General features: G+C 40.3%; 12 protein-coding genes and 1 long non-coding RNA gene across 19 annotated transcripts; 6 read left to right on the forward strand and 7 right to left on the reverse strand.

Moving 5' to 3' along the window:
- Window positions 1-14,627: 14,627 nt before the first annotated feature.
- Window positions 14,628-16,697, reverse strand: LOC147330635 (uncharacterized). Of its 2 annotated transcripts, none has more exons than XR_015129098.1 (3): window positions 16,386-16,697; window positions 15,822-15,962; window positions 14,628-15,362 (listed from the first exon to the last, which is right to left on the reverse strand). It is a non-coding gene; the product is annotated as an uncharacterized LOC147330635 (long non-coding RNA). The 2 variants fall into 2 exon arrangements; XR_015129099.1 differs by having other exon boundaries at window positions 15,822-16,000.
- Window positions 16,698-18,502: 1,805 nt separating this feature from the next.
- On the reverse strand, window positions 18,503-74,669 carry srgap3 (SLIT-ROBO Rho GTPase activating protein 3). 2 transcript variants are annotated; one of them, XM_086292351.1, is made up of 22 exons: window positions 74,082-74,669; window positions 58,145-58,340; window positions 49,998-50,160; window positions 46,343-46,405; window positions 38,863-39,048; window positions 36,914-37,042; window positions 34,425-34,646; window positions 34,246-34,347; window positions 33,433-33,630; window positions 33,209-33,293; window positions 31,379-31,406; window positions 29,589-29,619; window positions 29,218-29,278; window positions 28,550-28,627; window positions 28,313-28,447; window positions 27,807-27,912; window positions 26,813-27,040; window positions 26,560-26,633; window positions 23,979-24,159; window positions 23,706-23,855; window positions 23,303-23,612; window positions 18,503-22,128 (listed from the first exon to the last, which is right to left on the reverse strand). In XM_086292351.1, the coding sequence occupies exons 1-22, from the start codon at window positions 74,275-74,277 to the stop codon at window positions 21,682-21,684; spliced, it is 3,369 nt and encodes a 1,122-aa protein (XP_086148477.1). In that variant the 5' UTR covers window positions 74,278-74,669; the 3' UTR covers window positions 18,503-21,681. The 2 variants fall into 2 exon arrangements, with proteins under 2 accessions (XP_086148477.1, XP_086148476.1); XM_086292350.1 differs by lacking the exon at window positions 29,589-29,619 and adding an exon at window positions 30,096-30,198.
- Window positions 74,670-82,872: 8,203 nt separating this feature from the next.
- LOC147330637 (uncharacterized) lies at window positions 82,873-85,466 on the reverse strand. The gene has a single exon (XM_086292353.1). It carries the CDS (start codon window positions 85,423-85,425, stop codon window positions 83,872-83,874), a length of 1,554 nt encoding a protein of 517 aa, XP_086148479.1. The 5' UTR covers window positions 85,426-85,466; the 3' UTR covers window positions 82,873-83,871.
- A 5,197-nt stretch (window positions 85,467-90,663) lies between these two features.
- On the forward strand, window positions 90,664-103,317 carry thumpd3 (THUMP domain containing 3). 2 transcript variants are annotated; one of them, XM_086292354.1, is made up of 10 exons: window positions 90,664-90,752; window positions 91,096-91,421; window positions 91,519-91,596; window positions 91,679-92,104; window positions 92,666-92,796; window positions 97,912-97,981; window positions 98,438-98,553; window positions 98,643-98,747; window positions 98,985-99,108; window positions 102,836-103,317. In XM_086292354.1, the coding sequence occupies exons 2-10, from the start codon at window positions 91,176-91,178 to the stop codon at window positions 103,025-103,027; spliced, it is 1,488 nt and encodes a 495-aa protein (XP_086148480.1). In that variant the 5' UTR covers window positions 90,664-90,752; window positions 91,096-91,175; the 3' UTR covers window positions 103,028-103,317. The 2 variants fall into 2 exon arrangements, with proteins under 2 accessions (XP_086148480.1, XP_086148481.1); XM_086292355.1 differs by lacking the exon at window positions 90,664-90,752 and adding an exon at window positions 90,773-90,984.
- Window positions 103,318-104,172: 855 nt separating this feature from the next.
- LOC147330639 (prostacyclin synthase-like) lies at window positions 104,173-111,892 on the forward strand. Its single transcript, XM_086292356.1, has 10 exons — window positions 104,173-104,518; window positions 105,070-105,193; window positions 105,455-105,630; window positions 106,091-106,234; window positions 106,601-106,728; window positions 107,749-107,930; window positions 109,526-109,682; window positions 110,741-110,922; window positions 111,303-111,454; window positions 111,587-111,892. Exons 1-10 carry the CDS (start codon window positions 104,460-104,462, stop codon window positions 111,735-111,737), a joined length of 1,455 nt encoding a protein of 484 aa, XP_086148482.1. The 5' UTR covers window positions 104,173-104,459; the 3' UTR covers window positions 111,738-111,892.
- A 1,148-nt stretch (window positions 111,893-113,040) lies between these two features.
- Window positions 113,041-156,757, forward strand: LOC147330640 (potassium voltage-gated channel subfamily B member 1-like). Its single transcript, XM_086292358.1, has 3 exons — window positions 113,041-113,354; window positions 114,162-114,827; window positions 150,717-156,757. Exons 2-3 carry the CDS (start codon window positions 114,273-114,275, stop codon window positions 152,535-152,537), a joined length of 2,376 nt encoding a protein of 791 aa, XP_086148484.1. The 5' UTR covers window positions 113,041-113,354; window positions 114,162-114,272; the 3' UTR covers window positions 152,538-156,757.
- A 2,505-nt stretch (window positions 156,758-159,262) lies between these two features.
- On the forward strand, window positions 159,263-164,173 carry LOC147330641 (retinol dehydrogenase 10-B-like). Its single transcript, XM_086292359.1, has 5 exons — window positions 159,263-160,061; window positions 161,296-161,394; window positions 161,516-161,661; window positions 161,763-161,894; window positions 163,093-164,173. Exons 1-5 carry the CDS (start codon window positions 159,612-159,614, stop codon window positions 163,211-163,213), a joined length of 948 nt encoding a protein of 315 aa, XP_086148485.1. The 5' UTR covers window positions 159,263-159,611; the 3' UTR covers window positions 163,214-164,173.
- Window positions 163,421-174,050, reverse strand: cse1l (CSE1 chromosome segregation 1-like (yeast)). The gene is made up of 25 exons (XM_086292357.1): window positions 173,884-174,050; window positions 172,982-173,074; window positions 172,684-172,826; window positions 172,078-172,179; window positions 171,831-171,976; window positions 171,648-171,738; window positions 171,448-171,555; window positions 171,166-171,258; window positions 170,911-171,078; window positions 170,695-170,824; window positions 170,512-170,577; window positions 170,146-170,348; window positions 169,956-170,040; window positions 169,692-169,753; window positions 169,444-169,580; window positions 167,963-168,066; window positions 167,751-167,848; window positions 167,507-167,657; window positions 167,207-167,415; window positions 166,849-166,946; window positions 166,650-166,735; window positions 166,479-166,560; window positions 165,964-166,110; window positions 164,200-164,431; window positions 163,421-164,075 (listed from the first exon to the last, which is right to left on the reverse strand). The coding sequence occupies exons 2-25, from the start codon at window positions 173,064-173,066 to the stop codon at window positions 163,986-163,988; spliced, it is 2,916 nt and encodes a 971-aa protein (XP_086148483.1). The 5' UTR covers window positions 173,067-173,074; window positions 173,884-174,050; the 3' UTR covers window positions 163,421-163,985.
- Window positions 174,051-182,470: 8,420 nt separating this feature from the next.
- On the reverse strand, window positions 182,471-196,885 carry LOC147330643 (protein polybromo-1-like). Of its 4 annotated transcripts, none has more exons than XM_086292363.1 (30): window positions 196,760-196,885; window positions 193,588-193,638; window positions 193,261-193,358; window positions 192,996-193,143; window positions 192,743-192,892; window positions 191,667-191,783; window positions 191,513-191,581; window positions 191,327-191,425; window positions 191,161-191,246; window positions 190,984-191,069; window positions 190,662-190,878; window positions 190,197-190,338; window positions 189,910-190,004; window positions 189,528-189,807; window positions 189,027-189,132; window positions 188,294-188,933; window positions 187,990-188,201; window positions 187,679-187,864; window positions 187,413-187,570; window positions 187,061-187,312; window positions 186,832-186,977; window positions 186,409-186,566; window positions 186,122-186,305; window positions 185,600-185,801; window positions 185,309-185,510; window positions 185,005-185,157; window positions 184,377-184,538; window positions 183,951-184,000; window positions 183,050-183,263; window positions 182,471-182,881 (listed from the first exon to the last, which is right to left on the reverse strand). In XM_086292363.1, the coding sequence occupies exons 2-30, from the start codon at window positions 193,627-193,629 to the stop codon at window positions 182,718-182,720; spliced, it is 4,818 nt and encodes a 1,605-aa protein (XP_086148489.1). In that variant the 5' UTR covers window positions 193,630-193,638; window positions 196,760-196,885; the 3' UTR covers window positions 182,471-182,717. The 4 variants fall into 4 exon arrangements, with proteins under 4 accessions (XP_086148489.1, XP_086148488.1, XP_086148487.1 ...); XM_086292362.1 differs by having other exon boundaries at window positions 184,377-184,535; window positions 193,489-193,638; XM_086292361.1 differs by having other exon boundaries at window positions 193,489-193,638.
- Window positions 196,886-199,549: 2,664 nt separating this feature from the next.
- Window positions 199,550-203,428, forward strand: wdr77 (WD repeat domain 77). Its single transcript, XM_086294220.1, has 10 exons — window positions 199,550-199,964; window positions 200,190-200,375; window positions 200,456-200,597; window positions 200,745-200,794; window positions 201,130-201,200; window positions 201,318-201,375; window positions 202,150-202,221; window positions 202,317-202,425; window positions 202,507-202,575; window positions 202,653-203,428. Exons 1-10 carry the CDS (start codon window positions 199,856-199,858, stop codon window positions 202,798-202,800), a joined length of 1,014 nt encoding a protein of 337 aa, XP_086150346.1. The 5' UTR covers window positions 199,550-199,855; the 3' UTR covers window positions 202,801-203,428.
- Window positions 203,429-204,402: 974 nt separating this feature from the next.
- Window positions 204,403-213,176, reverse strand: LOC147330645 (uncharacterized). Its single transcript, XM_086292365.1, has 5 exons — window positions 212,923-213,176; window positions 210,983-211,071; window positions 208,878-208,968; window positions 205,895-208,313; window positions 204,403-205,795 (listed from the first exon to the last, which is right to left on the reverse strand). The coding sequence occupies exons 1-5, from the start codon at window positions 212,999-213,001 to the stop codon at window positions 205,711-205,713; spliced, it is 2,763 nt and encodes a 920-aa protein (XP_086148491.1). The 5' UTR covers window positions 213,002-213,176; the 3' UTR covers window positions 204,403-205,710.
- A 5,210-nt stretch (window positions 213,177-218,386) lies between these two features.
- On the reverse strand, window positions 218,387-221,459 carry LOC147330646 (uncharacterized). The gene is made up of 5 exons (XM_086294065.1): window positions 220,509-221,459; window positions 220,165-220,341; window positions 219,868-219,975; window positions 219,548-219,749; window positions 218,387-219,039 (listed from the first exon to the last, which is right to left on the reverse strand). The coding sequence occupies exons 2-5, from the start codon at window positions 220,338-220,340 to the stop codon at window positions 218,575-218,577; spliced, it is 951 nt and encodes a 316-aa protein (XP_086150191.1). The 5' UTR covers window position 220,341; window positions 220,509-221,459; the 3' UTR covers window positions 218,387-218,574.
- A 16,488-nt stretch (window positions 221,460-237,947) lies between these two features.
- Window positions 237,948-246,767, forward strand: LOC147330647 (interferon regulatory factor 6-like). Its single transcript, XM_086292366.1, has 8 exons — window positions 237,948-238,204; window positions 238,538-238,716; window positions 239,380-239,575; window positions 239,665-239,763; window positions 239,856-240,116; window positions 240,587-240,979; window positions 241,184-241,302; window positions 241,550-246,767. The coding sequence occupies exons 2-8, from the start codon at window positions 238,543-238,545 to the stop codon at window positions 241,778-241,780; spliced, it is 1,473 nt and encodes a 490-aa protein (XP_086148492.1). The 5' UTR covers window positions 237,948-238,204; window positions 238,538-238,542; the 3' UTR covers window positions 241,781-246,767.
- The last annotated feature ends 8,049 nt before the right edge of the window (window positions 246,768-254,816 follow it).

The following is a 254,816-nucleotide window of genomic DNA, read 5'->3' on the forward strand; positions in this document are numbered from 1 at the left end:
TTTCAGTTGTACTCATCGAAGCAGCAGAGCCAGGGCCAGATGCAAATCCAGCATATCCCCATTCTAGCAACCTCTTAGCAATTCCAGCCCCTGCAGACACCAACCCCCGAGCCCTCGTCTCGTTTCCACCTCCCAACCCCAGAGCCAGGATCTGGTCTTCACCAGCAGGAACAGCTTTATTCTGGGCAATCAATTGCTGTCTTCTTTCTCTCCTTGGCCATCTCTCTTCAACCGACAGAAGTGGTGGGGGAGGATGGTGTGTTCTGGGAGCAGGCCGTGCATAGGGGGGTCTTAGCTGATGGCACTGAGAGACACGTGCAGCAGGCCCCCCTTATAAAACAAAAATGATGCTCACCGGTATATTATGTAAAATACTGGATGTTTCACCTCACATTGAATGAGAGGTGAATCACCTCCTCAAACCTTAAAGAAGTCCAGTCACTTTCATTCTAAGCTCCTTAAACTACCATGACCTGGATCACAGAGAACCTACACACACATTGTGTAATGCTCACTCACTTTCACATTCAGTAGATTGTTAGACTCTCCGTATCAGGAAATGGTATGTGTGTTGCTGTTGTACTTAACAGTCCTGTGATAGCCACTTTGACTATAATGACTATATGTATATATCAATGAGGCTGTGCTGCACATCTGTTGCTATTATGCAATAACATAAAATACCTCTTAGTAATATACAGCACATTTGATGTGTAATTTGTGACATGAACAAAGTTACCACTGGAATAAATCAGTTTAATTTATATTATGGATTAAACATGAAATACATGAGAAATTTTATACAAAAAAAAAATCCGTGGACACTGAAAGATCCAAAAGTCATAAAGATTGTGTTTTTCTGGCTCCAGTGGAGGGAGCTAATAGGGAAGACAGCCACTGCTAACTCCAACCAGGGAATCTGAGAGTGGAAAATGACTATTACAAAATAAATGACCTTCTTGTGGTGGATGTAAAAGGACAGGCTCTTCTTTTGTGGTGTCCACACCATGACAGCCTCGTGTTTTTAGATGACACTAACACAAGTGATTCTGGATGACAAGTGTAGCATGAAAAAAATGGTACAACCAGTTCTTAGCTTGACTCATGCTTTATTATGATAGTTATTCATGCCTTTGGCAGTTGTTTTCAGGACATTGATGGGAAAGAAATAAGTTAATCAATCTTGTTCTTACAGTGGAGAATGCTCAGCAGATTTTTCAGAGGCCTTAAATGCAGACAATGAAAACCATCTCCCTTATTGAACTTTAGACTAGTAAGTGCTTACCAGAGATCCACAATAACCCATGTAATGTACAGTGTAAACCCAAAGAAGTTAGCAGAACTTCAATAAATTAAGGCAATCGATTGCCCTAAGGTTATTAAGTTTATGAACTTAAAAGTTGAAGCTTATAAGAACTCCAACATTTGAATTACGTTTGACTAAAAGTAAAATGTTTAATAATTATATTCACAAATATTTATTAAATACAACTTAAAGTCTTGATTTATGTCTCTAATGTCATGTTCCTGGGTCTGTTGACCCGCGTTTTAAGTTTTAGTTTATTTGGATGTTGTTTATGTTTAAGTTCATTAGATTAGTTCATTTGGTTATTAGACTCCTTGTGTTTTCTTCCCCTGTATTTAAGTTTCCCTCACCCTTTGTGTTTCATGCTGCGTGTCTTATGTTATCAAGCTTGTATTGTCATGTCTGCGTCTCATGTTTCCTGTTTTATTTTGAAGGAGTGATGTGTTCTTTGCTCATTGTATTTAGTTTGACTTCCCCTGTCCTGTCATTAGCCTCATGTCAGTCAGCTGTTCCCCCATGTGTTCCCACTTCCCCTAATCACCTCCTGTGTATTTAAGTCCTCTGTTTTCAGTGTGTTATTGTCAGATTGTCTTTGTTGTTTCTAGGCCAAGTGGTCATGTCAAGTTTTCTTATATCAGGTCCATGTTCCTGTTGTAGGTTTTTATTTAATTTAGCTCACCCAGTTTAGTTTATTGTTAGCCTTGCCTTTTGCCTGCAGTTAATTTGCCAGCCTTAATCAACGGCTCGTGTTTGGTTATTCAAGTCATGTTTTGTTTCGTCTGCATTTGGGTCCACCTTTCACTCTACACACAGTCGACCCCGCTGATTGTGACATCTAATGTGAATAATGTGGCATAACTTAAAAGAAATGAGTACAAGTCATTTTTTGAGTTATGAAAACTGCGTATTTATTGTTCACTTTCATTATCTTTTTTTAATTAAACAATAGTCAAACATCAACATTGAAAACTCAAAAACAAATCACACAAAACTATTTCTATAGTAAACTATATTTAAGAAATATTAAAATAAATCATTTTAAAAAGACTTTTAAGTGCTAAAGACATGGCGTGTACTTTTGAATATCTGAGTAACAGATTTGATTCATTACACTGTAAACTGTTGAAACTCTAAAATGTACATATACCACTGTCCTGGTTCTGTGATTTGTTAATACCTGCTTGGTTAACCTTCATATTCAAAACAGTGACTATTAGAATTCTATTGTAGTCCAGTGATTGCAACAAAACAATGAAAATAACTCCACCAAAAAACAAAACAAGACACTATGCTTGGATACAGTGATCTGCACACTTAAGTCTCTAAGTTGGGGAACAGTTTACCAGCTTCCAGACTACTGTACTCTGATTGAATACAGTGTTATTCAGTCCCTTGGTAATAATTGTAGTGGTAGATATAGTGTAAAGATCACTCCAATCATTATGAAGAAGTTCATCAGCAGTTCTTGGGAGACCTCCATAAAGTTGTAACAGACTAGGTCGTTGTCATGGATTACTATAACAAAAAAGAGGTGGCTCAACAGGCTCGTCCTGAATGAATGTAAGCTTGTGATCGAAAATTAATCAACTATTTCACAAGATGATTTTGTGACAAATCATCTCTCCAATTCATGATCACTAGCAGTGACCCAGATGATTCTGCAAATCGTCATAATATTTTTATGTCTTTAAGCGTCACCCAGAAACTTTTGGTGTGTAGGAGTTATGTTTGAAAGTTATGTAATATTTTAGCTACAACTCTATATTTTTGTGGTCGTTTTGAGAACAAATTACATGTGGATCGGTAAAAACAGATGATCTATGTTCTTCATAGTAATCAGTTCTGAGGCCACCAAACCCAAGTGACAAATAGAGAGGGAAAGCTGAGATGGTTTGGATATGTGCAGAGGTGGGATAGCAGATATAGTGGACAAGGGATGTTGAAGCTTGAGCTGTAAACAGTAGAAAAGGCAGGAGAAGAAAAAGAGGAAAACAAAAACTGAAAACAAAGTGGGCAAATGCTAGAATTCAAAATCTCAGTTTGAGGTTTGGGTTAAATCTCTTTCCATTGTGAAAGTTTTAAATTTCAGCCGAAACCTTTGCTGTATTAACTGTATTGGAAATCTTCTATTTGAAAATAGGTATTGGCTGAATAAGACGGCTGTGAAGCTTGGCGTAGAACGTGTTGGGCATGCTCGAAATGCTTGCCCAACACCAGGCTATGCTGTGGTGAGAACAGGAACCTGTGTTGTTTATTAAAGTGAGTGAAGTGGGTAGCACATTTGGTTTCTTGTAACATTAGCTGTTGTTGCAAAAGACTGAAACAAGAACTTTTAAAAGGCAGACGTGCAGCAACATATTCCTGATGAAAAAGGTTTTCATCAGAGGGTAAATCTTCATTAAGACACACATCCACACATGTGCAATAACACTAAGTGCAATTCTCTTTTTCTGACAATGTTGTATTTTATTCTGTTGTATATAGTATTTTATTCTATTGTGTACAGTATCTTATTCGTATTCTTATTATCTTATCCTATTTTGCTACTGTAACTTTGCACTGTCCACTTTCTGCTGTAACAAAACAAATTTCCTAACAAAGGTTATCTTATCTTATTAACTCCATCCCCTTAAATTTGAAAGAATTTTACATAATACTTGTATACAATAGAGAACATTTATCAAAAAAGGGGGGGAACTTAGCAGGCTGTCTCAGCTACTGTGATGAACTCAGCTAACTTATTAGCTGTTAGCCAGCTGAATGAGAATTGCTTTGCTGACATTTCACTAAAAGAGCTTAGGAAAAAATAGAAAGCTAAAGAAAATTTGAATGCTTATTGCAATACAAACGATGCTGGTAACGAGTGATAAATACAGAACCACCTAATGGACCTGTCACAACACCGGTGTTTGTAGGTTTTCAATGAATCCCACCCTCTCACTTTTCAAAATCAAACAACTGCAGACAAGTGGGCAGACCTCCATATTTAAGAGGAAATGACCTCACTAGTGAAGCCTTACAAAATTAATTAAAAAAAGATCACTTGACTGTTTCTAAAGCTTGCAGTTGATGTAGTTTTTTATGGGAAAAAAATAAAAATAAATAAAAGTCATTAATAAATGAATTGCAGTAAATTCATTATTTTTAAGTCAAACTCTTTTTTTTAAATATTTAAAAATTTTATGTAGTGTTTTAAAAAGAAAGAAAAGCAACCAAAAAATAAAGCAAGAAACAAAAACCAATTAGTTAAACTATTTGTACTTAATGTTAGTGCAAGAACCTGTGAGCACCTGATAAAAGACATTTTACTTTTACTCCATTGTCTTTTCTCAGAATCTCAAACAATCCAGCTCTTGTATCATTTAACAGCTGCTGTAAATCTTTGCATCTTTGCTGTGTTTTATACACTTGACTGAATGCACTTAGACTGAATCGTGAAGGTTTGGTTAACGTTTTTCTTTAAGTCATGATGTTTAAAGAATCCACAGAGCAAGAGACAAGGTATACCCTGGACAGGTCGCCTCTCTCTCGCAGGGCCACCACACAGAAACAGACAATAGTTCACACATAAAGTCAAATCAAAATCACCATTTAACCTGAACCCATGCAAGTCTTTGCACTGTGGGAGGAATCCCTGAGGAGTACCCATGCAGACACAGTGAGAATATATAAACTCCACACAGAAAGGTCCAAAATTCAAATACAGGACCTTCTCGCTGTGAGGTGACAGTGCCATTAACTCCACCATGGTTAACAAAAAGTTAAGCAGAAAACATCTTCCAACTCTGACATTTCACTCTGACTGTGTTTTACTTTGCCTCTTATGGGTGTACTGTACCAGCAGACAAAATGAAATTAGCCCTGTCAGGCAGCTTTAGCTTCAAAATAATACAAACTGGTATCTGCAGAACAGACAAACACAAAGTAAATGCTTTTCACTAATAAGTCATGAGATAAGATGCTGACCTTGGAAGTAAAGCCACTGCCTCGATAAAGAGATATTTCCAATTTGATCAATACAACACAGGGCTGGATTTGAAATGCCAGCTGGCAGTTTGTAGCTTGTGGCCATTCCAAGCCCCAATGTCATTGATCATGTATCCTTAACAAGGCACTAAGACCTTTGTAATGCTGCACTTTGGGCTTAATTGTTCCCAGAACATGCATACATGTTGCTCTTAAATCTGAAGCTCAAGTCTGAAAGGACAGTTTCAACTATCCTTGTGTAAAATAGCTGCCATTATAAACCGGTGTCTGTTTTGTAATCATTGCAGTTTGATTAAATTCTCTTGTAATGGTTCCCTGCTGTTATTTATCAGATGGCTCCAGCTTATATAGATAAAGTCAGTGGAAGTGGAAAGAATACTACAGAGTCTACATCAAAATTCTGATCATGGGGCAACTTTTTTGGATTTGAAGTGGATTATTTTGGGATTTCAGCCTTAAATGCAAGGATATCAAACAAATAGCAATGAACACAGTTTAACCTGAAATCCTTGTGATGATTGAAAAAACTCACTAATTATTCAGCACTCTTACAGCTTACTGGACTCTTACAGCCGCTGTATCGCAGATATTCAATGATTTAATGACCACCTTTATATACACAGATGTTGAGCATTAATCACAGTAAGTGTCATGGAAAAGGTCATGCCTCTGTAATAGGTTGCTATCTTATTTTTTCTTCATATATAAATAATATATATAAATAACGAACAATTTTTCACCATCCATTATTTCCTGTGTGACCGATGTTTCACCTATTAGACTGCAAGGCAGCCAAAAATGTCATCTGTGTCACTGACATTGTAAATGTCAAGGCAACACAAGCTTCTACATTTCAGTTTGTTATGTTAGGTCTGATTCACTGAATTAATTTGGTTATAGATAATATTATGCAGCTTTATTTTGCTTTTTCCCAGCCAAAAGTCTTCACACTAAAACAATGTTTTCAGTTCTCTCTCTCTCCCTGTGTGTTTGTGTGTGTGTGTGTGTTTGCCAAAATTCATTTATCTCTTTGAATATTACATCTCAAAAGGCTGAACCATGCTTTAAGTTTGCAAATCTATACCAAATGAAGAAATCACTGTCATGGCCCTGTACACCGACCAATTTCAAAATATGTCAATCTAAACTGCTGTGTGATAAATGCTCAAAAAAGAAGCAGAAAAGGACAAATAACACAAACAGATATGGAACCATGTAGAAGAGACTAAAAGTCTGATTAGTGCAGTTTAGCCATATGGCCATCCAGTCAATTTTCAGCACTCTATAGAGACATTCTTATGGGCTTGGAAACTGAGGATGTTTAATCACTGGATGCTCCGCCAAGTGGAAAATATATCCCTATATTAGTAAGATGACATGATGTACTGAGTGCCTGTAAGAGTCTCCAATTCAGATTTTCAGGAACTGTGTTACAGATTAAACCCATTACCAGCTATTTTACTCTGTTTCTAGTTCAGTCTGTAATTTTGAGATGTTCTTTTCAGAGAACTGAATTACTGCTTATGTGTGTTTAAGGATTATCTTTGGTGCAATGTTTTCTGATATTATGAAGCTGTAATCTGTAATATTATGTTTTATTTTTTTTATCTGCCCTGTGGTCAGAGCATTTTTCTAACGTTCTCCTCACATGGAGAAAACATTATTATGATATACTGTAGATGGAATCACAAATAGTTGGCAGCAGGTCAAAATGAGCTGTTCAACTTTTACTTTTTATACTTTTGGAATATTTGCTGTTATCCTGACAACAAAAAGAAAGAAAAAATGTCTCAGTATTTAGCACCATATAGATTATTCACAAAGCTATTTGTCTTTAACTGTTAAACTTTAACTGTTGTGATTCATGCTATCACTGCTTAATTATAAGTTACTGCACAGAGCGCCAGCTGGCAGGGAAAGCAGGTTCTCTCTTCTTAAATTGAGGTTGAATAAAGGCAGCAAGCCAAAACTATTTAGTTAAATCTTAAAAGTCAGCTACAGAGATTTTTACAGAACTTTAAGACCAACACTGTTTTGCACAAAGTCTCAATTTTAATCTATGTTTTACCCCCAAAAGACCCTGTCAAGGACCCTAAATATTTTAAAAATTCTCATGTTAAAAGTTAAATGCACTGTCTGTCTTCATATATGGACTATATTCAAATTTGCAAAAGAAGAAGCATCTAAACGTGCACAAACATCATTCTGTCCAATGCAAAACAGTGAAATATCAGAATGAAAAAAAACACACACAAACACATTTCTGGAGCCAGATTTTTAAAAGATTATCTTATTCACACGTTTATAAAATTAATCACAGTTTTAGCCTTTTCCGCATAATTTGTAGTCATTATTTGTAATTCAGAGTCTACAGTAGAAACTGAGCCTTGTGTTTATGATTTTTACATTGAGAAATGTCCGACAGGCTGCTGCTCCTTAGACATTATGCAGAACCTTTGAACTGGGGAGTCTGTGGGGAAATCATGATCAGCGTTTCTTCAGCGAAGTGTAGCATTTTAATGTGGATTCAAACAAGCGCCACTCATAAGAAATTTGTTAAGGATGCTAGCTGGGCTTCCACATTCACGATTATATGTAGCTTTGTGGTGGCCTGTCCGTATACTTTCACTGAAATCCATTTCACTAGATGAGATTGTGCCGCTCCAGAGACTGAAAATATATATTCTGTTTTTTAAACAGCTACCCATTAAGCAAGCTCCAACAAACACATCATGAATCACTGCTGCATGCTGTTTTATTTTCTTATGTGCAGAGAAAAGAATCTCATATAAAACTAAATCCAGTCATTGTGTTTTACCTGAAAAGTACCTGTTAAATTAAAATAGTTATGTTACAAACTCTAAGATAAACTACAGCTCTTTTTTGTGGTTATTTCTCAATTTCATATTTTTATTTTTTATTTTTTATTTTTTTTTTACCTCACATCATTTTAAAAATTGGTTATTAGATAATAGTAACAGTACCTCTTTCGGCTTTGGAGAGACGAGGCACTGAGTTTGCCAGGGGAGAGTGGGTTGGCAGGAGAGCACCAGGTAATAGATGAGCAGGGTTGCTAGCAGGCACACACAAGTGATCCAAGCACACAGAAGGAACTGTTTAGCATGAAGGAAAGTATAAGGCAACAAACTACCAGCACAGCAGACAGAATTATTGGGTGAAGAGTGACTGGAGAAGTTAGAGATGAGATGATGAGGTGCAGGCAGGTGAGAAAGCCAGACAAAGGAGGGGAAGGGAGGAAGCGACACCCAGAGATGCAGACAGACAACATTAAATGTGCGGGCAGACACACACACGGATACACACATGGACACACAGACACACGCAGCTTTTTGAGCTGGCAGACACCCTTGTCAGTCTACACTTGTGAAACATCCATGCCATTTAGTTCAGTTGAAATTTTATATTGCTGCAATGGAAAATTGCTTTAGCTCATTTGAAACTGTTTATTTCACTTTACCCAAAATTAAGAATCCCATGTGGAAAAATCAACAAATACTTTGTCCTTAAGTTAATATGTACTTCAAGTGTATTTCAGTGACCTGACGGCGAGCACTGGCAGGGTCATGTTTTTTTTTTTTACTTTTCCAGTGCATTCAAAACCATCAGGCCGACCCTTTTGGGTGATAAGCTAACAGCAATGCAGGTGGATGCTTCTCTTGTGTCCTGGATAGCTGACTAACTGACAGGAAGACCACAATATGTGCGTTGTCAACATCTGACAAGGTGATCAGCAACACAGGGGCACCACAAGCGACCGTCCTCTCCCCTTTCCTCTTCACCCTCCACACCACAGACTTCAGCCACAGCACAAAGACCTGCCATCCTCAGGTTTATCTGATTACTCTGCGGTGGTTGGATGCATCAGTGAGGGTGATGAGATGGAGTACGGGGCTGTGGTCGACTCCTTTGTCACGTGGTGTGCACAGAATCATCTGCAGCTCAACGTAACAAAGACCAAAGATTTGATTGTGGACTTTAGGAGGACCAGGAAACCAGTGATCCCCGTTTTAATCCAAGGAGTTGGTTTGGACATTGCGGAGGACATTGCAGGGAACTGTACACATAGATAATTAACTGGACTGTGCTAAAAACACCACTGCACTCTACAGGATGGGCAAGAGTCGTCTCTATTTCCTAAGGCAGCTGAGGTCTTTTAACATCTGTTGGAAAATGCTCAAGAATGTCTATGAGTCTGTTGTAGCAAGTGCCATCCTCTATGCTGTTGTATGCTGTCGCAGATGCTAACACACTCAATAAACTGATCCACAATCACAGTAATGTTGTGGGGATGGATGTGGAAACCCTTAAGGTGGTTTAGGAGTGGCGGATGTTGTCCAAGATAAGGACATTTCTGGACAATACCTTCTACCTACTCCATGATGTGCTGGCCACTCACAGGAGCACGTTCAGGCAGGGGCTGAGATTACCCAAATGCAACACCGAATGACACATGAAATCATTCCTGCCTGTGACTATCCCCTCCTGCATATAAAGCACAGTGCAATAGTGACATCCTTTTGCACACCCTCTACAGTGAAAATAACAAATAAAAAGTTTTATAGTTTACGGTTTAGAGTAAAATGTCAAACATACATATTTAATCTCTGTAATATTCTGGATATTTATAATTGAGCCATTTGTATATATTAGAGCTATTTCTTTTATTTTTTAACTTATACATAATATACTGTATTATTTAATTTAGTTCAGTCTGTTACTGCTCTTATTGTTTTGGAGCAACTGTAACCACATAATTTCCTCAGGGATTAATAAATGATTCTGAATCGTTTTGCTTAATTTTGTCTGATGTTCTTTTTTTTCTCTTTAGCAACTGTTGTGTAAATAGCACTGATAACTTCAGTACTTTATTTTTTAATTTCTATTGATTTTTTTGTACATAAAACGCAGCCTTTGTTTAAAAAACACTCTATAATAAATTTGGTCCTTGAAAGGAGAATGTATCTTTGTTTCTAGCAAGCTGATTGCGACAAAATTTTGGTTTTACCTTTAAAAAAATCTGCTTTTTTAAGCAGATTTTTTAAAGGTAAAATTTGAGCAATTTTTTAAAGTTGGTTTAGAGAAACATTTTTTTCAGTGTATATTGATAGCCCAGATACCTGAGTTTCTATAGTATTTTTTTGTAGTCTGACATGTGGTTTACAACCAGTGATTTAACACATCTTTTTCTAAATGTAACTGCAGTTTGAGTTGCATTAGTTCATGCAGTCAACATTCAAAGAATATACAATTTCATAGACATTCAACTATTGAATGAGAGGCTCAGAGTACATTTAATACCCTTATATTAATGGTCTATTTTCCGGGAAGGTTTGATTTAGCTCAATAAAGGAATTGATGATAAATATTAAGTACTAACAACAAATAAGATTTGAGCCCAAATATCTGCAGTGAAACATTTGGTTTGGTTTATTTTATATGAAATCTCACCATTCAAAGAGAGTCATCACAACTTTACAACAATGCAATAAAATAAATAAATACACAAATAAACAACTGTAAAATCCCAGAGCTTTCATGTCCACCTATTTGCTGTCAGGGTGTAATCAGTAATATTTATTGACCTGGTTTCATGCAAGGCATGTCATGTTTTTTTTGTTTTGCTTGACTTGTAGGAGGATGCACATAAACAATAACATTTGCAGGGCCAACATGTCTGTAGATCTTTGTCTTGAAGCTACGTTTATTATGCATGCTGTATATGCACTACCCTGCTCCACTCCTGCATTTCAAAGATACAGGCATAGCTAGAAATGTCACTGAATTTGGAGGTGTTGAAATCTACTATAGCCATGCAAGTCTGCTGACTGAGTTGTTGTTGGAAATAAAATGTTTCCATTTCTAATTGAGGTCAGAACTTGTTTTTTTTTAATAAAGAGGAATCACTAAAATAAATTTAACAATTGGCATACAGTGTAAAATATTATGTATTTGAGGCATCTCCTCTGCACTCTCATTTTTATCCAACAGACTGAAAAGCTATGAAAAATAATAAAGCCTGATGTTCTCATCTTTCCACAGAAGTGTCTTTCTTGCCAAATCTAATTTCAATCTGTTCTAGGCTCTCTCTCAACTAAAACATCTCTGATTCAGTCCCTTTCATATTCATGTACAGTGCCAAAGTACTATGGAGAAGAACTACTTACTCACTCACTCTGTGTGATTTTAGTTTACTGTAATGTGCTGTAGTGCATTGTAATTCTGTAATGACATTTGTGGGGGAAAAGAAAGACTTCATAGCACTCTGTGCAGTCATGTGAAAACAACACACATTGTGATTCGATACCTTCTATATCAAATTTCAGCAGCAATATTTGAAGTAATCATTTTCTGTATGACTCTGTGAGTCTCTCAGATCACTGAAGGAATTTTGACACACTCTTTTTTACAGCAGTGCTTCAGTTAATTGAGGACAGTAGGGATTTGTTTTGTGCACAGGTATCTTAAGATCCTGGCACAGTATTTCAATCAGGGCGAGGTCTGGACTTGGTCATTGTAAATTTGCTGCTCTGCTTGGGATCATTGTCCTGTCACATGACCCAAAGTGGGACAAGCTTTAGCAGTAACCTTTGTTGGACAGATGGCCACATACAGAGGTTTACAAGGTAGACTGAATGACTGCAAGTTGCCCAGGTCCTATGGCTGCAAAACAAGCCCTAACTATCATCCGTCCACCACCGTGTGCCACAGTTGATATGCTATGTTTGGTTTTTGCCAAGCATAGTGCTGTGAATTATGGCTAAAGATCTCCACTTTGGTCTGGTATGTCCAAAGGAAGTTGTTCCTGGAGTCTTGTGGTTTTTTTCTTCAGGTGCAACTTTCCAACGCTAAGTTTTGATACCATGTTCTTTTCTAGGGAGAAGAGGCTTCCTCCTGACAACCCTTCCAAACAAGCCATGCTTGTTCAGTCTTTTTTCTTATCGTATTGCTAAAGGAGGAGACCTGCAGTCTGAGACAGTTTCTCCAAGCATGGCCTGACCTTTGGCTGAATTTTCCGAGATTCCCACTCCTGAGAAGATGACATTGCATTAATACACACCTGAATGTGTCAAACCTGTAAACTGCCAAAACCTCTGGTTTTACTGAGGCGCTCACAAATTTGATCAGCATCACCTGACTGCTATTTACCATCTTAACTTCTCTGAAAACAGTAAAGATGTACTTAATATTTCACAGGACTGCTTAGAGTCCTGTGAAAGCTTCCTTCCTTCACATGACTGTAGGCTGAAATAAAAAATAAAAAAATCAAACCAGGTGGTGCGTTCCAGTTTTTCAGGTCTCTGCTTTGGTTAATGTAAATTAATTTTCTGACATCATCTCTTTGCGCATGACGAAAAGTACATATTGCTTATTTTACAGCTATAAAAGAATCCACATGGAAATGTTGAATGAAATTAAAACTGGCTTTATTATTAGCATGAATGTTCTATGGCTCTTTACTATGGAACTCCAAAGTGTTCAAAATTAAATAAATAAATAGGTCAAGATGAAATAAATAACTATGTGAATAAATAAGACACAGATATGTAATGTGAGAATGATATTGTGAAATCATGGAACACATTTTGAAAACAATGCTCATTATTGTGAAATATATTGCATTCTGCTATATAAATTTACTTATTATTGTGAAATATTATTTCATGGTCATTATTTTTCACAATAACAGAGATTATTCCTGAGGCATTTTATTTATTTCCAGCCGTTTTTAGTCCAAAATGACCTTTTTTCAAAGTCAGTCTTTATTTCAAAATCCCGTTTTTCCCGATGGCCTATTTATTTCATAATGCGACTTTTCAGCAGAATGACTTTGTCTGTCAATCAATGTAAGTGGGCTGGACCTTTGCACCTATTGGCTTATCGTTTACCATCGACTAGTTTTCCTGGATACCGGCTCCGCGGACGGCTGCTACAGCTAGCAACAGCGTGCTAGGTCAAAAGTCACGGAGGATGGCGGACTGGTGTGAACTTCAGCCAGTTCTGCTCATTTAAGCAAATCAGAGAGGGATCATTTACCTGTAGATACTGTTTTGAGTCGTTTAGATGATGTTTCTGAAATGTCTGGATGATAATTGCTCTTCAAAATCTTAGCATCGATGACAGCATTGTCGAAGGTTTAAGAGCAATTCAGCACCGTGTTCGTTTGGAATACGCCGAGGAAGAAGTCTTCAAATGTTGGCCGTCCACGTCTAGAAATCCCGGTGCAGCACTCAGGACTTTAGTGCTGTCCGGGATAACCATCGGGGTAATTGCCGATACGTTTTCTGTGTCTCCGAGCACAATTAGGAGGGAAATGACGGAGGAAGGTCTAAGGTAAGTTTATGCTGTAATTGAGCACCTGTGTGATTCTGTACACAGCATTGTTTAGATGTTGACCTTAATTATGACGTTTGACAATGAATTATTATCGCTTACTTTTTTTTGTTACTGTCTAAACTAAGTGGGGCAGCTACGGCTAAAGCTATCGGCGCCATCTCGGCGTTGAGACACGTTTAGCAGTGTTAGCTGTTAGTGTGTTAACTCGGAGACTGGGGTCAGTGGAGCCTGTAGGAACCTTTTACACAGAGAGTAGACCCACCAGCTTTCCACAGTCTACTTACTTATCACATCTTGTTAGACAACAGGGTCATTAGTGCTTTAAATAGTACATAGTTGAATGTTTCATTGCTGTTTGCAGTTGATTGTTCTCTGATAATGCATAACAAGGTTGATGTTAAATAGCGAGTTTATTGAAATGGTTTTGTCTATTTCAGCAGCATTATAGATATCATACTTTCTCTGGTGTCTTCGGCAAAGCTAAAACAAGAATACATTTACATCCTTGGTTCTTTCAGCATTAATTGGAAAACTTTGAGATTTGCTGTGTGTCTCCCAAGCCATTCTTTTTTTATCCCACCTGTCAGGTATAGATGGCAATACTTTAAACAAAGTTAAATTTGTTATACCTGAAGAGAACCAATCCTGACCTAGAATGGGTGAATGAATAATTAGTTGGTAGCCAATGCCTAAGCAACTCACATAGGCCCTGGCAGACTCAATAAGTCCATCTAGGAACAGCTGCAGGAAACACCTCTTCAGTTTAGATTTAAAACATGTGCATGCTCTTTCAGGTTGATGAGGATTATGGTGTGGACTGGACAGGACAACATAATCGCTGCCCATCAAATGAGATCACCATTCCTGAGATTCAGCTCCCAGATGCACTGAATGAACAAGACCCTGCTGTGCTACCAATACTTCAAAATCACTTGTAGAAAGACATTATTACATTTAATCAGTTTCTATGTCAGGAGGATTTTTTTTTTTTTTTTTTTTTTTTTAATTTTTACAGCTTTGTAGCTAATACTGACTCAAAACAGCATAACCAATTTCATTTTCAACAAAACAGTGAGTGGCTATAAAACAGGATTTGTTTTATACAGCTGTCACTTTAATGATATTCATTTCTTGGTTGGATATACAGTACATGTCAACTCTGAGCAGATTTAATACAATGAACACAGTACAGTAGTGTAACATCTTAATTCAAATAATTTTTTCTAGAAATTTTTTTTGTATCAGTAGCGAGTATAAACAAAACATATTGTGTAATTTATAATGTACAGTGAACAACTGATTTTGATATCTGAACTCTTCATCAGTTTATATGAAAAAAGCCATAAATGCACACCTGTACTCTGTATTTTTCACTGTCAAGTGTATTAAAAAGAACTAGAACTCACTAGATTGTCCGTTTCTTTGAACACTGAGTACAGTAATGTGATGCAAGAAATAAGAAATGGTCTAATTTTACCATGTGGTTATGGAATCAATCGTAAACCAGACCAAAACCTGAGTCAGTAGAGTTGAGACACACCTGAATGTCCATTAGAAATGACTCATAGGTACAGTAGTGTGCAGGAAGACGTAGTACTTCAAAACCGGTGGAAGACTTTGGAAGATTGCTGTTGACCACTTCCACAGTCATTTCTCGGCAAGACTTCCCATCCTGTCCAAAACTTGATGAGGGCTTTTTGTTGTGCACAAGATGCTGCAACAGAAGATTGTTTTAAACTATAATGACATCCTATATTCATTATTTTGAATCTTTTATAGAGAAATACCATAAAAGATGACCACTTACATACAGGGCACCAGACATTTTTGCCCCACTCAAATTGCTGTTGTAGCTTTTATAGATATTTTTATGTTAACAAAGCTAAAAGTAGTCTACATACAATTCTAGTGCAACTGATAATGCCACCACTCTTATGTATTGCATGGAGCAAATAACAAAACAAAATTATACTATAGTGTAGAACTGGGCGATAGAACGATAACGATATGTATTGCGAAATAACTTTTTCTCAATAGAAAAATTAAACTATTGTGATAGACCTCACCGCTCTTGTCCTTTTATAAAAAATATATATATATCGTGATATGAAAAAATCTCATATCGCCCAGCTCTACTACTATTCAGATGTTAAAAGATGTGACCTGACCTTACCTCACAACAGGGAGCAGTCTCTGATTCCCTTGGTAAGAAAAGAGGAATGATGTCTGATCTTTCTGTCAGAAGCGGCCATACCATGGTTTCCTTAAGCCCTTTCCTCAGCTGCTTGACTTGACGACTTGTTTGTGTTATGACCTACAACGGTGAGACCAAACCAAAACTGAAGTTGGAGTCTGTAAAGTGACACACACTTTAAATGTTAAATATTTAAAGAACATCCACTATACTAGTAAAAGCATTTTCAAATTATACCCACTTACAAAATCACTACGTTGAACTAAAATTGCTTTCTTTTCTTTCACATAGATTACTTGTCTTCCATATTAGCACAGAAGATAAGCCACTTTAAAACAGTCATGAATAACTATTACCTACAACAATGTAAATAGTAATACAGACATTAACCCAGAAGACAATTATTTTCTCTTACCTAATTTATAGAATTCTTTGCTATGATAAAAAACAGTATTAAAAAAAATCTGTGACTAAACTGTTTAAAAAGCTCATATTTGGCAGACAGACAGACTAACCAAGCAATAATAACATATCGTTACTTACCCTGAACAGCGTTTCGTGGAGTGGAGCTAGCTGTGATAGCGTTAGCATTTGCTAACGTTAACCCTGTGCGGTTGTGATGAGAACTTGGACCAGGGACCACTTCATCTCCAGTACACTGCTGCAATACTCAGACTGAGGTGAAGACGTTCAATCTAAGCGGTTAGCAAGTTCTTTGAGTAACTCAGAAACGGACTTGTTTCCTGCAGCCATGCCCTTCACAAGAATTGATACACCTGTAACGTTATTCGCGCCCAGTGTTTTGCATTTGTCGGTGCCTTAAGTTTATTTTGAGCTGCATACTGCCGCCAGCTGCATAGGAGACGCATTGCACCATTGCTGCTTGCTGACTGCTTACTTAACATGTAAAGCTTATGACACTTTCTGTGCGGCAGAGTCTCCATCGCGTGGCCATTGAATGAACTACGAAATCTGGTTAACGGGCGGCATCATTTTTTAATTTTACATAAACCCCCTGCATTGCTGTTGAACTGTGAAAACAAAGATCATCCATCTGCAGTATTTGTCATCTGTCCCTCATTCATGGAGAACAGATGTGATTAGAGTTCAGGGAGCTTTTATATATAAATGGGTGACAGGAGGGTTGTGTTCTAATGTTTCTGGCATGGCAGAGGTTCACTTGTCTCTAGAAAGAACGATCACCGTCTGGTGATTCAAATCAAAGTGATGATTTGAATCATCACTTTGATTATTTAATTACGCATTTCAATCCTGATGGGTGTGGTCTCATCCACAATCACAATGCCCCAAACCCTGGAGTATTACAGATCTTCTAACAGTCTGAGTAAATCACAAAAATTAGATAATTACATGCAATGACTTTCACAGTCACGAGAGATTTTGGACCGACATGTTTTTAAGAGTTCTCCAATGCACTCATCAAAACACCAAATGCTGGAATATGTTTTGGGAGAATGGTGTTCATACCTCCAGCAGAGTTTCAGAAACAAGCTGGCCTAACATGTTGCTAAAATACTTTTTTGTTTACTTTAATTTATCATGCTTTTGTGATGTGATGTTTGTGTAAAGTTGGTCAGAAGGTCAGAAGGTTGCTTTGTAAGTGCGCATGCGCCATTAGCGTGCTGCCTGCTGTAACCCTAATTTCCTTCGGGATTAATAAAGTATTCTGATTCTGATGATTTTGCAGAATTAATAATAATAACAATAAAACATTCTTCACTGTGCACACACGGCAATCAAAATTGTACTTGATAAAAATACCTAAGCAGTGTCTCTAAACATAATGATTTTACTTTAACATGCCGTAGTACAGTTCCATGCTGTCCATTATATACTCAGTGCCACATCATTAGTTATATCCTGTTATGACAGGGTAGGACCCCTGTTCTCCTTCAGATCTGCTTTTATTATTTGTGGTGCACATTTAACGAGGTCCTAGAAACTTTTCTCAAAGATTTTGGTTCATATTGACATGATAGCATTACAGAGTTGATGCCATCTGACATCAACAAGACATTTTTTTATCAGGTGAAGTGATGCTTACTGGATATTTTCTCCTTTTCGGCACATTCTCTGTAAACCCTATAGATGGTTGTGTGGGAAAATCCCAGCAGATCATCAGTTTCCTACTTACTCAGACCAGCTCATCTAGCACCAACAACCACACCGTGTTCAAATCTGCTTTCTCCCCTATTCTGATGCTCAGTTTGAACTTCAGCAGGTCATCTGGACTCTATATGTTTAAATGCACTGATTTGCTGCCATGTGATTGGCTGATTAGACATCTGTGCTGTAAACTTAAACAGGTGTGCCGAAAAAAACCCCATGGTTTATGCATACTGTAACATTGTGGCTCCGAATTGAATAGAAACTTCAAGCTGGAGGTCGTTTTTTTTTTTTTTTTAAATTGCTGAATAGTTTAATGTGTAACACTAGATCATATTTTCTGAGTTTTTTTGAGAAGTTGTATGTACCTCAATATTACACTTACAGTAATGTTTAGCCTTGACAAGGTTTCCCATTAAAGATGTATGGCTATTTCAAGACAGAAGACAAACATCTCTCTGATTACGTTCTTTGTTTTGTTTTGTTTTGTTTTTCTTTTCAAGCATCAAAACCAGTGACTCAGAAAGTCTGGATGACAGAGCAATAATGGTTTTTATTTGGATGCAGGAGTTTTCAACATCCAGTCAGTGGCATGATGTACGTTACATCACAGGTTTCAACCCACCAGACACTCACCAACAAACAGCATCACCAGACAAACAATTAAAGAGAAAGTAAACAGCGTGACAGCAACTCACACTCCGGTCCTCCGATGAGGCCATATTCTGTTCTCATACTGGGATTTTCTTCTTGATTAATAGCTTGCTGTCTTCTCTTGTCACCAGACTATCAGTGTAACCCATTTAAGCACACATTCCAGAAAAGAAAATGGCACTGTAACATCACATGTAGGGACTGATGAGAGTGCACCAAGTGCCTTTATAACCTCTCATGTAGAGGGTCCATATGAGTCCATCTGGCAGCGATGTTTTTTTGAAAGGGAAGGAGCAAAATGGCAAGAATTAAAGGCTCAACCACAGCACAGGCAGTTCACAGGGAAACCCCCAAAAAGTAAAGGAGATGATTCTACCGAGCTCTGCCAGTAAATTACGTATACAGTAGTTCTTATAGCTCCTGATCTTCAGGTCTCACCCAAGCACAGACGAGCAGTTCAATGATTTTATACACAATATAACACTTATGTTGGCCTGACTACTGAGTAGCAAGAGAAAATAAAGATTAAAAGAAGGCAACATCAGTTTATAATAAACATGACAACTAACCACATATCACAGTTAAAAAAGTAAAAAAGTAAAAGTTCAATAAAAATTGATGTTGTGCACAAAAGGCACTCAAATCTTCTGCTCCACTTATATTCTATAAATAAAAACAAAACAAAAAATAATAATCTACCTAAATGTAATTTATTTCCCCCCTTTTAAATTGAATTGTGTGCTTTCTTCATATTTTAATAACAGAAGCGTTTTGTAACATTAACTTCATATACTGTAGATCAACTGGTGCAAAACTAATAACCAGGTTAATAAGATGTTAAAACTAGAAGGATTCATTAAACCATTGCGATGATTCTGGATCATAATGCCCATCGAGAGCAATAGCCTCCGCTTGCTTATGCAATACCAGCAGGAACCAGCAGAGGGGGTGACAGCACTGTGTACGTTTAAATGCTATATCAACTTTATTCTGGCTGTACTAGCTCTCTGTTCTTACTAATCCTTCCACCCTGTACTTTTGTATATAGGTAAATAATTTGATAGTCGAAAAGCAAACAATACACCAACAACAAGCGAGTATTTTCATTTTACATCAGGTGTCTGCATTTGACAGGGAAACTGTGATTTCAATGCGAATAATTTTTGTTAGATTCGATGCATTTTTGTTATTTTGCTTTTGTTCAATCAGGCGTTGTTAGTTCTTGTTCACTTCTGATCTAGCAACAGTTATGAGTATCTTAATTCATCACTCTCAACCCACGTAAATACTAAGGGCAGTTACTTAGTCCAATTTTTAATTAAGTTGTGCGTTTCACCAAGCCAAGGCACCACATACCGTCGAGTCCCACATTACAGCGCAAGACATGCAGAACAGAGCAGGCTCTTTGGGATGCGGATTACAGGGTCTTTAGATTACAGCTGTCAGGATGACAAGAGGTACAGTAGATATAAATACTTAAATGTTCTTCTTTAGATTTCTTCCAACTAAGAGTACGAGTCTACAATCTGAGTGTATCGGTAACCATAGACAATCTATCATGTAAAAGGCAGAAAGAAGGAGGCCGTTCTGATGACTGCACGTTAACACATCTAGTTCTCCAGCTTTTCTGGGTGAGCACAGCATTTTCAGTGTGAAAGAGGAACCATCAGAAGTTTCACTGTTTCTTTCATAATACTAAAAATCACCCAAATATGACTTGAACCTGAAAACCTTTTGCGAACTGAGAAGAGACTGAAAGATATGTCAAAAACATACTTTGTGTTGTTTCCAGCAGCAATTAGTGGTCTATAGTTCACATGAGTACCATTTGAACAGTACTATGGTGAATGATGATCTGAACTCTTTGTTTTCTTTTCTTTTTTTTCAGTCAAAATGTTTGAACTTTACCGGAAATGATAAAAAGGTGGTTCAGAATCCTTACAAGTGCCATTCATATCAACCCTTTACGACATTTCATATTAACCTGTACACAAATAACACTTACAAATTACTAGCTATATATTATGTACAAGTTTACCACAGGATTCCTACATTAGTTGGTGCATTATTCTTCTGCATTCCATACACAGCAACTAGAAAAACAAAATAAAATATGGAAACAGCCGTGTTACATCTGTCCGCTGTTCAACCATGCGTGATGGTAGAGGCTGACTTATTTTACTCTAGTACTGATTAGTAATTTCTAAGACTTCACAGATCATCTTCATGCCAAGATGCTCCATCTTTTGCAGCGAAACCCACACGAAAAGTCAATGTATGGTGGCAAGGCATTATTTTTTTTTAATATGTGGGCATCTGAATCCTGATTTTAGTTTTTCATTCTTGTGGATCAGAGTTTAAAGTCATATGGATTTCTTAGAATTAGCAAGCTTGTTCACAGATCATTTCATTGCAAGTCTCCTTTCAGTGATGCAACTTTCCCTTATTTTCCCCAATCTGTGCATGCAGGAATAAATTTCACTGTTATGTTGCTGAAGATCCAATGTATTATAATACAAACAGAAAGGATGTTTATTTCAAGTAACTTTGTATTTACAGCCATAAGGCCTTTGCCCAAAATGGACAAACGGACATATTTTTACGCCTGAACAACTGCCGACGTGAGGCGTTTTCACATAAGAGGAGGGACTGAAAGATTGGCTGGACTGGATATGTGATGGGCAGAAAACCAAATTTCACACAAGTATTGCTTTACTTGCATTCATTGCATCTCTGAAACAAGAACATGGCCACAGACTTTTGTTAAAACTGAGGTATAACTGAAATACACGTATTCCTATACACATTTAGTCTAGTTAAATCAAGTTTCAAAGAGAGCTGAGCTTTATCACACCTCTACAGCTTCTGCCACTGCTTTATTACCATGGTAACATACTTTAGAAGCTTTAGTGGCATCCTTTATATACGAATTAAGTCAAGCAAAAAACAGACAGGAGTATATCCATATCTGGTTTGCACACATCAACATCTGTTTCCATAAGCTTTTCTCCCACTTGGAAAGCTTCACAGGCCTCTTGCCTACAAGCTTCCACCTTTGCTACATGGTACCAGACTTATCTCCGCCATCACCGGAAATATTCACATTGGAACCCGCAGATGCATTGTTACTCGGAAACATCTTCTCAGTGGGAGTCACAGCTGGACTGCCGACCCCTGAAGAGCTGGAGCTGCTTGAGCGGTGCTGCGTTGGAGGAGGTCGGACTGGTCTCATGGGCGGGGGGCGTAACTGTGCTCCAGCCAGCCGGGCAGAGAGAGCCGGTTTAAAGGTGGTCATCATCTCAGATGTTGAGCTGCTACTGCGCCGCATGGCAGCATCTGGATCACGGATCATAATGGTGTGCAGTGGACTCCCGGGCTCTGAGCTAACCGGATTCTTCATTGGCTCCAGTGTGTCCAAGACAACATCGGGAGCCTGTTTAACGGTGTTTTGGCGCTCCAGCTCCCGCAGCTCATGAAGTGCCGTATTCATAGTCTTCTCTATGTCCTGAAGAAACGAAAAAAGCAGAGAAATCAGAAATAAAAGCCAGGACTCCACTGCGTTACCTAAAAAAGTTTTGTTTAACACGGTTTACAAAAAGCTTAGTTATCATGTCGAATATATTTATATTTCCATAAAATGGCTTAAACATACCACTGTTATTGTCCTGTTTATATTCATACTGGGTAGAAAAAAAACTCAAGATGGTGGCGCGTGCATCATGCGAGGCCCAGCATCTCTTCGGATTTTGCAAATTAGCTGTGTTGTATATACGTAGCACATCTGTATATTTGTTCACAGTACATCTGTATATCTGCCCCTCTGTATAGCAATACAGATCATCTGTATATTGGTACATGTATATACATCAGCACATCTGTACATTTGCCCATAGACCCTAATACTAATCCTAACTTTATTAGTTATTCCAAACCCTTTGAAAAACTGACCCTTCCTGAATTCTAAAGCAAGCTTATTTATGCACTGGTTAGCAAATGAAGAGAACCTGGATCAAGGCCAGCAGTGTGCTCTAGCTTCGGTTTCAGAGATACAGGTCTACCTGAGTGCAACAATATCAAACATGGATGTTGGCTACAGTGATGTCATCCATTGTGAAGTATCAGTACCTATCAGGAAGTATCAAGCTTTTCCGCCGTCGCCATCTTGCTAGCAAAAACTAGATATGATGAGGATTAGTGGGTCTGACTGTGAAACCGCATGCTAGTTGGCTAACAACTTGTGATTAACAACTCCTTAGCCAATGAGCTTGTGGTTTCATACCACAAATAATCCTCCATTTGGAAAGATGGCATAATGAAGATTTTTTTCCCAACATGAGCCAAAGTGAGTGACTGAACTCGTAAATTCAGAAGAAAAGTGTTCACATAGGTTAGGACAGAAAGCCTTTTTCTTGTAGACTTCTATAATAGCAAACGTCTTTTTGCAATCTAAGCTATCGCCATCTGGTGGCTGTCAGACAGACACAGGTTTAATGCACTTTGGCATTGGCTTCATTTTTTCTAACCAGGTAGTTACGTCCATGTTTTATACTCTATACAGTCACATCTCCTGCTCTCAGACAAGCTTCCCTGTCAACTGTTCTCACTTGTACCCTATTAATGTTTGAGACAAGAGACATACTCTGTGAATTAAAATTTAAAACTGTTTATTTTAGTCTTACCTCTGCCAGAGCCTCAGTGTCTAGTGATTTGTGGTCCCCCAGGCTGCTGTGGCGAGTGGTCCCTGGCACTGGCCTTAGTGGGTGGCCCTCAGGATAGCCCTTCCTATCTGGATAGTTTATGCTTCCTGCACTGCCAAAGGTACCAAGGCGCCTTTTTTCTGGGCTCTCCATGCGGCCTTTGCTGATGGATACCTTGTGAGGGCTGCTAGGACAGGCTGCAGCCCGTGGTGGAGTGTCAGGCACTCTTGTTGGGCTCTGGGTGTCTGTTCGGCGACGTGGGATTGCTGCTCCATCAGATCGCAACCTGACCCTGCAGACATGGATCAGATCATATCAACTGTCAAGAAAATGTCTCAACATTACAAACACTTGAAAAATGAAAGGTGTTTATTTTTAAATGTACCTCCCCATGACTCCTCCAAAGTTGTAATCCGGTGATTGCTCGCATGGTGATGGGACATCGTTTTTGGATGAACCCTTATCTTCCAGCAACGGTCCACTGCTGGCTTCACTATCTGCTTTCTGGCTGAGGTTATCTGAGAACGCATCATCTCTGAAAGAGCAGATTCAGGTGCACTAAGAATAAGCTATGGATGCAGACTACAACAAATACAAAGGGCTTACAGTACTTAACACAAGATAAAGAACTACTAAAGCTCAGTCTGTTGGCACGTACAGGTCTTGTACTACGATGTACTGATGAGGGATGAGGCCATCCACGCCATTGTGACGGCCTTCCCACCAGTCTTCAGATGCTCTGTGATACAGAAGCAGGGAGGCTCCCTTCTTGAAGGACAGCTCCCTGGGACTGCGTCCCACATAGTCAAATTTGGCAATGGCCTCAATCTGTTCCACTTCTGAAAGAAACAAACAAGAAAGTAAGCATGAAAAAACGAATCAAAGTGGACACAGCATGATTAGTCATACCACGAGACAGACAGCACTGTGTAAGCTGTATCTCATAGCTCTTTTTTCTGTGGCAAATCCCTCAAACAGGCACGTTTCCTTTATATCAACTTTATTACTTGTGTATGTGGGCTGTAAAAATACAAACTGAAGCACATATTATGTTTTCTAACATTTCTTGGTTGCTTCAATAGTAATTGAACTGGAGAGTTTGATTTGATTTGAAAGGTGGATTTCAAAAGGCCAGTAGGGTCAGTCAGAGTTCACTGTGTGTTGAACAGGAATCATCTATGAGCCAGAAAACCTGCAAGTGTACTTTTATTTTGAAAACCCATTAGAGGTGTGTCTGAGTGTTACAGAAGAGAGCACAAGACAAAGTTGAAAAGCAGCTTTGTTCATGTTTTATTTCAACTATAAGGACACTGTCATTGCAGCGCGTGTAAGAACTATATTTTAATTTCTTAAATTAAACCTGACGCATTGCCACAGGAGACAAACTGCAAAAACACAGCACTTCACTCCCAATACTAAGGCCAGCAGGAGAATAACTTGCATCAGGAAACCAGCCTTTGGTCTTACCAAGTAAGAAAAGCACCAAAAGAGCCAACAACACAGATGAATGTCACAGATAGTTGTTGTCACCGAGAGGAGATATGATTCTCTGTTTTACCTGCGTTTTGGCTTACGTGCCTGCCCTGATTATGGATTCAAAGCTAAGAGTGGGAAATACTACACAAAGGAGAAAGTCTCAGGAGAGTTGCTGACTAATGCTGAACAAAGAACAAGCATGAGAGCAGGGGGTGGGGTGGCCAGACACACACATACGCACACACAAATAGATCAAAGAGGCAGTGCTGCATGCCAATACTCTTTACTCAACTTGCCTTCAGCTTCAAACATCACTTAAGCTGTTGTGATCAGAAGCCGCTGCAGCTCAAGCCTCGCTCACCTCTCAGTCAAAAGCACTAATAAAAAAGGTCAGGCTATATTTAAGACTTTCTGATCCACAAACAATTCTAAAATCCCACATTCTTATATGTCTTGTGTGAAATCCTTGTTATACACATGTTTAAAATGTGAATTGCTTAGCAAACGACCAGTATATCTGTTTTTAAAAATAGTTGTCTCTGGAGCAATAGAATAATAGTTAACCACAACAAGTCTAAAACTACCATCTACCACAATGTGAGAGAATGATAACGTTATGCTGAAGTTCTGAATTTAACTACAGACACAAGACCACAGTTCAGATGGCCACTAACATCAGAGCTAAATGAAAATAACAGCTCTGCCATTTATAGGTAGGTTTATACGCTGTATAGGCATAGAGGTAGCCTGACTGCTTACAGCGGTTTGCAAGTCTTCACTGGCCCTTATTTCTTTGCTTTGCTACAAAAATGGAAAAAAGGTGCAGCGATTTATTGAAAAATGCAAACATGCATGGAGATATAGTGTATAAAGCAAGAACAGAGCTTAAAGGTCAATATTTGATTTGACCACCTTTACTCTTCAGCACAGCCTGACCTCTCTTATTGTAAATTCTCTTTAGGTAATTTTCAGGAATAGTTCTCCGGGGTTCTTGATGGACATACAAAGCTCTTCTTTGGATTTTGGCTGTCTTTTGTTCTGTTCTCTGTCATGATGATCCCACAATGCTTCAATAATGTGAAGGTCCAGGCTCTGGGGAGGCCAATCTGTGACTGATGGCGTTCCACTGGTGTTTTTCTATCCAGATAGGTTTGTACTGCATTGGCAGTGTGTTTGGGATCATAACCATGCTGAAAAATTAAGCTGTTGCCAATCAGACTTTTTCCAGATGGTATTGCACGGTGGATCAAAATCTGATGGTACTTTCTAGTTTTCATAATCCCCCAACACCATCAGGTAGCCTCAAATCATGACAGAGCCTCCACCGTGTTTTACATACGGCTATAGACACTGTTGTACCTCTCTATACTGATGACAGTCTTTCTTTTTAAATGATTTTTTTGTGGATTTATCATTCCTTAAGACCCTTTGCCATTGATTTTTAGTCCAGTTCTTGTGTAATGTGGCATAGCTCAGCTTTTTCTCCGTCTTCCTTCCTTAAGAATGGCTTCTTGATAGCCTCTCTCTCACAACAATAATGCAGATGTTCAGCAGGAGGATAATTTTTTATGTTCAACACCTTAGTTTGGTATGTTGGCACACAGCAGTAAACAAAAGGCTGAAAAGGCTGATGGGTATTCTCTTAGTTATAAAGGTATTAGGTCCTAAAGCCTTTTATAGTAATTCAAGTGGTGGCCTGTTACTGTTGGTCAGTGGGAGAAAAATTATTACGAGGCCTTTAATAAAAAAAGGAAGCGACTAACCCTCATCACTGGTGTGTGGTTCTGTCCCATTATCAGCCTCATCAATGGTTCCTGGTTCACTGTGTGGACTGTCACTAGAGAAACAAAAACAGACCAGAAAGACATTAATATGTAGATAAAAAAATATGAAAAAATCATGTTTGTACAGTGAATTTGTTAATTTACTGTCACAATTCAGCCTTAAAATCAATGCAAAACAGAGCTGAACACACTATAGTATCACATACGTATTACACTGTACCACAATACCTACCAATACTCTTCGCCCCCTGTCATGCACTTCTCATAGACTGGGCCATCCAGCTCTCGTTGACTTGGAAAGATGACTTCATTGTGGCTAATTATAGTCTTGATGACTTCGTTAACATGAGCTTGACATGCTACAGGATCCTGGCCATCTGGGATGGGCATCAGAGTTGGACCAAAGCAGATAGCTAAATTGTATGGATCCATCATGTTCTCGTCACTGTACTGTGAAAGACTGACGGACGGCACAGGACAGAAGTCACAATTTTTTGTTATGTATGCAAACTGTACATCTATTTAGCTAAAACCTTATTGATAACCAAACAACATAAATATGTGCTAATCTGATTATTAAGATTCATCAGTTCATTTAGAAACGATTCAATTTCTCTTTCTATTTTGTCTATTTTGACAGAATTTGCAGTAGCAGATACGTCTCTTAGGGCGTCACTGGCTTCACCTGATTTCAGTCCTTATGTACAGTCATCACTGCAGCTTACTTGAAAAACATTTTGATCAGTCAACCTCTCCAAGGAATCAACTTACACCGCACAGCCCACTCTTAATAACGAAGTCATCGAGTCATCAAAAGGAAATCATCAAGAGGAAGCCATAATAAATGTCTACTTGAACATTGTACTTAAGCTGAGGTTGAGCAGCATCATTGCAGTTCATATGGCTCCAACAAATTTGACAATTAAATCAGCTAAATTCAGTAAAAGGAGCACAGAAAACATCTATTATCAGAAGAAAGGTTTCTTATTCCAATATGGAAACCTATAAATAACTTCTAAAACACTGATATAGTAATAAATACCATGTCTTATTTTAAATACACTTTTGTTTTGTCTATACTTTTTTCCATATTGTATGCCTATTCTGTAATTTTCATATTAGTAAAGGTGTAAGATTCAGTGTCATATCCTGGTGCTTAAGCAACCGCCGAACTCATCTTTTTACACTGTTTTGGGAGACCCAAAGCAGTGAAATGTGTGACTCACTGGTTAAGGAAAGCAAAAAGATATCTCATGACGATTATGATGGTCCGAGGAAGAGTGACAATAATCTGCTGGATGTGGTGTGCTCTCTCAGCTTCAGACTCCAGCTCTGAAAGACAGAAACAGAGACGTTTAAAGATGCTGCACTGAAAAAAAAGAGAGACACAAACTGCAGCTACAGTGCCAAGGCAAAAAGTGGTGGAGATTCTGAAAATGGTTTTTGACAATTTAATATGCCGCCTCATGCATTTCACCAGCCCAAAGCCACAGTGAGTGATCACATTATTTGAAACAGTGGAGAAATTATCCTGTGGTGAACTTGCACGTGGCACAGTTATGTGGCCTGCACCCCAAAGCAGAAAGCACTGGTGTTACTGTTAGACTGCTTCCACGTGCAGCACGGCATGACTTTCTCTAGTCCAATAAAGCTAAACATCTACCTATCACTGTGTTTTCTCTTTTCTGTGAAGGTGAGTGAAAAACGCTTGAAGCAAGGTCTGTTAACTCACTGATAGTAGAGATGAAATCCAGGAAACGCTCCTTTGGGAAGAGCGGGTTCTCGAGTCCTCTGAAGTACAGCTTCAGGACGCCTGCCACTGAGTTTATATCATGCTCATTCTGATCATCAATCAAGGGATCCTCACCTAATTAAGAAACACACGAGTGCTTTCAGCGGCAGCATTTGTTGAACTGAAAAACGTATCAAGGTAGTTCATCCCACAGATCATGTTGAAATATTGACTAACCTCTCTCAAATGAGTTTTTAATATCATTGACCTCCACCTGCGATCCTGGCACACGAAATATGCCTTGCTGCTGCAAACCTGAAAGAAATACAACCCAGAATTTACTGAATTAGAGTTACGCTAGCTGCCATTATCTCCAAAACCACTGCCAGCTTCTTTGAAAGCCCACTGGAAACACATAACACAGAGCAGGAAATGTAATCTAGTCATAAAGGGAGATGCATATTTTTCCAGCAGAGGGCCCCTCAGTGAGTCTGCACCATATGGTTCCAGTTAGAGGGTTCTAATCAGTTTTCTGTAGTTTCATTAGGTCCAGATCCAGGGGAAAGGCCTGCAGGCTAAACCAACGAGCTGAAGACAGATGTGAAAGGTAGACAGGGAGGAGTTATGGGCGGTGGGGGTGAGTTGGCTGAACTTACTAAACAAAGACCAATGGGACTTTCAAAACTCTCAGTGTGTGACCTATTGTTATGAGCCTGCGAAATCACTGGTAAGCAGCTGAGTGCTGCGGTGGCGAGCAGAGCAAGCTTCTACCAGCATCTATTTGTGAAAATAGACTGCTGATGTCTCTTCTTGTAAGTCTAAAGAAGTTTTCAAAGGACTTTACTTTACAGTTCACTCTCGTTATTTTTGCCCCATCACGCAGAAGGGCTTGATGAAAGACTTACCATATAGATTGATGTATCTGATACAGCTTTCAACAACAAGTGGAATTGGTTGACCTGAATCCTGAAAAGAAAAGAAATAAATACATTATGAATTTTTGCTTTTATACGGATCTAATAAGTGATATCTATCTATCTATCTATCTATCTATCTATCTATCTATCTATCTATCTATCTATCTATCTATCTATCTATCACATAGTATAATAACAAAAAAGCAAAACATGACAAGACAGAAGTAGTCTAATACCAAAAACTGCACAAACAGTTGTGAAGACTTATAGCATGCAGGTAGAGCAGAAGCAGCAGCAAATGAATGGCTACTATTAGTTCGGAAGTTTTAGTTTGTCATGTTCCCTCACTATGGCAGTACCTGAATGCGGGCGCGGGCATTCCTTCTTCCTCTGGGACAGAAAGCAGCAAAGCACAGAAGAAGAAGAGGAAGAAGGGTCAACAAAAAGGTTAGAAAAGCTCAACTGAGTCCTTTGCAAGTTAAAAGCAAATTACAGGGACTGGTCATAACACAGCCTTAGAAATGCAGTAAGGATTGGGTGCAGTGAGGGACAAAGCAGACATACTGCTGACTCCTGCCTCAGTCCAACAAAAAAAAGAAAGAAAGAAAAAAAGCCAGAGATGGTAAATTGTTCTGGAAGGAAATAAAGAGACAGCTGACTGACGCTCTGTCTGTCTGCACCACCAGAACCGTGGAAGGAAGGAAACGGATTAGAGGTTAAACAGAGGCGTTATATCATGATCAAGGGCAGCTGGAAGAGGGAGGAACAGAAGGCTAAAGAGGAAGAGAACGAGAGCGAAGGCTCTAGCTGCCTTTCCCTCCTGCTCCACAGGGACCGCTCGGTCATACACCACCACCAGAGGGTACCTTGATGAATGCCTCCATATTGCCGTTAAACAGCTTATGGTTATACACGGAGCGTGGCCTAGGCTTCCGCATTTTCTGTGGTTTAGGGGGAAGGGTGGGGGGCCTGGAAATGACGGACAAAAGGAGAAAAACAAACAAAACAAAAGACCACATTGTGTGAAACTATAGAAAAAATATGGTTCAAAAGCAGGTATTAAAAATCTGGCTCTAAAACAGAGCTTTATCATCTGTTTGTTTGTGGTAATACAAACCAAGCGGTAGAGTAAAAAAAGGGCTTGAATGCAATTTCCATTTCATTGCTAACAGTGGATTTGGAAGACCAAGACTGGAGTATAATTTTTTTTAAATGCTTAAGTGCAAGTAAGAGAGAAGTAATTAAGTTTCCACAGTTTATAGTTAATAAAAATACAGACCTAGAAAACCAAATGTGACATGTGATTATACAACCAACTGAATGCCTTTTGCATCATCTTTAATATTATGTGAACACTAATGAAAATGACACAAATTGTTTTTGATGTCATTTTATTTAAGAACATACTAGGACAAACTAAAGGAAAATCCTGAGGCCTCAATTCCCCGAAGTGGTGAGGGATCTTTTCCTCTTGTAGGGAAGGATCACTGCAAATCAGCACAAAGCTGTTTTTGTCCTGATGGTCTCTTCCGATATTAAAGTGCCCCATTCATGGGGCACGAGGGGTCACAGAAGTGTGATGAGTGTAAAAGTACAAAAGCGAGCTTCACAGTATGCAAAACCTTAACACCAATGCATCCTCTTCAAAGCACAAAATGAGGGAATATGTTTTAGCAGAGTGGTATTCTCTCTGTTGGAGTTACTGAGTGGCTGTTTAGATATTGGATTTTCCTTAAATTTCTCATCTGTCATTAAAAAAATCATCAAAATGCAAAATCTGTTATATCCATTCACATACATAACAAAATCATATATGGCCACAATATACCCACAGAAAGATGGAAACAACCTTTTGGGTAAGTTCAGCAAGATGCAAAGAAATATCCTTTTAATATTTATAACAATAAACAATATGTTTTAAAAAAAGCAACTTGTACCTTTTTTGCAAATGTTAAATACTTTCATGACTACATAATACACGCAAACATGTCATTTATTTTTCCGGTAGGAATTCTTTAAAAACATTTTCTTTTCCTTTCTTTTCTAAAGATGAATTAAATATCTTGAATTCTGAAAAGAGTGGAATAAGCAGGTGTTTTGTGGCAGAGAGTCAGAGATTAGAAGCAGCTCGCTTCAAGTGCAAGCTTACCTTGTTGTTCCGCACTCAGCTCTTTCCCCTGCGAAGGAAAAAGACACACACACACACACACACACACACGCACACACGAGGGAGATGTTATATACTGGTTTCTTTCTGGTACACATTATACAGACTCCAGTCAGTGTCCAGCCTCACTAAAGGGATTCATGACAAACAACATCGCCATTGAGGGCTGGGTGAATAAAATGGTGCTAACACCATTCACTGAAAAAGCTCCTGAGCAGTCGTAGCTAAAGCCTCAGGGGAGCCAGAGGGCCCTAAAGGGTTACAGAGCAGAGAAATGAGGGTGGCAGCTGCAGTGTTTGTATGGTGGGTAGGGAGGGGTCCTTCAGTATTGAGACTGAACAATGTCTTTGCTGGCTCACTGAGCCTTTTGTTATAGGTTTTTAACCACACATGCGTATGCTTATCCTTGCATTCTGATAAACCTAAGAACAGGAGATATCATGTAAAGAATTATTTAAAAAGAGAAGGATAACAATGGCATCAATGAGAGCATTATTTATTTATTCTATATTTACTCTGACTAACAAAGGAAGAAAGAGTGAAGGCTAACTCATTGCTAGCAGGTCTTTGGAGCATTCAAGTGAGGAACCAACAGTTAGCCTGGTATGAAATCATTCCACTGAGTGATAGACCTCGCTACCTTTGAGCAACCTTGGAATTACAGAGCAAGCATTCCTCATTCAAGCATGAGCGAGAAACTCTAAATTGATTTTTGATTCCTCTGTGACATATCTATTCTAAAAAATAAAAAAAAAGTGACAAGAACAAATCATATTTTACAGAATAAGGAAATTGGTGAGTCTTTATCTGGAAAAGAAGGGCTGGCAGATGCCCCAGCACAATCTTGTCTAGTGCCAACACTTGACATTATGTTTTTATTAATACATGCAGCAAGATGTAAACGCCATGTGGCACTCACCGGTCTCATCTCGTTCCCCTCTGTCATGCTCCCACGCAAGCGCGCGTACACAAACATACACAAACATACACAAACGCGCAAGTCTTGGGTGTGAAGCAACGAGCTAATGAGCACGACTCGGCCCTGATTGATCACCTGAATAATTAAACATGGGTGGTACCTGGAGGCGCCATATGCTCTGCTCATACATTCTCTCAGCTGCGACACCACGGACATTGAATGATAATGTGATTGTTTATGGGTATAAGAGTGTGCAGATGATTGCTTGCCACATGACTTGAATGTAATCACAGGAACAATCTCAGGTCCTGAAAATATAATAAATGCTTAAATAATGAATATAACCTGAATATAAGTGTGAAAATCTATGCATGGACGACTCAAGGCCTCAGCTGGCTGCACCTATTAGTTGAACCCCTGGTGCAGGAGCAGCTGCAGATATGGGCCTCAGTTTGGTCCTGCTGATTGATTGGGCATAAACTGTTCACAGCCGAGGTGACAAGGGGACCCTTGGGGAAGAGGGGGAGCCAAGAAAACCTCTCTCTTGCAGCCTGGAAATAGAAACCCCCCCTGCGGCTACACCATACAGAGACTAACTGGATAATATTTTAACCACTGGAGATAAATAGAAGGTGGAATGAATACCTCAAAGTGGATATGGTCTGCTCTTTCGGGTGGTACTTTTCTATCTGAATATCAGCTCTTACTCCCTCTGCTATCTTTAAAAAAAGTGTCTGGTGTCTTTGTGGACTCTGATACCTCGCTTCCTGATAGCTGCACCACTATAACCCCGAAATCAACAGTTTTCTGTGGGTCATTACTCAGCAAAACACTAGTTCATGCACATGCCATTACCAGACGCCAAAGAGAAATCAAGAGAAAGGGATTCTTACCTTCCCCCAGTGTCTGCTTCAGCAAGTCATGCTTGGCCTGCAGCTTAATGATGAGGTTACTACCATTCAGGTACTCTTTGAATTTCTAGATGGAGATGTGAAGAAACATTTCAGTACCATTGAAATCAGCTTAAATGCTTTTTCCTCTGCTCAGCTGATAACTGATGGCTTTATTTTGAAAAGGTGCTCAGAGGCCATGACTTTGGACCGAGAGATGAACTCACTGAAAAGTAGAACATTTCTGTCTCCTGCTGATTCGCTCTCCTCTTGGCTATATTGAGCTTGCTCATGTACGTCTCAGAGGCCACAGATTTGATGGATTCAGTGGAACGGCTGTGTTGAAAGGCATCTGACACGTCAAAGTCCTCCACTGTCAGCATGTCCTGCAGTGTTTGCATGGTGGCATCCAAAGTCTTCCTCACCTGGAGAGATAGCAGGGTCACCCATAAAGCATTACATCGTAACCTGTGCTGCCCATGTATTTTGTTTTGCATCAGAATATGAGTTGAGAGCAGGCTACAGGTCAAGCATACATCAGGCCTAGTCATGAAAATGAGGAGTGTCTGGCACAGATACAAACTGTTCATGAAATTATTGAGAGAGGCTTTTTGTTTAGAATTGAGATTGATAAAGCCCATTTCCCCTAATGGCATTCATTATCTTCCAGAACACAATTCACTGGGAGACAGGGAAGAAACAGAGCTGTTGGCGCTTGCAATTTAAACAGTCCCTGGTTATTATCGCTTCCATTTCCACCTTTCTGTCGGCGTTTCTTAATGAGAAAGGTCTCTTTTCATCTTTTCATCATATATAACTTCATAGAAAACACAACATTGGCAGTGTGACAATCTAAATATATTCCCAGCCCCTGCAGAGAGAGGGGTCATCGGAGAGTAATTGCAATGAGAACAGATGGTGATGTGGCCATCCTGCTCCGATGGTATGATGGCCTTGGGGAAAATGAGAGAGGGCTTTTTGTTTAAGAGGGGGAGGAGAGGGCTACTGGTGCTGGACAGACACAGCTCATAGGCCCTCACCTCCTCATTTTCAATTTTTAGTGTTGCTAAGCGAGACTGCAGTTGATGGTAGCGCATCAGAAGTTCGGTCTGAACCGGCTGCTGGGCGCTCACTTGGCACACCTGAGGGTGGAGAAAAAACAGGTTAGAAAGGAATAAAAAAAATAATAATTAAACTGCAATATTTTCTAGCATCTCACCTCATCTCCCATGTGTGGCAGGTATTCAAAGCGCATTGGAGGACAGAACACCTGGTTATGCATATCCATGATCTTGTGCTTGTCACTGCGGGAGTCCAAGTTGTCCACTGCATTCTCCAGGATGTCCAGTCCCTCGTGGCGTGATGTCTCCAAGTTGTACTCCGCAGACAAATAGGTCCTTAGGGTGCGTGCCAAGCTAGCATGGTAGCCCAAGTCACAGCACTGCAGAGACACAATACTAGATTAATAACTTAGAAATAAACTGTAGTTGTTAGCAAAATGGTAAAAACAAAAAATTAGTGGAAAAAAGGAACCACTGCATGTGGTCTGTAACTACAACTGAGTTTTCACAGTAATGCTAAGTGAAAAGTTCCCGTCTGAAATTGGATGTAGTTAAAAGTCTGCTAACAATCACAGGCAACAGCAATGCCATGATATACTGACCATGATATACTATTTAATTGTGCTATAAATTAATACGCCAATATATGTGAAAGAATAAGAATGTAAAAGTGAAACATTCAAGTCTAATTATATTCAGTATTTTTTCAGTTATTTATTTAATGGACTAAATTCCAAATTATAACCTGATACAATAAAAAAAAAAGTACAGTTCATAGAATTACAGCAGCTAGCACAGTAGGACATCAGGGATAATTAAAGAGCCTTATCACACAGAGCTGTAAGAAGTAACCTAATTAAGAAGAGAATAGTAGAGCAGAGGTTTAGAGGGAGCTTGAGGCAACTGACAGCTCTGTAAATCACTAAGTAGACGCTCTTTAGCACTCTTTAGTACTGAGGAAGTAGTCTCTTCAGTTTGTGTGCTTCATTGCACCACTCAGTCAAACTGGCTCAGTAGACCAAACACTCGAGGGAGTGAATTAGCTTCTTTTTAACTAAGCAAACAGAGTGAGAACACATTCACTCATATCCTTACATCCATATAAAATCTAAATAAAATGCTACAAGTACTATTAACTCCCAGTTGCACCGCACTATAATCATAGGAAGAGTACAAAGTTTCTTATGTGGTGGGCTGTGACTCTCATATGACAAACTAAGCCTTTTTTCCTCTCACTTGATTGCAGCAGACAAACCAGTGGAGCTCATGATCCCACTCCTTTTAGCCCAGCAGGATTAAGGATGACATGGACTTTTCATTTTCTAGACACTGAGTACGCAAGAGCTGCCCAGCAAAAAGGCAGCCACAGCCACAAATCGGGTTCCCAGCATGCCAAAGTACCACCATTGAGCTGCATATAGCCCAACAAAGGTTAAGCCACAAGTCATGTGTGTAATATTACAGAAATGCCACTGAAATCATGTCTTATCACAACCATCCAGGAAAATGTGCATCCATCACCGTGGCTAATGTAGCTCCGTATGGTGAGCTGGCCTCAGGCAAAAATGTAACAAACAGGCCAGGAGCTCAGAGACACGAGGAAAACACAATGTGACCTTCAGATTTAGAATTTATATATTATATATTTATTTTTCATATATTTCAAATGTTGTTGGTCAAAAATGGTGATTAAAAGCTTCTTCATCTGCTTTCTGAGCCATAATGGGTAGCAGGTCACCCGAGGTTGAGAGGCTTGTGCCAGCCACATTAATTGTATTCATGCCTGCATAAACAGAGCCTCTGCTTTCACCAGCTGACTTTCACTGACTTCCAACCAACAGTGGTTTGTTAAACAAAGTCATCCTTTTAAATAAAGATAGTGAGACTGTCCAGCAAGGGTTTTGATTAACAATGTGAATAACTTTTAGCTTGAATTGTCAAAAACAACCACAGAAATCACATTTCGCATACTGCAGATGAGGAGAGATGGGTTTTTTATCAGTGAAAATTGAGTTTTCATTTGTAATAAGTAAAGTGCAGCTGCTTAAGCTTCAGAAAGCCTGTGTTCTACATTATGATTCATGAAAGAAAAGCCCACAGATACCAGAAGAAAATGTGCCTCTGTGTGTATGTGTCTTTGTCCTGGGCCATGTTTTTTTTCCTGGGCGACAGTTAGAGGCAGACAGTTACAAGGACATGCTGTGCTTGTCCCAGCAAAGCTCCCAAAAGCAGCATCAACAAAAACAAATGAACCACAAAAAGACTGAGGAAGAGGAGAGCAAGCAGACTGAGCAGAAATAATTCTGTCAACACTGATGGAGCCCATTGAAATCATCAGTCAAAAATGTCCTTCAGCGCTGAAGTACAGAACATTGCTAAACTAGATTTAATGTCAACAGTTAGTCAGTAGCATATCAGTGTTAGGTTTGTTATTAATAATCCCCCCCCCCCCCTCCCCCCAAAAAAGGTGCTAAGTAGACTTTACTCGGGCCAACAGAGCAGCTTGAAAACAAGCAGCTTACAAGCTAAGAGCGAATGAGACACGCGAACAGATGGAGAGAAAAGTGACAGTGCTACGGTGTTAAATCGACATCAGAAATCCCAGCTGACAGAGGTAAACAAACACATGTGCTTAGTGCATACTTACATCAATCATATCAGAGACGTCATGGATGTAATATTTTGCAACCACAGCATTTGTTGCTGCCAGGTTCAACAAATAGTCATTCCGAGCTTTTGTGCATTTCAGCTTATTCTCTGAATACTTGGCCTGCCTCTGGGGAGATAAGAGGAGAGAGCAGACAAAGGGGAAAAAACACATCAGTGCTGTAGGGAGGATCATGAGACAGGTAGAGATGGAAGAGAAAGTTTGGAGAAACAGGCTCTAGAGAAGCTAATAATAATAATATGTATTAAGTGGCACAGCCAGGCTCACACCTAGTTATTATGGCTGTGTGCTGCAGCCAGTTTGCCTAGCTCTGCATCAAGACCAAAAAACAGCAAAAACCCGGGGCTGGAAATTTAGGCCAATGTGAAAGTAGCTTAAATGGACCTTTAGGGGTTGTTACAAAAGTGAGTCCCTCTGCACAGACTAATGTTAAAATAACAACATGTATGATACAAACAATCATATTTACATCCTGATACAAAATTATAGATTTCTTTTTTTGAAATTCACCTTTTGTAATGGTTTTAAGTCTATGGATACATATTGCTAACCAAGCATGCTAGCATTAACTAATAGCTTTACACTCCAAACATTTTCTGGCCACCACAAAAAAAAAGGTATGGCTATATAAGACTAAGGCAAAGGCTTCACAAAAAACTAAACAAAAAACTAAAGGGTGATGCTACAATGATTGCATAAATTTTATAAATCTTATAGAATCTCTAATATACAGTTTATTGTTATTATTGCGAAACAATACTAGCTTGTCTATGTAAAGGGAACAAAACTACTCATTTCTACCTCAACAAAGCACCAGTTATGATATTATTAAACCATTTCTCTATAAAAACAGACATTTTAAGATGTTAGGTATGAATATTTGTTTATATAATTGATAGCCACAAATACACGTGTTGCTTCTACCTGTTTACCATGTATACATCAAACAAACCAAACAGGTATTTTCAAATTTAGCTGACATGGTTTGCCTTTCTGTCGGCCTGTATTCCAGTGAAAATTTAAATAAATACCTGCAGTTGCACTCAGCACTTAAATAGGAGGAAAAGAAATGACACAGTGACATAATGTTCTGAAAACAGTGTTTTGTGTTTTTTCTGTTACATTATGCCGAAAATGCTGCAAAAACTTGTCTCACACCAGTAAACCAGTGATTCAGGCTCAACCCAGAAAACCACTGCTGCTGTTTGAAATGCAACAAAAGATTCACAATTATATTCTTTTTTTGTACTTTGCAGGGGCATTTTAGTTCTGATTTCACTAAGCCACTGTGATGCAAATTTTAGCAGGAAAAGACTTTAACTTTGCATTCCTTCGTCTTCCTCTTCCAAGTGTTTGCCGGTAGAATAATGAGACAAAAGTGTGGAAACCATTCACAGGAAAAAAACATAAATTCACCGCCACGTTGTGTTATAAATAGTCTGTGGCTTCCAAGCTAAGCAGCATCTCTGAGGATACCAGCCTGAGGATGGAGAAACACTGCCGTACTGACAGCCTTTTGATTTTCTGCACCTGAGAGATGATGGAAATTTCATTTGCATGAAGAAATCTGAGACGAAGATGCAGAATAAAAAATGCATAGGGGTATCTAAAGTTCAGCATGCTCTGGAGAGCCCAACATGGAGTGGAGAAGACTTTTCACAAGCTAGAAATCTGAATAAGATGGAAAGGGAGTGGGGTTATTGGCCGAAAGTACTCATCTGGCTGCAGACCTACAGTATGCTCCTGAGACTTTCTGTCTAGCTGCTGGTCTACTCATCTCTCGATATTTCCAAGTACACCTGACAAAGAAAGCTGGCTTACCATTAACTGCTTAAAGGTTTTTCCTAACCTAAATGTAAAACTGATGATTCAGGATTTAACAGCACAAACAGATCTGAATTTATGTAAACATATATATATATATACACCTTCTCCTTCATCTTCTCGATTTTCCTGACGGAGCTGCGTCTCGGCTGGCGGTCTTCATGCCGGAGGAGGTTGACGTTGAGATCTCCCGACTTGCTGAACTGTTTCTCTTCCTGCTTCTCAGCGTCTTTCAGCTTGCTCTCTGCACTGATGCTCTCAGTGTGGTACATGTGATATGTTTTCATCACCTGCAAGAAGAGTATAACAGATGATTTTATGTGGCTGAACATCACAGCCTTTTACAGTATTAGTTACGAGCTAAACGTACAGAGGTTTGTGGGTAACAAATACCTGACGATACTTTGGTTTTATGTTCCAGAGTACCCTGTATTTTCCTCTTGCAGCTGTTTTTTAAATTCACAGTGTAAACATTATTTATTACTGAGATCTGCACCACTCTCAATATTACTTTTTACTCTTCTTGAACCTCATTTTTGCTGTTTATTTTCTTCGTTTTTTGCATTCACAGTATAAGACCTTCACCATGTGCTTGTGGCACTTTTACATTAACAATGCTTTTTTTTTTTTTTAAATTGTATTCTGTACTATTTTTATTCTTTATCATGTTCCTGTAACACAGTAATTTCCCTTGTGAGATCAATAAATCTTATCAGTGAAGGGCGGGTACACTGTGGACGGCTAACTGATCTATCGCAGGGTTAACAGAAAGAGAATGACAAACATCCACACGCACATTTACACTTATGGCCAATTTCAAATTGCTAATTAAACCTAACCTGTCTTTGGACTGTGGGAGGGTGCTGGGGTACTCAGACAGAAGCACAGGGAGAACATGCTGAGCTGTCCAGTGGATTCAAACTCTGGACCTTGTTGCTGAGAGGCAACAGTGCTGGCTACTGGTGCCATGTTATTAAACAGAGCAAATAACTCTCAGTATGAGCTATTTACCATTTAACATTAATTAATGATACAGTATTAAAATGTTAATTAACACCCTAGATAAAATAATACAGCGTGAGTAGTAATAGTATGTATTCATCTGTATTTTTAATCACATGGTAAATGGACTGGTATTTATATAGTACTTTCTGCTCCATCTGTGCCTAAGTACTTTTACCGAATTTTCACACTCACACGGATGAATCAGGGCAAACTTGGGGTTCAGCACCTTACTTCAACGCACAGTTTGGGGGAGTCAGTAAAGAAAATCTTCACTGTCTCTTTACAAAATCTGGTCTGATTTGAGCCTTTTCGTGGTGGCCAGGAGGATCAGTTTGGGTCATCAGTACAGAAGTAACACAGATGTTACTACATGTGGAATATTTTAAGTGGATCCAGAGCCCCAAAGTTGTCTGTGGTTTAGACTTGGCTGTCAAATCTCCAACTTGCCCCCTCTTCCCCTCCTCCCCTCCTCGCTGTAGCTTTCCTGGCCTGTTTCCTACAGTAATTCCTCATTACCTCATCCTTCTACATTTTCAACTCTTTGGAGAAGCAGAATGACATTTTATTCTGTCTTCCCTGGAATTAGTGTATCTCTTCACTTTGATCTCTACTTAGACACTTAAACTTTTACACCCCTCTCCCCTTGTTCAGCATGATGGGGATACGACCGCAGTGGCAGAAAACCCTCATTAGACAACGCAGGAGCACCGCTTGTCCCTCTTAACTCAACACAGATGCTTGCTGAGAGTCTCTCGGAGGCCCATTCCTAATTCTCTTAATGAAACATCCATATGCCAATTGCAGCTTCAAACATTTCACCCATTAATGATTTCCTATGAACACCACAGGATGTGAAGCAGTCAGCATAAACAGTTATTTATTTGTTTCCTGCAATCAAGCAGCTCGATGCTGTGCTTAAACAGTGGGGTTCTTCTTTTCTGCGTGAGAACTGCACATCAAAAGCACATGTTTGCTGTTGGGTCACTTACAACTATAATCTTTCACTGACCTCAAATGATACTAATGTGACTAGAGAGCAGTCTGTCCATTGGAAAATTGAAAATGTAAACTTGTAAACTTAAATAGTGCATTTCTATGCTAATTGAGCAAAGTCCTTTCTTACTACAAGTCTTAACAAACACAATTGCTGTTTTTTCTATGCCTGAGTCTAGCACTGACACACTCACACGTCGACGGATGTATTGAGAAGACTGGTTTTTGAGTATTGTGTTTGCTATAGGTGTTTCAACATTTATGTTGTCGTTTAAGTAAGATTATTACTAATAGTTATTAAATATTATGAGCTCAAGCATGAAAAAGTAAGTCATTTTGCAGAAATCTGCAACATCCCTAGCACAAAGAGAGACCCACACAGGCACAGGAAGAAGACACAAACTCCACTTTGTTCTGTCAACTTCCTGCAGTGGCAGTACTATGCACTGCTCCACCACCACCACCACCACCATCATATTGCTTATATTAATGCATTAATGTGTAGGCACCATTTTACCACAGAAGTTGCTTATGGTAATATTATTTAATAATTTATTTAAATAGCACCGAGTGGTGAAGAGCTGTAAGGCAAACACCTAAGAAAAAATAATCCTACACTATTTTTGGAGTGTCACAGCTAGGTGTTAATTTAGATACTCACAGACAACAGAAATTAGGTTAACACTCCGTTCTTTCATATGCTGCCAAAACTATTTTCTGAACATGTGCTGCATTTCAAATTTACTTTGAAGCATCTGACTACAAGACCTGGTTTTTCCCCTATGTCTATATGTTAAAACATAGAATGGGCAAGCATACTTTCTTATAAATAGAGAAATGAAAACTAGATCCAAACCATCACCTGTGACAGAACCTCAGAACCACTGTTGTTATATTGTCAGCAACAGAATAACTGTGTGAAACTAAGGAGCAGACATCAGGCACAAGGATCAGAAAGATAAGATACACTATAGCTCTATTTATCCCCTTGGGGATATTAAGCTCGTATACCAGGAAATTAACACAGGTACAAGCAAACAAAAGTAAATTTTACAGGGCCGAGCTGCTGAAAGCAATATCAGGAAGTGCACGACTCTTTAGGACAATCAGGCCCTTTTCAACATTTTTTATTTTAGGGTTTGTTTTAATGATAAATTGCAGACAACAGGATCTTCGAGTGCTTTTTTTTACTCCCATTTCAGCATCGCACTATATTTGAAAAACAATATTTTGAACAACAGCTTCAGCCCACAGTCATACCTCTCCTCCCCTTACCTCTCACCAAGCTGCCAGAGATCCAAATGGGATTTCACAGTTTTGTTTTAGCAAAATTCGTTTTGTTGGCAACCAGCAAAAGTGTTGGAAAATACCACGAGGTAACCACCATGTGGCAACGCTATTGATTTAGCTATTTTGAACAATGAAGTAACAAAGGTCTAGTCTAAAATAGAACAAAATACTGCTGCCTGTGGATCATCAAGATGGGAAAGAGACTGCTCTGTCAGTCTTGTAACCTTTAAACTGCCTTGAAAGTGTTTGCTACAGGTTGTGGTCATAAGGAGAAACCATTTCTAACACACCACTTTTCAGCTCTGAAATAAAATTGTTCTTTTAAATAAATGGTGGCAATGCAGAATGAAAACATAGACTGTATACAATGATGGTCATGGGCTTCAAGTCCAAAAAGTGAAGCCAGTAAGAAAATGACTTTAATCTGAATCTTTTTTTAATGGCTAGCACGTCCATGATGAGAATCTCCTGTTCCACCACCTCTCAAGGGTGCTCTGTTAATTGAAATCATGTGACCGTCGAAGCCTTTTGAGTACAGTGAACTCTTTGCCATGTTCAAGAAACTAGTTTGAGATGATTTGAGCTTCGTGACATGGAAACATTTATCAGAAGATCAGTACACTGTAGCCATAAAGGGATGGACACCGCATTAATACTCAGGTTGCCTTTGCTATTTAAACGATGCTCAGTTGGGCCCAAAGTGTGTAAACTGTTACTGTTGTCTTCCTTTTATCTCAAAGCACTCTAACCATTCTCCTTTGGCATATATACCAATTCTCTTTAAAACTTGTAAACTTTAGAGTTGGCTGCATGGGAAAAACCATCTGGCACCAACAACCATGACACGTTCAAAGGAATTTAAATCACCTTTCTTCCCCATTCTGATGCTCAGTTTTAACTTCAGCAGGTTGTCTCAACCACATCTACATGTACACATGTCTACATGTCTAAATGCGCGGAGTTGCTGCCATGCGATTGGCTGATTAGATAATTGCGATAACGAGTAATTGACCTATCAAAGGTAATACCAAAATAAAAAAGATTCATACCACCAACAAACATTTTCCTGTTGAGTTTCTGTACTTAGTCACTAGCCTCATAAATTAATTTCAGCGATTTCTAAACTATGGTCCCATGTTGTTCCTAGAGTATTTAAAAGTAGAATGGGAGGGAGAGCCTTCAGTTTTCAGGCCCCACTTCTGTGGAACCAGCTTCCAGTTTGGATTCAGGAGACAGACACTATCTCTACTTTCAAGATTAGGCTTAAAACTTTCCTTTTTGCTAAAGCATATAGTTAGGGCTGGACCAGGTGACCCTGAATCCTCCCTTAGTTATGCTGCAATAGACATAGGCTGCCGGGGGATTCCCATGATGCATTGAGTTTTTCCTTTCCAGTCACCTTTCTCACTCACTATGTATTAACAGACCTCTCTGCATTGAATCATATCTGTTATTAACCTCTGTCTCTCTTCCACAGCATGTCTTTTATCCTGTCTTCCTTCTCTCACCCCAACCGGTCGCAGCAGATGGCCCCGCCCCTCCCTGAGCCTGGTTCTGCCGGAGGTTTCTTCCTGTTAAAAGGGAGTTTTTCCTTCCCACTGTCGCCAAAGTGCTTGCTCATAGGGGGTCATATGATTGTTGGGTTTTTCTCTGTATCTATGAAGCGCCTTGAGGCGACTTTTGTTGTGATTTGGCGCTATATAAATAAAATTGAATTGAATTTACAGTAAATTCAATGATAAATCAGTGTTTTTGACTTCTTAGTGGGATTCACAAAGCTAAAAATATTTAAATTAAAGGTTTTAAAATGGGGAGCTCATAGCTCGACTTATTACAAACAATAATAACAGGATAATGCCTAATAAGCAGAGAATGAGAAAAAAAAACAATGTAATTAAAAGAAAACTTGACCTATAGCAGAAAGAGAGAACAGCCTTTGAGAAAATTATTATTATTTTGCTCAAAAAAATGTGCCAAAGTATGACTTTTGAGACATATTTGTGTTGCTCCAGCATTTCATTTATTTACCACCTAAGCTGTGAAATTTCACACAACTCCCACAACCTCTCTCTCGTATGTAGAAAGAATGAGGCTATACGTCAGCATCTGAGTTCTTAGCTTTCAGCCAGACTGTAGCTGAGGCCAAGTGCAGCATGAGAAGACGGATCATCTGAGTCTTATTATGCAGCCAGAAAGAGTGAGTGGGTAAAACAAATACATAGTAAAACATCTGCCACAGTGAACCTGAAGTGCACTGACACTTCGAACCAAACTGTAAATGTCTGGGAGGCAATTGCTTTTGAAAAGGGAGAATCATTTTATTTATTCAGACACAGATGACCACTTGTGCAGAAAATAGTAGTTTTGGTCTGTTTTTTAAAACATTTGACCAACAACACGGTCCTTCTGAAATTTGCATGCATGTAATTTATACATATGAACTTGTCATTACCTCACATGCGAACCCGAACACTGTGTGCTGTGTCCAAATCTACAGATAGCTTAAATAATGATGGTCGCCAGCACTGCCTTTGGGGTTTTGACTTTCATCACACTGCACATATGAATAAGTCATTTAAGGCAGCTCTGCCATCTCTTCTGTTTCACCTCAGGGTGCAGAAGAAGCTGAAGTTGCTTGGTGCTTGTCCAGTTTGGTGGACTGAATCCCTCAATAAGCGCTCAAATTAGACTAACAGCGCAGCACCAGTACCATTTGTTGCTATCCCAGACATACGTTAATCTATCAACACGGTCTCTTGCAGAAAATCCTGCCATAAGCAAAGCAGTTCGTAAGCTATTGCTAATGACTGTACAGTGAAGACAGTACAACTGCAAATGGTTGGAGAAATATTGCAGAGGAAAGTTATGATAAATCTGCCAATACACTGCAGTTAATTAGAAACATTAATCATAATATATGTAAAATGATATAGCCCATGTCTTTTATTGTTACAGCAATGCAGCATGCGTGACACCCAGGCTTTGTAGACATGCTGTTTAATTAATATCGAGATCTTATTATACTGAACTGATTTCTGACAATCAAAGTTCTCTAGAGTTGACATTTCATAGCTGAAATGAAATATTAATAATATTGGACCTTTTGAGGACAAAACTTTCAAACTATAGTTACAATTCATATCACAAAGCATCCATCAATATGACATTTCACCATTAACCTGTTTTAAATTAAAACATATGGGAAGCAGATGCAGGATATGAGAAAGCTGCTTGGTATGAAGTTAAAATGTGGTTGAACAGAAGCGAAGGGTAAAAAAAAGGAAAAAAAAAACAGCTTTTTCGAGAAAAATGGGGTAAACAACGGGCTACGGTCAAAATGAAGCAAAATGAGTGTTTCTACAAAGACAAAAATAAATAAATAAATAAGAGGCGCACTGTACCAGCAGAGAAACTGCTCATTACAATTGCTGCATATATACAAAGTGTTGGTATCAAGCACAACAAAGCAACTGAGCTAGAATAGGTGACCCTAAACTTAATGAGCACCTCTACTCTCTGACAGATTTATGCAAACACATTTCATTAAAATGGCACACTTATGTGTCAGCAGGCAATTATTTCACAGCTCTTCACAGATGCAGTCAGTGATGTGAACCCTGAAATCAACCAGATATGTTAGGAATTTGAGCCCTGAAACGGTAAACCTTGGGGAAAAATGAAATTTTCTTTTTCTTCATTCATACCTACCACAAACGTTAATCTTGAATATTCAAACAAGTATATACAGTAAACAGAGTGCAATGAACACTCAGGGAAGACACTGACATTGACCATTTAACAATACAAGAAAAGATAAACAAAGCTTATAAGAACATAAACTGGTTTCTTTTGATTCAGTACAACTCTAAAAGTTTCATTGACCCTGTCCAAGGCTAAAGGCAGTCCCATAATAAGGAGTGCAAAAAACTGAATCCATAAATCTGAAGGGAGAAAGGCAATTTCTCTTTTTAATAAGGAAGACAGAATGAAAGATAAAGGCTGCAAGGTCACTATAACCCTTCCATGATCACTAAAAGGAACCAATATGTTTTCAGGAACACACAAAGAAAGTAAAGACCGAAAGATGAGATCCATGCACGTGTTAATAAGAGTTTCTACTATGGTGCAGCAAAGGGAATAGAGACGAGCCATGACTGAAAGCTATTTAACTCAAAGGAATACAGAAGAACATGAAAAAACATCAGGAAGACAGTGAGGAGAAAGAACTTTGGGAGAGCTCAGTGAAGAGATGAGGTGTGAGAGATCGATCTGCAGGAGACACAGTCTATTACTTACAGTGTAGAGTTCATTCGTCACCTTCACAAGCTCCTCGTGCATCTGGATACCAATGTCCTTGCTCTGAAAACGGCAAGAAGACAGAACAGGGGTAAGAAAACAAATACTGTCTGAGCAATCAGCAGTGACCCGATGTTTCAAACTCCAGTTGTTATGCTGGCGCTGTGACTTTGGTGAGTCACAGAGAAACAACTCAAGAAATATTAGATGGATGACCACAAAGACTGGTGCAGAGGGTGTCTTTTCTCATTGAACCCCGCATACAAGTGAGAATTGGCACAACTGCAAAAAAATATATTTCAAAATGTGCAAGCAGCGGAGTGTTTTGGAATGGGTAATTGTACTTATTACAAACAAATTTTGAGAATACAGTAACATATAAGCATTTCCACCTTTCTAGGACACCCACAACCTCTGTTGTCAGTCAACAGTGACCAAATGTAACTGCAGGAAATGCAATACTCTAATTTCCTGCAGTTAATGCACACTACACTACATATTCAGATCAATTCTATGTCCTCAACAATGCAACAGCTTGTAAAATATCTCAGTTAATTCTTCTTACAGCTTTTAATACTCTTACAACTTCAATTGACAGAACAGAACATGCCTTTTAATAGAAGGAGAAATAAATAACAGTCGATGCATTGACACCTGTTTGTGTGGTGGGGGAACAAAACTTAATATGAAGACTCTGAGGTGAGAATACAACAACAGGATATCTCAGTTTGATGGTCTCACACATTCAAAAACAGAGGCAACACCTTCCTAGCCTAACAAAGTGACGTGAAAGTGTTATGTCTGAAAAAGAATGACACAGATAAACATCAGTACAACCCGAAATATAAAACTGTTTAAACTTCCTGATAATTTTACTTCAATTGGCTTTTCATTATAATAACTCTTGTTGTCCTTTTATGTCACAAAACCCGGAGTTCTATTTTCAAAGATTGTGCTTTTTCGGGTTGCATAGGTATTTTTTTAGTTGACATTCAGGGTAGGTGTTGAATGAAAACGTAGATTTTCTTAGCCTAGAACCAGTTTTGTTCTCAATCCATTCATTTTGTTAACCCTTACCCAGTCAGGGTCACAGGGGTCTGGAGCGTATACCACTGGTAATAGCATGAGAAGCAGTGAGAAAGATCCTCATGCCCAGTTCCACGCCTACTGCCATTATATGCCGAACAATCGTGTCTTTGGACTATGGGATCAGAGCTACAAACCACAGGAAGAACAAGCAACAACATATTGAAAGGCTGAAGACAACTAGGTGTTTCAAACTAAGAACATTCTTGCTATGAGATAACTCACTGCACCACCGCCGGCAGAATTTGTGGGCATTTTGAGTAAGGAAGCTAAAACTCAGTAACCCATGATTCAAACAGGAACGATCACTACATGGATGTTTTAATGTCTCTAGAATAAACAGCCAAAATGAAATATGTTACCTGACCATCAAATCAAATTCAGCTACTTGTGAATTATAACAGAGGTTTTAGGGCTAAGCTCTGAGAAGTAAACTAAGCTTGAAGTTGCTGAAGGCTGAATCCTACTGTCAAAATGGAGTGGTGAAAAACAAGAGGTACATGAAGTCCCAAGGTTCCTCAGTAGAGCTGGTGTGCAAACGAGACCCAAAACAGTTCCCAGAACCTTTAAGCTGTGATACTGTGTTGTTTGACACTTGTTTTGTGTGTTGCCTGGAAGGTGTCACCTTAGCCATTAACACTGGGAACATTTCAGCTAAAAACTGCAACACAATAACATACTAATAAGCAAACATGATGTTATGATGATGATTGCTAATGAACAAAAACAAGTGGTTTGCCAAATACGGCAATGACTTTGAGCAGAAAAGATTATGCATCTCCTCATGTGCACAACTTTTCTTAGACACATTTTTTAACAGTGAAAACAGCTGACTCATTTTTCTCTGGTGTATGGAAGATAATGACTCAGCAACAGTCATTTCATATTTGAACAAAGCAGATCAATAACGGATGTATTTTGCTATAATGAAACCTTGCTGCACCAATGACAAAGCATAGCTGAACGCAAAAACACACAAACACACACAGTATTTTCATCACTTCAGACAGCAAGACACTGACTTACTTTCATTGTCTTATGGGGACCTGCTCCTGCCCTTCTCTTCTGGAGACTTACTGTTACCCTTGGCATAATTACTGCTTGCTTAACTCTAAGCCTGAATCTAGACATAACTTTAACACATTTTGTTTGCCGGAGTTTATTTTTAGCTTATTTTCATACTGGGACTCCACAATATGCAATGTCCCCACAACATAGGTAAAAGAAGTACAAACACTCAACTTGAACCACATCCACCCACAGATCAGAGGCGTTCATTGATATATGAAAGGTAACCTTTTTTTGTCCACACCCTGGTCTGCTATGGTAACTGTGCTTGAAAAAACTTGCAACCCATGAGTCACAAACTAACCTAATTATAATTATAAAAGAATCTCAAAAGAAAATGTTTCTGTAACAGAAACTTGATTATAAAGTACGCTCAGAAGAGGAAAATAAACACAGCCTTGGTAATAAAGAAGGGATTTGATGTTGCAGCTTTGTTTTTATCTGGATCACAAGCAATAAGTTCTTCTCAAACAATCATTGAACTGAATGTAATGAACTGGATACACCCTGAGAGGGCTCCAGCAGCTGGTGAACGGCATCTGTATGCATCAGTGGCTCTGAGGTGAGACAGACTGCAGCGTGTACTGCAGAGGCTTGGGGGATGAGGAAGGTTTCATTGAGTGAGTAAAAACTGTGATGCAATACACTGTAAGAGCTGTGGCGCTTACAGAGCCCTTTATAGTGAACGTACATTTTTAAAATCTTCCCTCAATAAAAGGCACGAAAAAAGAAGATTATTAATGTATTCTGTTTGAAATTAAAAGTGATGTAGAACAGAGAAGACAACAGGAAAATATCGCACTCTGTACATTCATACTTGCCACACCTTTTGTAATTATATTACCACTGACTATTAGCACATTCATCAGAACACACCCTTCTAACTCTGATCAGCCCATCAACAGTAGCATAACAAACTAATATTCATATAATATCAGAGATATTACCTGTAACAAAATTCCTATTTTATTTACTACTTGAAAAACTATTTGTAAAGTTTTTACAGATTACATTTTGTCTTTGTTTGCCCCGTCTCACATTTAACCAAAGCTCATTTATTTTAGTATAAACATTCATGATTTCCTGCAGAAAACACACACACACACACACACACACACACACACACACACACAGAGCATCAGAATCAAACCTCATAAGCAGAGTTAAGTTCACTACAGGAAAGCCTGCAAGGTGAAAACAACCTTCTGGTGTTTGGATAGGGCCTCAGTCATTTCTAAAATGTGCTGACAGAGAGCCAGGTGTTGCTCACACTAGTACGAGCTGTAGATTCTTAGACCAGGGAGTCTCTGCTTGTCCCCCAAGCTGCTTTTACTGCTCCGTAGGCCGTGCAAAACCTAGACATCTTACGAACTCCATGTGCACTTAATGCACTTAATCAGCAAAATGAAAGCTTAAAGGCAGAGCAGAGGTTTGGCTGCATATTGAAATCTTTTCATTGGTAACAAAGTAGGAAAAAAAGGAAGGAGATTGATGGTCTTACCTTTTTGAACAGGCGAATTACATCCTCGCTGATCTGGGCCAGGCGGACAATAACATTGTTGGTGTAGATGTCACTGAGGGTGGCATGGTCACGGCTCTCACGCCTCGTCTGGTTCAGCAACAGATACCAGCAGTTTACGGATGACAGCAAGTGCTGATCTTTCCTGGGACAATAAGAGACATAGAGGACTGTTAAAGAGCTTTTCAGAACAGAATCAGGTCTCACACAGGTGGTAACTATAAACTAAAAAAAAAAAGTTTTGCTTCAAATGTTCAGATTTATTTAGTAAAATTATAGTTTAGACACACTAAGAACAGACACTTGTACCTAAAGCTATCCACAACTCAGAGCTAGCTATGGCTTATAATAAACTATTAAGTTCAATATAGACAACATGTTTATGGTTAGCTGGGGCCTCTCTGTGTAGAGTTTGCATGTTGTTGTGCAACTAAAACTGATGGGAATTTCACCAGCCAGATACAACAAAGTTTGGCTAAAGATTAACACAAAATTATTGTTAGGATAAAAAAATAATAATAATAAAGATTTTACCTAACTGAATGTGTTAATCCCTCTCACTATCACGTCCTTTTTGCTTTCCAAGACACTCCAAGCAATGCTATAGCTAGCAAGGCACCAAGTGGTTAAATTCATAATGCTCGTGACCATAGCGATCGAGAGAGTCACAGGCCCTGATTGCTGCATAATCAGTTTAAACTGTCTTGGCCTCGGGTGCTTTTAAACCAAGTCACATAGACACTGAACAACTGCACACACACACGCACAATCCCTTCAAACCCATACCCTTGTCTGGATTCAATCTGAGCATTAATCAATCAAGCAACCCTGAGGAAGAGACAAAGGGGGCGGGGAGGGGGGTAAGAGCATAGAAGGGAGAGAACCAGAGCACAGCAGAGGATTGGGTTTCACTGTTGAGGGGAAGAAAAAGACGAGCAGCACCAACATCAAAGACATCCCCTTCAGAGAGCTTCCATAATGCTAATCGCATCTAATGAAGCTGATATCTTGCTACTCCAGAGTTCCTCCACCATTATTTCTTTACTTAACTCTGCCTCTAAACACACTTACAAGAGGCTGACAGGATACAAACAGCAGCACATCATCTTCATAACATCCTTGTGGAGCAGAAAATAGGATAGCATTTGAAGTAAACTTGATCTGTCCATTTACTGTGCACCCTGCCTCTTCATGTTAAACTGAACATAGTGTATCCATGCCCGTTATCCAAAAGGTAGGTCAGTTCATTTAAAACCACAAAAACTGAGTAGTAAAGATCCGATATAAGCCAAGTGTTAATCAAACGTCACATACGTCAATACAATTATTCAGCAATTAACTAACTCTATTATAGTGATATGAACTCATTTGTAAGACTGTGTAAAGGACAAGTGGGACATAGCAAAACCCAACATTAGTAGGTCTAATAAAGACCATATTCTCTGTCATTCCTCTGGGATGACCTACTTTGACTGTCTCACCATCCCTCATTTTGTACCAGTTCTTCTTGACTGACCTATCTTCCCATAAGAGAAGCAGGTCCTTGGTGTATAATTGCTGTTTGTGGTTGAGAGGTTTAGGGAACAGGCACCTCTACTCACTGTTAATCCCTGAAAGTGGCCAGAGATGCTTCATCTCATCCCTAAGCACAACCAAGCTCCAATTTTAGTTCTTTTTATCCACCTCAGCTTTCCACCCAAGCCCCGAACACTTCCTACAGGCATAAATCCCAGGCCCGCCTATGATGATTTAAAGCGGTAGTGGACCTGTGGTCTATAAGTATGGTTACTTTTTCCTTTAATATCTGTTTAACTTGACTGGAGCACCAGATTCGTGCCACACTGAAATAAATAGCAATTTGCAGTTTACTCAACAGACTTTAAGCACACAGCTTATAAAAAACAACAACCAAAAAGCTGTTTTCTCGCTGTATAAACTCTGCAGAATATCGATAGACCCATGTTTTCTCACAGTTTGAACCAAAACTTTCAAGTTGGATTAATCACTTCGTAAAATCATAAGACCTGTTAATTTTCAGTACAATTCTTGTGTAATCTGGCAGATTACTCCCAATTTGCCTTTCTTAAGAATGGCTTCTGCAGGGCCTCAACATTATTGAAGCACCTTGTCAGAAAACAGAACAAAAAGCAGCCAACATCCAAAGAAGAGCTTTGATTGCTTTTCAAGAACCCTGGAGAACTATTCCTGAAGACTACTTAAAGAAATTACAAGAAAACTGTCTAAGAGAGATCAAAATATCTAGCTGGTCGTACCAAATAGACTTTAAAGCTTGTCCCAATTCTTAAAACTCAGTTTTTTTGCTTTATGTAACATCACTGCACCCAGTTCCAATGTCCTTCATTCACTGAGTTTTTTAAAAAATGTAGAAGGATGTTTTTTGGTGTGTGAGTGCATGAAAATGGAAGGGCACAGATTTTTAATGTTGTGGCATAAAACCTTGGCAACAAGAAAAAGAAAGCGATAACGGACACAAGATCTCCTTGTTTTATCACTGGTGCCCTATTTTCACAGAAATTAGGAGCATAAGGTCAGTAATTAGGCCTGTGTGGGAGCAGAGCCTGTTAACTCTGTACTAAATGTAGCTCCTCCACTTTTTACAGTACTGAGACACAACCTTGTTCTGTACTGGTTCTACAGAGATATATCAGTCATAAAAGATATTCATTCCTCAATCTCTACGTTTTACCCACTTCTTGCCAATTTCCTGTAGAAGGATGAATATCAAGTGAGAACTTGCAGGTCAATTAATCTTGAAGGCTTCAAAAGGTTTGATTTTGAATGGCTTCATGCCCTCTGTATTTATACAAGGAATATCATTAACATGCAGAAGAAGGCAAATGATGAGCCCTGACAGTCTCTAGAGAAACAAAGAGGAAGAGGAGGAGGAGGACGAGTGCAGCTTTCTGGCATCCTGTTATATTCGTCTCATTCAGCAAAGCCCTGTCTGCCTGTCTGCATAGTTTTAGACTCTGCTCCCCGTGTAATGCAGGTACATACACTGAGCATGATCTGTGAACAATTCAAAGAGAATGAAGAAGAAGATGAGACACAGTGTCAGTGGAAGTGAATGGAGAAACAAAAAAAGAGAGCGTGTTTGGAGAGTATAGCAATAATCCTCTGATTCAAGGATAAAATGATGGCAGGCTGTCTCCTTAATATACATACTCTGAACAAGTGAGTATTGTATAGAAGAGTGGCCGTGCTTTAGTCACGGTTGCTCTGAATGCCACCATCTAATCACCAAGAGCCTCTGATGTGTCTGAGCCAGGATTTCCAGAAGGAAGTGTGTATTTATCAAACCAGGACTCAGCTTTATAAAGGCCTTTAATCCGCTCCACACTGCTTGCCTGCTGCTTATCAATGAAACAGCCAAGGAAAAGAAGAAAGTGCCAAACAGCTTCAAAAGACAAGGGACACGTGGGCACATGCAGCTTGCTTTGCCATTTAAATTTTCTTTTGCCCCCATTTTTCAGCACAGCTTAAATATGCTACATCGCTGATTTGCACACCATTTACTTTGGGTTTTTTTTTTCGAGGAGACACACTGCCAGCACTTGATAACGCACAGCTGTACAGACAGATGGGGCAGAGCAGGGCAGAGCATGGGGCAGTACCTGCGAAGAGGACACGGGGCTTTGACAAGATCTGAAACGCAAACTGCAAAACAGCTACTCTATTGATCCGCACACCGTGATTTGCAAAAGCGTCACACCAACTGCTGTGCACTGACTACAAGAGATACAACTCAACCTTTTACTCTTTGAACCTCAGACCACCAGAGTAGCCATACTTATAAAAACCAATGGAACTAAAGTCATTGCTCTAGGGCTGATGCTTGTCTGCCAAGCCTGCAAAGCACAATTAAAAAGGTCGTTGCATTCCTAAAATGAGACGAATCATAACCGAAGAGCATTATCATGTTTCGAGGCTTCTCAAAGAAAAGCTTGTTACGAGCACAGGCTGGATCAAAATGTGTAATGCTGAAACATGACAATATCCAGCTATACAGTTTCAAGTTGTGACATCTGAACCGTGACGTCCTTTGAATGAACAAAGGTCATTACTAAAAGGAAAGCCTGATATACACAAAGATCTCAATAAAGACATCAGACTTTTTTCCCCAGATTCCTCTCAAACCTAATGAGCATACACACAAACTTAGACGGCGCTATAACCCCAGCTTCATCTCCACAGCAAGGTTGTTATCCATATTAGTGCTGCATGATTTGCCATCCTATCTATATCACGGACATACAATATCAATCCATCCTAATTTGATGGGTTACTTTATAAAACCTGCTCATAATTTACTCGTAAACATCTGTCCCATAAATAAAATCAAGTCAGCTGTTGTCTCTAAGGATCCAATAAGCAGGGTTTTTCCTGGCTCGAAATAAAATAGGCGGTGACTCCGTACGGCACTAAGCATGATCACTTTGTACAGAAAAGGCATTAAAAGCGTTGCCCAATTTGACATCTATGCAGTTCTCTAGCATCTCGGAGTATTTCGTAAACAAAAATGCACATTGCACATGGTAAATAGAGTCCAAACACTTTAATAACAACACTGGAGGATGTGGGAGCACCCTGGTGTGAGAAAGAAAAGCACTTGCACCGTAACTGTAGCACAGAACACCTAAGTAACCTCTCAGTGTGTCTTTTCACTGAGGCAAATAGGGTAAAGCGCCAGAGCAAAATAATTCTCGGTTGGGTTGCTGCAGTGTAGCCTTAGCTGCAGTAGCTGTAAATCACAGTGGCATTCAGCTTGCTAATGAATCTGCACTGGAAGGGTTCAGCCAGCAGCTGTAGGCAGGGATCCAGGACATATGGAAGTCTGTCCTGGTCAGAATGACGCCATTTTACCGCTGTGTGGTGATGTCCACTAAGCTGCTTATGAAGCACCCCTTAGCAGTACAGCACAAGGTTTCCTGAGCATGGCTTCCTTTGCGATGAAAGATGGTCATCTAAGCGAGAGTGAAAACATTTTTTTTCCAAAAAAAAGTATAAGTGAAAGGCATAATGTACATTTCTGTGACTTTGATGTTGAATACTGCATGATTTGTGCCACCAAAGTGGGGTTTTTTTTGTCTTTTTTAAAGAAAAACACAAGTGCTCTTCTTGCCCATTTGGTGTTTTAGTGGTTCCTCATTAACTTAACTACACTAAAGTAGTAGGAAAGGCTGACTGAAGGGTGTGTCACGGCTGATTACCAGGATTTGTGGTTGCCCGCCTGCAGACTGGGAGTTCAAGGAAGAAGGTGCGGTAATGTTATAAACCTTTTTGTGTCATTATCAAAAGCTTATGAACTCACTTTGGTTGATGAATGGGACAGTTTGAATTTACTGTGGCCTGATGTGTTTCTGTCTAACACACACAAAAGTGTGTGTGGCCTGAGTGAACCTTACATCCTCCCCACCCACACTTCCTCCGTTAGTGGTTTGTGAGCGCATCAGTTCTTTCAGACAGAGTCCAGAGTATTCTCTAGCAGTTAGTCTAATAAGCTTTTAAAATGTCACGTCTGCTTAAATATCATTTTACTCTAGACCTGTTTATGTCTGTGCAGGAGATCTCTGCCCAGACACTGCACTGAAACACCTGTCGGCTCACCACAAGCAGAAAGCATAAGTAGACTGGATATCTCAGGATTATTCTTCTAACACTTGTCCATCACTGCATGGATCAGCTGTGGAGTCAAAAGGTTAAGCCACTGTCTCGAACTAGCAGTGCTGGTTTTTGTGAGGCTGTCTTCAGAGTAACATACACCCATTCATACACTCATACAGCTCAATTATGCAGCCAAATCCTCATCTGCTTTAGAAACACTGTTCAATACTGCTAAAAAAAGAACGCACACACTACACGGCCTTGTGTACACAGAGTTACACAAGTCTTCTGAAAATTAAAAACACTGGTTTTCTGGTTAAAAATTAAAAGTGGAAGTCAAGGCACGAACTTAATCATCTATCTGCAAATCTGAAGCGAGATTAATATATGTATTACTGTGTATTACATGTGACCCAATACATTGACTTTTTTTTCAAACTTTCACACTTTCAGAGGGTTAAAAAACAGGAAATCATGTACTTTTTGCACAACTACATTTTGGCTACCAAGACCAGTTATACTATCAAAACTGCTGCTTACATTTTAATGCATCAGCAACAAACAATAAATAATACATCACTAGCATAACCCTAACAGTTTTCACTTTATATAATCTGTTTAAACTTTAATTAGTGATTCTGCTATTAATTATAGACTTTTGCACTTAGTATGTCAAATACAGGATGTTTACACAATTCTCTCAAACAAGGTTTTCACATAAAAACAAAAAAATGTTTTTTTGTTAGGCATCATAATTAAAATCAGAGGTGGAGGGTTAGAATATATACTGCGTATGTTGGTGCAGATTTATGCGTCACATCTGCTGGGTTAGTGCTCCCACTACCAAACTGAACAAAGCAAGATTAATATAAATATATTATTAGTAACCCACTGAGCTGACTTGTCACCTTTTTGCACTCACACTTTCAGAGGATAAAAAAAGCAAAACAGGAAATAGTTTTAGTGCAACTACATTGCAGCTACCAAGACCAGTTATATTATTCAATTGCTGCTTACACAGTAATGCATCAATGACATGCAATAAATAATACATCAAAGCATAACCCTACCAGTATTAACTCTGTGAGATCAGTACTTTACCTACTGATTCTGTTATTACTAATAGCCTGCTGCACTTAATGTGTCAAATGCAGGATATTTACACACCTCTCTCGAAAAGGTTTTGACACCTGAACAAAATAATCAGTTTTATTTTTAAGAATCAGGCAAAACACTAATATTTCTTTATCAACTTTTGAGAATTAAACAGACCTTCTTATGGAAATATTGGAAATCCATTTGTGTTGTTCCCATTTGCAAGAATCAGAAGCTAGAATTTGACTACATACTGCGTATGTTGGTGCAGATTTATGTCTGAGATCTGCTGCCAGATCACAGCTGGGTTAGTGCTCCCATTACCAAACTGAACTAAGCTTGCCTGCTCGCCTGAGGTGCTTGATTTTGGGAGCGGCAGAACTCAATTTCATGCCCTGCGTGAGTCATGCACCAATGTGTTGTGGTAATCTCTGGCCAGACGATTCCTTATTTCCTCACTGGTATCCATTTCAGTATTTTCAGAACTTCAAATCTAAATAGGTCAAAGCTGCATGAGGTCTGATTTTGATCTGATGACATTTAGCAATATTTGCCTTTTTTGCTTTTGTACTTGGCTACAGGATTTATAATGTTCCCTCCTGTGACCCGTCTTTAAAAAACACTGGCAGTCACCAGTGCCTCCACTCCTAGTAGATGCATCTATGGTATTGATTTGAAAATCCTAGGTGACTTTTAAAAAAGTTAACCTCTGATCTTGAAGTCATGGTCACTGGGATTCAAACTCATAGATGGTATGGTGATATCAATTTAAAACTCCTACATCGCCTTGTTCTCATATTATCACATTCACAAACTCTGGTGTCCGCCTGCCCACCCAGCCAATGGGGTAACAACAATACACAATCAGGGTAAAAATGTAATGGCTTTTAATTTATTGCTACTCAGCACATTTATGCACATTTAATTTACATTTTCGATAAAAAGTTAGAAAGCTAAGTTCTCAATTATAGTGGCAAAAGTGAACTGCGTGTAGTATGTCCAACATTCAAGAGTTGAAACCTCTAATGAACTGAGCAGTCATTGTGAAGCTAGAATAATCTGACCTTTGAAGCTGTCATAAAGGCGAAGACTGTAATAAGAGACATTCCCTGACAGCACGTAAACAAATGGGAGCATTCTGTTATATAATGCTGCAATGTGATTAGCATCAAGGAAGGAAGTGTTTAGTGAGGAGAAAAAGTGACTTGACCTTCATATGATAAAGGAAATAAAGCAAGTAGGTCATGAAATGCCATTTAAATTCAAATCTAACAAGAAGCCAAAAACTTAGACAACATTAAGGAAAGAAAATATGATAGTGCACCTGCTTCCAATCAACAACACACAAAGACTCCAATGCACAGAAGAATATATATTAAACAGTACCAGCTATAAATGCTTCAACTCACTTAAACTGTTGGTGTTCTCTGGAGCTGCGGATCTTCGAGGAGAACCTCTCAGCCAGTTTCTCCAAGCTGCGGGAGTATTCCAGTTCAATCTCTGCTTTGCGACGGAAGAACTCCTGCAGATCCTGCAGGAGCTGGATACGTGATTCAGACTGTTGCTCCAGGCATTTAAACTGCTCCACCAGCTGGTTACGGATCTCTGTACAAGAAAACACCAAACAAAAAGGAGTTTGATTGACTTTTTACACACAAAATTAAGGCACAGTAATGTGAAAAATAAGATGTTCATATGACTCTAGGCAGTACTGTAAAAAACTAAGTGAACCATTACTGCTTCCATAGGAATTAATAGAGTAAGTAAACGATGCTGTTTAACTGATTATCAGCAGGAGTAACCACCTCTATAAATAATACGTTTTGGCAGTTTGTTGGTCTGGAGCATTGAGGTGTGAGTTAACACAATCTTCCCCAGAGTGGGTGTGCCAAGAAATTCACCCTAATGTCAGACAGTGCAGTGCTCAAAGAAACTGAGGAAACTAAGCGCTATATCTCATACTCTACAGACCTCAGTTAGCATGCTAAATGTTAGCATGCTAACATTTCCTGACAATACCTTTGGAGGAAGATTAAACAAGTATGTCTTGTTTATAAGGGTTTCCAGGAGAAAGCCTCTTCTCTCTAAAAAGGACATGGCAGTATAGCTTTGGTTTACAAAGTTGCATCTGAACAAACTACAGGATTTCTGGAACAATCTCCTTTGGGCAGACCAGACTAAAGTGGAGGAGTTTGGCCATAATGTGCAGCTGGACATCTGGTGAAAACCAATCACAGCACATTCGCACAAACACCTCAAACCACCCCTTGAGCACGGTGGTGGAAGGGGGATAAGTTGGGTTTGTTTTGCAGCCACAGGACCTGGGCACCATACAAACACGTCAACCACAAACTCCTCTGTACACCAAAATATTCTCCATCTAAACATGAGGCCTGTCTGATAGCTACAGCTAGGCTAAAACTAGGTTATTTTCCAGAACATCAACCTCAAGAAGAGAGAAAGATTGCAAACCTCAATGGACAGAAGCAACACTCTAAAGGAGACTGGGTGAAAATTCCTCCATAACGATGTGAGAGACTGATAAAGTACATTCATTTGTTGATGCTAAATCGGTTCTACACCTTTAGTGAATAATGAATTGTACTAAGTTTTGACAGGACTCTTTGCAGTCTTTTTCTCCTTATTGTATATGTTGAATGACTGTTTTTAAAATTATCCATCTCCACTTTTACTATAGGAATGTAACAAAGTTAAAAGCTTCTGTGACAAACATACAAATTCCCAAAAACATAACACAACCCAGTTACAACTACACAGATAACAATGCACAATAAAACCTTGACTAACCTTCAAATTAAATGAAATCAACAAAATTGAGAAATAATAATTGAAAGCAGGAGAGCAGCGATAAAGAGAGTCAGCTGCGAGAGAGAAGCCAGTAAGTTGACCTGTGTTTATGACCTCTCATGTACATCTAAATAAAACTGATTTAATGAGAAATGCTTCACTCCCCCACTTGGACTAAGTAGCAACATTTCGCCTCAAGAGGAACACGATGTTAGCGGCCAGACTACAGACCCTTCATGGGAGCCACAAGCAAAACTCAATTCCCCTTTGTAGTGCTGTCATCAGCAACAATGACGCCTCAGCTCAGGAACAGAAAAATGCCTATTCTGTAGAATAAAATTATACTGTTAAGGAAGGAGCGCAAGTAAACAGGATGAATCTCACTTGAAAAGAGGAAGAAAACACCACGAACCCATGTGAAACCTTTACTAGAAATCCCAGTTTTGTTGATGCGTCTATATTTTCAATTAACTTTATTTTTCCCTCAGTGTGATTCAAGAAGCGAGTATCAAAACATGATGAAATGACAGCTACCAGTACTGCTGCCACAGATTTTTAAGCTTTCAAGGTTTCTCTTGTGAATACTTCATCCTAACCTATAATGACTAAATAAAGCCAAGAGCCACATTGTGCTAACTTTTGGCAATTAAGATTTTCCACCAATCAAAAGGATCTTTTATTTTTTCTGCATGAAAATGTGCTAAAAGAAGAAGAAGAAGAAGAAGAAGAAGAAGAAGAAGAAGAACTTCCTAATGCAAGGCATGTCATGTTGCAACATCTCTTATTTACAATATGAGTCACTGCAAGTTATAACCTTTAAAATGAAGGCAGGATGAATCGCACACGTACAGTATCAAAGCCGTGTCAGTGACACTCTGCAGGCAGACGAACTGCCAGCTGAATGGTGAAACCACAGCAGTGACACAGACTGTGTTTTCATGCTGCTGAGGGTGTAATTTGGACAGCAAAGCCCTCATCATGGATATATGTTGGCTCTGACTGCTGGGGAAACCGTAACACTGTGCACAGGGAGCCTTTGCTCTCCCTGTGATGTCGTGCCGCCTGGCTTCAGCCTCAAGCGGCATGCTTCACTCTGTGGTTAACCATTGTCCCAGCCCTCCCCTTTATCCAGGGGGCCTCCCTCTCTCTCTCTCAGCAGGGCTTAAAGCTCTGTTTTTAGTGGGAACTGAATCAGAGCTCAGGGATATACAGTATTTTACTACTTCACTTCTGTCAGGAATGCTTTGCCAAACATTCAGTTATGTTTTTATATATATATATTACTTTCAGAAGACAGAAACAATGCAGAAGAATTCAAGGCAAGAAAAAAGAAGCCAGAGGAAAATGTGACAGCAATGTGCGTGAGTGACATGGAGGACTTTTAAAAACATTCTTTTACAGAAAGGGAACCACCAGCTGCAGCCTTGCTTTTGACAGATGAGATTGGAAAAATAGGTCACACCAGAAGTGTGCCTTTCCCTCTGAGAAACCATGAGCAATTGAAGAATTATTCCCTAAGTATTTCCAGCACACTGAGTATGGCTTGATTTGCTGTGGTTTCTTCAAAGAGAAGGACCCTTCTTTAGTTCGCTTCCGTCTGTGAGGTTGGCAAAATGCTGTGAATATGTGTGTGCAGTAAATTTAAAGATGCCTCCTTACAGTTTTAAAGACAACGCATTAATATTTTTGCTAGATAGATACATTTCTGTAATATCTGATATCCTTTGTCTTTCTACCATGTAATTGTTGAAAGACTATGGATTGCCCAGATGAAATACTCTGTGACTAGTATGGCACACAAACCCTAATGCTTTCAAGAACATTTATATACTCGAACTGTGATGGCCCTCCTGGCTTGGCTGAACCTGAGGGCTACACCATGAAGGAAGTTCAACACAACCAGACTGTGTCAGCGTTAGCTGGCTTGACAGAGTTCAAATGCTAGTTGGAGATAACAGGGATCAGATGGTGGTTCTCAGAAGTCTCTGTTAAGCCGGGCTTTCTGCTTCAGGCTCTGTGTGCTCACTCATCATGTGACTCTTCCAAACTAAATGACCCCTTCGAGTGTCACATCAGCTGAAATGTTATCAATGATGATAAAACAGTGAGAACATAAAAATATCTTTAAAGAACATTTAACCCATTCACTGCTTCACTGAGTGAATGGGTTAAATGCAGAGAGGAATTTCCCCACGAGGCTCAATAAAGTTTACATTATTATTATTCTCATCATTATTAAAACTGCAGCACTGTTGCAAATAAGACAAGAGATAAATGCTGCAGAAAATCACTAATCTGGCGATCTATCCCGCAGACCTATAGTTTATTTGTAATGTGGCAGCTGCTAATTAGAACTGTGAAAAACTAAACTGGATAAATTTAAATATTAAAGGTTACTAGCCAAAAGGCAGATCAATGTGAAATGAATTTTATTGATTGAACAGATGTTCCTGGTGTGTGTTCTACCACTTCCAGCAGTGTGGAACAGACGTAGCAGCAGGTTAGAATTAAGAATAAAAACATTTACACTTTTTTTTTGTTTTTTGGATTGCCAGCTGCATTTATGCAAATTTCAGTGATGATGGGATACACAGTTTGCACTGCTGTAACTTTAGAGCTGGGTTTCAGTTGTGATAAAACATGCTGTAAATAAAGGAATTTGAGAAACTGTGGCTCTTCTTGCAAAATAAACCTCTGAACATTAACCTGCTCCTTACCAGATTATTTGTATCATAAGTTACCATGGTGATTTAGCCAGGTAAGAGGAGAGAAACGTTTGTGACATGTTTAAGTCTGACTTTAAGTTCAACATAGATCACTAACCCATTAATCTCACTTCACAGTACACCCAGTTGCCCTGTGTTCTTCCCCATTTCTCCTTCTGTGTTGTCTTGCAAGTTCCCAGTAGGTGGAGTTAATCAGTTCAAATGGGAGTGCATGGCCGGTTTCTCTGGCACATTTAAGAGCTGGTTATTTCAGACTTTGCTCATCCCATCAGCCTCCACCATGCTATTTGTTTGGCTGGCTTCACCCTGGTTACTTTAGCTTTTGTCACGGTTCATGAGTTGGACCACAACGAAACTGTCAATAAATCAAATACTTCTACAGTTGTAAAACGATTCAACAGCCACTGACTGTTATTCAGTGGCTATGAATACTATACAGCTGGGGAGTAGCTGCAGTCTGGGACTTGTTTACCTGGATATATGAGCATGTACCAAGATCCATTCATACCATAGTTGGTGTGACAAAATACAAATCCATTTTAGGTGTCCAATTATACAGTTATTTGATAGCACAGTAACAATGTATAGGAGCTAGAGATGTAACATATTTGCTAGCGCAAAATGGCAAAATAGCACTAGCTAGCTTAGCTCCGTGCCATCCACAGATTCGGTCACACATCCATGAATAGTGATAATATGACTAAAATAGCACACAAATTTCCAACTCCTTGAAACATTTTTAGTACAGTTAACTACACATCAAGTCAGGTTATTACAGATAATTTCATAAAAATGCTCCAAAAGGCACCAACACTACAAACAGTTGAGAGAGCCACTTCAATGATTCAAATGAGCTGAAGTGAAGTTAACAGATAGCTGGCTGTGTCAGCATCCACCTGTCATTAAAAATTCCTGCATGCATAAATTCACGTCTTTGCACATTTTTAGATGTTTGACATACAAAAAAATTCACCCCCGTGAAAGTTGATTCTAAAAAAATGTTGAATTCTGCTTCGGAATTAGAGATTTAACACAGGACTAAGTTACCTTTTGTAGCAGCTTCTAGCAGTCATTTGAGCAATTGTTTTGTATTTCCTAAAGTTGCTACTTGCACATAGAAGCAACAGATACTTTATGTTCCTGACTTCATGATTTTAAGTTCAGGTCCTTCAGAATAGCACCTGCTCGACACTGAAACTTGTTATACACCATTTAGGGAAGGGAACTGAAGCACAGTGAACACTCAACTCTTCACAGAACAGGAAATCTTCAAAAAACAATAGTAGGATGTTGGAGATCCCTGAACTTTGGCCCGTTACAGACAAAATCCTGTGCCGGCAGCTATGCAACAACACAGTAAGGGCATCTTTCTAGTAATCACTCTTAGCCGCACAGAAAAAATGAATCCCAAACTGACCGTCTATGAACAGAATTGTGGCATGTCTGTAAAAAGTTTGGTTCAAATAAAATGTGTATGAAATGATCTGCACCTTTCAAGCTTTTATGTCCACCGGCTTGTGCTATGGCTATATTACACAAATTTGATTTGTGACTATTTTGGGTGGCGTTTAAAGGTTCTGGTGACATAGTTCTGAGCATGACATGTATTTAAAGCCCAGATTTACATATATTTTTAATAACATCTGCATTAGAGACATCCTCTAGTTGACCCACTTGACTTCCTGTTGACTCCCTGCACACAGATTACAAAAAATCTATTCAAAGACAGCAATATGACACTTTTAAAATCACCGGCTTAGCTCTATAAAGATTCCAGTTTCTGATTTGTAGTACTCAGAAGTAAAGTAATCAATAAGGAATAATGATTTTTTTTTTCAATGATTCAATAATGGGCAAATCTTGACACATAACCTGGTCACTGACTGCGGCCAGTTTATCCACATTGACTGCACATCAGTTCCAATGTGTTGTTCCAGCAGGCTTAGTTAGCCAAAACAACTGGCTGCTCTGTCAAAGATTTACATTTTTATCCACAAAGTCCCTCTGATCAGAAATCATGGTTTCTGATGCAACTTAAATATGTCTGTCACCAAAACACAACTCAGTGCAAAACAATGACAAAAATGTCCTAAACATATGCATGAGTGTAAAGCTGATCCACATTTAATGGACTTTGACATTTCTTTTAAGGCATCATTCCCTCTGTATGTTAAGCTGAGAACAAGACATCACCCTTTTCCACATAAAATGAATCAATCAATAAAACCTGCATCTCTTCCCAGAACCAGTACAGGACATCAGGGGTGATGCATTGGCAGAGCATTTTACTGCAAGTCTGCCGTTTGGGAGGGCCACGTGACGCCTTGACGCAATGAAGCGGAGATAAAATAGGAGTGCAGTGAATGAGAGGGATTTTCTGCAGAGCATCCTGAGGGCAGCAGGGAAGGCTGGGCTCCACAGGGCAGCCAAGTGACTGAGGAGAAGCAGGAAAGACTGGTCATTTCCCTAAAGAGTAACATAACAACTAAAACGTAATCCCACATATAAAAAGTTTGAAAGTGAACATGTTCTATTTGTCGTTAATTACAGGCGAGTACATGAGGCAGTGGTAAAATGTCTGAGGATGCAAGAACTATGAGTCTCCTAACGTAATTTGGATAAATTATAGATTTTAATGAGCCTCAGAAGCTATTAAACGCTTTGAAAATAATGTCCCTGGGTGTTCAGATCACCATGCAGTAAAACACACACAAAAATGAGACACACACACATAGACATCACACAAAGGCAACTCTGAGCCAAATTTCTCTAATCCCCAACTCAGCGCCGCAGTATCTGGGCTCTACACAGCAGAGACAAATTTGTGTGAAAAGAACAGACAAATGCAACCCTTATACAGACCTTATTTCACTCTATCTGTCCCACACACAGAGTCTCATAATACAAGTTCCAGTCGTTGAACTAATCCCCCTTTTTTCTGTTCTGTTTTAATCCTCTAATGATTAACACAATTTTGGATTCACAAGGGCATGCTCCCAGTGTCAGCACAGGTTCTTCTCTGTATGTCTCTATCTCGTCTGATTCGTCTCCGGCACAGACAAGCTGCAGCACATGACCACAAAGATAAGACAACAGGAGCTGAGTCCAATCAATGGCTGAGGAACTGATGGTGTATCCTACAGCAAGATGTCACTTGTCAGTCATCCTTCCTGATTATCTGCTGGTTTATAGTATTTTCCACCGGATGTTTTGTCTAGTAAACTAAAAATCAATCCAGCTCTAATGAAAAAGAATCGATCAAATTACCTCGTGTCGTGCTTTTTTTTCCCACTACATTGCATTATTACAGTCAAATGCTCCACTGTGGAAATCAACATTTTCTATGCAACAATTACTAGATATAATAACTTTGTATTTGAATGGGCAGAATGTCTTTTTTAACCCTTCTGAAACTGAAGAAAACACACGATAACAATAAAAAAAAAAGACTATAACTGTTGCTTTATAAAAAGAGCAAAGAAAACCATCCCTGGCTTCCTGATCGCTCTAAAGACTTCTGGAAATCATTAAAGACTTCAGGGAAACTGAAAGCTTGAGACACACGCCCTCTCAGAGTCGAGCTGTCTATCATCTGCTGTATCCATGATCCAGCTCTGCAGGACCAGGCTGAGAGGTGTCGCCATGGCAACATGGGCGTGTTCCATTCCCTGGGGAGACGCTTATTGGAGGAAAGGTGGGATTTGATGGGTGTGAATAGGTGGCAGCATTGAATGAAGAGACACGTGTGCACTGACAAGTGGAGAAAATCTGAAAATGAAGTTGATGAGGCAATTTCAAAGAGTATTTCTAAATACAGTTGAGACAATGGGCAACTTAACTGATTGGAATCTTCCAACATTACCGAGCTTTCGTTGGATGGTGTGGGCTTCTGAGGCAAACATATGAGTGTATTGCATTTCTTTACTGGCTGAAACTGAGAGTGGAAGACAAAAAAAAAAAGGCAGAACTTGAGAGGAGATGTGTCATCTAGTTTGGCCTTTAACTAGACTCTCTGGTGAGCCACAACCAAATAAGTCCCTTGTTTTTTTTGCAACTTTCAGGTCAAAGTTCTTGAGTTATTTTGGTGTTTCACTGTCAAGACATCAAACACGCTACAATCACAGAAAAACATCAAGCAATACCTGCATTTTTATTTTTTTGCTCTCTATTTGTCTAAAGTGACACAGCAAATAACAAAACCATCTTAAGACAGTTCCTGGAATAATCACACAATTTAATCACTTGATTTGAGTTCAGCACATGAATTTTCCTTGTGTTCATTATGTGTATGCATGTGAAGAAGAGCTGTCACACACTGATCAAAGCTGTAAAAGTTTCTGGTACTATCGGCGGTGAATCACCATAATTCAAATTGCAATCTGCAGCAATGTATGACTTTTTACCCTATAAATGATTATTTTCACTTTCTGTTGCGGTTTGGTTAGGTTTAGGCAACAAGAATAAGAATCAGAATCATCTGTATTTGGCCAAGTTTGCACACACATACAAGGAATTTGACTCTGGTTCACTTTGCGGTTCTAAATACCCATATATACACAAGGAGCACATAAATATGAGGAGAAGACAAGAAATAAGAAAAATATAAGTTACAGAGAGGCCTAAGGAACTGTACAAACTATAACAAACTACAACTGGGCATGGATGACAGATTAAAACACAGAAATAATATTATATTTGCTTTAAAAATAAATTTCCAAGGTGGTCTGGGGGACTAGTCCCCTCTCAGAGGTCTCGAAACATTCATTTCATGAGAACTGAAACACATGAGTTTCATTGTCTTGCTGGCTATCATGAAAAAAATATCAATATGTGCTCATGACCTACTAAGAAATAGGTTGAAATTAGTAAGGGTCTGCACATAAAACCAAGCTCTAAACTTAATGTCTGAGTTTGGGACTGGTGGTCAAACAAAACAAACTATTTAAAGATAGTTTAGTTTAATTATACTTTAGGTTACCAGGATAATTAGTACTGGAAAAATATAATACCAGTAGTTGCAGCCACAGTTTTGTGCTTCTATTAGCACGTGAAACTGTGCCACTTATGCTGCTACAATCTGTTAGCTGGAAATAGGTGCGCTGTTTAATTATCTCAAGTCTGCTGTGGGACATGTGCTTCACCAATATGGAATAAAGTTATCTAACAGGTCCCAAACCTGCAGTGGCAAGAACCGAACTAATTACTTCATTAGTGACTTTTTCAAACTTGTTATTTTTACACAAACTTGTTTCTGCCTGTTTCTAAGGTTACTGTCTCTTGGCAGGAAGTGCATGTTGAAATTTTTCTTGTAAAGACTACTGCTATCAGCAATAACTCACCTCTGGAACAGCAATGCGAGTTTACAAAGTGACCCAAACACACTCAGTCTCAGCATTCACACCTTTCTGACTGCCTGAGTTAGACATGTGGGAATTTTTAAAATAGAAAAATAAGAGCATTGAAATTCTGCACGCAATCGTCAAAGATCTCTAAGACATGTTTGTGCCTTTCTGAAAATAGAGGACAAACTGCAACTACAGTATGCTTTTATCTCCCAAAAGCAACAGTTGTGCATTGCTGGACTCGTAATACAGTGTTAACTGAGAAATACTTCTCAGAGCTGAATCAATTGAGAAATGAAATCATGCACTGACTGGCATCACATTAACAAGGAAATTAAACCTTTTTCATGTTTAAATGGACCTTTGTCTGGTTCATCAACACCATCGTGAACTGAAAAACTGTGGGACAGCAGTGAATGATAATCTTTGCTCAGGACGTTAGGCATTTTATGAAAGGATGATTATGTCTTCCGTGAAACGGACAGAGCAAACTCTCAGCTAAACGAGTGGCAGCTGCATTCATCATACTGAGCTTATAGAGACGAGAGAAGAGTCAACAAAGAGGAAGCTCTATAGCAAAACTCTGGTGACAGCGAGTACGATAAAACTTCATTATGACATGATTATACTGTTCACTGAACGCAACACAAGTGGACAGTTTGTGCTGAATATTGTACTTCTTACTTATGGACACAAATAGAGTGAACAACCAAAATTATGCACTGATTCAAATTCACAGGGTTATATACAATTACTGACTTCAACAATCTGTCATTACAAACAGTAGACTTTTGCATTATTCTTAGTGTTGTTTGAGGTGCATATACCATCCAACACACGTATGACTGCACAGCAACTGAAATACAATGCCCGGGGTTAGAGTTCAACTGCTACAATAGCGTGTTTTTTTTTCCATTATGTAAAACAGTTATTGTTTTACATTCTCACTTTCTATATTGTTTTGACACCCACAATGTGCAATAGAATCTCACAACACATAATAATCACATGCCTAACTTCATGCATTTTGCCATGATACAAATGATACTTAAATGTTACTAGCGTCATTGCCATAAGTAATGCAAAAAATAAAGAAAATCTCAGCTTTCTTTTCAGGTTTATTCAATAAAATGTTGAAAGGATAAAACACATTTCAGTCAGACGCACTATTTACAAATGATTTTGTTTCCATCTGCAGCAATTTATATATGTGGCAGCGTGGCTTTGTTCTTCCACGAGCACATGTGAAGTAGTAGGTGGATGTGGGTTGCAAAGCAGCTTGCAGGTGCACAGCAAAAGCAGCTTAAAGAGAGCGCCTTTAATGAGATAGCTCATTTAGCTAACATGGCCTGTCACTGAGATTAGCTGATTCTATAATTATGGCTAAGATTGGCTTGGTGGCCTGCCATAAAAGGATGTTGGAAGATTAGTTTAAGGAGTAGTGCAGTGTTTTGGAAATCTGTGCAGTAATTAGCACCACGCTAACTTCTCTTAGCTAAACTGTCCTCCCAAAGAATATCTGATGTGTTAATTAATGAGTAGTGACACAAGTGTGTATATTTTGTTAGTTTTGAACAGAACCAAGCTGTTTCCAGTTTATGTGCTAATCTAAACTAGCTTTATACATAGAAATAGAGAAGAGGGTACTTTCAGGTGCTCCCTCATTTCCCAAAGGGTCACCACATCACAGAGCATGGACCTGCATGTTTGATTTGGCAGACTTCCTCACATAACCTGCCCATTAAGCCAGGCTTGTGACCCACACTAGGAGCTTGTGACCTCCCTGAAGCTGGGTTTGTGATCTCCTGTTGGTCTGGGGATCTTAACACTACACCAGCATACACAGAGTTGTACAAACCATCTTATCTAACTCTAAACAAGAAAGCGAATGAGCTGTGTGTTTGACTATTCACTGCCACTCCATGAAAACAAACCAACCCTGAATGAAGTCCAAGATTTATTGGACCACACAACAAACAAGCTGTCCCACACAAATTTTATTCAGCCTTAATATCTAGTGGATGTTTTTTGCTCTGCAAATGCTCAGCAGGTTTGCCAAACAAGTGGGCAGCTGGAGGATCCTCAGCCAGTGACTCAGTGAGACCATTTCTTCATCTCCCTACATGTGTGTTTCCACCCTGCCACACTCATGCTACTCAGCAGGGTGCTGAGAGGTAACTAACCAAATCTAAGCATGATGACAATACACTCTGATCTTCAGACTGACAAAAACAATACACAAATGCAACAAATTCAGCTACAGCAACCAGAACAGTGATTTGTATCTCACTCAGCAGAGAGCTGTCTGTGGCCTGGGGCAATAACAAAAAGAGACACACCTAGTGTCTCACAGAATTCTCATCAGCGTTTAACCAAAGCAACACTTCGGGGTTCATTAGAAGGTGCTTCATAACACATGGCATACTGAAGTCTTATTTCCACACAAGCAGTGAAAACTGTTTTGTAACAGCACATGTGTTAATCTGGAAGCTAATTGTTGACCTTAAACTGCCAATAATATATCATAACACCTCACAATTACACACATATAGGTGTGTGATTACCTTGCCGTATACTGCAATGCAGTGCTTGATCTGTAAATGAGGCACACAGGTTTGTGCTCTGCAAAAAACACAGAAAAATATTTCATAACACATTGTGTAACAAACGATGTAGCGAATGTTGGTCAAATTCTTTTCAGGTATTCATTAGGTTCTGCTTGGGAGTCTAAACTTGACTGTGTTCAGTCAGGTAGAATGAAACTAGCAGAGGCTAGCAACAAACGGCAAAGAGAAACTTGAAGCGAGAGGTGGTAAACCATGCTTCCTTTTCAGAATCACCTGAAACGTACCGCATGAACATGAGCTGTCATACCTTGTGTACATCTGTAGACCACTAAAATTTTCCATGAGACCATGCTTGCATTAATTCCTCTGTTCATGACAAGGGAAACTAAACAACTAGAACCAAATGGTACCAGTTCCAATCTTTGGTAAGCTCCATCACATTCAAACTCTACTTCCTCTCAATAACACTTCACCATCTCAGCATTGGTGAGTGTGTCACTGTCTAAATGCCCGTTCGGTGTGTGGATGTATTGTCAGTAATGAATCGGATGCTTGTGTAAGAGCAAGGCATTAGTTACTTCTTGGAAGTGACTACCATCATACCATTAAAAGGTTAAATATGACGCTTTGGATATAAGCTACCAGACTAAGAAATCAAATGAAACTAGAATTAAAGCATCACGTTTCTTTGCCTCCGCAAACCAGTCAGGTTTCAGTTTACATTCATGCCCGTCCAGACTAACACAGCATATAAGAGAAGACACTGAAAGAACCTCATTAAAGGCAGTAAGTGAATTCATGTTTGCTCAGTGAGGCTGAAGATGGCAGAATACAAAGTTGTAGCCCCATATTACTCAACGTGCAAGTGAATCTTTTTGATAATTAATTCTTTCTCAGGTTATGACCAAAAAGGTCAAACCACCAAACTACAAATCAGTTAATCCTCGAGTGCATGAGAATATTAACCAAATTTGAAGAAAGTCCTTTAAACCATTTCAGAGACATTGTGTTCAAAACTATTTGATGGATGGACGGGCCGACCAAAAAAAAACGAACAAAAAACAATACTGTCACCATTGCAGACATTCAGAGACTGTCCATGCATGAGTTTAAGCTGTTAAATACAAGAAGACAGCATTATTTAAATGCACAGTTTGACAAATAAAGGCAACACGGTAAAATGCACTGCGAGACATCCAATTAGTGATTTATTACAGAGCTGGATTTTGGGAGACACAGGACCTGCTACAAGTCAAAGCACACACAAAAAGAAAGAGGGAGAGAGAGAGGGAGAGAGAGAGGGAGAGAGAGAGAGTGTGTGTGTAAACACCAGACTAGTTAAATAAAAATGAGTCACGGTGAAAACAGTGCTCAGCTGTTGACTTTCAATTTTTGGCTTCAAAGCTATTTCATCACCACCAGCTAATTAACTCATGATTGTCATGACTGCAAAGCTTTTAAAACATACATGTATATAAAATAACGGTGGCTCAAAAGTGTAGTTGTTCACATGTTTGCTTAACAAGCAAAAGATCCCAGTTTCATCTTGGAAGGAGACACAAACTCTTTGGGGGTTGCCTTGGGAAGGGCGTAAAAAAAAAAAAAAAAAAAAAAGCTGCCAAATCAAAGGTGCAGAGCTATCCGCTGCAGCGACCCATTGTGAATAACGGAGCAGCCAAAAGTAGCCTTTATGTGTACATAATAACAGACGAGCATGGGTTTATCCCTAAAGCTGCCATTGTAAATGTCAAGACAGCTGCTGGTGATTTAGCCCACTTCACAAACTGCCTATAAAACTGGCAAACAGGAGGAAGAATAGCTGCAGTCCAGTAACCACACGGCAGTTAGTTACAAAAGTCCAAACTCCTCAGTAAATGCAGTGTATGAACCGTCTCTATTGACATGCTAATGCAAGATCTACCAGCTGAACAGCTTGAACAAAGTGAACCCCGTCTCACAGAGGTCCTTCAGAGGCCTCAGCTTTGGCAGCCGGCCTCAAGGGTTGTCAAGAATTCATTAATAGCAGGAGTTAAGATTTTAGCAAAGTAGTTTGTTGCACTCTAACAGATTAACTTTTGATACGACATGCCAGCTCCCTGCACCGGTCACATTTAAGCAACCCCAGTACTGAGCCACAGTGAACCTACTGATGGGGTTTCTTCTTTGTTTCTGAAGCCAAATGATCTTTTTGTCACCCATCTATAAGCCCTCATACATAATAAAGCAACCCCGCCATCGTGTTATTAACCCATCACTGACACTCTGATGATCTGGCCCCTTCTGCCATGTACACATTAGCCATTAAGCAATAACTCAGAGTAAGACAGGAGCGATTTTCAATCTGAATTTCATTACCGTGCGCTCACTGCCAGGTTCAGCTCATAACATTACCATTGTTGTGAGGCGGTGTATGTCAAGAGCAGAGCCCTCTCTGTCTGCAGGCTATGATACACACCAGCTGTGAATGAGAAACAAGCAGCATTCATCATAAATTAACATCCTTCCTTCTCACGCAGCTGAAAGGCCCCGTCTAATTCAAAGAGGCAGCAGACAGGGCCTGGATCTAAGAAACGGCAGCAATTCTGTCACAGTACTAAACTGACGCCTGAATTATCAGAAAATGTCTTGGGTAAAGAGGAAAGCAAGAGAATCAGATAAGTGCTCAGTTGTGTACAAGCAGTTTTTTTTTCAATGATCAGCCAAGGCCACAAGACAAAAGAATAAAAAACATAATAACAGTAAAAAAAGAGTTAGAAAATGGTTGAAAGTAACAAAACAAATAAATGAATCCGCTGATCCACTTTCAACACCATGTGACAAGTGTAGATTCTCACACTTAGCATCCAGTGGTCCAGACAGGTACACGACTGAAAGGGTGATCATCAGACATTTAGCACCAGTGGAACCACAGAGAGTGAGAGTGCCAGCAGTGAGCCTACGGCCTTGAAACTGAACCCCAGAGTCAATCATGGTCAGCACCCTATGCTTGTGTGTTCAATTGATGTCTTCATTCCTCAGCTGTTTGCCCTGGTTATCCTCTGATTTTTTCTTTTAAATTATTAAATCAGGATTAAATGGTACAGAACCACTCCAAAACCAGCAGAGTCCATCTGAGCCTAGGTGTCACACAGTGAGAGAAACACTGCACTGCAAATGCTAATACGCTCGTGTTATAGTGCCGGATGAGTTTTAGATAAAGGCTGGCATGCAATCAAAGAGCGTGTGTTACCCATGTTGTCAGGTGAAAGCAGTGAGTCAAACCACAGGCACCATCAAGGAATCAAAGGCAAAGCATGGGGAGGGTGAGCAGGTACTTATGTGCATTCAGTCTAAGCCACCATGTCATCATATGAGATTAGCCTATAACAGACCGAATATGGATTTATAATATATAACCTACTATTCCTAAATATTAGTCTATCATCCAACCACAAACCACAACAAGCCAAACACAGGCTTCCCCCTCAAGAATCAGAAAGAATGAGGTGCAATAATAAAAGCAGTCCAACCTCCATCCTTTGCACAGGGATCATTTTACCCAGCAACAACAAAGCGTGCAGAATCTGGACCCTAACCACATGATGACAAATTAACATTCAGCTTACAGACATCCCACTGGCTGATGGTGAATTAATGACAGAAGCCTTTGCACACGGGAGAGAAGACTATAGTCTGCTGCTCTTGTCATTTACTTGACTGTCACGGTTTGCTTGTTATCTTGAGGGAGAAGTCAATCTGTGCTATAAGGTTTGCAATATAAAGGATATTGCTTTGAATTTTTTCTATTTTAAAAATACAAATAAAGGAGGAAAGGGGTGCAGGGCTCGAGCCAATTAAAACGGGCTCGAGGAGAGAACAGACAATCCGCACTGAGCGGACACAGGCATCAGATTCACACCGCACCTTTCACTTGGGTCTCATATTCCGCTATGATCTCCTTGTCCTTTCTGAATCTCGTGGATGACATGGTTCCTCGGGTTATGGGGTTGAGCCCCTGTCCGTCGACGACTTTTGGGGGGGTCTCTGCAGTTGATCTCCGACTTGCAACGTTGCAACGCGATCCTCCGTTTTTTTTTCTCCTTTGTTTTCTAGTGACCATGCATCGGTAAGGGGGAAAAACAGTAATAATGAGGCTCAGTGCTATTGTATCCCGCAGTTGTATTCCTCCAGCTTTTTAATCACCCTATCGCAGAAATGACAGTTGAGCAGCAGTCCGGTGTTGCATTCTTCTCTCTGACTGCTTTCTCTGCTGCCAGGAGTCCTCCTCCTCCTCCTGCTCAAAAACTCAAAGCCTTCAGCAGGGTGAGGGAATTAAAACACACACACAAACGGACTGAAAACTATAATAACAACATGATGAAGGGGACAAGGAGACGCCTGAAGGTTTCCAGCAGGAAAGTCCTAGTACCTCCTGTGTCCAAAATAAGCAGGCATGCGTACCAAGAGCGAAGCAGCCACACACAATTCAGACTGACAAATTGCGCTGCAGGGAAACAGGAATTTAAAAGCTTGTCACGTGAGCCCCCTTCACATTATCATCCATCCCTCCTTCCTCTTCCACCCGCCCCCTCTCTCTCGCTCTCTCTCTCTCACACACACACACGTTTATCCACGACTTCAGGGGACACACATTGGCACACATTAATGTTCGGAAAACAAAAACTATAGTTTTAACCATTACTTATTTGCTTTAAACCATGTCTTCTCCTTAAGAAGAATGGAGCTACCCCCATAATGTGACTGTGTAGTACTGACCATAATATCAGTAATACGTGGAGCTGTGCGCACACACACACACACACACACACACACACACACACACACACACACACACACACACACACACAAAGCAACGTTTCCATAAATTCAAATCTTTATTTCCTGGAGACCTCACTATAACTACTTCTGCCTACTTCCAACCCTGCAACCACACAATGGTTTATATCCTCAGAGCATGAGCAGCCTCATTCAACCACATTTGTAATCCACGCACCTTCATTTTTTTTTTACCGACAGTTATTGTTGTTCTGTTCTTATTGCTCAAACATTTGCATGCACACAGAGCATCATTATCAACACGAAAGGTGTTCCACCTTCAGGCTCCTGTTTCAGTTGTTCTCACAGCTTCAGTGCTAACCTAACCAAGCAATCGCCATTGGCATGGAAACCTCTTTTTTTTTTTTTTTATCTCTGCACTACTTTCACCATGGCTACTGTTTAAGAGATTGTGAGAGTTAATCCTTGAAATGTGAGAAGCCTGGTCCTTAAAGAGCTCAATAACACATCAGGACGGCACTGATGTGGTACCTATAAATGAACACAAGCCATTAGCTGGTGAAAGCAAAACTGTGTTGCCAGCATGCATCCTCTTGTCCATGTTAGTCACGTTTAACCTTTTCTTTCTGATAATTAAAGATAACTTTGACAATAATGTCACAACAATGTATTTAGTCTCCTACAGTAAGCCTTTGAAACATCAGTAGAAGCAAGGATAAATAAAATAGGGGAGAAGAACTGTTAATTCTCTGTAAAGGAACAAACAAATATGGTCCAAATTTATTCAGTTTCTGTTTTTAAGTAAGTAGTGCTTGTACAGATCCCTGTGCCATGTCAGTGTTGCAGCCTGTTCCTTGCATTTGTGTCATGAAGATAAGCATTGTGACAGAGACTGAGTGTGTTTCTGACAGACACTGTCATTTGGATCTGTCACTGTCTTTAACAGTTCTGGGAACTCAGATTGTTGTCACCTTAGCTATTCTCAGTTCAGAAGAACCAGGCTGCGTGACTCACATTGAAATGGCATAAAATCGGCATACTGACACACTATACACCTCTGCATTTTATTTCCATCTGCAGTTCACAGGCATCAGTATCATGAGCTGACACTTGACAGACTCCAGGTCTACGTTCTGCCACATTTCAAAACACAATCATTTGATTTTTAAGAAGAAAGAAAGAAAGACTTTTTTTCCCACTGAATGTGAGATTTTTAACTTCGTTATTGCAAAATGATTCAACAGCAGATGTTATTAACCGCGTGAGGTCCAATCCAAATCTTATGCTATCAGAATATATAATGTTGTTCTGTTTAAAAACAGTTCTTCAAAGTCTTAGCAATCAGGGGAAAATAATTCTCACTGATACAGATCAAAAATATTTATTTTTCATCAAAAAACAGCTTTTTTGCCTTTTGCTTGACTCCAAACATTGGGTTTTGGTTAGAGCTCAGTGCTAGGGTTGGCGTCATCAGTGATGACTTACATCCAAGGGGTTTTACACCCACCAAGACCTGTTTGGGGCTTAGGTTAGGTTTATTTCCACTCCTGCTCATTTACGATTTGCTGACATGAAGTTAAAGTCAAATTAAGAAATTCTTTCTAGAAATCATATAAGTGTATATATGATGCAGATACAGATATATACAAATACATATACAGGTTTGTGGAAGCAGTCTTTTACTAGCCATACAGATTACTTTTGTATGGCTGGTAAAAGACTGGAGCACTTTTTCCTCAGTCACCCAATCACACACATTCATACAAGTACTTTTCTTTCTATATCTAAGCACATTAAGAATATTTCAATTTCACACATTAACCCTCTGAGGTCTAAGTCATCATAGATGATATCCCTACCTTAAGCATGTATTTTGGAGAAAGTTGAAGCAGACTTTTATGGAAACAATATGAACAGCTTTCGATGTGTGAAGGTTGGTGATTATAATAATAATAATAATGATGGATTGCATTTATATAGCGCTTTTCAGGGTCCTGATTACAGATTACCAAGACTCTAGAGAACCAAAGATTATAAAAAATACCACTGTGAGATTTTCATAGGCTAAGGTTAGATAGTTAGTTAGGATAGTTTTAGACCTCAAAGGGTTAATGACTTATAAGTATGGTTTATTCAATCTTTTATGAACTGTGTATTAAACATTATTGAGTCCATTAGAAAGTCTGTATGCATGGCACTGTTTTTGTAAATCAATTGTTACAAATGAGCATTAAATTATCAAGACATGTAGGTTTTTCAGAATATAGCTACAAATTACTTTCATTTGACTAAAGAAATAGCATATCATTGTAAGCTAAGGACCTGCATTAGTATTCAGCCAGCAACACCAATTTAAGTACAATTTACATATTACATGGTACAAATGAGATGGAACAATTAGCTAGTCACCCAATAAGCATCTAATTGATCAATTACCGCACAGAAGATCTCTAAAGCGTTTCTCTCCCTCAAACAGTGTGCACGCAGGCTTGCTCTGCCCCGCTGCTTTCTTACCAGTTATGATTTAAGGAGTTAGGTTTGAATTCTTCGCTGGCCTTGTGATGTCAACTGATGTTTTCAGGCTGTTGAACACAGCATGCACAAGCCTCTTCACAGGAGTAAAAGGCCCAGAGGAATTTTAAATGGCCTTTGAAAGGCTGTGTGTGTATATCTATGTCTGGGTTCAGTGAGCTTGGATATGAAAAAGAAACCGTGCGTCTTCCTGTGTTGTGTGTCTTTACTGTGTAGATAACTCTGTATCTTTGTGCGGTATTTGTCAGACCCTATGCATCACCTACATGTCTGAAGAGTGAAGCCATAAGGGAGCACCTCAGTTGTGACATGTCAGGTGTGACAGAGATCAGCATTACAGGGTGGATGTTGCTTGAATTATCTGGAAATCTCTTAGACATTGCCGGTGCTTTCATAACAAGTACAATAAATTTAGATAATTAATGAAACTGTTCAGGGATTTTTTAAATTAGAGTTCATTTTTTAATCTGTCCAAAATATACGGGGGGTTTATTGTTGTTGTTTTGGGGGACTGATGGAGCCTATCCCAGCTGTCATAAAGGCAAGAGGCAGGTTACACCCTGAACGCCTCACCAGTCATTCATATGGCTAACAAAGAATGAGACAGAAAACCATTCACACCTATGGCCAATTTATAATTACAAATTAACGTGATCCCATGTATGTCTTTGGACTGTGGGAGGCACTTGGCCAGAAACCACACAAGCACAGAAATAAGGTGCAATCACAATACAATCTGCAAAGTTTTAGTTAAACAACTGGAGGTGTATACTGAGGAGCATGATTGGCTAACTGGACACTGTTGTGCCACAGAAAAGTGTGTAAAACAGAACAGTGGGCTGGAAGCATAACTAACTGTGTTGTAAGACTAAACAAATGTCAAAATGAAACAGGAAGTGATTAATACATGGATGGTGCACACAACAGAGAAAGAAACAGGAAATTATGCAACAGAAACCCATCATGACACACATGACAGCATATTGTATATTTACCAAGAATGATTATCATATGATTTGCTAGGATTCCTCTTAAGGTTGAGGTCACTTTGTAATGTATTGTCCCCACTGTGTATTTAATGTGTTATTTAAATATGTAAAATATGTATCTATACAGCGTAAAGCTAATTTAAGTAGTTCAGGTGTCATAGGAAGGACTTTTTTGATGGACACAGGTACGATAGGTTTCCTGTGGTTTCCTGTGGGGCATCTGTGGTGACTGTCCAATATTGTCCGTAACTTGGACAGCATTCTCCTTTCTGACACCGCCATCTGAGAGTCAAGCTCCACACCCACAGCGCTACTGGCCTGGAGGATCAGTTTATGTTGGTTCTGCTACCCTCAGTCTGCTGCTTGAGTGTGCCACGACATCAAGGATGAGAAATGGCCATCAGACTCGGAACACATCCAGATTTCAAAGGGCCTAAGCTTCCCCAGAAAAGAGAGATGGCTTTGGTCTTTCTTGTCTTGAACTCATCTACACTTCTGACAATAGTAATTCTGAGCAAGGAATAAAAATAGTTACTGATCTTTGAGCTGGACTCAAGGCATGAAGTATCACTAAGGAATAGGTGGTAGTTGTGTTTATAGCAGCACTGAGTTGCCAGTAAGTTCTCTGCAGTCTCTGTTCGTATGCAGCACTTGCCATCTGTTGAGCAGGACTTTTCATTCCCCGAAGAGATAAAACGCCCACTTGTCTCTCAGACTTGATGCTTACTAATCAGTTGACCTGCAACAAAAAGTTGGAAAACAACTAAACATTTTCAACAAACACAGAGGATGCAGTGTGGGGAGGTGCGGGGGCATTTCTCTGTTTTAGAAGGTGATGCAAATAAGCATCTTAAATACCAGTGATTCATAAAGCGCTTATTTACACGTCACAATAATAGTACAGAAAACACTGTGAATAAATAGACATGATATTTATTGTTCTCTGCAAGTGTTTGCTTTAAAAAAACAAACATTATCTTGTACTGCTTAGAGGCTTCAGTTTTGATCACTTACCCGTGACACAGAGAAGAAGGCCATTATTCACATCTTCACCCACAGCCTCATCTCCATTAATGACAAATGATGAATGAGGACCAGAGATTGTGTTTGAGTGCACTGGCCAGTGGAAAGACTAACACTTTTCAAGAGGAGAAAAAAATCAATAGCAGTGTATTTGGGTTTACCTGTGACATGTAGCTGTACACTGTGAGAAATATGAAATCCATAAATATCAACAGACACTCCTATATGTGAAGCACGATCACAAATAAACATAGATAGCAATTCATAAAAACAGACATGTAAATCTATAAAAGAGATGATGGTTTTAAACCCTCCATCATATCTCACCTACTAGATTTTCTCTGAGCTTTTTCCATGTGTATAATTGTCCATTTTCTTCTTCATATGATAGGATACTTGAATATTTGGCTGTGTGATGATACATATGATGTCTCTTTTTTCCCATGTCTGTTTTTCTTATTTTGGCTTCTTCTTTTTCCATGTTCTATGAATGGGTTTGTGCTCATTCCCAGCTCAAAGCATTGTTCTGTAGCGCCCTCTGCCGGTCAATTTTTTAATCGGTTTGTCGTGTTCGGGTAAATGAAAGAGGATATATCCCGGTGGCAAAAAAAATTCGTTTCTTTTAGTGGATTTGTAACAGCCATAAATTCTGTTATTTAGTTGTTTTGTAGTTATTGTGACGCAAAAGGCTTATCCGAATAAGGACACAAAACGTTTTACGACAGCTCCAAAAGCGCCTCTATTTGAAAACAGTCATGCGTATTTGGATAGAAAAACAGTCCCTCCAAATTACTTAAATATTTGTGTTGCCTTCACACACTGATAAAGTGTCATGAGGACTGTGATTCAGGAGTGCATATCTAATAACCCAGTCACATGTTTTTATTTTTAATCCTTTTTTTAAGAACCTATTGGCTTTATGGGTAACAGCAATTTCGGGTCTGTGAATCAGCTCTTTTCTGTGTTTCTGTGACTTAATATCACAGCGCAAGAGATTTAAATGATCTGTACATAATTTATCTATGTGTCCATTCATGACTATTAATATCAGCTATATAAAGGATCAGGCTTTGTTTCAGTCAGCTTTACCTTATGAGAGCAAAATGATCTCTGCTGGCTTCCTGACATTAGTATTATAACCTTAGTATGCAGATGCTCAGCTAACAACAACGCTCCATAACCACTGTAGCAATTTATCTGCAATAAATCATCAGTAGACAAAGCATTTGACAAAGCTTATATTTCTTTGTAATGCGGCTTATATAAAGCCTCTATGGATTGACTTTAGGTTTACATTTTGTAATACAGTAAGCTTAAACAACCCCATGTCAACATAACTTGTCAGAACACAGTAGATTGAGTTCTCTGACTAGCAATCAAAATAATGACCTGTGACTCATTTTCATTAATTAGTCTTAATAGTTATTTTTATTCAACAAGTCATGCAGCAGAACATTAAAATAGTCTATAGTTGTCGTTTGAAAGCAATTTCACACTAAAGCCTTCCAGTCACATCAAGTTACTATGTAAATAAGATGTGGTAATATGAAGGAATTACACAGGTTCATAGACATAACCTGAATATTCACAGTTTCTGTGGAAAGGGTTTTGGTCTCTGTTGCTATGATAACAATGGTAAAGGCGCCTGTGCCGTAAATCTGCTGAAATATGAAAGAGAAGCTGGAGATGAGCTGGTATTCTCATTCAGTCTGTCAGTCATTGCGTTAGTGGGAGCAAGTTTGCTCCATGCTCCAGCTGTCAATAGTTCACGGCCTCCAGCGCGGTGACGTCATATATAGGTCGGGGCAGATATAGGGCTTCGGAGTTGACGTCACGCCGCAATGCATTGTGGGAGCGCGGCGGCATTTTCGGGGTCTACGAATCAAATCAAACACACTGTGTTGGAACGACGATTACAAGATGCTTAAAAGCAGCTTAAAAGAGAATGGACTGTATAGAGACCGATTGCGTCCAGAGGCGAAGCGGCGGTACTTGCAGAAAATAGCGTGCATTGGAAATGTGGACCCGTATGAAATACGGCCGTGGAGTAGAAACCCTGAAGACCAACCGCTATTGACGTTATTTATTGTTCTTAAAGCAGACTGGTTAATAATAATTTCACCACATGATATTTTCAAATTATTTTGTATTTGCTTAAATAAATGCATAATTCAAAGACTGTAATTTTTCATTGTATATCAAATTACAATTGGACATTTTAGGTGTTCCCTAAATTTTAATGTAGGCATCAGGACATAGATATTTTTTATTTTGCTTCTTTTTATTCAGATTCAAGCTGAGTACGATTAAAAGTTGTTGGGGTTTGTTTTTACTTAGACTGAAGTTTGTATTCATATCTACTGATATTAATTCATTGTTATCTTAATATAGCTTAAGGTGGGGTGCATGCATACCCATATGGAAACGATATATACATAAATCTTATAAAGTCTGTATCTGTCTTGTGTGAAACTTGTATGAAAAGCATACAAGAGTGAAAACAGATATAAGATCCCTTGAAAAATTATATACATGAAACTTGTATATTTTGGATACTTACTAAAACAATATATGAAAGTAATGAGAAAGTGGCCACCTTCATGAGTGAATCGCATAAGCCTTATATGATTCACTATATGAAGTAGGCCACATCTTATGCAAGTCTTTTATAAGTTTTTTCTATTTCTTTTCCATATGGGTATACTTGAGCTTGTATGTATACTTTTTACCCTGTGTGAATAAATTCAAACTTCTGCACCCAATTCTTCCTTTTTAAAGTCATTAAAATGTATACTGTAAAGTTAGAGAAATCATTAAAAGCCCCAAACTACAATATAATATTCATAATCATTATAAGAGCCTCTAAACTTCTCACCACATCTGTATGAAACTCCTGGCACTATTTTTGGTGATCCCAGCATCTGTTGACAAATTTGGGGCGGACATCATAGTAATTTAACCTTAGTTATGGTTCATACTAGGTTTTGCAATATTATTTTATAATTTTACACATTTGACTTTCTTATATATTTCATTATTTTACTATCACTTACCACACTTTATATTTTATCAAAACATTTCTTTCTTATAGCATTTTGTGAGCTGATTTTGGTCCAACTGTAATTATTACAAAAGGACATCTTAACTGTATAATCAGTGTGTTGTTTATACAGTTAAGATGTCCACAACCAACAATGAAAAGAATAAAAATAAACCTTTGAACCTCTCAAGGCGCACCCTTGTAGTTTGATCAGGGGCTTGTCGGTTTACAGAACTTCTCTGAATGGCTGACACCCTTACCAAACGCCGGGTAACTTTACAGTTCTTAATCATACTTGCCCCTTAAAAACCCTCAATAAAATCTGAAATTCAAGTTGGTCTCAGCTGCTCTCCACTCTGGATTCTTTAATAATTGAGATTTCAGCGGTGACTCTGTCTGATCTCAGTTGCCACGCACTCGCCTTCTCCATACTTTGCTCAGACATAAGCGCTCTTTCAGACTCATTGAGTCTACCTGCAGGTTTCCTGGAATCAAAATGAAAGTAGAGAACAAAAATCACTCAAGAAATCTCATCCTCGTCACCAAGATTGTTGTGGAAAAATACACTGAGCATCGACCCAAACTGACTCAGATTTATCGAAAGAAACTTCAAACCTCTGCAAAAGGATCAACACAGCACCAACGGGGTTCGTACCAGCACTGACAAACAGGCAAAATAATAACAGCTCCTCTATAGCCATACAGATACAGTGAAAATGAAAGTGTTTTTGAATTTTATTTTCTGTAAATCATTTGATTTATTTAATAAATTAAATATTATATTTTAGAGGCCGTTCTAATCTGATATTCCATTCTAGGCAAATTGACAGCAAATAAAACTAAGTACACTTTTAAAACTTTTTTTTAAATTCATTTTTATTTGAATTCAATTCAATTTTATTTATATAGCGCCTAATCACAACAACAGTTGCCTCAAGGCGCTTTCTATTGTAAGGTAGACCCTACAATAGTACAGAACCCAACAATCATATGACCCCCTGTGAGCAAGCACTTTGGCGACAGTGGGAAGGAAAAACTCCCTTTTAACAGGAAGAAACCTCCAGCAGAACCAGGCTCAGGGAGGGGCGGCCATCTGCTGCGACCGGTTGGGGTGAGAGAAGGAAGACGGAATAAAGGACAGAAAAATGCTATAATGTAATGTGGTGAAATTATTATCAACCAGGTGGTTCATGAGACAATTATTTTAAAGTAGTCTGGTTTTAACATTAACAATGAAGAATTATAATAAAAATGTAATGCATCTAGGCTACGTCCACATGTACCCAGGTATTTTTGAAAACGCAGCTTTTTAGATGCAGGTGTCAGGTAAACTTTAACGTGCTCGTGAGAAAACCCTAGAGAAGAAATTAGGTCTCTTCAATGGGGCATTTCTTTTGAAACTTTTGACAATCAAGTTTTCAATATTGTCTTGGCCATTAAACATTAACTCCAGGACAGTGTTTGGATTTTTCCACTTTTGCCGGAGTTCATTGTACACTTTCACACTGACTTCTTCAGTGTTCTCTAAGGACATTTTAAGCTTTTGGGACAAAATTTTAGCCCAAATCCTGTGGGTAAACCTGTTCATGATGGCTTTATCTGCCCCTGGAGGCAATTTCCTTGCCTCATTTGCGTTGCTTATAGCGTGCAGAACCAAATCTTTAGTGAAGCTTTCAACAACTTTTACGTACTCTTCTCGGTTTTTATATATAGTGAGTACTCTTTTTGGTAAGGCCAACAGGTGTTTTGTAAATGTTGGGACAGTAATATCGTCAAGCTGTTCCCTCAGACATAAAATCAAATACTTCTCCTTGCAGTTATGTGCTTTGCAAAGATTGGTGAAAATGTCCTTGTTGATATTAGTCAGCCTTTTTGGAGATAGATCCAAATCCCTCTCGTCAATCTGAGGCCAGATTTTTTCAAGCAGGCGATCGCTGATAGAGTCGGAGTTGTGGCACCGTGTGAAGTCCTTGTATTTAGACGAGGCTTTGCCTGCGGCCTCTGAAACTACCAACTGAATAACTTTATAAACACAAATCTTTTCTTCAGACAGATAATCAGATGCCAGAGTGACATCATAAGAACCAAAATCTGAATCAGACTTATGGACTGACCTATGTAGTGTTTTCTTCACAGGCTTTTCCAGGGGGGAAGCTTCTATGTTGTCCAAGTCTTTTGAGTAGTTTTTCTTCAAAAAGCTCTTCTTCGGTTCCACTGTGTCTGCGGTGAGGGTTTGAGGAAGAAACATCTGGGACGACACAGACGCTTCTTCCTCAGATGAATCACTAAAACCAATAAAAACATTTAGATATATGTTAGGTGGCGTTGGTGCACGATGCAGTGATATTTCGCTTTTTTCACTGTCAGCTGTGGATGTTTTATCAAGACTGCTCTCCTCTGCAGTCAAATGCAGCTTGAGGTTTTTTGAGTCTGAAGAGTCCTCCAGTCCTGGAGTTTCTGTTTCTTCATTATCACCGTGGTCATCTACAGAAATTTCTTTCAGGATGCTGTCCTTTGCTCCTGTTTCTTCTGTTTTCTCAGGGGACTCTGTGTCCACTGAGTGAAGACAGGCCTCATCAGTCTGCGTGGACACTGGATCTCCCTTCTCCACGGTTGTGTCCATTGCGTCCTCTAACATGGAACAAAGTTTCAACATGTCTTTCAGCAAAGTGGAAGGCAGCTCAGTGTTGCAGTACTCTGGGTTGAACTGCAGAGATTGCCACTGTGGTACAATTGTACCAAAAAAGTGGTCACTTAAGGACTTCCATGTTTCCACTGAGGTGTTACTGTGTGGAGTTGTCATGTTTAAGTTTGTATTACTATTTCTCTGACTCTGAAATGTAGAAGAGGAAATAAATTGTTGGCTGGTTGGAGTTGGACTAGGCATGTGTGCTCTTTGTAAACCAAATGCTTGGGAGTCTGGACGGCTCCTTTATATAGGTTTAAGCCCCGCCCACGTTCGGCTGCAGCCACTGTGACGTCATCCACTTTTCTTTGACGTTGAACCTTCAAAGGTTTGGGGGCGGGGTTTAAGCTAATAGGGCTTCGGAGCGTGATGTCACGGGGGTGGGCGTGGAAAGGATTTTGGCCCGATTCACCATTTTGGGGGTCTAAGCTAGGAGCGATAGCATAGCCATGGTTCGTACTTGCTGTGTGCTTGGCTGCAATGTTCGATCTTACGACCGGCACGGGAATAAGGTTGGATTGTCTTTTTATGCTTTCCCAACCTGGAAGCGACATGAGGCAGCTCGTGTATCGATGTTACCAAACGAAGGCGTCTAGCCTGGATAGCTGTGAGATGAGCTGACGTGCAGCTCTCTTCCATCTCCAAATATCTGTTGGTGCTCCAGACATTTTCAATCCGGTAAGTTCTAAATATGTTCATATCTCTCTTTATAGCCTATTAGTTTCATTTTCGATGCGCTCTGAGCTCATAGCAAATTAGAACAAACATCCTACTGAGTGATTTTGCAGAACTACCGTCTATTTATAGAGTTGCTAATTATTTGGCATTATTGCAGCAAACCAGCCGATGAAATGGATGAAACATCATGACTGGTTTCCAGCGCTACACGAGGGACCTGCTTCAAACAAACCACCATGCCAATCAGATTACTTCTTCCATGTGAGGGTGAAGAGGTGACCCTTCTGGATAAGATGGTGACGGTTTGCTGCGTTTGGTGAACAGTGTGATAATAAAACCAGAGAAGAATGAAACCTGCTCCTGTTAAATGTTCTTAAGTCTTGTGCTGTTATTTTTTCAAAAGATACAGTAAATAAAGTAATGTTAGTAGTGGGTGATATCATGTAAACACTCATGATTTGGTGTAAACATCTTGTCATTTGTAAACTGTAAATGACATGGATTCTACACTGTTACTGATGTGATGTTCTATAAAGTGGTTTTAATAAAAAAAAAAAAAAAAAAGGCAAAATAATTTAGTTTCTTTATTCAACTTTTGAACAGTGGGACTCAGTCAGTACATATTCAGTAAATGCAAATTATTTACACAGCAGTGCACTACAGGCATACATCTAGACCCCTAGATAAAACATGATGTAAACGTGAGTACAGGGACAGGGTGGAGCAACAGTTTGACAACCCTCGGAGTATGTGGCAGGGACTAAACACGATCACAGACTTTAGAGGGAAACCCAGCACACCGCAGACCACGGCCTCTCTGTGTGAGGATCTAAACGTATTCTACGCTAGATTCGACGCAGCGAACACCATGAGACCGGACAGTGTGCGCACCGCGGATGACGTCAGTGTGCACACTGTGTCTGAGGAGGATGTGCGGAAGTGCTTCAGGAAGGTGAACGCGCGCAAAGCTACTGGTCCGGACGGGATTCCCGGCCGCGTCCTCAAGTCATGCGCGGCTCAGCTGGCTGGAGTGTTCACACACATCTTCAACCTTTCCCTCTCTCTGTCTGTAGTCCCAGCCTGCTTCAAAATGGCCACCATCGTCCCTGTACCCAAATCCTCCACCATCTCCTCATTGAACGACTGGCGACCTGTAGCCCTGACCCCCATCGTAAGCAAATGCTTCGAGAAGCTGGTCAGGGACTTCATCTGCTCTGCACTACCCGACTCACTGGACCCTCTACAGTTTGCATACCGCCACAACAGGTCCACTGATGATGCCATAGCCCTGACACTACACACTGCCCTGTCACACCTGGAGAAGAGAGACACGTATGTGAGAATGCTGTTTGTAGATTACAGCTCAGCATTCAATACCATCGTTCCCTCGAAGCTGGACAGGAAACTGCAGGATCTAGGACTGAGCAGCTCCCTCTGCAGCTGGATCCTTAGCTTCCTGTCTGACAGACGCCAGGTGGTCAGACTGGGCAGCATCACCTCATCCCCCATCACACTGAACACTGGTGCTCCACAGGGGTGTGTACTGAGCCCTCTCCTGTACTCACTCTACACCTACGACTGCACAGCCACTAACAGCTCCAACATCATTGTGAAGTTTGCGGACGACACTACAGTGGTGGGTCTTATCACCAACGGTGATGAGACGGCTTACAGGGAGGAGGTCAGCGCCCTGACCCACTGGTGTCAAGACAACCATCTCACCCTCAACGTCGCAAAGACAAAGGAGTTGATAGTGGACTTCCGGAGGTGCAGAGAAGTACACACCCCCATCACCATCAACGGCGCTGCTGTGGAGAGAGTGAGCAGCTTCCGGTTCCTTGGAGTACATCTGGCTGAGGATCTTACGTGGTCAGTACACACAAACAAAACAGTGAAGAAGGCGCAGCAGCGCCTCTTCTTTCTCAGGAGACTGAAAAGATTCGGCATGAGCCCCCGCATCCTCAGAACCGTCTATCACTGTACCATTGAGAGCATCCTCACTGGATGCATCACCACCTGGTATGGCAACAGCACCGCCTACAACTGCAAAGCTCTCCAGCGAGTAGTGCGGTGCTCTGAACGGATAATTGGAGGTGAGCTTCCCTCCCTCCAAGACATCTACAGGAAGCGCTGCCTGAGGAAAGCGGGGAGGATCATCAAGGACTCCAGTCACCCCAGCCATAAACTGTTCAGACTGCTTCCATCAGGAAGGAGGTTCTGCAGCATCCGGTCCCGTACCAGCAGACTGAGAGACAGCTTTTTCCATCAGGCCATCAGACTGCTGAACACGTCATAGACACCTCAGCTTCACTACTGGAACTTCAACATTATGCACTCCACACTGTATATAAATGCCACTTGTTTTGCACATTTTCAACTCTGTATATTTTATATATTTTATTATTATTATTATTATTATTATTGTTATTATTATTATTATTATTATTATTTTTATTACTATTTAATTTGTAAAAATGTGTATACACACACACACACACACACACACACACACACACACACACACACACACACACACACACACGTAGGAAAATATTTAGTATACACATCCAGAAATGCATACACTATTATATATTGTACATATATTTATTAGTTTCAGGTTGGCCATTCTTGTATTTTGCTCGTTTGTGTTGTTGTGTTTGCACATCTCTGTTGCTTGTGGGGCTCGCACACAAGAATTTCACTCGCATGTGCTGTGCCAGTGTGCCTGCACATGTGATGTGACAATAAAAGTGATTTGATTTGATTTGATTTGATGGCATTATAGCAGTGACAACTCCTCCACAGTAGCAGGTGGGGTTTTTCTTTTTTGAGGACGGCTCCTTTTACCTGTCACTACAGATGGTCTGTGTATGTTTTGATCAAGAGCCTTTTTTTGGGCAGCTGAAGAGAAGTCGTCTATCTTATGGCCAACCTCTGGGTGTATCTTGGTATTATTACCAGGCAAAACCCAGTATGCAGGTTCATCTGTAACAGTCCTTGTGCCACGGATCAACACTGTTCCGTCTACTTTAGACAGAAGAGCAGCGACGTGGGTGCAGGTCTCTGCGACTCCGGCCATACAGGTGCAGCGGGCGGCTTCAACCTTCCCTGTGATGCTCACAGTGACCCATGGCTGCAATGCTGGTTCATTCAGTCTTAGAGTGCAGCACCTGAAACACACACAGACAAAGTTCATTTAAAGACAAGAACTATGAGCCAAGGCCGACACAAATGTGTTTAATCTACTTTATCATAAATGTAACAAAGTGTCAAGAAAGTTAGCACATACATGTAATTTTTCATTTCTTTATGTGTCCATCTATAGAACGCTGCATGTTATAGTCTAAATCTGTCTGTTCTGTCAGAAACCTGCCTGCAGAAAATGAACCTAAAGTATGTAATGCAAGGATGTCATCACTTTAGAGATGGAGAAAGCATAAAGTGACAATTATGAATCACTTAATATGTTAAGGAGATTCTGCAGGTCATTAATCAAAGTATAAAACTAAAATAAAATGTATTTTTAGTGACACAAGATACAAATATGGAAGCAAGATGTATAATTAGAATTATTTATAATAAACATTAATAAATCATTGCAATTTCTTTAACCATAGAGAATAACTAAATCCTTCAGGACAGTGTCTCATCAATGCACTGAACTCACTATGTTATCCACCTAACAGTCTCCACATGTTCTCACTGTAATTTCCCCTCATGAATGAATTTATGCTGCAGTAATCTGAATGTTTGCAGGGAAATCAAACGCATTTCACTCGCTGTACTCGAGCTGACTTACCTTTGATTGAATGACGACTTGTACGCGCTGACTCCACAGATAAGGTATGAAATATATCAGGCTACGTCAATAGCGGTTGGTCTTCAGGGTTTCTACTCCACGGCCGTATTTCATACGGGTCCACATTTCCAATGCACGCTATTTTCTGCAAGTACCGCCGCTTCGCCTCTGGACGCAATCGGTCTCTATACAGTCCATTCTCTTTTAAGCTGCTTTTAAGCATCTTGTAATCGTCGTTCCAACACAGTGTGTTTGATTTGATTCGTAGACCCCGAAAATGCCGCCGCGCTCCCACAATGCATTGCGGCGTGACGTCAACTCCGAAGCCCTATACAAGATGATGATTATACCGCCCAGGATGTCATAATTTGTCCAAGTATTAACAAGACCTTTAACAATCAACAATCTAAGAGGCTCTCCGTGGGTCAACTCTTTTTTTTCTTTTTCTTTTTTTCTGTTCACATATATGGACACCCAAATTACAATTCTCTTGGCACCCCGTAGGCGACTAGTTATATGAAAGGAACAGAAATATGTGAAATGTGTTAAATATTTAATCGATTTGCTCATTTATGTGGTTCACCAAACGCATTACAATTTTACTTTGAATGCGTACAGTCTCTGTTTCCGGTTTGCATCGCGTTTGTGTTTAAACTTTGACGTACAGGGGACAAGCGGGTGCTTCTATGCCCTGAATTATATTGTACGTTTTTGTCAAAATCCTATACGATTTCTATTATAATATTTCCAAAGCATTGTTCCTGATGATTTTTTTTCAAGTTGCACATCATTTTTTTGTTAACGTTTTGTATGTATCTAAATGTTAATTTCGAAAAAAATAAATGTGTTGCTGACTTGAAGTGACTTCATTCTTTTTTCTTTCTTTTTTTTGTTTTTTACTTCATTCTTAACCCAGTGTGGGGTTTCTGAGATTCAACCCAGGTCTAATAGCTCAAGATATGCTTTTATTTTGAAGAATGTAGACCGGAAAAAAGTGAAGCTGTTGCTGTTGTCGAGCGGAAGCAGCATGTTGTTACCTCGTGTGTGACAGGTTGGTCTTAATACATTTAGCAAACATAATACAACTTAGTCTTAAAAGGTTTTTGTGTTCAGACGGTGGGCTTGATGCATAAATACATATTTATATGGGTTAGCAGTTAAATATAAAAGCGTGTCAGCGGCTAACGCTTCGTGGCTTTGCACGCGAAACCAACTTTTAGTCATTTAAAGCTAGCGTTAGCCAGCTAACTGAAAGCTTTATTTCCCGAGAAGTAACAATAAAGGTCTTTGCTTACAGTGGTTAGGCACACAGACATTCATGCTAATTTAATGCCACTCACTATTTAAAAGACGTTTAAATAGTATAATGCTTCGTCACATATGTCTCCATCCAGGTGAGCTGCAGTGCTTGATATTGATTGTCACAGACACAAGTATATCCGTGTCTATTGAAGATTGGGCCTCATATTAAAATATGTCCTGCGAAGAAGATGGACCTTCAGAGCAGGGCCCCAATTCTGTGGGACCATGCACCTCTTCTTCCTCAGAGACGGATGCCAAAAGTGGAGACGTGATTACTGTGACCATCGGGGCGACTGTGCCCACAGGTTTTGAACACACTGCTGCAGAGGAGGTCAAGGAGAAAATTGGGGTGGAGGCACGAATTAGCAAAGATCGCGGTCGCATATACTTTCCTATAACTACTGACAAGCTTTTCCAGGTAAAAATGTTGCCATGTTGGGTTTTTATGTCTGCTTTTTTCAAGCTTACCAATATAAAATCATTGTGTCTGATTAACTTGGCGTTCCCTGCTGTAGGTTCATCTTCTGAGGTCTGTAGACAACCTGTTTGTTGTCGTTGAGGAATATGATCATTACCAGTTTAAACAATCCAAGGTAAACCAGGCCCGTCTTTATTCTCGATGCTGATGTTAGGTGCATGTCATTGTCAGGATAACAAACACACTGGCTTCTACAGGAGGAGACATTGATGGAGCTGCAGCAGCTCGCCTCCAAACTCCCCTGGACTAATGCCCTTGAGGTTTGGAAACTAAATGGAACACTTAAAAAGAAGAAAGGCCACCGAAAAGGAGGCAGCACCACCAAAGTGAAACCTAGCAGGAACACAGCTGATGTAGCTGCTGCTGACACTGAGCAGCAGCTACATCAGGTGGTGTCTGCTGCTGAAAGCCATTTGGAGGCGGATAGCGCAGCTGACGCTGAGCCCTGCGAACAGGACTCGCAAGAGGCAGCGCCTGAGGCCAGAGTCATCAAGTTTCGCGTGACATGTAACAGGGCCGGTGACAAACACAGCTTTTCCTCTAATGAGGCAGCTCGAGACTTTGGGGGAGCTGTGCAAGAATTCTTCCAGTGGAAAGCAGACATGACAAAGTTTGACATAGAGGTAGGCACGCTTCAGCATTGATAGATGCAAAGTAAACACCATCACATTATATCACACAAAAAAGAGTGAATATTGCGAGGCATATTAGGGAGTAACAAAGTAATTAACACTTTCCATTAAGGTAAAGTGTTTATATCATGTGACAAGATGAGAAAAATGCTTTAGCACCTTAAAGATTAAAATATTGGAGATGGTGTGTACATTTTGCAAATCAGTGTTCAGTCCCCCCCCACACACCACCACCAAGAAAAACACCTGTCACACTGTGGTGAAAATCACATCTATTAATCTACTACTTTATTACACTCTCCACCACCTCTTGCCAGCTTTTTAGTTTGCTTTTATTTATATCAAACCTTCTACTAACTGTTATTTTCAATTTTTAACGACCTGCAGATCTGTTTCTCTTAATTTAGTCCATATGACAAAGTAAAACATGTCAGTTACAGAACTTTGCAATTAATTAATTTTAATCCGTTAAATAATTTCAGCACACTCACAATGATATAATATAACATATAAAAGTGCTCCAGGACACATTAGTAATCTTTCTCCTTATAGGTCTTACTCAACATACACAATGAGGAGATGGTGATTGGTATTGCACTAACTGAAGAGAGCCTTCATAGGAGAAACATCAGTCACTTTGGACCCACCACCCTGCGGTCCACTTTGTGCTACGGCATGCTGAGGTAAGTCTTCTAACAACAATTGCACTGTTTGAGTCCAAGAGTTGATGGGATGTGATTTCCAATAATTTATGTCACATAATGTTTTCTTGACATACTTGCTTTGAAGTGGACATGAAACACTACATGTACAAAGGCTAATTTACACCATGATGGCCTACTCTTAAAAAAAAAAACAAAAAAAAAACCTCATAGTTTTAACTCTGTCTGTGAAGCTGGACTTAATACATAAATGTTTAAAAGTTTTTGGAGCATGTTAAGCACCGTCTTGTGCCAGGACAGAACATGATGTCACTGGGTTTTTTGGTTGGTTGTTTGCTGCTAATAAGCTTTCATTAGTTTATGTTCGCTAACTTTTGACAGAACTGACAACTCAGTGGAAACTCGTAAGGACACTAAAACTAAAAAGCAGTTTAAGAGGGTCAGTTGTGTCCTGCCCCTGGCTGCAACAGTGAGTTTTACGTTAGGATATTCTGTCCACTTTTACTCTGTCTTAGCAGTAAAAGGCTCTACTAGCTCAAATGAAAATCCACCTGTCAGCCATAATGTTCGGGTTTGTAGAGAAAAGCCCATTTCAGTGAGTTGCACTGGTGGTTCACCGGACCAACAAGTTGGAGTCCAACAGTGTTCGCTGTCCACAAGATGTTATCAGCACCATTTTATGCAATAAAATAGTCTTTCTTTTCCCAGGCACTCCCAAACAGCTTAGAACATAAGCAGCTACTACATCTGCATCACACCACAGACATAACTAAGCTTCTTATTGAAGCATGATTAGGAATCCTGATATCTATTAGCCTGTTTATAGAAGTCTCCTTCACATAGAGTTGGACTTCACTTTTTCTTACTTCTAGTATGATGACAGTGACAATAGTGTGAGATAAGAATTTCTAAAAAAAAAATGAAACCACATTAACCTGTTTTTCCTGCCAAGATGCTGATAACAAACCTAGTTATGTTTGCCAATGGACTGAGAACTCGAAAGTGCTTTTGTGCAACGTGCCTCATTCACCTGATCAAGTACTTGATTTACTTTTTCTTTCATAAGTGCTTTTTGTGTAACATTCACACTGTGATGATCGCTCTGATGGAGCAAATTGGGGTTGAGTATCTTGCCCAAAGATATTTGGCATGTACACTGTAGCAGCCAGGAATCGAACCACAAACCTTCGGATTAGTAGATGACCTGGGGCCCGTTCTTCGTACCTCGCTAAGTAGGTTAGCCGGATTAGATTGTTGACGATTTCGCGTGATCCTGGATCAGTCGGTTCCCCGAAGCTCATCCGGGACTTGCTGTCATAGCAACAGAGCCGTAAGCGTAAACCTGCTCGGGAGCAGGTTTACTTTATGTAAACAGGATTAGATCGCGGCCACGCAGGTATGTCCGCTTCATTTATACGAAAGCAACAGCGATATTTTTCCACTGTTTCACCATAAATAAATATTATCAATGTAACTAAAGATAATGCAGCACTTGATCCTTTTATTGATGTCACACAGATACATACAGGTCATTTCCTAAAAAAGGGAAATGAACTATTAACATTCTATTACATGTATGTGATTATTACAGATGTAATTCATATTTCAGAGTAGTAATTGTAAATTACTTCGTGTAATCAAGATGAGAGACCACGGCTATAAAAGCGAAGGTGGATTTGGGAAGCCTGTCGCAGCCATGTCCTGTCCGTATACGCGACCAACCCATTGCGGAAGGTGCAAGATTGATAAGGAGAGTCCTCAGAATTCAGCGTATATTGCGGGACAGACAGGATCCTTTAGCTCAGCGCGACAGTGTGCTCATAGAGAGATATCGATATTCCCGTGAGGGTATTATTTACTTAACCAACTTGTTGACGAGGGGGTGCAGGACCACCACCTGTCTTTTTTTCCTCTGCCCTTTTCTTGGTTGCTGTTATGAACAAACTAACAGAGTATTACAGGCCAGTATTACCTTGCCAAGAGACGCAAAGCAATCTAAGAGATAAATATTACCATTCTGTAGAATACTCCTGTATTCCACTTTTACTTGTTCCCATGTACTTGTGGGTCCTGTTGTGGCTCTAATGTGAAAGGGGATATAATATAACATATTATAATATAATATAATGCCATATGATATTGGACAATATAGTGTCATATGATAGATCTACCCTACCGCCTACTGGTGTTGGCCAGAGGGGCCGATGGCGCGATATGGCAGCCTGGCTACAACCGTAGCTGCCTCCACCAGTGTGTGAATGTGGGAGTGAATGAATAGTGGTATCGTAAAGCGCTTTGGGTGCCTTGGAAAGCGCTATATAAATCCAATCCATTATTATTATTATTATTAAATTACCTACGAGTTTGATTTGTCAGCAACTTTCTGCCAGCCCTCTCTCCTTGCTTTTGCAGCCTTTGCAGTGTTCTCTTGCGTTTTAATTAAACTCTGAAACTCCTGAAATCCCTCACTCATGAGTTCTTGCTCTGCTGCCGGAAAATACCGAGCACGCCCCTTCGACATTTTCGCCGACCAATCAGCGGGTTGCCGATCAATGTTTCTACTATCGATGCGTAGCCCCTTTTACGACACCCAGTGATGTCACATTCCTGCGTCCAGCTGTAGTAATCGTCAACAGCAGGTGTGTTCGGGGAACCGGATTAGCGAGCTCACGGTTAGCGCGATGATTTGATCTTGGATGTGTCATTTGATCTTGGATGTAGTAAGCGACGTACGAAGAACGGGCCCCTGCTCTACCTCTACCTGAGCTGAGGTGGTGCGATGTTCATGTAGTAAACTGTTTGGGTGTGACTGATTTATTGCATATAATCAGTCTGATCACATCTTACAGACAGCAGCAGATTCTCTGGTAGAACCATTTATTGCTACAGAGACAGAGTGAACGTTGACAGAATATCCTTTTTTTGTCTCATTGTTTTCCAGTTAATTATCAGTTCTGTCACTAGTTAGCTAAAATAAACTAATGTAGGTCTGTTGGCAGCAACTGACCAACCAACCAATGACCCTAGTGATGTCAAGTTCTGTACTGGCACAAGATGGCGCTGCACATTGTCTAAAAGCTTTAACTTTTAAACTCTTGTTTTTTAAATCCAGCTTCACGGATAGACTTTGTTCGTTTTGTTGTTGTTAACCTGTCAGGCAACCAGAATTATGATCTGAATGCTCTGTTGTGCCAAGCACACCTGCTCTTCCAAGACGAGCTGTATACATTCTGTCTGTCTGTTGTTCATGTTTTTATTTTGCTTGCTTGTTTATTCACTTTCCTTATTATTATTTCTTCTTCCTGCTCCTTTTCACACATGGTTGTTGTGTTTTGTTGACAGAAGATGTGGTTGTTTTGTTTGATTTGTAGTACCAAGTGTGAAATAAATAAAAATGAAATGAAAATGAAATGAAATGAAATTATTTCTATTATCATATTTTTTCTATTTATTTCAACTACGTCAAAACTGAGAGATGGGAAAAATGTTTAGTCTGTTTGCCTGCAGCCTTTTAATTTCTTTATTTTGCAGATGTGTAGTAAACAGTGGTGCACGTTCACTGTTTGGCATAGTGTCCGATTCCAGTTTCATAGATATGACTGAGGCTCCAAAATCTTTCTGTTAAAAAGTGATGATTGTTGTGTTGATACTAATGAGGTTAGTGAAGGACTCCGACAGGTGGGTGGTGAGGCAGTCATTCTTGGCACCCTGTTGAAATGCAGGCATGTCCAACCATACTCTATTATACTAAGAGGAATTCCTCTGTGTTGCGATGTGTCTCCTAGTCATACGTCAGCCTTTATTTGAACGTGTAACAAAACACAATGAACTGTCCTTCTAACTCACATTTTCCTTAAAGATAAGAATGAGAGACAATAGATTCTAAATTCTTAAGCCTTTGAAACAGAGACGGTGATATTCACTTGAATATTTGGACTTCTCTTTGCATACATTTACAATTGTGTGGTTTGGACGTCATCAGCATGTTGGTGACTCTTCTATTGCCAGTTAAATAAAGCATGCACACATAACATAATAATATTTGGATAAATGAATTTCAAACTGTGAACATTTACACTTCAAGTTGGGAAAAACTTGTGGTCTGGTGGCTGCTTTCACACATAAAATTATGCACATTTTAATTTCTGTTGTAAGGTTAGGTTATTGATGGTGGTTGCCATCATCGCCTCACAGCAAGATAGTCCTGGTTTTGAAACCACCGGCTACCATCCTCCACGTGGAGTCTTTCTCTCCAGCCCTGTGGTAGATTGGTGACCTGTACAGGGTGTACATCCCCTCCATGACAGCTTTGATCCAGCCCAACCGTGACCCTGAAATGGATGGGGGGGGGAGGAAAGAATTAATAACCACTGATCACTGTATACATAAAATAGGAAGTCTGGCAAAGCAAAATAATCTGCAAATGGCACAGTGGTATGTTATAACAAGAGCTTGTTTGTTTTAATCCCACATTACCACCATAAAAGCACATTAGCACGTGAAATTCACAGGAATTCCTTCCTAATTTGGGAAAAGGTGAAAATCTGAGAAGCACAGGAATGTAGGGTTAGATTAGTTGTTTTGAAGGTGGGATTACATGAACACTGAACGATTTCTTTAAATATTTATCCATCATTGCTCTCGGTCCCTTTGGAAAGTATCTTGACAGTGTGTATAAAACCTTTATAACACATCACATTTCAACTGTACAAAATAATTTCTGTCAGGTTGTCCCACAGAATCAGAAAACATTGTTTATTGCAAAGCAGTGGAAATTTGTCTTGAACTTTACTTTCAGTGTATAAAAATAAAACAAATAAGACAGCACACAGCAAGATTAAAACATCGGTTTGAAAAGGAAAATTTATAAAATTCCATTATGAGCTGTTAATAATATTATTAGCAGTTAAGATGAATGATTTCTTGGCCGTTTGGGTCCTGGATGCAGGGACCCTGTAGCAGCAGGCTGATGGAAGGAGTTAAATGAGTAGTTGTATGTGCTGACTTTATGTCTGACTGCTGAGTTGGAGCATCTGAAGCGTGTAATATTGTTACAAAAGAAGCATATGAGAGGTAAATGTGATATAAGATGAAATGCTTATGAAATACGTTGTTCGTTTCCTTGTCTGTTGACAGGCTGTGTAAACCTCAGGCATCCGATGTAATACTTGACCCTATGTGTGGGACTGGAGCTATACCACTGGAGGTGAGACACAGCTTATCGTGACCCTGATAATGACCTTCAACTACATCAGTTTTTATAAGAAAGAGTAGATAATTTTGCACTACATAGTGAAAAGTGTACAAGTCAGTGCTTCCACACAGTTAGATCAATTCTCGTGGGTACCCATAAAAGAACTGACTTGATTAAGAAACTATAGATTGCACACTTCAAATATTGTTTTTGTTTTCTGAGTCAAGTGATTTGAGCCTGCAGCAGTCTGTAACTTATCTCTTGTATATTGCCATCCAAGCACCACATTCTGCAACCTTGCTATTACTGCGATATTGATCACACAACCTGGATACTGCTAAAGGTGGAGATTAACAAATATGTCTTCCGGAGACTCTGCAGAAGGCAGAATTATTCAGCGATAGCCTCAAGATCCAAATAACAATAAACCACAGGCCACTAATTGTGTATTGCTTTTCTTCTCTTCAGGGTGCAATTGAATTCAGCAGTTCATTCTACATTGCTGGCGACAACAATGACATGGCAGTTAACCGCACAGTCAACAATATATGTCACATCCAGAAACGCAGGGCCGACAAGGGCAGGTGAGAGTGAACACAGAGAGAATGAGACTGAACGCAGTACATGTGGTTGATGATCCCCATAACGATGTAATCTCTCTGGCTTCAAACAGAATATCTGGATTGCCTATTGACACAGTGCAGTGGGATCTGTGCAGCTTACCAATAAGGACCAGCTCTGTTGATATTATCATCACTGATATGCCATTTGGCAAGAGGTACCATAACCATCAACACTAGAAGATTTGTTTCCTGTATCTAGATTTTGAATGCTATAAGTGTATGTGTGGGTTTTTTTAATGCCTTTGCTGTTCAACACTTAGAATTAGATTGAAATCAGAAATTTAGATCACAGTATAACAAAAATGCACATGGAAGATGAGGCATTAAACCCACTTTAAAGCAACGCACTAAAGTAGCTGTGTGATGGTGGTTTTTTCCTGTTTTCTTAAAAGGATGGGCTCCAAGAAGAAGAACTGGGACCTGTACCCCTTATGTCTCAGGGAAATGGCTCGTGTGTGCAGACCAGGTTCGGGAAAGGCTGTCCTCTTAACCCAGGACAAGAAGTGCTTTGCCAAGGTAGCCATGTTAATGTTGCAGATAATGCATATTTGGGTATATATTCTCATGAAAGTTTCCAAGGAAGTTGAAATCAGTACAGGAGAAAGACAAAAAAAAATCCACAGTGCCACAAGTTTTATCTTGCTTTGAACTTTCCAGTAATTCATGTCAGATGATGTTTCCACATCATATTTCCTTAAATCTTGATACAGACCTTGGTTGCTTGCTTTAATCTGCTGAATTTACTTGGAAAAAAGTCATTCAGAATGTCTTTAATTTGCATTTTGTGATGTTCCTGCTAACTAGGCTTTTATTTTTTCATTTTTCAATGGTACGGCTATTACAGTCATTTGTGTAAATCACCCCGACACAGAAGTGGCAGACACACCAGCTTAACAAATCACTGTTGTACCTATTTGCTGAATGTAGCTCAGGATCAGTTGCACCCTGAGCAACCTCTGATGCTTTGTCTCTGACGTCGGGCAGGCATGCGTTCGTAGTACTGTAGAACAATACACATAAGTCACATGCTCCACCTGAGGAAGGTTGTCCTGCGTTGCATCTACACCCATTTATTATTTATTGTTTTGCAGTGAGTTTGAGATGGAGGTGTGTCGAGGTTTAGCCAATACGTGGGGTGTTTGTAAATATGTAAGTTGTCGCCATGGTGCAGTTTTAAAATTGATGCTGTCAGATTTTACGCCTTTTCTGTTTTGAAGTTCCCAGCTAGTTGCGCAAGCCTCACAAACTAACCAGAGCCTCTTTTAATCCCATTTTCTTATTGTATTACTTGCTGTCAGATTTCTGAAAGTAAGACAGTACTTGATATTTCTGGTAAAGAGAAGGCCACATTATATTCTGAGTTTGTAAAAATAAGAGGATAAATATTGTACCAAAAACATCATCAACAGGAAATAATCCCCTAAACCTTAACACATTAAACAGTGTATGAGAAAGTATGTTCAAACCTGAGGCCACAGCCCACACTGAAACCACAAAGTTACATGTGTGTTTTAGTATGTCCGGTGATGAAATGTGTTATTTTTATTTCATAGTAAAACTCTGTGCGGAAGAGATTTTGAGCCCAGTCTGGTTGGAGAAATATGTTCAGTTTCTCCAGGACTGCTTCAGTTACATTGACTTTTACTTCTTTAATAATATCTCTGATCTGCATAAACTTTACATTTGTCCCAATTATAAATCATGAGTCTCCAAAGCTGTCAGAAATTATCCCAAATATCTTCTTTATGTATGTTGATGTAGATCAATAGGAGGAATTACAGGAACAAGTTAAAAATGAGTAAAAACTTGCTAAACGTAGCTACAAGGACAGTCAGGGAATATGCTCAGTACCAGGTATTTGCTCTGTGTGGAAGGGCGTAAAGTCCCTGATGGGGATGCAGTGCAGTGATCGTGGCCTAATTTGTTGGCTGATGGATTTTTTTTTTTAACTGAACTATCACAGTGGGTGAAGGTTAATGGCATTTTAACACGTTCTTGCTTCACTATGTTGCCCTAGGGGTGCATCCTCACCATTTTTTCTTATACACTCAACACATCAAAGCCAAAATGTGATGATTCATTATTGTCATTAGGTTTCCTTTTGACTCCGCCTCCTCAGTAGTCATGAGCCTGATCATGAGCCCACAGTGTGCAAGTCGTACTGCTTGGAATGTGTAAAAGAAAAAAAAGATTAAAATGTGATGACAGATTTTAGGAAGAATTCAGCTGTTATCTCCCTTTTGCTGAGACTTTGTTTAGCAACACTGCTATCTTTGTGTGTGTGTGTGTGTGTGTGTGTGTGTGTGTGTGTGTGTGTGTGTGTGTGTGTGTGTGTGTGTGTGTGTGACCCCAACAGAGCATGCACTTGTGTTTTCAGCAGCTAAAATATTTTAGTCTAAAGCTAAAGTGGTGGACTGACTGATCATTATTATAGACCCACACTCAGGGATGGGAATTGATAAGAGTTTAGCGCTTCTGCTTCCCTTGTCGATATCACTCTATATGGATTCTCTCTCTGATTCCTATTCATTTCTCATTGGCTCCACTTGAGAGTCACCACCATCACTAAGCAGCTTATCAAAGACATTACATTTGTGCAAATTAATTGCATGCTGTGGGTCAGATGTTTGTTCATGTTGGAGGTATTTCCCCTCTTTTCTGTGATCAGCGTTGGGGTCATTAAATGGTAAATGGCCTGTATTTGTATAGCGCTTTACTCAGTCCCTAAGGACCCCAAAGCGCTTTACACTACATTCAGTCATTCACCCATTCACACATTCACACACTGGTGATGGCAAGCTACATTGTAGCCACAGCTGCCCTGGGGCAGAGGCGACAGAGGCGAGGCTGCCGGACACTGGCGCCACCGGGCCCTCTGACCACCACCAGTAGGTGGTGTTGCCCAAGGACACAACAACTGAGACTGTTGGAGCCGGGGCTCGAACCAGCAACCTTCTGATTACAAGACGAACTGCCGACTCTTGAGCCACAATCGCCCTGTCAAATAAGTAATTATTTCAAATATTATACACAACGCTTTCTTAAAAGTAATGCAGTACGGTACTTAATTATTCCCAAAGGGAGAGGAATTAGTAATACTACTCATTATATTATTTTCACTTTTCTTTATAAAATGACCTGAAACGCATCGTCTCATAATTACCATTTAACAGTATAAACCTGAGTCCCACACACCAACACAAATCTTCAAAGCGATCGCCACGGAGATTCTACTTTAGAAACGTGAACAAGTAGAAATGAAGGCTTCAGCCTGACTGCTCATCGCTACTTTTCTTGAACTTTAGGGTCTGGCTGCTGGGCTGGGGTCAGCATTCACTCATCTTTAACATCACTCTGGGTTCTAGGCTAGCTTAGCGTTTGCGTGCTCACAAAGAGCCAAAGTTTGCAGCACAATGCAGATGGCCTTTTTTTGTCTAAAATGCTGTCGACCTTTTAAGATAAAGTATTATCCACACTGTATCCATATCCACCACTATTTTCCTCCTCCGGCACATGACCGGGATGAATAGGCAGTCAGAATTCCAAGGAACTAAATTACTGGGAACCGGTTCTTGCTTCCTGCACTGCTGACATGCCCTGAAAAAGTTGAATGCAGCGGGGAGAAGGTGTCGGATTTACATTGTAGGGTTGAGTTAAAACAGATGATTTTGCAATGTTTATGTATTGTGTTAACAAATCAACATTGTATGTAACAATAGATTGTTGTTAGTTGTACAGTGTAGTTTAAAAAAATCCTCCTCTCCTAAAATATCACATTTTCAAACCAAGCAGTACTGCAGTGAACTTTTTTTTAACCTAAAAAGGTTTGAAGGGTAACAGGAATTAACCTTTCTAACGCAGTGAATAAAATAGTGTGTGGTAAGTTCCCAGCTTTACTCAATCATAAATGATTAATGCCACCAAACTGGAAAAAGCCAGTTCTGCTTGTTTGTTTCACCACTGCTATCCTTTAGCTGTTTAAAAAAAGGCTCATGTTTTATATGTTTACGCTGCTCTTCAAGTTTAAAGTATTTATGGTCGTTCTACTTAATGAATGATTTTTCCGGTTGAATTTGTCTTGAATTGATGTCTAAATAATCCCTCAGATGTTTAAGTAATGTGGGTTTAACTTTGCTCCGTCACGATAAAAAAACCCCACTTTCATTCACTGTTTGTCTATAATTTACATAAAACAAATGTCTAATTTGTTAGTTTGCCTTCATGGGATTTATGTCGTCTCCAGGCTATATCGAGGATGGGAGGGCTGTGGAGGAAGCTGCACACTGTTTGGGTCAATGTCGGGGGTTTACATGCTGGCGTTTACCTCCTCAAGCGGACCGGGGCGGTGTTTGGCCAAACTCCTGAAGATGTCCATGAGTCACGAGGAATGTGTAACACGCAGGGGGATGAAAAGGAAGACAAGGAGCTCTCCTAAGTGACACCCAGCATTTCAGTTGTGAATTTAAATTGAGCCCAGGTTAAAATGATTTTATTTATATTTAGCAATTGAATACATTTTTTTTTTTAAACAAGTTCTCCACTCAAGCATGCCAAGCAATTTTACTTTGTAATTCACCAAGAAGCTGTCATGATCTGCAAGTTTGATGGTTTTTACACTGTTTTCCTAAAGGTTGTTCACCTGTCATATTACTGTTCAGAATCCTGCTGAAGGTTGAGGCTGTACCCCTCAAATTAAATGTGTCCACTAATAAAGGCTCACTCATATTATCACTTGATTTAGTCATTCTTCACACCATTTGCACCAGTTGTCTCAGTCCACTCTTATCCCAAACACAGGACAGGAAAATGTTTTTTACCCCTCAGCTGTAAAAGGCTGATTGCTGTCACTTCACCGATGAGGTGGGTGTTGTGGAAACCTACGTTTGTGAATTTGGGAACAAGGCAACAGGATTTGTAAATTGATACCATAAGTATATCTTATGCGTTTGAATCTCAGTGACCTTGACCTCAAGGTCAAAGTCAGGTCACGTTTCCTGGAAATGTTTTGAATGCATTAATTATAAAAGGAAGTCACCTAGGGTTTTCAAGTTGTTATGGTAAGTGCACCTAGTAAGCGCTCTCGATTGGGGTGTTCACCTTCCTTTCTTTATCTTTCACAGTCAACGTGCTGACCTGAGCACAACACAAGAAGAGACATGATGAAACATTACTTAAAGAAAACAACTGCATGCGTGAGTGACTCAAGGAGAGTTACAGCATTCAGCTACAGTCTGGTTCTTGCTGGCAGATTTCTGTTAACCTCCAAAGAAGTGTGTCAGACTCCAAGAAGCAGGAACTACACACACTCAAGGGATATTCCCGAGGAGGAAAAACAAACCAAGAAAAATGTTTTCAGTTCTTATGTGAACCTTAATTTAAAAAAAGAAGAAGTGAGCCTTAATGGAAACGTCACTTTCAGTGTTAAATTTCATGTGGGCCAAACAGGTTTTGGCACCTGATATGAAGCACTGCTTGCCACTTTTTCCACCTTCCCACACCTCTTACATTTTTCTTTCCATAAGTGAATAAGAAACAAAGCTTGTTCAGGCTTTTAGGGTCACCTTACTTTTTTTTGGTCTTTCTTATTATTTCTTTGGGAGTGTCTGAGAGACGTGCAAAACTTGGTCCTAACGCAAACGAGACGAATGACGTTCGAGTCCCTCGTGTCACTGGGTCACAGTTTAGACAAGAGACTTTTTTTTTCTTTTTGTTGTGATGACGCCATCAAATATACAGTGGATAATGGCATGGGAGTTAACAATGACACTGTTATGACTGGGGTTGAGCAACGGGTTGGTATAAATGCAGTGTGAGGTCTCAGGGTGCTCCAGTGACACTCCGAGCGAGCGCAGACGTAACAACGCGAGATGATCTGGACCATCCTCCTGCTCGTCCTACTCATTTTTATTCTAACAAACAGATGGAGGTAAGTAACTCATTCATCCACATGTTTTGTTTATAAATGAATGACGTGCTGTTGTGAAGTCGTGTTTTCTTTAATATCTGAATTTTAACGCGCAATCCCCGTGAAGTGTTAATAAAACCCGGCTTGAATTATTGGGGATTGATTAGGAGCGAATCTGTTTCTTAGTGGGGCTTTTCCCTGCTCCGGTTTGAGGAATGCTGTTAAGCTGTGTGCTTAAACAACTCTGAGCGTCACACCTCACGGGCTTTTGTTTTGCTTTGGTGAATTACGAGCGACAAAATCTATGATGTAGTTGTGACTTTTCAGCTAATTCCAGTTAATGCTATTTGTGCTTTTCCCCTCCATAGTAGGCTACATTCATGAGCTAAAGATCAGTTTTCGCTACAAATTCAAACGGATGTGGAAGACTAAATAAAAAAGAAAATGATGATAATAAAAAAGATTCCAGTTCACTTTGCTGTGAGGAGGAAATGAGTCAGATATAACTGTTGCAACATGCTTTTGTAAACATTAGATTGAATGCACAATTTCGTTTATTTTATTTCCTTTAGATGCAAGGGGGAACCACCTTTAGACAAAGGAGCTATCCCGTGGTTAGGTCATGCACTTGAATTTGGAAAAGATGCATCCAAGTTCATAAATCGCATGAAGATGAAGCATGGTGACGTTTTCACTGTGAGTTATATTATATGCATTTACATATTCAAGTTTAGATGCATAAGGAGCTGTGATTTTATCCTGATATAAAACGAAAATTTCATAGTTTTGTTTGTTTGTTTTAAATATACTTTTAAGTAATTTTCCATGTAGCGGGATCTTTTTACGTTGGAGTCATTCAGAGCACTTAAGGAGCACTGCCATCTGTTCAGTGCATTTTCTAAAGCATATACAGATGTTTTAAGATCCTTTACTCAGTGTCCGCTTTTGGCGCTCCAGGTGCGAGTTGCTGGCCGCTATGTGACGATGCTCCTGGATCCACACTCCTACGACACAGTCCTGGGTGACTCCGATTCCCTGGACTTCACACGTTACGCGCAGGTGCTGATGGACAGGATCTTCAGACTGCGCCTCCCGTATAGCCAGCAGGCTAAATCAAACGAAATCATGAAAAGGTACTGAAGCAATAACAAAAACCACTTTCTTTAAATTTTCAATTTCATTTTTATGTTATTTGGGAAGTGAGAATCTTCTTGGAAATTCACTGGTTAAGGTTTTATAAGTACTAACACTGAGGATATTCCTGTAGAGCAACAGCACATACTTGGAAATCTATTTTAGGTCTTAGTTTGTTATTGTGCAGAACTAACCGGCATGCACATTTTTTCATTGAAGGGTGGAGAAAATCTTTCAGCGTCATAGGTGGATTTTTGGGCACTGTGCTTCTTCAGTTTGCGTCATCCATTTTTCTAATTACCCTGCCTTTATAAATTAGCTCAATCAATTTTTGTTTTCGTTTTAAAATAATGTTTGCTACAACGATGTTTTTAACAATCAATTATTGTCAGCTGATTTGCAAGACTAACCCTCAGCAGAATGCCGTTTAACCTTTTCTTTAATGGTTTATGTCTACAGGCACTTTGTGGGAATGAACTTAGCCACTCTTAACAGCGCCATGAGCAGAAACCTGCGAGCCTTGATGAAAGCAAAGACGACCCAGAACCAGAAAGACTGGAAAGAGGAGGGACTATTTAATTTCTCTTACAGCTTGTTATTTAGGTATGAAAAAGCCTCATCCACCCACACACGCGCACTAATGCTGTTAACTATGTCAAAAGAAGAATGTCAAAAGCTTCCGACCAAACAGTTTACACACCGATCCATCCTGTGGTCATCTGTTTGTAAACCCAGCAACAAAAATGTAGGATGACCACGCTGTGTCATAAAAATGCGTGTGGGTCACTTTTCCGGTTGAACATTTTTGGCTGATGTGAGTCAAAGGTTGTTTTAAAAATGAAAGCTATGGGGATCTTTACTGTGTCATGGGGACTAAATGGAAAAGTACCATTTATAACTGTGTCATGTGCTGGTTATCTTCTCATCGCCCACACACTCACACGTTTTGTGTTTCTTCTTTCCGTGCAGGGCGGGGTACCTGACGCTGTTTGGAGGAAAGCAGAACAACAACCCCATAGACCCTTTGAGTGTCTACGAGGAGTACAAGAAGTTTGATGGTCTTCTAGTCAAAATGGCAAGGGGCACTCTCAGGCAAGGTAAAGAGATGAACTTCAAAATCAAAGGAGCACTTTTAGTTGATTGGCTGTAGAGGTGCCAGCCTTCCCGTAAGCATAATTAGATGACACTGCAGTAATCTTGCCACTCAAAAATAATTACAAACATTGTTGTAAGCTGTTTCATCTAGGAACTATTTACTGTTTACTGAGCTGCACCCACGAGCAAAATAATGGTCCTTTAGTCAAGAGGGAAGCTGTAAATATGTCACAGGTAGACGTACGCTTCCTTCCACAGGCTGTAGTTCTGTAAACATAGCTCCCGCATGTGACTGCTTGCACCAAGGTTTGTGGATTTTGCTTTGGAGTAATTGAGTCATGATTGTGAGATTTTTAAATAAACCTTTATGGCATATTGGGCACCACAAGATGAGTGCTATTTAGTTCCATTATATTCAAGAGAAGGTGCACATCTCAAAATGAAACCTGGATGAAAATCTTCCAGATGGATAAAGAACATTACTGGAGAAAAAAAACATGTAAATTTAGTTTTGGGTAGAGTTTTGTGGTTAACTTTTACTAAATGAACACCAAAAGAAGCATGAAGTCGTGAGTCAGATGAGAGTGTTACTTGACGTCACAGTTTACATCATGTCTCGGTTAATGTGGTTTGACATCACCACTGACTGCTCCCATAGATTTGTTTTGTGGTTACCATGGTGGGGATTGCTTACTCACATGCTTACATAGTGTCTAGGAGTTTGTGTTTCTAAAGACTTCGTCATCACATATGCTGCGATGTCACTCCGCTGATAACTTACTTCATTATCACAACACAGAGCCTGTCGCCTCAGGACTTGGCCCTCGTTATTGTGTACAATTCCATCCGTTCCACCCATTACAAAAATAGCAGAAGCAGCCAGTTAAAATATTAGTGCGTACTTTTGTGCACGTATGCAATAGCATATTTTTGTCTGGCATCTTGCCCAGTGACATTTACTGTGACCTCGTCTGTGACCTGGTTCATTCACTCACTTAATGATGTTTATATGTGTGTAACAGAGGAGAAGAAGACAGCTCAGAGTGTTCAAAACAAACTCTGGGAGCTTCTGGCTCCAGCAGGTCTGACTGACGATTCGGGGTCCAGCCCTTGGTTGCATGCCTACAGGCAGTTTCTGCAGGAAGATGGAACCGATGCAGAGATGCAGAACAGGGCTATACTGATGCAACTCTGGGCCACACAGGTGAGTGAGACAACCTAGAAATGTTGACCTGTTTGTACAAACGAGGGCTTTTTTGGTGATTACACTAGAGCTCACTCAAAATTAATTAATTGTGCCCTTTGTGTCCAAAAAACTTTATTTGGGCGGGACTGAAATACTCTTCTTTGGCACATGAGGGTGCTGTTCACTACAGATTACAAGGATTAAGCACTATGAGACAGATAATGGTACAGAAGCTGAGTGCACTTTTCAGTGCTGTCGCAGTATTAGATATGACTGATTAACTGCTGAGGTTAGTTTTATTCAAGAGTCAGTATGAAAATAATTAGTGCATGTGTTTGTTATCAAGTAGCATGTACATATAAAAAAATAAATTTTCATATTTTTTAAAACAAAAAGTAAAGCTGGGCTAGTGAGCTGATCTTAACTCCTTGAAGCTGGACTTTGACTCAGAGTCTTTCTCACAGCCCCGCTGGAGAGTTTATTTCATGACAGATTTATCATATATGTGTTTTGGCCTATACAATAAGCCATTTGCTGTTTTATGTCAACCTGTTTTGTTTCTGTTTGATTCATAACACCCATGAACACATTTTCAAATGATTCAAAAAAGAAAAATCAAACACATTTGAAAAATGTGGTCAGGATTTGCTCAACAGTTAATGCAGCAACAACAAATGGTATGTTAAGAAGCCAAAACATCTTAACTTTAAACAGTGGTGTAATTTCCAGGGTGGTGTCATTAATCAGACCCAACTAATATACCCCCTCTAAAATTGAATTATATTGCATAAATAAGCTGTTGATTTTCTTTACTCATTTCAGGAATTACCTATACCTATAATACCTATACCATATTCATCTAGGAATTTGCCCAGATTTCTTTCTTTTTCTAGACAGAGATCTTGACACACACACACCCCCACCCCCCACCCCTTTTGTTCAGCACAAAGTCACGCCAATGACTTTAAATATAAAGAAAATATTTGTGTCTGGGAAAGCTCTTCCACACTTAGGACTGTGATACATGGGCCAGATGTGTCCTGGCGACAAATCTTTTTAAAGGATACACAAGTGCTGTCATCAGAGATGCTTATGTTTGGTAAAGTGATCATTAATAGTCTTATTAGTGTATTTCCAATAAACTAACAGCCAATTTTGTGATAATTTATTCACTATGTTATGTTTTCCCCCTAAGATAATAGCACCATAGTTTGCTATAAAACTGAATAGCTTCAGTGTCCTGTCCTTGGAAGCAAGCAGATGGCAGGGGACCTCAGGTTTCCAATGGCTTTCCTTTTTAAGTAAACCATTACTGCACTGTGCCTCTGCCAATAGTGAGACAATCCAGAGAGTGGCTCTTCTCATCCCAGACATTCTTATTTTATTATTTTCCAGCAGTGCAAATTCATTACGTTTTTTGTTTTAATGAAACTTATATTTCAATAAAAATAATGGCTTGTTATCACTTCAACAGAAGGTTGTGTAAGTACTCAGGTTGCCGTGTGATGTTTTTATTTGCCGTTACCAAATAACCACCTGCGCTGTCACTATGCAACGCCAGAGTGAGCGACCTTATCATCATCCTCCTCATCTGAGTCTTTGTTTGTTTCCAGGGTAATGTTGGTCCTGCTGCATTCTGGCTGTTGGGCTTCTTGTTGACAAATCCTGAAGCCCTGATGGCAGTAAAGAGGGAGTTTAGCCAGAACACACAGATGGAAACCACCACAGGGACTCCCCTCATGGACAGTCAAGTGAACACCCCAGTGTTTGGTAAGGGCTTTTCTCCAGCCTGTGTAAACAGTAGGTTTATCATAGTGTCAGGAACATAAACAAGATGTTTGAGTTCCTGTCCCCCTCCCTTTACGTAAACTAGCTGCCCCCACAAAAACAAAAGGTTTGAGCAGCAGGTGGATGGGACTGCTGTGTGATGACCATAATGGGGGCATTAGCTCTTGGCGGCATCATATATGTCCAAAAATAGAGAAAAAAAAACAGTCTTAAAGTGTTTAGAGCAGTCTGACCACTTTTGGCTCACATAGACAGATTTGATTATTTAAATGGTAAATGGTCTGTATTTGTATAGTACTTTACTGAATCAATAGCCATGTTTAATATGAGCATGTACCACTGTGCAGCACACAGAAAAAGAAAATAAATAAAAGCCTCATGTGCCTGCCCACTATTAACAAGCGGCCACCACAGTGGACAGAGCCACATATTTGATATACACAGGATTCTCTTCCTGACATGACCCTCTCAGGGATTTGTCTCCTCCCAGTCTTGAGCCTGAGAGCTTTAAGCATTAGGCCCATGTGTTAACCACTAAACCAATGAATGGCACAATAATAGACCCCCTTTAACAGGTGCATCCATCTATTTTCTCTAACTTATTCAATTCAAGGGCAACTAGAGCTTATTTCAGCAGTGAGACGCAGGGTACACCCTGGACAGACCACCAGTTTGTCGCAGGACTAACACAGAGATAAAGACAAAATTTCACACTTGCGCCCATTTTAGAATCACTAGTTAACCTGACATTCATGTCTGTGGACTGTGGGAGGAAGCTGGTATGCCCACAGAGATCCCACAGAGGAAAACAGCAGAGAAAGTAGAACCCAGCAACTTAATGCTGTGAGGCGATGCTGCTAACCATCACACCACAATGGTGTGCTTTTAAGAGCATGACTGCAGTTTGTTAATAGCAAGATGGTAGTAGCAAAAGAAATCATATAAAGTTTAGAAATACTGCAGATACTGACCATTTCTTTAATAATAATAATAATGATAATACATTTTATTTGAAAGCGCCTTTTTCAACCCCCTCTCAGATAGTGCCTTGGAAGAAGCACTGAGACTCACCGCCGGCCCGTTCATTACAAGAGAGGTAGTGCGGGAAAAGACCCTCTGCATGGCCGATGGCCGACGGTACCTGCTGAGAAAAGGAGACAGAGTGTGTTTGTTTCCCTACGTCAGCCCTCAAATGGACCCTGAGATCTACCACGAGCCACAGGTTTGTCTTCCTGTCTTGTTTCCAGTCTCTAATCCATGAAAATCTCCCTGTGCTGCCAACAGGAATAGCAGTAATTATCTTATGGACTCATTGAAGGCAGAGTTAAGTGTAATTAGCACCTGCGGTTGTTTATGTAACATGGAAACAACGCCTACACAAAGCTTACCTTGTGCTACCCAGCGAGAGGTCAAGTCCGGAGCTGTGGGCTACCGAGGGATTAGCAGAGCATGGGAACAGAAAATGAGCTGATGGGTGTGGGAAGGGCATAGCAGGGCATACTTAAGAAATAAATGTCAGACAAATGCCAATGCATTTGAGTGATTATTCTGATATTACTTGCATCTAATAGCTGCTTTGCAAAAACTGTGTTTCCTTTCCAGAAATACAAGTACGATCGCTTTCTGAGAGAAGACGGATCTGTGAAGAAGGATTTTTATAAAGGAGGGAAGCGGCTGAAATATTACACTATGCCATGGGGTGCAGGGACCAATGGCTGTGTAGGAAAGCAGTTTGCCATCAATACCATCAGACAGTGAGTGCCCTAGATTTATTTTTACTCTACAACTTTAGGGTCGTTGAGAGCCTCAAAACGTTCCACGCTAGAGTTTTACATTTCTGCTCCAATACCCTAATTCTGTGTTTTATTTGTGTTTTTCCTCGACAGGTTTGTTTACATGGTGTTGACTGACTATGATTTGGAGCTTTGTGGCCCAAATGCTCAGATGCCAGAAATAAATACCAGCCGTTATGGATTTGGGATGCTACAACCTGAAGGAGACTTGCCTGTCCGATATAAACCTCGAAATACTCACTAGGAAAATGAGCAAGAACAACAATTATATGCACATTTCAACACAAAAACTTTGTTTATATTGTCTCTATGTCCTTTGTAATTTTATATTTTCTTATTTATGTAATAAAGTTTGCATTTTTCTTTGCTATTTATCAATAAATATAAATAATATTGTAATCCTCTGCTGTCAGTCTTCTTTAGAGAGGGTGTTTTGGATGCCCATTCTACACCTACCATTTTATTTTTCAGTAAAACCTCATAAGACACTGAAAAATGCCTTCATTTAGGGGGAGGAAACAGTAAAAACGTGCGCACTCTTTTTTGTCAGCTGCAGAGACTGAGTGTAATGAAGGGACTGCCTGTACTGTAAACAGAGCCAGTCACACATCTGTCACACTAACACACGCCTGCTGTTTGCGAAGTGAAGTTTGGATTTATACGCTGTTTGGAAAGCAATGATCAGTCACTGGCAGGAGATGATAGGTCACAGATTGTAAAGCACTGTGCAGGTCTTCAAAGGACAACAATCTTGTGTGTTATATCACTTATTGCAAATGGAGGCGTGGCCATCTGCCACATCAGTTTGTGGTGAGGGGAGGAAGAGAGCCAGAGAAAAGTAATAACTAATGATGCAGAGTGGTCTATAAACACATAGCGAGTGAGAAAAGGTGAAGCCCCCAACAGCACATGCCTATTACAGCATAACTAAGGGTGATTCCAGGTCACCTGATCCAACCTAACTATATACTCTGTCAAAAATGAAAGTTTAAAGCCTAATCTGGAAAGCAGAGAGGATGTCTGTGTCTTAAATCCAGACTGGAAAATGTTCCCGCAGACCTCACTGTAATTGTCTTTTAAATGTTAGCCCATTGTGTGAAGATTAATGAGAAACTTTTACAATACATCAGGCCAAGCCGCAAAACCCAGACTGTCAGATTGTCCTCTCCAAGAGTGAGTTAAGTAGCTGGCCAATCTTCCCTGATGTCAAATATTGTATTTTAATATTTAAGAAGCACTTAAGGATCGAAGAGGTACTTACAGCATGTCTCTTATTTATTGTGATGTGAGTGCAGACTGCAAGTGTCGGCTTTGAATGACAAGTTGCTTGATTAATGCTAACTCCACAGATTGTCTAACCTGCATGAACTTTGTGAAAGGTTATACTTTGTCCAGTTCTGGCCAGACATGTGAGTTTTGTAGCTCTATAACACTCCAGCACGAAGCACTGATGCACTGAGCTATTACTCGCTGCCTGGGCCCGCGAGGGTTAAACTCACACAGCCTGCGCCGCTGGAGGAGCCCGAGTGAAATCAGCCCCTGCAGGATCCCGTTCACAAAGGCGCCGGCCAGCACGCACGCACACTGTCAGCAGGTGGAGGAGACACACCAGGAGCATTCCCGACTAACTCTCAGGAGCTCTACTTGTTGATTCGCTTCCGGGCAGAGGGCAGACTGGACGTGTTGATTCCTGCAAAAAGCACTTATAGTTTTCAACATGTCGGTACGCGGCTCATGATGCCTCCATCAGCTCCCAAAAGAGAGCCGAAGAGCCGGAGAGCAGTAACAAGTTTGAACGCGTTTAGTCTCGAAATGTTGCTGATGCCGCTCCTTGAGGTGAATCGGGATATAAAGAAGACAGGTATGCGTTACGTTTATTTCTTTGTCGTGTGCGATCCTGTTTTAGTTTGTGGTTTAAGTCTTATAAGCTTTGTGATTTTGTAGCGGAGTTCGAGATGCTGTGTCCTGTTCGTTTGGCGTAGCTGGCCATCGTTACAACATGCGCGAGTTCCACTTTCAGCTCATGTGGGTTACTTTAAAATATATATATGTAAATGCAGTTTTGCTGAATGAGTCAGTAGGCATGTTTGACTAAAGGGATAAAAAAACAACAACTTTATATCTCAATTATTCCTCTTTTGATAATAACTTGTCGTTATGTAAACCCCGGAAAACCCTGCACTACTGTGAGGACAGTCCACAGAATGGTCTTAGAGGATGATACAGTGTGTTATGAGCCCTTAATCAAAGTTGATAATCGGCATTAGCCCAGCTTAATATCACTCCAGAGAACAGTTCAACAACGTATGCTCATAACAACACCTAACACAAGTGCCTTTGGGCCGAGATTGATAGCTGAGACGTTTCAGCACCGGATTTCGTGGACAGCGAAAAGACGGCGGTCCTGGGAGTGATGGACGTTTCAGCACCGGACAGCGCTCGCAAGTGGAATCCAGTTTATCATTGACTCCGCTCCCCCACCCCGCCATCCTTGTCAGCAAGAAAAGCGGCTGTACCTCTTAAAGCTGATTAAAATATCTATTTGGTTCTCTGATGAGTGGATAAACCACCTGACATTGCTATTGTAGGACACCAGCAGTGCCCGTTCAGCAGCACCCACATTAATTCCCCCCCCCCCCCCCCCCCCTTTTCTTCTTCTTTTTGTCAGGCAAAAGAAACGAAAGGGGACCCTGATGCGGTCATCTCCAGGACCATGTTCTTTTAATCCACCATCCTGCATCTTCCAGTGTTTTCAAGTGACCCAGTGACTTGAGTGAAGATGATCAAAACAGGACCTCGGTTGGGCACCACGCTGCCGCCGGATACAATTGACATCATCCGCAGCAAGACCCACTCCCGCCGGGTGAGACTCAACGTTGGGGGTCTTCTCCACGAAGTTCTGTGGAGGACTCTGGATAGGCTGCCCCGCACACGTCTGGGCAAACTACGAGACTGCAACACCAACGACTCTATCTTGGAGATATGCGATGATTATAGCCTGGATACCAACGAGTACTTTTTCGACAGACACCCCGGCGCCTTCACCTCCATCCTCAACTTCTATCGCACTGGGAAGTTGCACATGATGGAGGAAATGTGCGCGCTCTCATTCAGCCAAGAGCTGGACTTCTGGGGCATCGACGAGATCTACCTTGAGTCCTGCTGCCAGGCCAGGTATCACCAGAAAAAGGAGCAGATGAACGAAGAGCTCAAAAGAGAGGCCGAGAACATGAGGGAGAGGGAAGGAGAGGAGTTTACTACCACGTGTTGTTCCGAAAAGAGGAAGAAACTCTGGGACCTCTTGGAAAAGCCAAGCTCATCATTTGCTGCTAAGGTAGTGTGCCACTCAGCATTTTTTTTTTCTTACAGGTGTTCACTTTGGCACAGGAGATCAAGTGAAAGTAGTGGATACTGAGAGATTGTGGCATTAGCAAACAGCCAGCAAGGCTTCTGTCGCTTAAGTTTTAGATAATCGTTTCTCCATATTTGGATCCTGACGACGGGTTTAATTTTAGAAATCTTCTAAAGACAAAAACAACAACAAACCAAAAAAAGAGAGAACGTGAATACCAGTTTAACATCCAGAAGCTGGCGTAAATCTCTCTTTGGGACTGGTTTGATCTAATGTCTGACTTTCTTTTGACCTGAACCAGGGCTTTTAAGCTGTCACTCCCCGCAGCTGTAGCACAGAGGGCAGAAAGAATGAGCGATGGATAGAAAAAGGTGTTGTTGTGCTCAAGAGGTGAACTTCAAAGCTGTCTGCAAAGTTGCTTATTCATCACTCTCTATTCAAATAGTATAGCTGTGGAAACTAATTTTGTTAGCTGTTCTCTGATCAATAATCTAATGCCAACCAGGTGCGCTTTCCTTGGAGAAAGCGCCGGATGCTGTGTTCTCCGGTGAGTCAATTAAACCTCCTTTTGTCTTTTAGCATGAAAACATGACAACTTTCATTATTCCCCTTCACAGGTTCCACTCTAGTGTCTCCCGCGGTAATTACTGAATGTTTGTTTTAAATGGCAACAAAGAGGATGAAGAGTTTCATCGATGTCATAACTGCGAGAAGCCTCCATGTGCACATTATGTATTTTTAGACATCATCACACAACACCTCCTCCTTCCCACTGTCACCCCTCTTGGCTTTATTAGCCACCTCTGTCTCATTTCCAGTTTAGTATTCAATCTTCCAGCTCATTAACAGGCTCACAACACAGTGCAGGAACAAGAGAAGTGCGCTCCTCTGGATCGATGGATGTTGTCGTGTTAACAACTTTTTTAAGTGAACCAACTCGCCAAAGATGTGACTGAATCAGTATTCAGAGTAAATGTTAAAAACAAAACCGGTTCCATGTTAAAGTGTGGCTTTTTGTGAATTCTGCAAATTCCTGTTTAGTGTTTATTTCATTACTAAACAGGGTGAAAAGGAGGTTTTTCCAGACTGAATTTACTTCCTTTTTTGTGTCATCTCAAAATGCCTGAAATATATCTGGAAGACAGGAGAATGCCTCCCCTATGGAACAGCTCACTAAGTATTTTAGAAACAAAAGATCTCATGGCAATATCATTACTCAAAGAAATCTCAAACACCTCCTTGAAACAGGGGTTCCTGCATAATTTATGTAACTCGTCTATTCAAAGAACCTACTCTATCTCTGACCTTGAATTTCTGAAGCTCCTAATTATTTGTCTTTAATATTCAGCCACATTGCTCAAAGAAATTATGTCCCATTATGACACCACCCTCCATTTCTATGCCAGACCTTCTGTCAACACTGGAACAAGCAAGCATTCTTTGTTCATCATGTCAAATCCCATTAACAATGCAGTTTAAACAGATCATGTTTGAAAACACAACAAAATCTTCCTATCTCCAATGAAATGTTTGTCACTGAGGGTGTTATAATTTTAGTGTCTGGCCACATATTTGTGACGATGGCAAAAATCTGTAAAGATCTACCAAGTTCATTTTGATGAGTAGCAATTTCTTTCTTTCTTTATTTACAGGTGATAAATAACAGCCTTCCCCGACTCACCAGTTTAGCAGGCACTCTTTGTTAAATGTTCACATAGAAACATTTCAATATTTATTAGCACCACCCTTTACACTTATTGTTGAGACTGCAGTATTTAATTATAACTGAAAGCCATGTTAAAATATCACAACCTCAGCAACTGCAAAATCATTTTTACATTTACATTTTTACCTGTGATTACTTATTAAAATAGTTTGTTCCCATTTCTTCAGATGACTCTATGTAAAATGCCAAATATCACAGTTTGACAGGCATAAAATAGTGTATTTGCACCAACAAGGTGATTGCCAAAGAGTTATTAGCCAAAAATTTGGCATATCTCAGCACGGTGTGCAGTGTTGAGAAACCTAGACAAATGGAGGACAAAAAAAGAAGTGGCAGGGCTAAAAAAAATCGAACAAAAAAAGACCAAGAGGAGATGAAGAGTATATGAAAGTCATGTCCTTAAGAAAATATCCAGCAAAGACCTGACATAGAACCTGAAAGATGCACCTGGCCCTTCAGTTGATCATCTACTGTTCAGTGAAGCCTCATCAGAAATGTTCTCAGTGGAAGGGCAGCTGCCAAGAAGCCATTCTTAAGGAAGAGAAACAGGTAGAAAAGGCTGAGGTATGCCGCATTACACAGGACCGCACTACGGAGTAAGAAACCCAAATTTCAAATTTCATTGTACAGAGGAGGTCAGGAGAGAGAGATGTTTAACAGCAAGTGTCTACAGCCATCTGTTAAACATGGCGGGTGAAAATATAACAACTAAACTAAAAGAGCAACTCAAAGAACTAAATAAAAATTAGCTACCAGCCTTATATGTTATATTCCACACCTTGTGAATGTAAACAAATTTAACAGGTTTTATTATTATATTAATACATGGAATAATAAACTTGAGCACAGTGAGACTAAATGTGAAAATAAATGATTGAGTCTGAATAAACTGAATCAGCTTCTATTCACTGCTAGTTATAAAACAGAGATCAGAAGCATGACCAAATACTAATTGTTTACATTGCAAATTCACGCATTACAAATTCATGATAAGCTTGTGACATTGTCCACAGCACAATTATTTATGAATAATCAGTTCAATCTGGCATTCGTGTGGAATATTTGAAAACTATTATACACAGGTTTCAAAAAACATTTTGAAGCATCATTTCCAGCTCATGTATTGCCTCTAGGTTCTTTACATGCATTACTGTACTTTTCAACACTGGTACATGACCGTTTTCCACTAAGGCTGTGCCATCGTGCTTGAATTTATTACACAGCCCAATAGTTTGAAATAGGTGGATAATTTATGTCCGTCCGTGCTTATACTAGTATATAGCACTGAGGTAAACACATAAGAACTGTACATGATGAAGACTGTATATACAATTATGGGGCCCCGAAACATTTGAAGGAAAGCAGCTAGAGGGTAGTGGGTGTTGCTGAGACAAATAGAGGCTTTACCTTATGGGGTGTACAGAAAAAAAGTCCAACTGAGGCTAAATAGCAGCCATTAAATGCAATCTTGTTCCTAAAGCTTAATTGAAAAGTTGCATCAGTGAAGTGGCTAGTTCCCAAACACATACTCTGCCTCATTTATTTTTCAGTGCTGATAAATTTTTTATTGCACATTAACAATGCTTGACTTAATGCCAGAGAGACAAGGTGTGATTCAAAATGTCTATAGCCCCAGATGTCTTCATTCTGGGCCTTTTGGAGTTATAACCACCCCCGAGGTTATAACTCTTTTCCCCATTTTTCATATCAAAGCAGTGAAGGACACATGCAGCACTTCATAGTTTGCACTCATGTTTGGGAGAGTTATGAATAGTTTTGCAAACACTCAAGTCTGGATTTGTAATTGGTCCATCCTAAACATAAACTCTCCAGTAATCATTCCATCAGTAACAGATAAGCTCTTGTTGATACAGGCAAGAGTATACCGAATGTTGTAATATTTATAGTAGTGTGGCCTAGTGGCATGAAAGAGTAAGCAGCTGTGAATGAAATCAGGCTATGTAATACGGCAGATCCCAGGAGAGCTTCTGTTGCTCAGCTCTCCCCGAGGTACAGTTCAGTCTCAGAGGAATCATGGCCAATCAATAAATCACTAAGTCAGGATTTGGCATCAAGCAGGCCTTACTCTAAACCGTGAAACAGTTTTCTGAACATTTTGAGCCAAAAGTAGCTATTACCAATATAACAAGTATTTAGCTCAAGCAAATTTAATTGTTTGTTAATTAATTGAATTCTTACTAAGTAGTTAGAAATAATTAAAAAAAAACATTTTAAATGCCTTATTTTTATTTGAATCTGCAAGCAACAGGCAGTATCAGAAGGCAAACATATATACTGTAAGCATAGACAGAGCTACGTTAGCTACCTAGCTTGGTTAGCTTGTGCTAATGATAGTGCTGATCTAATTATTGCTATCAAAAACACAATAAATAATGATAGAATTTCACTACAGCAGCCTTCTTGAACTGCTTATACAGTTGGACACATAAGTCATAGGAAACCATAGCTTTTTTCTCAAATAGTTGTTTTTAAAAATGCTCCAAAAGGCACTGCCACCACAAACACGTTCAAGAGGTCAAATTTAGCAACAGTTAGCGTTTAGCTACCTACTCGTGTCAGCGTCCACTATCATTCAGTTTGGGCATTTTGATATGGGAGCAAGCTTGTAGTGGCAGTTCGAGGAACTGTACTTTCAGCCACTTTGTCAAACTCATTGTTAAGGGTACAGAGGAGGTTGTTAAATGTCGTCTTTGTGGAGGACAGAGTCAAAGGATATTTCATAAACCATAATGATTATTTTCAAACTTAATGCGAGCAGCTGCTGATAGCTGATGCCATGTTAAATTTCATTTTAAAAAAAATGAGGCACATAAAATCTTCCCAAAACAGCCTTTTTTTGACACTCGCACACTTGAAATGTAAGTCCCTGTCTTCTCAGCGCCTTTCGGTGTTGCCTCTGTACACACTGAAGCTGTGGACCAGAACAAGATACTGAGCAATAAAAACTGACACTTCTTTCTTTTGCCTCAGCAGAGGCTATTTGAACTAATTGCATGGAAACATCTCCTCCCAGTGAGCCAGAGACAACCATGACTAGAGGCATTTAACCGAACTTCTTAGCACACATCAGATATGCCCGACTTACTTCTCTGTAAGCACTTTGCTGTGCTGTTTGTGAAGTCTGAGATCACTCTGTGTGTCTGAGGCTATTGGCTCAGAGCACTGTGCTCTATTACCTGCTGCATATTCACCCTACACGGCTCGCCAGATGACTTTTCATACGGATGGGAGGAAATCAGTGGCAAATACATTAAGATATGAAGTATACTGAATTTATTTAAGAAACGCTCTAGGAAAGCCTAAGATGTATGACTTCCCAAGGGCCATTGTCTGCTGATACTGTTGCCCTGCATGAGGGAATTCACTCCACCTCCAGTAGTGTGTCACAGGGAGCGCAGGAGGATCGAAAGAGATGTGGCAGTACAGTAACGGTGACTCTGTTGTTGTTTTCAGCAGGAGCTTTGTAATGGAACAGAGAGCCGCCTCTGTCTCTGTGCAGCTCTTTCTCGCCCTACCTTGCTTGTGCTGTTTCTGTGTGTAAATATATGCTTAAAATCACACTTAGAGCTATAGAACCGTCTGCATTTTATGAGTTGCTTTCTGGAGTCGTTGCAGAGTGAAGCAGCTCTTCCATTGTGCTTAGGTGAGCTTTCAATAGCCATAAATCAATGGTACACAGTTTCACAGCTGCCAGGCTGATTGCAGTGCCATATAGCATTAACTGGGATAACACAGAGTCACGAGGTTCTCATCCTTGCTCTTCCATCATGCTCCCTGTCACACTCTCATTATTTAAATGCAAATAATCTGATCGGCATATAAGCAATCGTTATTGTGCAAACTATAAACAAAGATTGAAAGGATGCTATAACTGTATTACTTTTATTTGTGTAAATGGAAATAGATAATATCTCACAATCACACATTTAGGAAAATTCCTCTTAAAACTGGTGCCACAACACTAAGATAGAGTGATGTACATTTTTGTGCTCCCTTAGAAGAAATCTGGCTTGCGCTGTGTCAACTACACAGGCTCTAATTAAGCTGTGCTCTAAACTTAGGCATCAGCATTATTGATCTATAACAAGCCTTTGATGCTGTTTGATCAGCTGGCAGAAATTCACCTTAGGAAGTAATTGTCCCATCAGAGTGGCTGCTAATCTATAGAGAAGATCTGCCCATCTGTGAGCCGCAGACATGTGGATTAAATTGTTTGTGTAGTGGTCGCAGTGTGTTCCATATGCATCTTCTGTGGTAAGCCTGAATGATTTAACAGAGACTTCAAAGCATTATGTTGCAAGCAGCACTTCCTCCTTGCATAAGAGCTAAGGTTTAGTTAAGGTGATTCTTGAAAGCTTTATTACTACTTTCTAGCATAACAAAGTTGAGATCTTGAAGAACTGCACTGTTCATGGAAGGAAAACCACGTTTCAAGGAGCGGAGCTTCTATAAATGGCTTCCCTCATTGATGAAGGTGCTGTGTTTCCAACATGAACACGCTGCTCAATTTGCCTGCCAGTATCTGTCTTCTCCTTCTGGACCTCTTTTATGGTTGGCTAATTATGTGACTATACAAATCACTCTATGCACAAGGCTGCTATGCATTAGCTAGTTTGTCCCATGCACTGGGTCATATATGTTTTCTATCTGAAGTAATGACATGTAAACCAGCATAATTAGTGTCACGAGCTGACAGCAGCCTAAGATTTCACACAACAGGTTAATGAGTTCATTTAGAAACTCTGGTTAATTAAACACCTCTGGCATACGCTCGGTGTCTTCCTCGGCTCTACTCATTATAAGTGTGGGTTTTTTCCCATATTTATGCATCGCATGACTGGGTGTGAATGAAAGGTTAATAATTGCTAATCAGTGCTTGCTCATTACCATCAACAGTTGCAGCTACAGCCACCTGTATTCAGTTGAAAAGCTCTAAAAGCCCATTGTACACCAGCAGCTTTTTCCTGTCAGCCAAAAATAAACACTCGGTTGGGAAACAATGAGCCAGGCGTTTGGTGAAGGGCAAATGAAGAAGAGCGAATATTAGACAGAAACACGACTTCATCGGTGTCTGCTGGGAACTGGTGGCTGAAAAGTTTCTACATTAGCTTACAAGGCATTTCATTTTCAGTAAAAGCGATTCTTGACCACATGCCATACGGCTGAGAGCGGCTGGCCCGGGCTCGAGTCCGACCCTTTGCCTCATGTCTTCCCCCCTCTCTCTTTGCCCCTGCTTTCCTGTCCTCTTCTCACTGCATCTCTCAAATAAAGCTGAAAAAGTAAAAATAATAATTTTCGTGGGATACAATAATTCAGTGAAGTGAGCAGGTAGAGTTAATACACTCAACAAAAATATAAACGCAACACCTTTATTACTGCTCCCATTCCCCATGGGATGGACGTAGAGACCTAAAATTCATTCCAGATACACAATATAACCATCCCTCCCAAACAGTGGTCACAAATCAGTCCAAATGTGTGGTAGTGGGCACATCTGCTATATTGAGATAATCCATCCCACCTCACAGGTGTGCCACATCAGGATGCTGATCTGACATCATGAGTAGTGCACAGGTGTACCTCAGACTGCCCACAACAAAAGGCCACCCTGGAATGTGCAGTTTTTTTGCGCTATTGGGGGTCTGGGGACCCAGAACCGGTCAGTATCTGGTGTGACCACCATTTGCCTCATGCAGTGCAACACATCGTCGCATGGAGTCTATCAGATTGTCAATTGTGGCCTGTGGAATGTTGGTCCACTCCACTTCAATGGCTGTGCGAGGTTGTTGGATATTCGTGGGAACTGGTACACGCTGTCGTATACGCCGGTCAAGCACATCCCGAACATGCTCAATGGGTGACATGTCCGGTGAGTATGCTGGCCATGCAAGAACTGGGACATTCTCAGCTGCCATCTGCCCTGAACAATGTGAACCATGATTCATCCGTGAAGCGCACACCTCTCCAACGTGCCAGACGCCATCGAATGTGAGCATTTGCCCACACAAGTCTGTTACGGCGACGAGCTGGAGTCAGGTCAAGACCCCGATGAGGACGACGGGCATGCAGTTGAGCGTCCCTGAGACGGTTTCTGACAGTTTGTGCAGAAATTGTTTGGTTGTGCAAACCAATTGTTCCAGCAGCTGTCTGGGTGGCTGGTCTCAGACGATCTTGGAGGTGAACCTGCTGGATGTGGAGGTCCTGGGCTGGTGTGGTTACACGAGGTCTGCGGTTGTGAGGCCGGTTGGATGTGCTGCCATATTCTCTGAAACGCCTGTGGAGACGGCTTATGGTTGAGAAATGAACATTCAATGCACGGGCGACAGATCTGGTTGACATTCCTGCTGTCAGCATGCCAATTGCACGCTCCCTCATTGCTTGTGGCATCTGTGGCATTTTGCTGTGAGACAAAACTGCACATTCTAGGGTGGCCTTTTGTTGTGGGCAGTCTGAGGTACACCTGTGCACTACTCATGATGTCAGATCAGCATCCTGATGTGGCACACCTGTGAGGTGGGATGGATTATCTCAATATAGCAGATGTGCCCACTACCACACATTTGGACTGATTTGTGACCACTGTTTGGGAGGGATGGTTATATTGTGTATCTGGAATGAATTTTAGGTCTCTACGTCCATCCCATGGGGAATGGGAGCAGTAACAAAGGTGTTGCGTTTATATTTTTGTTGAGTGTAAATATTGTATTTCAGTAAAGGAAAGAGTGCTTCCTCCTACTTTTAGGAAGAAGTAGGCAAATGAAGGCTTCTGAAAGCTTTCATTACTGGTTTCCATGGAGGGAGGTGATCTACTACGCTACATTAGCTTATCACACAAACCAGCTGGGGCTCGCACACACATGCACCACACAGTCTAACTATATAGTACGTCTTTTTGTTAGACCTACAAAAAGCCATGTTTTATTTTTAGTACAATGCCTTAGCTTATTTTTCGCATGCTCCTCGCTGATGTAACTGGGTTTGTAGCTGCAGAAGTTTTCACTGATGCTGACATTTAAAAGGTGACAGGTCAATAGCAATGGGATGGAGGCATGACTACTTTAATGCAGAACTTCATTCATTATTCAGGCAGACTTGTCAGTAAGAGAACATCACTCAAGAAGATGCAGAGTGGTGTGGGGACCTGTGATACAACAGAACTTTCCAGAGAGTTGGATGTTTGAACCCAAACTAATTTCCTGCTACAGCTTTTTTTTTTTTTTTACGCTACATTTGCCAGTGAGGTTTTCATTGCTCCCTTGGCGGGCTGTGATTGAAAAGGTCAGTTTCTAGCCACCCTCTAAGAAAAGACTGGCTAATGTCATGAAATTCTGTTGTCAGTCCAGTGCATTTCTTGTTTTTTTGACAGAAGATATATATTCCTGTGGAGCTTAAACCTGTGTAATCCGTCTCTGAGGCATTACAGACTGTTCTTTACATGACGCTCTTTGATGTTAATCCTCTGCCTTCATCCTAACTGAAGTGCTACACGTGTGTTAACTCACTCCTGTTCAGGTGGTGACAGCAGAAGATAAAAATGTTTTTTGCATTTCATCCTCAAGCACCTAGCTTTCAAACAATTGGTGAAGAAGCACAATGAAGTAACAAGGACGTTCAGGGCTCAACTGATTGGACGTCAGCATGACTTTCTGTTTTGACAGCTGCAGAATCCAGAAAATAAACCTTCCCAGTGTTGTGTTTCTAGAAACTAGCCTCAATATTAATGTGTAACTTAACCCAAGAAGTTAACATGTTGTTATTATAATGAAATTTTGGTGTGGTGGTCTTTTCCACGTAACTTGCCAAGGGACTGGAGATATAAATCAGCTTTAAACTCTGGGACAAAATATTAAATGTCCCTTTATTCAATGAAACCAATATATTTGTTAATTAACAGCTGTAAGCATTAACATCCACAGCTAAGCCCATAAACTGTAATCTAAATTTGGTGTGGTATGCCAAGTTTAGTTATAGCCCACTGGTGGCTCTAAAAATGGTTGCACATTACAAAAAACAATCACTTATGTCCTGAGGTGCATAAAAAGCTGATGATTGGTCTAGCAGTGGGCTACATTAATATGAACTCAGGACAAGATGAGGTCTCAGACTAGAAATATGCATTTTTAGTGAAAAGCCCATTGTCACAGCTTTTCATTGACAACTTATACGGTTGCTCTATGACAACAACAGGATGTGCATTTCCCGTACGAAAGCTTACTCGATGTCTTTTTTCTGGTATTAAAAAAATATGTTTATGCCTTTCATGTGTACAGTGGGGCAAAAAAGTATTTAGTCAGCCACCGATTGTGCAAGTTCCCCACCTAAAATGATGACAGAGGTCAGTAATTTGCACCAGAGGTACACTTCAACTGTGAGAGACAGAATGTGAAAAAAAAATCCATGAATCCACATGGTAGGATTTGTAAGGAATTTAACCGTAAATCAGGGTGGCAAATAAGTATTTGGTCACCTCAAACAAGGAAAATCTCTGCTCTCACAGACCTGTAACGTCTTCTGTAAGAAGCTTTTCTGTCCCCCACTCGTTACCTGTATGAATGGCACCTGTTTGAACTCATCATCTGTATAAAAGACACCTGTCCACAGCCTCAAACAGTCAGACTCCAAACTCCGCCATGGCCAAGACCAAAGAGCTTTCGAAGGACACCAGGAAAAGTATTGTAGACCTGCACCAGACTGGGAAGAGTGAATCTACAATAGGCAAGCAGCTTGGTGTGAAAAAATCAACTGTGGGAGCAATCATCAGAAAATGGAAGACATACAAGACCACTGATAATCTCCCTCGATCTGGGGCTCCACGCAAGATCTCATCCCGTGGGGTCAAAATGATCATGAGAACGGTGAGCAAAGATCCCAGAACCACACGGGGGGACCTGGTGAATGACCTGCAGAGAGCTGGGACCAAAGTAACAAAGGTCACCATCAGTAACACACTACAACGGCAGGGAATCAAATCCCGCAGTGCCAGACGTGTTCCGCTGCTGAAGCCAGTGCATGTCCAGGCCCGTCTGAAGTTTGCCAGAGAGCACATGGATGATACAGCAGAGGATTGGGAGAATGTCATGTGGTCAGATGAAACCAAAGTAGAACTTTTTGGTATAAACTCAACTCGTCGTGTTTGGAGGAAGAAGAATACTGAGTTGCATCCCAAGAACACCATACCTACTGTGAAGCATGGGGGTGGAAACATCATGCTATGGGGCTGTTTTTCTGCCAAGGGGACAGGACGACTGATCCGTGTTAAGGACAGAATGAATGGGGCCATGTATCGTGAGATTTTGAGCCAAAACCTCCTTCCATCAGTGAGAACTTTGAAGATGAAACGAGGCTGGGTCTTCCAACATGACAATGATCCAAAACACACCGCCCGGGCAACAAAGGAGTGGCTCCGTAAGAAGCATTTGAAAGTCCTGGAGTGGCCTAGCCAGTCTCCAGACCTCAACCCCATAGAAAATCTGTGGCGGGAGTTGAAAGTCCGTGTTGCTCGGCGACAGCCCCAAAACATCACTGCTCTCGAGAAGATCTGCATGGAGGAATGGGCCAAAATACCAGCTACTGTGTGTGCAAACCTGGTAAAGACCTATAGTAAACGTTTGACCTCTGTTATTGCCAACAAAGGTTATGTTACAAAGTATTGAGTTGTATTTTTGTTATTGACCAAATACTTATTTTCCACCCTGATTTACGAATAAATTCTTTACAAATCCTACCATGTGGATTCATGGATTTTTTTTTCACATTCTGTCTCTCACCGTTGAAGTGTACCTCTGGTGCAAATTACTGACCTCTGTCATCATTTTAGGTGGGGGAACTTGCACAATCGGTGGCTGACTAAATACTTTTTTGCCCCACTGTATCTACGCGTACTTTATTTTTCTGTCTCACTGTGCGCTGCTCTGGACTGTCACAGTACAAAATGAGGGCAAAATAAACCTGCGATATGCTTTCATACACTCCAAAAATATTTATGCCCAAAATGCAGACTTCAAATAATTTGTTTACATATATTCTTTTCCATGTAATTTTGTTAGCACAGTGTAAAATATTAAAAATTACGGAATCTCATCAGATTAAATATATTTGTTGGGTACAGATTCAGTTTATATCAAGCATATTTTCCTTAATGATTAATTATTTGAGTAAATAAACCATCAATTTCTTTATATTATACTTAAATTATTGCTTCATGCATATGAGGGCCTATAATTAATTTTTGTGTGTGCGTATATCTAATATTCAGTGCTGGAATAGTACAAACCCTCCTTCGTATGTTGTTTTAATCAATGTAACATTTACACTTAATGCCCTGCAGAACCTTCACTTTTGACCCACTTAGCCTGAATTTTCCTTCAGGAACAATGTCTTGATGTTGGATCTCTTGGCAAGTGTTTAATTCTTGAGAAAAAAGAACGACTCTTCCTAAATGATTTCTTCTCAGTGAAAGAGCAGACAGAGAAATGTAGTGTAATTACACTCCTGCGGTTTACTGCTGTGCTGAGCTGAGTGTACGGTATCTTTGGAGTAATGCTTATCTCCTGTAGGCTTCCTATTTAAGATGAGACAGGTCACATGATACGCAGGGGTAGACAAGGTTCAGCACACACACTCAAATCAGCTTCTTCCTTCTAGGTCCATTATCTTATTGTTGTGTGTGCCTGTCATGACAAGATATGCCGTGGAAGAAGAAAGTGTAATGTTGTGCTGAATGACAATAAAGGCTGTACTTAAAGTGTTTTCACAAAAACAAACCAGCCTCTGAAAGACAGCATGTAAAAAAATTCAAACCGCAGCAAACAACAAAGTTCACATTTCCTTGGAATAAAATGCAGTCGTGGTATTTGAAGTTCCTCATCTTTGAAGGCAGGAGTAAATCCACGTGCACACTGCTGCTCGCAGCAACTTGCAGCCTGAGAAACAGTAATTACCTGAACTTGATACAGAACACCTAAAAGCTCCATGAACAAATGGTCAACGACAGGGTTGAATTAACAAAAGATCACCTCCAGTGTCTTGCTGTGGGGCATCACTCTACTGCAGTATGCAGGCTGAGTTAAATAAACGACTCAAGTTACAGATGTGCCGAGCATATCACCTTGGATCAGCAGGTTCTTGTGCATAAAACAAACATCCTGATCCGAAATACAGTTTCTAAATGAACTGATGCACATGATAAAGCGGTGGGGGGGGGGGGGGGGGGGGGGGAACTAAGGCTTTAAACAAGATGTAATGGAGATAAAATAGCTATCGAGCGACAAGAGAGAGCAAAGTGACTAGAAAAAGCACAGCAAACACAGGAACATTTACACTTCTCATTTTACAGCTAGAGCTGTGTCCATTCGGCTTTTAAGCCAAAGCTTTTGCTCTGGTTGTCTGTCACGTGAAGACGATTCATTGAGCCCCCTCGTGAGGTGTTTGCTTGGCTTCTGAGCCTTTATATGGGAAATGTAGCTCTTCAGGTCCGACTGGTTTCAGTGGAAATGATGGAAGAGATTTTCCGCGTGGCCCTGTTGTCACAGATTAAGCCGGGAAATGGACATTATGTCTTTGTTCTGTTTTGCTTTTTTGTGTGTTTGTTGATCTCATCACCCCTCTGTCAGTTTGGACTTTAAAGGTTGCACATTAGCCTGTGCGTTGGCAAAAGTTGTGTAGCCTACTCTATCGAGAGAGAAACTGTCTTGGAGAGTTGAGTTCGATTTTTGAATCAATGCAGCCTCCTACTCCCTTTCACTCTTATGGAACAAAATAAGTCATTCAAACAGAGGGAAGGCAGAATCAAAAACCTGCCTGTATATGTTTGTTTTGGGGTGTTTTTAAAAACAAAAGCTAAAACGAAAAAAACACACAATTAATTTGCACGAGAAAGCATGACGTAGTATTTTCACACTTTTATGCCCTGAGGAGATGTGCTGTGTTGTTAATAACAGAGTTTACCCAAAGACATTTAGAAGAACACTGCAGCAGTGAATCAGTTCTTAATTTTGTGCAGGGTGTTGCCCACCCTAATGAGCCGTCGCTCGCACAAAGTTATGAAGCCACCTCAGACTGGCATCCAGCCCAGCCCCACCAGATTTCCTACCATAGCACGGTAATGACACTCTGCTCCCAAGGGGCTTCTATAAATAAATGCACTGTCACACACATGTGGACACAGACGCGCAGGTACACAAACACACATACGTACACATTTTCCCATCTTGTCACCGGCTTTCTGTTTCAGCCTGTTATTTTCACACTCATTTCCCCCGTGAAACACACGCACGCTCATATCTTTAAATAGACACATTGATGTTGTAATTTAGTTGATTGTTTGTGACAGACTGGAACCCTTTTTTTCTCTTTTTTTTTTTATACTGGGCAACATTGAGCTATTTGGAAGTCATCGAATTTCACCGTGAGCAGGCTGTCAGATTCAGAAGAATGCTTCATGTCTAAATCAGCAGAACGTACAGCAGAGGTGTTCTTTGATACCGAGGCGAAGACAAAAAGGGAGTGTGAGGGGAGATAAGACAGGCTGGCGCTCAGCTGATTGGTGTAATAGCGCCGTGCCTGAAGACGGAAAATGGTCTGAAGGTGGTGTTTTACAGTGCTCTTTACTTGCTCACACTTTGTGTAAAGGAAAATAAGTTTAACGAAATGTAATTTTATTTGAATTTTTATATGGGGAGATATCCTTTATCGATTTTTGTTGTCATGTGATACATGGAGACTTCAAGTAGCTCCGGCAGTGCTTACCAACAAGTTTAAATTAAAAGAGAGACTGACAATTTTTGGTTATTATTCATCTTTAAAGCCACAAATTCACAATATTCACATAGCACATACAGTTGTATATGTGGTTACATTCATATATATGCATTTAAAATATGGGAACTGTCAAAACTGTGACTATAGCTATGTCCTGCTAACAGTATCCTGATCCTTTCTATATTTACAGCACCTACATCTATCAATACATGTACAGCACATGTTGATTTTATCTGGTTGTACTGATAGCATAGAGTTTTACTTTTAAACATCTTACCTTTAAAAAGTACATCTCAATCTTCTGTGCTGCTATATCTATATGGCACAGCTACCATATGTTGCTAACTACTGAAACTATTGCGAGGCTCCATGATATGACATTGTGGTTAAAAAAAAAAAAAAAAATTTAAAAAATTTTTAAAAAAGGTCTATTGGCATGAATGGAGATGACGCAACTCTTCTATTCAACAGCTCTAAGTCTCCACACATGAAATATAAACAGCTAGATATTATGTAGGCTGTCTACATAGAACCAAAGCAGGTCTGAAGCAGGGGGTGTGGATACAGGATCTCTGGGTTGTCTCTGAGGGACGTTGGCAGGACATCCTTGGGTGACTGGGTTGCAGGTTTTGGAGCAGAGTCACGGTTTGGTCTCTTTGTCCCGGTCAACAAGTCATTCCTTGGCACCGGGTCTAATTGGGTGGTATACTTGGTCTGCAGCACTGTTTGGGTGACTGTTCCAACTTAGCATCCACAATAAGTCAGGACCAAAGGTTTCCCAGCAGAGCATTGTTATTCACTTCAACTGTCAGTGGTTTTAATGTAGTGGCTGTTCTGCGTCACTGTACAGCGTGTGGGTGTGTGAAGATTTTCTGGGTCAACAAAGTTGTAGCTGATTTTGCCTCTATTTTTTTAAAGGGATATAATGGTATATTTTTCCGCATGAGAGTAAGTTTTGGTTCTGCTGCCAATCATCTGTGTGCTTTATCCTCTGGGCTTCAAAGTAAAGTTGTCATCCAGTGAAGCAAATGGGAAAACAGATGCACTCCTAGGCCTGACAGTCAAATAGTGTGAGAGAGAGCAAACGTCAGTTCAAAATATGCTCAATCCAAAGTGAACACATGGTTAAGTGAAAAAGGATCAAAGGCCACATCCCTGTGGTATTTGTATGCTAATATTGATGGTAATTATGTAAGACTCCTGTGGTGCGCTGACTGAAGAGGAACTAATGCTGTAATTACATTCAAGAGTAGCGCTTCAGGTAGCAGAGTAGTGCAGACGAGCCATACGAGCCTCGGGAGAACATCATAGTGGTACATGACTGCCAGGATAACACAGAGGAGGTCTTTGGGGAGCAGCTGAAAGCAGTGCACCTCCTCGGGTAGCTCACATGAAACCCTGTAGCCACTCAGCACATCGAATTACTGGCATGCACGGGTTTCTCATTAATTTGCATCCATGCGAATTTAACTGCTGTCCTTAGCATACCGCACCGTAAGAACCAGTGAAGCTGACAGTCAATGCCGAGTGGTGGATTGTGTGAGTTTCAGTCACTATCCCACTAATCTCCAGGCAGCAGTCCCAGGAGTCCCTGTTTTCTTTAGTCCACTGCCAGAGCCACAGCCTACTCGCTGTTCTCATTTCTCGTCTCTCCACCTTCTTTTTTTTTGGGTTGTATGGAAGCCCCAAACGCAATTTCATTGTTCTTGACAATGACAATAAATAAATAAATACTAAATAAATACACCTACCAGACACCAGTCAGAAGCACATCAGCCTACCTCTGTCTGGTGTGTGATATACATAGGCATATTGGTCTTAAGTGGGCCAAGGAGGAGAGGAGAAGATCAGCTGATGGTCTGTTACTAATACTATGTGCCAGCTGTCTCTATTTTCTCTTTTAATCTTTTGTAAAAACCTACTTTAATGGCTTCTTTTTATTCTATCAACTGTATGTAAAAGATGGAAGGAGTCCAATTATATTGAAGTCCAAGACAAAAATACCTACCGGTAATTACTTACGATATATTTTGTGGAGGTGGCAGTAAGAACATTACTTACTGCATGACATGTATCTAAAGCTTCAGGTTTAAACTCCTCATCACAGGACATTCATCATCATTATTGCCTACCTCAGGCAGCTTCCTCTTCCATGTGAACAGGAGGTAAGACTGAATGGCTCCTGTGAAAACTGAGCAGCCGTGATGTAAATTGAAAGAGTTAGTGATCCGTGGGAAACATGACTCCCTTGTTGTTAACACATTTGTGGTTCTAGATGCAGCTCTCTCTGGACCCAAACACAGACTGAGCTTAGACGATTTAGAAGATCAACGTGTGAAGATCATATTAGCATGAACCCGAGGAGAGGAGCGCTAAGATGGAATTGATTTATTTACCCCTGGCCCATCTCAAGTTTTCTGTATATGCTTAGCATTATTCATTTTTTTTTAAATATGTGTTGTTTAGAGTTGGATTGCATTCAGTTCTGGACAAAACCTAATTTCTCAAGTACCTTTTATCAGCCTTTTGATAGAGTTTGATTTTGTTTAATTTTCATATAGGACTTTGTTATAGAAGTCTGCTGATTTTCTTTTTGTAGGTTTCTTTTCAAATGGCCTTTCAAACCTGTTTTCTTTCTCAGGTTTTTCCCTTTGGCATCTAAAATATCCACAAAGTCTTTTTACCTTTTGGGACTTGCTACAGTCGTCAGAGAGGCCGATCTCACTCCCAGCACCCTTTCACTGCTTTTCCACAGACAGATTTGAACAAATGTCACACAGCAGTCGGGGTCATTCTGTGAAAAGAAAATCATGGAGGACTGAGTCTGTGTGCTGCGCTGGTGGATATCTTGTGGTAGCCCCTCCCACACCTGCTCAGCGAAAAGAGGAAAACTGAGACATTCCCTTGTCAGGATGCCTATGCCTGACATACCATCCTTTTTTATGTGTACTCATTTATGTGCTGTGAAAGGTCATATTTTAACTGTAAACTGACTGAGTACTGTTAGTGATTCAAGTAACCAACAAACAAGGGAAAGTGAGTGAGAACAAACACAAACAGCGGTTTCATCATTGACAGGCTTGTCTTTACAACACCGCCATCCTTCCCACCATCTTTAGTGAACTTGTTGGTTTTTCAAGCAGAGCACTTTGCTTACAGCATTCAATATTGCCGTGGCCCGTGCACCAAATATGCCTTTTCTGGTGGCTGAGGCATTAGTCAATAAAAGTTCTAAGGCTTGAGCTACAAAAGGTTTCAATTGTCACAAGGTCTGCGTGCAGACATGCACCTGCATTTGCAGATTTGGCAACACCCACATCGCTTCAGCTTCTGTCGTTAATCATCACCGGGATTGTGCAGTTGTGACTGGTGAGTCAAATAAATAACAAGCGCCCTCATGTTTAAAGGAGTTAATATTGACAGACTTCATCCTCGGTTTTTCCCATCTGAGACAAAGTGATGCTGACAAAGACAGCATGTCCAAACTATTTATATCTTATTATGCTTATGTAATACCGTTCCTCCTGTGGTCAGTCCAGAGGGTTTTTGAGCAGGACGGGACTTTAAGAAAATGAGATGAAAAGGGCTGCTTATTAGAGCCTCTTCATCAAACCTCTACCAAGATCAAAATCAGTATTAGATGGAAATCCCAGGGCAACCTTGGCTCTTTGGATAAGGCCAACAACAGTTTTGCCAAATCTCTAAGGATTTGCCTTCTAATCTGAGTGTAATCTCACACTTCCTGAGTCTAATGCCAAAAGTGATTACGGAAATACTCACTCGCTGTAGAACATACACTATTTAAGAGAACATAATCAAAGAGAAGGATGGTGACACATGGTGATACCGGACTGCTAACAGACATAACTTTCTGTCAAGTGAAATTTATTACAGAATTGTTTGACTGATTTTCGATATAGTACATAGTCTGGTTATGTGGTCACATGGGAGACTTGAGCTGAAATCCTGAAAGATCAGCTGAAGTGATTATTTAGGAAGTGAGCTTTGGAAGAAAGGAAAGTGACTGTTATCTAAATGATTTAAGAGTAACCACAGAAAAATATAATTGCAATGAATTGTTTTTACCTTTAGAACTGGGAATAATTAAATTAAGAGGGATAATTGCTAGTTAAAGGGGCATAGAGAAAGTGCTGGCGCTGTTGTTTGGAGTGTCATTAAAATCTGGCTAACATTCAGCTACAGCTTTGTTGGATGGTTTCACCTAAGAGGAATTTTTATTGGCTGACAAATGAATCACCACAAAAAGGATAAATAAAAAAAAAAGCATGTTTGTTTTTTTCACTTGGATATTTCATTGACATCAAAGTGTGGAGTCACAGCAACACAGCCGGTTGGACGCCTGTGAAAATGCTCCAGACTCCAAAAGTAGGGGTGAGAGGAACTCTGCGACTGCCGGGAAACTCTGCATCTGCTCTTTAATAAATTAACCAAAACAGTAGTTGGTAGACAGGACAGCAGCTGTACTCGCAGCAGAAGAGGCAGATTAGTAGTGAGAAGGATAACAGCTGCAAATTAAAACAGCTCCCTGATTGATTTCTTTCATAATAGGAAGCGCTGTGACTGCCCATCGGACAGGCAATAAAGTGGTGTTTACTCAGCCCGAAATAAAGTTTGATCAGTAAGAGCGACTGTGTGTGTGTGGCGACTTACAGGAGGTGATATCATGCAGGTAAGCTGAGAATCAGCTGATATGGGTGGTAATGGAGGTCGAACGGATCTTTTATAAGAAAGTTGTCTTGATGAGAGGGTCAGGTGCGACAGCAGAAGACTCGTTCACTGTGTTTTAATCTGAGGTCAGAATCTCCATGTATGGCAGCGACTGGCTGGGCCGGCATGCTTGACTGTCGGCCAGTTTACAGCAGGCTGGATGGATGGCAGTGTGTGGAGCATCATCCAGCAGTCTGACATGTGTTTAGCCTCTTATTCAGTGAGTGTAGCTTTCTTCTTGAGCAGGATGCGTAGGAAACTAAAGTTAGGGCTCATACCTATGAGACAATAGTGTACTTTTTTTAAAAGAATGGCATGGTTAAATTATAGCTACTCATTTCTTACAGGCTTTTCTCACTCGGTTGCTGTCCAGTATCTCCGCCCCATGATGCCAGCGATGGCACCAGCATTAAAAACATTCTTTAATTTAGAGTTTTGTTCCACTTGCAAATCATTGTCTCTGTCATTTCAACTTTATACAACTAGGATGCACAGCCCGACTGAAAATCAGCAGTCTGCTACAGTCCATGTTGGCTTGGCAGCTTTTTCTGACATTACTTATTCTTATGGGTATTTCATGAATGAGGACCTATCGTGCTAATTTTCAGCTCCATATTTTTGTTATTGGACTCAGAATTGAAAATAACCTTTATCTCATTCTGTGCCTAGGTGCGTCCACTCAGTTCACCTCTGAAATAAGCTGTTTAGCTTCTCTCCCCTTAAGCCAACTGTCCAATTAGTGTAATGGGATGGTTGCCTGCTGATTGGCTGAACATCAGGTGGGTGGAATTTCTGTGCTTCCAGAGGTGTTTGCCTGAGATTAATTTCTAAAAGATATTTTCTCTCCCTGACATCATACGGAGCCAGGAGTAGAAAAGTCTGGAGACAGAGCTTCTGACTCACAGGGAGGACTTTTTACGCTGAGCACATCATTTGAAACTTTGGTCATGTGTAATATGAGCAGCCACCAGTAAAAACTAGGGGAATGGTTAATAGATCTCCTTTAAGGCAAAAAAAAAAAAAAAAAAGCTATATATTAAACATTTAAAGCTACGTTTAACACACTAAGATAGTTTTTTGTTTTAAGAAGTGTACACACAGCCTGGGACAATTCAAAAATTGTATTAAGAATGATACATTAGTAACATATTTGTGTTAAAAGCATCTTGGCTCCCTGTGAGATGGCTTTCAGAGGAGTAAAATCAATTTTCTTCTCCACAGAGAATTTAGCATTTTTTTGTGCTTCCTCTAAAAGGGGTCTAAGCTTGATGCAAGTGTTTTTTTATCCTTTATTGCTAAGATAAAAGTAGCACAGTGAGGTTCTCTGAAACTGACTTGATACATGCTCAATAATCCAAGTAAGGAAATCCAAAAAGTCGAGTCTGTTCAATCTTGAAATACAGTTTTTACTGGGAAAATCTGTTCATCACTCAGCCTCTCACTGAAAATGCTGCGTCCAGATAAACAGCAGTAACTTCTTATATAAATTATTATATAAGAATGTAAGAATAAGCTAAGAATATTATTGATTAGTGTCAGCACGAGTAACTGTATACACTGAAAGACCGTAGTAGCATTCTTCTTGCTGAGCTGACACCATTATGTTTATGAATACACATTCCTCTGTGTGTGTGTGTGTGTGTGTGTGTGTGTGTGTGTGTGTGTGTGTGTGTGTGTGTGTGTGTGTGTGTGTGAATAATCTACTGATTATTATGAAAACAAACTGATTGTTAAGGTCTGTGTTGATGACTTCTGATACTTCTGCTTGTACTATTATACTACTGCTATTCTATACAGTATAATATACTGCTATAATACTGTTTCTATATCCTACGTTCAGTATGTAAACCACTGACTTGTGATAAATAATTATTTTTATTCTTCTTGGAAACTAAAAATTATACATCAAACCTGCACAATGAGAAATCTCTGAGCTGTTTTGCATTGACTGCTACATCTGTTTTATTTACAGCCTATGGCACATTTAAACAACAGAAGTTGAACCAAACTGCTTTAGAGAGAGGCACATGTATACTCCAGATCTTTAAAAAACACTTTGAAATACATGGAAAGCTGAAAGGTGTGTTTGGCTGTATTAGTTATTGTGGAAAGTGAAAATCACAGTGGTCATTAAAATGTGTTCTGAATATTTGCAGATTGATGATGATTCGTCCCATAAATCATGGCACACTGCTCTCCCCTACATAAGCTGACTTTATAAGTTCAAAGTCTCGGTATGTTGGTATCTGCATACTGACCCTGTATTTACTTGGTATTGGAACCATACCAAAATTTAACAGCACTAGACATTCAGTGTAGAAATTTTTAAAACTGGAACAAAATAATGTTTTGGGTTTTTTTTATATTGCTCAACTAAATGATCCGATAATCTAATAAATTCTAATTTTCGTAGAATTCGCACAGCATGCCTGGAGCTTTTTTTTTCTAGCCGCCTACTTAAATGTCGGAAATTGAACAGAAATAAGATTTTTTTTTTACCCTCTGTAATCTAATTGGTGTAATATAAAGGATATTGGATGTGGTCTTCAGAGAATCTAGTCTTACTGGCTTCTCAAACAGCTTTACACTGTAAGCCACATTCATGCACTCATGCAAAGCTTTGTCTACCACACACACAGAAATAGAACATTGCTGGTCACAAGCCAGTGTACTCCTAGTGTCAGTCCTAAGCCCCGATAAATTGAGGGGATTGCATCAGGAAGGACCTTAGCCATTGGTGCTGGTGACCAGTGAGGCGGAGTTGGAAAGAAGAGAGAGAAGAAGAGGGCAAAGGTGCATTCAGAGTCAGGGAAAGAAGAGGAAAGGTGGGAACATGGAGGTGAGAGTAGGGACATTGCATGTAGGGACTATGACTGGCAAAGAAGGAGAGCTGGCTGAAGAGAGGCAAGGCTAAGATAATTTGGACGTGTGCAGAGGAAGAATAGTGGATAAGTTGGACACATAATGTTAAAAATGAAGCCGCCAGGCAGAAGGAAAAGAGGAAGACCAGAGAGAAAGGTTCGTGGATGTAATGAATGAGGAAGAAAGCAGAAAGTTAATGTGAATGAAGAAGATTGGATTAGCAGATGATTGGCTGTGGCAATCCTAAAAGGAGCAGCCAAAAGAAAAAGACAAATCTTGGCCATGATGATCTTTGACATGTAGTGTAGATTTCTGTACCTCTAAGCTCCTTAGATTTGATTTATAAATCATTTTGAAGTGACCGATTTGTTTTAAAAATCCTGAGTGCCAAACAAGCTCCTTTGAGCCTCCTGAACACGTCTTAATAGAAACATGTCAGTCAGTGCTGTAAATCGTACTGTAGTGTCTCCTGTTTGTTTCAGTGTGATAACCTGCCCCCTGGCCTCTGTTTTTTTCCATGCCCTCTTTTTTATGAATAGCTGCATCTGTTATGCAAATTCTTAAAAGCCTCGAGTCACCATGGAAACTATCAGCTGGGTTGTACGCTGAAGTGCTGCAGTTTCCTCATGAGGATATCTGGGTACAACTGTGCTGCTGTCAGGGCATTTGTGTTCTTATAACTATGTTATAAATACAAACAAGGCGGGGGATAATTCTGCGTGTAGCAGTGATGTTTTCCCTCTTTACTGTTTGTACATGATGACTATTAATCTAATCTTTCCTTTTCCTGTGTTTTTTTTTTTTAAATAATCAGTGTCCAAATCCTGGTCCAGTGATTCAGACAGATCATATGCAGTTGCCTGCCTTTGTTTGCACTCAGCATATGCTGTGGCAGACAGCTGGCCATGCATCTCTCATTAAAATCTCTGTCCACTCCTGTTACAGCATGATTGAAAGGCCACGCAGCCCTGATGTGCAGAAATCTACCATTCTCCTATATCGCTGTAAATACAGTTGTTTTATAGCTTACTGGATGTAAGTATCCTTTGCTCCTGCCATTTTCTCCTGTTCTTTTTCAGCCTGCATTGAAAGGCTCCATCACAAAGTCAGATGTAATGAACATTTTATTTTTGTATCCCAGGCCTCTAAGCTCTGAACTAATGTTCATTTTAAAGGTTAGATCCCTCTAAACTGTTCCTATGGTAAATGTCAGGCTCTCAGTTCTTTCTTTCTTTAAGTTGCCCGTTATTGCACAACTTCTTTTTAACATTTCACTGAGGTATTTACGAAAATAGGTCAAGTTTCTCTTCTGCCTGTTGCCTTAGGGCTCCTTAGTGCCTGTACATCTCAGCTGCATACATTATACACCATACACTGCACTTCAAACATCTTTTTTTGCTGGTTCCTTTCTACATTATGTATTTCTGACTTCATTTTACCATTTTACCACGGAGGACTAGCAGGTGCCTCGGAGTGCTGTTACCTCAGCTGGACAGAAATGAGCAGCTTGACACTGACACAGAAGCCTTACTGTATGAACACGAGACACACTGCTGAGATCGACTGTAGTCACAAAGGAAATCTCTTGGTCTGCCTTTCCACTCTTCTAAATCCTTTAGGAGGAAACACTGGCTGGTTTACAGCAGGAGTTTCATCTGTACGGAAAGGAAAATAGATGTTTTTATGATGCACTTTGCATCTGTGTAAAGTATGTAGCATGTAAGATCTTAGATCCTTATGAGGGCAGTTAATGTTATTCAACTAATAAAACACTAGGTGTTCTCCCACAGCAATAGAGGAAAAAAGCCCAAGGTGGAATCTGCCACTCACTATACTCATATACTATATTACACTCATATATGCTATATATATATTTACTGTCATATTATCAAGGTAACCATTTTTCTCTGCAAAATCCAAAGATTATATAACAACCACGATGAAAAATAGTCTAAGCTCTTGGCCCATTCTCCAAACTCCCCACACACAGATCTAATCCAAAGTCCCTTCCCTTTCACCCCTACTTGTAGATCAACCCAAAGGACTTGTCCCATTGCCAGACTCAGTAACCAAATGCAAAAGGTCTCATTCCCAGTTGAAAACAGCAGAAAAGATCCATTCTGCTTTTGTGCACCACAGTGTATTACATTTTCAGGTTGTTTTTTAAAAGTTCCATTCTGACCACCTGCACTTTTTACCTGTCCACCATAGACCTCAAACGTGCACAAAGGGCAGGGTTAAATATAGAAATTTGTACACCAACCTTACCATGATACTATGATACAGTGTTATTGAGGATCATCAGTCACAGTGTAAATGGACTGACTCTTAAAAAACACTTTTGTACTCAAACATGTCCCATTCACTCGTTCACTTAAGCACTTTTCCATGTCTAAGCGCTTTCTATCTAACATTCATATTCCCACAAACACATCTGAAGCAACTCTGGGTTCAGTAGCCAAGGGTTGCTTTGGCATGCAGACTGAATCAGTCAAGGATAAAACCACCAGCCTTCTGATTAGTAGATGATCTGCTCAACCTCCTGAGCCACAGCCACCTCCGTGTCAGGTAGATTTCCAGCTATGACTCTACGAGACAAAAACAAATGTTAATGGCCACATGCTTGCCTGTTGCCTCTTTTTCAACAGCAAGCAGGCTCTGCTTGCGGCAATCCTTCCCCTACTTACTTGATTTGTCTACCTGCACCTTCATTCTCTTCCCCAGAATGAAATTCAGGTTGATGGGTTACTGTTTCAATAGTTTTGACACTGGAGCAGACCAGTTCAGTGGTCAGAATGGGACTTCCAGGTTGTGATCTAAAAATAGCAGTCATGCTGGGAGAGCTCTAGATGTAGAAGAGGCGGTGGCCTTGATGACCTTGAAGGGTAAACTGACCTGACGCAAATCAGGTACACTAAAAGTTGTGATTTCAGCTTTTACTGCAGAAGTCATTACCTCACAACACAGACTCTTACATTAGTATTAACGATCCAAAAAAATTCATCTTCATCAGTTGCCATGGAAATTTGTGATCATACTTTTTATTAGGCAGAATGGTTTAATATTGTGGTTGAAAGGTATGTGAACCTGACAGTGTCTAATAGAGCAAAGTGCACGTTGCAGCAGGTATTAATTGTTATGTCTAACTATTTACTTACTTTCCAATGCTTTTACATTTTTACAAACCAGAAAAAAACTATATGATACACACGCACATAAACCAAGAAAGACATAAAGGAAAGGAAAAGGAACGGGAACGGAAGAAAATAGATTCTGCCAGGCATCCAGTGGCGCAGCACTTTCTATAATTGCAACCTGGTGAATTTGTTGTCATGGCTACACTGAGTAGTGGGTCTGCACACTGGGACCAGTTAAGATAATTTTAGTTTTGATGCATTAGTAGTTTCACAGGCTCGCAGACACACATATAAATGTGAGATGTTACCAGGATTTCTCTACTGCTCTACTAGATTATGTATCCAAAAATAATAATACTTTAAAATCAGCAACAGGGACATATTGTAAATAATGAACCTCTTAACATCCACCAGGGTTCAATATGACCAAGGTTACTGGACTGGAGGAGACGGGATCAATCCACTGACCTTCTGATTGGTAGATGACCTGGTCTATCACCTGAATATCAGCTGCCAATATATAGTGTGCAATTTGGGATTACAGGTTAAATGCTGTAAGATTATTATTTGGGGATGATAAATGGATGGGTAAACCTAAACTAGTCCCACAAACAGGTCACTAGTGAACCTGTGGATATTCATAATCGAATTATATAACAGATTATGCAATGTCTGGCTGAGAGTTAGAAGAGAAATACCAATCTCATATCTGTATATTCAATATAAACCATTAGCTGGTTAACTTAACTTACCATACAGAATGGAAACTAGTGAAAGCAGCTAGCCTGGTGGGGTCTAATGGTAAAATTTACCTAGAAAGGCCTCTGCGAGCTGTTAAGGAGCCAGGTTAGCTGTGTCCATCTGTAATTACTCTGTGTGATAAACAATAGACTGCATGAATTTTCAACAATCATTCAGGGCTTTGCATTTTGCTGCATTAGCATTTTGCCCGCTGCCCTTTAGTATTTAACTAATCATGAGAGTAACAGTCAAAATCTTGAACTGTTCCCTTAAGTTATTTCACAGCACCACTGCACAGTCTATCGTGAAGTCATTGAATGTCCAGCACAGAAACCGAAAACTTGTTCATGTCGCCCGGTTAGCATCACAGCCACAAAAACCAGGCCTCTCCTGTTGCAGGTAGTGTTTACAGTAAATGTCACGAGTAACTATCTCCACTCAGTGCTGACACCCAATCCTGTCACAGGAACCCACTGACATTTAGTCTTTGTGGTAAACAAGGACCATTATGAAAATAGATTAAGTTGTATTTGTTTTACTATGACTGACTCTTTGATTCCTGCTTTTGCTTTGTAGTTATTCTAGTGATAACTCTCAGTTTTGAAATTCTCTGTTTTGGGTAATATTCTGTTATTAGTAGTAGTACTTTTCAGCAGTACCTCTGTGATTCCCTGACTCTGTCTTGTACTTCTGTTAGTGTCTGTCCCCCTTCCTGTCATTGTGTCTGATGTCAATCTTCTTGTGTCTGTGTTTATTATTTATCTTTTAGTTACTTCCTGTTTGAGTTTGAAGGTTAGATTTTGTTTTCTTGTGTCTCGTTTCACCCTCTGTTTTTCCCTCTTGTGTGATTGTCATCCTGGCCTACCAGTCTTCACCTGTGTTACTTACTTTCAGATGTGCTTCGTTCTCCAGCTGTCTCCTGCTGTCTTCTCATTTGTTGTCGTCAGATTTTCTGTTATGCTCACATGAGTCCAGACGCCGAGTAAGGATTTTGTGTTATCCGGGTAAACTGTTGGTTAATTCTGGGTTTTCTGTACTACAAAGGGGCTTCCTTTTTTGTCCTCGTTGTCCTACCACCATGGTAACTTGTGCTGCAAACCTAACCTGCTTCATAGCTGGTTAGGATCCAGATTAGAGATCAGCAGGTACAAAATTTACCACCTACTGACTAATTGATCCCCTGGAAAATAACGTAACCATCACTGGAAGTTCTCTCAGATGTGTATGTGTGGATAGGGGGATATCATGTCTTTGTGTTTATAGTCTTAGATGTAACTTTGTTTCTTGTTTTTTTTTTCTGCAGGCTGCAAAGAATTTTTTAACAATTTCATTATTCTCTAAGCCTCAACATATGAGCCTAAAATTATTCACCTACGCTTTACTTGCTTATGACATTTGTAACAAATTTGCACGTATAGCCTGTATTTAAATTTCTTTCTAAATTAGTCTTGCTCTCAGACCATTAGATGCCACCTGTGAGGGCTAAAACCTTAAACCGTCCTTTTAAATTTTTTTAATTTAATGAAACGCTTAATTATAATACATCAGTATTGGCAGTGATCCTTTACTATCCGCTCACAGAGATTCTCAGGGATCTCCCAGGAAGGTGGTGCTATTTTCTTGGTCACGAGGCGTTGATTTCGTACCTGCCTGCTAGAGAGCAGGTTAACCACCTTCATAATACTAAAAGCCCAGTTATAAACCTGAAGTTACCTGAATAAGACAAATCTTCTCATTAAAAAGCAAGTCAAGACAGTAAAAGCCCCACCCATGTAAGTAATCACCATTCACTGCTAAATGATAGTGTCTGATGGCTGCTGAATCTCTTTAAGCAGCTCTTGATGCTGATTATCGTCTCTAATTACAGGTAAACCTGTTTTCACTGGAATATTAATTACAACAAGCTCTGGTTACTTTCTCGACTGGTACTTTTGTCTAATTAACATCACCCCAGCCTTCATAGACGATAAGCAAGAATCTCATCGCTCTTGTTATGCACTACAGCACCAAATGGTCCATTTTCACAGAGTAATGATTCAGCTGAAAAATTCTGTTCGTTTTCCATTCACCTGCCAACACTGCTGCCACTTTCATAGTGAGCAACAACCATAGCAACAAGAGACAGCTGGAGCTCCAGCCTGCAAAAAAAATAATAATTATAATTATAAGTATCGAGAACAAAGACAGATTTTGAGAACTTGTCATTTTCAGCTGGGTGTGATGTGTCTTCACTGAGAGGAGACGTGAGATGGCTGTGAGCCTTGCCAGTGTGCTGAATTTCAGCAAGCAGAAAAACGCCCACTGTCTAACAGGATTGTACATCTGAGGATCACAGACACCATACTTATTCCATTAGCAGGGCTCACCCATGCAGACTGTATTTTTTTCCCCATCCAGCTCGGAGGAAAGCTTCCCAAGCTTATTGTGGGTTACCACAGTAGGTTTATTTAAACAGGGACATGCTGTTTGAAAGCCCAGCCTGTCTCTGAGGTTCAGCAGAGAGTGCAGCCAGCATGCAGTTCATTAAAGGTTCGCAGTTCTTCAGACAAGTTTTCTCTTTTCTCTAAAGTCTTTGTGGTGACACCCGCCCACTGACTTGTCCATCAACACAATCCTAATGAAATTGGTAGAATTTATTACAAGAATCATGTGTAATTGCTGTACGTTATGAATGATTCTTACATGAGGTGGAGCAGTGTCACCTCACAGCAAAAGGATCCTGGGTTTGAATCCACTGATCGCTCTGTGTAGTTTGCATTGTGTCACCGTGCCTAGGTGGGTTTCCTCTGAGTAATCACAGTTCAAAGTCATGCATGTTGTAGGCTGCGTTCCAGATACAGCACAGAGTGACGCCACTCCCGAGTTAATGCGTTCCAGACAAATGAGGAAAAACAGGATTTATTTCAGTTCTTTAGATAAGTAGAGTCATTCATGTTCATCACTGACAATACAGCAAAATACTTGCCTTCTGACTTTACTTCTGACAGGAGCACAGCAGTAGGTTAACCCGTGATTCTAAATTGGCCTTAGGAGTGAATGTGAGTGTGAATGGTTGTCTGACTCTCTCTGTTAGCTCTGCAATAGACTGGTGAATGTTTCGGGGGTGTAACCTGACAACTGGGATAGGCTCCACCCCCCTCTGATCCTGAATTGCATAAGTGGTTAAAAATGGGTGGAAAAAATGATCTAGAATACTGTCCACATATTTTATAGCAACACTGCAAAAAAAAAGTCCAATTTTTTTTATGTCAAAAACCAATTTAAAAAAAAAAAGAAAGAAGAAAATGTAAAACAGGATTTAGATATGAAACTTCTGAATGGACCATTCTACGTGAGATTTGTTCTTTAAAATCTCTAAAACAGTTTATAATAAACATCTGTTTTGTAGGCCACCGTGCTAGAGATGCTTCAGTCTACATCATCTAGTGCAGGTGCTCCAGATATATCAGAACCAAGGTTTCTGTGGCCTCCGGTTGGAGTACAGATGTTTTATCAAGGAGATTGATGCTCACATGGTGACAGCAGCGCTGGTGCCTTTTGTGCTCGTCATCCATAGGGAATAATCTCATTTCACTTTCTCACTTCTCCCATATTTTGTCTTCATTTTCACCGAGCCACCTCTGTTCTTTATGCCACCTCTCACCTTTTCTCTGCCATCCTCGAAAGGCAGACGTCTTTAGCTTCTGAGAGCCTGATGATGAGCTCCTAATACAGTGAAAAATCAGATGAAATGCACTGCAGACTGTTAAATATTAGCCCAGATCAGGTCACTTTCAGTTTTTTACAACTCGTACTATAATTTCAGACATTTTGGGTGAAATGAATTTAATAGTATATCTTAAATTATACTTTACCTTTTAAATCTGAACTGGATAACCACTAAAATAATGCAAAATATTGTGCATGTTAGACTTCTAGAGGTTCACAGAAAGGCAGACAAAAAACAGAAATCTGTGAGCGCACACTTAACGCACTTCGTCCTCAGCGTTTTAGCACCACCTTCACACCTTCAAAAGGACACATCCTGTGAGTAGCCGCGAGCTCAGTAATCTATCTCCCTGTCTTCTCAGTACATAGCACAGGATATACAAAGGCTCTCTGTGGAGATGCTCAAAGTTGGGACAGAAAAGGTTGCTAGGTAAGGTGAAAAGAAGCAGGGGGGTACGCCTGTGGGACACAGAAGGTCTTGTCAATTTCGATGCTCAAGTTAGACTCGGAGTAAGTTTTTTGTTTAAAAGCTGGTTGTTGCTTTTCTGTATTATAGTACTGTAGAAGCGACTTTCATCTGTCACCTCATTCACCACAGGTCACAACAATGGGTAGCTCCGCATATTTGATTTGGCAGATGCCCTTCCTGTGTTGTAAGACTCTGTATGTTCCAAAAACACATCAGGTTCCGTTTACTTGATTTTGAGGGGGCGCTCTTGTGCGCTGTTCTGCTACTATTCAACTCACCAGTATCATCATGTACATTTTATTTAATATTCTAAGGTTTGGTTTGTGTTCCAGGTTTTGGTGGTTGTTGTTATATTTCTGCTCTGTTTTATTTTCTGGTCTTAGTTTTGACATCTAGTCTGTGTGTGTGTTAGTTCCTGTTTTACTTTGATAGTCTCCATCTCGCGTGTACTATGTTTAGTTTTGCTTCCCCTGTCAGCTGTCTTCCCATCCGTGTCCTGTTCCCTCGTTATCCTGTGTATATATTCTGTGTTTCCCTCTGTTCTCTGTTGTGTTCTCCCTCATTGTAGTTGGTTGGTCTGTCTTTAAATCAATTTATGCAGTTACGACACATTTTATTATAACCTAATCCTTAAATGGATTCAATGCCGTAGAGGCCCACAGACTGGTTAAAGTCTAAAAGTCTTTTTGTAAGGTTTGTTCACAGTTGCAAAATATTAAAAAATGTAAACAATGTTGTCCCAGAAACTATAAAAGCACTATATGGGAAATAAAAGGAAGGACAGCATGTTCAGGGGTTCATCATAATTATATTATGTAAGAGCAGCAAGTGAGAGCAGTTTTTATTGCACCGCAGTCCCTTTGTGGAACTTTCCAAGAAGGTGATTGTAACCCTGGGGAGTTATAGTGTTTATAGCTGCAACAGGCCTTTTCTCCACTAAGGAGAGGACTTTCCACTTTATTTATTAGCAATGTAATACCATCCATCTGTTCCCCTGTCTCTATTAAAAAACAAAAACACTCACCCAGTGTCCCGCAGAGGAAATAACTGCAGCACCACAGCAGCCCCTGTAGGAGGACGGGCCAGTCGTTTGCATAAAGGGCAGGAAAACATTTATTGGCCAGACACAGACAAGTACAACAATAAGAGGATTAGAGATGCCATCTTGCACTCAACATGCACACATAAAATAAAATGAAGTGAATCACTGCGTGACATAATCCCCCCTATTGATTCATCTCTTGTTGCGAAAAGGGCAAATCCAGTTACAAAGAAGTGAATCATTGGTTCACGCAGCGTAACGCAGTGGAAAATCCGTTCTTGATGTCAGATTTTACATCATGGGCTACATCCAGACCACTTTGTGGCGGACCAGTGAAAAGTCTCTCTCTGCCAGTGTACATAGATGAGTATATTTTAAAAAAATTATGTGCTATTTCAACAGAAAGACATCTGTAAGCATGACTCTTTGAAGTAAGAAGTAAGTGTGTAAAATTACAGAAATCTATAAATAATTACGTTGGTGTAGCATGAATGGCCATTGGGGGGGGGGGGGGGGGTCTTTATCAGTAAAATGCAAAATACTATTAAAAGTCTAAAATTTCTTTTCTCCTTCACATTTTCCAAAGTCATCCTGTGGACCAGATTGGAGTCTTTACCGGCCAATTCCGGCCCCTATGCCTCATGTTCGAAACCCCTGCCTTACTACATGTATTTCTGTATTCATATCGTCCTCAGTTGTAATAACTCTGTGATGATTACTTTTTAAGTAACAGCTCTTGAAGCCAAAATGTAAATGTGGTCAAAGGTTAGTTTCTGATTAAATGCCCCTAAAACTGATAATACTCCCATAATGCTGACTTGTACTTTGTGCTAAGTGCCAATTGGCAAATCTTAGCATGCTTAGGCTACACGTTGCTCTGAGAACATAAATATGATCTCAGAGATGCCAAGAAACTGATGGAAAGCTGATGGGTGAAATGTGCTGCAGAAGCATTTGAAAGCATTCATATTGTGATGCATTTCCTCCCCATGGAAACATCACTTCACTTTTGTAAGTAAGTGCTCTGCCTTCATAATGCATAAGTTTTATAGCATCTGTCTTGATGGAACAAGCCACAAACTTGGGCAAAGTTTGACATTCATTTTGCCTGAAAAAAAAAAGAATCATTGTTTAGGGGCTGGCAATTTTTTTCCTAAACAGTCACTACAACAACTTTGGCCTTGTTGCTTGTCCAAGTTAATTATTAACCATATATCTGAACTCAACACCAGCGAGAAACAAAATAACATATGTCTGATAAAATATAGAGGTGAGGACACTCGTTAAAAATAATGAAATGCTTTGTTTTTTCCATCCTGGCAAATGAGTACAACTCGGTTACACAACTGTATCAGTGTCAAGGCCCCCTTCCCTCTGTCTTCCGGTCCTGGCGGGACACTCCTTCCCTGTGGAAGCCTCCTGCCAGGTGTTAATAGACACCCTGCTTTCCTGTCCATTCCTCCCTCGATCAAGCATGAAGTTGAACCAACCCCCGAGTGGTGAACGCAGTGTGAAAACTAGGCTACATCTCTGGTTCTGCAGTCCGCCATGGCCCACTGAGGATCCACTCATGCACACCTTTTCCAGGACAGCAAAGCTTGCACTTGAGGAGGATATTAAATATTCAGTCTCCTGCCTCTACAGGCCTGCAGGGAAAGGAGGCTTGGGGCTAATTACTGAGCTGGAGGGGGGGAGTGTGTGTGTGTGTGTCTCTCTCTCTCTCAATATGTTTGTGCTTGTTAGGGGTGAGCGTGTGCCATGGTTGTGCAGAAGCAGCAACAGCCTTGATCAGATTTATCTTCCATTTATGCAAACAGGAAATGGGACGGGCTGTCCTCATGACTCCAGTGCTTGTCATTAAGAGCTAATGAGGTAACACAGCACTGACCATAACCCTCTTTAGCAGCGCATCTGCGTCTTAATGTCCCTGCTGTACTGTAATACATTTGCCCATACATATTTCACCTTTCAGTTGTGCACTGTGTCAGCTACATAAAGACGCTACTGATTCATTTTAACTTTAACTTTGGAACACAATCATATTGCACCCCATGTGTCCTTACCACAGGGAGCTCATTGGTTTCTGTTGCAAAGCACAGACTGGGTTAGCCTCATTTTCCCTTCGTCACAGATTTGTCACAGCGCCGAGTGTCCTCAGCAGACATCCTTCTCTGCCTGTGTCTATCTGTATCACTGTAGCGAGCTTGCGTTCCTATAATCTCCTCTCTGGCTGACCCTAGTTGGCTCACTACCAGGGTGTGAGGAGAAAAGGTGAGCGAGGGAGATAATTTGATGGGAACTGGAGCTCATCATCCTTCAGGTGCTCTCTTTACACAACACAGCCAGGTTTCAGCGTGATACATTAAAGTGCTCTCCAGCCTGCTAGAAAAGTCCTGATCTGTTGAGCGCGGTTTCCACTGAACACTTCAGGCTCGGTCTTGAGTCCCAATCTGATGCTAAATCAGCGCGCTCCCTGCATGATTTGCTTTTCCCAAAACTCCCCTTTAGGGCTTCTGCTAAGTTGTGTGACCTCCACATCCTCGCAAAACTACTGAAAACAATGCTGCAATCTTTTACCTTTTACAGTTAAGGGTAACGTTTGTGTTTTTTATAACTTTAGCTGATTTATTCTCTTGAGTGTGATTATTTAGTTACCTGAAATCTACCTCTAACAGGTCTTATTTCAGAGTTTAATCCATCATTTTGACTCTCTTGGGACCCACACCTGGAGGCAGGCTATTTCAGGGAAAGCTCTGATAAAGTTTACATTTCGGGGTGCCCTTTAATTCCCTCTTGCTTCTAAACTCCTGTCCTCTCTTGCCTCATCCGAACAAAACTTTCACTGCTTTTAGCCCCTCTCTCTTTAAAGGCCAAGCTAGGTGTGGAAACGCTCACCTGTCAAGATTAATTAAAGCTTATAGAGGTTGACTGGCACAAGGGAATAATCCCGCTCTCCAGTCGCCTGGGACATGGCCTCGACAGTGACCTTGTGCTGGATTTCACACTGACTCCAGGACAGGAATAATAGGTGTGGCACACCTACACAGCCACAACGGTGTAGGCTTCCTAATCCCCAGCACTATGACTAGACCCTGTTGTACTCAGCAGATTATATCATTAGTAGGTAGCTCAGTGCTTTAAAAGGTCTCCAGTAGCCTTTCAGTGGGTCTCGCTTGCTACGCATGCTGTCCTTTGCAGCAAAGTAATTCATCCGGGTTTTCTTGAAGCCCGGGGCATTGAAGGATTGTAGCAGAATGAATAGAAATGGAGACAGAGGTAGTAAAGTCTCAAAGGGTTTGTTTGTTTGTTTGTTTGTTTGTTGGGGTTTGTTTGTTTTTTCAGGAGTATCGGTACAATCAGAAACTCCCTCTCGCTCTCTTGCTTTCTTGTCTTTTGCTTACACTCTCTTCCAGTGTAGCGCAAGACACAAAAAGAAAAATGCCCCAGAGTTCACATTAGCTCCGACCCTTCTTTTGAAATGCTGACATGAAAGTAGAAAAGCTAAAGGGGCCGTGAACTAATATCATCAAAAGGATGAACCAGGGCGTTTTAGCTATTTCTGAAAAACGCAGTTAAATGCTACAAATGGAGCAACACCAGTTCTTCTCTTTGATACTGAGTTTCTCTCGGGAATGACCGTCCTTGCTGCCATACAAGACTCAAACTCTTATATCAGTTTTGATTCAGTCAAGCATCTTACCTGATCCCAGCCCTGAAGACCAGCTGTACTGTGCCAGTGCAGAGTTGGAGTGGCAGTGTTTTTCCCATTCATCAGCAGACACCCAATCATAGACCTGACTGTCAGTTTCCATTAGCCGGCGATGCTTGAAGAAAAGCCAGAAGGTCAATTGAAGACACTGAGTGTTGTTCTGAAAGAAGCTTTTCAAACCATCTGGTCTAAAAAAATATCCCATCAAGGCTGTCATCATATCAGATTTTCTCTACATGATTAACTCAGCCAAACGATGGTTTTAGTATCTGCACTGATATTCGCTGTGAATTACAATAAAGCAAAATGACTCCCCTGAATGTACAGCAATGTCTGATGTATCTGTGATACTTTTCCTCTTTGTTGCGAATAATAACTTTGATGAATCTGGTTTTGAAAATAAAAACTGTGGTGCGAGCTCCACATTCAGGGTAATGAGAAAGAGCCTTCCATGAATACAAAACAGATGGCTTCAGACTTGTTGCATACTCTGTGCAGTCTTTTAATCTCTAAGTGTTCATTTCTGTCTAGACGGCCATCGGTTAAGAGATATTCTGATGATCAAGCATTTGCTTCTTGTTTGTGTAAGATTAACAAAATGGATTGGGCAATTACTCCGAAACTATCCACATTTGGCATGCATGTGCTGATCAATATCACACTTTTTGATTTGTTCAGCTCAGCTTCTGTAGTCTAAAATGTGAGGAATTTTACAAATAGCTGAATTTTAGCTAAATGTTACTAAAATAGAAGTAATTGACACTGCTAACATGCTAAAGCTCCTTGTTCCCCCTTCAGGTTTACCACAGCGATGGACTATGGAGTGCTGTTAAACTATTTCAGTGTGAACCAAAGGGGAGAACTGACTGACCTGCACTGTTCTGGGGAAATAGCAATAGATGAGTACAGAGCAGTGGAAGTTTATACCGCAGACATTTTTTTAAACATTTTTCTGTCTGTGTTTTCCAGATCCTGGCAATCATCTCCATCCTCTTCATTGTGTTGTCCACCATTGCCTTGTCTCTGAACACACTTCCAGAGCTGCAGGACACAGATGAGTTTGATCAACCCACCGACAATCCACAACTGGCCCATGTGGAAGCCGTGTGTATCGCGTGGTTTACTATGGAGTACCTCCTTCGCTTTCTCTCTTCCCCCAGCAAATGGAAGTTCTTTAAAGGTCCTTTGAATATTATTGACCTGTTAGCCATCTTGCCCTACTATGTCACCATCTTCCTGACAGAATCCAACAAGAGCGTGCTGCAGTTTCAGAATGTCCGCCGTGTGGTTCAGATTTTTCGGATCATGAGGATCTTGCGTATTCTGAAGCTAGCCCGTCACTCCACAGGTCTTCAGTCCTTGGGCTTTACTCTCAAAAGGAGTTATAATGAGCTGGGTCTCCTTATCCTCTTCTTGGCCATGGGAATTATGATATTCTCCAGTCTGGTGTTCTTCGCTGAGAAAGATGAAGAAGACACTAAGTTTAAGAGCATCCCAGCTTCCTTCTGGTGGGCTACCATTACTATGACCACAGTGGGTTACGGAGATATTTACCCAAAAACTTTGCTGGGAAAGATAGTCGGCGGGTTGTGCTGCATTGCGGGGGTTCTGGTGATTGCCCTGCCTATCCCCATCATTGTAAATAACTTCTCTGAATTCTACAAAGAGCAAAAGAGGCAGGAGAAAGCCATCAAAAGAAGGGAGGCTCTGGAGAGAGCTAGGAGAAATGGTAGCATTGTCTCTATGAACATTAAAGACGCATTTGGCCGCAGTGTGGAGCTCATGGACGTAATGGTGGAGAAATCTGATGAAATGAAGGAGAAACTCCAGGATAACCATGTGTCTCCTAATATCCACAAAGGGACTCCGAAAAACAAGTCAAAGACCAACCCAGGCAGCCCCACCAAGACCCTTGAATCAAACTATGTAGAGCAGGCCAAGCCTTCCAGCAGCCCCCAGCACCTCAGTGCACAGAAACTGGAGGAGCTGTACAACAAGATGACCAAGGCCCAAACGCAACCCAGCCTCACCGGCAAGGAAAAGGGGCAGCCGTCCAAATGTAGAGAAAGAGCTCAGCTTGAGATGGGAAGCATCCCCAATGAAGCTATCCCAAGCACACTGGAGGTTGTGACAGACATGAAGAGCACGTCCAGTATCGACAGCTTTATCAGCTGTGCCACTGACTTACCTGAGAGCTCTCGCTTTTCCCAAAGCCCCATCAGCAACATCCCGGGCAAGGTCAGTACAAACCCGAGCCTGGAGACCACCCTGGAAAATGAGCATGAAGGCGCCACAACACCCTTGACAGGCAAAGGTACAAACTCCAGAGGCACACACATCAACAACCCACTCAAAAGTCGTTCTCATAAAGTCAACTTCCGAGGCGGTGAGGATTCGGGGACGGGAGTCCTGTCAGACAGCTCGTCCGTGCATAGCCCCGAGGCATCCATCTACACGACCGCCAGCAGCAGAACACCCAGCAAGAGCCCAGAAAACTTACTGCCTAGCATGTTCACGTTCCACGATGCCTCCGTCAGTAAGTTCATTGATGCTGACACAGATGAGGAGGAGCACCCGCATGATGGTTCAGTCGCCAGCCCAGCCCAAAGACTCCTGGAGAAATCCAGCCCCAAGTTTGGCCATCACTCCACTTTCCAGCAGGCTCCCAACCACATGGAGGGCCTCCAACGGAAGCTGGGAAACAGCACACTGCCGTTAGAGGGGCAGGAGAACCACGTGGCTCAGGAACTTCAGCCACTTCAGGGAGAGAAGAGTCACTCTAACTCTTAAAGAACCAAAAGAAAAGAGACAACAGACAGAACGTGAATAGAAAGCAAAGGAGGTGACAAGCAAATAAGAAGCGCTGGGAACCTCCCAGCGTTATGAAAGGCACGGAAAACATTTGCGGGAACATTTAAAGACTTACAAAAATACTTCTATCCCGTGAAGAAACAGTAACTGTGCACACTGGGAAAGAATTTTGTGTCCTCTTGAGCTTCTTTCTACTAATAACTCGTAAATAAATCCTTTTAGCAGAGAACTCTTAAGAGATTTTAAAAAAAGAAGCAAGGAATACATTCTGAAGAGTTTTACAATTTATACATTTCTTTTAGCCTGTCCAGTTGACTACAGTTAATCTTTTTCATAAGGCAAAAACCTACTTTCCCGGCATCCCTGGATAGCACTTTGACGCCACAATAGCAAAGGCTGTCAAATCAGTAGCAAACCACAAAGGGCATTGAAACCTGGCATATTGAGTTGTAAGGGGAATACACATTTTCTTTTACTTTCTACACAGTGTATAACCTATATTCAGCGTATACGATGAAGTGGTGGGAAAATGCGTAGTTTGTTTCCTTTAACTTCCTTCCTCGAAACTGGCCTTAGTACACGTCGTCTCCTGTGTTTTATGTTTGTACGGCAGAGCGAAAGCCAGAAATTAACAGGCAGTCAGGCAGCATGCACGTGTGCTTAATCATTACCTTTCATATCTACTATATTTATTCCTATGTAACGTTTGTGGTCTCTTGTCTTGAGTGTGATCTCGAGTAAGACTCAAGTGTTTCAGTCTGTTGTCGTCAAAAAAAAGTTCAGTGTCCTACTCGTTGATCTCTTTTCTTCTTTTCTTTTTTACTGCACAGGTCACATTAAACAACACAGAGACACACTGTGAGGTTATATCCGTGAATGTCCTTCCTGTTCTCGTTGTGCCAGGCTGCTGGCGAGAAAGAGAGAGAGAGCACTTTTTTATTATTAACACAGAAGAAAAAAGCGTTATCTGTGCTTGTGTACCTATTTTCTTTGTTTCTAAATGTTTTTTGCATGTCTCTTAGACTTCATGTCCGATGTGGAGGAAACTTAAACGGAAAAAAAACTGTCTGACACTGATGAAAAGTTTCTTGAAGGAGCTGAGGGGGAGTCGCCATTCCTGGTGTAGCTGATAAACTTTGCATTAAATGACACTGCTTATGAGCATCAAAACAGCTGGAAAGACAGCAGTGAAAATCCCAGAGATTTGAGCTTCCGAGTGTGAATATTGTACATTTCTAATTACGCAAGTAGAATCTGTTACAACGATACACATTTATTGTACAAGGTAAAGAATCAAAATAATTTATATTTTTAAGCTATTTTCTAAAAGAATGGATTCTTAGATAAATATATTGTGCATAATCTCATAGTTTTGCATTTCAAGTACTGCATTATTTCAATGGAGCTGCATTTATTAGACAATAATCTGCAGTGCATACCTTTGTATTGTTTGCTACTGTCTCCCAGTAATTCTCTGTCCTTCTGTTCTTTGTGTGATGTGAAGAACCAAAGAATTGTTCTGTCTGATAACTCATGCTGATGATTTATCTCAAAGAATATTAGAAATTGAAGCATTCCTTTTCTAAACAGCAGAACGTGACATATATCAAGGGGGCATACTCGCTCATTGGGGACAAACATGTGAGCCAGAGAGAGCGTGCTGGCCCCTGAAGAAGACGACTGCTGATGGAGGATGAAATAGGAAAATGAAAAAGGAAGGCAGGAACGAAGCACTTTATTTCAGATCCATTTAGAAAGCTAATTTGATTATTTACACTCTCTGGATCCTGGCAAGTGGTTCGCTTCCAGAAATCCAAAACATTATGCTCACTTGAGTCCACATGACATCTCTTATAAACTTAAAGACACCTCGCAGCTATGTGCAGCTTGCCACTCTGATACACAAACAGCAAGGAGGTACATTAGGCCACTATAGTTCAACCAAAGGGATCCGTCATCCCGCTTTTCTGAACACACATGATCACTGGACACATGAGCGATCCGGGCGTTGATCATCCGGTGCTCTCATGCTCTTTCTTACAGAAACCAAGCAAGTATCATTTTTTTATTATTGCAACTTACAACATATCATGCAAGCCAGCTACAAGCAGTCGTTTTCAGTAGTGGACCTTAAGCTTAAAAGAGATATTCACTGCTGTGCAATGTCTGCAGTCATTAGACGTAATATGAGTTAGATATTTTGGTGCCTTTGCTTTTAAGAACGCCTACTCTGCACGCTGAATCTGTCGCTGTGCCCTGTCTAATGGAGCCTGAATGACAATAAAACAAACAGCGAATAAACACATAGAGAACTGGGTCATCATGTTGTCAGACTGATATATTAGATATCTACAGCCCTTTCTCTCATGTCTTTCCTGTGCACTTTCACTCAAAAAGCACCAAACGGGTGCACGGAAAAGGCCCGGTCCACACAAACAAACAGGTGGGGACTCGCTCGGTAGAGTGAACAACCACTGTTTCCATGGTGATGGCTGAGATGACTGAATGGCTCAGATTTGATGCAAGCAAGTAGTTGAATTTGTAGAGATGGAGTCCTTAAAGACTCAAATAGCATATTGAGAGTGCAGACAGCATTCACATTCTGTTCATTCCTCTCAGTTTGTTCCCTGCTCGCTTGTCACTCAAGTGTGGTGAAGGCTTAAAAACAAATGTGTAAACAGAAAACTGGATTATGGGCCTCTTAAAAACAGTCACATATTCCCTTTTTTTTCATAGAAACATGGACACATTTCAGCAAATTACAAGACAGCAGACAGAGTACGAACATATGCCCCCATCTATGGTGATGCAGTTAATAAAGACTTCAGCTTCCTAGCTGTGCAGTAGAACTGTTACCCTGATTATAACTGACGTTCCTCTGCTCCTTCACCTCATGACCAACAAAGACAGAAGTTAATCATTCAGAGGAGAGCATGGAAGTATTAACAAAGAAATTTCCTTTTTTCTTTCGCTCATTTTTGGGAAGAGTAAAGCGTCTCTCAGGCAAAAGAACTGCCTTGACATTCTGTCAGTAAGAAGCAGAGTTATGCAGTCAGATTATATCACTCGTATGCATTTTCCATTACAAGGCCCAGCCTTGTGCTCGAGTCTTCTGTGAAGAATGACAGTGCAAAGCAGGCAGATGAGGCAACCTTTTGAGGATGTGTTCAATTCAGTGAGTCTATAAATACAATCCTGGGCATGCACCGGAAAGGTCTGAGCCTGCAGGAAAGGCTCAGTTACAGCAGTGTGTTTGGTCAGATGGCGTCATGCAGTTTTTGAAGAACAAACTTTGCCTGCAAGTCTGGCAAAAGGGGTGGCTTGGAGGAAGCTACACAGCTACACCGCTGACTGTGTAGTTACTTTGCTTCTTTTTTTTTTCTTGCAGCCCAGCCCAATGCTGCATTGTAATAGAATAAAAATGTCAAACTGACAAATGGTCATATAACTTTGGCTGCTGAAGGTGCTAGGGACATAAGAAAAGAACAAGGAAAGGGGGGAGCATGTGTCACACGGTGAAGAATGAAGGCTCATTAGCATTCAACAGTCAGACATGCAGTAAATAATATTTTGGAAAATGAGCCTCTAATCTAGTTGACTTTCTAAACAAGCCATAGTCTATTTGAATACATTTTTTCTGTGTTGGATGAATGTTAACAATGTCCTTGTTGCTTTTTATATAATTTCCTCTTGTTTTCTGAACTGCACTTTATTTATTTTGCCTAAATTAAGCCCTCGGCTTCTTAACGAGAATAGGAATAACAACACAAAGAAAAAACTGAGAAAATACAAACTTACACATTAGTTCATACAACTCCAGAAAGCACAAGTTTTATCACTGAGTAAGCATTTCAAGCCAAATACAGACACTTCATTTGATTTCAATCCTTTTCTTCCCCCTCCTTCAGGGAAATAATCATTCTGTTCAACTCACGCAGGTCTGTACGTCGCCCCATCTGTGTCTGGGAAAATGTCTCTTTTGTAAAGTTTAGTACTTTGTACCAGTTGACTTTGTAGAATATTTGTGATTTCCCATTGTTCAGTGCATGTAGCGCTATGAAACTTTGACACACAGAACTTGTAAATATTATCTAAAAAAGAAAAGAGAATAAAAAGCTATAGGAAAATGTCTATAATGAGCAGTTTTGAAGCAGATTTCTCATTTTACTGACTGATGCTTAATAAAGACAATAATCCAGTGTTGGTCCCGCGAGTCTCACTCTTCTTGTAAGACAGTTCATTATTTAAGCACAGAATTCTTTATTTCGATGCCCGTGGCTCTTGTGGTCCTCCATACATAACAACGTGTGACAGCAAACTGCAGTGACTGCACAAGCCTGAGCTAAAGGGTCGAGGATAAACACTGCTTGTTTTATACAATAGCTCCCTCTAGTGGTATGTTTTCGTATCCATTAAGATGTGTACGGATCCGATGTCTCTGACTAAACTTTCAGGAGTGGGAGGTTAAGTTTCCCATGACGCCACATGAGAAACACGGACTGTTGTGGAGGGGTTCACCAGTAAGTTCATATAGAGAAATACTGAGCAGATTTGGTGCAACTCTCCACAGCAGTCTCAGTATGCCATTAATTTACATGGAAGAACAAACTGTATTTCCTGCATCAAACACAGTACATCTAGTTTTAATGATGAGTGACCAGTGAAGTTTCCATTCTGTGCCAGCAATGACCACCAATACCAACATCAACACTTAATTACTTGTTGATTATTTTTACAGTTATTATTTTTATTGCATTTTTCAAAATCTTAAGGTGACGTGGATATCAATTCAAGGTAAAAAAAATATGCATCCAACTGTCCATTTTCTTCCATAATGGAGCAAACACTATTAGAACACTGGGACCAGAACAATATTTTTGCTTGACTAATGAGCCCATGCTTTGGCGAGATACTCAACCCCAAGTTTGGTCTAATGGAGCCATTGTAGTGTAAGTGTGAATGCATGAAAGCAGTATATGAACAATATGGGAAAGAGTAGAGACACAATTTAATTTAATGACATACAGTAGTGGGGTTACAAACACACTGGGTGTGCAAAGACAGGAATGGAGAAGAAGTGCATCATGGGAAGTCCCACATTCTACTTTTAGGATCTCTCTGAACCACCAGGAAGTGTGCAGTCTGAGAACGAAGTGCTCTGATTGGACAATATGGTATTATCGGGCCTTTAAGATATGATGTGGTCTGATTGTTCAAGAGTTTTATGCGAGGAGACAGGTTTTATATTCACTTCTGGATTTAACAGGGAGCCGATAAAGAGAAGTTGATATAGGAGAAATGTGATCTCATTTTCTAATCCCTTTTAATATTGTCACTGTAGAGATTTCTATGGAAGGTTCACTCTAAAAATTTTATAGTCTAACCATTTTAAAAAGAAGGTTTACAAGATCGTAGTGAGCCTTGCTATGATGTATGTTTGGAGGCGGTGGGACTGAAAAAAAGGACAGGAGGCTAAGATGGAGGTGGCAGAGTTGAAGATGCTAAGATTTTCATTGGGAGCAAGCAGAATGGACAGGATTAGAAATGAGTGTATCAGAGGGACAGCTCAGGTTGAGTGGTATGGAGTAAAGTTACAGAAGCAAGGCTGAGATGGATTGGCCATGTGCAGACGAGAGATAGTGGACAAAATGGATAAAGGATGCTGAATATGGAGCTGCCAGGCAGGAGGAAAAGAAGACGACCGCAGAGGAGGTTCAGGGATCTAGTGAAGGAGGATGTGCAGAGGGCTGGAGTGACAGAGGAAGATGCTAGTGATAGGGTGAGATGGAAGCAGATGATCCCCTAAAGGGAGCACCCAAAAGAAGAAATTGTTAAAGACTATAAGCAAACAACAAAAACTATTTTTCAGTGACTGTAAAAGTTATGTTACATCATTCTACACCATGACCGAGGTTGTGAAAAGGATTAAGCTACAGTAAACGCCAGCAACAACCTTAACTGAAGTAGTCATGTCTGTTACACGAGCACTGCAATAACACAAAAACATTAAGTGTGACCTACAGCAGATCACAAGAAAATATTCCAAGAATATGAGTTTATGAAAAACGCTACTTATTAGAGATTTGTGCGCACATGATGAACAGTTTATCAGCTTAACATTTTGTACAGAGTTGGATAATCCACCTCACATCATGGATCAGGAATAACTTCTATACTAAGATGAAAGGAGAGGAATGTATATCATAAAGTCGTTTACTGTAGTAACTGTGACACGTTTAAACTAAAGGTTATAAGTCGCACTTTGAAATAAGACCCTGTTTATTTATTATAAGGAGGACAGATCTTTTTTCTTTTACCTCAAAATGTATAATTAGAAAATAGTCATAATAATTAATACTTTTAAAATATTTTTAATAAATAAAATAAAAATATATAAGTTAAACTCTTAAAATATTTCATTTAAATTAAATACAAAAATAAAATCTACACTTGAAATAATAAACATTTTGTGAACTTACAAAACTGCACAGCCTGCTTGATGAGGCTTCCGTGCACGTTTGTTGATTGGTTACGTCATGACTTCGAGGTCAGCTGTCTTCTTCGCCAAGTGTTTGCATTGTAACACCTATTCCGATGGTCATAAACGCCGACAGAAACCGTATTGTATTAAAATGACCGAAAGCAACAGTGAGACTACTAAAACGTTTATATGAGCAGATTCCCCCCGAAAACTTTTTGATTCTAAACTACGATGAAAACATGAACCCAAAACTAAAATAACAGCTCAGAAAGTAAAAGACTGCAATAACTCTGGGTCCACTGAGTGTTATCGTAATCCCTGCCTCAATCCCACAGCCGCTCTTTATGAGTGTATTCAAGCGAGTCACTCAGCTCTTCATTTATCAAACAAAAAGCTGCTCTATTGGCGGCCGCCATCAGCCGACCGTCCTATAATCCGGCACAGTTACATAAAACAAGCCTCCAACCCCCACGTCACACGGAGAGGTAACTACACTCCAAAGCGTGGCATTCTTTTTTGTGTGACTCGTTGGCTTCTCCTGGACGCAGAAGGAGCAGGTGTGTCTAAGCGTCATGATTGTGTTAGTAGACTTGTTGCTGATGCTAATCGACCTAACCGGCTCTATCCTGAGTGCCATCCTGCAGACTTTCCTTCGGCCGAGGCTTAAATGCATCGATGGGGAGCTGTGTCTGATCACGGGAGCCGGGGGCGCGCTGGGTCGGCTGTTCGCCCTGGAGTTTGCCAAAGAGGGGGCCCACCTGGTGCTGTGGGACTGCAACGCGGCTGCCAACGAGCAGACTGCCAGGCTGGTGCGAGAACTGGGCGTCCGGGTGCACACCTACACGGTGGACCTGTCCAAGCGTCGGAACATTTACGAGACAGCGAACCGGGTGAGAGCGGAGGTCGGGCATGTCTCCATAATGGTCAACAACGCAGGCGTAGTGGCTGGACGGAGGCTGCTGGACTGTCCGGATGAGCTTCTGGAGAGGACTCTGCTGGTGAACTGCCACGCGCTTTTCTGGGTGAGAGCTGATGCTTTTTTTACGCACACATTCGTGAACCACCACTTTAAAGAAAAAAATTAATGGGCGATCCACCGGTCTCACAGGAGTTATGTAACACCCATTTAGTGTCCTCCTCGCTGGTTCCGGTTGGACTTGTGCACTGATGTGTCATAATGATGATCATAACTCATGTACACATGTAAATAAAAACACGCTACAAGCCAGCATCAAGTTAGGTACGTGATCCTGCTTTTGATCCTCCTAAAGCCTCAATCTGCTGCTCATAAAATAAGTGACAATTAGCGGATTTGCGTAAAATCGACGAGAGACAAACGGTGGGCGGCTTTTCTCTTTATTGTTATCAAATAAGCTACACCTGATCCGTCAAATGAGACTTGTTTCTCTCCTTTTTAACCACGTGTTAGCTTTTATTCCAAGTTTCACTGTTTGAATACATATTCATAGCACAAATACAGTATCAGTTAAAGTCATAAAGCTGTGAAACATCGACAACGTCCCATTTTCAGTTTTCAAAACCAAGGTCCTCCAAACAATAAAACCAACCTTCATGTGCATATTCCCATATCTTCGTAGGTTTTGGGGGGTTGGTATGTATATACACATGCTATTTTACACTAAAGCCTACCTGGAGTCAACTATTTTTCTCTGCATGTCTAATCAAGAGTTCATTTGCCATTAATAGCCTTTCTTTGGGAATGTCCTCACTTGACTTTTTGCCCCATTAAATGGCTTTTAAAGCATTCTTAAATTGCATTTAAAAGGAGCTTCTGCGCAAGTTTGCAGCTCCATATTTTTATTGTTGGACTTTGTAATTGTCTTGTGAACTTGGCCTGATGCAGCCTGACGGTTCCTCGTCTGTCTTAAACAAGCCCTTTTAGCTCCTATATTTTTAAGTCCTCTGTCTTTTAGCATACTTTGCTCCAGAGCTGTGTGCAGGTACTGATGTCTCTCTCTCTATGATGTCACACAGAGCCAAATGCCCATAAAAACAGTGTGAGAAAGGTAATTTATAACAGTCTGGAGTCTGAGTACTTACTTCTAAATATCATCACTGCACGAGATCAAAATAAGGAAAAGCACAATAATTCCACTTTAATTTCTGAAAAGTTGTAGACACATAAAGTATGCAAATCAGATTTTGAGCTTTAAGCAAAGGTTTATGGTTCCTGGCCCCCATGATAAGCTTTACTGCTTCACTTACTGCTGCAACCTTCCTAATTTCACCCAACAGATGACGAAAGCGTTCCTGCCACGGATGAAAGAACAAAATCACGGCCACATCGTGACCGTCGCCAGTGCACTTGGACTGTTCAGCACTGCCTGCGTTGAGGTACACTGCAAAGAACTGTTCGAGCACAAACTTAACAGAAATACTTTCCAAAGCGTATGTTAACTGACCCGACAACTCATTTAAAGGCTCCTCTCTCTGGTCTTTCTACTTCCCCCTACAGGATTACTGTGCTAGTAAATTTGGAGCTGTTGGATTCCACGAGTCACTGACACATGAGTTGATAGCAGAAGACCTGAATGGCATCAAAACCACTTTAGTATGTCCTTATATTGTAGACACAGGGATGTTCGCAGGCTGTGAAATCAGGTGAGATGCAATTATTCACAACTGGAGCTTGCTGGGTGGTAATAATGAAGTAAAGCTGCATTTCAGTATGTCCTTTAATGCCTCTGTATTGCATTTACCAGGAAAGAGCTTCGCAGCATAATTCCACCTCTTGAGCCTCTCTACACTGTGCAGCAGTCTATGAAAGCCATCCTAGCAGAACAGCAGATGATCTGCATTCCTCGTCTTATGTACATCCCCTTTCTTGCAAGAGCGTAAGTACTAAGTGGATTATATGACATGATCAGCTGCTTTTACCAAGGCTTAAATTAATATGGGGCTTTTGTTTTCCATTTCTTGATGGATGTACAATAGAGCATGTTAGCTCATATAAGTACTTGGGCATCTATATTGACACAATGTTGATGTTTTTTTTTTTTTTTTTTAATGTGAAAAATTGCCTCATAGGCGCAGATTGTTTGGCGTGAGCTCTAAAGTTTACTTACAGTAAAGTCAAAATCAACAATTGAGAAACAGGTAAAAATTGCCATGAAAATCATAGGAAACAAAGAACACCGGTCTCTCAAACCAAAATATGAGAAAGCTGTTGTTCATCAGGTTCAGAAAATTGTTGATGATCCATCCCATTTCCCTTTTCAAGAGTTATTTCTCTCATGGAGACTGTATAGAGCACTGATGTCAAACTTATTTTGAATGAGATGATCTAAATAGGGCGGGGCCAGTGAGGCTATCCTGTCTGCTACTGAAAACGGTTAAACTACACATTTAATCCCTGAGACGTCTAAACAATGTTCCTCAGCTTTTCTACATGATAAAGAAATGCTTCTGTAGTAAATGAAAGAAATCAGTCAGCATGACTCTTTGGGGTTAAACTGTCAGAGAAAAAAAAAAATCAAACAGCTGTGGTAGCTCATTGCACACACTGTGCTATAATTTAAAAAAACGAAGTTTCTGTTACTTTACGGGAAATATCCTACTGTGGACACATTGTAAAAATTTGGCTGTCTTTTAATTGCTTATCTTTTACTTCATTATTTTATCAGCATGAAAAAGCTGTTAAACCTATTCAAATGCATTTTAAAGGTCAGAAACTCGTGCCCTTCTTCACATTTTCCAAAGCTGCCAATAGTGGATCAGATTGGAGCCTTTGCTGGGCCGATTAAGCCCCTTGGGCCTTATGCTTGACTCCTGGTATAAAGCAACCAACTGTAAAGCAAACCGCTATAAGCACTTAGTCCTCTCAAAATCTATTGTACTTCTAAATAAAGGCTTGGAACAGTTTAAAAGGTCTGGAATTTATCACAGCATACCTGAATGTTTGCTGGAGTTGCATTACAGGAAAGAGGTTTAATTTGTTGGTTTTTATTATGTGTGCAGCCATTCAGCACTGCATACCCAAGAGGAAAAGAAATCCCAGTTTTAAAACAAAGTTCATTCTTTTTTTCCTTCTAGCTTACTACCTTGGGAGGCAAATGTTGCAACGTATCGCTTCATGGGAGGCGACAAGTGCATGCTACCATTCATCAAGAACATTGAAATGAAGACCTCCAACGGCCATACCAAATTGTGCTAACGTTTCTGATGGTGTCTTTATAATATTCTGTGAAAATCTGCTTACGTTCGTTTTTTCCAGGACTTCCCAAAGGCAAAATTGTATGAAGCAATTTGTCGTGAATGCTGAGCTGTTTAAGTATCCACTGCTGATGCTAAAGGGCCTCGCAAATGAAATAAAAACAATTCACAACAGTGTGGATAGAATAGCGACTGCAGTGATAACAGATCCATACAAGTGCCTCTTTTTATTCACATTAACAAACAGTGCAGAAACAACAAAGACATTAACAAATAAAGGGAAACATGCAACAGAAAAATATTAAGCTTTATGTTTGAGCCACAGACTACAGCCTCATAACCGTAAAAAGGAAGTCAAACATACAAAAGAAATGATTTAAACCCTCCTGTTTGAAATACATGTTCAGCGTCCCACACGTTCAATTTCTTTTATTTATTTTTACATCTGCTGCTGTTGCTGATGTTTTTGAAATAAACTGGTAAGTGCTTCACAACCTGACATTCAAATCCTTGTTAGCCTTTATCACATGAAAAGAAAAAGGCCCAGATATCTTAAAGTAATTCAGTTTTGGTCGTGTTCCTTTTTTCCTTTTCTTAAAAGAAAAACCTTAAAATGACTTCCATTGGAGTACACACCCTGAATTCAGGCAAAATTTACTTCTCTGGTAAATCCATTTAACTTTCAGATCTCGAGTTCAACTGAAGCAGGTCTGTCATGTGACCGAGGGGTCATTGTGGCTATTCCTGCAGGGTACTGAGATTTTGCTTTGGTTTTAAACCAGCTGCACAGTAGCCGCCTGTAAGTAGCCCTGCAGGAAGTGGAGAGCTTCTGCATTCAGACTCGTGCTCAGCATTGAAGGAACCTGCACAGAGGGGGAGGGGGGTACAATGTTTATCAATATGGTTTCCAAAGTGACAATTCTTGGATTCCAAACACATTGAATCAAACCAGAAAAAGAACAAAACTGCCTGCATTTGTGAACTTACCCTTCCAGGGCAGGCAGTAGAAAGCTTGTGCAGTGACTGGGCCAGCAGGATTTTTGGATTGCCAACAGCATCTCCAATTGGGTCGTGCTCCTTCTTCCCGGCAAAGGCCAGCTGTGAGAAGGCAGTCTGATAGCCCGGTGTGTCTTCGATGTCAATGAAGTGCTCATCGTCTGGGATGCTGTCGTCTTCAGGAAGCTCAAAGAAACCGATGAGGGCCTGGAGCAGTGGGGTCCTGAAGAGATACAATAACTCGTCTTTGTTTTACTCAGGACAACAAATAAACATTGGTATCTACTAATATGTAATATTCCCAGCAGCCATCTCCCCAAGGAGGAACAGGAGGAGTGCTGTGGGTTACGTGTGCGTGTTTGTGGTCCCAAATCCTTTAGTGGGACCTTTGCTTACATCCCAGCATCATCTGGCATTTTCCAGAGAACACCTGAAGTGCAAGGAGCCCATTATTTCCCATAGCATCTTCAGACTCATGTGCTCAGTGTGAACTAGGGCTGCCACAATTTGTCGACTAGTCACGATTATGTCAACTATCAAAATCGTCAAAGATTAATTTAATAGTCATCTGAAGCTTTGTAAGATCCTGAAAGATGCAGGAATAAGTAGCAGGATTTAAGAGTGTAATAACTGACTGAAACAGAAGAAGGCAGCACTGCATGTACAAGGATGCCAGCTGCTGTTAAACCCCGAAGAAGAAAAATGAGTCTCCGGTATCGTAGCGTGTCCAAATTCAGGGGCCGCATCTTTTGGAGGCCACATTTGTTGGCCGATTACGTTACAGCAACGCAAGGAAGGCTGTCCAAATTCAAAGACTCCTCCAAATTTGTCCGTCATTTCCAGTTTCCAACAATGGTGGCAGCTACTGAGTTTTAATATTACTCTTTCTTGGTCACAAAATAAACTTTTAACTTATTTTCAGGTGAGAATGTAGCTGTGTGAACTTTAAATATCTGCTTGGTTTATTAAGACACCAGATTTTTGCACAAGTGCTCCGATGTTTTTGGAGACACCTGTTACCCACTAGCTCGATAGCTAGCCGGGGGTTCAAGCCTCACTAGAGCCGGCGAGAACAAACTCCCGGCACATTGTTTTCAGATCCCCGCTCAGATCTTCTGCTACTCAGGTTAAACACTTGGATAACTTAAAAATATTTTTGTTTGGCTTTTGTCAGTATTTTACTGAGAAAATGGTTGGCTGAGATTAAAGTTATAATTTTCACACAGCTGAATAAACAGAAAACAGAGAAGGGATTAAACAGAAGTGTGAGATGGTAGAATATACTCCAGTGTCCTGTTATATTTTAGATAGCAAGGAGCAGACGGCTGAGTTTATTAAACTCCACCGAGACAATCTGCAAATTTCATTAAAGGTTTAATAAACTATCATCTTTTTAGTTAGCACAAACCTTAAACACTTTAACCTGTAAGCTAATGATAGTTACATAAGAGCAGATGCATGCTGGTGCAATAAACTTTACGTTTTATGTCCAGGGGATGCATGATCTGATTAGTCGACTATCAAAATAATTGTTTGTGGCAGCCCTAGTGTGAACCTGCTCTCTTTGCAGATGAAGTGGATTCAGAGCGGTTTATAGTTCCTAACTGGACAAGCTGACGTCCCTGAAGTTTAACTGATTTTGGGTTACTGTAATATAATGATCCACTGTCCACTTCAATCTCAGGCAGTGTAAATGAAAAGTGTGCATTGCTGCTGTGTAAAGTTTTTAAATGTTCGAGCTTCATGTTTTCTTACCAGAGTTTCGTGTACTCCGTGTCCATCATTGCAGGACACTCAGTGAGGATCTTTGTAATGCCAACAGCACAGATCTTTTTCTCGACTGGTCCAGACACCTTCTGAACCTCTGGAATAACAATTTTCTCCAGCACCATACCAAACATTCTGCAACACAAAGTCAGTGAATTTAATACACTTTCAAATCGGTCTTTGGTTTGAAATTAAATTACAGCTACTGGTAACTACTGCACTCTATAATCACACACACTTTGCAATGTCATCACTTCAGTCAACTATAGTTTTAATTTTGCCATAAGCACCAGAGCTAGTGAAGAAACTAAAAGAGGTGCATGATTAATTAAGTTTTGACATAAGTGTTACTTTTAAAATAGATCAGCAAAAATTGTGCGTCTTTGCAGTAAGTTTGAAAGCCATCAAATTAGCTTATCAACAGAACTTGTAGCTTCTTTTGTGCAACTGATGGATCAAACAAGATTTTGTTTTGGGGTTTGTTTGTTTTTTGGAACACTTACTTTGGCTGGATGCTGTCAAAAATCTCCTGAAGTGCTATAGCTCCATATTTGACACAATACAAATTGACAAACACCAGGAAACCTATGAGAGGGGAGATAAAAAGGTTCAGTCGCTGGCACTGCTAGAGCAGATTAAAGCTTGAATGTTGCTAATGGTAATGGTATACTAACTCTTGATGAACTTGGTGGTTTTGGAACCTTGTAGCCTCTGGAAGAGCAAAATGAAGATCTGTTTCCTGTACTGAATGAGTGATTCTCTGGCAAAAGAAAGGGAAAACATTAACAACAGCAAAAACCAAAAACCTAAACATTTTTTGCCAAAGACAACACTTTAGAAATGAACCACTGAGGAGAAGATTTATCAGCTTACGGGGGCATGTGCTCTATGATACTGTTGAGAAGGTAAAATCCTTGATGATCATTGGCCTTGGATGCTATAAGCTTTTGGAAAACTCCAAGCAAGCCAGGCTGAGGAAAAAAGTCGACAAACAATAAGAAAAACATGCCATCTTTTTTGCCGAGTAAGAAAACGAGAATCAGAAGAAAACTTGTATAGTTATTTTACTGATTAGCAATTAAAGTACTCGGTTGAGCTAGATTTTAAATTAGTCATCTTCTGGCCAAAAATAAATAAATATTTTAAAAAAATAACTTGTAAATATAAAATTTAAAAGTATTTGTTCGCGAAATTTCAGTGAAGGAGGAGGAGGAGGTTGTGCCATACTCACTATTTTATCAGCAGCAGACCTAGCAATAGTTTCACCTCCCTTCTCCAGGTAAGCCTGAAGGAGGCGCACCAGAGGGGGGATGTTCCCTGTTCGTTCCCAAAGTACAGGCTGCAGCAAATGAGGGAATAAGGCCATATAGGAGGCGGGAATAGAGTTAGAGTGGATCTCTAGGAGGAGAGACATCACCTGGAACACATATGGAAGAAACTCTGCAAAAGAAGACGGATAAAGATGTTGAGTTGTCCCTAAAGAGGCACCAACTGTGTTTTAACACAATCTACACTTAAATAACTGACGTACCCTGAACATCGTTCTGGAGGATCTCCGTGAAGACGGGGAAGAGTGCTTCCTCAAAACTGCTGACTGTAGCGGGGTTCGCCTTGCAGGTGATGCGGACAGACAGGCACAGGGACTCAAACAGGTAGTGGTTAAAGTGAGGTTTGCTGGGATTCTGAAAGCAGACGAAACATTTTTCAATACTTGATGCGTTTCCCCTCAAAACAAATCTATCTGTATCTATAAGTACTAACAAACATTGTGTTACCTTGCTGACTTGGAGAAGCTTATGAGTGAGCTGACCAATCAGCGTAGGGATGTAGGGAACAATGGACTCCTGCAGCAGGGAGAAGCTGCGCATGATGGCTTTGAAAATGAAACGAAAAAAAATTAACATGCACAATTAGGCTATGTTATTAACTTTGGACTTCGTGTGACAGTGAGTGAGGAGCATTTAGATAACAGGCAAGTCAGGCTCACCTTTCATAATGTATTCATTTTCTGCAGAACCAGGAAAAGCCAATGCCTTGAACAAGTTGTTGAGCAGCTGTTCAGTACAGGGTGCCATCTCTGCAGCAGTGATACTGATAACACACAAAGAAGAAGACTGACTGCACTTTGGAATCCTTTCATCTTACAGTTTAATACTAAATGGATGGAGAAAACGATACTAACGGGTAATATAGCCACTACTAGGCATGAGTGCTCACAACATTACAGGATTAATACACAGTTTTCCTCTTTAATGATTGAGACAACATTCTAATGAGAATAAATGCTCTTTATTGCAAAGGAAAAAATTAAGTTAATATTAAAATTTACTTCACTAACAGGGTTTGACATACATTTGCGGCTATAACAGACCTGTAATTGTACATGTACTCTTCCTCATCACATCTGTTTTTGATACCAAGATGGTGATGGCAGAAACTCTTATTAAGGCTTCAGTACAGACTTCAGAAAACAGTGAGTATTGAGTAGTGAGCTGATAACTAGTCGCTGTAAGCTTTACCTCAGCAAACAATGATCAAAACAGTCCCTAGTTTGACGTTAGTTACCTTTAACTATCACCAAACATGATGCAACACATTAAAATCTGTTCTTTCCTGGCATTGTGCAAACTTACATCCACACCAAAGGCCATGAAAACTGATTAATCTCCCCACAGAATTAGGGTTGACATTTCCAGGATTTTCCCCAAAATGCTCCACCCTAAATGTCCATGACTTTTGCAGGCTTTTTACAACTGTAGAAACTCTGGTGTTACATTTGGGAAATGTAAACCTTCTTATATGCTGATTTTAACATGAAGCTTTATTTCATAGATCAGTCCAACTCATTAACCACTAATTTAAATTTATGTTCTGTATCACTTGTTTGTTTGTTTTTAACTCAAGAAATGGCGATGGACAAAATGGGACTATAGAGTCTTGCATTGTGTGTGCACTAAAGATGGCACTGCTTAAAAACAATTGGTGTTATAACCAATTTGCACCAACACAATTTGCAGTGCACTTTTTTCTGCTCCTTTCTCGGGTTAAAAAGCCAAAACATCCCCACAGCAGTCCTCTGACCTCCCTTTGTTCTCGGCGTTTTGAGCCTTGGGCCGTGTCTGCTGGGGTGTCTTCTTTGGTAACACCACTGCTCGAGTTTTAATCAACATTTTTTACTTTGGGTTTTTTCTATTATCCCTCTCACACTTTCAACATACTGGGGCATACAGCTACAGTAACACGTCCTGCTGCCAGATGCTTCTCCTATGCTCTGTGCTGCATGCATCAATTTAACCCAACATGGCTCTATTCCAGCCACATGACTGGTTCAGCATTATTGTCACTATAATTGGCCTTTTGTGTTGCCTATCAAAACATGGATGGAAAGAAGTTCCATTAACTTTGCCTTACATGTCTATCAAAGATGATAATTATTATTCATGTGTTACAATATTATTTGATACTTACAGTGTTGTGTTGTTGGGTCCCCTCATAGTGAACAGTCTCTCCAAAGCATGTGCAGCATAAGTGTGCTCCACTGTGCTCTCTGCCTGCAGGTGAGTTATTAGTAGAGGGACTGCCTGCAGCAGCTGCTCTTTAGGAAGCTAAAGACAAAAAAAAAAAAAAAAAAAAAGATAGAAGCACTCTCGGTATTGGATTTTTTTTTTCTGAAACTGAGCTGGTCATTGGGGAGGAAAAAAAGCAGGAAGTCATACCTGGCTTCTGAAGATCATGACATACTTGATGGCATCAGCCTTCAGCACTGGGAACTCATTAACTACAATGAAAATGACATGAAGAAAATTCACATTTTCGTTTGTAAATGGCAGAACATTTACACAATATCTCAAAATCTTTAGGATCTCAAAATGAATAGTATCTCTATCATCCAGCTGGTTACAGAGGAATAAATGTGAAGAAACTGCTGTATCGCACAGGCATTGGCACATTAAGATGTGAAGTATTAGCAGTTTTCTTACCATTGGGGGATTTTAAATCAGGGAGAATGTGGTTCACAAAGAACTCTGTCAGATTCACCAGTTCGTTGGCTTGTGTTATTCCATGCTGTTTGGATAAGATAAAGGATTTCACATTTAACACAAATGTTTTAGCAGTTACATATGATATACATCAAATTCAATAACTTTGGAGTGCGTATGTCAACCACACCTTTTGTGTCTGGGCTTTCGATGCCAGCGATGTGACCAAATAGATGGCAGCATCCTTGTGTTTCCAGTTCTCCCGAGGTGTCTTGGCGTACTCGGCCAGCATCGAGTTCACGTAGCCGGAGAAGATTGCTGTGACTGGTCCCTCAAAAAATTTACAAAGTCCTCTCACCAAATCACACGCAGCCCTACGGCGAGTGTCGATGTCTGAGAAAGGATGGCAAAATAGGATTATCATCAAACATTTTGATAAAATGTTTTATAACAACTATATAACATCATTATACCTTTTTAAGATCATTTTAAATTAAGTAAAAAGCAAAACTTTTTTCATTCAAATTTAATTTAAGAGATGGTGATGCATTTTTACCAGATCCCTCCAGGTCTCTTCGGATGTACTCCTCTGAGTTATCTTCAAAGGCCTCCTCATCCGCACCTAATCCGACATTAAATGTCAATCTGGTCAGTGACACTCAGCACATAAGCATGTGTGTATCCAAGCAAGCAGCGCCCTGAATCTCTAAGCACTTCCAGGTGTAATTTGATGGCTTACTTCTGAACTCCATGTTGGGCACAATGACCTTCTCACAAATGCTTGTGAGTGTATTCTGGTCCTCAAACAGATGCTTATAGTGTGGCCTTTCACAGACCGATGCCAAGAACTGGATAGCATTGCTTACGAGCTGCAACAAAGACAAGGTGAACTGTAAGTATGGGCTAAGTGAACTTCAAAAATAACAGAAACACAGTCAGGTCTCACTGTTCTCACCAGGTCATATTTGACTTCCTGGCCAGTAGAAACTAGAAGGTTCCAGATTGCAGTAACAAAGCGTGGCAGGTATGGCTGAAATTCCTCATCGTACTTCTGAGCATAAAGAGCCGCATTGTCACAGATCTGAGACTTCAGCAGCTCCAGGAGACCTGCCTCCTCCTCATCCTGGGAGACGCACACAAATGTCAGAAACACTTTTGCAATAAGTGATTAAACTATGTTGCAGTAAATGTAAAGGAGAAGATAACTCACATCTGTTTGTAAAAGTTTATTATCCAAAGTCAGTAGGCCATGGAAATTGGTCATCCAGGTTTCCATATGGTCTTCAAAAAACTCTGGAAGGTCCTGTGTGACACGGCAGAGTTTACTTGCAGTGCACATGAATAAATTCCTAAACAGACTGAAGCTAACCAGATGTTACTGGCAACATAGTAGTGCTACCTTTTTTGTAACTATCCTGACTTATCAATAATTACTATACAACTACATTAAATTTTTTTTTTTTTTTAAATATTATTATTTCAAAGAACTGACCTGAAAGTTAAGACTGTAGAAAAGCTTGGCGATAAGTGTGAGTGATGAGAAGAGGACCTTCAAGGCATTGACATCTGTAGCATGAGTTTGACACAGCTCGATTGTGGCCTGCAATAAAGACAGATGTATTCCTAAACCTTGTTTAAAAGTTTTATTTTGTTAGGTGTTACATAACATTTGGTTTAATTGTGATAACAAACCTTGAATAGTTCAGTCAGAGGTAGCGCAAACGTGTCCAGAACCAGTTTTATCTCAGACCAAAGCTCATTTGACTTGAACTCATGGCGATACCTTAAAAAGAAGAAAAGGTGCAGAACACATTAAATTGTTTTATGAAAACAGATTCATAAAAGATTTTAAAATCACTGAGAAGAGAGTTCTACCTCTTGAAGAGTGAATGTGCAGTGCGCAGCACACCGTTGATGATGTGGAAATCTCCACTTCTGAAGCGAGTCACCATCTCTGTTAGAAGGTCTGGCCATTTTTGTGGAAAGTCTTCACGTCCTATGATGCTGATGGCATCACTTAACTGTGAAGACAGATTGGACACATGAGTAGGAGTGAATTTATGGATATTCTTCCTTTGCTTTAAAGTACACCTTTTAGGGACAATGGCGTGTTGGGACGCACTTGTTTCTGTATCTGTTCCGGGCTGCTCAGCATCAAATTTACAATGTTTGCTTTTATTGCCGTTCGGTCAGGATCAGAGATTTTGTTGGGTTCATCTTCAACCTGTGAGTAAACAAACCACAGAATTAGGCCAGCATAAACAAACCTGCTCACAGGTGTTAAATTGTATTACACACAAACTTTTCGAGAACCTCAGCAGACACATGACAAAATCAAAACAATTATTAATGGAATAAAGAGGAAAAAAATCTTAATCTAGATCACTACAACCGATCAGCTTTATACTGTGCTGTTAAAGTGCTGAATACACTGCCTATGTAGTGCCATGCCGGTGTAAATGAATGGCAATGCATTTTTAACTGCCCCCACCCCTGGACTGCGAAGCTGAAGGGCTTATGCCACACTGCTAACACTGAGGTATTTTATGTGCATGGGAGAGACAAAGGAGACTGTTTCTTTCAGTTTAGCAAGCAGATAACAAAAGTGAACTCTAACAATTTCAAATGGACCTGGGTTCAATGATAACACAGTGTATTTCTATTCAAAGATATTAAACATGTGCAGAGAAAAACACTTTCAATCAGGCTGTTATTCAGCAAGACTCACAATTCTCCAGTTTCTCTTTATATAATTTTTGAATGTCACAGCAGCACAGACGCGGATCACGTTGTCCTGGGACTTCTCCAGCAACGTGAGAAGTAACAGTGGATAGTTCTGGTTTCCTTCTACAGATTCAAGAAACTTTTCAGCTGTAAGGGAGGAAAAAAATGTTGTAAAGGAAGTATTAGAGCAAATATTAGAGTAAATGAAGTAAATAAATTATTCATAGCTCAATAAATAAGTGAACAACAACATTCATTGTAAACTCCTTTTTGATATGCAAGCTGTCATTAGAGTGTATTACCAGGACGTCTGACTGTTGGATCTGGGTCGAGGGTTTTTCTTAGGAACTGAGTCAGGGTCTGTAGGTTCGCATCATTCAGCTCCATGATCAAAACTACAAGGGAGTGGAAAAAAGACTGAAAGAGTAAATTACTGAAAAACAAAAAGTGCGTTGCAAGAGACTAAATGCAGTACCTCATATAGGGTGACAACATGTAACGATCTAACTAAATCTACAACATTTTTAGCAATGCCTTAAAACCTGTGCATTGTTTCCAGCAAAATAACATAAAAGTTCCCATGTGCATACGTAATTTGACTTGGTTTGATTGAAAGCCGTTTCATTGCTCTAACAACCCAACTTAACTCTTGACTCCTAAGTTTACAGTGTGTCTGCTAGGCTAAATCATTCATGCATTCATTTTAGCCTGGTAGCAGCTAAGCACTATAGACTGCCAATGCCAGATTGAGGTAATGTAGCCATAATTTGGCACCGCTGCTGACTCCAGATCGGTTTATGCGGCGTAGCTTCTGAGCTAGCAGGCTAAAGGCTGTCTAGTCTCCTGCGAGTTTTAATATAAGCACATGGCCGTCGCAGATTCGCATGTATTGGACAGTATGCAAGGTCTTAAACCATTTCATCACTGTCCCGAACAAAGCAAAAAGGGGAAAAAAAGCATATTCAAAGCAAGATGGAAAGCAGGATCTCGATTCCAGTGAATAGACTGATCCAGCAGCCGGTCCTGTCCAAGTCATCCAGCTACAGTTAGCACTAGCTTGCTAATGTGTTTGCTGCTAACCATAAAGTTAGCTAATTTCCGAACAATATGAATTTCCTCTTAAGTTATTGAACCGTAACAAATGTCAGACACTGAATTAACTGTCACTGAATACCACAACTGTTAAAGCAGTGGGACGCCTTACCGTGATAGTTAGTTTAATTTAGGATGGGATGGAGAGCCACCACAAGTCGTACAGACGTACCGCTTCCCGAGCCAGCTTTCAAATACCTTGAGTAAAAGGAACTGCGCGGTTAGAGTACTGCGCAAGCGCAGATGTCACGCCAACGTCGTAAGGCACGCCCCTTGTCTAGGTTTAAGTGTAGCAGCACTAAACGGTTATTTACAATGTTCCTGTTGAGGTGGAAGTCGGGGTGGGTTTAAAAAAAAATCCATTTTGGCTTGAATAACGCAACATACATTCATTAAATCCTAAATCTATTTTTAAATATAAATGTATTATGCCAGAAATGCCTGAATTCCAACAACCACCAAACAGCTAAAACAACAAATAAGAGCAGGTAAACGGATTCCGCAAAAAGATATAAACACAATACGCGGACCCGACACATCAGTGAGATGTAGGCTGTCACTCGATGGCACGTAGGCTACTGACATGCCGTCGGGGTTGGAAGCCTCATTCTGATGCTCCAACAAAAGTTCACTGAATCAGAAGCAAAAGAAGATCAAAACTACGCTTCACATTTGATAAATATCGTCATTAATCCCCTCTTACTTTTGCTGTTTTGCTTCCACCACGATAAAATCACACTTCCTGCACATCTCTCTCTCTCTCTCTCTCTCTCTTGGTATACTTCAAGATATAGTTTCCCATCTCAAAGTGTCAGTACCGATAAATGAATCAGAATTATAGTATTTCTGACTGACTCAAAACTGAATCGAATCGAGTGGATTTTAGGATGGAATTGGACCTTGTGAATCGGAATCAAATCGATTATAGAAACCAGTGACAAAACCCGGCACTAATTAAATGTATGTGTTACATTTTTAAAATTTGAAAACAAATTTAAGGCCACAAACATAAGATGAAGTAGACTGAACACGATTTTTTATCAATTTGTTTAAGTAAGTCACCACTACTTTTTATTCAGAAAGCTGATGTGAGTTGTCTTAAATTTGAAAAACTAAGTTGGAAATTTTGTTTCCCAGTGGGAAGGATAAATGGTTTGAAAATGCCATGTCACTGCTTTCCTCCTCCCTCGCACAGATCAGTCTGTATGTTCATGGCGCCCACATATTTTTCTGGAATGTGTTGTGCAAACCTGGGTTCAGCTGGAGAAGCTTCAGCTGAAGAGATTATTGTTGGCATTGCTGTGATTCTTTGCGTGATACACTGATTTGCTGAGTAAATGTTTACTCTTATTCAAACTGTTTTGTGCCTTCTTTCAGTTTAACACCAGGTTTATAAACAGCTTGCTAGCTAGTGTTAGTCTAGCTTCGGCTCATGTTACTTAAAGATTAACCCCACAGCTTTAAAAACCTCATATAAAAATCCTTCCGTGAAATTTTCTATTGATTGTTTGAAATAGAAAAGTCAGCAGCTACTTGATAAGAGGGCAGACAAAGCTTTTCGGAAGGTGCAGCTGTTAGGGCTGGGGGCTTTTTTTCAATGAACTTTTATAACATATGAACTTTATATTCTTAACTCCTGTATTATTTTAATGCTTTGTGGGTGCTTTTGAACATCACTATTAATGTCAAATCTAGCCTTTCTTTAGCAACAGAAGCATACTGTTTTTACATTCAACAAACATTTCTGTTTAATTACATTTTAACCAACAACAACAACAATAATAATAATAATAGTATTTGTTTTGTTAAAAATGTGTTTCGATACAAGTTTTGTTGTGAAAGTCCAAAGCCATAAATCAGATCAATGGCCTGTTAATTGGTTAAAGTCTAAATTGGCTTTATAGTTGAAAATAAAGTAATTTAGCTCATCCTTCCAAACAAATAATTGAATTCCACAGTTGAAACATTTTGCTGTTTGTGCCTATAAACACTGCCATATGTTTGGTCATTGTGCTTATTAGAAACGTTATATATTAGAAGTTAGCTTTTGACAAGGATGTAATGATTATATTTAAATTAGGTGGTCTTTTTTTAAAACACATATCTCTTTAGGTCTAAACAGTGGCAATACCACACATTCAGACACAGTAGTTGATGGTGTTTTTAATATTATATGTGATTGTCTAATTTGGATGTATGAGGTCTGCATTGACCTTCTGTGTTGTAAATTATAACGGCTGCACAGCCATTAAGGATTAAATCAGCTTCTAAATAATTTTATGGTTTTTCTCCCTCTGCTTGCTTCTTACTGTCTTGGAGGGTCGGGACCAGCACTCCCCACATTACATCAAACTCTTACAAGTCTAGAAAAGGAGCTGTTGAACAGAAAGACATCAACTGAGTGGTAAAAATGTTGGTTTTCCAAAATATTCGTAATCGTCAGTGACATTTATATTAATCAGGCTGAACTTTAGTCATACTTTAGATCAGTGGTTCTCAAACCTTTTACATCATTCCCCACATGGCAGGAAGAAATGTTTTCACACCCCATGCAAACAAACGAATGACAGAAAATCCTAGTTGCATCTTTATTTAGATAGCAAACTCATTCACAATGAATTCTTCAGTAATTTTTGTTTTAAATGAACAACTTTCATTTCAAACAACTATTTGTGACTTTTGTCACTAGACTGCTTCATTAGTCTGCACCACAGAATGCACAGAATGTGAACTTTGCCAGGAACGCAAAAATAAAGTTCAGTTTTAGTCTTATTAAAAAGGAAATCCAGAAACCTGCGAACAGAGATGAAAAAATATAATTTAGTAAGAGCTTAATACTTTTCATTCTTAGTAGCTGCAGTGTGCCTGTTTTTCACTGCAGAGCTTTTCAAAACGTGGTTGCAGGCTTGATACTGCCACTCTCGAATCATGTTTAATGTTCAGCTTGGATCTATGCTTTGTTTTCAGTGAGACAACAGCAGAAAACCCCATCTCACAGAGATAGGGCATGGCAAACAGAAGCAGAATGTCCACAGCTCTGTCCTATGAGTGGAAACAAAACCAAAAACAAAGCACCAGAAGCACACCGGCCAAAAACAACAAGGGCACAAGAGTCCGAGACCCAGCTTCAGGAGGGCGACCATGAACCCGGCAGAACAGGAGCGAATGGCGAAGCGGTTCAGGCGGCCGCCCCGGAGGTCGACAGCAAAACAAAACAGAGGACAAAAGTTCGGGAGGCCGACCAGGAGGCCAACGGTCCAGCAGTCCAAAATCCCGGAGTTCCGGGGGCCGACCCGAAGGTCGAGAGCACAGCAGGTCAGAGATCAAAAGGTCAGGGGGCCGACCAGGAGGCCAACGGTCCAGCAGGCCAAAACCCATGAGTTCCGGGGGCCGACCCGGAGGCCGAGAGCACAGCAGGCCAGAGATCAAAAGTTCAGGGGGCCGACCCGGACGGCAATGATGTCCAGCAGACGGCCCGGAAAGCGGCCGGCGATCCCGAGGGGCAAAATGAGGCTTGGGCGATAGCAACACAACCGCAGAACCAGGCGAGGCTGACACAGAAACTGAGGCCGAAGCTGGACCAGGCGGAGGCGAAGCAAGAACAAAAGCCAAGGCTGGAACTGACGATAGCGACACAGGCGCCGAGGCCGAAGCCGGGTCAGGCGAAACACAGGCCGAAGCCGGACCAGACGAACCAGAAGCAGAAGCCGAGGCCGGACCAGGCGAGGCAGCAGCAGGGGCTGGACCAGGCGAGGCAGCAGCAGGGGCCGGACCAGGCGAGGCAGCAACTGAGACTAAGGCCGGACCAGGCGAAGCACAGGCCGAAGCTGGCGAGGATGATGAAGCTGCGGCAGGAGAGGATGATGAAGCTGCGGCAGGAGAGGATGATGAAGCTGCGGCAGGAGGCTGGACGGGCTCCTTGGGCCCTCCAGCTGACGAGGCAGGAGGCTGGACGGGCTCCTTGGGCCCTCCAGCTGATGAGGCAGGAGGCTGTGTAAGTTGCAGCCACACACAGTCTATAGTGGGCGACATGAGTTTGTATGAGTTCTCAGACTGAGGTGTGGCAGAACCAGGTGAGGCGTCGTCCTCAGGTTGAGGCGCAGAAGCAGCAAGCGGTAGCGCGGCAGGTGGTGGTCCTGCAGGCGGCGGCACGGGAGCCGCAGGTGGTGGTGCTGCAACCACAGGTGGTGGCTGGGCGGGCTCCTCGGGCCCCCCAGCTGACGTGGTAGGAGGTTGTGTAAATTGAAGCCACACACAGTCTAAAGTGGGTGGAATGAGTTTATACAAGTCCTCAGACTGAGGTATAGCAGAACTAGGCGAGGTGTCGTCCTCAGGCTTAGTCGCAAAAGCAGCAGGCAGTAGCGCAGCAGGTGGTGGTCCTGCAGGTGGCGATACGGCAGCCGCAAGTGATGAAGCAGAAGGTGGCCGGACGGGCCCCTCGGGCCCTCCAGCAGACGAAACATGAAGCTGGCTGGGTTCTCCTGAACCTCCAGCAGACGAAGCATAAAACTGGCTGGGTTCTCCCAAACCTCCAGCAAACGAGACGTGAGGCCGGACGGGCTCCCCGGGCCCTCCAGCTGACACTGAAATAGGCTGCACAAGCTGCACCTCCGTCTCCGGCTCCAAACCGGCCTGGATAGCAGTCCCACAGCAACTTAGCTGAGCCTGATGGCTAGCATTTCCAGTGAAAACAGTCTCATCATAGCCGGGCTCATGACCCGGAAAGGCAGTGTCCGTTCCAATAATCTCCGGAGAAAAAACATGAGCCAAGATATAGTCACTCACTTGTGTTCGTGGTGTGGAGCGTCGATGGCGCGCACGCCGCTTTTTCTTGAAAGTGGAAGACGGCGGTGCAATAGGCGGAAGTCCCTGGTAACTCCGAGGTCCCCCGAGAGCCAGTCGAGAACCCCGGAAAGAGGGCTCATGCTCCGGAATGAGCCATGGCTTCCACCGGAGCTCCTCCTCCAATAGAGCACAGTATATCGACTGACGCTCGTCGTGATCTAAATCAACGGTGTCCAGCGCTTCCTCGCGCTGGACCGTGGCAGGAGTATGGCGAGACTGTGATGAGGGCGTGGAAACTGGTGAGCTGAGAGGTGGTGACGCTGTGGCGAATCTCAGCGAACCGACACGAACACACTCAGGTTCCGGAGGCAGCAATGGAGATGACTGATTGTGGGGTTGTTGTGACTGGTGGGTGCTGGAAGCCATTTCCTGACTCGACAGTTCCTGGGCCTGCAGCATCTCCTTTATCCTGGTAAAGGCAGCAACTATGGCAGGTGAGTCCGGGAGCTGGAGAAGGCGGGGATCCCTCTCCATAATAGCTTCAGCAACGTTAACCATCACCAGCTTGCTCTTCAAATCGGGCGCTGTAAAGATGCGGTCGAGGATCGCTTGGATACGAGCCGTCTCCTCCAGACACTTGACGAGAGCTGCATCCGCTGGGTCCATACTGGTCGGGTCGTTCTGTCACGGCGGGGTGCGCCGATGTGTGTGGAAACAGGACCCAAAAGCAGATGATGACGAGTAGTTGAAAGTTTGAGCAGAAAAGTGATCCTTTATTAGATGACGGCAGGAGTAAACCAGGAAACCAAAGTAAACTGACAAAACACTAAGAAACAAAACACTAAACGGTACTGAGACCAAAACCTAAACTATGACTGTGATGGAAAATAACCAGCAAATACTATGACTAAGACTAATGATGAATAACAGATGAAAACCATAACTAAGACCGAGGTCAAAATAAACAGAACCAGGCTAGAACTAGGGCAGAATAAACAGACGACCCGACAATGGCATGAAGAAAACAAAAGGCTTAAATACAGACATGAGGTGATCAGGGGAAGTGGAAACATATGGGGAAACAGCTGACAGCCATAAACCTAATGACAGGACCAGGAGAGAAAAGCTAAATACAATTAACAGAGAACACATGACATTGTCAGAATAAAACAGGAAATACTAAAACTAAACATGACAACACAACTTAACAGACCTAATACGTGATGAATAAATACCAAACCCCAAAACATAGAAAACCCAGGAACAATAACCAATAACTGCCTAAACTAAAGGCAAAATAGGAAATAACACAAAAACTAATAACATATCAAAAAATACAAAGAAAACTCAGAGTGCTGGGTCGGAGACCCAGCCTGTGACACATTAAGCTTTTTAAGTATATCGATGAGATAGGCCAGCTTCATCAGAAAGACTTCATCATTAAACTGGCTTGCAACTTCATGCATGCCTTCCTCCTATAAAATCATCAGAATTTCCTCTCTGAGCTCAAAGACTCGTGTCAACACTTTACCTCACTAAAGCCACCTTGCCTCACTGTGAAACAAAACAGCTACATGCTCAGCTCCAATGTCTTCACAAAGTACGGTAAACTGTTGTGCGCTGAGGGGTCTTGTTTTCATGAAATTCACCACAGCAACAACGTTGCTTAAAACAGTCTTGAGTTCGGGGTTAATCTGCCTCGATGCGAGGGGTTCTCTGTGTACCAGGCAGCGTGTCCATTGCGCATTTGGTGAGACTTTTTTGATAAGTGCGCGCAACCCCTTCTTTTTCCCTGCCATAGTTTGTCCACCATCCATGCAAATTCTCACACAGTTGTCCGATTGAAGGTCATGTTCTGTAAGATAACAGTCAAGAAGCTTGAAGAGCTCATCAGCTGTCACTCTACTTGAGACATGCAAAAAAGCAAATCCTCACACAGAGACTCTGACATGACAAAGCACACATAAGCAATTAACAGACAGTCTTTGTTGCTGTCTGTAGCCTACTTGTAATGCAAAAAGTCTGTCCTTCAGGGCATCAATGAGTTGTTCTTCAGTGTCACATGAAATATCACATAAACAAACAACAAAATCGCCAATGAGCAAGCACTTGGCAACAGTGGGGAGGAAAAACTCCTTTTTAACGGGGAGAAACCTCCGACAGAACCAGGCTCAGGAAGGGGTGGCCACCTGTCGGGACCGAGTGGAGTTAAAATATTCAATGACATTATATAAACATTATATACACATTTTTTTTTAAAATAAAGCCTTTAAACTCTCAGTGCCCCCTCCTTCTGAAAGGGACTGCTTACAGAGCAGGTATGAATGGTGCCTGAGTAGACATACACAACTCACAACTTCCTGGCTCTCATGACTCCTCTGCAGAGGGTTTCCCTAAGAAGTGGTGGCCTCGTGGGGGGTGTTGGGGAACGGGGAGCTGTGCCTCACTGCCCTTCCCCTCTCAGAGAAACCCTTCTACAGAGGAGTGGACAGAGCCAGGAGCTTGTGAGCTGTGTATGTCCTGGTGAGCCTCCACCTTTTACAGGTGGGTGCAGCCTGGACTGCCTAGAGACAGACCAGACCAGCTGCACCACACAGACACTTCAAATCGCATCTGCTGACAAAAAATAGATAGATAGATCCATCCATCCATTCATCAGGAACTGCTTACAGAGCAAGTATGAGTGATGTCTGAGTGGCATCATTCAAGAGATTCTCACTCATAATGATTTTGTTCATATATAAGCTAAGACATGTAGAAAAACTTTCATATTTAGTAAAAGATATTTATTAACACTATCTAATTACCAGCATATTTTCTGAGTGTTACTCAATGTCTATAGGCACTGGGATCTTGGTGGTTGCCTAGGGTACAAAATGTCATCTATGTTTTGTTTGTTTTAATTCAGTTTCATTTCATTTCACAGATGTTAATAGAGGTTTACTAACTCTATGATATCCAAATTGAAAAATCTGTATGGATTTAGCATAATATATTAATCATTCATTGGAATAATCCAAATATGCAAACTAAATATCACATATTTGTTTGTAAGGAGCCCTTGAATGTTTTCAAAGGTGCCTACTAAAAATTAAATGTAGGGGTGGGTTTAAAAAAATGATTTTCCGATTCAAATCGATTTTAGCTTGAATAACACAATATCGATTCATTAAATCCTGAATTGATTTTTAAATATAAATGTATTTTGCCAGAAATGTCAGAATCTCAGGTTAAAGCTCACAAAACTTTTTCAACAACCACCAAACAACTAAAACAGCAAATGAGAGCAGGTAAATGGACTGCGCACAAAGATGTAAACACAAAGCGCGGACCCGACGTCTCACGAGTCTCACAAGTGTCAGTACTGATAAATGATCAGAATTATACTATTTCTGGCTGTCTAAGTCAAAGTGTGCATCACTTTAGTTCAAAGAACCAGCCAGATTTACTGTGAAGACTGGGTGGGGGGAGGGTAACTGAGTTTATTTGGGTACCAGCACACTGGTAAGGGGGGAGGTGGAATGGCACACATGGGGCTAAACAGGTACTACAACAATGTGTGGAGGTGACACTTGGTAAAATAGGAAGAAAAAAACCTCCTAATCATGTTGAAAATGAAAAAGAAGTGGCCGCACAGTAGAACAGGGAAGATAAAGTATACAAGAGAGTAGGGCCAAGCAAGGCAACTGGAAGAAATAGAAAAAAGGAAGTCATTTTTTCTAGGCTAATAATAGGTCTGGAATAAGTTCAGCCACACGACCATTAGGAAAACATGATTCAGAGCAATGTGTAAAATGCAGGAGTGCAGCATGTGTTACTGAAATGTAATGGATACAGACAGCTGCTGTAGACCTCTCAAGTCATGGTCCTCAGACATAAACAAATACCAAATCAGTCAAGGAATGCAGCCGTGCTGAACTCTTCACATTTTAATTGTGAACGCGTGAAATCCTTCAGTACAGAATGACAGTCATTAACAATAATGCACTTTGAACAGCATATTTAAACTGTAAAACAGAAAACAGCATCAACACAGAAAGCAGCTTGTATGAATGCAAACATTTCTTTTTATTATGACAACACAAAGTAAAGACTTTTTAGTGAGCTTAACCCTCATCCTGTCTCACAGGTTTCGGAACAGAGGCTCGCCGTATGAGCATGCTACAGGTTGTGCATCTGACGGATGTTCAGGGTATCCCGCAGCATTAGGTCACGTAGTCGCCAAAGTGCATCTGCCATTGTCTTGTGGGCGCCCTTACTCTTCAGCCAGTGGGACGGCAGTCTGCTCTCTTGCTCTTTTGTCAAACGCACATCTTGTTTTTGAACTGAAATTGCAAAGACATTAAATCAAAGATGAATATGAAAAAAGTACAATTAAACAAAATATTGGTATTCATGGATAAGAAATACGCGCAGTATGTGGAGATATTTCTACTACTGTAACTACCTTTCTATGTAGGCTGAATGACTAACTATTGAAGTATAAAATGAACCTGAGAGAGCTTGGTCCCACTTGCTAACAGTTGAGGATTCTGCTGTAAGGCCCTCGATGTATCTCAGGTAAGCCTCAGAGTGGAGCACCCGCTGATTTTTGGCAGGCGGGGACACAAACACTGGGGTGGATGGCTGCTGCAGTGCAGGTTGTCCCATCTGAGCCTGACCAGGGTACGGTGGTGGAGCCTGCTGTCCTGGGCCAACCAAACCCATCTAAACATAACAATGCAAGAACTCCATTATTTCTCTGATTCAAACTATAATTCAGCTCAATTCCACTCAATTTCTTTATACAGCCCAATATCACATGTGGAGGTTGAAAGGGTTTTACAAGCAGGAAAAAAATATAAAAAGGACATTCACATTACATTTGATCATCATCAGTACTGACATGTATACAAAGCTAGAAAATATTGGCAGCTGCCACTGCTACCCCTCCTAGTAGATGCAAGTATGGTATAAATTTGATAAACCTAGGTGACTTCCTTCTTGAATTATTGTATTTACAAGATTTTCAGAAAGGTTGACCTCTGACCTTAAGATCAAGGTCACCAGAATTCGAACTTGTCCAAAATTATTAGTAGATATACCTGTGGTATCAATTCCAAACTCCTACGTCATCTCGTTCACGATTTAGCGGATCCACAAACTCTGAGGTGTAAAAATGCAAATGGTATAAAGGTACACTTTCTTGGAGGGAGCTAAATAAAGTGCAAACATTAAAGAAGTTTTTCAGGTACTCTGTATTGAAGTTGTTTGATGTAAACTTTAAACCAATGACCTGATGATTTCCAGGCTTATATCCAAAACACACATCTGCATCAAGGTTGCAAACTATACCTAGACACAAATCTTATATACAGTTTTAAGGGATTTCTTTTTCAGAGCCCAACTGATTACCTGAGATCCATGAACACTTCCTGCTCCAGGTCCACCTACTCCATTGATACCTGTGAAGATATTAATCCATGACAAATTGGAGCCAGCCAAGTGCTACTGGTTTATATTCCAAATACTATGTTAAAAATACAATACTAGAAATTAACCGGTGTTTTTAGCAATTTCAGAAATGCCAATCATTAAAAAGATGATCACATGTGGATTTATTAGCATCATAATCAAGGTTATGTTAACACATTACCATCAGGTCTGTTGGTAATGAGCTGCATAAATACCCAAGTCCTTGATGAGACTATGCGCTCTCAGCTGTCTAGTCATCAACTTAAGGACCTCAGCCTATTGGTACAGGTAGCCCCTCCAGCAAGTCAGATTGGTAGACAGGAAGCAACTGCTTGACAGGTGGTGTGGCTATGACAGCACTCTTACCAAAGTATGGTATTCCAGGGAACCCAGGCATAACGCGCAGGAGATGTTGGGGAAAGACAGGCACCCCCATGTGATGTGGTGGTATGCCAGTCATACTAACCATGCCTTCAACATGTCCTTGCAGGGGCATCATAGCTGACCTATATGCACCCATCCTACCTTCTTAGGAAGGAACAGTAGTAACACAAAACAGCAACATGCATTAGTCAAACATGCATTCACTACCAGGCATGCAGTTATATGTTACTATATATAAATGAATGGAAAAGGTCACACAAATGGGAAATGTGCATGAAATCGTTTTAGTGTATGTGCAGCATGGCCAAGCATTCATTTTACCGTATAAACCCTTAAATGGTGTATACCACCCTTTCATGTGTAGGACACTCCATGACCCAATTGAAATGCAGATTCTACGATTTTTATTATGTGTCTGGGTGATGCATAATGGGTGTTATGCACAATTTAAGTTTATGAATTAGGTGAAATAATGTTAGAGGCAATATAAAAGGAAATCACAGCAAAATGAAAACAAAAAATTGAAGATGTGAGTAATTCTAGCAGTTAAGCTTCTTATTCCAGTCTTGTAGTGTGCACTGGGGATCCATCTGCATCTATGAGGGGTTACCTGACACAGGCATCATGCTGGGATTTAGCATCCCCATGGGGGTTGGGGGAGGCACCACCCCCATCAGTGCCCCTACTGGGGTACCTGCTCTAGGGGACGTCTGATGCTGGGCCCTCTCACGTTCCTGTTGCTCAGCCACTTTTGCTGCTCGCTCTGAAACACAAGAAATATAAGTATAAGGTGTTAACTTTATCATTCACAATTCGTGAGCCATAAATAAGTGGATCGATAGATTCAATCAGTCAATCCATCAATCAATCTCTATGCTATCAACTGAATAGGAATATCAAATAAAAATACTCACCTTCATACTCTGCTTTCCTGGAACTGTCCAGGTTCCTCCACTCTGTGCCAACAAGGCGGCTCAACTCCCCAAAGGAAAAGTCTGGGTGCTGAGCTTTTATCACCGCTCGCATCTCACTGCTGAACAGTATGTAACCGCTCATGTTGATCTTCCTCTTTGAGCCTTCCTTCTTTGAAAGCCCTTTTATGGACTTTGGTGTGGACTGTAACCAATCAAAGGGGAATAATCCGTAAAAATACCGCACAGTTATTATTGCTCAAAATTATTTAAAATAATTACTTTCATACTAACCTGCGGAGGAGTGTAAGGCATGATATCCATGTCACTAGACATGGAAGACTGCATCTGTGGAAGAGTCTGGTCCCCTAGCTCGCCATCATCATCCCCAAGATCCTCTAGCTCTTCATCAGTCATGTCAGCAAACTTAGCTTCCAGTTCCTCAATTTTCCTATCTAACAGAGGGGATGGCTCCTTCTGGGGTACTATAAGCTTCCTGTACAAGACATTCAGTGTAATTTATTCTTCTTTTCCAAATAAATTCTTCAGTTAGGAAAAGCTTGTTAATTGATTTAAGTTCTCCTTTCAGTAACTCAAATACATACACGGATGGCAGTAGAAAATTAAAGCACACACAGAAATGAAAAGCATCCAGTATGAAAAGATCAGCTGTCTCTATGCAAACTATGCCAGTCTTTAAAACAGTTTGGACCAATAAAACATTTATTACTTAGCTCTTTAACACTTAATAGCTGAGACGTCTTGATTTTTCACCAACCAACAATGATAGGCATACATAGCCTACAGACTGTTCACCTAAAATAGTAGATTTCATCTTCCAGCACCTTCCCAGAGAGTGAGAAGCGCTTCAGACCTTTGAATTTCTTCATCTGCTTCTCACTCTCAATGTAGCGGCTCTCACAGAGCAGAACGTTCTCTTCAGGCACTTCAGTCGGCCGACATGACAAATAGTCTTTGAAGGACGACACGACACACTTTCCTGTGAAATGAGAACAGATTTGATTAATGCTTTTAAGGATTCTTCTGATAATGTTATCATCATAAAGTAGTACACAAAGCTGACGGTGTTCTGTTTAGGGTACCTATGATGCAGGTCATGGGACAAGTCTCCTCCAGGTTGCTGAGGAACACTTCCTTCTTATAGAACATCTTTGTGGGTTCGTGCTCTGTTTCTTCAGGATGAATAAAGATGGGACCAAAAAAGTAACCCGCTCCATCGCGCATCCACATTTTCTCAATCCTGTTCAATAAAAAATATAAAAGACGCTATTTTTTAAGCATTTGATTAACTATGATCAGCATACAAACAATAGAGTTTCAATTATTATAACTGCAGGGAAGCATGAGGCATATTCCAAATGGCAGTTTGGAAAAAGCAAAATTGAATTGTTAAGCACATCTTTATAACTAAGCAAAAATATTAGTATTATAATATATTATAATACTAAGTTTTGTCTGTCATAACAGAAATGCTGACGCAACTTTCACAGGAGCAGCTACGCTACCTGCCAACTCGATGGGGCACAAGTCCATGAGAAGCGATGTAAACGAAGTCTGCTACTTTAAGCCACAGGTTGTTGTAGCAGAGTTGCTCGTAGTACTGACACCCTGGCTCCCCATTGGTCACATCCAATGGCACATCTTCCCTTTCCTGCAGACACAAATCATTTTGCTGACAGCGAGACTTATATGCACACTACCAGTTTTTATAGAAGCAGTCAAATCGCTATTTACCTTGTCTATTATACCATTTGTAATCTTGCTTTCATCTGCAATCTCTGGTGGCTTCTCCTCTTGTTTCTGGGCAAAAATGGATGCCACACGGACTACAGGAAGGGGTACCTCTCTGGGAACAAACCGGACAGAGCTCAAGGGCATCGTCCACATCTTGATCTTTTTGAAGGACTTGGACTTGGCAGAGTAACGGGACTCACAGACATAAACATCCTCCGCTCTGAAGCCTTCAGGATGAAGCTTGAAGTATTCCTTCAATGAAAAACGCATTTAAAACAATAAACAAAACAAAAAATGGCCATAAAACAAAACCTATTATTAATCTAAAAAGAACAAAAAAGCAGTGAATTACCTTCACAAACATGACCACACATTTTCCCATAATCTTGCTGACAGGAGCTTTGTTATAATAGTCACTCTTAAAAACTTCCTTCTCCAGGAATTTCCTTGTAGCCAGATGAAATGTTTCATTTGGCCTATAGAACCAGCAGCCATACAGCCACTTTTCCCCTGTGTGTATAAGCGGTAGAAAAACTTACTCAGTTTTACTGCCTGAAAATATCAATATGATTTTTTGTTTTAATGACAAAACAATTTAGTTAGTGTTAAGAGACTGACCGGTGTTGTCTTGCCAAAGACGCTCAATGTAGATTATATGGGGCTGGAGGTTAGGCTCCGCAGGCTCCACGTACACGTAGTCGCCCACATGGTACATACTGTCCTTGAAGCTGCAGTCCTGACTGTATGTGCGCTGTAGGCCCGACTGCCATGATCCTCCAACAGGATCCTCCCTCTTCTCTGCTTCTGTGAATTCACCACATATTCAGCAAAACAAGGCTATATGCACAGATGCATGGTAGTCTATGATAGCACTTTTTATGGACTTTTAGTTTTAATACATAAAGTGTTTGACATGTTTGACATAATACCGATTTTCTCCTCTTCTCTCTTAATTTTGTCTTCTTCAAACTCCTTAGGGAGCTTCTCTTTCTTCTCCTTTTCGACATCACTATGCAGATGCTTAGAAGTATAGCTGAGCGCTGGGGACATCAAGATCTCTCCGTTCTTACACAGTTCATCTCTGATACGTATGAAGAACTGCTGCAGCTCTACAGCATCTTCAAAGATCTCTGAGTCTGTCCTGTAATGAACAAATGGTGTAACACTAACTTCTGCTTCTTTTAATAATAAGCACTGATTTGGTTTTGTGTACAATGTTCAGCAATACTTTACCGATTCAGTCTTCTGGCCTTCTCCAACACTTCAAACATGTGGTCCTGAAATACATCCAACCTCTTGTAATGGCCTCGATCCACATTATTTCTGATAATCTCAAAATTGAGCGATGGCTTCTCTGGGTTAGCGGGATCAACAGCTGGGATCTCAGCGAGTGAATCGCTGTAACAACGTCCCTCATCATCTTGGTGGCCGAGCACAGAAACAAAGAGGCTGCGAATGAGTTCCTGGATGAGGCGAGGCACATCGGGGACATGGGCATCCTCTCCTCCCTCCAGGTCACGCCTCGTCTCTAACAGCACCCTGTGCAGCAATAGAGCGTCGCGGTAAATCAGAGACTCTGGCTCATTGTAAGTGCAGGCGTTGTTGAACATGAGCACCAAGTCCTCAACCAGAGCATCTACATCCTGGTACTTGTTAGCCAACATGTGGCTCCTGATCTTCTCCATGTCCACAGGTTTCTTGATGGCAATGTAATAGTCAGGCAGCTCAGCACGAGAAGGCAACCGCAGGAAGATCGTGCTGAGACGACGGCCCCGCTTATCAGTGTAGTTCTTGACAGCTTCGTACAGTTCATGCAGTTTCTGCTGTAGAGGTGTTAAATACTTTGACTTCTTTAGAGTAATGCTGTTCTTTCCTGCAACAGAAGTAGGAACATTTCTAATTCTTGACAGATAAGAAATTTACATACTTGCATATATTGTTTGATTATGTTACTTGAGTGACATACTTATTTTCAACTTTGGGGACATCATGTCATCATCATCAGTTGCTGGGCCAAGCTCTTTGCGCTTGTCTTTCATGATCTTCTCTAGGACGTCTGCATCGTTGTAAACCTACAGATACAGAAGTTCAGGGTAGACCCCCTCTAGGTTCAATCTCTGTGTCAAACAAGCCAACTTTCCTTTGATTGGCTGCCCCTTGCAAACAAAAGATTTGAAGTGGCTCCGCTGACAGAACTGCATGGCTTAGATGATGATATCAAAGATATCTGGTCTTAATAAATAAAGTCTGAGCTTCAAGCTCATAGGTGTGTGTATATGATTGATAATAATTAAAAGCTCAAAGGAGACCTTTGAGCTTTTAATTTTTGTCATACTATCTACTCTAATAGTGAAAGAAGGACTTGTCTTCAGGAACAAGAAACAAATCAGCTTCTTTAACTTTAGAAAATATAGAACAAATAACTGGGATCTCTAAAATGTATCAAAAAAAGGGAGGCGCATCAAACCTGAGAGCCTTCCTCATTGTAGTGTCGCGCATTGCGGAACATCAGCTTCATATCTTCCAGCATTGAGTCTTCGGTAAGGTACTTGTCTGAGCGGATATTGTGCTCTATGGTCCTCAGGTCCATTGGTTCCAGGATGACTTTGTAGTAGTCGGGATAGTCCTTCTTCGAAGGCTTGACCATGAAGAGGTCACACAATCTGCGACCAGTGCCAGCTTCTCGCGCCTCATTCACAGCAGCAAAGAGAGCTTTCATCCTGTTTTTCTTCGTATTCTTCTTGTGACTAGAAGCCAGAGAGAAACCACCAAAGAACTGTCACACAGGTATCACTTTCCCAAGAAATGACCAACTTTAGAGAATTCAACAAGTACGTGACAAAGTGCACCTTTTTCTTTTTGTGCTACTGGTGTCAGAGGTGGCAGAGGAGAGCATGCTGTCGCCATCATCATCATCTCTCTGTAAAAGCTCCTTTCTCTTCATCTAGGTGAAAGGTGATAAAAACAATCCGGAGTTACAATAATTCTTTAACAAAAAAAACCAACAAAACAAAACACCACAAAACTGGCAGAAAGGTGTAATCTTTAATAATCCATAAAGGAGCTCTTTTTTAAAGAGAATGTCCAAGCAAATCCAACATAGACGCACAACTACAAGGAACAGGCAGGCACTGACCTGCTGAATATGCTGAAGTTTTAGAGCACGCTTGTAGATGGAAGAGTGAGGAACGTTGTAGCGCTTGGCATTCTCAAACATCAATGTCAGATCTGAGTCGATGTGCTCAACACTCTCATACTCGTTGTTTTTCATCTTGTTCCTGTGGGGAATTATGGGCTCTCACATTTGGGAAGGAGGGCACAGGAAAACTGAACTGTACAGTGAGTGTGTTTGATGCCACATTTTCCCACATAAGATAAAAAAGACAGGATGCAGGTGAAAAAAAAAATAAAACAAATCATTGATGAAAACATTGAAGAACAAATGAGGAACAAAATGAGCTGATATTTGCCAATATAAGAAAATGAAGTTTTCTTTCTTGATTTCTTTAAATTCTGAACTACAAATAATTTTGCCAAAAAAAAAAAAAAAACAAGTTTAAGAGCATGAAAACAGCACTATGAAAACACAGTTCTGTCATACTTGATCTGATGAAGGCAGATGGGCTGACTAATCTGGTGGTAGTAGTCTGGGTAGTCTTTCCTGGACGGTAGCTGCAGGAAAGGCTCAGAAATCAGCTGGCCCTGGCTGTTCCTGGCACCGCGCACAGCTTCATACAGCTGGAAGATGGGATTACTCATGTCCATGTTAGAGGTCATACTCTCTGCCTCTGATTCTCCCTCATCATAGTGGACAGACCCTGTCAAACACAGGAGATAAATGGCTAATGGCTAATCTCTGTTACAACACCGTAAAGAGCAACTTAATCAACATCCAACAGTTTAACAATGAGATGATGATGTACCGGAGAGTATGCCTTCCTCATCACTTTCATACTGAAGAGCCATGGTGATAGCTGAGAGGCGGTCTCCCTGTGCAGATCTTCTATTCCTTGCAAAGACAGACAGAAAAATTTAAAGAGCCGAGTCAAAACCACACAGTTAACACAACTTCTCTCTACATTATTCCAGGTGTTAAGTACCTGATACGAATGCTGGACTTGATTGGCTCTCCGTGTTCTATCTCTGACTTCTTTTGTGCAAAAATCTTTTTAATGGTGTTTGCATCCTGCAAGACAACAGCAAGTCACAAGTTAGTGTCTTGGACACCAGCAATAGCCTGTATCGTGCTTTCAGATGCACCCTGACCTTAAACACCTGTGATCCAGGCTCATTGTAGGTTTTGGCATTCTTGACCAACAAGTCTATGTCCTTAGCCATGGCATTGACACTCCTGTAATGGCCCAACTAAAAGCAAAAGTATTGGTTGGACATTTCATTAAGAAAATATTTAAAAACACTAAATCAGAATTTAACAGGAAAATATAAGCGTACCTGAATCTTTTGAGCGATGATTTTCAGATCTATTGGTTCCTTAATGATGGCATAATAATCTGGGTATTGCTAAATGAAAAGGGCAAACTGCAAATCAAACTAAACAAACGTATTTTATGTTTCATTTTACAAGTCATACTCGAGGTTCTCGTACCATTTTGGAGGGAAGCTTCTGGAACAGCTCGCTGACAAGGCGACCAGTGGGCTCAGTGTACGACACCACAGCATCAAGGAGCTGCTCAAGGACTTCTTTCAAACAGGTAGGTGCACTCTGATATGCAAGTATTTACATGAGTCAAGCAGCAAAATACAGTATCATCTTTAGTCATGTCAGCTGTAGACCGTATTCTCTTTACTGACACAGTAAAAGATGGCTTTTAGATCTGTTACTGCTGGGACTGAGTTTAAAAGTCCTTAAAACAGATGAGCTAAATGTTTCACATGACAGAACTGCAACTGCAATATCTTCAGAAAAATTTAAAGTCCTATCCGGTCGCTACTTCTTCTGCTAAGATCAGTGTTAGTATCTTGGTATAAAGTTTACATAATGCATTAAAATTTAATCACACTTTCTATTAAAAAAATTTGTAATTCATGATTAATTTTCTCATTATTACTACACATAAAAGTGATCAGCTTTATTAACAAATTAACCCCTGGAGAAATCTTGCTGTTTAAAGAGCACAATGGCATTAATTGATCATTATCATTTTAACTGTAGGCTGCAGTCAGAAAACAAAGCAACGACCTGTTACTCTGTTGCTGCATTTATTGCTTAGTTTGCTTGTGTGACTCATATTTTAACACAGCAACCTCATGTTTGTAGATTTTTGGTTTTGGTCTTTTGGTGAGTTTAGCGCTGGTAAAATATTAAAAATAGCTGTGACGGTAAGTAAAGCAAATCAAATAACCTGAGTATAAACTTCAAATAGCCCAAATCAAACTTTTCTGTTTGCCAATCCCATGGAAAACTGAAAACCCAGTGAAATACTTCATACATATGCAAGTGTGGAATAGTGCAAAGAATGGGACACTCCAGTTGTTGCAGGGCTAATATGGCTAACATAATTTTTAGCTTTGATCAAAACTACACTAACTAGAGCTGTAGTAAAAATGCAACTGAGGGTTAGCTTTGCTGATTACTAACAAAATACAGAGAGATGATTCAATGCTGATTCTGGCCAGTAGATGGCTTATACTGAAGAATAACAATGTATCCCTAAAATGCACCTCATCTTCGGTAGATCCTCCAGGGTTGTCTTGTGCATCATATCCATCTTCATCATCTTCATCATATTCCCCTCGCTGAACAAACTCATTTTTGGTGCGCAGGTAAAGGTCCCACAGTTTGCAGGCTGCTCTGTATTCTGGACTGTCCGACTACATTAGGGCAAGACAAATTAATTTTATGTTCATACTCTGGACCTTACACTTCCTTTACAAATATGTTAAACCATTTAGAGTAGAAATATCTATTTGTTACCTTATAATAAGTCTTTGCATTGTTGAATAAAAGTTGAAAGTCACTAGTTAGTTGTTCAACATCATCGTACTCCTCCATCTTTAATTTTTGCTGGATCTTCATCATGTCAATAGGCTGAGACACCACATGGTAATAGTCTGGCTGATTCCTGTAGGAAAATTAGACTTTTTTTGTAATGTTTGTATTCAACTTCACATTTTGGGATTGCTATTATAGGATTTTAATAATGTAAGTATATCTAATGATCACTCATCCCTCTCATCACCTCCTTTTCGGGGCTCTAATGAAGAGCTCACACAACATCCTCCCCTGGTCATCCTTGTAATCTCTGATTGTGTTGTATAGTTCGTGGCATACAGCGATCTGTAAGGCAAAATTTAAACACTTAAAAACACCCACACCCTTTTCATCATTAAATACTTACGGTCAGTGTGGCACTATAATTCTCACAGTTCATTTTTTAAGAAATGGTAACTGAAATTTGTAAAATTACAGGATCCACAGTAGGAATGTTTGAGGTCCTTCTCCTCTTTCTCCCAAATGAAGGCACTAACGATGAAGCCTGGCTATCGTCAAAATCTCCTCCACTCACACTGCTAGAGGGAGACGTCGCCCTTCTCCTTTTCAAGGCCATGACGAACCCCTGAGAAGACAAAGTCCAATTAAGTAACAGCATTTGGGAAATAATGCACAGAAATAACAGAGCTATACTCAGTTGTACTGTATCAGAAGCAGATGATTAGATTGTCACTCATGAAAATTATAAACTGATATTATGAAGTCAAAAGATTTGCCAGCTGTTCACGGCGGTGCTGCTGTGACTTTCCTTGGAGTCAAAAGGGATGAACATAAAATAACAATTTGACGTGTGATTTCCTATACCTACAGATAACGTGGTCTCAAAATCTCACTAAGATGATTTCATGTATTAAACATAAAGTTGCCTTAAGGTTTAGAACTGGTCTCTTCCCCTTCTTGACAGATCCTCTCATCCTTAAGCGCAACATGTACTGCAAATGGCATGAAAAGGGCAGAAAATAAACAAAGAAATCAGGCTCGAAGCATACAGTGTGGCTCTCGTTTTCTTGATTTAACAAGAAAATGCAGGTTTCTCAAGTATTCTGGCATACACTTTCACTTTGAAAAACTAGCAATAAATGATGTTACTTCTCGTTATAGTAAAAGCAATTAAGTATTTAGTTAAAGGAGTCTCAGTAAAATCAAGAACGTCAGTGAAAACAATTTCCGCAAACCCTTTGTTGTACACACAACCACACTGTATGACTAATAGTTATGAAAATGATTAAAAATCTAAGCAAGTAAAGCTTAAATGAGTATGAGAATGGGGAGCATGAGAGACTCCCACTGAAATGATCCACTGTCACTCCGCGGGGGTTCAGCAATAGTTATTAGTATTAGTTACAGTAGTTCAGTTAGTAGTTACTAATCTTATTCCCAACTCAAAGTTCTTCCTCAAACCCACATTTTTTCCTTTACACATGCACTCAACAGGCACTTTATTAGGTACATCTCGCTAGTACTAGGCTGGCCTCCCTTTTGCCTTCAGAAATACAATAATTCTTTGTGACGTCGATCTAACAATGTGCTGGAAACATTCCTCTGAGATTTTGGCCCATATTGACATGATAGCATCACATAGTTGCTGCAGATTTATGGGCTGTATATCCATAATACCAATATGCCGTTCTACCACATCGCAAAGGTCCTTTATTCAATCAAGATCTGGTGACTGTGGCGACCATTTCAGTGCACTGTCATTTTCAAGAAACCGGTTTTGTGACATTGCACATTATCCTGCTGGAAGCAGGCATCAGAAGATGGATGCACTATGGTCATAAAGGGATGGACATGGTCAGAAACATTACTCAGGTAGGTTGTGGTATTTAGGCGATGCTCAGTTTAAGAAGGGGTTGAAGTGGGTCAAGAAAATATCACCGGCCTCATTACAACACCACAATCAGGCTTAACCATGAATATAAGGCATGGTGATTTGACAAGGTTCAACGTGATTTGCATTCAGAGATGATCTTCTGCATACCTTGGTTGTAATGAGTGGTTATTTGAGTTATCTTTCCCTTCCTATCAGCTCAAAGCTATTCTCCTCTACCCTCTGGCATCAACGAGGCATTTTTATCCAGAGAATTGCCCGCACTGGATATTTTTCCTTTTTCGGATCATTCTCTGTAAATCCCTAAAGATGGTTGGGTAAATCCCAGTAGATCAGCAGTTTCTGAAACAGCCAGTCTTGCACCAACAAACATACCATGTTCAAAGTAATTAAATCACCTTTTTTCACCCAATTCTGATGCACGGTTTGAACTTCAGCTGGTCATCCTGATTACATCTACTTGATCTTTGCATTATTGAATAAACTGCAGTCCCATGTGATTTGCTGATTGTATATTAGTTATATGTTATATTAGTTTTATGTAATAAAGAGGTTAGTGAGTGTATGTTCACGTAGGGTGTACTTGATACCCATCATCTAACTGACATTCACACCCATTTAAAACCAACGACTGCGTGTAGACTGTGTACCCAGAAGAAGCCCACACAGTTGCAGGCAGAACATGCAAACCAGCCTGTAGAATCCAAACCCATCTCTAAAATACCGCATCACTGTACCCCAAGTCAATATAGCCCATAGCTTACATTTTATTTAATACATACATATCCATTTAAAGTGTGGATTCTGAAATACACACATTTTGTCTTCTTATGTTTACTTTTATATTATACATGACATTTTTACATTATACAGGAGTATTCTTTAATGTACAGAAAGTGAGGATGCTCAACTGTTAATTCTTGTACCAACGCTAATGTGTAAAATGACAAAGTACCAAATGATCAGTATTATTGTTGTCATTCATTCCTCTTTGTGAAACAGCCAAAGTAGGATTTATGCAGCACCATAGGTGAACACTGGCCACTGCTCTCAGTAAATGTAATGCAGATTTTTGGCTGCTATATCCCTGTAGAAAAGCAGTAGTAGTAGAAAGCTTAGTCTGCCTCTTAAACTAACTGTACCCATTTACAGAGTAAACAGCAGTGATCCTCATACATATGTGATATCAAACAATAGGCCTAACGCAGAAATGTCAATAACTGTAATAAAAAATATACTATTGGCACTGTGTACAGTGGAAGGAGGACCAAAAAGGCACGTTGGAGCCTTAAATGATGAATTTAAAGGTATTTAACATATACTTTCGGGAGAGGAGAACTAGGAAAATGAAGGTGTTTAAAAAATAAAATAAAAATAAACAAACCCTCTGCTCTCCTAGTAGGTTTTAAGTACCTTATTTTACGTTGTTAAATGCTGCAGCTCACTGCTTTCACCTCGAATGACATTTCGCTTAGTGCGCGGCAATGATGCTGGTATGTCTGGAGGTCTGACTCGCCAAGAATGTTAACAGCTCTCCCTTAATGCTCCCCAGCAGCTGCGCACAGGCTGCCGTCCAGCGTGCACACATCAGCAGCCTAGCATGCAGAACGGCAGCTGTCCACACACCTGAGTGTCTGTCACTCAGCGTGGACAGGTACGCACCTCGGAGCAGCTAGCCTTAGCTACAGTTAACGGTTAGCCTTAACGTTACCTGGTGGGTTAAAGCCTAGACAAAGGCATCACTGTAACGACGACTAACGTTACAAAGCTACCGTTATGTGCACCGACGACACTTGTATAAGGAGAGAAAAAACATACACACACGTTTTACAACTTGACATGGCTGTGTGCTTACCTTTTGTGAACACGACAGCACTACACCCACAAAATCTTAACCATCAAGTAAGCCAATCACTTATCGATTTTAGGTAGGGGGACAGAACTGTAACGTTCTCGCCAATGTAACCTTTATTTCCGTTTGCTTACCTTCACAATAAAAGCGCAGATGAATTTGACGTAGTTATACATGCGCATTTACATTATTGTAATTTCTTTTCTTCTCTTGTCACTTTACTGTGGGGTTTGTTCGATAAGGAGTTGACATAAAAGGGACTACTTTAGTATATATAAACTGTCCCATGCCAGAATTATAAATAAAAAGGGTCAAACTGGACTTGAAAAGGAGCGCAAATGGACTTCCGGTTAGTTCAAAATGATTTTACTAACTTTTACTGCGCCATTAAAACCTCATTGTTGTTAGTCAAAAAACCTATTGAGCTGTCAGACTTACCTAAACTGTAACTCCAGTTACATTAAGCAGTAACTTTCCACGTATTAGCCCATGTTTGTGCCATATTCACACAAACTCATTTTGCCACATTCAGTCAAGAAAAACAATGGTAAATGGACTGGTTCTTATATAGCGCTTTTCTACTCTACCTGAGCACTCAAGCTCTTTATACAACATTCCTCATTTACCTATTCATAAATTTTTTTCTATGCTTTCTTTCTTTCTTTCTTTCTTTCTTTCTTTCTTTCTTTCTTTCTTTCTTTCTTTCAATCATTCATTCATTCATTTATTTATTTATTTATACTCCAATGGATGGATCGGATAAGAACTTGGAGTTAGAATCTGGCCGCGGATATTTGGCATGCAGACTGGAGCAGCCAGTTAAACCATTGAACCACAAACCTTCTGATTAGTAGATGACCGGCTCTACCTCCAATGGATATTACATCCATAATGTTATGTCATGGCTTTTTCTTCTTCGTTTACTTTTTTTTTTGCAGTATTTGCACATGAAGTTTAAAAATGCTTTAAAATATATCAACAATGTTTTCTTCCTCTTTTGGCTGCAACCAGTGGTCACCACAGTGAATCATCAGCCTCCACCCTCACCCTATCCCTAGCGTTCTCTTTGACAACCAACCCTCTGAATGTCCTCCATCACTAAATCCATGAATGGCATGTTAAATGGCATATTTAACATCTTTTGTCCAATATCTCCACCGTCCCCGGTGAGAACGTCCAAGCCTTCTCAGTCTTGCCTCTCTACCTTTCTCTCCAAACTGCTCAGCCTGAGCTGACAGTTGTGGTCACTCCCGATAAAAGTCTTAGCATCTTCAGCTTTTCCACCTCCAGCTCAGCCTCCTGTTTGATAAGAGATGGCAAAAAACAATAGGATCTTGGAGGACATGGGAATTATGTGAAATAGCAGAAGGGGGTCTGATGTCCTCCCAATCCTGAAGACCTGAAAAAAAGGGAAAATATATGTAACATAATTTATACATCAAATTAAGTTCTGAATGTAGCTGGCCAAATAGTCATGCCATAGTCACATATGACTTGTGGCACAGAATTTATCTTCTAAAGCCCCAGAAAACAGGACAATATCAGATTTCTTGGGCAATAAGAGGGCACTGGGGAAACCTGTCACCCAGCTTGAAATCCTTTTATTGAAAGATTCACTAATATGAACATTGATCTTGTTGTGTGACAATGAAGTAGTTATTCTCAATTCTTCTACTGTGATATTTAGAAAGAGGAATCTCAACTATTGGATAGATTGTGGTAGACAGATACCCCTTCAAGATAAGTTTGTGGTCCTCTGTCTTTGCATCTCGTTCCATCATTAGGTGAATATTTTAATAGAATTGCTAATGATGAAATAGCTGTGTTACTAGACGATATTAGGATGGCAGACATTCACATTTTTTTGATGGTTTAAATGTAATGTTTAAACTTGCTTTATTTTTCAAAGAGCTAATAGTGCTACACTCATATTAACTGGAAAAAACAATGCTAATCCTGTAATAAATTATAAAACAGTAAATATGCTGTAAATAATAATAATAATAATAATAATAATAATAATAATACCTTAAGTTATTGTAGAAATTCCAAGTTTTACAGTGAACAATGAACCTATCAGCAGATACAATGCCATCTACAAAAGGCAGTGATCAGGTTTATTTTATCTTTATGATCAAAACCAGATGGCGTGATGAAAAGCTGAAGAGCTTTAAAGCAGTTCAGTTAGCTGTTGACTCGGCACGAGCATTACAAAAGTGAAATAAACATCAAAATAGGCTATCTGCCGAATTGCGAATCTAGAAGTTCGTATCTGTAGCTAGCTGTATCAGCCTGGGAATGAAAAAATGTAATAAAAGAAAAGATTAACTCACGGACTGATTTGTCTGTAACTAACATACTAACTAACTGACATGGGAGTTCACATCAAAGTACAGGCTGGAATTATGTCTTATTTTTCGGAAGAAAGAAGCTACAACAAAAACTTGTTTCTGCCACAGGGAGAAAAAAGGCATCAGCATTATTTGCCATCCATAAGTTATAAATATGAGTTATCATCAAAAAAAATTCTAACACTGAAACGAATAAAAACTCAAAGTAAATGAGCAAACGCACTCCGAAAATTAACTGAAACTAAACAGCGTTCAAAACAAAAAGTTAAAACGAAATAAATAAAAACATAAAAACATGATATAGAAATACAAAACTATAGTAACTGCAGGTGGCAGTGCTGCATTACGTTACAGCATTAAACCTTTGAAGAGGCCGCATAAGCCTAATAATACTGCAGAGGGCAGTAACATGTCTGGAACTGTGCATGCGGCCAAAAAGAAGAAGAAGAAGAAGAAGAAGAAGAAAAAGCTACACCAGACAGGAAGTGTTTGCTAATAGTCCCATGTGTTGCGCTTCTCCCGGTCATTCATTCGCGAAACGAAAAAATTACGGACTCGTTTTTCATGCATTCAGGCTTAATCGTGTTTTTAGGAACCGACTGTGTACTATTAATGATAGTAATAATATTTTCCAAATAAACTAAAGACAAAGCCTGCAGCATTTCTGCAGTAGCATTAGCTAGCTAACGCAGGAGTTGTGTTGTAGAAGTTTAGGAAATCTCATCAACATTTAAAGTGCGGTTTCTGGATGAATAGTTCCGTGGATACTAGCATGACCAAGGAAAACCGGTGGGACATACCCCCCAATGCTCCAGCGTGCATGGAGAGGCACCTGTGCGCGGCACAATACAGAGCAGGTAGGGAAAAGGAGCGCTAGCTGAAGGTTAACGTGTAAACACGTGGAGCCGCTAGTTGGTTATTATTAGTGTGTTTACATTTGTGCTAAACTGTTCAAGTCCTACGTTGGAAATGTTAAATAAATAACATTTTATGTTGAATACTAGTCAGAGTAATCTTAACTGGCAGGCGATGAATGAAAATATAGATATTTGAAGGGTTTTCTCGTTGGGTTTTCTCCACAGATGGCACCCTGCTACTTGGTGCCTCCAGCCTCTCTGGCAGAAGCTGGCAGGGATCTGTTTGGATCTACAGCGACCCTGACCAGGCCCCCAGTGAGGGATTCTGCAAAGCTGGTGTGCAGACTGAGGCTGGTGTCACAGATGTCAAATGGGTGTCAGAGAAGGGAATTATTGTTGCGTCAGATTCAGGTAATGAAATGTTTTTTATGGCAGATGAATCAAGCACACACTTGAGGCTTGTATGAAACTGGCCTCATTTTTCTGTGCAGGTGCCTTGGAGCTCTGGGAACTAGCAGAGGATGAATGTCTACTGGTTAATCGCTTTACCAAGCATGATCATGACCATATTGTCACCACAGTAAGCCCCGTGGTTGGAGCAACCGCTGCAGTCACTGGCAGCATGGACTGCAGGTTAGACTTGTTTTACATGAACATACATACACCATTCCACCTGTCACAACAGAGCAGAAGCAATGTTAATTGCTTTTGTTTCAAACTTTGGCTTAATTAATTTTTGAGTTGTCATCCCTTAAAGTGCATCTTTGCTTATTATTACAGAATTAAAGTCTGGGATCTAAGTCAGGAAACAGTTGTCACTACCTACAATGGTAAGCATCATCTTAACAGTTCTTCATACAGAAATGCACAAAACTTACAAAAATGCTTTTTTCTCCTCAATGTGGAAAAATAAAAGCAAAGAATGTTTATTTTTGGTAGCATTCCTGTATGTATAGATTTTAGATTAATTAATTTACCAAGGGTTTTTTTTCTATTGCTGACATTACCAGACTATCCCAGTGTCATATTCCTATTGACTCTTTGGAACGATTAATTGCTGAAGGAAAGTTTTATATTAAAATGGTTTTAAAAAGCCAAAAATGTCATAAATGTCATTGATGTGAAAAGTTTAACTCAACAGTTCTTGGGTTTTTTCTTCCGCCAGTGCACACACAGCCAGTCACTTGTGTTGCCTGCAGTCCTACAGATGAGTCTCTGTTTCTCTCCTGTAGCCAAGTAAGATACTAATCAGCATGTTGTTTGCATTTTTGTCAGTGAGGTTTATTTTTTGGACCACAGAGCTGCAATCATTCAGATAAACTAAACTACTTCTTCTTCTCACCCCTTCTTTAGGACGGCCGTGTGTTGTTGTGGGACAGGAGGAAGCCCAACAAACCTGCATCAAGAATAGGTAAGCTACGTCACCAAGCTTTGATAACCACTTTTGCCAAACACTACTGCAAGAATAGTCGAGATTTGGAAGAGCTCCACAGGAAATGAAGTATGACAGAGAGTAAAATTTGTTCCAAAACAAACAGTTATGTTTACATATTTATGCCAGTACACACACTATGCAGCAGTCATTCACTCTGCAAATGTATATGTGCTAAAATAGGAGTATATACTAATACCTAGCAGGTAGAGACTATTGCACCTGCAATGGAGTTGATTCCTCCAAATACGCAGCCATTACCAAAGTAATCAATCCAAATCCAGAGCCTTAACTTTTCCCCCACATTTGGAGACTTTATCTGTCCTCCGAATGATGGATTTTGACACCTCCAAACCCATAAAGATGTGATTTCAGGACCATTATAGTAGTTTTCAGGTTTGTCCAGGAGTGGCTGCATAGGCAGAAACCACCCTCACTAACTTTAGATCCAGATTCCATCATTTAGTACTATAAGCAGGCCTGAAATATGACAGAAACCTCTCAGTTCACAAAAGAGCTTTAAGGGTTACTTTCAAGGGGTAAAGAGTTATATAGAGTGCCTAATTACCTAATTAGCTACCTAGTGTTTGATTTTTGTCTGGATGATTAAAGAAGGAATTTGTCTTATTGTTCCTGGAATCTGTTTATAGGCTCTCTTGGAAATATGTCAGTGTCTATGCTGTACAGGATGTCCTGTGTAAGTAATGACAGATGGCAAGCCCATTCTCAGTTTCTGTTTTTGTTTTGCCTCAGATGTAGAGTCACCTAGCTGCTCCCCTACTTCTCTAGCTTGGCACCCTCACCACAGAAGCACCATTGCTTTTGGTAAGACGCTGCACTTGGTCACATTTGATTAAAAGCTGAGTTTAATTGAGAAAAAGTTGATTTCCTTTTTTTCTTTCACTCTCATCGTGTCTCAGGCGATGAGCTCGGCAGGGTGACTGTGAAAGATTTCCTGGGATCGGAGCCGTCTCAGGTGGAGAACGTTCACAGCCGTAGAGTTAATGGGCTGGCCTTCTCCACACACAGGTAAATGTAAAGTGTGTCACGATCTCACCTTTGGCTTTATTGCTCTTTCACAAAATTCTGACGTCTTCCTTTTCTTCCCAGCACACCCTTGCTAGCCTCTGTTAGTGATGACTGTAGCGTTGCTGTTATGGACTCTGAACTGCGAGAAATGTGAGTGCTTGTACTTCATGCTGAAAGCATTTAGTTTGTTGTATTATTAAAAACACTAATCACATATTTGTTTGTAGACTCCGAGACCGGCGGCACCAGGACTATGTCAAAGGTGTGAGCTGGCTTCACAATGGCTCCTCCACCCTCACAACAGTAGGCTGGGATCATCTTGTGCTTCACCATAAAGTGGGTCCAGCTGATGGCATTCCCAGTTCCTCTTCTTAGACCGATCAGTTGGAAATGCACTGAAGGAAAGCACTGTTTTCCCCTCACTACTCTCCCCTCATTCCTGAGGTGTCATTTTGCAGAAATGAAAATCTATTGAAAGCTCTCACCTTAATTTAGCCCCCAAAAACCGCACAATATTGGGAATTCTGCTCTCCTAGTCATGGTTTTTGTGCATTACTAACATAGAGAGCATAAAATGGACCTAGTTACATAGTGATGAGCGTTTCTGCTGTCCCCATCTTGGTTGTAAAAAATGGACATTCTACAGAGGGGCAGGTCTGATCTAAAATGCTTAGTCATTGGCTAGTGACGCGATTGACACGTCGTTAGCCACTAAGTGAGCTATTGAAGGGTATAGGAGGAATTCTGTAGGAGAGTCTTTTTGCAACTGCAGCTTTCGCCCTTAGGTGGTCTTCACATCAAATGTAGGCTTATAGCACTTTGACTTCATTTGATTAATTTTTCTGACCAGATAGCTGCGTCCATATTTTTATTCTCTCTATGACTACTAATCACAGCCTCACTATCCACTTCTTTCATACTGTATAGTTTGTCTTTGTGTAACTGCATCAAAGCAGCACATTTGTATTGCAGAATTTTACATTAAAGGTAACTTAATGTTATCAGTGGCATCATTTGGTGTGTTCTTTGTGTTTACTGAGATCAGATATGATAAACTGTTACTACTGTGAGGTAGTGGGAATAAGAGGAGTTTTCAAGGATACACAAAGTGCAGTCAATAAGTTCCTCTTCCCCGAAAAGCCATAAACCTCAACCCCCTCCTTCAAGGTCATGTCCTTATGCACCTCTGCACTGCTTCCAGCACTGCAGCTATTTTGGAGTTGATACTTGGAATTCCTGTTAGGCTTTTAACTTGGAAATTCATTTTGTGGAAAAGGACAATAGTAGAAGGAAATACAACTTGGTTGTGAGTGAAAGTTTTTTATTTGAAAAGAATGCTTACCCAGGATGTTACAGTACAACTGTGCACTGACAGTGATGGTGTTTTACCCAGTAAATATAGGGGGGGGAAAAAAAAACAGGACAAAAATGCTCGACCTCAGACAAACCACTCTTAAATCTTCCAGATTCAGAATGGTTCACTTTGACGCAAAAGACATTTCAACACATGGGGTGGGACTTCAGTGAAGCCATCTAAAAATAAAAATAAATAGCAGAAGCAATGGCAGCCCCGGAGAAGCAATGAAGGAAACCATCTTGAGTAGCATAGTAGCTAAATTGAGTATGTTTCTTATTTTATTGGTGGAACTTTTTGATCACATGCCCTGTAAATATAAACCACTGTGTTGGTAAGGATGTGGCTGACGCAAACCCCAGTCATTCACTAACAGTGTCAATGTGAGGTCTGATGTAGATAATGATCTATAACTTTTGGTACATTTAAGGCCTTTCATGGAGGTTAAATTACATGTGCTTTGATGTGTTTTGGTTATTTGCGTCAACAACCACAAAAAACGCCTAATAATTAAATCTAAATTTCTTCGTTAGCAGAATCTTGGAATTATTTGGAATTAATTGCGTGATGCTATTTGGGACAATTCTTAGGAGGGAAAAAAAAACTTAAACCAGTTCTTCAGCTAGCTTATATCTTACTTTATTACAAAAAAATCTGTTTGCACACAAGCTCCTACATGATCTGGAGTTGGCACACAGGTTCTTCATGGGGCCCTGACGATTCTTGTTTATATAAAATATTATGAGGTCATCATGTTGCCTAGCAGCCACCTGACAATGTGGCACAATGACACATTTGTAGCTTTTATGCACCTACAAGAGCCTTATAAAAGTATTGTATCATTTTAATTTCACAACAGTAACACATAATTTATATCCCAAAAACTAAGCATGACATATTACGATGATGTCACACTGTCTAGCAACCACCTAACAACAAACTAAAGCCACAAACTAAACAATACTGCACCCTGGGAATTTACCAGTATATTAAATCTGCACTTACATTCTGAGCCACAGCTAAAAGCTTTAATTACTAGGATGATGCAAATCACTGCAGTGTTTTTACATACAATTGAGTACACATGCAAGCCATGTGTACTCAGCAATTTGTTACATTTATTTCCTACTTAGAGTTGAATGTCTTAATTTGATAACTTTCTATATACAACTTTAACATGTACATATAACTACATCTTGCAATGTCCAAATGTGATTTTCATATTATACAAATTGATATCTCCATCAATAACAATGTATACGTAACTAGATTAACACTCTTTATCGTAGTAGTATAGAAAATCCAATACAAACCATAAAGGATTTTTTGGGATAAATGTGAGAATCACACTAGACCCCCTACTACTCTGCGCCATAAGACTTTCATAATCGAGATGTAACAGTGAAAGAACATTTCCCATTATTTGGCAGGTAATTACAGCATGAAATAATAACAGTTATGCTCCAAATTACTATATTTTACAATTAAATTTTCTCATTGTTTTATAAAAGACTTTTTAAAAACTTTAAACTTTTTTTATTTGAATATTAATGGAGTTTTCCTATACAATAACATTACCCAAAGCTATGGTTAAAAAGTCAACATATAGCAAAATATAGCTTAAGACTAAATAATTAGCAGCAACTACACAAATGTTTAAAACGTTCTTTCTGACTGTGACACAATGGAAAAGAAAACACCATTTGACAGTGACTGTGTCGTGTTTGTCTTTATGATTCGGCAGTCCTTTGTCAACAGGCATTCTTAACATATTTGCTACCCAGTGTGTAAATAACCTGTGTGAAGCCTTCTTTTTCAGCTGTGGTCCACACTGCTGCTGATAAAAGTGTAGTTTCACACACGTTGTGTCCCATAGTCTGTGTTGAAGGTCTCAACATGTCCAAGAATCGAAAGACCCTTAATAATCCCCGCTACTCATGATAAGTAATAGGATTTTTGGTTCCAGGCCGAACTGTGAAAGTCATACCATGTTGATATTTAGACTTCGGCCCATTGCTGAAAAGAAGAACATTTTATGTATGAATATATTAGCCAACCAGTGAGTTTTGGCATCTTAAAAAGTCAATGTGTGACATTTGAGCATGACAGTCTTACCTGGTCAAAACTTTTGTTGGCGAGTTATCTGGATATTTTTTGTTCACTTTATGCTGCAGCTCCCTCATGTCCAGAGTTGCTGCTTTCTGGTGATATTTGGTAGTTGGTGATTTGAGCTGGTCATTGGACTCCCATTCATCAGAGGAAGGCTCTACATCTTCCTTTTGGTGGGAAATTTTGGGGGCCATTTCCTCCAGCTTCTTTTTTAGGATGCACTGGAGATCAAAATGTCTTTGTTCCAGAGTGCGTGCTGGCTGAGTGGAGTCTGGCTTGGGTTTTGTCTGGACTTGTGTCTTTGGTTGGACATTAGGAGGTGGGTGGTTCAGAGGAGGAGGAGGTGGAATTGAAGCTGGAGGTGCTGTCTTCAGAGGAGGAGGTGGAATTGAAGCTGGAGGTGCTGTCTTCAGAGGAGGAGGTGGAATTGAAGCTGTAGGTGCTGTCTTCAGAGGAGGAGGTGGAATTGAAGAGGGAGGTGCTGTATTCAGAGGAGGAGGTGGAACTGAAGCTGGAGGTGCTGTCTTCAGAGGAGGAGGTGGAATTGAAGCTGTAGGTGCTGTCTTCAGAGGAGGAGGTGGAATTGAAGAGGGAGGTGCTGTCTTCAGAGGAGGAGGTGGAATTGAAGAGGGAAGTGCTGTATTCAGAGAAGGAGGTGGAATTGAAGCTGAAGGTGCTGTCTTCAGAGGAGGAGGTGGAACTGAAGAGGGAGGACTTGCAGAGGGTTGTGTCTTATTCAAAGGATACTGAACTGAGGCAGGGGAAAGAGAGGTTACAGGTGGTGACGGTGCCTTTTTTGTGGGAGGGTCCGGTGGAATGATGGAAGGTGGCAGGTCCATAATCTTGCTTAAATCATCAAACTCTGGTGGTGGAGGCAGTAATGGCATGCTGAACCCATCTTTATTGCCCTCAGGTTGTGGAGTCTGAGACAGTGAGCTGCTTTGATATGCCTTTTGTCTCTCCTCTGCTTTTTTGCTAACAGCAGGGGTTTCTATGATCCTGTTGAGAGCTGGACTGGTAGATGGTGCCTGACCATTGACCAGGGCATGACTGCTTGAAGTTTCAGGAGCATCATTTGTTTGTGGACGGTCTACTGGACTGAAGGATTTTGGAGTCTCTGGTAATATTTTTTCTGTCAGTTTTACAGCTGAAGAGCCAGAACTTGAAAGGTCACTTGAGTGAATACTTGGCTGCTCATTGTTCTTTCCACTGTTTTCCTGTGAAACAGAGTGCGTCGTTCTGTTTTTCTCTCTTTCTTTAGCTGCCTTTAGAAGAGCCAGCGGAGAAGCTGCATTCCCGTCTCGTGCTCCATGGGTTTCACTTCCTTTCAGGTTACGTAGTTTGTGATCCAATATCGGACTGTATTTCTGGTTTGGATTTTGATACCGTACAGGTTTGACTGGGGTTGGACTTTGGTACTCTCCAGGTTTGACTGGGGTTGGACTTTGGTACTCTCTAGGATTTTCTGCTTTTGGACTTTCTGCTTTTGGACCTTGGTTCTCTCCAAGTTTGTCCTTGCTTGTCTCTAAATTAATCTGAGTATTGTCAACTTCATCAAGCTGTAGAGACTTCTGAGGCGGTGGCTGTACTGGTTTGGTTATTTCTGGTTGCACTGAAATTGTCTCTGTTTTAGCCTTTGTCTTAGTCTCTGTCTTAGTCACTGTCTTTTGCTCAAATAGGGTAGATTCAGAAGGTTGGGCAACTTGTAAATTCTCCTCCAGCTCCTTTACAATGGGAACTGGTTTAGATAGTGTAGGCACTTTGGGAGCATTACCGTCCACCTTGACGAGAACAGGGCCAGAGCTGGAAGACCCGGAATCTTCCAGGAGTAACATGTGCTTAGGTTTTTTGTCACGGTCTTCAAACACATTGAGAAATGAGGTCTTAGGAGCAGTGTTAACCTTTGCTGTGTTTTGGGGATTGAAAGTGGACAATGTGGGTGTCTGCACAGGGGGTGGTGGTGCAGGAGTCTGTGGGGGGGAGTCAGAGTTGGAGACTGAGGAAATTCTAATGGGCTTTGGAGGAGGTTTCTTCTGAGTCTTCTGTTGCCTTTCAGTAGGGGGCTGTGGGGCGGCAAATTTTGGATGCTCTGGAACTTGAGCTGATGGTGGACTAGAGATGGGTATGGATGATGGAGAGCCAGTAGAAGTGGTAGATGGAGGCTTTGGTGGAGCCATTGGTGGTGGTTTTAGGAAGGATAAATCCTTTGGTTCTACTGAAGGAGGGTTTGGTGCGGGCATGGAAGGAGGCTGTATGGTTGCTAGGTCTAGAGTGTTTAAGTCACCCAGGAAGTCTGGTGGAGGTGGAATCCATTCACTTGGAGGTGGTGGAGGTGCTACAGAAGGAGGAGGAGGAACAAATATTTCCCCTTTATCAAGGTTAGGCACTGAAGTAATGGAGCCATTGGACAATGGATCCCAACCAACTGTGGATGAGAAGACAGGACAAATGAGAAAGGTTTTTGCAGAAACAGATACAGTATTCAAATATGCAAACTTGCTGCATAAATAAGAGACTAAAATTGAAATCCGTCTGTTTCATTTAAAGAGTGCAATTCATTTGTGCATATAATATGCAATAATAAGAATATTATTAAAGAGGCAGAAACGATTATAAAGAATAAGAAAATTCTTTATAAAGCTTTAAATTCAGCTTTCTTACATAAATTTAGAATTGTTAAAAAAGGAAATAAAAGAAGTAAATGGTTTCCACTTATTATTGAGAATGCTAACACTCCCATTATGTAAATATATTTGGCATCTGGTATGACCGTTTGGACATTTTCAGGGGGAGTTATTGAGCAATGCCCGAGCAAACATTAACCTGCCCTCCTTTTTTTCCTCTTTATTTTGATTGCTGTGATCCATCAACCGAGTCTGAGCAAAAGCCCCACAAGTTATGTGGACTTTTTAGGGTCTAATTAATGGGATTCTTGCCTTTTAGTCAAGTTAAACCTAAAGTACATATTGGAAGGTAGCTAGATGCTCACCTGAACCGTTGGTCTTTGGACCATTGACAGGGGGCAGGAGAGGGACTTTCGGCATTGGGACAGCAAAGCCTTGGAAACTCTCAGACAAGGACTGCGAGGGAAGAAAATTAAACACCATCAGACTTGATTTTTCAAACCTCTTAACACAAGAGACAAAGATCAACAGTAAAATTGCGATAAGGCTATATACTGTAGCCTGTATGTACAGAGATTTTTGTCTGGCAAGTATTTGGTCTTGAGGTGCACAAACCAGTTCTCAACTATATCAGCTCTCAGTGTTCCTTGAAAACAGGTTGGCCTGTCCAATGCTTGCAGCATTTTTAGCGTCAGCAGAACTGAAGTAGCTGCCAAAATCATTTCAATGTGCTGTTACGTGAAAATTCTATGATGGTGGTTTACGGTGCCTTATGTTCACAAAATTAAGTACTAAATATGTCAGACTGCTTTGCAGCAACTTAGGTACATGTCTAACCTTTAGGCTTCTTCAACATAAAACAGCTAGAGGTTTAAAAAAAAGAAAAGAAAACACGTTTGCATACTTGAGTGATGAGAAATATTTGGTGAATCAGAGGATACACCTATTATTCATCACATTGTCTAAGATGGGCCTGGCTGAGAAAACTGCGTGTTACTTAGATACATGGGTGTTTTATGTTGTAGGCAAGAGGGGCAAAATAGAGGAAGAGTTATGGAAAGTACGTTGCTGTTCTCTCTACGACACCAAATAAATAGAGACTGTGTTGACACAATACAAATCTAAGAAACTTGGAAAGTTATATGTCCTTCAAATGGGCAGATATTCAGTCCAGGAATACATAACAGCTGTATCCTTTTGATCTTAGTCTGCTGCAGACCATTTGAGGAGGAAAGCAACAAGGACATTTTTAACTGGACTCAATTTATGCCCTAAGAGCTCCCCTTATACCACGTTTCAGCCATGCTGATTGTATGCAGTAATGAATTAAATCAGCATCAATAGATAAGAATAAAAATCTTCAGTTTCAGGCAGCTGCCGTCCTAAAAGATATATCACACCTTGAATAACACCCTCTTTTGCTAATAATCCCAGTTGCGTAGCTATTTGGAAAGGTATGAAAACTGCATCACGGAGCGAGGGCGTGCCATTAAAGACAGCGTATGATCCAGTTTGATTCCATCTCGCCTTTTCTCCGCGCTATGACTCACGTTCATCTGTCGCAGCGCTCAGAGCTGTCCTGCCCATGTGCTGCAGGGTGTGCCGCATCCACATGCCACAGACACATTCACAGAACACTCCCAGAAAACACTGAGCTGAGGTGTGTGAACCAAGTGCTCAGATGAGCTTTGCATTTTTGTCTGCAACATGACAATGCAATGGGAGACTTTAAGTGCAAGACTAAATTGTAATTGACTTGCTCTAATGTCTTATGGCAACTTTGGCAGCTGTAGCTTTTGTGCGCAGTGTGATGTGACCTGCAGAAGATCATTGATCATGTTTTCTGCAAATTACCTGTTGAGACAGCATCGCTGTGAGATATGTCGTTTTTTTATAGTCATATTTCATGTCATTCTAAAAAAAGAAATGAGCATTATCACTCCCACATGAGATACTGGAAGAAAATAAGTCGTGATCTCTCTGTGGAGACTTTTACTGTGCGGACCACGTCACACATCAGATTGCACGAGTAAATAAACTCTTTAAACACTAAACTGTCAGCTATCAGTTCATTTGCATCTGCAGGCGCAGGGTTTGAGACTGAATAAAATGGTGGAGCTGTTCACATGCAAATCTTATTCATTAAATTCCATTTTATGTAGTGTCAAATCACAACAGTTGCCCCAAAGGGCTTTACATTGTAAGGTAAAGACCCGACAATAATACAGGGAAAACCCCAGTAATCAGATGACCCCCTATTAGCAAGTAGTTGGTGTCAGTGGGAAGGAAAAACTCCCTTTTAACAGGAAGAAGCCTCTGGCAGGCTCTGAGAGAGGCAGCCATCTGCTGTGACTGATTATGGTGAGGGTAGAGAGACAGGAGACACGTAAAACATGTCATTTCAATTTCAGAAACTGGGTAATGAACGTAAAAATTGATGTGAACCACATGGTTTCACAGAGATACTCACAGCACCATGCTTCACTGTGGGTCTAGCTCGCACACTCGCAGTCCCTGACTCATGAGTTGCAGATGACCCCAGGACCAACTCTACATTGTCTGTGAAAAAGAAAAAAGTAGATCATTAATATCCAGCGGGCCTCTGGTAGCAAAGCAAGTTCAATTGAATTGATTCAGCTATTAAATTACTAATCAAATCTCCATCATTAATCTGCCAGTCAAGGCCAAAACAATGATGTTGTACACTTGCAGTGTGCAGGTAATGAGATACTGTGTGCATCCAAGTGTCCTCTAAGTAGCTGTCAGTCAGTCTAATAATCTGCTGTGTGGCCGTTGGTTGTTGACAACAAAATAGCTATGCACAACTGAGCCGATGATTGCAGTCTTTATTTAAAGTCCACCATTGTGTTTAAGGGAAAACAGTTATGGTGCCAACTGAAATCCATTGCACCACCTTCTGCTTGCTGTACAACACCACAATGTTTATCATATAGCCAGACGTAAATAGTTTATCTGTCGCAAAGCCTGGAAGAATGAATTCAAGGTTTATTCTTGGGGAAAAAACTCGCTTTAACTGTGTTCACTCTTTGAGAGGCGCTTCATAACATGCAGCCAATGTTGCTGCTTTTATGTTGCATAACCCTTTGTTCTTTAAACAAACAGTGCCACACAATGATCGTCCATTCTTAAGTCAAAGTGGTTAAGAGACCAGTCGCATTTGTCTTTCATGTCAGTGGAAAAGCCTGGTTTTTCTGTATGTATCTAAGTCACGGGATGACACAAGACACTCAATGATGACTTAAAAGTGCACCGAGGAAGAGACCCGAAACATGACCATAGTCATTTTCAGATGTGGAAGACAAGCAATAACATTCCTGGGAAACTGATGATTTGAGAACGTAAACCTAGAAGTCACACCTTTGTTCCAGTATGACACTGACTGCTGAAAGACACTTGTCACTTGAAGATTCTTACTCTATGTGTTCATTTAGCTTTCTATTACAAAAGCAGACACAAGAAGCAGCGTGACAGAGGAGCCTGTCATAATAGACAAGGAAAGGGAACTGTTTTCCCACCTATTCCCAGTAGTCACAGGGTGTAGGTCCTCATAGCTTTTATGCACTTCTGTGTCATTTCAGAAAAATGTGGGAACTACAGAATGAATTGGCTGCGGTATTAAACCAGTCTAAGCAAATGATTCGTTTTTCTTATTGCGCCCCTTTCTGATTTAAATAGGCAAATGATCTCTCCTGTGTTGCAGCTTTGCATAGAAATTGCCCTCTCCTTTTCTGCTTTCACTAGTCAAATTCCACTAAAGTCACTTAGAGCTTATCAGTAAACTGATATCAGTGTGTGAAAGTAATATTTTTATTATTAAGCTATGAACTTGTGTTTCCTTTTTTTAAGGCTTTAAACTGCATCACACACTCTTGCTCAGCAGATGGAGCTTGCCCAGCTGTTGTACTATGGAAATATGCTGTTATGCATTGTTGTGGCCAGAAGAGTGAATTTGTTTGTGTCAGGTAAATAAAAGTACCGGTAACAGATTTCTGTTTTCATCTATAACACCGTGGATTGTATGTCTAAGAGTAGCTGACTCATATGAAATACACCCAAGGTACACATTTAGCTATTCTAGATGAAAACTTCAGTTTTGTCTGAGAAATCTTAACTTGGATCAAAGTGAACACAGTCTGAAGAGGACCCAGACTCTTGGATTTAAAATATGGATTTACTTTTGTTAAAAACACCGAACAAAATTCATAGATGACACCTGCTGCTACTTGTTTAAAGCACCTGAAGGATTCACTCCTGTCAGCACGTCTAAAGTTTGGAGCTTGGTGGAAACATATGTGTCCTATTGCAACACCAAGTCCAAAGGTCGTGCTGCTCTTCGCTGTAGGCGTAGATACCTGCTCTTATAAACAGACCGCACTAGACTCTACTCACCCATCTCCTGCATTTTGACATTGGTGTCGAATAGAGAATGATTCTTTCGACCCAGAAAATTCAGCGACCCCTTCTTCATTGTTATTGATTAGTTGATGCGTAGCTACGATTCTCGGCTTCAGCGGATCATTGGCGCATTCTCGCCGGCAGGTAAATCCGGGATAAACCGCAAACGTGCTGCTCTGAATGACGGCGTTTCTCCAGGTACACCTGACTCCAGTGATTTGGTGCAAACTTCTCAGACAGACAGAGAAAATGGAGCAAACCCCGCCCACTCGCCTTTCATTGTGCCTCCCTGTTTCTGACTGTACAGCAGCAGCAGGTGAGGCCCTCGGCTCTCCTTACATTCCAGCGCAAACCTCACCTGTGGAAAGAATCAGGTCCTTTAATCACAGGTTTGCTTACGTTAATGGCCTGTACTCTCACTGTTTGATGAGTCAGCCATCCGCATCCGAGCTTTAGCGCACTGGTCTACCTGTATCTCTAAATCTGGTACGAAGTGATCACATTAAAATGCTCAGGGACGCGGGTGAACTTTAATAGCATCTTAATCAAAAAAGACAACAGGGGTTTATTGCATGTAGGTCACTGCTATTATGGTCATAAATGTAAACAAAGAGTAAAATAAAACAAAGCATGTGAACACGTCGAAACATTTTAGTATCCTATTTTTATTTTATTTTATTTTATTTTTTGCTTATGCTTAAAAATTTGATCCAAGAAATGTATAAACCTAATAATGAGATTGTAAAGTGTGCTTGATTAAATCATTCAAAATGAATTAAAAGCCACAACATTAAATAAATTGGTTCTCTTTAAGGATGTAGACTAATACTGAAAGGGCTCCTTCTATCTCCCGGTGATTTTACATTTAATAGAGTACATTTTGCTGATTGCACTTGTCACGGTTCTGGGTCAGTTTCGACCCAGTATTTTGAGTTTTAATTGATTAGTTTATTTTTGAATGTTTATTGTGGTTTTGGGCGCTATGAGTATTATTATTATAATGATTATTATTATTAGAATTCTATGTTTCTGTTTATTCATGTTTAAGGATTTGTTCTCGGTTGTATCTCACGTTTAGTTTAGTTCAAGTTCCATGTGTCATTCTGTCTGTCTCTCAGTGTCAGGTCTGCGTCTTGGTGTAGTGTTCTCGTTTCCTGTTTTATTGTGAAGGCCTGCGTCTCGTGTGAGTGTGTTCAGTTTTACCTCTGTCTCGTCTTGTTGATTATTCCCAGCTGTGTCCACCACCTGTGTGTGATTCCCCCGTGTTTCTCTGTGTGTATTTAAGTCGTGTCCTCTGTCATTATAGTTGCTGGTCCGTCTGTGTATTCCACCATGTTTCATCCGTGTGTTCCCTGCCGTCACCATCTTGTACCGTCGTCCACCTTGCTTTATGTTCGTGTTCATGCTCTGTAGTTTAGTTGTCCCAGTATAGTTTAGTTCTCCGTTTTTTCGTTTGCCTCTCTATATTTTTGTGTCAATAAATCACCTTCAGACCGTCACGACTGCCTGCGCTTGGATCCTCTTTTTCCTTTTTTTCACACGGCTCTTCTCACTCGCCGTGACAGCACTTTTGCTTGAGTACCATTTCACCTGCAACGGGGTATTTTATAGTGTGCTGTTGCTGCTTTTATGTACATGATTAATTATTTCCCTATCTGTGTGTCTTGCATGTGCACCTAAAACAATTGTTATGACATATGAATATAGTTTAAAGTCTGAAAAATAAAATCAATTATCAAAGTAAAACCATTGTTTATTGTAACCTTCCTTTTTAGATCAAAAATTCTAGAAGAGCAGCTATTAAAAAGTTAGGCCTAACTGACTGTTTACAAAGGAATGGTTTGAAGAGTTTCACAGAAACGGCACTAGTGAAGGTTACAAATGATCTTTTTACAGCCTTTTATAATGGACTCATCTCTGTGCTTGCCCTGGTAGATCTCAGTGCAGTGTTCAGTACCAGTACTGACCATAAAACGCTACTACTGAGATTAGAACACACACTTGGTATTAAAGGAACTGCGCTGCAGTGGCCTGAATTATATCTGGCTGATAGATAACTATATACGTTTTCATGGATATGCAGATGATATCCAGCTTTATCTATGCATGAAGTTTCGTCTTGATGCATTCTCAATCATCCGGGAAAGTAAATCTCCAAAAAGTTGATTCTGTTCATCTGGACGTAGTGTTTTGTGGGAGAAACATTTTGTCACTCATCCAAGTGACTTCTTCAGTCTCAGCTGACTGCAGGTTTCCCCAATCTTATAAACAGTACAATTGCATAATGACTGAAACCAGCCAACTGAAGGAACAATGGGATGGATGGTCATTCCTTAATCTTAATTATGCAAATTCTCATGACCATTGATCAACAACCACTGACCAAAACCCACTGATCAATGGCCATGAGATGAAACGTTTGTCCCACAAAACGCTACGTCCAGATGAACAGAATCAACTTTTTGGAGATATGCATGAAGTTGATACACGTCAACTAATTAAACTTCAGGCCTGTCTTGAAAACATAAAAACCTTGATAGCCTATAATTTCCTGCTTCTAAATTTAAACAAAATTGAGGTCGCTGTACTCTGCCTTACTTTAAAAAATATTACCTTTGCCTTCAATACCACTGTGAGGAATCTTGGAGTAATTTATGACCAGGATATTTGGTTCAGTGAGCACATTATACAAATATGTAGAACTGCCTTCATTCTTTTGCGCAGTATGTCTAAAATGAGAAACATCCTGTCTCAGAGTGATGCTGAAAAACTAGTTTATGTATTTATTACTGGTAGGCTGCACAATTGTTGATTATTCTCCCATATTGACTTAACTTCACTACTGGATTTCTCTTACATTCAGAATCAAATTTAGAATCCTTGTCTTCAGATACAAATTCTTGAATGATCAGGCGCCATCATATCTTAAAGACCTCACAGTAGCTTATTATCCTCTGGCTGTCCCTCTCTGATCCTGGTAAAAGGGGTTTTTTTCTCCCCACTGTCACCAAGTGCTTGCTCATAGGGGCTTGTCTAATTGCTCTGTTAGCAGGGGTGTCAAAATCATTTTACATTGTAGGCCACATACAGCACATGATGATCTCATGTGAGCCGGACCAGTGAAACTCCTCTTTCTGCCAGTGTACAGAAATTTAAGCAGATATCTTAAAATTAAAAAGAAGTCCTATTTCAATAGTATCTCTTCCTTTTTCCTTCCTTCCATTTTTTTCAAGATTCAAAGATTCAAAGTGTTTATTGTCATGTGTGCAGAAGAAATAGCATTTCTCTGTGCAATGAAATTCTTTCTTTGCTGTCCATACACAAATGCCAAGTTAGGTAGGGTTGAAGGAACAACATAAATAAGGATAAAAAAAAAAAAAAAGACAAGATATTAAGATAAATAAGGTAAAAAAGGATAAAAAAAAAAATAGTGAAAGATAAATAAGTAAATGAAGACAAGTGAGTTAAGCAGTTGTTAATGTCAAAGGATATACAAAGGAGCTTAATGTGCAAAGTGAACTTAGTGTGCAAATTGTCCTGATGTGCAAATTGCAGTTGAGGTAGGTCAGCTGTTCAGGAGTCTGATAGCAGTTGGGAAGAAGGAGTAAATAAAATAAATCTGTCAGCACAATGTTTTGGACTTAAATTGTAAGAATAACTTTTACTACATAAATAAAACCAAACTGCACTGAACTGAAATCATAAAAAAAAAATTTCTTCATTCCTGTTTCAGTCACATTGGTGATCCAGTCAGAGAGTGACTGAAGAAAGACATTTGTCACTTAAAGATTCTTACTCTATGTGTTCATTCAGCTTTCTGTTAGACAAGCTGAGACAGGAACCAGAGTGACAGATGAGCCTGCCATAAAAAACAAGGAAAGAAAAACATATTTCCATCACAAGGTATAGGCATCATAATGTCCTCATAGTTTCCACTTTGAAGCAAAAATGTGTCACATGTGATTTACAGGTAGACCTAAAATACATTTCTGACATAGAAATATAAAACAAACATTATTAAAGAACAACATAAATCACAGTAATTGAAGTTTTAAAAATGCTATGGTGTGTGGAAGCTAAAATAAAGTCTAATATAGATAAAGCAAAGATATGATGACACTATAACGTGTTGTAAAAGTAATCAACTTTTTCTCTCCATTAATGTATGCAAGGTGCTTGAACAAAACAAATCACAAGAGTTATATTCAACCCTCTGGATAATTGTTCAGTTACCTATTAGCTCACGTTGGAACATTACATTTGTGTGATAAATGCATGTTTTTAATCTTAAATAAATCTTTGATATTACTGAAGGAAAACCTTCATTCCTTGGTGTGACTTTCTTGAGGATAGTGAAGGATGAGAAACGTGGAAGCAGGATACTCATAAATTTGATTTTGGCTAAAAGGGGTCAAAAGTCTTAAACAGATGAGCTAACCCCTTAAAGTAACCTGTAACAGCATTTTATCTACTCTGCATCACAGTTTAACAACCTGTGGGTATTTGGGGTTGATTACAGCTGGTAGCAGAGTAATAATTTGTAGAAGTATGTTTCCTTTACACTGATATTCAGTTTTATAAAACACTTTATACTTTTTACTTTGTATTTCATAACATTTTAGAAGGATTTAATTTGTGGTGCTCATATAGTCAATTCAAAGCTGCAGTTACTCGTTGTTATTAATATACACTGTTATCAGTATATTGGTACCACTTTACAATAAGGCTCCCCTTATAGATGCTAATAAATAGTTTATAGCTATATTATTAATTAATTTGTAAATGCTTTATAAACCATTATTAATGGTTTATTATGCATTAGTTAAGGGTGAGAAAGAGGAAAAAAACTGACCGGTTTCTTGCCAAATAGTGAGCCAAATGTGTTCACCTATATATTTCATCTAGAGTTGCTATATTAAACATTTCAGACTAAGTTACTATCCTGTAAGCACAATCAGCATTTGTAAACATATTTTTTATCATATAAAATTGTACTTCAGAAATGCATTATAAATATCCACAACTATCAATCGGAGCTTTGTTGTAAAGTGTAAAGCATAAAACCATTTATTAATGAATAATAAATATTTATAAATACCAGATGGGAGCCTTATTGTAAAGTGTAAAGCATGACACCATTTATTTATGACTAATAAACATTTATAAATGCCAAATGGGAGCCTTATTGTAAAGTGTAAAGCATAACACCATTTATTAATGACTACTAAACATAAATGACAAAAGAGAGTTTTGTTGTAAAGTTTAAAACATGTCAACATTTATTAAGGACTAATAAACATTTATAAATGCCAAATGGGAGCCTTATTGTAAAGTGTAAAGCATAACACCATTTATTAATCACTAATAAACATTTATAAATGACAAAAGATAGCTTTGTCGTAAAGTTTAAAACATGTCAACATTTATTAATCACTAATAAACATTTATAAATGCCAAAAGTGAGTCTTAAATGTATAATGTCACCATTTATAACACTTAGACCTAAATTACAATCAGTGCTTGAAATAACATTTAACTACTGTCAAAAATGGCAATGTATTGTAAGAGTAACACATGTAAAATTAAATGTGTTTTTTAAAACACCAAACAGTCACCCACTCCAAAAAAAGTTCATGCCAGACTGGTTCAAACTGGAAATATTTTTTGTATGTCCTTAAATAAGCGTCCCAGTGGTCCATCAGGGTGTCGCGAACCAAGCCAAGATGACCACTCAAGAACCATCAGGTGTTCCTCCAGCAACTTCTCAGTGCGATTTCCTCTTAGTCTACGGACATGTCCTTTGATGGTCATCCAAGCCCTTTCGATATGCTGTGTATGACTGCCAGATTGAGGATCTACAAACCACCTGCTGTGATTTACAGTGTAATGTCTGTACCCTATGTTTGTCAAAACATTCTTGTAGGCTCTCCACTCATCACTGATAATGGCACTACCCAACTTAACATGCTGTCTGATCAGAGGAACAAGGTGGCGCCTTGATCGTTTTTCAACAAGTTTTAACACGAGCCTTCGCCTTTTGTCTTTAATTCCCATCATTCCAAATACCCATTTCTTCCTTTTCCATGCATTTCCAAAGCGTCCACGTGCATACTGAAAACAAAAAGAATAAAATTAAATAGAATTAAAATGAAAAAGAATAAAATTAAATATCTACAAAGAAACATTCAAAAAGATGGTTGCTTCTACTAATTTTTTTTACTTATGGTAAATGGTAAATGGCCTGCATTTGTATAGCGCTTTACTAGTCCCTAAGGACCCCAAAGCGCTTTACACTACATTCAGTCATTCACCCATTCACACACACATTCACACACTGGCAATGGCAAGCTACATTGTAGCCACAGCTGCCCTGGGGCGCACTGACAGAGGCGAGGCTGCCGGACACTGGCGCCACCGGGCCCTCTGACCACCACCAGTAGGCAAACATGGGGTTAGTATCTTGCCCAAGGATATTTGGCATGCAGCCAGGAGGCAGCCTGGGATCGAACCACCGACCTTCTGATTAGTTAGATTATGGTAAAGGTTTCCATGTTTAGAGGACACAGTCAGATCTGCATTGATTCTAACAAACCTGTCTGAGAGTTTACCAACCTTTCGCTGATGACCTTAGACAGCTTTCATCTATAACCACAAATTCTCTGTCACCACCAAGACGGTGTCCATTGTTTATTCTGTGTCTTTTAATTGCACGTATACAAACATGTCGAATGTGTCTTGCCATGCTACCTAGTGTTCTGGAGCTGCCAGCCACTTCATCATCGATCATATCTACTTGTCTGAGCCTGAGCCCTTGTGAAAATCTGTGATAGAAATTGAGGCAATTATTACTTACTGAGGCCCTAATTTTATTTCACAAGTCTCGTATTGGTGTTCAATTATGAAAGGTGCATTGCTATTAATGTCTACATCTACATATACCTGTAAATGAACTTCATCCAACTGAAAAGAGATGTTTTTGATTTCTCAAAGAGGGAGCCAGTTCTAATTGTTCTGGAAACTTTCCTATGACTTGCTCTTTTGCAGCACCTGAGAACATATCAATGAGTTAAGTAAAGAAATGGACCCTTAAACAAGAGCATTAATTGAAAAGATAATCACAAAATTAAGTATGAAGAAAATAATAATGAAAAGAGGTTAATGCTCCCTCTTGCATTGATAACCGAAATATTTTGTTATATTTACTACATGCACTACATTATCATGCATTATACATACCACATATATTGGTCTTTCTTCACCACGGAAATCATTTTCATCTTATGGTGACAAACAGGACATCTAAGCTTCTTTTTTAGCAGGTGTTTCTTCTGCAGCCATTTAATGAGCCTTAGTGCCTTATATTTAGTTTGTTTTCCTTCTATTCTGGCGCGCAATCTCATTCCCAAAGACATTCTGGTGGAAAAAAAATGAGTAATTTATTTTATTATCACCTCGAAACACCGTAAAATACTCTATGGGAGTCTAGTGCAAATCGGTTCAGAGTTAAAGAACTTCACATGCTATATAAAACAAGCCCTATAATCAAAAATAGTCCCACGCAAAAAAGAGGATTGTCTCACCTGTTATAATGTATCTCCGACTTTGTTATGTAGATCTAACCCGCTGGATTCATGCTAAAAAAATATGTTCTGCTGCCAAAGGGAGGGAAAACAAATTTAATTTAAACGCAGAGGAGCTTATACAACCATCCAATCACAGTTAACTTTATTAAGGAAAGCCCCTCCTCTCAGAGCGCGACAGGCAGTGGAGCGCTCTGGAAGGTCAAGCCAAAGGGGCACGAACAGACACACTGAAGGCGCTCGTTCAAGTTGCTGCGCCATGGATGGAGCAGAAGATAAAAATTTGTGTGCGTCTGCGACTTACACAGTTAGCACACGTTCGAAGAGATACAAAAAGCAGAGACTGGATGATCTAGATTGCACTAAGCCAACGACGTCAGCAGTTAGACATGAAGGTGAGTATAATGCTAGCTAGCTAGCTACCGAGCCATTTGGCTGCTAGCTACAGTGGCTAACTAACATCACATAACATGTGAATAGCTCTATTACTATTGGTTATTCCAAACGATTGATATCACTTAGTTGTATATTTTTAGTTTTGTTTATGTGCATCATTAAATTTATATTAAACACCCTGGTAAGGCAGTACACATAAGAATTATTTGCCTTGTTTTAGAAATGTCTGAACCACCACATGTGTATATAACATAATTTTTACAAAGTGGCTTTTTATAAATTCAAGTTGTAACCGTTTTTAATCAATATTTTATTTGAGTTTCCCAAGTTTAGATTATAAATTATTTTAGTATTGTAATTTAATAATTGTTTGTTCTTTAGATTCTTCTTCTAATCCTGCCCCTACTGCAACTGCCCTTCTTAACAAGGAGCGAGAGAAACTGACTTTTCTTAAGGAGGAACTGGAGCGCGACACCCTGATGGACCACTGGGACGCTTATTTAAGGACATACAAAAAATATTTCCAGTTTGAACCAGTCTGGCATGAACTTTTTTTGGAGTGGGTGACTGTTTGGTGTTTTAAAAAACACATTTAATTTTACATGTGTTACTCTTACAATACATTGCCATTTTTGACAGTAGTTAAATGTTATTTCAAGCACTGATTGTAATTTAGGTCTAAGTGTTATAAATGGTGACATTATACATTTAAGACTCACTTTTGGCAATGTTTAATATAGCAACTCTAGATGAAATATATAGGTGAACACATTTGGCTCACTATTTGGCAAGAAACCGGTCAGTTTTTTTCCTCTTTCTCACCCTTAACTAATGCATAATAAACCATTAATAATGGTTTATAAAGCATTTACAAATTAATTAATAATATAGCTATAAACTATTTATTAGCATCTATAAGGGGAGCCTTATTGTAAAGTGGTACCAGTATATTAATAATGTACTTGATTGGTCTAAAGTGCATTATAGTAAACTCACTCCAGTAAGCTTAAAAATGGAGAAATTATAATGAGTAAACATAAAATTCTTGATAAAAATATTCTGATTTTCTGACAATAGTGTTGAGATAAAGTTTAGGCCTTCAGTTTGTCCGAGCATTACAATAACTAAGTACATGATGTGGTTTAAAATTGACATTTTATTTTCATGTCATCCAGCAACAGACACAGTTAGATACATTAATTTTTGGACAATGATACATTTTTCTGTGCACCACCACAGTGGATTTTAGACCAGATAATCAATATCTAATTGGAGTGCCGACTTTCAGCTTTAATTCAGTGGGTTTAAATTTCTGAGTTAACTATTGGAGATACATCGTTCTCAGAAGTACTTGGACAATTAAGTGATAAACTGTTTCAAGGTCAAGTAAAGCCTGCTTACTTGTTATTTCAAACTAACTAATCAGATAAAAGATCTGGAGTTGATTTCAGGTCTTGAACTTTCATTTGCTATTGTTAACTGGAATTCTAAACATGCGGTCCAAAGACATGTCCATGTAAGTAAAGAAAGCCATCATTAGGCTGAACAATCAAAATAAACCAGTCCGAGAAACAGAAAAAGGAGTGGCCAAATCAGCAGTCATGTACACTCTAAAATGGAACCAGTGGAGCAAGGTCATTAGCGTTTATTAATCATGTGACTGCTGATAGACGTAGCAGGGTGGATTGTGAAGTATACAGGGTTATACTCTCTGCTCAAATTCAGCCAAATGCCGCAAAACAGTTTACACAGTATTTCACAGTGTGAGTGAATGATGACACAAAAGGAAAAAAAGAAATAGTTTCTCAGGGCAAAGAAATGGGATATTCTTCAGTTGCCAAGTCGGCTATCTGATTCCAGCCCCAAAGAGCGTGCTTTTTATTTATTAGATTCAAAACTGAATGCAGCAGCTGAAGGTAGCTGCAGTAAAAGGCCTAACGGAGCATCTCAGTGAAGGAAACACAGCACTTGGTAATGTCCATGGGTTCTACACTTCAAACTGTCCCACAGACCTTACATTTAAAACTACTTCAGGTTGTTCACATCATTCTGTGCTTCTAAAAACAGGAGACTGTATATGATAATAGAGTCCAACACTTAGCTGTGTTTTGTTGTTGCTGATTCCTTTCACTATTTGATATGTTTTCTGGTGTTTTTGTGTTAAGATTTAGCTGCTGAAACAGATGAACTGATTGATGCCTCGGTGCTCATCTTCAAGGTTCTCTCTTTCAAATGTTAAATTTAAAGAAAGGTTTTAATAGATATCCAACAACAGCTACGATCTAGAGAGGTACAACTAACACAATAACTTAGATCCCTGTCACCCAACATATAGAGCTCTTACCTTAAAGACCTCATAGTACTCTTACCACATACTGACTGTTTCCAGCACTCGCCTGCAGCCTGTGAAAATATTTTACACTTTTTTATTGTGAAGGTCTCCTCCACAGGTCTCAAATCTCTCCTTCATGACCCCTCAGTCTCTACTTCCTGCGCTGCTGTCTTTGACAGGTTTGAGCCCGTGACTCTCTTCTCTTTAAAGGAGATTTTTGGTCGTTTTAAGCCTGCAGGGTCTCCAAGGATGTCCCTCCTCGACTCTTAAAAGAGGTGTTACCAGCAGTTGGACCTTTGGTTCTTGAGCTGGTAAAACACAGTCTGATGTTAGTTTGATGCCCTAAAGATTTTAAACATGCTCTAGTCAAACCCCTGATTAAAAAACCTGCTCTTGATCCTGCAATTTTTGCAAATTACAAGCCTATCTCCAAACTACCTTTTCTTTCCAGAATTCTTGAAAAGATAGCTCACAGCTAATTAATGACATTCCTGGAAAATGATTTAGACATTTTCCAATTTCCAAGTTTTTAATGACATATTTTTAGCTACTGACGCTGGGAACTGTGTTGTTCATGTGCTTTTAGATTTGATGGCTGCGTTTGATACAGTGGATTGTGCCATTTTACTCTCTTGTTTGGAGCACCGGGTGGGCATTAGGGGCACAGCACTGGAGTGGTTCAGGTCCTGCTTGGCTGGGTGAACTTTTTGTGTCTGTCTCTGTGACCATGTGTCGTCCTCCGCTCCTCTCTTGTGTGGTGTCCCACAGGGCTCAGTTCTAGAGCCCCTCCTCTTTTCTTTGTATCTGGTCCCTCTTGGTTCTATACTGAGAAAACATGGCATTGCATTTCATCTCTATGCTGATGACTGTCAGATCTATGTCCCTCTAAAGAAAAAAGGCACATATTCCATACAGCCATTACTTCAGTGTCTTGATGACATTAGGGTTGGATGTCTCTTAACCTTTAAAAATTTAATGACAAAAAGACTGAGGTGATGGTTTTTGGTAGCCCCACTGAGACCCCCAATGTGTTTTTAGATACCTTGGCCCAGTATAATAAGCCAACTGTCACAAACCTGGGGGTCAAAGTGGACTCTGAACTGAAGCTTGACAGTTGGATTAAAGCTTCTTTCATCTTAGGCAGCTGGTTAAAATAAAGCCAGTTCTTTCACAGCAGCACTTTGAGACAGTTATCCACGCCTTTGTTAACACCTGATCTGGATTACTGTAATGCACTTTATATAGGGGTCAGTACTTCATACATTACTCATTTACAGAGATGCAAAATGCTGCAGCTCATCTTTTAACTGGCACTCAAAGGTTTGAGAACATTTCCCCTATTTCAGCTTCACTGGCTGTCCACTCCTTTTAGGGTTCATTTTAAAATTCTCTTATTGGCTTTTAAAGCCCTCCATGGCCTAGCCCCATCTTATCTCTCTGAGCTGCGCCTTAAACGCCCACCTGCTCTCTCAGGTCAGCTGATCAGCTGAATGTATCCAGGACTGAGACTAAACTTAGAGATCGTGCTTTTGCTGTAGCAGCTCCCAAACTGTGGAACGATCTGCCTTTAGAGATTAGACAGGCCTGTTTTTTTAAATCACTCCTGAAAACCCATTTCTTCACCCTGGCCTTTGACACTTTGTGAGATGTTGGTTTTAGTTTATTTTCATTTTGGTTGTTTTAGTTTATTCTATGCTGTTTTATCTTGTTTTTAAATATAGGGCTGTTTTAATTTTTGTGTATTATGTATTTTATTTTCTACTGTTTTGTTTTATTCTATTGTTCTTAATTTATTTACTGTACAGCACTTTGTCCTGTGCTGGGTATTTTAAAGTGCTTTATAAATAAAGTTGGATTGGATTGGATTGGATTCACTCTGTGAATCACTTTTCCAGCGCTGATGTACTTTTACATGAAATAAACTCAGGCATATTAACTGAATTTAACTTAAGATTTCACAGAACTCACTTCATTTTGCACACTAAGCTCTGGCAACTTATGCTTTAAGTAAGTATCTCTGCTTAATGTAACTGTTGCACAAACATAAGTTGCTTTTTTTCTCTGAGGCATGCTTGAGTTGCTTTTTTTTTGGTAAACATAAGATATGAAATGAGATTTAAATCTCAATGAGACTTTTCACCTGGATAAATAAAGGATAATAAGGTAGCTTTCACATAGTGTAGGGCCAGATTTAACTTAAGTATATTTTTTATAAATGACAGGATGAGGAATATACGCATTAAAATATAGAATGTAGTTATGTAAGCGCAGTTTTGGCACAATGCTTTAATTGATTGTTTTTATTTTATTGCTGTCCAGAAAACCAGTCCGTCCTTTAAAAAAAAAAAAAAAAAAAAGTCTGTCTGTAACAGCAGGTCGTCGTGGAGACAAGCTGGTCCATCCAGTTCCTCTGTACTCGATGGAAGGTGATCGTGGCCATGATTTTCATTGAAATGTGAGGAATGTGTGGTGTGAATGCGCTTTTAATGGTTTACCTGCTTGACAGCACTGGACTTACTGCCCAGGATGAGACAGCAGTAACAGAGAGTTACTCACAGCATGAGCGTCATTCACTTAGTTACCAATTATCACAAATAAGCAATGGAAGTGTTGCTGTTTTTTATTTAACTGAGCTTCTTCCTTTTTTCCACTTGCTTCCACTGCAACTTTAGCTATGAATCATGAAAAGACAGACAGCTTACAGGCACTGAAGTAAAAGGAAATGAAGACCTAAAAAACACAAATATTTTTTGCATTCCATTATGATGTGGTGTAAACTGGCTGGAAGTGGAAATGAAAGCACTGATGAGATCTTAAAATTTACTGAATCAAAGAATGTGTGCAACGAAGCAGTTTCGGTGCATGGCAGCATCGTAGGCCCACACTGTAGCTTTCATTTTCATTATTACTGCGAAAAGTGTTCACAGGAAGATCTGCGGCTTCTCCCGACGAATGAAGGCACTGTTGGTGTGAATCCTGATGCTGGGTTTTAGTTCAAGTCTTTGTTGTTCACCACTGTGTGTTGTCAGGGGGCTGTTATATATATACCTCTTTCTCCATTTGTTACTGTCCTTTCATTCTATTGTTTGAGAATAGTTTTGTGTATTTTATGTTCAATATAGGTATTTGTTGTGCCTGAAAATGAATAAATAAATGAAATGAATGAAATGAAATGAAATAGTGACTTTTGTGTATTTATGTATGAGTTTCTTTTAATTCATGAAAGCTCACTTTGTCTACTCTGCAGTCCTTTGAAATTTTTCAAAACCTGTTTCAGTGTAATGAGGTATGTCAAAGAAAGTTGGTGCTTCTTGTGGCTAATTTGATTATTAGTGTATCATTCTCCTGGTTAAAGAAACCTTCTCTGGTGACAGAAGCAGTAGTCTAATGAAACCAAAACTATATGCATACCTGCTGCTAAGTGAGAGCTTAGAACACGGTGTACCACCTTTAATTCAGCGTATCACTGTTACATGTGGTATTATTTTGGATAGTAGCGCAGTACGGGAGACCGGGGATAGTTGTAACGTGGGTCAGTTGTAACACTTCCAATTTCTCCAATCAGGGCTAAGTTTCAAATGATGTGACTCATCCTGTGCATGCCCAATTCAGTTCTGCTATCACATGTGAAAAATCAGCACATTTCGTCAAACACAGACAATTTAACATGAAAAAAAGTAATTTGTATGCCAAAAAGTAAGTATTTCTACTTTATTTCAATTTCTAATAGCATTATCTGCTTTGCAGTTAAACTCATCTAACTTAAATTATGTTATTTGTATGTCTATGGGGATATATTCTGTGTAGGTCTTTAGTGCTAATGTTTTAGCCATTGGCTGTAATGTTAGCTAGTTCATGGCTATAGGAGTCTGGGTCAGTTGTAACAGCAACAGTCTGGGTTAGTTGTAACAATAATGCAGATGTTACAACTTACCACACTATTACTTTAACTTATATTAAACAAGTTGGGGCAACGACATCAGCAGAGAGAGGTTCACTGGTCGCATTTGTACAGTGGGGCAAAAAAGTATTTAGTCAGCCACCGATTGTGCAAGTTCCCCCACCTAAAATGATGACAGAGGTCAGTAATTTGCACCAGAGGTACACTTCAACTGTGAGAGACAGAATGTGAAAAAAAAATCCATGAATCCACATGGTAGGATTTGTAAAGAATTTATTCGTAAATCAGGGTGGAAAATAAGTATTTGGTCAATAACAAAAATACAACTCAATACTTTGTAACATAACCTTTGTTGGCAATAACAGAGGTCAAACGTTTACTATAGGTCTTTACCAGGTTTGCACACACAGTAGCTGGTATTTTGGCCCATTCCTCCATGCAGATCTTCTCGAGAGCAGTGATGTTTTGGGGCTGTCGCCGAGCAACACGGACTTTCAACTCCCGCCACAGATTTTCTATGGGGTTGAGGTCTGGAGACTGGCTAGGCCACTCCAGGACTTTCAAATGCTTCTTACGGAGCCACTCCTTTGTTGCCCGGGCGGTGTGTTTTGGATCGTTGTCATGTTGGAAGACCCAGCCTCGTTTCATCTTCAAAGTTCTCACTGATGAGAAGGAGGTTTTGGCTCAAAATCTCACGATACATGGCCCCATTCATTCTGTCCTTAACACGGATCAGTCGTCCTGTCCCCTTGGCAGAAAAACAGCCCCATAGCATGATGTTTCCACCCCCATGCTTCACAGTAGGTATGGTGTTCTTGGGATGCAACTCAGTATTCTTCTTCCTCCAAACACGACGAGTTGAGTTTATACCAAAAAGTTCTACTTTGGTTTCATCTGACCACATGACATTCTCCCAATCCTCTGCTGTATCATCCATGTGCTCTCTGGCAAACTTCAGACGGGCCTGGACATGCACTGGCTTCAGCAGCGGAACACGTCTGGCACTGCGGGATTTGATTCCCTGCCGTTGTAGTGTGTTACTGATGGTGACCTTTGTTACTTTGGTCCCAGCTCTCTGCAGGTCATTCACCAGGTCCCCCCGTGTGGTTCTGGGATCTTTGCTCACCGTTCTCATGATCATTTTGACCCCACGGGATGAGATCTTGCGTGGAGCCCCAGATCGAGGGAGATTATCAGTGGTCTTGTATGTCTTCCATTTTCTGATGATTGCTCCCACAGTTGATTTTTTCACACCAAGCTGCTTGCCTATTGTAGATTCACTCTTCCCAGTCTGGTGCAGGTCTACAATACTTTTCCTGGTGTCCTTCGAAAGCTCTTTGGTCTTGGCCATGGCAGAGTTTGGAGTCTGACTGTTTGAGGCTGTGGACAGGTGTCTTTTATACAGATGATGAGTTCAAACAGGTGCCATTCATACAGGTAACGAGTGGGGGACAGAAAAGCTTCTTACAGAAGACGTTACAGGTCTGTGAGAGCCAGAGATTTTCCTTGTTTGAGGTGACCAAATACTTATTTTCCACCCTAATTTACGAATAAATTCTTTACAAATCCTACCATGTGGATTCATGGATTTTTTTTTTCACATTCTGTCTCTCACAGTTGAAGTGTACCTCTGGTGCAAATTACTGACCTCTGTCATCATTTTAAGTGGGGGAACTTGCACAATCGGTGGCTGACTAAATACTTTTTTGCCCCACTGTATATGCAGTTAATGCCATTGGCAACACAATTCCTCCACTGTTTGTGTTCCCACACATACATTATGCAGACCTCTGTGTCAGAGATGGACCAGTAGGAAGTATTGATAGTGGAAATAAGTCAGGATGGGTGCAAGAAACAGATTTCCTCATCTTTCTGAAGCACTTTGCAAACCACACCAAGGTAAGCCATGATAAAAAGTAATGGAATTGCGATGCTGGTGAACAACTACATTTTTTCAGCTTCATTGTTATGTTCAAAATTGGTGCAAGAGTTGTAGGTTATAATGCCCACTGAGCCAATGAGGCCAAACTCAAGGAAGACCAACCAAAATTAATGAAATATTCAGTTGCAGAAAATTCCATAATTTGTCTTTTTTGGGGGGTTGGAATATGTTCAAAAGCTAGATTTCTGCATTCTGTCACACACACACACAGCTACATAAATGGCTCTAAGTGCATTCATGTGTTGAATAAACAAAGATTACATGTTAATGTTTTGTTAGTACCCTTATTTCATTGTGTTACATTTCACCCCAGGATATGTTACAACTAACCCAGACTATGGGGTTAATTGTAACATTTCACTCTTCGTGTTTGAGACCATACCATGCAATGGGTAATTGTGCTGCAGAGAAAATAGCTGCACTATTTAATAGCAGAGACATGTAAATACTTTGCATTACATTTTGAATCCACTACCTTCAACGAGCTCCAATTTACAGACAGAAATGTCAAAAATGTTACAACTGTCCCCGGTCTCCCCTAAATGGGTAAGTTGAGAGATCACAGAGATAAGACTGGAGAAAAGACATGTGTTATTATAGGGAAATATTCTGAGTGCTTCTTGAATGTAGTTCTTATCAACATCTGCATAAAAACAGAAGCAGCAGAAGACTCACTGTGTTGGCTGAGGGACTTCAGGCCAGCTGATTTCACCTGTGGGACAGTGACAGGACTACAACCCAAGGAAGAAGATTATCCACGCGTACTCAGTCCTGATTTATAGTTTATGCTGCTGTTTTATCAACATAAAATTATATGAAGTTTTTCACTCTTTCAACCATTCGAGTAGGAATTACAACATCGACTCTTCCAAACTGAACTATCTCAACAACTTCTGGATATTTTGCTTATTTGTTCCGATTATTTATGAGCGATTTGTGAACCATGATTAAATTTTTCAGCTTTGATGTTACAATAATTTTGCTTGTTTTTTTTTAGCACAGACATATTGAAGAAAAAAGGAAAAGAAGGAGGAATGCATTAGCTTTGAGTAATCATAAAGAGTTGCATAAATCCACACCCTTTTTGATAAATAATATTTATCAATACCTATCAATAACAACCAAAAAGCTCAATAATGCCTACAGAGGGAGAATTATATAAAGCAGCGATAACTGACACTAAGCTGACACCTGCTGGTTGACAAATGTAACAATGAAGCAGTCAGTTTGAGTCACTTGTTAACCCGGATCTCCTGTGTCATATTTATTCACCGTAATTCCAGGAAGTCAGAAGAAGACAACATGACCGATGTGTGAAATGAAACAAAATGTCACAACTGCAGCGACTGCATCCCAGGTTGTGGTGATATCTTCATGAAGCAAAAAGAGTACACAGAGAAACCGATTTCTAGCTGCACTATTTTACCACTAGATTGTTATTAACTGAGCCAAGCAGGTTATGTTTTTGCAACCGTTTGTGAGTGCGTGCCATAATTTTGTCTGTGAACTTTAGAGCTTGAAGAGTTGTGAATGAATTCTGATAAAACCTTGTAGGAGAGTGGAGTCATGTAAACAATTAACACTGAGGTGTATGCAAGCCAAAGTGTACCCAAAGACTTATAAGTGTGGTGTGTAGTGTTAACATGTTGAAAGATTTAAAATCTCCTGTCATATTTAACCTTTGACCTCTCCTTCAAGGTCAATAGATTGATCTGAAGGGCAAAGTGCTAATAAAGGGACATAGAATTAATTCATTGCTTTTTGCCATTGTTTGCATTGGCAACATACAGACAATCAAATATTGGGATACTAAATATCACATTACTTTATTGTGGCTTGTTATTTCGATTACAGTAACAGGTTATAACCAGGGACGTGCAGAGGGGGGGGGGGCTAGAGGGGCTTGAGCACCCGCCCCTTTCCTGATGAGTGCCCAAAGTGCCCTTTTGTTGAGGCAACTTTTAAATTTTATTTATTTATTTATTTATTTATTTTATGTGTGTGTGCGTGCGGAGTCCTGTCTGTGCCCCTCAACAATAATATTTAACTATTAATCATAGTTTTGCTAAATAAAAGGATCTGGCTTGCATCAGTCACATGATCACATTTAACCAATGATCGCCCTCGACGGCAGAACGCGCTGGTTACGAGCCGGGAACGAGCTCACAAAGAGCACGCGCATTTTTTGCGGTCCGGAGCTGTAGGAGAAACACAAATTAACTCAGAGACACAGACTGATGCGACAAAACCAGTAAGTAGGTGTACAGCGTACACTGTAGTGTGTAGCACCCAGGAGTATTAGCTTATTACGTACACGTTGGTAAGCTGTCTTGTTGCAACTGACTAACTGAAACAAACGAGCGTGCTGTGTGTGCAACAGCGCGACAAACATTACCTGTCCTTTTATTAACTCCACAAGTAGTGCTGGTCACAGCTGCTGGCTACCTGTGTAAGGCTGTCATGGGTCTGTAGCTCTGTCACCGTTTTAGGGAACATATTTAGCTTTAAAGTAAGTTTCTGGGCATTTCCTGCCTTTCTGGAGGGATTATATTTCACTAAAAAACAATCTAATATGCATGTCCACATAATAATTATTATAATTATAATATATTAAAAAACACACGCTGTATTTTAAAGAACATACATTAAGAAGCAGATTATATTAGATTTATATTTTAAATAAGACAAAAGTTGGATTTTACAGCAGTAAAATGATTGTATCTCTACAGTTTAAAAATGCAATAAGCTTTGCCCCTGCACAGAGTGGATAGTGAAACAAATGGAATCATCATAAATACATTATTTCATATTTATTACTTCCCCCTCCTCATTGCTTTATTATTGTAGCTCTAGTAATAAATAATAATGTAAGGATGCCCATAGTATATACAGTATTCTGAAGAAGGTCTAAAATGTCACTGTGTGTGCATGTGTGTGTTTTATTTAGCTGGATTTAAAAAAAATATTACTCATGATATAACATTGTGCAGACATGGCTGGTAAGGACATGAGGAGGAAACAGTAGGAGCTGTATGAGGCTACTAAAGGCAGTGCTATAACATTTTTCTGTCATCATTTTATTACAGATTAAGTGCAAGAGTTGTTAGGTGTGGATAATTAGATTATAGTTTATTGCAATAGCAAGTTGTGCCTTGTTCTCAGATAGACAGCAAGTGGAGAGTGATATATGAAAAGATGGGAAGGAAGGAAGAAGAGAAGCAAAGAGTGATTCACAGGCAGAGCTGAGTTTATGTCACAGTTTTTCGTTGCCTTATGGTTCCAAGCGCTGTCACCAATCTTTGCATTTTGTTATTATCTCATGACACTTGTTTAATCAGCTACCATCTCTCCTGTGGACTTTTTAATGTCTACAGTCTCAGATCAACACAGCCCTGCCCTTCCTATATTAGATTCTTGATGAATGTGTGTTGTTGTTATTCAGCCTGGTTCAATGTGCCCCTTTTTAACTTTGAGCACCCGCCCCTTTAAACCTCTCTGCACGTCCCTGGTTATAACTGTTTACAATAAGAAAAGTAAAGTATTGTATTTGAAAAAAACCAAAATAAACTTGTGATCAAAATCTTTTTTCACATGATATTTTTGTTACAAACGTTTAAATGAATTTTACTAAAGAATGAATTGAATGCTACATGTGTGCTATCCATCATCCATCAGTCCTCTTCCACTTATCATAAGTCAACAGTTAAAAGTAATATTTTCAAATATAAAAAATACAAAAGTAAATACTGCCCAGGCAGTGAGCTGCCTTGACGAAGGTCTGCAGAATGCTCAAAGTGCTTCATATTACTGTCCACTCTTAGATTTTAGTTCAGACTTTTTAAAAAATTATTTATTTATTTATTTATTTATTTATTTATTTATTTATATGAGAGAGTGTTTGGACATGAGACACATTGTTCAAGAATCCAAGAAAAATCAGAACAAATGATCTGAAAGTGAATTTTGTGTGTATAAGCTATCTACTGATACCACTGTTTTAAGCCGTAGAGGCTTGCTTTAGTGGGACACCATTTCAGTCTTCAGATTCACTGTCTGCCAATTCCTGTATGACTTCTATCCAGTGTTTATTATGCATTACAAACTTGGCAGTATTGTTTGACACATCAGAGGTAGAAGGGATGGTGCAATGGTGTGAGAGCCACAACCTAATGCTAAATGTTAGTGAAACTAAAGAAACTGTTTTGATATTAGATGTAAAAGAGATCATAGTTTGGTCTTAATAGGTGGACAGAAGGTTGGGCAGGTAACAATATTTAAGTAGACGTTAACTTACAGTTTGTCAGTTATAGCAGGCCTCTCTCTCTGGTAAGACCAAAGGTGGAGGTGTCTGCTTCTACATTAATAGTGGCTGGTGCACAGATGTGACAGTGATTGCTCAGCACTGCTCTTCCTCTCTGGAATATCTTTTTATTCACTGCAAACCGTTTTATTCTCCGCGGGAGTTCGCTTCATTCATCCTGGCCGCTGTTTACATCCCGCCAGACGCGGATGCGCAGGCAGCTCAGTGCGCACTCGTGGAGCAGATACTCCACATGGAGCGGACATTCCCGGACTCTCTCATCATTGCTCTTGGGGACTTTAACAAAGCCAATCTGAGCCATGAGCTTCCGAAATATAAGCAGTATATTAAATGCCCGACCAGAGAGGAGAGGACATTAGACCACTGCTACAGCACGATCAGCGGGGCCTATCGTGCGGTGTCCCGCGCTTCACTCGGACTTTCTGACCACGTCATGATCCACCTAATCCCCGCGTACAGACAGAGGCTGAAGCTCTCCAAACCTGTCGTGAGGACAAAAAAACTGTGGAGCAACGAGGCTGTGGAGGAGCTTCGCACGTGTTTGGAGTCTACAGACTGGGACACAATGAAGGCTGCTTCTAACAGCTTGGACGAGTTTACGGACACTGTCACCTCCTATATCCACTTCTGTGAGGACAGCATTGTGCCATCACGCACCAGGGTGAGTTATAACAATGACAAACCCTGGTTTACTCCTAAACTCAAAAAGCTGTGGCTGGAAAAGAGAAAGGCGTTCAGAAGCGGAGACAAGGACTGCTACAGAGAGGCCAAGTACAGGTTCACTAAAGAAGTGGACATTGCTAAACATCAGCACTCTGAGAAGATGCAGCAGCAGATCTCAGAGAATGACTCGGCCTCTGTGCGGAAAGGTTTTAGGAATATCACAAACTACAAGCCTAAAACCCCCCACTCCACTGATGACTCGCTCTTAGCCAACACCCTTAACGACTTTTACTGTCGTTTTGACGAGCCATCAGGCAGCCTTCACACCTCCAACGGCCCCAACAATAGAGGCACTTTGGACACTAATTCCCCCACCTCTCCCCCCTCCACAGAGCCATCACCACCTTCAAACTGTTCACCTACAACACCCCCCTCCTCACCCCACACAAAAGAGGATTTCACACCACCTCCTCCCACCACAACTCTTCATATTCATGAAGCAGATGTGAGGAAGCAGTTTAAGAGGCTGAATGCTCGAAAAGCTCCCGGCCCAGACAGTGTGTCTCCTGCCACCCTCAGACACTGTGCAAACAAGCTGGCCCCAGTGTTTTCCGGCATTTTCAACTCCTCACTGCAGGCATGTCATGTGCCTGCCTGCTTCAAGTCCTCTACCATAATCCCTGTCCCCAAGAAACCTAGGATCACTGGACTAAACGACTACAGACCCGTGGCTCTGACATCTGTGGTCATGAAGTCATTTGAGCGCCTAGTTCTCTCCCATCTCAAGACCCTCACAGCCCCCCTCCTGGACCCCCTGCAGTTTGCATACAGAGCCAACAGGTCTGTAGATGACGCCATCAACATGGCCCTACACTTCATCCTGCAGCATCTGGACTCCCCAGGAACCTACGCCAGGATCCTGTTTGTGGACTTCAGCTCTGCCATCAACACCATCCTTCCAGACCATCTCCGAGACAAGCTTTCCCAGATGAATGTGCCTGATCCCATCTGCCGGTGGATCACTGACTTCCTGACGGACAGGAAGCAGCATGTGAGGCTGGGAAAGAATGTCTCAGACTCCCGGACCATCAGCACCGGCTCCCCTCAGGGCTGTGTTCTTTCTCCTCTGCTCTTCTCCCTGTATACTAACTGCTGCACCTCCACCCACCAGTCTGTCAAGCTAATCAAGTTTGCAGATGACACCACCGTTATTGGGCTCATCTCGGACGGGGATGAGTCTGCCTACAGGAGGGAGGTTGAACGTCTGGTGTCTTGGTGCAGCCACAACAACCTGGTGCTGAATGCCCAGAAGACAGTGGAGATTATTGTGGACTTCAGGAAGCACACAGCCCCACTCCCCCCCATCATCCTGACTGACACCCCCATCACCTCTGTGGACTCATTCCGCTTCCTGGGTACCACCATCATTCAGGACCTGAAGTGGGAGCCCACCATCACCTCCGTCATCAAGAAAGCTCAGCAGAGGATGTACTTCCTGAAGAAATTCAACCTGCCAACACGGACGATGATGCAATTCTACACTGCAATCATCGAGTCCATCCTCACCTCCTCCATCACCGTGTGGTACGCTGGAGCCACCATCAGGGACAAACAGAGACTGCAGCGTGTTGTGCGCTCTGCTGAGAAGGTGATTGGCTGTAGACTCCCATCTCTGCAGGACCTGTACACCTCCAGGACACTGCTGCATGCAGCTCGGATCTCAGCTGACCCTTCTCACCCTGGATACAGTCTGTTTGACCTGCTCCCCTCAGGCAGGAGGCTCCGGTCCATTCGCACCAAAACCTCTCGCGATAAGAACAGTTTCTTCCCCTCTGCTGTTGGACACATGAAGGATAACCGTATGACTGTTCCCACCACTAACACATGACCCTACGCTGTGTTCACTGCATCATTCCATGTTTTGGCACTGATCACCACCTGCACTCATGTATATATCTTTCTACGTAGCACTTTTAATTCTTATTCTTACTTTTATTTTTTCATGTCTATTTAAGCGCAATTTATGACAGTATGTTTGCACTGAAGCACCGCAGCAATTTCCTAATGTTGTAAACCTGCTCAACATTTGGCAATAAAACCCTTTCTGATTCTGATTCTGATTCATCATGTGAATCCAAAATGCTGACTTTATCTAATTTGCAGTAATTACATGCAACTTTTCCATGTAATTTTGAACAGTTTTTAAATGTTCATTTTAATGGAATCCGGTAGAATGAAATACTTGATTGGTACATTCAGTTTATACCAAGCAGGATGTCCTTAATGATTATTTATGTGAATGAATAAACATTTTATTTAATATATTTCCATTGCATTTTACTCACACATACTCCGGCCAGTGTTTTTGTTAAATCTATTATCCAACATGCAGAAAAATGCAGCATTTTATTGAAACGTGCAAACATACATTGGAAAAACAGTATCTAAGGCAAAAATGAATTTGGACAGTTCTCTGAAGCTTGGAAGTCAGTATTTGGCATGATGATTTTCATATGAACACCCTCTCTTACGCAAGCTGTTTTGTAATTTTTAACTAGTCTTCAGAACTGTTGTACCTCTCTCCTAACACCATACCCACACTCAACATGATTTGAACCAAGAATTTCAAATTTGGATTCCTCACATCATAACAGCTGTTGCCACTGACTTTCACTGAATTCCAGTTCTTGTGTAATTTGGATTTCAGTGAACAGGAGACGGATCAACTGAAGAGTCAAATTCATCCCTCAGGTCCTGTGTCATGTCTTTTTTTTTTTTTTTTAACTTATTTCTTGTGGACATGACTTTCAGGTACTGTTCATCTGATGTAGATAGTTGTTGTTTTTTTTTATTGTTGGCATTTTTTATAGATTCAACTAAAGAAATTGGAACAAATTATGTGTTTTTGCAGCAGGCTGCTAGTAACTAAGTAGCTAAAGGTACAATTTAGAACACATTGCTGTCTTTATTCCCAATTTCCACTTCTACATATAAAGAAATGAGTGATTGCGCATGACTTTTGCTTGTATCTCAGTTCTTGGAGTGCCTCCCACTATTGTATCTATGAAATCGTCTATTAAACCCTTTGCAGCCCCTAAGGTCACATTTATGTTGGGAGAAACTGGAAACATCTGTTAACCGCACTGGATCAGACAGATCGTGGTGATACTGCAGGCAGTTGGCAGTAAACTGACCCTATCGCCCCAAGCAAAAGAAAAAAAAAAAAAAAACACCCACAATTAGCATCACACAGGAAGCAACAAGCACATGATGTATGCTGTGCCAACACCGGGAAAAATCACAATAGCGGGCCAAGTGACACGCTTTCTGCAGTCCATGAGCAGTTTCAGGGAGTGGTTTGATATTGTCGGCCTGTTTTTGGCTCCTAATGGTGATAGGATCATCATCAACCGTCCACTTGTCTGGAGCAAACTCATTGTGTGCATTGTTTTGTTTTGTTTTTTTCGTCGAAACGCCTCCTTTTCCTGCCAGCTGAGTCATGTCACACCGGTCGCGCTTTTCTTAGCTAAACAAAGCAAGTGTGTGAGTATAAAAAATAAGCATGTAAAGCTGACAGGACACAATTAGTTTAAGTGTTCTCAAAAAGGCCAGCTTTACCCCCCGCCAAAAAAGCTCTTAATATTAATTGTCCCAAAAAGCACGGTGTATCTCGTTCTATTTATTTATTTATTTATTGATATATTATAAATAAATATCAAAAGGAATGTAGAGTATCCAAATTACGAATCTGATCAAATAAATTCCTAAAGGACAAAAATAAAAAATGTCGTTCTCGTCGAGATAAGCTGAGATATTCGTGGAAAAATAAAGTGCCCCGTCCACATGCTTGGTGAAAAACGATCACCCAGCTGCTCAGAAAAGGTGTGCCGCCGGTGTGACGTCACACTCCTACCTGAGTTTCGGTGTGGAAAGGGAAGGACCAAAGGAGTGAGGAACATCAGCCATTCTGAGCTCCAGCTCTCCGCCTGTCGTTGTTATTAGTCGCCTTTCGTCGAACCGGTAATCGGTGAGTTCGCTTCGAGGGGAGATTGGTGGGGAGTTTGGACCCACCGAAGCGCTGTTATTTCCAGCTGCTGGTTAACAGGCCGACGAGATCTCCAACTTCCTGCTTTGCCCACAGGTATGTGTGTCGTCTTTTGTTTTCGTGTTTGCTTGCGTCGGGTGTTTGATTTTTGGACTGGATTGGACTGACACACAGATACTGCACTTCACATATTATTTAAACACACCGTGCAAAATCGTCATACGAGGCCTAGTCTAAGTAATCTGGCAAACAACTGAAAGGTCGCTCCGTCTGCCAGAGCTGAAGCCCAGCAGCTCTAAAATGTTTGTTTCCCCCTGATAAGTGCTGCAGCGTAGTTTGCCGTGGGGTGCACTAAAGATCATGGGGGGATGTGGGGGGGTTATTAAGACTTCTGAGGGTGGACTGATTTCACTTGGGTTTTCTCGGCAGTGAGGATGGCAGTCACCCCTCGGCGTGTCCGCCTGAAGCCCTGGCTGGTCGCGCAGGTGGAAAGCGGGCGCTACCCGGGATTGACGTGGCTTGACCGTGAGAACATGCGCTTCAGGATCCCATGGAAACACGCCACACGGCACACACCCCAGCACGAGGATGAGGACACCATCTTTAAGGTAAAGATTCACTAAAAGAGGGGTGTCTGCCTGTGTGTGTGACTTTATTCCTTATACATGATCAGAACTTGTACTTCTGCAGAGACAGTGAGGAGGTTTAAGCAGGGGTTATGCTAATTCATTCCTGGTTAATATCCTTTTAAAAAATACCCTCTAATAATAATAATAATAAGTAGGACTTTTAATAAAACGTCTGGCTTTGCAGCCCAGTTCTATTTTGTTTCTCTGGGTCATGTTGAATGAAACTTTATGTAGGTGTTTTATTTTATTGTTCTTCTGTAAACCTACCAAATTAAACAGGAGAGGCATAAAGGGAAAAGGTTGTGGCTCATGAGGTTGTTTTCTTTTCTTAAAAAAAATAAATAAGTAAACTTTTTTTTAAAGAAAAGAAAACAGAATTTGATCAGCATAAACTTTGTTGTGACGAGGTGTGTGTACCTCGTGAAAAATTGAGCCTCTGGGCTTGAGTCTTTTCATTCTGACATAGCTGTGAATACATTATACAGCTGTTTCCTGACAAACATGCTGACCCAGCATCACTCAGTAAATAAAGAACACTGGTTTTATTTTTATTTTTTTAAAGTGAGTGCATACTGTGCATAAATAGAAATTAAAATAACTGTGTGATACTGATCCCTTCATTTGGTCTAAATATTCCCCCAGGCATGGGCTGTGGAGACCGGAAAGTTCCAGGAGGGAGTTGACGAACCTGATCCTGCAAAGTGGAAAGCTCAGCTTCGATGTGCCCTGAACAAAAGCAGAGAATTCAACCTCGTCTATGACGGCACCAAAGAGATCCCCATGAATCCTTGGAAGATATATGATGTCTGTGACATCCCTCAGCCCCTCAGCAACCACGGTAAATGAGAGCTCTTTAATGCGGCTCGCTCTCGTCTTTCTTCGTTCATCTTTAATTTTGCAGTATTTGCCACCTCCCTCACTCCGCAGGCTCTTCAGATGCTGGCCCCTGGACACCCGGGGATGATGATGGTCTTGAGGAAGATATTCCAGATACTCCAGAGTCTCTGCCTCCATACCCATCTAATGGTGAATGGCTTTGTCTAAAAACATTACACCTGTTTCTGCAATGTCCAGTTTGATTGCTTATTAACAGTAAATGAATTATTTTCTTCATGTAGGCACCCCCTCTCCTCTCATTATGTGGTCTCCGATGGGTTCTGAGTCATCCATGCAGCCTCCCAGCTGTCCCCCATCAAACGAGGTCTGGCCCAAAGAGGAGCCTGTTAAACCCTGGCCTAAAGAGGAGCCCGTGGATGTGGAGATGCAGCAAACGACACACGACATGCCCCCAGTTACTCTGCCCGATCCGTCTTTGCAGCCCCCTCCCCTGCCCGACGGCTTGTTTGCCTCTCCCGAAATGTGGATCAGTTCCCTTCCAAGTGAGTGTGAACTGTTGCACCTGCTTGCTTGGCAGACTTCAACTTAAAATAATAATTTGAGCTTTTTGTTGTGGCAGGCTGAGGTGTAGGGGATACCTGCTGTAGCTCCCCAAGTGCAGTTGAACTTCATGACATTTGATTGGTTTAAATTAGGAAAATATAACATCAGAAAACCTCTTCTCTAGACAGCAATACTTGCTGGTTTTATAAAAAGATAGTTTCAACTCCTCTGCTTTAAGCTTGAAGATGTCACTATTCCTGTTGTTGTTTTTAAATAAACAGAACTTTTTATTAATTAATTGAGAATATGTGTCCAGTATGTGCACCATGGTCGTAAAATTGAAGTTTCTGCTCTTCTGTGACCTCTCCTTTTTCAAAAATTAAGCTTAGTTCTTTTTCTGTTTTTACCTAAAATATAGTTTTATTGCATTTTCCTTTTTAACACGCTTCCACCTTCATCTCTGACCCAGTGACAGACCTGGAGGTGCAGTTTCTTTACAGAGGGAAGGAGATGTGTCCTACAGCGACAGTCAGCAACCCGCTAGGCTGCAGGCTGTTCTACGGAGACCTCGGGCCCATGGTCAATCAGGAAGAGCTGTTCGGCCCAGTGAACCTGGAACAGCTACGCTTTCCGACCACGGAGCACATCACCAATGACAAGCAGAGGGTCTTCACTAACCGCCTTCTGGACGTGATGGACAGAGGTCTGATCCTGGAGGTCAGCGGCCACGATATCTACGCAGTCCGTCTCTGTCAGTGCAAGGTGTACTGGTCTGGCCCCTGCGCTCCAAATCCAGCTGCTCCGAATCTCATAGAGCGGCAGAGGAAGGTCAAACTGTTCTGTCTTGAGTCTTTTCTCGCTGGTATGTATTAATGTCACTTCTTTTTAATAAATGAGATACAATGTGTAGTTAAGCATCTTTACACTGACAAAAATGGGAGTTTCAGCGGTTTGGCCCATGCCTTAAGATCAAGGTGGGCAGGTGTAGCCTGCAATGTAAAATGAGTTTGAGCACCTGTGGAAAAGCATTTTTTTTATAAATATATCTTTTTTGTTTGCTGTGCAGGTGTGATAGCTCAACAGCGTGGTCAGGCACCAATCACTCCTGACTATGAGATCAATCTGTGTTTCGGGGAGGAGTGGCCAGATGGAAGACCCAAGGAGAGGAAACTTATCATGGTCCAGGTAAAGAAATGTGTAACATAATTTAATGGTCATCAAAGGACGATGGAGTCGTGTCATCGCATCACGCAGAAATAATTTTTGAGTCTTTTTGCCTATAAAATGTCACTAAGTCATACAAAATGACAGCCAAAAGTTTAAAGAATCTTAAGAAACCAAAGATGATAAGTGTTCTATCTTGAAATTTTTAAACAAAGAAGATTGCGAAGTGTCTTTTCCCAACACTTAACGGCCCTCTTTCACCCTGCAGGTCATTCCAGTGGTGGCCCGAATGATAAGCGAGATGTTTTCTAGTGACAACACGCGATCACTTGACAGCGGCAGCATCCGCCTCCAGATTTCCATCCCAGACATCAAGGATAACATTGTGACCCACCTAAAGCAGCTTTACTGCCTGCTACAGACCCACCAGAGCCCGGAAAACTGGGCGTTGCCACCTGGCTCAGCCCTGAACATCCCCCCAGCACTGCAGACTCAGTGAAGCGCGTAAACCTGTGAACTAATAATCACCGATCAGCCACAACATTAAAACCACATGCCTTATGTACAGTGTAGGTCTCTGTTGTGCTGCGTAAACAGCTCTTGCTCGTTGGGAAATGTACAGGCGATGTCTGGGTGTGTCCTGGGATGTTGGAACTGCGTTCTTTGTGTCCTGTGTCAACTCCATGGGCTCTTTAATTAAAGTTACTCGAGTGGTTTTTAAGCACTTTCCACCGAGTCATTGCCAAAGTAATGTAGTATTGTGTATAGAACCTTTAGGGGGGAGGTACATGTCAAAGTAAGATGAACGGGCTGAATGATTCCCAGCAGACTGTTGCATTGTAGCAATGATGTCATTCACATCAGCTGTCAGTGGTTTTAATGTTGTGTCTCATCGGTGTTTATCTACACTTCATCTGACGGTTACCTACTGTAAGCAGGGAACTGCTTACAATCATATTCAGAAGTGTACTCAATACTGTAGGATTTATACCCTTTTCAAATTTTCTCTAGTATAAATGTGCCGTGTTTGTGCTTTTCTCTATATAAAAGTTGTGCCTTGAAGCCTGCATTACTCAATATCTGCAGAAACCACAGACTGATGCTGTGGTTTCACTGGCCAAAGTCCTGCTTGTTGCAAGGCAACATTTAACAGAGTTAATGAGTTACAGATATCACGCTGTGCCTTATTTATCCTGAAAGGGTCCTAGAGCCTGCTATTCATGAGGGGCAGAATGCTTTTTATCGTTTTCAGTTTAAATATTTTGAAGCTACGTGTTTAGCACGAGATTTATAGATTTTGGAAAAATAGATAAATGTGAATTAAAGTTTGGATTAATAGATTTTTCTACAGTTCATGCATGACTACAGTTCAGTGGTGCCCAGCTACTTGAGATCGGTGTGGAAAAAAACAACAACTTTGTTTTCTTTTTATATGTATGAGTTTCGTGGTCAGCTGGCCCATACACAGCAAAATCTCCAGTGTTAAATAAACACTAGAGAGTGTCTATATGGGTCCACACCTGAGTGTTAAATTAACACTCAACAGAAATGCTGCAGTATACGGTCATATGTTTTAGTGACACCCAAATGACCTGACTGTCAGAGATTTACAGTTAACAAACAGTCAGGTGAATAAACAACAATGAGACACTTGTGTAGGTTAACGTGCTGCACGGGTGAAAAGCTCAGAGCAAATCACACCGAACTGCAGTATTCGTTTATTTTTATAGGTTACATCGTCAATATGCAAATATAATCACATTTCCTGTCCCGCAGGTCCTGGTGTGTGTGTGTCACAGAGTATGTGTGTTGCAGGTCAATTTCTAAGAATAATATAATGCAAGTCAACTTCTGCGGATATGTATTTCTGTGCTGGTCTCTTGTCAGTGTCACAGGGTCAGCTTCCTGTCAAAACAGAAAACTGTCTGGTGAAATATGTATAACATAACTTTTGAAGCATAAGCAAATAAAACAAAAACTCCCTAACACTGACCATGCATGATCATGTGCCAACTGTAGCACATGCCACCGCAGACTTGTCGGAACCACCATCTGCCGCACTGCGCTCCAGTCTTCTCCAGGCCTTGGGGTCCACTTGCGCATCAATAAACCTTCCCAAACGAAAAATGTCTGCTTCTTGCTCCCCTCACCACCCTTATCCTGAGCTGCAGCAGTAAAACACTTAACTAATGAAGGGTCTTCTTTCTGAGCCTTCACAAGTGCTTCCCGGGTGAGCAGAAAAGGAGCTCCAGACTCAGGAGCTGGCTCAACCACACTTTGAGCTGCCTCTAAGGCTCCATTATCTCCCTCATCAGTACAGGGCATCACATCCTTCTCTAGAATAGAGCCAATCACTGATTCTGACAAATCAACCCCCCCACCTTGTTGCTGGGCACGTGAACGAGTCAGAACGCTCACCGGGAACACATCCGGGTGCTGCAGGCTGAGGGCATCTAACACAGGCTCTATAACAGGATTGTTGGTCACCTCAGGGGTAGGATAAACTTTCCCACCCGCGATATCATTTCCCATTATAAAATCCACCCCATTAATCGGGAAAGAAGGCCGCACACCCACTGAGAAGAAACCACTCACCAGCTTACTCTGTACCCAAATACGATGGAGGGGAGCAGGCACAAAACTCATCCCAACACCTCTTACAATGATGCTAGAGTCACAGTCAGACTTCTCATTAAATTCAAGCACACTAGCTAGTATGAGGGACTGTGAGCCACCAGTATCACGCAGAATGGTCACTTCACGCTTATCCTTGGTCTTACCAGAAAGCGAAACTGTCCCCTTAAAAATGAAGAGCTTAAAACACTCATCCGGGGTCTCAGGGGAGGGGGGCCTACTGACAGGAGGCATGGTTTTAATCAGCCCGACCCCTTTTGGTTTACGTGAAGTCGAGACTGATTGTGAAGCTTATAAACTGAAACAATCTGCGATCAGGTGGCCAGACTTAAAACAGAAAAAACACTTTCGGTCTGCCTTGGGACGAAACACAAGTACCTCACTCTTTGGGTGCTGTGCAACTGGCACCTCGCTAGCCTTCACTGGGGCATCGCACCGGTCATACCTACTGACACTGGTTTTATGGACGAGCGCAAACTCATCAGCCAGCGTCGCAGCCTGCTGTAGCGAGGAAACCTTCTGTTCATTAATATATACTGCGATGCGCTCAGCAATGCAGTTCTTAAATTCCTCTATGAGCATTAGTTCCCGGATCGAAGCCAGGTCAGTGGCTTTGCAGGCCGCACACCACCGATCGAAAAGAACACCTTTTTCCCTGGCGAAATCAAGATAAGACTGACCCTGTCCCCTTTTCAACCCCCGGAAACGCTGCCTATAGGCTTCTGGGACCAGCTCATAAGCCAGCAGGATAGCACTTTTCAGCTTGTCATAGTCCAAGCTGTCCTCAGCCGACAACGAGGAACAAACTTCTTGAGCCCTACCTGCCAGCTTACATTGGAGCAAAATGGCCCACGAATCCCGTGGCCATTCGTTCAAACGACTCAAAGCAGCTGTCGACCTCAGTGTCACGGAACATCGGAACCAGACAACTGTTTTTCCCTACATCAAACGGTGTGTCTGCCTGACGAATGGAGGCAGTCGGAGGAAGGGAAGCCTGCCGGAGTTCCAGCTGTCGCAACTTAACAGCTGTCTCTGCCTCCACCTCCACCTTTTTTAATTCGACCTCCCTGGCTCTAGCAAGCTCTGCGTCTAAACGCCTAAGCTCCAACTCTTTCTTTAGCTGGAACTCCCTCTCATGATCCTCCTTTTCCAACTGGAGACGAGCCAGGCGTACACGGAGCTTAGCATCCTGCTTCGAGCCTACACTTGATTCAATGGAGAGAGGTTCGAAGCGAGGCAATGTCATGGGTTTGTCCTCAGGCAGCCCCTGAGCAACAGGTGTCGATACCAATGGACCTACAGCTTGAGCTGGCACCTGCGGAACAGGCTGAGACGCTGCACCATGCTCAAGTGGACTGGCAGACACTGGCAAGGCCACTATCCCTTTCTCCACCAAGCCAGACACAAGAGCAGCTTTCAGCTCAGCCTTACGCAGAGCTGTGGAGACAGAAATGCTATAAAATGTTGCCACCTCATGCAAATCCCTCTTCCTACAGGCGTCCAGTTGGACAAGCGAGGGGTTTTCCTTAAACACGGCAATATCAAAGGTAGCCATTAACTCTAAAACAAAAACTACCTGAGGCTAACAATAACAACAAAGAAGCACCACCTCCAATACACAAATGAAAAACAGGCGGGAAATGTGTGGCCACAGGTTAACCAATAAATAAAAATACCGCCGACCCTCTCCCCAGACCTGCCTACTAAAATCTTAGCCTAGTTAGCTTCTGGAGTGTACCAGGCTCGAGGCAACTTTAAAGGCTAAGCATCAAGTGCACAAAGCACCGACAAGCCTACCCCCGACAGGGAACTGATCCCCACCCGGGATTACTCCGAAAATAATAAAGGAAAAATAAAAGATGAGTGCCTGAAGGAGGAGCTTACGCTCAGCTAGACACTCCCCTTTTGCTAACTGGAGAGAGTGCAGCAGATACAATACAACTAACCAGGCCACCGGCAAACAACCCACTAAAACTCAATTGCTGTTCCTTCCATTCATATCCCGGACGAGCCCCCACATTGTTACGTTCCCCCCCGAAGGGGTCTAGGCATGTGAGTGAGGGGACCAGTAACAAATGAGTCCGGAATCAGAATGAAAAGGAAAACAGACAGCGTTGTTCTGTATTAATATAGCTTTATTACGAATGGTACAGGTGTATTACAAACGACATTAACTTAAAGAGCCGGCAACGCCATTTTACCAACAATGCCAAAGAAACAAAGGAAACACTCGCAGCAACAAAAGGCAAGAAGACTACTAAACAAAAAAGGGAGGCACTTCCCACCCTACTCCTCACAACGGGGAGACACTCTCAGGGCCCACAAGCCCATCTACTCACTAGTCAGAAGGAGGCTGTCTGTCCAAAACCTAGCACAAAAACATGTAGAGCCACAGAGGGAAAAAACCACCCTGCTCACAGCTCATCCCCAGTTTAAATAGCCTCAGAGGTGATTGCTGACTGGAGTCAGGTGGCAAACGAGGCTAATCAGAAGCAGCTGTGTCCTGGGGAGAGGAGAGTGAGAGAGACAGAGGGGGTAGGAGTGGCAAGAGAGGAGGAGGCGGGGAGAGCGGGCAAACACCCCACCCACACACTCCCACAGCCTCACAGGACGTAATATTGGAAAACATTAGAAAAACTTCAAGCAAAGATATGATTGCGCTATAACGTGTTGTAAAAGTAATCAACTCTTTCTCTCCATTAATGTATGCAAGGTGCTTGAACAAAACAAATCACAAGAGTTATATTCAACCCTCTGGATAATTGTTCAGTTAGCTATTAGCTCACATTGGAACATTACATTTGTGTGATAAATGCATGTTTTTAATCTTAAATAAATCTTTGATATTACTGAAGGAAAACCTTCATTCCTTGGTGTGACTTTCTTAAGGATAGTGAAGGATGAGAAACGTGGAAGCAGGATACTCATAAATTTGATTTTGGCTAAAAGGGGTCAAAAGTCTTAAACAGATGAGCTAACCCCTTAAAGTAACCTGTAACAGCATTTTATCTACTCTACAGTATCTACAGTTTAACAACCTGTGGGTATTTGGGGTTGATTACAGCTGGTAGCAGAGTAATAATTTGTAGAAGTATGTTTCCTTTACACTGATATTCAGTTTTATAAAACACTTTATACTTTTTACTTTGTATTTCATAACATTTTAGAAGGATTTAATTTGTGATGCTCATATAGTCAATTCAAAGCTGCAGTTACTCGTTGTTATTAATATACACTGTTATCAGTATATTAATAATGTACTTGATTGGTCTAAAGTGCATTATAGTAAACTCACTCCAGTAAGCTTAAAAATGGAGAAATTATAATGAGTAAACATAAAATTCTTGATAAAAATATTCTGATTTTCTGACAATAGTGTTGAGATAAAGTTTAGGCCTTCAGTTTGTCTGAGCATTACAATAACTAAGTACATGATGTGGTTTAAAATTTACATTTTATTTTCATGTCATCCAGCAACAGACACAGTTAGATACATTAATTTTTGGACAATGATACATTTTTCGGTGCACCACCACAGTGGATTTTAGACCAGATAATCAATATCTAATTGGAGTGCCGACTTTCAGCTTTAATTCAGTGGGTTTAAATTTCTGAGTTAACTATTGGAGATACATCGTTCTCAGAAGTACTTGGACAATTAAGTGATAAACTGTTTCAAGGTCAAGTAAAGCCTGCTTACTTGTTATTTCAAACTAACTAATCAGATAAAAGATCTGGAGTTGATTTCAGGTCTTGAACTTTCATTTGCTATTGTTAACTGGAATTCTAAACATGTGGTCCAAAGACATGTCCATGTAAGTAAAGAAAGCCATCATTAGGCTGAACAATCAAAATAAACCAGTCCGAGAAACAGAAAAAGGAGTGGCCAAATCAGCAGTCATGTACACTCTTAAATGGAACCAGTGGAGCAAGGTCATTAGCGTTTATTAATCATGTGACTGCTGATAGACGTAGCAGGGTGGATTGTGAAGTATACAGGGTTATACTCTCTGCTCAAATTCAGCCAAATGCCGCAAAACTGTGCACACAGTATTTCACAGTGTGAGTGAATGATGACACAAAAGGAAAAAAAGAAATAGTTTCTCAGGGCAAAGAAATGGGATATTCTTCAGTGGCCAAGTCGGCTATCTGATTCCAGCCCCAAAGAGCGTGCTTTTTATTTATTAGATTCAAAACTGAATGCAGCAGCTGAAGGTAGCTGCAGTAAAAGGCCTAACGGAGCATCTCAGTGAAGGAAACACAGCACTTGGTAATGTCCATGGGTTCTACACTTCAAACTGTCCCACAGACCTTACATTTAAAACTACTTCAGGTTGTTCACATCATTTTGTGCTTCTAAAAACAGGAGACTGTATATGATAATAGAGTCCAACACTTGGCTGTTTTGTTGTTGCTGATTCCTTTCACTATTTGATATGTTTTCTGGTGTTTTTGTGTTAAGATTTAGCTGCTGAAACAGATGAACTGATTGATGCCTCGGTGCTCATCTTCAAGGTTCTCTCTTTCAAATGTTAAATTTAAAGAAAGGTTTCAATAGATATCCAACAACAGCTACGATCTAGAGAGGTACAACTAACACAATAACTTAGATCCCTGTCACCCAACATATAGAGCTCTTACCTTAAAGACCTCATAGTACTCTTACCACATACTGACTGTTTCCAGCACTCGCCTGCAGCCTGTGAAAATATTTTACACTTTTTTATTGTGAAGGTCTCCTCCACAGGTCTCAAATCTCTCCTTCATGACCCCTCAGTCTCTACTTCCTGCGCTGCTGTCTTTGACAGGTTTGAGCCCGTGACTCTCTTCTCTTTAAAGGAGATTTTTGGTCGTTTTAAGCCTGCAGGGTCTCCAAGGATGTCCCTCCTCGACTCTTAAAAGAGGTGTGACCAGCAGTTGGACCTTTGGTTCTTGAGCTGGTAAAACACAGTCTGATGTTAGTTTGATGCCCTAAAGATTTTAAACATGCTCTAGTCAAACCCCTGATTAAAAAACCTGCTCTTGATCCTGCAATTTTTGCAAATTACAAGCCTATCTCCAAACTACCTTTTCTTTCCAGAATTCTTGAAAAGATAGCTCACAGCTAATTAATGACATTCCTGGAAAATGATTTAGACGTTTTCCAATCTGGTTTTAAACCCTCACATAGCACTGAATCAGCCCTTTTAAAAGTTTTTAATGACATATTTTTAGCTACTGACGCTGGGAACTGTTGTTCATGTGCTTTTAGATTTGACGGCTGCGTTTGATACAGTGGATTGTGCCATTTTACTCTCTTGTTTGGAGCATTAGGGGCACAGCACTGGAGTGGTTCAGGTCCTGCTTGGCTGGGTGAACTTTTTGTGTCTGTCTCTGTGACCATGTGTCGTCCCCCGCTCCTCTCTTGTGTGGTGTCCCACAGGGCTCAGTTCTAGAGCCCCTCCTCTTTTCTTTGTATCTGGTCCCTCTTGGTTCTATACTGAGAAAACATGGCATTGCATTTCATCTCTATGCTGATGACTGTCAGATCTATGTCCCTCTAAAGAAAAAAGGCACATATTCCATACAGCCATTACTTCAGTGTCTTGATGACATTAGGGTTGGATGTCTCTTAACCTTTAAAATTTTAATGACAAAAAGACTGAGGTGATGGTTTTTGGTAGCCCCACTGAGACCCCCAATGTGTTTTTAGATACCTTGGCCCAGTATAATAAGCCATCTGTCACAAACCTGGGGGTCAAAGTGGACTCTGAACTGAAGCTTGACAGTTGGATTAAAGCTTCTTTCATCTTAGGCAGCTGGTCTGCCTTTAGAGATTAGACAGGCCTGTTTCTTAAATCACTCCTGAAAACCCATCTCTTCACCCTGGCCTTTGACACTTTTTGAGATGTTGGTTTTAGTTTATTTTCATTTTGGTTGTTTTAGTTTATTCTATGCGGTTTTATCTTGTTTTTAAATATAGGGCTGTTTTAATTTTTGTGTATTATGTATTTTATTTTCTACTGTTTTGTTTTATTCTATTGTTCTTAATTTATTTACTGTACCGCACTTTGTCCTGTGCTGGGCATTTTAAAGTGCTTTATAAATAAAGTTGGATTGGATTGGATTTTAAAATATACAACGTAGGCCTCTGTGAATCACTTTTCCAGCGCTGATGTACTTTTACATGAAATAAACTCAGACATATTAACTGAATTTAACTTAAGATTTCACAGAACTCACTTCATTTTGCACACTAAGCTCTGGCAACGTATGCGTTAAGTAAGTAGCTCTGCTTAATGTAACTGTTGCACAAACATAAGTTGCTTTTTTTCTCTGAGGCATGCTTGAGTTGCTTTTTTTTGGTAAACATAAGATATGAAATGAGATTTAAATCTCAATGAGACTTTTCACCTGGATAAATAAAGGATAATAAGGTAGCTTTCACATAGTGTAGGGCCAGATTTAACTTAAGTATATTTTTTATAAATGACAGGATGAGGAATATACGCATTAAAATATAGAATGTAGTTATGTAAGCGCAGTTTTGGCACAATGCTTTAATTGATTGTTTTTATTTTATTGCTGTCCAGAAAACCAGTCCGTCCTTTAAAAAAAGAAAAAAAGTCTGTCTGTAGCACCAGGTCGTCATGGAGACAAGCTGGTCCATCCAGTTCCTCTGTAGTTGATGGAAGGTGATCGTGGCCATGATTTTCATTGAAATGTGAGGAATGTGTGGTGTGAATGCGCTTTTAATGGTTTACCTGCTTGACAGCACTGGACTTACTGCCCAGGATGAGACGGCAGTAACAGAAAGAGTTACCCATAGCATGAGCGTCATTCACTTAGTTACCAATTACCACAAATTGCTGTTTTTTATTTAACTGAGCTTCTTCCTTTTTTCCACTTGCTTCCACTGCAACTTTAGCTATGAATCATGAAAAGACAGACAGCTTACAGGCACTGAAGTAAAAGGAAATGAAGACCTAAAAAACACAAATATTTTTTGCATTCCATTATGATGTGGTGTAAACTGGCTGGAAGTGGAAATGAAAGCACTGATGAGATCTTAAAATTTACTGAATCAAAGAATGTGTGCAACGAAGCAGTTTCGGTGCATGGCAGCATCGTAGACCCACACTGTAGCTTTCATTTTCATTATTACTGCGAAAAGTGTTCACAGGAAGATCTGCGGCTTCTCCCGACGAATGAAGGCACTGTTGGTGTGAATCCTGATGCTGAGTTTTAGTTCAAATCTTTGTTGTTCACCACTGTGTGTCGTCAGGGGGCTGTTATATATATACCTCTATCTCCATTTGTTACTGTCCTTTCATTCTATTGTTTGAGAATAGTGACTTTTGTGTATTTATGTATGAGTTTCTTTTAATTCATGAAAGCTCACTTTGTCTACTCTGCATTCCTATGAAGTTTTTCAAAACCTGTTTCAGTGTAATGAGGTATGTCAAAGAAAGTTGGTGCTTCTTGTGGCTAATTTGATTATTAGTGTATCATTCTCCTTGTTAAAGAAACCTTCTCTGGTGACAGAAGCAGTAGTCTAATGAAACCAAAACTATATGCATACCTGCTGCTAAGTGAGAGCTTAGAACACAGTGTACCGCCTTTAATTCAGCGTATCACTGTTACATGTGGTATTATTTTGGATAGTAGCGCAGTAAATGGGTAAGTTGAGAGATCACAGAGAGAAGACTGGAGAAAGGACCTGTGTTATTATAGGGAAATATTCTGAGTGCTTCTTGAATGTAGTTCTTATCAACATCTGCATAAAAACAGAAGCAGCAGAAGACTCACTGTGTTGGCTGAGGGACTTCAGGCCAGCTGATTTCACCTGTGGGACAGTGACAGGACTACAACCCGAGGAAGAAGATTATCCACGCGTACTCAGTCCTGATTTATAGTTTATGCTGCTGTTTTATCAACATAAAATTAAATGAAGTTTTTCACTCTTTCAACCATTCGAGTAGGAATTACAACATCGACTCTTCCAAACTGAACTATCTCAACAACTTCTGGATATTTTGCTAATTTGTTCCGATTATTTATTTTTTCTCGTGAACCATGATTAAATTTTTCAGCTTTGATGTTACAATTATTTTGCTTTTTTTTTAAGCACAGACATATTGAAGAAAAAAGGAAAAGAAGGAGGAATGCATTAGCTTTGAGTAATCATAAAGAGTTGCATAAATCCACACCCTTTTTGATAAATAATATTTATCAATACCTATCAATAACAACCAAAATGCTCAATAATGCCTACAGAGGGAGAATTATATAAAGCAGCGATAACTGACACTAAGCTGACACCTGCTGGTTGACAAATGTAACAATGAAGCAGTCAGTTTGAGTCACTTGTTAACCCGGATCTCCTGTGTCATATTTATTCACCGTAATTCCAGGAAGTCAGAAGAAGACAACATGACCGATGTGTGAAATGAAACAAAATGTCACAACTGCAGCGACTGCATCCCAGGTTGTGGTGATATCTTCATGAAGCAAAAAGAGTACACAGAGAAACCGATTTCTAGCTGCACTATTTTACCACTAGATTGTTATTAACTGAGCCAAGCAGGTTATGTTTTTGCAACCGTTTGTGAGTGCGTGCCATAATTTTGTCTGTGAACTTTAGAGCTTGAAGAGTTGTGAATGAATTCTGATAAAACCTTGTAGGAGAGTGGAGTCATGTAAACAATTAACACTGAGGTGTATGCAAGCCAAAGTGTACCCAAAGACTTATAAGTGTGGTGTGTAGTGTTAACATGTTGAAAGATTTAAAATCTCCTGTCATATTTAACCTTTGACCTCTCCTTCAAGGTCAATAGATTGATCTGAAGGGCAAAGTGCTAATAAAGGGACATAGAATTAATTCATTGCTTTTTGCCATTGTTTGCATTGGCAACATACAGACAATCAAATATTGGGATACTAAATATCACATTACTTTATTGTGGCTTGTTATTTCGATTACAGTAACAGGTTATAACTGTTTACAATAAGAAAAGTAAAGTATTGTATTTAAAAAAAACAAAATAAACTTGTGATCAAAATCTTTTTTCACATGATATTTTTGTTACAAACGTTTAAATGAATTTTACTAAAGAATGAATTGAATGCTACATGTGTGCTATCCATCATCCATCAATCCTCTTCCACTTATCATAAGTCAACAGTTAAAAGTAATATTTTCAAATATAAAAAATACAAAAGTAAATAGTGCCCAGGCAGTGAGCTGCCTTGACGAAGGTCTGCAGAATGCTCAAAGTGCTTCATATTACTGTCCACTCTTAGATTTTAGTTCAGACTTTTTAAAAAATTATTTATTTATTTATTTGTATGAGGGAGTGTTTGGACATGAGAGACATTGTTCAAGAATCCAAGAAAATCAGAACAAATGATCTGAAAGTGAATTTTTGTGTGTGTATAAGCTATCTACTGATACCACTGTTTTAAGCCGTAGAGGCTTGCTTTAGTGGGACACCATTTCAGTCTTCAGATTCACTGTCTGCCAATTCCTGTATGACTTCTATCCAGTGTTTATTATGCATTACAAACTTGGCAGTATTGTTTGACACATCAGAGGTAGAAGGGATGGTGCAATGGTGTGAGAGCCACAACCTAATGCTAAATGTTAGTGAAACTAAAGAAATTATTTTGATATTAGATGTAAAAGAGATCATAGTTTGGTCTTAATTGGTGAACAGAAGGTTGGGCAGGTAACAATATTTAAGTAGACGTTAACTTACAGTTTGTCAGTTATAGTAGTTTCATCATGTGAATCCAAAATGCTGACTTTATCTAATTTGCAGTAATTACATGCAACTTTTCCATGTAATTTTGAACAGTTTTTAAATTTTCATTTTAATGGAATCCGGTAGAATGAAATACTTGATTGGTACATTCAGTTTATACCAAGCAGGATGTCCTTAATGATTATTTATGTGAATGAATAAACATTTTATTTAATATATTTCCATTGCATTTTACTCACACATACTCCGGCCAGTGTTTTTGTTAAATCTATTATCCGACATGCAGAAAAATGCAGCATTTCATTGAAACGTGCAAACATACATTGGAAAAACAGTATCTAAGGCAAAAATGAATTTGGACAGTTCTCTGAAGCTTGGAAGTCAGTATTTGGCAGGATGATTTTCATATGAACACCCTCTCTTACGCAAGCTGTTTTGTAATTTTTAACTAGTCTTCAGAACTGTTGTACCTTTCTCCTAACACCATACCCACACTCAACATGATTTGAACCAAGAATTTCAAATTTGGATTCCTCACATCATAACAGCTGTTGCCACTGACTTTCACTGAATTCCAGTTCTTGTGTAATTTGGATTTCAGTGAACAGGAGACGGATCAACTGAAGAGTCAAATTCATCCCTCCGTCATGTCTTTTTTTTTTTTTAACTTATTTCTTGTGGACATGACTTTCAGGTACTGTTCATCTGATGTAGATAGTTGTTGTTTTTTATTGTTGGCATTTTTTTTATAGCTGCAACTAAAGAAATTGGAACAAATTATGTGTTTTTGCAGCAGGCTGCTAGTAACTAAGTAGCTAAAGGTACAATTTAGAACACATTGCTGCATCTATTCCCAATTTCCACTTCTACATATAAAGAAATGAGTGATTGCGCATGACTTTTGCTTGTATCTCAGTTCTTGGAGTGCCTCCCACTATTTTATCATGAAATCATCTATTAAACCCTTTGCAGCCCCTAAGGTCACATTTATGTTGGGAGAAACTGGAAACATCTGTTAACCGCACTGGATCAGACAGATCGTGGTGATACTGCAGGCAGTTGGCAGTAAACTGACCCTATCGCCCCAAGCAAAAGAAAACCAAAAAAAAACAACAACCCACAATTAGCATCACACAGGAAGCAACAAGCACATGATGT

The sequence above is a fragment of the Aulonocara sp. 'chitande type north' Nkhata Bay genome, linkage group LG5 (genome assembly GCF_057382095.1).
Source record: "Aulonocara sp. 'chitande type north' Nkhata Bay isolate Kocher_YH1m ecotype deep benthic linkage group LG5, A_spYH_male_GT1.1, whole genome shotgun sequence".
Lineage (NCBI taxonomy): Eukaryota > Metazoa > Chordata > Actinopteri > Cichliformes > Cichlidae > Aulonocara > Aulonocara sp. 'chitande type north' Nkhata Bay.

Excerpts from the sequence above, each read along its gene's own strand:
- wdr77 (XM_086294220.1), top strand. The coding sequence starts at position 199,856 with ATGAATAGTTCCGTGGATACTAGCATGACCAAGGAAAACCGGTGGGAC. Across the intron at positions 202,426-202,506 it reads CTGGCCTTCTCCACACACAG|CACACCCTTGCTAGCCTCTG; the intron begins GTAAATGTAAAG and ends TTTTCTTCCCAG. Across the intron at positions 202,576-202,652 it reads GACTCTGAACTGCGAGAAAT|ACTCCGAGACCGGCGGCACC; the intron begins GTGAGTGCTTGT and ends ATTTGTTTGTAG.
- LOC147330645 (XM_086292365.1), bottom strand. The coding sequence starts at position 213,001 with ATGAAGAAGGGGTCGCTGAATTTTCTGGGTCGAAAGAATCATTCTCTA. Across the intron at positions 208,314-208,877 it reads TCCAAAGACCAACGGTTCAG|TTGGTTGGGATCCATTGTCC; the intron begins GTGAGCATCTAG and ends TCTCATCCACAG. Across the intron at positions 205,796-205,894 it reads CCAACAAAAGTTTTGACCAG|CAATGGGCCGAAGTCTAAAT; the intron begins GTAAGACTGTCA and ends TCTTCTTTTCAG.
- LOC147330643 (XM_086292361.1), bottom strand. The coding sequence starts at position 193,629 with ATGGCCTTGAAAAGGAGAAGGGCGACGTCTCCCTCTAGCAGTGTGAGT. Across the intron at positions 189,133-189,527 it reads ACAATGAGGAAGGCTCTCAG|GTTTACAACGATGCAGACGT; the intron begins GTTTGATGCGCC and ends CTGTATCTGTAG. Across the intron at positions 186,978-187,060 it reads CAAATGGTATAATAGACAAG|GAAAGGGAAGATGTGCCATT; the intron begins GTAAATAGCGAT and ends TTGTGTCTGCAG.
- thumpd3 (XM_086292354.1), top strand. The coding sequence starts at position 91,176 with ATGTCCTGCGAAGAAGATGGACCTTCAGAGCAGGGCCCCAATTCTGTG. Across the intron at positions 91,422-91,518 it reads CTACTGACAAGCTTTTCCAG|GTTCATCTTCTGAGGTCTGT; the intron begins GTAAAAATGTTG and ends TCCCTGCTGTAG. Across the intron at positions 99,109-102,835 it reads ACAAGAAGTGCTTTGCCAAG|GCTATATCGAGGATGGGAGG; the intron begins GTAGCCATGTTA and ends TGTCGTCTCCAG.
- LOC147330639 (XM_086292356.1), top strand. The coding sequence starts at position 104,460 with ATGATCTGGACCATCCTCCTGCTCGTCCTACTCATTTTTATTCTAACA. Across the intron at positions 107,931-109,525 it reads TGCAACTCTGGGCCACACAG|GGTAATGTTGGTCCTGCTGC; the intron begins GTGAGTGAGACA and ends GTTTGTTTCCAG. Across the intron at positions 109,683-110,740 it reads AGTGAACACCCCAGTGTTTG|ATAGTGCCTTGGAAGAAGCA; the intron begins GTAAGGGCTTTT and ends ACCCCCTCTCAG.
- LOC147330647 (XM_086292366.1), top strand. The coding sequence starts at position 238,543 with ATGGCAGTCACCCCTCGGCGTGTCCGCCTGAAGCCCTGGCTGGTCGCG. Across the intron at positions 238,717-239,379 it reads ATGAGGACACCATCTTTAAG|GCATGGGCTGTGGAGACCGG; the intron begins GTAAAGATTCAC and ends ATATTCCCCCAG. Across the intron at positions 240,980-241,183 it reads TCTTGAGTCTTTTCTCGCTG|GTGTGATAGCTCAACAGCGT; the intron begins GTATGTATTAAT and ends TTTGCTGTGCAG.
- cse1l (XM_086292357.1), bottom strand. The coding sequence starts at position 173,066 with ATGGAGCTGAATGATGCGAACCTACAGACCCTGACTCAGTTCCTAAGA. Across the intron at positions 171,977-172,077 it reads CGGAACAGATACAGAAACAA|TTAAGTGATGCCATCAGCAT; the intron begins GTGCGTCCCAAC and ends CTGTCTTCACAG. Across the intron at positions 171,079-171,165 it reads ATAAACTTTTACAAACAGAT|GATGAGGAGGAGGCAGGTCT; the intron begins GTGAGTTATCTT and ends TGCGTCTCCCAG.
- LOC147330637 (XM_086292353.1), bottom strand. The coding sequence starts at position 85,425 with ATGCCTAGTCCAACTCCAACCAGCCAACAATTTATTTCCTCTTCTACA.
- LOC147330646 (XM_086294065.1), bottom strand. The coding sequence starts at position 220,340 with ATGTCTTTGGGAATGAGATTGCGCGCCAGAATAGAAGGAAAACAAACT. Across the intron at positions 219,750-219,867 it reads TGGATGAAGTTCATTTACAG|ATTTTCACAAGGGCTCAGGC; the intron begins GTATATGTAGAT and ends TTTCTATCACAG. Across the intron at positions 219,040-219,547 it reads AAAGCTGTCTAAGGTCATCA|TATGCACGTGGACGCTTTGG; the intron begins GCGAAAGGTTGG and ends TTTTGTTTTCAG.
- srgap3 (XM_086292350.1), bottom strand. The coding sequence starts at position 74,277 with ATGGTCACTAGAAAACAAAGGAGAAAAAAAAACGGAGGATCGCGTTGC. Across the intron at positions 37,043-38,862 it reads TCGAGAAGATGAAGGAGAAG|AGGCAGGCCAAGTATTCAGA; the intron begins GTGTATATATAT and ends TTATCTCCCCAG. Across the intron at positions 33,631-34,245 it reads TAAAAATTGAAAATGAGGAG|GTGAGGAAGACTTTGGATGC; the intron begins GTGAGGGCCTAT and ends CTATCTCTCCAG.
- LOC147330641 (XM_086292359.1), top strand. The coding sequence starts at position 159,612 with ATGATTGTGTTAGTAGACTTGTTGCTGATGCTAATCGACCTAACCGGC. Across the intron at positions 161,395-161,515 it reads TCAGCACTGCCTGCGTTGAG|GATTACTGTGCTAGTAAATT; the intron begins GTACACTGCAAA and ends TTCCCCCTACAG. Across the intron at positions 161,662-161,762 it reads TTCGCAGGCTGTGAAATCAG|GAAAGAGCTTCGCAGCATAA; the intron begins GTGAGATGCAAT and ends TGCATTTACCAG.
- LOC147330640 (XM_086292358.1), top strand. The coding sequence starts at position 114,273 with ATGATCAAAACAGGACCTCGGTTGGGCACCACGCTGCCGCCGGATACA. Across the intron at positions 114,828-150,716 it reads GCTCATCATTTGCTGCTAAG|ATCCTGGCAATCATCTCCAT; the intron begins GTAGTGTGCCAC and ends TGTGTTTTCCAG.